This window comes from Aotus nancymaae, unplaced genomic scaffold (genome assembly GCF_030222135.1).
Source record: "Aotus nancymaae isolate 86718 unplaced genomic scaffold, 86718_ANA_hifiasm-v0.15.2.pri h1tg000065l, whole genome shotgun sequence".
NCBI lineage: Eukaryota > Metazoa > Chordata > Mammalia > Primates > Aotidae > Aotus > Aotus nancymaae.
The window spans coordinates 895463-1183820 of NW_026988480.1; the positions used below are offsets into that span (position 1 = coordinate 895463).

General features: G+C 41.0%; 1 protein-coding gene and 1 non-coding gene across 4 annotated transcripts; one reads left to right on the plus strand and one right to left on the minus strand.

The window, feature by feature from the left end:
- Positions 1-7583: 7583 nt before the first annotated feature.
- Positions 7584-207962, plus strand: SEC61G (SEC61 translocon subunit gamma). Of its 3 annotated transcripts, none has more exons than XM_064366664.1 (4): positions 7584-7588; positions 202995-203097; positions 204636-204738; positions 207773-207962. In XM_064366664.1, exons 2-4 carry the CDS (start codon positions 203004-203006, stop codon positions 207780-207782), a joined length of 207 nt encoding a protein of 68 aa, XP_064222734.1. In that variant the 5' UTR covers positions 7584-7588; positions 202995-203003; the 3' UTR covers positions 207783-207962. The 3 variants fall into 3 exon arrangements, with proteins under 3 accessions (XP_064222734.1, XP_012314479.1, XP_012314488.1); XM_012459056.3 differs by lacking the exon at positions 7584-7588 and adding an exon at positions 201392-201473 and having other exon boundaries at positions 202998-203097; XM_012459065.2 differs by lacking the exon at positions 7584-7588 and adding an exon at positions 201398-201473.
- Positions 95046-95249, minus strand: LOC135270754 (small nucleolar RNA SNORA73 family). Its single transcript, XR_010338887.1, has one exon. It is a non-coding gene; the product is annotated as a small nucleolar RNA SNORA73 family (small nucleolar RNA).
- Positions 207963-288358: the final 80396 nt, after the last annotated feature.

Genomic DNA, 288358 nt, shown 5'->3' on the forward strand with positions numbered 1-288358 from the left:
ACTTTCTACCCCATCTCTCTTTTTCTACCTCCTCTTTAAGGTGAATAACTCTTAGATTTGCCCTTTTGAGGCTTTTTTTAGATCTTGTAACCATGCTTCATTGTTTTTTATTCTCTTTTCTCTTTTGTCTTCTCTAACTGTATTTTCAAATAGCCCGTCTTCAAGCTCATTAATTCTTTCTTCTGCTTAATCAACTCTGCTATTAAGGGACTCTGATGCATTCCTCAGTATGTCAATTACATTTTTCAATTCCAGAATTTCTGCTCAATTTTTAAAAATAACTTTAATCTCTTTATTAAATTTATGTGATAGAATTCTGAATTCCTTTTCTATGTTATCTTGAATTTCTTTTTGTTTCCTTATCAGAGCTATTTTGAATTATCTGTCTGAAAGGTTACATATCTCTGTTCATTCAGCATTAATCCCTAGCACTTTGTTTAGTTAATTTCATAGGTCATTTTTTTTTTTCCTGAATGGTCTTGATGCTTGTAGATGTTAGTTGGTGCCTGGGCATTTAAGAGTTAGGCATTTATTGCAATTGTCATAGTCTAGGCTTGTTTATTTATACCCATCCTTCTTGGAAAGGCTTTCTAGGTATTCGAAGCCCCTAAACTCAATGACATCGTTCTTGCAGACTCAGAGAGCTACCACCTTGGTGGTACCTGGAGGTCAAAATCTAATTCTACCAGGCAGAGACTCTTGTTCTTTTCCCTTACTTTCTCCCAAATAGAGTCTCTTTCTCCCTTTGCCAAGCCTCCTGGAACTGGGGGTGGGGGGAAACAAGCACCCCTGTGCTTGTGGTTACCACCACTAGTTAGACCTGAACAGCCAAGCACAGCCTTGGGTCTCACCCAAGGCCCAGTGTAACCACTACCAGGCTAACACCTAAGTTCACCTAAGTTCACTCAAGGCCCTAGGGCTCTGTGATCAGCACGTGGCAAAGCCGGCCAGGGCTTTGTCTCTCCCTTCAGAGCAGCAAGTTCCCCCAAGCCCTGGGTGGGTCCAGAGATGCTGTCTGGGAGCCAAGAATTGAAGTCAAAAACCTTAGAAATGTATCTAGTGTTCTATTCTACTGTGGCTAAGCTGGCACCCAAACAACAAGACGGTCTTTCTGACTCTTTTCTCCCTTTCCACAGGCAGAGGAGCCTCTTTCTGTGGCCACCACCACCACCGACCCATGTGGGGTTTTGCCAGGCTGCCGCCATTGTTCACCTGAAGCCCAAGGTCTCTTCAGTCAGCTCGTGGTGAATGCTGCAGACCTGGGACTCGCCCTTCAGGGCAGTGGGCTCCAGCTTGGCCCAAGGCGGGTCCGGAAATGCTGACCAAGAGCCTTGGCCTGAACTCGGGGACCCCAAGAGCCTGCCTGGTGCTCTACCCCATTGTGGCTGAGCCGGTACCTAAGATGCAAGACTAAGTTCCCTTCAGTTCTTCCCCCCTACTTTTCTGAAACAGAAGGAGTGTTTCACCATAGTCACCATAGCTGTGAATGTGTGGGCCACCCCTGAAGCCAGCAAGTCTCAGAGCTCTGGGCCTGTGGTGTATTACCTGGGTATCACTGGTGGGCTGAGTGATACCCACCTAGTCCATCACTACCAGGGCTGAGGGCTGTGGGGATCTTTAGTCAGCAAGTGATGAATCCTGCCCGGTCTCTGCTATCCCAGGACAGCACTGAGTTCTAAGTAAAATCCTCCAGTCACTGTGCTCTCGTTCTCCCAACAGGTAGACTTCTCCAGGCTGTGCAACACTCCCTTAGCCACCCTGGCTGGTGTCTCGGTAGGTCACGTGCCCCTCCAATCCACTGGCCCTGAGCCCCACTCAGCACTAGGACTTGCCTAGGAATTGCAGTCCTTGTGGCCTAGACTGCCCTTCAAGTTTACTTAGGGACCCAGAGCGCTGAGGCTTGCTGGAACTCAAGCTCTTTTCACTGGGATGGGTGATTGCCCTCTGGCTAGGGCTAGTCCAGATGCTCTCTCCATGGGCAGATGTCAGTTGAGTACAGCCTTGTTCTGCTTCCCACTGTGACAGGGCAGCAGCAGTGAATTCAATGCAAAACCTCACAATCACTGTGCTCTCCCTCCCCCAAGTGCGTAGATTTCCCCGGCAGGAGGGATGAGGGAGGGATAGCATCGGGGTGTGAAGACTGTCTTTCCTGCCTTCTTCAATGTCCCTTTCTGTGATATGAAGTTAAAACCAGGTACTGAGATTGCTCACCTGATCTTTCATTCTTGTGATGGTGCTTTTTGTGTGTAGTTGTTAAAATTTGGTGTTCCTGCGAGGGAAGGAAGAGTGTAGACTTCTAGTCCATCATGTTGCTCTGTTCCTCCCTTTCTAATTCCTTCACGTGCCGGTACCTCTCGTATATCAGTTCATCCTAAGAATTGAGATCACTTAAAAACATCCTTTTCTTTAATAGAATACATATTTTAAAATTCCTTTAATAAAGGTCTGTTGGTGAAAACTCAGGTTTTATTTGAAAATGCATTTACCTTGTCCTCTTTCTTAACTAATTGCACAGCTCGGCATCAAATTCCAGGGTGTCAGTTATGTACGCTAAAGACATTATTGTGGCTTTTTTCCTCCTGTAGCTGGTAATTTTTGATTATGGATTTATATTGTGCGGGATTTTGTCTGCGGCAATCTGGGTATCCCGTACTGGCAAGGTGAAATCATGTCCTGCAAAGAGGACTTGATTTTGTTTTGCCAAGTGCTCTAGACTTAAAATCCAGCACTTCAAGCTAATTTTGCAGTGTGGGTTTCCCTAGATCACACAAGCAATAAAAGCTGGATTTTGAATTCATGTGGGGCAAGTCTATAGTGAGAAAGCTTTAGAGAAGAATTTTTATTTTTTACACAGACAAATTTCCCCAACATCTGTGTGTCTCTTGGGAAGCTATTTTTAGGTTCACTGTTTCACTAAGTGAAAGGGTCCAAATTGTCAGGAGGTTCTCAGGGTTCATACCTCATTTGCATAGTTAAAATATTTGCTTCCTGACCTCTGCAGCTATTAAGTCAACTCTGGTGGTTGGAAGATCAGCAGGGGCCCAGGGCAACTGTAGCGTCAGCATCCATTCATCGTTATATTTTCAGCCTCTTCGATATTTTTGGATGCTGGGAATATTCATTTTTTGGGGGTGATTTAGCAATACATTTGAGACGTTGTGCATTCCATTTTTACTCAGTATTGTTTTATAGTGAAAGCCTATCAGATTTTGTCATTTGTCTTTCCTCCTCATGTTTTTGTTACTCCGGGGTAACATCTTTAAGCATATTTCATTATACTTTGTATATATTAATAAAAAATATCTTCCTGTTTCTCCATAAGATTAAATGTTTATTATCTCTATCCTGAATTATTTTACAAAGTATTTAATATACTACCCTCTAAGTTTTCTGCTCTCTTTCTTTTCTTTTTTTTTGGAAGAAAGAAAGAAAGAAAAAAAGAATGAAGAAGAGGAAGAAAAAGGAAGAGAAAGAGAGAGAGAATGGGAGTATTGCTTTCTTGCCCAGGATAGAATGCAGTTTAGTAATGGGTATTGAAAACCTCTTTCATACCAATAATTATACTTAATGATGTCTACAGGAAGGAATAAGGGAAGAAAATAACAAACAAGCAGCCAACCAATATTTCATTTAAACCTATGAAATGCTATGTGATTACTGAGGAGTGATTTACTTCCAATTATGTAGTCACTTATGGAATAGGTGTGAGGTGGTAATGTATGTTTTGTGTATTTGAAGTGGAGAGTTCTATAAATGTTTATTAAGTTTACTTGTTCCGGGTCTGAGTTCAAGTCCTGGATGTCCTTGTTAATTTTCTGTCTGGTTGATCTATAGAATCGTTAGCTCTTCTTGTTACATTGATCCTTTTGCCATTATGTAATGTCCTTCTTTGCCTCTTTTGCTCTTTGTTGCTTTAAAGTCTATTTTATCAGAGGCGAGAATTGCATCTCCCACTTTTTATTTATTTGTTTATTTTTACTCTCTGTTTGGTGGGTAAATCTTCCTCCTTCTCTTTGTTTTGAGTCTTTATGTATCATTGCATGTGAGATGGGTCTGGATGCAACATATCCATGGGTTTTGGCTTTTTATCCAATTAGAATATATATAAGTTTAATACTGGCATTTGATGCTAGCTGGCTGTTTTGCCCATTAGTTGGTGTACATTTTTCATTGTGTTAATGTTCTTTGCTTTTTGATATATTTTTGGAAAGGCTGACATTGGTTGTTCCTTTATATGTATAGTGCTTCTTTCAGAAGCTCTTGTAAAGCAGGCCTGGTGGTGGTGAAGACTCTAAGTACTTGTTTGTTCGCAAAAGATATAATTTTTCCTTTGCTTATAAAGCTTAGTTTGGCTGGATATGAAATTCTGGGTTGAAAGTTCTTTTCTTTAAGGATGTTAAATATTGGTCCCCACTCTTTTCTGGCTTGTAGGGTTTCTGCTAAGAGATCTGCTGTAAGTCTGATAGGTTTCCCTTTGTGGGTAACCTGACCTTTCTCTCTGGCTGCCCTTAGTATTTTCTCCTTCATTTCAACCCTAATAAATCTAGCAATTATGTGTCTTGGGGTTGGTCTTCTTGAAGAATATCTTTATGGTGTTCTCTGTATTACCTGGAGTTGAATATTACCATGCCTTGCTAGGTTGGGAAAGTTTTCCTGAATGATATCCTGAAGAGTATTTTCCAACTTGGATTCATTCTCTTCGTCACATTCAGGTACACCTATCAAACGTAGATTAGGTCTTTTCACATAGTCCCATATTTCCTGGAGACTTTGCTCTTCCTTTTCATCCTTTTTTCTCCAATCTTGTCTTCTCGTTTCATTTCACTGAGCTGGTTCTCGACTTCTGATGTCCTTTCTTCTACTGGATCAATTCGACTGTTTAAACTTGTGCATGCTTCGCGAAGTTCTCGTGTTGTGCTTTTCAGCTCCATCAATTCACTTATATTCCTCTCTAAATTGTCCATTCTCGTTAACATTTCGTCAAACCTTTTTTCAAGGTTCTTAGTTTCTTTGCATTGGGTTAGAACAAGTTCTTTTAATTCACAGAAGTTTCTTATCACCCACCTTTTGAAACCTGCTTCTGTTATTGGAACACACTCGTTCTCCATTAAGCCTTGTTCCGTTACTGAAGAGGAATTGTGATCCCCTGTAGAGGGAGAGGCATTCTGATTTTGAGTATTCTCTGCCTTTTTAGGCTGGTTTCTTCCCTTCATTATATATTTATCCCTCTGTCGTCTTTGTAATTACCAACTTTCTAACTAGGTCTCTGAGCGGACGTCCAACTTGTTGATTCCCAGCGCCGAAATCTGAGCAATCCACTGCGCTGGCCAAAACAGCCGTGTTAAGATTGATGGTGCTTTTCTGCCCAGGAATCTCCGGACTCTGCACCAAGAACTGCCGTGCTAAGGTGCCGGCAAAACTGCCGTGCAGGCCACAAGAGTCATGCTGGCGACCCGTGGGGCTCCTCCACTGGGAATCTCTTGGTCCGTGAGCAACAAATATTCGTCTGAAAGTGTGGCGTCCTCTTGTTCTCTGTGCTTTCACTGGGAGGTACAAGCCGGAGCTGCTAGTGATCAGCCATCTTGGATCTCTCTTGCTCTCTTTCTTTATGTAGAAACCAAAATGTGAATTAAATCTCATTCTTTTTACTCAAAATTTTTCATATTTCAAATTTTCCTGCTTTATAAAATTGTTCAGATTCTTCAACATGGCATTTGAGACATTCCCACTATTTAGCCATAATTAATTTCAGAATGTTTTTCTCCTTTCTTTGGGCTCATAGCATATTTTATTCTGTGTATTATTGTATAAAGTTTTATCACAGTTGCATTCCTAAGTCTTTGCCCATCGACTTTCACTCCATGCCATTTCTCTGCCTAATCACAATCTTACTGAAGTCTAAAAATCACTTTCTAACAACCTTTATTTTCTATAGTGCTTATCCAGATGCTGAAGTGTTTTCCTGTTTTGTTTTGTTTTTCTGAGACAGAGTTTTGCTCTTGTCACCCAGACTGGAGTGCAATGGTGCGATCTGAGCTCACTGCAAGCTCTGCCTCCTGGGTTCAAGTGATTCTCCCACCTCAGCCTCCTGAGTAGCTGGGATTACAGGCATACACCACCATGCCCAGTTAATTTTGTATTTTTAGTAGAGGCGAGGTTTCTCCATGTTGGTCAGGCTGGTCTCGAACTACTGACCTCAGGTAATCTGCCCTCCCCAGCCTCCCAAAGTGCTGGGATTACAGGTGTGAGCCACCGCTCCCTGCCCAAAATATTTTTCTTATATTGAACTTAGTGCTGTAGCAATCTATTTGCTGTGAAGCTATTGTTTAGGCCAATTACCGAATTCTATGTATCAATAGTAATTATCATTGTTTCCATTTGCATTTCAGAAAAATCCTATTTAATGAACATTGCCGAATAAAATCTCTCAACCTTACATATTAAAACTATTATGATATAAAGGAATTTGAATTATGTTACATTTTCTCCAAACCTTTACTGAATTCCTATTGTGTTCAAACTAGGAGCAACTGTTTTGCTTAAAACTCATTCACTTAAAGGTAATTAGCTTTTAGGATAATGGTACATTTATTTAAAATTTATATTTACCCTATACTGTATTTATAACTTTTATTTTATATATAACAGAATTGCTTTAGCCCACTTTTAAACTTTTTAAAAATTTAACTATTTATATTTTTCTAACCTCTGAACATTTCAAAGATATTTCAGCCAGTTTCTAAGGGTATTGTCACTTATGATTTGGATTTTGAAAATTAGTAAACAGATTTTAATTGTTGTCACATTACAGTCTTGGTTTAACTGTTTAAAAGTATGTTCGCTAAAGCAGATTTACAAGAAAAAAACAGACAAACCCATTCAAAAGTGGGTGAAGGATATGAACAGACATTTTTCAAAAGAAGACATTTATGAGGCTAACAAACATGAAAAAATGCTCATCATCACTGGTCATTAAAGAAACGCAAATCAAAACCACACTGAGATCCCATTTCACAACAGTTAGAATGCAGTCATTAAAAAATCTAGAGACAACAGATTCTGGAGAGGATGTGGAGAAATAGGAACACTTTTACACGTTGGTGGGAGTGTAAATTAGTTCAACCATTATGGAAGACAGTGTGGCAATTCCTCAAGGACCTAGAAATAGAGATTCCACTTGACTCAGCAATCCCGTTACTGGGCATATACCCAAAGGACTACAAATCATTCTTATAAAGACACAGGCACATGTATGTTCATTGCAGCACTGTTTACAATAGCAAAGACTTGGAACCAACCCAAATGCCCATCAATGATAGACTGGATAAAGAAAATGTGGCATATATACACCATGGAATACTATGCAGCCATAAAAAATGATGAGTTTGTGTCTTTTGTAGGGACTTGGATGAATCTGGAAACCATCATTCTCAACAAACTGACACAAGAACTGAAAACCAAATGCTGCATGTTCTCACTCATAGGTGGGTGTTGAACAATGAGAACACATGGACACAGGGAGAGGAACATCACACACAGGGGTATATTGGGGGGCCAGGGAGGGATAGTGGAGTATGGGGAGGTTGGGGAGGGATAACACTGGGAGAAGTGGCTGATGTAGGTGATGGGGGGATGGAGGCAGCAAACCACCATGGCATGTGTGTACCTATGCAATAGTCCTGCAAGATCTGTACATGTACCCCAGAACTTAAAGTACAATTAAAAAATAAAATAAAATAAAATGAATAAATAAATTTTTTAAAAATTATGTTCACATCCTTTGATGTGACTTTTTTATGATTCGCACACTTTAGAACCTTTCTAGAATTAAGAAAAACCTCTTAAATTTTTTTCAATTTTAAAGTCACTCAAATTTTTTTTTACATTTTAAAGTCACTCAACATTTAAAAAAAATTTTAAAGTCACTCTTAATTTTTTTACCTTTCTAAATAGATATTTGTAAAATCTACCATAGCTTATGTATGATTTATTAAATCATGTCTTTTGAATATTTTGGAATATTTTGAGGAGTGTTTAGAACCTTCCTACATTATGCAAAATAATAACCAATAAAACTATGCTTCTTGTTTGATTTAATTCTCTCTTCATTGTTAGCATTGTCAGCACTCTGTCGCCCAGGCTGGAATGCAGTGGCGTGATCTCAGCTCACTGCAACCACTGCCTCCCGGGTGCAGGTGCTTCTCCTGCCTTAGCCTCCTGAGTAGTTGGGATTACAGGAGTGCGTCATCCCATCTGGCTGGTTTTTGTATTTTTAGTAGAGACAGGGTTTCACCATGTTGGTCAGGCTGGTCTTGAACTCCTGACCTCATGATCTGCCTGCCTCAGCATCCCAAAGTGCTGGGATTACAGGCGTGAGCCACTGTGCCTGGCCTTCCTTCTTGTTTTACTTTTCTTAGTGTTGTCCTAGAGTTTGCGATGTACATTTACAACTAATCCCAGTCCAATCTCAAGTAACACTATACTGCTGTACTGGTGATATGAATCCCCTATAATAACAAAATCATCCTAATTCTCCCAACAATTATTTGACTGTGTATGCTTACATATATATATGTGTGTACATAAGCATACACACACCCACACACACACACGTAAGCGTACGTGTGTTATCTGTTGGAGCAATTAAGATTAAGAAAAAGAAAAGTTTTTATTTTACCTTCACTTATTTCTTCTCTGATTCTCTTCCATTTTTTATGTAGTCCTGAATTTCTGACCTTTATCATTTTCCTTCTCTCTAAAAAATTTATTTTTTTTATTTTTTATTTATTTATTTATTTTGAGACATAGTCTCACTCTGTCACCAGGTGCCAGGCTGGAGTACAGTGGCATGACCTCGGCTCACTGCAACCTCTGCCTCCCAGGTTCAAGCAATTCTTCTGCCTCAGCCTCCCGAGTAGCTGAGACTACAGGCGCGCACCACCACGCCCAGCTAATTTTTTTGTATTTTTAGTAGGCCACCATGTTGGCCAGGATGGTCTCAATCTCTTGACCTCGTGATCCGCCCGCCTCAGCCTCCCAAAGTCCTGGGACTACAGGCGTGAGCCACCGCGCCCGGCCTATTTTTAATATTTCTTGCAACAGTTACTAGCAACAAATTCCCTCAGTTTTTTGTTTGTCTGAGAAAGTCTTTATTTTTCCTTCATTTTTGAAGGGCGACTTCACGACATATAGAATTCTGGGTTTGTGAGTTTTTTTATCTCAACATTTGAAATAGTTGACTCCATTTTCTTTGTGTTTCTGAGAAGTTGAATGTAATTCTTAACGTTTGCTCCTGTTCCCACACTTTTCTTTTTCTCTTTGCTTTTTCAGTTTTGGCAGTTTCTACTGAAGAAACTTCAAGCTCAGAGATTCTTTCCTCAGCCATATTCAGTTGACCGGTAAGCCTAGCAAAGGCATTCTTGATTTCTTTTATAGTAACTTTGGTCTTTAGCATTTCTCTTTAGTTCTTGCTCAGAATTTTCATCTCCCTTCTTACAAGCCCATCTGTTCTTGCATGCCATGTACTGTATCCATTAGAGCCCCTAACATGTTAATTACAGTTGTTTTAAATCCCTGATCTGGTCATTCCAACACCCCTGCCATATCTGACTCTGGTTCTGATGCATGCTTTCTCTTCAAACTGTGTTTTTATCTTGTAGTATGTCTTGTAACTTTTTCTTGATAGTGGGACATAATATCCCAGGTAAAAGGAACTGCTGCAAGAAGTCCTTTAGTCATGCAGTGGTAAGGTGTGGGGTGAGGAAAAGCATTCTAGAGTCTCGGGAGTAGCCCTCAGTCCCTGGTGAGCCTGTGTCCTCGGACTGTGAACTTACAAGTGCTTCTCAGTTTTTCCACGTGAGAAAGAGACTGCTAGAGTGGGCAGGAGTTGTGTATTTCTCTTTCCCCAGGTTGGTTAGGCTCTGATAAAAACCCAGCAGGCTGGGCCCAGTGGCTCACACCTGCAGTCCCAGTACCTTGGGAGGCTGAGGCGGGCAGATCACTTGAGCCCAGGAGTTCAGGACCAGGCTGGGCAACATGGTGAAAACCCCTCTCTACAAAAAAATACAAAAGTTATTGTAGAGCGGGGCATGGTGGCATCTGCCTGCAGTCCCAGCTACTTGGGAGGCTGAGGTGGGTGGGAGGATCACTTGAGTCCAGAAGGTTAAGGCTGCAGTGAGCTGTGATTGTGCCACTGCCCTCTGGCCTGCATGACAGAGCAAGACCTTGTCTCAAAATACAAACAAACACCCTCAGCAGGTTAGGCCACTGATAATCCAGTTTCTCCTGAGGGTTGACCTCGTTAAGAACAGAATGCTCCGGCCTATTTCATTTCCACTTTCTCCCTCCCCCTGCCAAAAGCAATGACTGGGGCCACGTCACATCCAGTCACTTTCTACCACACCTGCCTGTTCCACCACTCCAAAGGTAATCATGGCTCTGATTTTGTATTTTTTTTTTTTTTTTTTGCCATAGATTAATTTGTTTACTTTAGAACTTCATGTAAACAGAATCATACAATGTATACTCTTTTTTTTGCAAGGCAATATGTTTTTGAGATTCAGTCACGTGACTGCACGGGATCTTTTCATTTCCTTCTCAATGCCGCACACTGGCTGTTGAAGGTATGAATACCTCAAAGTTTGTTTATCCATTCCTGCTGATGGACACCTGGGCTGCTTCCAGTTTTTGCCTGTTATGACTAATGTTGCTATGAACACTTAGGTACAAGTCTTTTGTGATGGCATGTTTTTCTTTCTAGGAGTGGAATTGCTGGGACACAGGGTAGATGTATGTTTAGTTTAGCACAAAGCTTCAAGCCTTTTCCCAAAATGGTGGCCCCATTTTTACTGCCACCAGGAATACTTAAGAGTTCCAGTAATTGTCCTTTTATTTTAGCACTCCTAATACGTGGGTCGTGATATTTGATTGTGGTTTTCACTGGTATTTTCTTGACTACTAATGATTTTGAACACTTTCTCATGTTCTTATTTACCATTTGTATGTCTTCTTTTCTGAAATAGCTGTTCAAAGCCTTGATAACTTTACAGGCAGAAGTAACTTATTTAAAAAAGAAACTAACATATTTCATTAGATGCCATAATGTATAAAAAGCAATAGTTAAAAAAAAGAAGATTTAGTTATGTATAGCTAAATAAGAAATAGGCAATTAGATAAAGAAAATGACAGATTTAGTAATTATGAAAGCTGGTTTTTAAAATATATGTAATGGACAATTGTCTGCAAAATAAATGTAGAAGTAAAAACATAAGCATTAGAAGATACAGAATAAGAAGAATTTATAAAAATTACAAATGAGGAAGTGAACATAATCTACATTATATGGGAAATGGTTATAAGAATACTATGTACAAATGCATGCTAATAAACCTGAAATTTCAATTAAAAGATGACTTTCTGATGAATTAAAACTATCAAAACTAACACTTCAAAACCAGAAAAATGCCATTGACTATGAACACAAGAATGACAGTTTCAACTTTATCTGTTATGTGTAGGTCCTTTCTTATAAACACAGATTACATCAAAATTTCATGCAAATATTTGTCTTTTAACACAGAGAATTACTCCTGTTTCACCAGCCTTTGCAGACTTCGAACCCTTTCTACATCAGTTAAACTAGAATTAATCCAGTGCATTTTTTTTTTACACATATGACTTGGCACCTGTATTGCACAGTTTATTTTGCCAATTCTGTACCAACAGACGCATGGAGTTTCATGTAGCAGTTTTGCTGGTTTGGGGCTGAGTCAGAAGGGCATGTGGTGTGTCAGGCAGTCTGCTGTGCCAAGGTTTCCTGCACCTTCTGGCCACAGTTGGCAACAATGACCTGTCCCTTCCAGCTGATGCCGTTGGAAGGTTGGCAGAAGTGTAGGAACTATTAGGTCAAGGAGCTCCAGCTTCATGAATAGGACTCAGGCTTCTGGGCTCAGTGTTAGGAAGACCACCAATGTGAACACGTGTTAAAATGACCCTGGACTGTCTTTACTTTTCTGCTTGTAAAGAAACTTTCCCAGCAATAGAGACACATTTGAAGGACCTCCCCAAAATTCCTGCAGCTACTATAGGACTTTTCCTGCCAAGACCAGATGGAGAAGCCGATGTTGCTGGCGACCCACACTCAATGCAGCTTATGCTGAGGAGCAGGTGCGCTGTCAGGCTGAGGACCTGCAATTTTCCTGCATCAGATGGAGACACGTTATCCACATGCCTGTTATCCAAAGGGTGCTGCCATACAGCTGTGGGTCTGCTCAGGTCTCTGTCAGGAGAATTCAGTAGAACTGGTCTGAGGAAAGGGTGTTTTGTGAAAGTTAGAATGAGGGTTTCTGGGGCGGGCACGGTGGCTCACGCCTGTAATCCCAGCACTTTGGGAGGCCGAGGCGGGTGGATCACGAGGTCAAGAGATCGAGACCATCCTGGTCAACATGGTGAAACCCCGTCTCTACTAAAAATACAAAAAATCAGCTGGGCATGGTGGTGCGTGCCTGTAATCCCAGCTACTCAGGAGGCTGAGGCAGGAGAATTGCCTGAACCCGGGAGGCGGAGGTTGCGGTGAGCCGAGATCGCGCCATTGCACTCCAGCCTGGGTAACAAGAGCGAAACTCCGTCTCAAAAAAAAAAAAAAAAAAAAAAAAAAAAAAGAGAGAAAGAGAATGAGGGTTTCTGCCTCTAGAATGATGTAATTTTAGGGAAAGAGGTGATGGACTGGGGGACCAAGCCCTTTTTCAACACTGTCAACTCCATCACAAATCCAAAGCATCCCTGCTTTGAAGTAAACTCAGGTCCAGCTGAAGTGACCAATGACCCATAAAGGCATTCCAATAGGTAAAAAGATAAGACAAAAGGCTAGTGTCATGGTATCCATTGTAACACCCTCTAGACATGTCCCCTAAGGCTACCCTCTTGACATAACCATCCCTGACAGAAGCTAACCTTCACCAAAGCTCTATTAAACTGAACTAGGAATATGATAATATGGGAGAATCCATATCAGTACTGGAAACATTTCAGGAAATATAAGGAAACTCTCTCAATACAGAACAGCTTAAGCAAATTGAGCAAAGAACCAGTAATTATTTTTAAAATATTGCTTAGTAAGTGAGTGGAAAATACCCTCAGGAGACCCTCCTTAGAACTTCTAGCAGTGAACTGGAGATGCAGGGCACATGGGCAGTGATAGATCGATTTTTGCAGGGCAAATCTTGATCTTATCAACGTTTTGTAGAAGGGCTTCAGGTGCTGGAGATCAACTAGAAGGAAGAATCTGCAAAAAGAAGAAAGGAGAAAGAAAGAAAAAAGAGAGAGAGAAAGAAAGAGGAAGGAAGGAAGGAAGGAAGGGAAAAAAACGAAACAATAATTTGAAGGTTGAGAAAAAAAAATCTCAGCCCAAATGCATGAGCCCAAGCTTTCCATTTTGGGGCATGCACTAAAATCATGTGTGAATTAATGGGAATATGTGTCCATGAACATAAAATCATAAGTGAAAGAATGTGGGCCGGGCGCGGTGGTTCACGCCTGTAATCCCAGCACTTTGGGAGGCCGAGGCGGGTGGATCACGAGGTCAAGAGATCGAGACCATCCTGGTCAACATGGTGAAACCCCGTTTCTACTAAAAACACAAAAAATTAGCTGGGCATGGTGGCGCGTGCCTGTAATCCCAGCTACTCAGGAGGCTGAGGCAGGAGAATTGCCTGAACCCAGGAGGCAGAGGTTGCGGTGACCCGAGATCACGCCATTGCACTACAGCCTGGGTAACAAGAGCGAAACTCCGTCTCAAAAAAAAAGAATGCAAAGTGGAGGAGAGCAAGGGGATAAGTTCTAATGGCAGTGGAGGTAATTTTAGGAGCAGACACAATAGAACTCAGTAGACAAAGCACAGGGATTTCAATGGAAATAGCACAAAGAGTTAGCTCATATTAACAAAACGTAGTGAATTTATAATTGAATTAAGACATTCGCTAACTCTTACGTAGCACAATATAGCATCAAAATAAAAATAAAACTCTTAAAAACATAAGAAGAAATTGATAAAATCTTACTTGCAATTTGCTACTCCACAATTTTTCTTATTTCTTTATGCATAAACAATAATAAATTAGGACAGAGAGAATTTGAAAAATACAATCGATAAGCTTGCTTTCATAGACATAATTAGAATTTTGTGGTGATGAGCAAATGTTTATCTACGGACTTGCAAATATACATTAAATATTTATAAAAACAATCAAAATTCTTAATGAATTTTAAAATATAGAAGTATTCCTAGTTACGTTTAATGACAACCAAAAAATCTACGTATCAATTACAAAAGTTAGCCTATAACAAAATCCAATCACAAATTTTAAAATAAAAATACCATCTACAGCAATAACTATCATATATAAACATTAAGTAAAAAGCAAAATTAAAACTCTCCTTCCAGACTATTTAGAAAGTAACTACTATAAAAATACTTACTATCCAACATAGTTAGATGTAAGAAGTATGTTTTAGTAATTATTTTATTTTATTTTATTTTTTTGATACTGTGTTGCCCAGGATGTAGTGCAAAGGCACAGTCTTGGCTCACTGCAGTCTCTGACTCCCAGGTTCAGGCAACTCTTCTGCCTCAGCTGCCTGAGTAGCTGGGATTACAGGCGCCCACCACCACACCCAGCTAAGTTTTGTATTTTTAGTAGGGACGGGGTTTCACCATGTTGGTGAAAGGCTGGTCTCTAACTCTTGACCTCAAGTGATTCACCCACCTCAGCCTTCCGAAGTGTTGGGATTACAGGTGTGAGACACCATGTCCAACTAGCAATCTTTTTATTTTTAAGGGAATAAATATAAACAATTAGTGTGCATCTCAAGAAGTGAAAAAAAAGTGAAATCAACCAAAGGAAATTTGGTTAAAAGAATTAAAATGACAAAAGAGAAAGTAATTAATCTTAAAGGAAAAATTGAACAAAATAAATAGAACTCATAAATTTTTGGCCCAGGGTGGGAGTCTATCAGGTATCTAGATCACAAACTTACCTACAAAGTAATTTTTTTTGTGGGGGGCTCCGGGGCACATGTGCAAATCCTGCATCCTGCAGGATTGCTGCATAGATACATACATCACATGGTGGTTTGCTGTCTCCATCCCCTACTCCCCCCTGTCGCCTACATTAGGCATTTCTCCTGGTGTTATCCCTCCCCATCCTCCCCTCCGCACCTTGCTGTCCCTCTCCTTCCCTCCCCTCCACCCCCAATCTAGCCCTGTTAGTCTTGTTTCCCCCGCTGTGTCCATGTGTTCTCATTGTTCACCACCCACCTATGAGTGAAAGCATGAGGTGTTTGGTTTTCTGTTCTTGTTTCAGTTTGCTGAGAATGATGGTTTCTAGATTCATCCATGTCTCTACAAAGGACACGAACTTGTCATTTTTTATGGCTGCATAGTATTCCATGGTGTATATGTACCACATTTTTTTTGTCCAGTCTATCATCGATGGGCATTTGGGTTGGTTCCAGGTCTTTGCTATCATAAACAGCACCACAACGAACATATGTGCACATGTGTCTTTATAATAGAATGATTTTATACTCCTTTGGGTATATACCCAGTAATGGGATTGCTGGGTCAAATGGAATTTCTATTTCTAGGTCCTTGAGGAATCGCCACCCTGTCTTCCACAATGGTTGAACTAATTTACACTCCCACCAACAGTGTAAAAGTGTCCCTATTTCTCCATATCATCTCCAGCATCTGTTGTCTCCAGATTTTTTAATGATCACCATTCTACCTGGCATGAGATGGTATCCCAATGTGGTTTTGATTTGCATTTCTCTAATGACCAATGATGATGAGGATTTTTTCATATTTTTTTGGCCACATATTTGTCTTCTTTTGAAAAGTGTCTGTTCATATCCTTTGCTCACTTTTGAATGGGTTTGTTTTTTTCTTGTAAATCTGCTTTAGTTCTTTGTAGATTCTGGATATTAGCCCTTTGTCTGATGGGTAGATTGCAAAAATTTGTTCCCATTCTGTTGGTTGCTAGTTTACTCTAATAATTGTTTCTTTTGCTGTGCAGAAACTCTTAAGTTTAATTAGGTCCCATTTGTCTATTTTGGCTTTTGTTGCCATTGCTTTTGGTATTTTAGTCATGAAGTCCTTGCCTGTGCCTATGTCCTGAATGGTTTTGCCTAGGTTTTCTTCTAGGGTTTTTATGGTGTTAGTTCTTATGCTTAAATCTTTAATCCATCTGATGTTAATTTTTGTATAAGGTGTAAGGAAGGGGTCCAGTTTCAGCTTCCTGCATATGGCTAGCCAGTTTTCCCAACACTATTTATTAATCAGGGAATCCTTTCCCCATTGCTTGTTTCTGTCAGGTTTGTCAAAGATCAGATGGTTGTAGATGTGTGTTGTTGCTTCTGAGGCTTCTGTTTTGTTCCATTGGTCTATATTTCTGTTTTGGTACCAGTACCATGCTGTTTTGATTACTGTATGCTTGGAGTATAGTTTGAAGTCAGGTAGCATGATGCCTCCAGCTTTGTTCTTTTTGCTTAGTATTGTCTTGGCTATGCGGACTCTCTTTTGGTTCCATGTGAAGTTTAATGTGGTTTTTTCCAGTTCTGTGAAGAAGGTCAATAGTAGCTTGATGGGGATAGCATTGAATCTATAAATTACTTTGGGCAGTATGGCCGTTTTCACAATATTGATTCTTCCTAACCAGGAGCATGAAATGTTTTTCCATCTGTTTATGTTCTCTCTTATTTCCTTGATCAGTGGTTTGTAGTTCTTGAAGAGATCTTTTACATCCTTTGTTAGTTGTATTCCTAGGTAGTTTATTCTCTTTGTAGCAACTGTGACTGGGAGTTTGCTCATGATTTGGCTCCCTATTTGTCTGTTATTGGTGTATAGGAATGCTTGTGATTTCTGCACATTGATTTTGTATCCTGAGACTTTGCTGAAGCTGCTTATCAGCTTAAGGAGGTTTTGGGCTGAGACGATGGGGGTCTTCTAAATATATGATCATGTTGACTGAAAATAGGGACAATTTGACTTTTTCTTTTCCTAATTGAATGCCCTTTATTTCTTTTTCTTGCCTAATTGCTCTGGCTAGAACTTCCAATACTATATTGAATAGGAGTGGTGAGAGAGGGCATCCTTGTCTAGTGCCAGTTTTTAAAGGGAATGCTTCTATTTTTTGCCCATTCAGTATGATATTGGCTGTTGGTTTGTCATAAATAGCTTTTATTATTTTGAGATACAGTCCATTGATACCTATTATTAAGAGTTTTTAGCATAAAGTGCTGTTGAATTTTGTTGAAGGCCTTCTGTACATCTATTGAGATAATCATATGTTTTTGTCTTTGGTTCTGTTTATGCATTACGTTTATAGATTTGCATATGTTGAACCAGCTTTGCATCCCTGGGATGAAACCTACTTGATCATGATGGATAAGCTTTTTGATGTGCTGTTGAATTCGGTTTGCGAGTATTTTATTGATTATTTTTGCATCAATGTTCATCATGGATATTGACCTGTAGTTTTCTTTTTTAGTTCTGTCTTTGCCAGATTTTGGTATCAGGATGATGTTGGCCTCATAGGAAGAGTTAGGGAGGATTCTCTCTTTTTGTATTGTTTGGAATAGTTTCAACAGGAATGGTACCAGCTCCTCTTTGTATGTCTGGTAGAATTCAGCTATGAACCCATCTGGACCTGGACTTTTCTTGGTTGGTAGGCTATTAATTGCTGCCTCAACTTCTGACCTTGTTATTGGTCTATTCAGGGTTTCAACTTCTTCTTGCCTTAGTCTTGGGAGGGTGCAAGTGCCCAGGAATTTATCCATTTCTCCATATTTACTGGTTTATGTGCATAGAGCTGTTTGTAGTAATCTCTGGTGGTAGTTTGTATTTCCAAGGAATCAGTGGTGATCTCTCATTTATCTTTTTTTACTGCATCTATTTTATTCTTCTCTCTTTTCTTTTTTATTAGTCTAGCTAGCAGTCTACTTTGTTGATCTTTCCAAAAAAAACCAGCTCTTGAATTTGTTGATTTTTTGAAGGGTTTTTTGTGTCTCTATCTCCTTCAGTTCTGCTCTGATCTTAGTTATTTCTTGTCTTCTGCTTGCTTTTGAGTTTTTTTAATCTTGCTCCTTTAGCTCTTTCAATTTTGATGACAGTATGTCAATTTTAGATCTTTCCTTGTTTCTTATGTGGGCATTTGTTGCTATACATTTCCCTGTAGACACTGCTTTAAATGTGTCCCATAGGATCTGGTAAGCTGTGTCTTCATTCTTGTTGGTTTCGAAGAATATATTTATTTCTGCCTTCACTTCATTGTTTATCCATTCATCATTCAGGAGCAAGTTGTTCAGTTTCCTTGTGATTGTGTGGTTTTGAGTCCTTTTCTTAATACTGAGTTCTAATCTGATTGCACTGTGTTCTGAGAGACTGTTATGATTTCTGTTCTTTTGCATTTGCTGAGGAGTGATTTACTTCCAATTATGTGGTCAATTTTGGAGTAAGTGCAATGTAGTGCTGACAAGAATGTATATGCTGTGGATTTGGGGTGGAGAATTCTGTAAATGTCTATTAGATCTGCTTGTTCCAAATCTGCATTCAAGTCCTGGATATCCTTGTTGACTTTCTGTCTCTTTGATCTGTCCAATATTGTCAGTGGAGTGTTAAAGTCTCCCACTATTATTATGTGGGAGTCTAAGTATCTTTGTAGGTTGCTAAGAACTTGCTTTATGTATCTGGGTGCTCCTGTATTGAGTGCATATATATTTAGGATAGTTAGCTTTTCTTGTTGCATTGATCCTTTTACCATTATATAATGCTCTTCTTTGTCTCTTTTGATCTTTGTTGGTTTAAAGTCCATTTTATCAGATACTAGGATTGCTACCCCTGCTTTTTTTTGCTCACCATTTGCTTGGCAAATCTTCCATCCCTTTATTTTGAGTCTATGTGAGTCTTTGGATGTGAGATGGGTCTCCTGAATACAGCACACTGATGGGTCTTGACTTTCTATCCAGTTTGCCAGTCTGTGTCTTTTGATTGGGGCATTTAAGCCATTTACTTTCAACATTAATATTGTTATGTTTGAATTTGATCCTGCCATTTTGTTACTGGCTGGTTGTTTTGCCTGTTAACTGACATGCCTCCTTCATTGCATCATTATTCTTTACCATTTGGTACATTTTTGCAGTGGCTGGTACTGGTTGTTCCTTTCCATGTTTAGTACTTCCTTCAGTAGCTCCTGTAAGGCAGGTCTTGTAGCAACGAAATCTCTCAGCAATTGCTTGTCCATAAAGGATTTTATTTCTCCTTCACTTATGAAGCTTAGTTTGGCTGGATATGAGATCCTAGGTTGAAAGTTCTTTTCTTTAAGGATGTTGAATATTGGCCCCCACTCCCTTCTAGCTTGTAGGGTTTCTGCCGAGAGGTCCACTGTGAGTTTGATGGTCTTTCCTTTGTGGGTGACTCGACCTTTCTCTCTTGCTGCCCTTAGCATTTTTTTTTTTTTTTGAGACGGAGTTTCACTCTTGTTACCCAGGCTGGAGTGCAATGGCTCGATCTCAGCTCACCGCAACCTCCGCCTCCTAGGTTCAGGCAATTCTCCTGCCTCAGCCTCCTGAGTAGCTGGGATTACAGGCACACACAACCATGCCCAGCTAATTTTTTGTATTTTTAGTAGAGACGGGGTTTCATCATATTGACCAGGATGGTCTCGATCTCTTGACCTCGTGATCCACCCACCTCCGCCTCCCAAATTGCTGGGATTACAGGCTTCAGCCACTGCACCCGGCCTGCCCTTAGCATTTTTTCCCCTCATTTTAACCCTGATGCTTCTAACGATTATGTGCCTTGGGGTTGCTCTTCTTGAGGAATATCTTTGTGGTGTTCTCTGTATTTCCTGGATTTGAATGTTGGCCTGCCTTGTTAGGTTGGGAAAGTTCTCTTGGATGATATCTTGAAGAGTGTTTTCCAGCTTGGATTCATTCTCGCCGTCACATTCACGTACACCTATCAAACGTAGATTAGGTCTTTTCACAAAATACCATAGTTCTTTGAGGCTTTGTTCATTTTTTTCACTCTTTTTCCTCTAATCTTGCCTTCTCATTTTATTTCATTGATTTGATCTTCTATCTCTGATATCCTTTCTTCTGCTTGATTGATTCAGCTATTGAAACTTGTGCATGCCTCGTGAAGTTCTCATGCTGTGTTTTTCAGCTCCATCAAGTCGTTTATGTTCTTCTCTAAACTGGTTATTCTAGTTAGCATTTTGTCTAACCTTTTTTCAAGGTTCTTAGTTTCTTTGCATTGGGTTAGAACATGGTCTAACTCAGAGAAGTGTGTTATTACCCACCTTCTGAAGCCTACTTCTGTCAATTCGTCAAACTCGTTCTCTGTCTTTTTTTGTTCCCTTCATGGTAAACTCCTTACCATCACAACTCCTGTGATCCCTGGGAGGAGAAGAGGTGTTCTGTTCTTTGACGGTTTCATCCTTTTTGTGCTGCTTTTTTTTCCCCCGCTTTTTTTTCCCCCCATCTTCATGGATTTATCTCCCTTTAATCTTTGAAGTTGGTGATTTCAGGAGGAGTCTCTGAGTGGACGTTTTTTCTGCTGAGGTTGGAGCTATATCTTTTTTGGCCTGACTGGCCTCTATGGCTCAGTCAGGTGGTTAGGTGGGTGATCCTTCCCCAGAGTTTGCTTGCAGGTGAGATTGGCCCTGCCTTCTCAATCGGGTCTCTCCCAGAGCTCGATCTTCCTGGTTGGGGTCAGACTGGCGTTATTTGCTGCCAAGCTCTCTAGCGAGGGCTTCAGTTTGAGTTCTGTGGAGGTGGGGCCTGCCAGACCTTATGGTCTATTTCCCTGCTTTCAACTCTGCCTCCCTCTGTGGGATGTCCATCCCGCTGGCATTAGTCCAAACTTCCACCTGGGTCTGTGTGACAACTTGCCACGCCCTGTGGGAGCCACTGCTCTCATGGACCGTGGGTTGTCGGAGGGATCAGGTAAGCACAGGATCTGAATCAGAGCACTGAGGGGGTGAGGTCCCCCCTGACCCTCTGAGCCAGCTGCACGTTTCAGGTGGGGACGTGCCCCCTGTCTCAATTTCCCCCCTGGGTGACTTTCGCCCTGTGGCTTCTTCCCTGGGCTATTTTCAGGGCCCTATCAGTCCCACCGAAACAAACCCGGCGCCTCGTTTGGAATTGTAAAGTCCTGTAGCCCTGTGCGTCTCATGGGCTGGGAGCTGCATTCCGGTGTCGCCTTCTCACGGCCATCTTGGCGCCCCTCCCCACGAGGTAAGTTTAAAAGACATTCCCCAAGTTCCCACCCCAGCAAATCCTGATTGCCCATTCAGAGCTGAAAGCTTATTTTAAACAAAACTCTAGAACTGATGCTGATGTGTGTCTTACATGATAGTAAATATGAACCTCCTCTAAATGGAAAAAAACTCAATGTACCTATTATTACTTTATTGTAATTATTCTATGTTATTGCCCTTATTTTATTATGTATGAATTCCTTACATTTATAATACATCTATAAAGCCAAACACATTTAATAAGTAAATAGCACTCTCTAGAAAATCATTCTGTCATAGAGTGGCTGGTAATGCTTTGCTGAAGCTAGAATGCTGTGGTTGAAATTCAATGTTGGAAAACTATATTTTGCATTTTACATTTTGCTTTCTTAACTCTTACATTTGAGCATGCACGACCATCATACAAGGCTTCTTCATTATCATTTTAACCACTGTTACACTATTTAGATGTAATCATCAACTTAGTAGTGCACTTCAAAATGCATTATCACTTTTTTTAAAATCCCATTTATAAAAACTGTTCATTGCCTATTTCCCTACTGCTAAAACATGTTCCAGCCTGGCACAAAGATGGATAAATTCTGCATCGGCACAGCAAAGGCACAGACTCTCCGTTCTTGTGGCCTGCTGATGCTGGCCTGCCCTGCATGATAACTCGGTTTTCTCACTCCACTGTTCTACTTCAGTGACTTCAAAATGTCCCTCAGTACAATGTGCTGTAATACCATCTGGCCTGTACTTGCCTCAAGGGCAGTGTCCTGCATTAAGTTCGCCTCTGCTCTTTCATCATTAGCACACAACAATTAGAGCAACACGTTTCACCAGTGCAATAAGGAAGGCTCATAAAGTCAAACCAGGATCTCAACCGAGGAAGCTACAATCTTGCATTGCAGTGTTTATTAATGGCATATTTTTATTGCAAGAGAGAAGTTTGTCTTTACAACTGGTAAACAATTATTGTGTCCCTGTAGGAGTGTCACATTTTCTCCTTCCTTGAAGTCTTACGTTGCCGTGTTCTCATTTGGAGAAGGAATCAACTCCTCTACTCTACAGTGATGACTTCAGGAGAAAAACAGCTTCACCAGCCAGCCAAGCTAGGAACTCTAGAGATCCCTCAGACTTTTCCCACAGATGTACCTGCTCTACTCCCTCATGTTCTCTTCTCAGTGGACTTGGTGCCTTCTCTCTATCCTGCAAAGCAGGCCTGGGTCGTGAGAACCTCCTGTTTATTTTCCCTGGGACAGTGCCCTGAAGTATCAAGGTTGAACACCTTTTGCCAGTTCGAGTCTAGCAGGCTCTCTGCGTTTGTTCAGGCACAATCTGCGGAAACTTGCCCATGCCGTCTTGGCAGAGGGATAGGGAAGGACATGTGGAGTGCTGGCGGCATGCACCAGTTAGTTGAGGGGTCTGCTGGTAATGTGTCCCAGCAGGTTTGCGGGCAGGCCTCCTGGCGGAGTTCAGGAGACAGTTGAGGAAGCTGCAGACCTTGTTGCAGTGGGCCCTTGCCCTTCTCCCTGCTCCTAGCTCCCTCTCCCCATAACTCAGCTGTGCTGACCCCCTCAGTGTTTCCAGTAAACTTCCTGGGCAGCCTTCCGGATGGCTGGGGAAGCCCGGCACTTGTTACACTCTCACTTTCTCCCTTCAAATAAATAGTGGACCAATGGGCGCACTCTAGGCACTTGACTCTGCCACATTTTGGGAGGGGAAAGGTAGGTAAAATGAAATCGTTCTTCTCACCCTCCTCAGTGTGTTTACTCTCAAGCCTTTTCCTTCAATGGGATATTGGGCTCTCTCTGCCAGACTCCCAGGCACTTACAATGGTCCTCTTATCTTAGGTGTATCAAAATCCCTGCTTCTGTTGGGGAATGAGGGTTGAAAGTTTCTATCCGCAATCTTGCTGAGGACATTGTCCTTCAGTATTTGTTTAAAGGACACAATTCATCCCTCTACAGTCAAAGGGTATTATCCTTTTTATATATTGCTGGATTTGATTTTCAGTTATTTTGTAGAGAATTTTTGTGTCTAAGTTCATGAGAGATATTGTCTGTTATTTTCTTGTAATGTCTTTTTCTGATTTGGGGACTGGGGTTATTTTAGCTTCATAAAATGAGTTGAGAAGTGTTACCTCCTCTTCTGCATCGTGTAAGATATATTTAATTGGTATTACGTCTTCCTTAAAAATTTGCTGGGGCCAGGCGCAGTGGCTCACGCCTGTAATCCCAGCACTTTGGGAGGCCGAGGTGGGTGGATCATGAGGTCAGGAGTTCGAGACCAGCCTGACCAACATGATGAAACCTCGTCTCTACTAAAAATACAAAAATTAGCTGGGCATGGTGGGACACGCCTGTAATCCCCGCTACTCAGGAGGCTGAGGCAGGAGAATTGCCTGAACCTGGGAGGTGAAGGTTGCAGTGAGCCAAGATTGTGCCACTGCACTCCAGCCTGGGCGAGAGAGTGAGACTTTGTCTCAAACAAACAAACAAAAAAATTTGCTAGGATTTACATGTGAAGCCACCTGGGCTCGATATTTTCTTTTCTTCTTTTTAGTTTTAGGGGGACTGAGATTTTCTTGTTGGAAAGTTTTTAACTCTAGATTTCACTTCCTTAATAAATAATAGAACTACTCATCTAATTTACTTCTCATTTATTGACTTTGGGTAGTTTGTATCTTTCAAGAAATTGGTCTATGTCATCTATGTTTCAAAATTTGTGGTTTGAATTAATCTCATAGGTTTAGTAATATGGACACAATCTGTAATGATGTCTTTTCTTTCATTATTGATGAAAACACTTTGTGTTTTCTGACTTTTTTCTCAGATAACTGTCTAAAAGTTAATCTTTGTTGATCTTTTCAAATAAGTAAATTTTGGTTTATTAATTATTTAAAAATTTATATTTTCTAAATTTTGGGTTCTATCTTTATTATTTCTGCTGTTTTGGGCTTTACTTTCTCTTCGTATTTTCTTATAATATCAGCTTAGATTACTAATTTGAGATTCTTCTTCCCTTATAATATAGGTATTTAAATAAAAATGCTCCCCTGCATCACACACTGTGGTCAGTGGGGGAGGGGGGCTGACGAGGGACAGTGGGGGTGGGGAGGGTGGGGAGGGATAATGAGGGGAGAAATACCAGATATAGGTGATGGGGGGATGAAGGCAGCAAACCACCTTGCCATGTAGGTACCTATGCAACAATCCTGCATGATCTGCACATGTACCCCAGAACCTAAAGGACAATTAAAAAAAAAAGGAAAAAAGAAAAAAAACACTCCCCTAAGAACTACTTTAGCTAGATCTTGCAAGTTCTGATGTCACATTTAATTTCCACCACACTTTAAAGTAATGTTTACTTTTACTTAAAACTACTTTGACTTGCAGGTTATTTAGTCACACACCATTTTATCTCCAAATATTTGGAGAGTTTTCCAGATATATTTTTGCTAGTTTTTTTCCAGTTTAATTTCATTATAGTTAGAGACCACAATCTCTGAGCACACTGTATACTTTCTATTTATTTAAACATGTTGAGATTTGTTTTTTAGCCCAGAGTCTGACCTGCGTTATTGATTGTTCCATGCACGTTGGAAGAGTCTATGTACTCTTCCATGGGTGAGTGGACGTTTCCGTAGGCAGGCGTCAATTGGATAGTTGGTTGATGGTGTTGTTCAGCTTTTCTGTACTCTCATTGACTTTCTAAATACGTGTTCTATTAATTATTGACGAAGGAGTGATGAAATCTTAAACTATAATAGTGGACTGGTCCATCTGACCGTTCATTTCTATCAGATTTATTTTACATATTTTGAACTACATTGTTAGTTGTTGGGTGCACACATACACAAGATTTGTTTCCCTTTCTGCCCGATAATGTTACTTGTTTGTTGTGTCACATGATTTCTGTTTCTTCATTCTTTTTGCTTGAACTCTTGTATGTGCAGGTGGCTGACTTGTGACAGGATATAGTTGAGTCTTGCTTTTATATACACTCTGTCAATCTCTGGCCTTGAATTGGTGTGTTTACACTGCTAACATTATATTTGTTGTGTTTGAATTACCATCTGCCGTCTTGCTAGATCTCTATTTGTTCCATCTATTTTGCTTTTTAAAATTTCTTCTTTCTGATTTCTTTTGAGCTAACTGGACATATTTTATGATTTCATTTTATCTCCACTTTTTGATTCATCATCTATAATGTGTTTAATTTTTGTATGACTACCATAGAATTTACAGTATACGTAATCATAGTCTGACTTCAAGTAATATGATATTGTTCTAGCATATTTTTTATTTCTTTCCCTGAGCCTTCATGCTATTTCATACCTTTTTATATGGGCTACAGTCACATAATATACTGCAACTACTTGTGTTAGATAGTCAGTTATTTTGGTCTCTGTTACTTAACTTCTGGTGAATGCCTCAAGAAGATAATCGGCTAAGACTATGAGGTCCATTTCTTTGCACTTTCTTTCTTTGATCAATAAAATTCACAACTTTATTGATCTTTTCAGATAAGTAGATTTTGTTTATTAATTTTTTTAAAGAGTCTTGACTAAGTAGGCTTGAAGTAAAATATTTGTCTCCCAAGCATTTCAAGATTGCGGAAGTGCTAATGTCTCTGCACATAGCTGTCATTTTCTGCTTCTCTGTTCAGTCCCGTCACTCATGATGCTTATGGATTTACACGTGTAGCCCTGAATTTCAATGAGCTTGAGGATCTTGGACTCCTAGGTCCTGAATGTCTCTGATAGCTCTCTGATGATTTCAAGCTAAATTTTTCATTTTGCATTTTTCCAGTTCCCAGTGGGAATTTTGTCACCTCAGGTGGGCTGCCCAACATATCCTGAAAGAAAGACCCCCTGAAAAATCATCCTTAGTCACGAATATCTTTGGAGAGAGAGAGGTACTTGTGAAATAAGAACACAATGATATGAACGAGAAACAAGAAACAAACATAGCTCTGGGAAATTAAAAACATGATAGCAGAAACTAAAACTCAATAGGAAGTCTGGAATTTAAAGTTGAGGAAATAACCCCAAAAGTAGAGCAGAAAGAGAAAGAGCTAGAAACTAAGGCATAAAAGATAGGACAATTAGAAGACCAGAACAAAATGATTGACATCTGAATAGTAAGTATTTCAAAAAGAGGCAACCAGGATAAGAGAGGAGAGGACTCAGCAATTAAATAAAGTCACAATTCTTCTAGAATTAATTTGTGCAGCCAAACTTAAAAATCCCATTGTTTCCATGAGAATAAAATAAAACACTCAAACCATGCCTATTCTCATGACATTTTCAGAATATTTGGGCCAAACAAACTAATATCTCAGAAAGAAATAAGATCACAATTAAAGAATAAGAACTGATAACGTTCTGTCTTCTAATTAATAACGCCAGAAACTAGAAAACAGTGGAAGAATGCCTTTGACAGTCTGAAGGAAAAGTATTTCCAGCCTGGAAAACTGTATCTGGGCAAATAATTAAGTTCGAGAATGGAATGTAGTCAGTCTTCATTACTTGTGGATTCTGTAGTTGTGAATATTACTACTCGCTAAAATTTATTCGTAACTTTGAAATCAGTACTTCAGCACTTTTGCAGTCATTTGCAGACATGTGGTAAACAGTTTTAGTTGCCCAACACACGTTCTCAGTTGAGGTTAAACAAGATGACATGGTTTGTTTATTGCAGCTTTCATAGAGTAACATGTCCTTCTCATGGTCTATTCAGCGAAATTTTTTCTTTGGATTTTTGTGCTTTTTTTGTGGTTTCTCCACTTAAAATGACCCCCAGGTGCAGTGCTGAAGTGCTGGCTAGCTTTCCTTAGCACAAGTGCGCTGTGATACACGTAGATAAGCTTCATTCAGGCCTGAGTTACAGTGCTCTTGGCCAGGAGTGCAATATTAATGAATTAACTGTATGTTAAGTGAGGTGCCTTTAAACAGAAACACACATAAAACCAAGTAATTGGTAGATGAAAATATTGTGAACAGAGACAGGCAGGAACATAATCTTGTAAGTTCCCTGGGATCAATGGCTCAGTATTTGTTAATTCAGTGTTGATGGCAACTTTATAGGACATAACTATGGCAAATAATGAAAATCAGCTGTGAATATATTTTCAGGCCCATTTTCTTCCAAGCAATCTCTTCTCAAAAAGTTTTTGGAGGATAGGTTTCACCAAGACAAGTGAAAGCCCTAAAGGAAAGGAAGACATAGGAAACAGGAAAGCGAAGAGGTAACACGTGAGAGAAGCAAAGGGAGTTCCAGGATGATTTTGAGGAAGGATCTCACGGAGAAAGCATGACACCAGGGCTAGGGAGCAAAAAAATCCCAGTCTAAGCAGTGTCACTCATAGGCAAGTGTGTAGGACGCGGTCATCTGTGCCATATTTGCCATCAACACACGACCTCTCTGCGTGAAGGTGGAATGGCAGTGTGTCCCGCCAGACTCATCAGCGCATAGAGCTGGCGGAGCCCCTGCTCCATCATCTCCTGTGCCTGCGGCCTGAATCTGCTGATGGCACCCACAAAGGGCTGTGCACCAGTTACCCTCAAGGGTTGGAAGTTGACTGTGTTGAGCTTAGAAGAAGACAAATCCTGCTCCCACCACACCCCGCTTGTATTCCTGCTGGACTACACTGCAGCCTTTGTAGAAGTTCCAACCTTTTCACAGGTTTTCACTGCTGCCCTTGACCACCGGTTCTCTAAAACGGGGCTGTTGTAACTTCTCAGAAAACCTAAGGCCAGATTGTGACCCCGAGAGCCGCAGATCAGCTTCTCTTACCCTGGAGGCTTTACTTAAAAAGTGGCCCTTTCTTGAAAGCAACTTTGAAAATATCTCAATAGTACATTTATTATACACAGCGATAAGGGGAAAATAGAAATAAAACTATTTGAGGAATGAATGACACACATTCTGCGCGGTGGTTACCTTTGGAGGGACAGGGTGGGGGGATAAAATCAGGAAAGCATTTCTTAAACTGGGCAGTGTGTACACATTATTTGTTTTATTGCTATTCTTTGGGCACAAACACACATACATACAAGCAAACACATATACTGTACTCTTTCATATGTGTGTTATATGTTTAAAAACACAGAGCCGGGCGCGGTGGCTCACGCCTGTAATCCCAGCACTTTGGGAGGCCGGGGCGGGTGGATCACGAGGAAAGAGATCGAGACCATCCTGGTCAACATGGTGAAACCCCGTCTCTACTAAAAATACAAAAAATTAGCTGGGCACGGTGGCATGTGCCTGTAATCCCAGCTACTCAGGAGGCTGAGGCAGGAGAATTGCCTGAACCCGGGAGGCGGAGGTTGCGGTGAGCCGAGAGCGCGTCATTGCACTCCAGCCTGGGTAACAAGAGCGAAACTCCGTCTCAAAAAAAAAAAAAAAAAAAAAAAACCCCACAATTAAAAAAATTAAAGTCTTAAAAATCACCAAACAGAAAAGCTGAGAAATCCTACTAGATATCGCCAAAGGTTTGTTTTTGTTTAACTGTTATTTTTGCTGGAAAAAGGGGTCCTGTTCCAGACCCCAAGAGAGGGTTCATGGATCTTGCACAGAAAGGAAATTTTAGTGAGTCTTAGAGTGCGTGAGAAGAGAGTTTATGGAAAGCTACTCAGTTACAGAGTAGGGCATCCTCAGAAAGCAAGCTGAGGAATGCACCGCCGGTGTTTTAAACTCTTCTTGTATAGGGGTCTTATCTGTGTAAAAGCTAAGGTGCTCAAGGGCTAACAGCATGAAAAAAAATGATTATTTGTTGATTCAAAGGAAGTTATCCTTGGCATTTGAGTGCGCAAGTACATCAAAGCATGCTATGATCATCTTAAAAGCATATTCTGTGATGCGATATTGGGACATGTGGACATTCTGCTGTCCTAGGAGTTTGCCCTTGCAGGCATTACTAAACTGCTTCCTTAGCTGTAAACAGCTTATGACCATCGAGTGTGACTGGTAAGGAATGTGCCTTGCTGGTTTTAAGATGGAGTTGGTTTTAAAATGGTGTCACCCAGGCTCACCTACACTCCTGTTGCCCTAACATTATTGGAGTACTTTTACATTGACATTGCTCTCTTGTTACTAAATACAAAGTCTTTAAAATAAAAAGACTTTAAAATATAAAGTCTTTAAAATAAAAAGCCTTTGTATTTAGTAACGAGATCGATGTCGATGAAAAAGTAACAGTGAAAAATGAAAAAGTAAATACGGTAATATAAAGTAGGAAAAAATCATGTCAGAATTTGGATGGGGCATCTAGTTTCATCATCAATCAGGTCATTGGTCTCACGCTAAGAACACTTGAGGGTATCTCTTTCCACCAGGGACCTGTTCTATATTTTCTTTCACTTTCTTTGCTGTTTTTATGGCTGTTTGCTTACTCTAACAGTTTCTTAAGTAAAGGTTTGTTTCAATTTGATCAAAATCCATTTTTCCCTAGTAGATGGAGGCAAAGGAGAAATATTTTCAAAGAATAAAACAATACAGATGACAAAACCAATATTGGTTATCTATTATAGAGCATAGAAAATTTGAACTAAAGGACATGTGTATACAAAGAAATACGCCAAAAATGAAGTCCCAATTCATACAAGATAGAATGAAACGACCATCAACTAAAGTTGTGAAATACTCTGTGTGCCCACAATTCTCTGACAATCTTCCCTGACCTCAGTTCTCAGGAGACATTTTAGTCTTCTTTTTTGCATGTGGAACTCGTTTTGATTTTGTAGGAAGCAGACTGTGTCCTGTGAACCTTTTCCTTCCCAAGTTCCTGCTGATGTGCAACTTCTGCTCTGGTGTCTCACTCGACATCAATGAGTAAGAAGAGAATGCTCCATTCTTTAGAGATGAAATAAGTTCAGAAGTACCTCCCTAATACAAAATTACTCTCTTGAGGGCTAGGTCAAGAGGATATGTTTAGTGACAAAGCAGCTGAGTCAAGTTTTGGAATGAACTGATTTTGCTAAGGAGATTGATGAATGGATTTGCACTTGACGTTTGCAGTTTTCGTATCTTTCCAGTCGAGAGAACACCTTACCTAATGTCTTCATAAGTATCACTTTCTACAGTGAGGAGACACAGCCTAATTGGAGGGCTGAGACATCATGAAAATTCAAACATTCTAAGAAAAAGAACAATATTTGAATGATCCCTCTGAAAGAAATTTATCAGAACCTTTCCTGTTCTCTTCTTGCTAATGCCTCGGTTTATCATGGCGAGACATGTTACAATGATTTAGAAGTAGTCTGAGGAAAGTTTGCTAGCATCAAAAGGGCAAAATAAAATATTCCAAATTCTACAAGCCAAAATGGTCTTTTTCTTTAAGGTACAACTGTAGGGCCTTCAGTAGATGAGTTTTAGAGAAATAAAGTGTGTGTTTGTGTTCCTATATAACACATGCATTTTTAAAACTCTATAGAAAATGTATTATTTTCAATAAGTGATTTTGTAATTTTTTAGTTATCTCGGTATTGACGCTTACCTTCTACACTTTGAACACCATCTCACGAGATGCTGTACATCTTCTTTGCATCTACTTACATGTTATATTGCCGTTCTTGTCTGCTAGTCTATAATTTCTGTGAAATCAGAAAATGGCTCTCATAGCCCTAGTCACTAAATTCCCCAAATATAATTGAATATATGAATGAATAGTGCGTGAGACTTACTATTCATCATGACAATACTATATATGAAAAAACAAAAATTGTGTTTTCTATTCAGGACTAAGATTGAATCATTGGAGTGTGGCATTTCTGAAAGTATGTTCTACAGAAAATTATTTCTGGAGGATTTTCATAATTAGCAAAACAACCTTTCTCTCTTATTTAATAATTAAAGTAATTTGGAGAATTGAAAGTTGCTACATTAAGCAAAGTTAGGTTACTTTACCACTAGACATATAAATGTATCAATAGCTATATAGAGCGTGCAGAGCTCTGGGTGGGGATTTAGAGTTCTTTGACTGGCCAGGGTCTTCTCAACAAGCTTCCTACAGGAATAAAATTCTCCTTTGAGATCAGCTGTGTTAGAACATGGCATTTATGCTTGTTTCAGTGCATATTCCATTTTGACCTGTCTGCCTTTTGAACTGATAAAATGTATGATTGCATATGCAACGTAGATGTAGGAGAGATGCAAAAACTGATTGAGAATCTCTTATGAACCTGTATCCAGCGCTTGCAACAATCCTATGAAGAAAGCTCTATTATCCCCACTTCATAGATGAGGAAGCTGAGACCCAAAGAGAAGTGAGTTTTGCGGTGAGCACAATAGTGCTTGTGAGGAGAGGGGCATCTGATTCCTTTTGGCCTGATTCCAGTGTCCAAGCTTGTTCTGCTGACTTCAAGTTTCAAACTTCCATGGTACCTGTCCTCAGGCCCTCGCATAGCACTAGCGCCGGACGTATCACTCAGTGAGGCGCCCGGGGGTGGTCCTGCTTCCACAGCCCCTCGTTAGAAAGCCTGTGCGTTTGCTGCTCCTCAGAGGTTTTCTTGTTCTGTTCTCAGGCCTAGTTGCTTGTAAGTCTGGCTGTGTTTTCTGCCCTTTGATTCTTTGAAATACCCCTACTTCTTTGTAATTATTCCTCCTTAGACTAGCTCGTGTAGGTTTCTCCTTTTTGCAGTCAAACTGCTCTTGTCTAAGACGAAGCTTGAAAGAGGGAAGATTCTTGTGTTGAGCTTTCAATGAAGGTTGGGCATGATGTTAGTAGACTTCGTGTGTGTGCACAGGCGTGTACATGTGTGTGGAGATGTGAGCCTCAAAACAACCTAGAGAGAATATGTGATGACAGCTCCGACCAGCAACTGAAGCTTAGTCCAGAAGAGATGGCCGTGGACATGAACGGAGGTTTCTCACCATATTAGTTGGACTGGAATACAGTCACCATCTAGTCATCGATAGTAGATGATTGTGTGAGACAAGGCTGTCAGGCAAAGAGAAATTAGGGAAGAAGGTTTTGTAACGCTAAAGCTGCCACCAGGGTTTGAGTTTGTGCCAAAGATTATGCAGGTGGCTCCTTCCATGCTCCTCCCTGCTGTCCCTTCCTGTCCCACAGCACCTTTTGAATGGAGTGTTCACCTTCCCCTTCCCAGCCAGGGAAGTCCTTTTGCTACAAAGATTATGCCGCCTGTATTTTGTGTGCATTGTGTATGTTTCCCCCTGTTTAGTGACCTTTTGATTTTGTAAATGGATTTTTAATCATACATAAGATTTAAATTATATTAGACTATATATAGGTATGTGTGTATACATAAATATATTATTTTGTATATGCATAAATATATGTATTTTATACACACACGTCTATATTCATATGTACATATATACACATACATATATATTCCCTTAGAGTTTCTCCTTGAGTGTTTATTCTTTTTTTTTTTTCTTAGAAACTGTCAGTCCATTTAGGCTTAGATTAAAGCTGTATTTTCCTCACTTATTTTTAAATATATTTTATCAGGTAGCTGCTTCAAGTGGATTCTACAACAAGTCTGAAAATCATGTCTATATACATAAATAAATTATCAAGTATAAAATTAAATAAGGACCACATTTTCCCAGATGCCATAATCATTTTCATGTTCTTGGCACCTAGGGGTAGAGCCAGGCATGCCTCAAGTTCAGTGAGCGCTTTTTGAGTCAGGGGTTGGTAAACGAATCGTAATGTACTACAAACAAGGCGTCTAGAGGCTATCCTTCCTGCCCTTATAGCTTGTGGAAGAAACTTCTATTGAACTAGTATTCTATCCAGGCATGCAGTCAAACTTCTCTTTTGTTTACCTTCCCATCTGGCTAAAGAATCGCATTCTTTCATATATGAAAGAGAGAGGCAGCTTCTTTTTCCATCAGTTGTGTAAAAGTTCCTAAATAGATAAAAATTGTGTTACCTTTCATTAGGATTTTTGTTTCTACCTAGAAGATATTTCCAGAAAGTTTCAGTCCTTTTCATATGTTCAAAAAGTAAAATTGCCATATTTAGCCAATTAAAAAACAGGATGCCCAGCTAAATTTGAAATATAGCTCTAACTGCTGAATATTTGTAATTGATTGAAGAAAACTTCACACAGGATATTAGGACATACTGCCAAAGTCAATACAGGATTTGGGGTGAGGTTGCAAGAGCCCGGCAAGCCTAGCAAAAGACATGCATCCTCCCACCCCTGAAAAAGGTCTCCTGCACAGAACCCACCAGAAACCCCCACTCGCCCACCCGCAGCGCTGCGCTAGATGCTCGAGAATCGTTCTTTCTGAGGCACTAAGCTCAGTACATCTGTTGAAGTCTTACTACACAGGAAGCAGCTGCTGGACTGTGACGATGACTGAGAGTTGGTAGAATCCCAACAGGTTTAAAAGTAGACAAATCTGTACACAACCTTAAGGTATCATAAAAAGCACCATACTAAAATAAAATGTGGTATAGGTAATTAATCTTTAAACATTTTCTCTTCCCACCTCTTCATCCTTATAAAAGGTAAACTCCCCGGGGTGGTGATTTGTGGTTTTGCTTACACTTATATTTCCAGTACCCAGAATAGCACCTGGCGCGTAGTAGACTCTCTGCAAGTATCTGTTAAGTGAAAGAAAGGATTACTGAATGATAAAGACATGGAAATGAATTATTTTAAAAAAAGATTATAGATGGTTCCATAAAGGAGGGCTGGTTATGAAGCTCAGTGTGGTGGAGATGTAAGAATGATGATTTCGGTCTGAGAGAATAGGATACGCAAATGTGGAAGTCATGAATTTTATGATAAGTCTAAAAACAGAGGATGGTGTTCACTGAAGCATAGAGACTTAAAAAGTAGGATGGATTTGTATTGTAGAGAAACTTGAAAGCTGCGTTGAGGTATTTTGAAATGTATTCTATGAGTTAATATTAAGAATTAAGACACGGTGAAACCCCGTCTCTAGTAAAAATACAAAAATTAGCTGGGCATGGTGGCACGCACCTGTAGTCCCAGCTACTCGGGAGGCTGAGGCAGGAGAATTGCTTGAACCCAGGAGGCAGAGGTTGTGGTGAGCTGAGATCGTACCATTGCACTCCAGCCTGGGTAACAAGAGCGAAACTCTGTCTCAAAAGAAAAAAAAAAAAAAAAAAAAATTAAGATGGACCGGGCACAGTGGCTTAAATCTGTAATCTCAGCACTCTGGGAGTCCAAGGTAGGAGGCCACTCTAAGCAACATAGGGAGACATTGTCTCTACAGAAAAGATAAAAAAAAAAAAAAAAAGAAAAAAGCTGGGTGCGATGGTGTGCACTCGTAGTCCCAGCTACTTGAGAGGCTGAGGTGGGCAGATCACTTGTGCCCAGGAGATCGAGGGTGCAGTGAGACAGGATTACACCCCTGCACTGCAACATGGGTACAGACCAAGACCCCGACTCAAAAAATAAATAATTAATTAATTAAGATGGAAGTAAGATGATAATAGGTGTGCCATGTAAATGACTTTGCAGCCACATACATCTAGGATATATTGTTTTTTTACACGACTCTTAGAGATCAGTGCAGACAAAACGACTCTAAGGATGCCACAGCAAAATCCAACTTCAATCACATGTGAAAAACGGCTGTTTACTTCTAGTTAATCCAGTGAATTCTCAAACTTATTTGAACATGGAGCCCTTTTCTCCAGGGCCACATTTAAATAAATGTGGATGGGCCGTTTCTGCTGAGCCTTGTTTTTCTCGGGTAACTGGTGTGTGTGCACATGTGAATCAGGGCTTGGCTTTGTTCAATTCTGTCTGTTCTGTCAAACGACAACTTCATAAATGCAGACTTAATTCAGAGACCTGCATTCTAGTTTAGCTTTGCAACTAATTTGGGCTATTTATCCAACTCTCATGAGCATATTTTTTCTTTTGCAACTGCAAGATGAACAGTTTGAATGAGACCATCTTTAATTTTTATGATATTATGATCAACTCTCTTCTTATAAAGCCAACATTCCAGCTCAGTAAGAAAATGTCCTTGAAATCCAAGGACAAGATGACCTCAGACGTGGAACGATGTTGCAACTTCCTCAGAGACACGTTCCCAGGCTGTTACACTTCTTCCTCTATGGACACATCATTTATGTCCTGATGTTCAACAATCAGATCTGTCTCCTGTCTTGGCCTTATCTCCGGAGAAGCAGATGGTGCTCTCTGGTAATGGCTTGGTCATAAAATTTTGCCAATTAGTTTTTAACAAAACTGTTAAGGTCAAGATTCTTCTCCAGATGATGAATTTTTTCCATATTACCATCCAATTTTTGGAAATTTTGAGGATGTACAATTCTGATTATTAAGATTAACATATGAGTATGAGCACGCCAAATAAGCATTATGAGAAATAATGCTAGATGGTTTGGTTTAAGAACTGACTGATTGAAATTGCTTAAAGTAGGCAATGACACCTGAAAATATAGTCAAAGAACATAAAATAGTATGAGAGTCTGTCTTTTTTTTTTTTGGAAACGGAGTCCTCCTGTCTGTTGCCTAGGCTGGAGTGCAGTGGCACAATCTCAGCTCACTGGAACCTCTGCCTCCCAGGTTCAAGCGATTCTCCTGCCTCAGCCTCCAGAGTAGCTGGAACTACAGGCACCCACCACCATACTTGGCAAATTTTTGTTTTTTTAGTAGAAACGGGGTTTCACCATATTGGCCAGCCTGGTCTCGAACTCCTGACCTTGTGATCTGCCCACCTCGTCCTCAGTGCTGGGATTACAGGCATGAACCACCGTGCCTGGCCAAGAGCCCTTTTAAAAATGTAATTATCCTTTGCCACTTTAATCTACCAACCTGGAAACATGTGGCTTCTGTGTTTATGTATGAAGGTAGGTAAATTTCTCATGAATCAAAATTTAAAAAGAATGAAGGAGAACAGTGACAATTTGTTCTTTTCACCTCATCTCCAAAGCCGAGTATTTTCTCTTTGCAAAGAAAGCTGATGTTTAGTTTTACCTAAGATAAAATATTTTATACTTCTATATACAAGCAAATAACCATTTACTTCTCCAACTTTGTGCCCTAATACTGTCATTTGTTCTGAGCCTTTGGGAATGTGTGTATTGATACTTGAAAAGATAGAAGTTATAACATCGAAGATGATCATGAATGTGATACCCTCGTGATGCACATTCTTTTGTGATGATTCTATCATCTAAATCTAGTGTCCGAATCTCTCAAATCTAACACATCTCTCCCACCTCCTTGGCGGCTGCTCTGGTCAAGCCATGCTATTTGTTTCCTAGACTACGTTTCCATGCTATTTGTCTCCTTATCCAACCTTGCTGCTTCCAGCCCTGATTTTTCCTATTCCATCTCCAGCCTACAGCCAGACTGAGCTCCCATCCCAGAAAGCTACTAATATTTCTGATATTAGTCCCTAGACGAAAATCCTTTCATGATCCTTCCGGAGGTCTTCGTTCCTTAAATTGTTTTTCAAGACCTAGCAAATTGTGTCCTGTGTCAATTTCTCCAGTTTTATTTTTCACTCCCAATGTCGTGTTCCATACTCCATTCATGTTTTCGGTCTTTATGTTGAGCTGGCATTCCTCTTTAGTCTCGCCTTCTGCCGAAGCAATTTGTCTTTCTTCGTACATTTCCCATTCTTCTGAGTAACTTTTTAGGATCCTCAATAATTTTTATGACCATGAATAGATCCTGACACCAAAAAGTTGAAGAGCTTCCATCCTAAGGCAACGACTTGGCAAGGAAAGCTGAGAGTGAACCCAGAGCCAATAAGTCTACACACACCACAGGGCTTCCAATCAGCTGAAGAATAGAATTGCCAAGAAGAGAGGAGCCGTATTAGGTGAAGAGAAGAGATCATAAAAGCAATGAATCAAGAAAAATTCCTTTGCTCTTTCAGTCTTTCTAGCTTTCATTTTTGTTGTCACAAATTTAACTTTTCAGAACTCTTTTTGTTCACTTGAGTATCCTGTCTTCTTCTCTTTTTTAACAGTTTTCTTTTATATATTTTGTGCATTCTGTAGCTTTTTTATTATCGCTCAAAAAAAAGTTGTGGTTATCGCCTTTCAAGTTTTCTTCTTCCTTCCAAATTTCTGATCTTTTATTTTCTCCTTCTTAGAGCTCAGGGACATATTTCCAGGTTAAAAGCACACTGCTGTCCAGCACTATGTGAAAATAATCTCACACAAACATGCATCATTGCAAATCTTGAAAATGCTAAGAAAGTAAAAGATGCCAATTGCTTTAAAGAAAGGGAAGAAGCCGGTTTTAAGCAAAGAATTAAGCATCAGAATGGTATCGAACTTGTTAACAGCAACATTGAAAGACAGAACGTAATAGAATAACATCTGAAAGGAACATCAATATTCTGAGGGTGATGTTTTCAACATGCATTTTGTGCAGTGAGACTCTCATTTAGTGTGAACATAATATAAAGACAACCCCAGGCATGCAGGTTCTTAGGAACTCAGTCCCGTGCATTTTTTTCCCCAGGAAGTGCAGGGAGAATGTGTTCTGCTAAAGCAAGAAGATAATCAAGAAAGATGAAGTCGGGGACTCAGGAATTGGGGAAATCAACATTAAAGAAAGGCAAAGGAAGTCCCCATGATGGCAATAGAAGCCCTGGGGGGAATGCTGAGCAACGAGGCTGTAGCTGACCTCAGCCAAGTAGGATGGGGCGGGAGCACCGACAGAGGCTCCTTTAAGATGTTGGCATTGTTAGAGTCCCTCACAAGGGGTCGCATGTATCATATGGGGTTGCAGAGGACAGGAGGAGACCACAGACTCTGGAGTCAGATCACATGGGTTGGAATAAGCTCTTTCATGTATGAGCTATGAACCTGTTCTCTTCACGCCTCACGTGAAATATGAGGATAATAACATAACTATCTGTTAAGCTTTCAATGAATTTGGAAGTGCTTGGAATAGTGCCTGACACACAGGAAGTGCCATGTTTATGTTACCTTGAAAATAGAGGAATTGATACTTTGATAGATCAATCGATGACGAATCTATAGAGGGCAGAAAGAACATTACATCACAGGGGCTACATTTGGGTAATAAATTAAGCATATAGAAAACTGAGCAAAACTAAAATAGACGCTACTCCAGGGAAAACAAAAGTTGAGTACCAAAGGAAAAATCAGAATTGTTGGTTTAGCTATATAAACACTGAATATTGATTTAACAAAAGTTAAGCCATAACTATCAGTGGAACAGAATACAAGAAGTGTGAGCATATTGGTGGCATGTGTGATAAGAGCTATATCTTATTCATCCATACTGAGATGCCAATAAAAATGCCTAATATTGGAAAAAAATAGAAAAACTAAAACATAAGCATGTTTTTTAGCAACATAAAAGTAAAACCCCAAATAATCCATTAATAGGAGAGTATAGTTTATCCTAATAAGCTTGTATAGATGTTTAACTCTTTAAAATATGTAAATACGTATTTTGTTAAAAAATTAATGGCAATAGAGAAAAGGAACAAGATGAATCAAGACAGGGAAGAAGAGAAGATTAGTTTTGAGAAAACATAATCAAAGAAAGGCACAAGAAGTTAAAAATAAGTTTCGATAATATCTGCAGAAATATTTTCAGATTTAGTGAACAAGTTTGTAACATGAAACAGATTGCTTTGAAAATGGAGCAAAGAAAATTTCTAGTAACAAAAAAAAGATTGCCAAAATAAAGTATTTAGTGATGGGCGTCAGTAATTGATGACCAGATTGGTAAATTGGAAAATAAAACAGAAGAAAAATCCCCAAATATGGATTAAAAAGTCAAAATGAAAATGTTACAGAAATTTCGAGGGAGTGCAGGGCAATTTTAGGAGACTCGGTGTTTGTTTGATAGTTGTTTGAAATAGAACAGAGAGAAGCGAGAGAAGGAACTGATCCAAGGAGTCGTAAAGTAAACATTTCCTGGAAGTCGATGTAAGTCTTCAGTCGGAAGTGGCCGTGAGATGCCGAGGAACAATAATGTAATATCTGGGAAAATCTTGATGATATTTCTGATTTCTAATGATAAGGAGAAAATCGAACAACTTCTCCAGAGGGAAAGCCCCTGAAGAACTAGGGCGAGACTATAGTGAGGGATCTCTGGAGATGCCAGCCTGGCGGTGCTTTGAACATTGTTACGGGAGGACAGCTGTACTCATCCATAACAGCGTTCCATGCTTGCAACCCAGAGCCTTTCACACATGTAAACACTTCCCATCTCTGGGGAAAAAAAGAATTACCCTGGGATGTACAAACTAAAGAAAGTGAACCCAACCAAGGAAACAGATGTGTCATACAAGGGGAAGCCTGGTGACGGGACAAGCCATTCAGGGAGACACACAGTTCCAGTCATTGCTGGTGACTTTGCTGAAGCTTTTTTTTTTCTTTTTTGTTACAGAATCTCCCTCTGTCACCCAGGCTGGAGTGCAGTGGCACGGTCTTGGCTCACTACAACCTCCGCCTCCCAGGTTCAAGTGATTCTCCTGCCTCAACCTCCCAAGTAGCTGGGATTACACGCACACACCACCACGCCCGGCTGATTTTTGTGTTTTTAGTAGAGACGGGGTTTTGCCATGTTGGCCAGGCTGGTCTAGAACTCCTGACCTCAAGTGATCCGCCTGCCTCAGCCTCCCAAAGTGTGGATTACAGGTGTGAGCCACTGCACCTGGCCTCACTGAAGCTTTTCATACAATGGTTGAGAACGGATTGTTACAAATGTAAAAGATACAGTGTAAAAATATTGACACTAAAATTCTACATGATTTTGACAAGTTATCACTGATGTGGAGAAGAACTAGACAGGAAAACTGCAAAAATGTCTCCCCTGGTCTTTGAGGGTTGCCCAGCTATTGGTTAATTCTCAAAATAGATTAGAAGGGTACACTTACTGACAGTTTGAGGCCAACCATTCAAAGAGAAATAGGATTTTTGACTACAAAAATCACTAAAAGAAAAAAACAGGAAAAGAAATCAATTCAGCAAAAAAAAAAAAAAAAAAAGAAAACACGAACTTGTTTTCAGATCTTAAAAGAGGATTAATGTCCAGTTACAAAAAAAGAAGACTATTTTTAGTTTCAGCAGCAATACTTGAATCTATCATTTTCATTTGTCATTATGTAATGCTTGGTACTTTCTTATTGCTTTCCTCTTCTTCAATTAGTTTATCACATCGTTGTGTCTGGATACAGTTTCCAAGAGTCTACTCGGTTATCTGCCAGGCTGAGTTCCATAAAGACCGCCCTGGAAATGAGAAGAGAACACTGGCTGTCACCTCCCTCTTTGTGTCTTCACTATGTGCTCCATTTTCTCTTCTCTTATCAGGATTTCAACTGCAGAATACCCATATTATATAATTAAAATATTTTTACCCTATTGCACTGCTAAAATCCAATCAAAATGACAGAGAATAAAAAGAATCAGAATACAAGAAAAAACCCTCATCTTTAATGAAACAGAGAAGCAGCTAAAAGTGCAACCTTAAACACCAATTATGCAAAGGATGTGGTGTCAGGAGCAGAGAGTGCAAGGAAGCTGAGAGTTTAGCCCCGCTGGCTCAGACTGAACGCAGGGAGAGTTTCTTCATGGGGGGCATCATCTAGAAAGGCCCATCCAGCAATCTTTTTGAGTTGACAGAGGTTTGAGGGCATGAGCAGGCCACGGAGGGTAGAGAACCATCCTGTGGAAACAGCAGGAGCCCTGATGCTGAAGGAAAACCCAAACTGACACCTTACGCCTGTATGTGACCTGGCCCCTGGAGGGTACAGAGGTGAGGGGATGAAGAGGAAAGAATCAAGGAATCTATTGTAATCTACCTACAGTCAGGCTAACACCTAAACTTGAAGGAGATGAACTCAAAAAGAACAGAAAGTAACAAACTGGGTAAGAGTGAGTTTGAGAAAAAAATACCAGAATGAAAGCTCTAGATGGCCAGGGCCCTATCTCTCCCTGCTCCCCTCCACAGTTAATTATCTAAACTCACTGCCCCCTGCAAAGAGGAATGCCGCAATTAACAAGAAATGAACAGAGGCGCTGCAGAGGGAAAGAGGCAAGGGACATGAGCAGCAGACACCCAGCCATCACACAGTGCATGAAAATTACCCTGTGGAAGAGGAAAGCATTCTCCAGAGCCTCAACAAAGTACTATGGAATCTCTTAAAACTAAAGGAAAAAAAAAAGACCCATATTTTCAAAGAAGAGCTTATACAGCGGAGAGGAGATAAAGATGAGCTGGTCTGCTTAACCTTGCTAGTAATTAGTGAAATGCAAATTAAAACACAAATGAGATATGCTTCAGAATCGCATTTGGCAAGAATTAAAAATCTGAAAGTATTATGTGTTCTTGCTGAGAGCAAAGAAAACTTGTGGTATTCTCCTAAATGAGACAGGAAAATGGCACAACCATTTCACGGGGCAGCACCTAGTCAAGTTGAAAATGCACAGACCTTAAAATCTAGCAATTCCATTCTCAGCTCTACAGCCTAGAACAACTCTCACTGAGGTATACTAAGATTGACATTCGTGGGTGTCGGGGCGAGTGTTCATGACAGCACTGTAACGGGAAAATGAGAAATAACCTAATTGTTCATAATTAGAAAAAGGGGTAAATAAATTGTGACATATTCTTAAAACGAAATTATATACAGCTGTAAAAGTAAAAAACCGGAAGTATATGTTTTTATGTAAATATCACAAACGATGAATAAAAATAAGTGGCATGCAGATTTTACACTTAAAAGATACATGATAAATAAATTTATTTATTCAGCAACTAAACTGATGCTTACTCTAGGCTCTGAGGCTATAATAGTAAGACACAAAAATATCTTTCTTTATGGAGCACCCATTCTAAGGGGGAAGCCAGACAATGATAAAAATATATAAGCATGTTATTTAGTGTATTTGAAGAAAATAAGTGATATTGAGAAAACGTAAGCTGGGGTGGAGGAGATGGAAGGCGGAGAGCGTTGCAGTTTTGAATAGGAAGATGGGGCTAGGCATCCCTGGCAAGTAACACTTGAGCAAAGCTTGAAGGAAGTGAGAGAGCTGACCGCAGCTATCTGGGGGAGGAGTGTTGCAGGAAAAAGGAAAAGTAAGTGCAAAACCCTCGAGTCAGGAGCCCACTGCGCTTTGTCAACAAATAGCAAGGTGCTCCCGGGCAGCTACCCAGAGCGAATGGTGGGGAGTCTTCTGGGAGGAGGAGGACAGGTTTTGGGGAAGGAGGGACACCCGGAGCAGACCCTGTGGGCCCTTACAGGGGCTCTGCTTTCTCTGAGGTGGGCGCATTGGAAGGCGTGCTGCTCTGCTGTGCAGAATGACTTATCTGCTCTTCTGAAGATTTTGTTTGGAAATAATTTCAAATTTACAGAATAGACACAAGAGAAAGACTGGTATAAAAATACCTATATGTCCTTCAACCAACTTCACCTATTGTTGACCCCATTAGCTCCATCATTTGTGCGCATCTGTCCTCTCTACATACATACATGCACGTAGGTGTCTTTCGTAAAACAATTTGAAAAAGGACATGTTTAGAATAGTGATTATAAAATGAGAAGATAAACAAAAGCTGGAGCGCTAATTTTCACCAGTAATTGAGGAAATTCAAATTAAAACAAAAATAAGATAGAATTTCACAATCATCAGGTTTGGAAAAGAAATTAATTCTGACAGTAATGTTATTGACGATGCACAGTAAAGGAAATTCATATGTATGCATCTGGGTTATGTATGTATGTTTATGTGCTCCTATATATGTGTGTAGGTATGTATATATACATATATAATACACATCTGTATGTCTTGTATATGTGTATATATATAAATATATACACAAATATTGTATATATGACCTCATATGAAATTGGGCAATATATATTGTATATATGTACATATACATATGCAATACATATATACATATACATGTGTATATATTGTATATACAATATATACAATAATATAATATATATACAATATATACATATACTATATATACGTGTATATATATTATTTTATATATTGTATATGTACCTATATACACTTATATATGTGTATATATATTGTATACATGTGTGTATATACATATATATGCAACACATACACACACACACACACACACAATTTTACTCCCCTGAACATTTGAGAGTATGTCATGATATTTACTCCTAAATCTTCAGTGTGTATTTCCTAGGAATAGAGATATTCTCTCACATAACCACAATACAATTATTAATTTCAGTAAATTTAACATTGACACAGTATCTTTTTTTCTATCTTAATGTAAATCCTTTGCCTTTTAAAAATTTTCTTATACTTTAGGTTCTGAGGTATATGTGCAGAACATGCAGGTTTGTTACATAAGTATACATGTGCTATGGTGGTTTGCTGTATCCATTACCCCACTATCTACATTAGATATTTCTCCTAATGCTATCTCTCCCCTAGCTCCCCACCCGCTGCTATCCCTCCCCTAGCCCGCCACCCCCCAATAGGCCCTGTGATGTTCCCTTCCCTGTGTGCATGTGTTCTCATTTTTCAACACCCAGTTATCAGTGAGAACATGCAGTGTTTGGTTTTCTGTTCTTGTGTCAGTTTGCTGAGAATGATGGTTTCCAACTTTATCCATATCTCTGCAACAATGAATAGGATGATGGAGCTAGGCATCCCTGACAAGTGACACTTGAGCAAAGCTTGAAGGAACATGAACTCAAAGGACATGAACTCATCCTTTTTTATGGCTGCATAGTATTCCATGGGGTATATGTGCCACATTTTCTTTATCCAGTCTATCATTGATGGGCATCTGAGTTGGTTGCAAGTCTTTGCTATTGTGAACAGTGCCACAATAAACATGCACGTGTGTGTGCATGTGTGTGTGCATGTGTCTTTATAGTAGAATGATTTATAATCCTTTAGGTATATACCCAGTAATGGGATTGCTGGAGCAAATGATTCTTAGATCACTGAGGAATCACCACACTGTCTTCCATAATGGTTGAACTAATTTACACTCCCACCAACAGTGTACAAGCATTCCTATTTCTCCACATCCTCTCCAGCAGCTGTCTCCTGATTTTTTAATAATCACCATTCTAACTGGCATAAGATGGTATCTCAATGTGATTTTGATTTGCATTTCTCTAATGACCAGTGATGATGAGCTTGTTTTCATATGTTTGTTGGCTGCATAAATGTCTTCTTTTGATATTTCTTTTAAGAAGTATCCTTTTCCTACTTTTTGATGGGGTTGTTGGCTTTTTTCTTGTAAGTTTGTTTAACTTCTTTGTAGATTCTGGATATTAGCTGTTTATCAGATCGATAAACGGCAAAATTTTTTTTGCAGTCTGTTAGTTGCTGGTTCACTGGATAGTTTCTCTTGCTGTGCAGAAGCTCTTAAGTTTAATTAGATCTCACTTGTCTATTTTGGCTTTTGTTGCCATTGCTTTTGGTGTTTTAGTCATGGAGTCCTTGCTCATGCCTGTGTCCTGAATGGTACTGCCTAGGTTTTCTTCCAGGGTTTTTACAGTATTAGGTCTTAAGTTTAAATCTTTGATCCAACTGGAGTTAATTTTTGTATAAGGTGTAAGGAAGGGATCCAGTTTTAGCTTTCTGCATGTGGCTAGCCAGTTTTCCCAACTCCACTTATTAAATAAAGAATCCTTTCCCCATTGCTTGTTTTTGTCAGGTTTGTCAAAGATCAAATGGTTGTAGATGTGTGGTGTTATTTCTGAGGTCTCTTCTCTGTCCTATTGGTCTATATCTCTGGTTTGGTACCAGTACCATGCTGTTTTGATTACTGTAGCCTTGTAGTATAGTTCAAAGTCAGGTAGTATGATACCTCCAGCTTTTTTTTTGCTTAGGATTGTCTTGGCTATGTGGGCTCTTTTTTGGTTCCATAGGAAGTTTAAGGTGGTTTTTTCCAATTCTGTGACGAAAATCAGTGGTAGCTTGATGAGGATAGCACTGAATCTATAAATTACTTTGGGTATATGGCCATTTTCATGATATTGATTCTTCCTAACCATGAGCATGGAATGTTTTTCCATTGACACGATATCTTAATCTATGTACATATTACAATTTGTCAGTTGACCCAATAATGTTTTTACAGCATTTTTCTGCCCAGAATAAGAATTGTTCTAGGGTCAGCTATTGCTTTTAATTGGTAGAGAAGGCAGAAGAAAAAGAAACCATAGAATACAAATTGGCAAAAATTATTACAAACACACAAAAGAACACAATATATGTGAATGCATTAAATTTCCTACTTAAAATACAGGAACTCTCAGATAGGACGCAAAACAATTAAGAAAGCTAAAGTCATAAAAAGGGTATCTTAAAGAGAATAGACCTAGAAAAGAAAAAAAAATCCCAAATATAGTCTAACAAAAATAAAATAAAAGTGCCAATATTAACAAGACACATGTAAGAAAGAATAAAAGCCTAAAATATAAAAAAGTGGAATATTTTTCCTTAATAAAAAGCAATTCATCAATAAGGTGATAGTAATCAATGTTTGTGCCTCAAATAAGATTAGTGTTTATAAAACTAAATACTCTTATCTACTCAAGGAATTATCAACTGATCCACAATCAGAGTGGAGAGAAAAACTCTTAGAAACTGATGATTCAAGTAGAAAAACAAACTTACAGAGAATTTGAGCAACTCTGTCCCCAGGCTGGGAGACGAAGTGAGATGCTGTCTCAAAAATAAATAAACAAAATAAAACAAAATAAAAATAGAAAACAATGTTCATGGAAAGGAAGATTTATTATAATAAACCTGTCAATTAATTTGGAATTACCCTGTAAAATTAGCTTTACTCAAATCAAAATTTTGAGATAGTTTTGTGAAAATCTAAATTGGGCAAGTTTTTAACTTATTTGTCTTCAGTTTCTTTATTTTTAATATGAGGATAATGCATCTTAGGACTGCTGTGAGGGTTGAAGGAGATAATATGTACAAAGAGCACTGAACAATACTGAGAAGATGTTGAATGCTATGGAAATTCGTATTATTTCCTTTTCTATGTAATTGTACATGGTTTTAGTTAAAAGATGCATTACTTTTATAAGGTACAATAAATGAATAGAAAGGATCCATATAAGAAGAGAGGAAAAGGAATGGCACTAAGTTTTATTGTGTATGCAGCATGTGCAGTGTATTATACAGCTCATGTATAATACATCATCTCCCGGGCTGAGGCGGAGGAGGGGCAGTGAGGAAGAGCCCATGCTTGCCTCACATCTTGTAGAATAGTCTTTAAAGAAAACAGTTTCTGCTTTTTTTAATTAAAAGGAAAGGAAACGTACATTGCAAATATGATTTTACAGTTCATAATACAATAGGGTGGGATTTGTTCTTATCATCTCCTTTATCTGTTTCCTTAAAAAGCTGATCCTTTTTGTTAGAGAGCCCCCACTGCAATTTGATAACATGTATTAATGCCTATTTTAAAATTGCCTTCAGCCTAAGTGTGACATAGCTACAAAACAATCTTTCTATCACTTTTTACTACCTAACACAACTTGTGTGAATCCCGGTGGCGTATGTTTTGAGCTGACTTGCATATGAATATTTTGTTAGTGGTATTCAGTGTGAATATGATTTTATATCTAGCTTTAAAACTCAGCATATTATAATCACAGTTTTCTCTTCCTAAATTATTTTTAAAACTGGAATTCTGCAATGCTGCGACCCATGCGGCACGGGTCAGATGGGGTTACAGGAAGCTGCCACGGTGGAGCCCTCGTACCCAGCACCCCGGAGGTCCTCGCGCCTGTGCCCTGGGAAGGGGAGCTTGGAAATCCCGCTGCAGTGATTGCAAGTCCGAGGGGACGCAAGGGCGTGGTGATGGGTGTTTTTGTTCTTTTCTTCTTTTTCTCTCGATTAAATAAGAAATCGGGTCCAGATCCGAGTTCGAGGCATTCGTGGCTTCGTGTGTAGCCACCGCCCGTCGGCCTTTGACGCGCACGGCCCGGAGAGAGGGACAGTGGGGCTCTGTCCGCTCTCGCAAGAGCAGGTCCCCGCGCCCCGCCTCGGACCCTCCTGGTGTGCGCCCAGTGCCAAGTCCGTCTGTGCTCTCTTATTCAGCCGGAACAAGGACTGTCTGCAGCTGCTAATGATGTCGTGTCAAAACTGAAGCGAGGACACCATAGTGATGGGAGGTGGCTGCCAGGGAACCCGCAGCGTGAAAACCCTACATGAAAGGACAGGAAAGTGACACTAACAAGTTAGTGCCCAAATACCCATTAGGTGGAAAACAGAGTGTGCTACGGATCAATATAAAAAGAGAGAGAAAATGCAAATTAGTCATCCTTGGGTGACTAAACAAATTATATTAAACCAACAAATAACCACTCTTCCCGTTTACTTCCAGCCCGCTCCGCCGGGAGCTGGAAGGGCCTGGCGAGGCGAGCAAAATTTCTGCTGAGCGTGCACTGCAGTTCCGCCCCAGCTCTGAAGTGTAGACATGAAATTTTGCAGTCACAACTTTTCGTGTGACTCTGTGATACATTTGTAAAATACATTCAGTAAGTTTGCCTTAAATGAAGTGTGGGAAATTAATGAAAAATCACATATGAAGTAATGCAGATATCATGAATAAGCTCGTTCCCTTAGGAAAACAGACCGTAAGGAAGAGATTAAGACATTCTGATAGTGTTAACCGATGTTTATGACTGTGACCCTTGAAAAGTCTAACAATTGAAAGGCTTTATGAATTGTAAGAGAAAAGCTGATTTCTGTTTGTCTAGTTTTGAGTTATTTCATGATGTTATTCCTGGCAGGCACTCTATTTGGAATATGCATCATATCATAAATATTTAATTATCTGAAAATTAAACTAGCTAGGAGTCTATCTTATTCTCAATAAATAATTTACTATTAATTTTAATATAGAAGTCACATTATTTTTTCCTCTTTATTTCTGATTGTAAAAGAATTGTGTCCTCAGTAGAAAGTTTATGAAGCAGTTGAAACTATAAAAATGCAGAGACAAAATATCTATAATGTATCCACCCAGGAAACCAATACTAACACATCTGGAATATTTTTCAGGAGTTTTCTTTACATATTTTTTAGGATAACTAAATTCATATTATTTATACTTTTTAGTTTTGCTTTGGATACAATGTTATTTAAAACTATAGGAGAAATGCTTAATGAAATTTTAAAGGTTATGTAATATTATTATTGATATACTATGACTTAACTACCTATTAGCATATTACAGGGAAGTTTAAATTATTTCCTTATTAAAAGTAATCCTAGATTGAATATATTTAACTGAAATATTTGTCTTTTCAGATTATTACCTTAGAATAAATTTCCCCAGGAGTGGAATTGCACTGTTAGTAAGTATGGAAAATAATACCATCCTTGTTAATATTGTCAAAATTCCTTTAAGATAAGTTTCTACTTGACTGTCAGTAGCAGTATCTGAGATAATGAGCTCTATTTATTATCCTCACTTCTTTCATATTCGTTACTGTAACACTGAAATCATCTCATTTGCAATGGGATTTATTTTAATAATTAAGAAGCTGATATCTTTCTAATGTGTACTAACCAATTACAATTCATTTTATGTTGTGGTTTATTGGTTCATGGCCTTTGTTTAAAAGATGACCTTGCTTTTGTGAAATAAATGGGTAAGTAATTCGGATAAACACTTCCACTAAAAGCAGCGAGGAAATATGGCCAAATATCTGTTAGATGCCATGAAAGAGTCAATAACTCAGTGAAGCACTGGGCCAGGGTGCAGGGGAGAAGTGAGGCCAGGCAGGTGGCCATGAGATTTAGGAGTTTTTATCTCAGGAGTTGTTTGCTGGTATCAGAGGGAACAGCTGAGAGGCTGAGCTGCAATCTGGGCAGCCTCATGGGGACAGAGGATCCAAGACTCACCAAAAAGAAAGATGACTGGTGAATCTGGGCCTCATTTTTGATTGAGCCCCTAAAGAGCTGCTCCTAGGTAGTGAACTATAAGTCAGTGGGCCTTATCAGAGGCTGCAGCTCAGCTGGGAATCACCTCAGTTATTCACATTGGGTTAGGGTCATCTTCAGGTGCCAGTGTCTCCAAGCCTCTTGCAAAAACAAATTAAATCCTATATGGGGAAAGATGTCATGCTCGATCTGAACTTACTTCTACAAGCAATTTTCCACACATGATATCTATATCTGACGGATTCTTTTACGTCTCTTTAAACCTTTGCAGTCCCCACTTTTACTTTAGCATGTGGTACATGTGGCTGTAGAAAAGGCTCCATTTGACATTTGATAAATAATTTGTGGTATCGTCGTACAATGGAATTTTCTTCAGCAATGAAAATAAACAGTCCTAGGTTCATGCAAGAACATGAATGGCTGGGTGTGGTGGCTCACATCTGTGATCCCAGCTCTTTGGAGTGCTGAGGCGGGTGGATCACTTCAGCCCAGGAATTTGAGACCAGTCTGGGCAACATGGAGAAACCTCATCTCTACCAAAAATACAAAAGTTAGCTGGACATAGTGGTGCATGCCTGTAGGCCCAGTTACTCAGGAGGCTGAGATGGGAGGATTGCTTGAGCCCAGGAGGTCAAGGCTTCAGTAAGCCAAGATCGCACGACTGGATTCCAGCTTGAGCAGGACACTGTCTCAATTAATCAACCAATCAGTCAATCAATATTACAATCTTAATATTGAACAAAAGAAGTCAGACATGAAGAATACATATTAAATGATTCTATGTATTTAAAGTTCAAAAACAAGCAACTGTAAACTCTAGCAAAGTAAAGGAAAAAAATCATATGGCCATTTCAATAAATGCAGAAAAATCATGTGATAAAATTCAATGTTCCTAAGCAAACCTAAAGCAGTGGACATATTCATTAGTGAGATATTGAAAGCTTTTCCTTTTAAATTGAATGCCTACTACTGGAGGTCCCTTGCCAGTAAAATAAAGAAAGATAAAGAAACAAAATACGTAAAGACGACAAGGGAAAGAAAATTTTCATTATTTGCAGACAACATGATTATGTATGTAGAAAATGTAGATGAGTTAGAGTTAATGTAGATGAATTAGAGTTAATGAGTGAGTTTAGCAAGATTGCTGGATAAAATTGAATATGGAACACACAATTTTAGGTTTATACATCATCAAGGGTTAGATAATGAAATTAAAAGTAATACTATTCACAATGACTTCATAAAACATTAAATATCTAAGGATAAATCTACAATACATAAGGCTTCTACACTGGAAACTTGAAAACAGCATTGAGATAAGTTAAAGAAGACAAATAATGCTACATACCTTGTCCTTGAATTAGAAGATTATATATTATTAAGATGCCAATTTCCTGTGAAATGATTAAATTGATACAATCACTACTTAGAAATGGCAGTTGTGTGTACGCATATGTGTAAACCAATAGGTGAATTCTAAAATTAATACAGAGTTTTAGTCTCAAGACACACAGGAAGAATTAAAAATCTGAAGGATTTATACTCTGGATTATAAAGATTATTATTAAACTGAAGTAATTAAAAGACTGTGCCATTGGTGCAAGGATAAATAAATAGACCAAATGAACAGAACGGAGAGTAAAGAAATAAACCCACATGTGTACAGTCACTTGACTGGGGAGTAGTGGCAAAAGGACAATAAATAAATGATGCTAGATTTGCTGCACGTCCGTAAGAAAAAGGTTTAATCTTATCCTCAATTCACACTACCCACAAAAACAAAACCCAGGTAGGTGATAGATCTAAATGTGATAAACCAATAAAATCTATAAGGACATAACGGGAGAATATGTGTATTTTTTAAGAGTAGGGAACATTTTCCCAAATGTCAAAAGTGTTAATCATTAACAAAAAGAAATGATTATGGAAGGACTACATTAAAACTAAGACACTTAATATAAGAGGCAAATGCAAGCCACTGAGTCACAGAAGATATCTGCTATGCATATAACTGATAAGGGACTTGTAACAAAAAATAACTTATTTTGAGATGGGGTCTCATTCTATTGCCCAGGCTGAAGTGCAGGGGTGCAATCAAAGCTCACTGCAACCCCCAACTCCTGGGCTCAAGTGATCCTCTCACCTCAGCCTCCTGTAGATAAGACTATGGGTGTGCACCACCGTGGCTGGTTAACTTTTTAAACTGTATGTAGGGATGGGATCTTGATATGTCGCCTGGGCTGGTCTTGAACTCCTAGGCTCAAGTGATTTTCCCACCTCGGCTTCCCCGCACACAGATTATAGGTGTGAGCTACTGCACCTGGCCTCAAAATTTTTTAAATGCCTAAAATCTATTTTAAAAATGACAAACAATAGAAAAAGTAGGCAAGAGATTCTAACAGGAAATTCACCAGAGGATATGCAAATGATAAATACACATATGAAAAAGTAATCATGCTCATTAGTCATCAGGGAAATGCAAATTAAAACCACAATGATATTCTGTTATACATCAAACAGAATGGCTGAAATTAAATAGGATGACAGTAACAAGCACCTATAAAAATGCAGAACTCTCATTGGTTGATTCATTGGAGAGAGTATCAACTGGTACAGTCATTTGGAATACTGTTTTTCATTATATATTTAAGCTGAATTTATGCATGCCCGAAATCCCTGTATTCTACTTCTAAGTTTAAACCCAACAGAAATGTATACAATGTCAAAAGATGTGTACAAGAATGTTTTATAGCAACATTATCTTTAATAGACAAATTCTAAAAACTAATCATAATTCCATCAAGATTATAATGACTAAATAAGCTGTGATATATTCATATAATGGAGTATTATTCAGTAATTAGGATGAACTAATTAAGGCTGCACACAATAAAATACTATAAATCTTGCAAACATGGTATTGAGAGAAAGAAGTCAGACACAAGAAATGCATACCACATGATGCAATTGTATAACAAAGTTCAAATGAAGATGAACCTAATCTACGGTGTTGGAAGTGAGGACAGTGGTTGCCTTTGGAAATGAGCATAGAGTACCAAGAGCAAGGAGATTAAGAGGGGAATAAAGGGTTTGGGCTTGTTCTAACGCTTGGTCTGGATTCTCATTTCATGATATGTGCCTTTGTGATAATCCATCCTGCTGTGCTCTAAGGTAATATACTTCCTGAGTGTGGACTATTTTATCAATCAAGGTATTCCTAGGATGGAAAACAAAGAAGTCATTTACTGGTTTATGAAATTAAACATTCAAGGGTAGAAGTAGCTTCAAGCTCAGTCAGATCTTGTTACTAAGAAATCTTCATTAACTGTGCAAGTGTAATGCTGGCAGCAACGTTAAGACGCTGACCCAGGGTTTGGCCAAGTGCCTTACATTTATTCAGTTGGTTTCCCATCTTGGCCATCTTTTATTACATCTTTACTTACTACACTCCATGGGTAATCTCATCCTCGCCCGTGGTGTTAACTACTGCCTCTGTGTTTAAATCTGTACACCAAGTATACTGAACAATTATAATTCCCTCAGTCCCATCTAGTCGACGGTGATATTTTTGTTTCTATGGGAAACAATTTATTCTGTTTCATGTAGAATTACATAACAGATATTACTTGGTTGTTGCACGGTCTCATGGATTATAATTTGGTTGCTATTAGTTAGCTATTTACTAATGGTTACTGATTAATGAACTATACCACCTTCTCCCAGCATGGATTATAGTTATTCCTGCCATCCCTTAACAACCATTCTTCTAAGCCGACTAATGCCCAAGCCATCTTTCCAAGGATGTTTGTCTAGCAAACAGCCAGGTTGTGTGGAAATACTGTATTTCTGGAGAAGAGGGCAGACTTGTTTTCCGTGCAGTGAAATAAAGATGATGTTTCCTTTGGGGAAAAGGCAGGTAGACTTGCTTACAGGCCCTTTAGAAAAGATGGAGCTTTCCTGAGCTTGGGGTTCTTTGGCTGCAATTTATGTACAATATCACTTGCTTGCTTCTTCATTCCCCTGTGGAAGTTGCGTGGTGAGGGGATTGAAACAAAGACAAAGCTCATGCTGCCTGCTGTGCTGTGAGCAAAAAAAGTTGTCTGTGACTCTGGAGTCTTGTCTCTCCTGCCAGCATCCGTGAAAATGTGGCAGGCTAACCTGTTTGCAAGCAGAGTAAAATTTCAGACCTTTTGTCATTCTTGAAAGAGATTTACTTGGCTTCATCTAGTGTTGCTACTATGTTTGCAATGCAACCCCAAACCTAGATTCTGAGTTTAACAGTATCCCAGATAATACCAAAAGATAATAGGCCTAAATTGCGTAAGTTGGACGGTGACCAAACGGCCCTCTTCGTTCCCCCTCTGCCTAGGGTCTGGGCTTCTCACTATTACCTCCCAAGTAGTCAAGGAGCCTCAGCCTCGATTTGGGGCAAAGAGTCTTGGCCTGTGTTTTTCTGCAGAATAGTCCCTGGAGAGGAGGTTGTGCCAGTTCCCAAACACTGACCAGTGTAACTCAAAATGAAATACTCAATGGCTGATAAGTGAGTTGTGTTCATGGTGCTCCCAAAATGGCTAGAATAATAACTCGCCACAAGTTCTCTTCCATGCACTTCAAGAAATGGTCTTGATCAGCTTGCAACACTGAAGAATGAGGTGTCTCCCTTTCCTCTTCCCTGTAATCCTCGTAGTCTCTGACCCTATTTTTTAAACAGTCTTTCTCCTTAGGCTTTCATCTAGTCTCTTAAACTGGGAAGTGTTCCTGTCCAGCCGTGCATCTGCTCACTGCCCTTCATTTCTGTTCTCACACAACAGACTTACTTCTTGGCCATGTGGCCTTGAGTAGCAGAGTCCGGAGATATTGGGGTACATTTGAAAGAATTTAAAGTAATTGTGTGGAGAGGGGGAATGCATGTTAATTTTTAGACTTATTTTCCAGTCATATTTGTATTCCCAATCCCTAATGTTCTTCCGACATTTGGAACCATCTATTCAGCTGTATGATAGACATCTTCACATGGGCGCCCTCAGGAATCAAAAGCGCAAATGCTGGAGAAGCAGCTCCCCGTGTTCACACTCAACACACTCCTCCTCCCTTTGTGGACTGTACCCCAGTGATTGACATTCAGGCCTATTCAAAATAGATTGTGTGTCAGCTCTCACTGAAAGAGGGTGATTAGAAATGCTAATGTCAAGTTCCCTTTGAATCTTCTGAGTGCGAAAGGGAACTAAACAGCACCGTAGCACTTGGCTTTCAGAACTTTGTCTTAATGAATGAAAATGAAAGACACACAGTGAATATTTTTCCACTTCGAAGGATTTATGTGTATTTTATTTATCTCAAGTTGCAACTAACCATTTTAATGGTTCTTATTGTAACTCTCCTCAGTGACTACAGTATAAGACGATTCCCATTTTTAGAGGGAAAAAAGATTTGCAGTAAGAAACATTGTATTCACTTGCCTCTTACCTCTGCTTGTGACTCACCCAGTAACAACATTAAAAGTAATGTATATTTGCAGATTTCAGGCAAGGAATAGCCTCTATTAGGAATTCCATCCCAAAAATATATAAAGAAATACTTGTACTCTTTGAGTTCTTTCTGTGGATTCTTATTTTGAATGTAATTAATACAGTGCAAGCCAAGAGGGCTGTTTGGACGTTGGTGTTACTCACAGTGGCTGATGGGCATCGTCATTGGTTCTGATAAGATAATTATTTCAACAAAAATTGCTTTAAAAAATAAAAATGCAAAAAATATAACTATTTTGCTAAGAAAATGTTGTGAATTTAAAAATATCATATTAAAGGTGTGCCAGCATGGTATCACTCATAGGCGGGTGTTCAACAACTAGAACGCATGGACACAGGGAGGGGAGCATCACACACTGCGGTCAGTTGGAGGGGACTGGGGAAGGGACAGCGGAGGGTGGGGAGGGATAACGTGGGGAGAAATACCAGATATAGGTGATGGGGGATGGAGGTAGCAAACCACCTTGCCACGTATGTACCTATGCAACAATCCTGCATGATCTGCACATGTACCCCAGAACCTAAAGTACAATTAAAAAAAAATGCAATTCCATCCACTGGAAAAAAAAAACGGTGTGCTGGCCTCAATGGAAGGGTAACAAAACAGAAAAGTTTGGGGATACATTAGTCAATAACTCCTTTGACCTTGCTGTTCAGGAGCGAACTCATGTCACAGGAAAAAAAAAGAGCAAAAGGAATTGAATAAAAGCCAAGCGAATTAGTCAGAGTTTGGTGTTCCTCCTCTTTCCTGTTGCTAGAAAAATCACCCTTAAAATTTTGCTAAAATGTCATTAAATTACAGTTGATACCCCTTCCTACATTGAGATTCTTTTGCTGCACAGACTTTCAAGCTTGAGAAGTTTACAACAGTATTGGAATAAAAACACAAAAGATATGCCTCTGATGTCATTCTCAACACCAGAGCACCATCTATTACATGGCTCTCCTGTCTTGTGTCTTATTACCCAGTACTAAATGCCTTCATTCTTCTCTCTGTAATCACTGAAGTGTTCTTTCTAAATGCAGAATTTATTGTATCACTTCTCTACTTATAAACTGCAGTGACTCCTGATTAGTCGTAAGCTAAAGAGCAACTTCTCAGTATGTCATTCAAAGTCATTCACAAGCTAGGCCTAACCTACTTCTAGCGTCCTCTCCTAACCCCACCTGCCCCCACACCCTGGCTTCACCCAGAGTTACGGTTAGTGCCCAACCTTCCCTGAGCCTCCACACTGCTCCTGTCAGTTCCATGCCCTGTGGCTGTGCTCTCTGGGCCTGAGCTCTGGCCTCTCTTCCTCAGTTACAGACTATCTATTGCTGAAAAGCCTCTAAGACTCAGCTCAAATGTTACCTCTCGGCCAGTCAGTCCTTCTCACCCCCAGGGAGGAGTAAATTGCACTATCTCTTAGGCTCCCTTGAAACTGCATTTCCACCAGCGGGGTACACACATCATATAACATTGTTGAAACTTGTGAGTTGTCTGTACTATGATTTGTCTGGCTCCTGGTATCTTCTAGAAGGAATTTTTGTTTCTTACTCACAAGGCATAAATTTGTTTTTATATAAAAATTGTGATCAACTACCTTTTTTTTTTCTTTTTTAAGATGGGGTCTCACCATGTTGGTCAGGCTGGTCTTGAACCCCCGACCTCAGGTGATCTGCTTGCCTTGGCTTCCAAACTGCTTGGATTACAGGCATGAACCACCATGCTCGGCCGTGATCAAGTATCTTAATAACATTTATTGAATATTACCAGTTATTCTATCATTCTTCCCTCATTCATTAGATCTATAATTTGGGCACATTTCTTTATTTTTCTTTCTTTTTTTTTTGAGATGTAGTGTCTCACTGTCACCTGGGCTGGAGTGCAACGGTGGATCTCAGCTCTGCAACCTCCGCCTCCTGGGTTCAACCGATTCTTCTGCCTCAGCCTCCCGAGTAGCTGGGATTACAGGTGCACACCACCACACCTGGCTATTTTCTTGTATTTTTAGTAGAGAAGGGGTTTTGCTATGTTCCTCAGACTGGTGTCAAACTCCTGACCTCATGATCCACCCACCTTACCCTCCCAAAGTGCTGGTATTATAGGCGTGGGCCACTGTGCCAGACCAAATTTCTTTTTTTTTCTGAGTATCATGCATATTCATCTCAATAAATAGAAATGCCAAGATAAATGAGCAAATGGGAGAATTTAGTGGGCCTGGGACTTGAGCAGAAATGACACTTTATGACTTCCAAGGCTAGGTCATAAAAAGTCGGAGTTTCCTCTTTTCCCTGTCTCTGAGAATACATGCCTTGGAAGCCCTTAGGTGGCATGTAAAAGATCAGCTACCCTGAAGCATGCTAGAGAGAACACATGGGGAGGCCACATAAAGATAGCAATATCCAAGAAGCCCCAGCTACTACAAGCTCCAGCTGTTTGAATTTTCCAAGTAAACCCCACCAAAAATATGAATGAGTGAGCCTCAGGTTATTCCAGTTCTAACCTTTGAGTAACCCTAGTAGACATGGAATAAAATAAAAGTGAGCAGTCTCTATGAAGTTCTGCCAAATTGCAGATTTGTGAGCAGAATGAACATTGATATAGAACACTAAGTGTTGTGATTTTTAATATAATCCTCCAAAATTATTATTGCATATGTATTTTGTAATTGAGAGAAATATGCTTCATTAGTTTTGAAACTCTTAGTTTAAAATTATATGATACTGGTAGACAATCTCCAGAATTCTGGCATAATAACCTACATGTGCCCTCTCCCTAGTGAAACAACCTAATTGGTGAAACTCAGAAAAGAAACCCAAATATTTTAAATCTTTGGAAGTTGTTATATGAACATACAGCATAAAAAGAAACATTTATTTAAGAAAATTTACTACACTTTGCTAAGAACAGTGAAATTTTTTTTTGTGGCATTTGAGCTATTTCCTCTTCTTTCTTTCCCCATCCAGCTCAGCAAAATGACAGCTCCACTCTGCATACATGCAGCCAAGAACACAGCCCTTTTGCATTAGCTCCTAGTCAAGGAATACGGTGTCTCTATGAGAGGGGCAAGCCACCAGCTCAGTGCTGCAGAGGCTCTATTTGAGGCAAGAACAATGAGAGGTCTGGGGCTTCTTTTCTCCACCCAGCTCCCACTCATACTCCAGGTATGGCAGGCCAAAAATACTAAGGCCCCAACTGCCCTCACCTGTGGCTCAGAAGCCAGAGTTTCCTCACAAAGGGAGGCAAGTTGAGAAGACCAGAGGCTGCTGCCCCAACCCAGTGTCCTGCTTGTGAAGCAGGGGTGCCACTCAGAGATGTAAGCCACAGTCCTGGTCCCCACCTCCAGAGCAGCAACACAACAGTTTTCCACATCAGGATATGTTGGTCCTAAGAGGAGAGAGCTCGAAAGCTCTACTTAAAGGACTGACTTTATTTGGAACAGAAAGTAGGGAAAAGTCAAACCTAAGGGTTCTTTGGGAAATGGTGGAGGTAAGCAGTGATTGTAAGTAATTAAGAGAGGACTGGTTGTTCCATGGCAGGAGCAAGCTACACTACAAACAAGGTGGAGCTTTATCAGAGAAAACTAGGAAACAGACAGCTAAAAAGAGCCCTCCTGTGGTTGGAGCAAACCTCAACAGTGGCCTCAAAGTTAGGAAGCAATTTAGGTCCAAGGGCATCATCAAAATCAATAGAATAATCCTAGCAATTGATGGAAGCTATAATAATAGCTAGATATAATAATGAGAGAAGCAGACAGCTTAACAGAATGGAAAGGAGAAAGTCAAATACAGCCCTGCTGAATTCACCATTATCCCAGGTAACTGTGCACATGCCCAAGGCCACATCCTCCGAGGAGGGATATGAGAAACTGCACAGTAAAAACAAAGAAAAGTCTTTCTTAAATAGTTCAGCAAAGTCACTAAACACATAAAACAACAATGACGACCAAAACACCAAGCTCTAGAGATGTGTGTGTGTGTCTGTTCCTACGATAGTGTATCTAAAATGACATTTTTAACCAGAAAAACCACAAGATTTGCAAAAGCAAAAAAGGAAAACAATCTATATACAAGAAAGAATGCAGGCAACACTAACTGCCTTTGAGAGAGTTCTGTTTTCAAATTTAGCAGACAAAGACTTCAAAGAAGCTATTATAAATGCGTTCAAAGAACTAAAGTTAAAAAAGGTAAAGGGGTTAAAGGAGAAGGTAGAGGTAAAATAAAAATAAAAAGGTAAAGGTAAAGGAGGGCATAATGACAATGTCTTATCACTAAGAAATAGAAAATATAATTTCTATATCTCACAAGAATAAAGTTGGTATAAATCCAAAGGACATTTTGACAAGTTAAGATATATATGGTAATCCCAGCATAATAAAATAACTAAATATATAATAAAAAGGAACTAAAAGTTGCATAGGTTTATTAAAGGAAATAAAAGTAACACTAGAAAATATTTACTTAATGCAAAAAAAGCAATTAATGAGAAAATGTAGAACAAAAATGACAAGAGACGTATAGAAAAAAATGAAAGATACAAATACAATTATATCAATAATAAAATGAAATGTGAAAGGATTAATTATACTAATCAAAAGTCATAGGGTGACAGTCTGGATACAGAAAAATCTGTTTTAATTCATTTTGGGATACTATTACAAAATGCTATAGACTAGGTGGCTTATAAACAACAGAAATTTCTCACAGTTTTGGAGGCTTGATAGTCCAGGATGAAGCTGCCAGCAGATACAGTGTCTGGTGAGGGCCTGCTTCTTTATAGACAGCTGTCTTCTCATAATAACCTCATGTGAGGAAGGGAGAAGGAGTGTTTCTTCAGTCTCTTTATAAAAGTGTACCAATGCCATTTATGAGGGCTCTACTCGTGTAACATAATCACCTCCCAAAGATTCCAATTACAAATACTACCATCTTGGGGGTTAGGATTTCAACATAAGAATTTGTGGGGGGACACAAACATTCAGATTACAGGAAAATCCACCTTTATGTTTGCTACAGGAAGCACACTTCAGATTCAAAGATGCAATTAAGTTAAAAGTAAAAGAATAGAAAAAGATATACAAACAGCAGTGATAAGAAAGTTGGAGTAGGTACACTAATATCAGAAAAATATATTTTAGGCTGGCGGTGGCTCACGCCTGTAATCCCAGCACTTTGGGAGGCCAAGGCAAAGAGATCACTTAAGGCCAGGAGTTTGAGACCAACCTGGCCAACATGGCAAAACCCTGTCTCTACTAAAAAATACAAATAGTAGCCCCAGGCATGGTAAAGGATGCTTCTAATCCCAGCTACTTGGGAGGCTGAGTCAGGAGAATTGCTTGAACCCAGGAAGCTGAGGTTGCAGTAAGCCGAGATAGTGCAATAGCACCCCAGTCTGGGCATCAACAGCAAAATTCCTTCTAAAGAAAAAAATTAGCCAGGCATGGTGGTGTGCACCTGTAGTCTTAGTAACTCCGGAAGCTGATGTGGGAGAATCACTTAAACCTAGAAGCTGGAGGTTGCAGTGAGCAGTGATGGCACCACTGCACTCCAGCCTGGGTGACAGAGCAAGACTCTGTGAAAGAAAAGACAAGAAAAAGAAAGAAAGAGAGAGAGAGAAAGACAGAAAAGAAAAAAGAGAGAAAGAAAGAGAAAGAAAAAAGAAAGAAGGAAAGAAAAAGAAAGGAAGGAAGGAGAGGGAGGGAGGAAGGAAGGGAGGAAGGGAGGGAGAGAGAAAGAAAGAAGGAAAGGAAGGAAGAAAGAAAAAGATTTTTAAACAAAATCTTACTAGAGATAAAGGGGGACAATTTATAATGAGAAAACAGGCAACCCATAAGGAAGATATAACAACTATAAACATACATACACTGAACAATAGAGTCCCTCAAAATACATAAAACAAAAATGACAAAATTGATAGGAGAAAAAAATAATAATTATACTTGGAGAACACAATAACCTGTTTTTAACAATGAATAAAACAGGTAGACAAAATATTGACAAGAAAATAGAAGACTTCAAGTCTAGTTAACTAGATCAAACATCCATAGAACACTGTGTCCAACTATAGCAAAATACACATTTTTTTTTGGGTACACATAAAATAGAATATATGCTAGGTCATAAAATAAGCTTCAATAAAAATAAAATGATTGAAGTAAATTAAAGTGTTTTCTGACCATAATGAAACAAAATTAGAAATCAAGAACAGAAAGAAATTTGAAAACATTTACAACTATGTGCACATTAAATAATCCATCCCTAAATAATCAATTAGATGAAGAAGTTACAAAGGTAATTGAAATATACTTTGAGATGACTGACAGTTAAGACACAACATACTAAAACTATGGGATATAGCTATAGTGCTGCTTAAAGCAAAATTTTTGATGATAAATGCCTATATTGAAAAGAAAGATCTCAATTCAGTAACTTAATCTTCCACATTAAGACACTGGAAAACGAAGAACAATTTAAATGCAATGCAAACTGAAGAAAAGGAAAGAGTAAAGATTGTGATTGAAAATAACGATTTAGAATATAGAAAAACAGTAGAGAAATTCAAACTAAAATAAGTTCACTGAAAAGATAAAAAATATTGACAAACCTTTAGTTCAATTGGCTAGGAAAACAAAGTGAAGATTCAAGTTACTAAAATCAGGAATCAGAGAGGGGACATCACTATCAATTTTACAGAAACAAAAGGAATATAAGGAAATATTATGAACATCAAACTAGATAATTTAGATGATCTGGTTAAAGAAAGGCACAACTATCAAAGCTGTCTCAAGATGAAAGTAAATCTAAATGGACTTATAATAAGTAAAGAGATTAAAGAGATTTAAATCAGTAACTTAAAAATATTCCATAAAGAAAAGCCCAGGGGGAGGATCCAAGACAGCTGAATAGGAACAGCTCCGGAGTGCAGTTCCCAGCAAGAACAGCACGGAGGGTGAGTGCTCACCACATTTCCAAACAAGTTTTCACTGCCCACTGACCAGGAGATTCCTGGGCCGAAAAGCACCACAGGTTTTTAGTGCAGCAGTTTTAGCTCGTGCCAGGTCTGTGCACAGAAACTCACACAAGTCTGGGCAGCCATTTCCACTGGTGCCTGGAACACCTGGGAGACAGAGCCACCCATGCAACTGAAAGGGAGGGGGCTGAGACAGGGAGCCAGGCGATCTGGCTCAGCGGGTACCACCCTCACAAAACAAGCAATCTGAAATGCTCTAGATTGAGAGTTTTGCAGCAAGCACAGATGGACTCAGGACAGTCCAGCTCAGTCGGGGGAAGGGCATCCCTCACTACCAAGGCAGTCTGACACTACTGAGATATTTCACACAGCAGCTGGACAGAGCCTGTGGCAGCTTGGCAATGCCTCTGCTGGCAGACTGTGACTAGACTACTCTGTGAGGGGCAGGGCATCTCAAAAAAAAAAAAAAAAAGCAGCAGGACGACAGGAACTTATAAATAAAGCCGACCTTCCTAGGACAGAGCACCTGGGAAAAGAGTTGATTATGAGTTCAGCTGCAGCAGATTTAAACATACCTGCCCAGCAGCTTTGCATGGAACAGTGGAGTTCCCAGCAGAACACTTGAGCTCCTATAAGGGACAGACTTGTCTCCTCGAGCAGTTCCCTGACTCCCATGTACCCAAAGAGACATGTAATAAAGGGAGTTCAGGCCAACATCTGGCGGGTAACCTTCTGGGATGAGGATAGCAGAGAAAGAAACCTGTGGGAACCCTTGCTGTTCTGCAGCCCCTGCGGGCAATCCTAGGCAAGCAGAGTCTGGAGTGGACCTCCAGCTGTCCTGCAGCAGAGGAGTCTGACTGTTAGAAGGAAAACTAGAAGCAGAAAGAAATAGCTTTAACATCAACAAAAAGGACATCCACTCAGAGGCCCATCTGAAAGTCACCAACTACAAAGACCACAGGTAGATAAAATCACTAAGATGGGAAGAAACCAGTGCAAAAAGGAGGAAAACACCAAAAACCAGAATGCCTCTCCTCCTCCAGGGGATGACAACTCCTCACCAGCTAGGGATCAAAGATGGATGGAGAATGAATTGGATGAATTGACAGAAACAGGCTTCAGAAGGTGGGTAATAACAAACTTCTCAGAGCTAAAAGAACATGTTCTAACCCAATGCAAAGAAACTAGGAACCTAGAAAAAAGGTTAGACGAGATGCTAACTAGGATAAACAGCTTAGAGAAGAATATAAATTACTTGGAGCTGAGAAACACAGCACAAGAATTTCATGAAGCATACACAAGTTTCAATAGCCAAATCCACCAAGCAGAAGAAAGGATATCAGAGATTGGAGATCAACTCAATGAAATAAAACAAGAGGGCAAGAATAGAGAAAAAAGAGTGAAAAGAAATGAACAAAGCCTCCAAGAAATATGGGATTATGTGAAAAGACCTAATCTACGTTTGATAGGTGTACCTGAATGTGATGACGTTTGATAGGTGTACCTGAATGTGACGGAGAGAATGAATTCAAGCTGGAAAACACTCTTCAGGATATTATCCAGGAGAACTTCCCCAACGTAACAAGGCAGGCCAACATTCAAGTCCAGGAAATACAGAGAACACCACAAAGATATTCCTCAAGAAGAGCAACCCCAAGGCACGTAAGCATCAGATTCACCAGGGTTGAAATAAAGGAAAAAATGCTAAGGGCAGCAAGAGAGAAAGGTCGGGTTACCCACAAAGGGAAGCCCATCAGACTCACAGTGAATCTCTCGGCAGAAACTCTACAAGCCAGAAGAGGGTAGGGGTCAATATTCAACATCCTTAAAAAAAGAAATTTCAACCTAGAATTTCCTATCCAGCCAAACTAAGCTTCAAAAGTGAAGGAGAAAGAAAATCCTTTATGGACAAGCAATTGTTGAGACATTTTGTCACCACCAGACCTGCCTTACCAGAGCTCCTGAAAGAAGCACTAAACAAGGAAAGGAACAACCAGTACCAGCCACTCCATAAACATACCAAATGGTAAAGACCATCGACACAATGAAGAAAATGTGTCAACTAACAGGCAAAACAACCAGCTAGCATCAAAATGGTGGATCAAATTCACACATAACAATATTAACCTTAAATGTAAGTGGACTAAATGCCCCAATCAAAAGACACAGATTGGCAAATTGGATACAAAGTCAAACCCCATTGGTGTGCTGTATTCAGGAAACCCATCTCACGTGCAAGGACACACATAGGCTAAAAATAAAGGGATGAAGGAAGACTTATCAAGCAAATGGAGAGCCAAAAAAAAAAGGAGTTTCAATCCTAGTTTCTGATAAAATGGACTTTAAACCAACAAACATCAAAAGAGACAAAGAAGGGCATTACATAATGGTAAAAGGATCAATGCATCAAGAAGAGCTAACCATCCTAAATATATACACACCCAATACAGGAGCACCCGGGTTCAAATAGCAAGTTCTTAACCACCTACGAAGAGACTTAGACTCCCACACAATAATAGTGGGAGACTTTAACACTCCACTGTTAAATATTGGACAGATCAATTCAATATTGGACAGATCAACGAGACAGAAAATTAACAAGTATATACAGGACTTGAACTCAGATGTGGACCAAGTGGACCTAATAGACATCTACAGAAATCTCCACCTCAAACCCATAGAATATACATTCTTCTCGACTCTTGCGGCCAGTGCAGCGGTTTTGCTGGTGCCTCAGCATGGCAGTTCTTGGTGCAGAGTCCGGAGGTTCCCGGGCAGAAAAGCACCATCAATCTTAACACCACTATTTTGGCGGGCACAGTGGATTGCTCAGATTTCAGTGCTGGCAATCAACAAGTTGGACGTCCGCTCAGAGACCTAGTTAGAAAGTTGGTAATTACAAAGATGACAGAGGGATAAATATATAATGAAGGGAAGAAACCAGCCTAAAAAGGCAGAGAATACTCAAAATCAGAATGCATCTCCCTCTACAGGGGATCGCGGTTCCTCATCGGTAACGGAACAAGGCTTAATGGAGAACGAGTGTGTTCCATTAACAGAAGCAGGTTTCAAAAGGTGGGTGATAAGAAACTTCTGTGAATTAAAAGAACTTGTTCTAACCCAATGCAAAGAAACTAAGAACCTTGAAAAAAGGTTTGACGAAATGGTAATGAGAATGGACAATTTAGAGAGGAATATAAGTGAATTGATGGAGGTGAAAAACACAACACGAGAACTTCGTGAAGTATGCACAAGATTAAACAGTCGAATTGATCAAGCAGAAGAAAGGATATCAGATGTCGAGGACCAGCTTAGTGAAATGAAATGAGAAGACAAGATTGGAGACAAAAGGATAAAAAGGAATGAGCAAAGTCTCCAGGAAATATGGGACTATGTGAAAAGACCTAATCTACGTTTGATAGGTGTACCTGAATGTGATGAAAAGAATGAATCCAAGTTGGAAAATACTCTTCAGGATATCATTCAGGAAAACTTTCCCAACCTAGCAAGGCAGGGTAATATTCAACTCCAGGTAATACAGAGAACAGCACAAAGATATTCTTCATGAAGACCAACCCCAAGGCACATAATCACCAGATTTATTAGGGTTGAAATGAAGGAGAAAATACTAAGGGCAGCCAGAGAGAAAGGTCAGGTTACCCATAAAGGGAAACCTATCAGACTTGCAGCAGATCTCTCAGCAGAAACCCTACAAGCCAGAAAAGAGTGGGGGCCAATATTTAACATCCTTAAAGAAAAGAACTTTCAACCCAGAATTTCATATCCAGCCAAACTAAGCTTTATAGTTAAAGGAAAAATTAAATCTTTTGTGAACAAACAAGTACTTAGAGACTTCACCACCACCAGGCCTACTTTACAAGAGCGTCTGAAAGCAGCTCTATACATAAAAAGGAACAACCAATATCAGCCTTTCCAAAAATATATCAAAAAGCAAAGAACATTAACACAATGAAAAATGTACACCAACTAATGGGCAAAACAGCCAGCTAGCATCAAAGCCAGTATTAAAGTTATATATATTCTAATTGGATAAAGAGCCAAAACCCATCGGTATGCTGCATCTAGACCCATCTCACATGCAATGATACACAAAGACTCAAAACAAAGAGAAGGAGGAAGATTTATCGACCAAACAGGGAGTAAAAATAAACAAATAAACAAAAATCAGGAGATGCAATTCTCGCCTCTGGTAAAATAGACTTTAAAGCAACAAAGATCAAAAGAGGCAAAGAAGGACATTACATAATGGCAAGAGGATCAATGTAACAAGAAGAGCTAACGATTCTATAGATCAATGAGACAGAAAATTAACAAGGACATCCAGGACTTGAACTCAGACCCGGAACAAGTAAACTTAATAAACATTTATAGAACTCTCCACTTCAAATACACAAAACATACATTACCACCTCACACCTATTCCAAAAGTGACTACATAATTGGAAGTAAATCCCTCCTCAGTAATCGCATAGCATTTCATAGGTTTAAATGAAATATTGGTTGGCTGCTTGTTTGTTATTTTCTTCCCTTATACCTTCCTGTCTACATCATTAAGTACAATTATTGGTATAAAAGAGGTTTTGAATACCCATTACTAAACTGCATTCTAGCCTGGGCAAGAAAGCAATACTCCCACTCTCTCTCTCTCTCTCTCTTCCTTTTTCTTCCTCTTCTTCACTCTTTTTTTTTCTTTCTTTCTTTCTTCAAAAAAAAAAAAAAGTAACTTTATTTGAATACAGTGTGAGTTGACTTAAGCAAAAAGTATTAAGAAAATTAGAAATGTAAGTGTGATATGACAAAGGCAAAAATTCTCAAGGTGGGACACAGGTGACAGAAGTTTGGGAAGCAGCAGACTCACAATCTGCTTCGAATGAGGATACTCCTAGGCATTTCTTTCTTCTTTTTTTTTTTTTTTGAGATGGAGTCTTGCTCTGTCGTCCAGGTTGGAGTGCAGTGGCATGATCCTGGCCCACTGCAACCTCTGAAACAAAAAATATATATATATGCATTCTTCTTAGCACCGCATGGCACCTACTCTAAAATTGACCACATAATTGGAAGTAAATCTCTCCTCAGCAAATATAAAAGAATGGAAATCATAACAAACAGTCTCTCAGACCATAGTGCAATCAAATTAGAACTCAGAATTAACAAACTAACTCAGAACTACACAACTTCATGGAAACTGAACAACTGGCTCCTGAATGTCAACTGGATAAACAATGAAATGAAGGCAGAAATAAAGATGTTCTTTGAAACCAGTGAGAACGGAGACGTAACATACCAGAATCTCTGGGACACATTTAAAGCAGTGTCTAGAGGGAAATTTATAGCAATAAATGCCCACCAGAGAAGTGAGGAAAGATCTAAAATCAACACCCTATTATCAAAATTGAAAGAGCTAGAAGAGGAAGATCAAAAACACTCAAAAGCTAGCAGAAGACAAGAAATAACAAAGATCAGAGCAGAACTGAAGGAGATAGAGACACAAAAAATCAATCAATCCAGGAGCTGGCTTTTTGAAAAGATCAACAAAACTGCTAGCCAGATTAATGAAAAAGAAAAGGGAGAAGAATCAAACAGATGAAATAAAAAATCATAAAGGGGATATCACCACTGACTCCACAGAAATACAAACTATAATCAGAGATTACTACAAACAACTCTATGCACATAAACCAGTAAACCTGAAAGAAATAGATAAATTCTTGGACACTTGCACCCTCCTAAGCCTAAACCAGGAAGAAGTTGAAACCTTGAACAGACCAATAACAAGGGCTGAAGTTGAGGCAGCAATTAATAGCCCACAAACCAAAAAAAGTCCAGGTCCAGACGGGTTCACAGCTGAATTCTACCAGAAATACAAAGAGGAACTGGTATCACCCCTTCTGAAACTATTACAAACAATCCAAAAAGAGGGAATCCTTCCCAAATCATTTTAGAAGACTAACATCATCCTGATACCAAAACCCGGCAGAGACTCAACAAAAAAAGAAAACTTCAGGCCAATATCCATGATGAACATAGATGCAAAAATCTTCAATAAAATACTGGCAAACCGATTGCAACAGTATATCAAAAAGCTTATCCATCACGATCAAGTAGGCTTCATCCCGGGGATGCAAGGCTGGTTCAACATATGCAAGTCTATAAACATAATTCACCACATAAACAGAACCAAAGACAAAAACCACATGATTATCTCAATAGATGCAGAGAAGGCCTTTGACAAAATTCAACAGCCCTTTATGCTAAAAACTCTCAATAAACTAGGTATCGAAGGAAAATATCTCAAAATAATAAAAGCTATTTACAACAAACCTACAGCCAATATACTGAATGAGCAAAAACTGGAAGCATTCTCTTTCAGATCCGGCACTAGACAAGGATGCCCTCTGTCACCACTCCTATTCAATATAGTATTGGAAGTTCTAGCCAGAGCAATTAGGCAAGAAAAAAAATAAAGGGTATTCAATTAGGAAAAGAGGAAGTTAAATTGTCTCTATTTGCAGATAACATGATTGTATATTGAGAAGACCCTATCATCTCAGTCCAAAGTCTCCTTAAACTGATAAGCAACTTCAGCAAAGTCTCAAGGTACAAAATCAACGTGCAGAAATCACGAGCATGTCTATACATCAATAACGGACTAACAGAGAGCCAAATCATGAGTGAACTCCCATTCACAATTGCTACAAAGAGAACAAAATACCTAGGAATACAACTAACAAAGAATGTAAAGGACCTCTTCAAGGAGAACTACAAACCACTGATCAAGGAAATAAGAGAGGACACAAACAGATGTAGAAACATTCCATGCTGATGGTTAGGAAGAATCAATATTGTGAAAATGGCCATACTGCCCAAAGTGATTTATAGATTCAACACTATCCCTATCAAGCTACCAATGACCTTCTTCACAGAACTGGAAAAAAACACCTTAAACTTCACACAGAACCAAAAGAGAGCCCACATAGACAAGACAATCCTAAGCAAAAAGAACAAACCCAGTGGCATCATGCTACCTGATTTCAAGCTATGCTACAAGCCTACAGTAATCAAAACAGCATGGTACTGGTACCAAAACAGAGATATAGACCAATGGAACAGAACAGAGGCCTCAGAGGCAATGTCACACATCTACAACCATCTGATCGTTGACAAACTTGACAAAAACAAGCAATGGGGAAAGGATTTCCTGTTTAATAAATGGTGTTGGGAAAACTGGCTAGCAGTGTGCAGAAAGCAGAAACTGGACCCCTTCCTGACACTTTACACTAAAATTAACTTCAGATGGATTAAAGACTTAAACATAAGACCTAACACCATAAAAACCCTAGAAGAAAACCTAGGCAAAACCATTCAGGAGATAGGCATAGGCAAGGACTTCATGACTAAAACACCAAAAGCATTGGCAACAAAAGCCAAAATAGACAAATGGGACCTAATTAAACTCCAGAGCTTCTCTACAGGAAAAGAAACAACCATTAGAGTGAACTGGCAACCAACAGAATGGGAAAAAATTTTTGCCATCTACCTATCTGACAAAGAGCTAATATCCAGAATCTACAAAGAACTAAAACAAATCTACAAGAAAAAAACAAACAAACCCATCCAAAAGTGGGAGAAGGATATGAACAAATGCTTTTCAAAAGAAGACAAATATGAGTCCAAGAAACATGAAAAAATGCTCATCATCACTGATAATTAGAGAAATGCAAATCAAAACCACATTGAGATAACACTTCACGCCAGTTAGAATGGCGATCATTAAAAAATCTGGAGACAACAGATGCTGAAGAGGATGTGGAGAAATAGGAACACATTTGCACTGTTGGTGGGAGTGTAAACTAGTTCAACCATTGTGGAAGACAGCGTGGCAATTCCTCAAGGACCTAGAAATAGAAATTCCGTTTGACCCAGCAATCCTATTTGTGGGTATATATCCAAAGGATTACAAATCATTCTATTAGAAAGACACATGCACACCTATGTTCATGACAGCACTGTTTACAATAGCAAAGGCCTGGAACCAATCCAGATGCCCATTGATGATAGACTGGACAAGGAAAATGTGGTACATATATACCATGGAATACTATGTAGCCATAAAAAACGATGAGTTCGTGTCCTTTGTAGGGACATGGATGAATCTGGAAACCATCATTCTCAGCAAACTGACACAAGAACAGAAAATCAAACACCGCATATTCTCACTCATAGGCAGATGTTGAACAATGAGAACACATGGACACAGGGAGGGGAGCATCAAACACTGTGGTCTGTTGTGGGGGGGCCAAGGGAGCGATGAGGGGGAGGTCAGGGAGGGATAACACGGGGAGAAATGCCAGATATAGGTGACAGGGTGTTGGAGGCAGCAAACCACATTGCCATGTGTGTACCTATGCAACAATCCTCCATGATCTGCACATGTACCCCAGAACCTAAAGAACAGTTTAAAAAAAGAAGAAAAAGAAAAACCCAGGTTCAAATGGCGTCAGTGGTCAAGTTTACCAAACATTTAAAGAATCAGTGTAAATTCTTCACAAATCTTTCTGAAAAATTGAATAGCAGGGAACATTTACAAACTTCATTTATATCAGTATTGCTTTTATATTAAAATAGACAAAGACATAAGAGAAAAAAATTACAGATCTATAGCTCTGCTGAATATAAATGTACAACAACTCCTGAGAAAATACTAGCCATCTGAAACCAGGTGATCTAGTGATCTATTTTTAAAGTTATACACCAAAGCATGTTTACATTTCTTCCCAGAATGCAAAGTTTGTTTAGCATTCAAGAATCAATTAATGCAATATAGCATATTAATAGGATAAAGGACAAAAATCAGATGATCTTCTCAATAGGTTTAGAAAATTCATTTGGGAAAATCCAATACCCTCTCATGATAAAAAGCACTTAACAGGTTAGAAATAGGAGAGGGACTTCCTATACCTGATAAAGGGCATTTATGAAAAACCCACAGCTAAAGCCATACTTAATTGTGAAGCATTGAATGCTTGCCTTCTAAGATCAGAAATAAGACAAAGTTGGTTGTTGGCTCTCACCACTTGTTTTCAACATTTTACTGGAGGTTGCAACCAGGACAATTAGGCATCAAGATTGGAAAGGAAGAAAATGGAATAATCTCTATTTGGAGATTGTACAGGTCATAGGTATGTAAAATATCCTCAGAAATCCATGTAAAAACAATTAGCACCAATAAAGGAATATGGTCAGGTAACAGAATGCAGGATCTATATGCAAACATCAATTGAATTTATAATCTTTTGAAAATAAAATGAAGACAGCAATTTTATTTATTAATACAATAGCATCAATAATCCAATAATTAGGAATAAATTTAATAAAAAGTAAAAGACTTCTACATTCAATAATACAAAATGTCATTGAAAGAAATGAAAGTTGATCTAAATAAGTGGTAATCCAAGTCATACTTATAGATTGGAAGATTTAATATGGTTAAAATGGCAATATTCCCCAATGTTCTCCAAATTGATCTGCAGATTCACCACAATCCCTATTAAAATCAAAGCTACTTTTTTTTTTGCATATATTGACAAGCTGATCCTTAAATTTGTATGGAAATCTGATGAGCTCACAATAGCTAAAATTATCATAAAAAAGAAGTTGGGGGTTGGAGAATTCAAACTTGTCAATTTTAACATTCAGTAGAAAGCTATAGTTAATGGCAGGGTGCTGTGGTTCACACCTGTAATCTTAGCACCTTGGGAGACAAAGGGGGGCGGATTACGAGGTCAGGAGATGGAGACCATCCTGGCCAACATGGTGAAACCCTGTCTCTACTAAAAGTATAAAAATTAGCTGGGCATGGTGGCGTGTGCCTGTAATCCCAGCTACTCAGAAGGCTGAGGCAGGAGAATTGCTTGAACCCAGGAGGTGGAGGTTGCAGTGAGCCAAGATCGTGCCACTACACTCCAGCCTGGAGACAGAGCAAGACTCCATCTCAAAAAAAAAAAAAAAAAAAAAAAGAAAGAAAGAAAGAAAAAGAAAGAAAGCTATAGTAATGAGGACAGTATGGTATTAGCATAAGGATAAAAATAAATACCAGTGGAATAGACTATATAGCTCAGAAAAAACTCTTTCATTTATGGTCAATTAATTTTCAACAAAGGTGCCAAGACAAATGGGGGAAAGAATAATCTTTTTAACAAATCTTACTGTAACAACCAGATATCTACATGTAAAAGAATAAAGTTTTCCATCTTCCTCACGCCATATAAAAAATATTAACTCAAAATGGATCATAGATTCAAAAATGTAAAAATCAAAAGTATAAAACTCTTAAAAGACTATATAGAGGTAAATCTTTGCAATCTTGGCTTAGGCAAAGCCTTCTTAAATATGACAAGGAAAATACAAGTCACAAGAAAAAAATAGATACAGTGAACTTTACTACAATACAATTGAAAACTTTTCTGCTTCAAAAGATGTAATCAAGAAAGTAAAAACATAATCCGAAGAATGAGATAACATATTTGCAAACCATGTATTGAATAACAGACCTATATCTGTAATATATAAAGAACTGTTATATTCAACAATGAAAAGAAAATCCAATTAAAAATGGAGACAGAGTTTAAATAGACATTTCTTTAAAGAAGACGTACAAATGTCCATTGAGCACATGAAAAGATTCTGAATATAATTAGCCATAAGGAAATGCAAATGAAAACCACAGTGGGATACCACTTCTCCAATCACTGGCATGGCTACGATTTTAAAAAGGTAATATTTGTTGGTGAAGATGTGGTGAAATTGAAGCCTTCATAGATTATGGTAGTGTTAAATGGTGCAGTTCCTTGGGAAAACAGTCTAGTAGTTTCTCAAAAGGTTAAATATATGGTATATGATCCAGCAATTCCACTTTTAGGTATATACCTAAGAGAAATGAAAACACATGTTCCTATAAAATCTTATGCACAAACATTTATGCATTTCCAGTATTAATTGGCTATTTTATATTCTATTTTCATCTGTACTATTGGCTTATTATTTGCACATCTTCTAAAATTTTTTAGTGGTTGCTTTAGACTTTGAATGCATATTTTTAACTTACCATAGTCTGCTTTAAAATTACATTAAAAAAACTTCATATATAGTGTAAAACACTTACAAATCTTCCATTTCTTCTCTTCCATTCATTGTGCTATACCTGTCAAACTTTTAAATTCTACATGTGTAATAAAGCCATGTTTTATTATTATTTTTGTTTTAAGTAATCAATCATCTCTTAAAGTGATTTGAAATAAGAAAAATATACTTTATTTGTGTTTTACCTTTGTTTTTGCCATTTGCAGCATTTTTTATTCTAGTTTTAGTCTAGTTTCATGTTTTGCATTATATTTACTTGGTCTTAAGAGCTTCTTTTAACGTTTCATCGCTGCATGGTGGTTTCCTGAACATTTTTTAAATTTAATCTTCCTTATTGAAATACATTTTTACTGCATTTAGAATTCTGGATTGATGGATTTTTTTTTAACTTCATTATTTTAAAGGTGTCAGTCTGCTGTTTTCTGGGTTATATATTTTTAAGAAATTTGTCATCATTCTAATCTTTATTCTTTATGTAGTACGTCTTTTCTCTGGGTGCCTTTGGTATTCACTCTATCTTTGGTTTTCAGCAATTTGACCATGATATATTTGAGTGTGTATGTGTGTATTTGTGTGTATATGTGTTTGTGTGTGTCTGAATGCTAATTGGTGTTCCCTGATTTTATTAAATTTATAGATTTTATTCATTTGGAAAATTATTGGCCATTGTTTTCTAAAGTATTCTGCCATTTTTTGTTTTTGGTTTTGTTTTTTGAATTATATTACTCCAAATGGTCAGGCAATTGGATGCCATGTTTTCTTTCTTCTCCTTTGGGGATGCCAATTACATACATGTATGTTAGCTTGATATTGTCACACAAAATGCTAGATATTTTATCCTGGTTTTCAATCACTTTTCATTTTGTATTTTAGTTTGGATTTTTTTTTTTGAGGTGGAGTTTTGCTGTTGTTACCCAGACTGGAGTGCAATGGTACGATCTCGGCTCACCGCAACCTCCGCCTCCTGGGTTCAAGCAATTCTCCTGCCTCAGCCCCCCAAGTAGCTGGGATTACAGGCACGCACCACCATGCCCAGCTAATTTTTGTATTTTTAGTAGAGACGGGGTTTCACCTTGTTGACCAGGATGGTCTCGATCTCTTGACCTCGTGATCCACCCGCCTCAGCCTCCCAATGTGCTGGGATTATAGGTGTGAGCCACCACGCCCGGTCTTAGTTTGGATAATTTTTATTGACTTAGTTTGTTCAATGATTTTTTTTTTTAAAGGAAGAAAGAAAGAGAGAAAGAAAAAAAATGAAGAGGAAGAAAAAGGAAGAGAAAGAGGGAGAGAGAACGGGAGTATTGCTTTATTGCCCAGGCTAGAATGCAGTCTAAAAATGGGAATTTAAAACCTCTTTTATGCCAATAATTGTGCTTAACAATGGAGACAGGAAGGAATAAGGGAAGAAAATAACAAACAAGCAGCCAACCAATATTTCATTTAAACCTATGAAATGCTATGCAATTATTGAGGAATTATTTACTTCCAATTATGTAGTCACTTTTGGAATAGGTGTGATATGGTACTGATAAGAATGTATGTTTTGTGTATTTGAAGTGGAGAGTTCTATAAATGTTTATTAAGTTTACTTGTTCCGGGTCTGAGTTCAAGTTCTGGATATCCTTGTTAATTTTCTATCTCGTTGATCAGTCTAATATTGACAATGTGATGTTACAGTCTCCCACTATTATTGTGTGGGAGTCTAAGTCTCTTTATAAGTCATTAAGAACTTGTCTCATGTATCTGGGTGCTCCTGTATTGGGTGCGTATGTATTTAGGATCGTTAGCTCTTCTTGTTGCATGGATCCTTTTACCATTATGTAATGTCCTTCTTTGCCTCTTTTAATCTTTGTTGCTTTAAAGTCTATTTTATCAGAGGTGAGAATTGCAACTCCTGCTTTTTATTTATTTATTTATTTATTTATTTATTTATTTATTTATTTATTTATTTTTGCTCTCTGTTTGGTTAGTAAAGTTTCCTCCATCCCTTTGTTTTGAGTCTTTTTGTATCGTTGCATGTGAGATGGATCTGGATACAGCATACCGATGGATTTTGGCTTTTTATCCAGTTAATAATATATATGAGTTTAATACTGCCATTTGATGCTAGCTGGCTGTTTTACCCATTAGTTGATGTAAGTTCTTCATTATGTTAATGCTCTTTACTTTTTGATATTTTTTGGAAAGACTGATACTGGTTGTTCCTTTATATGTGTAGTGTTTCTTTTAGAAGCTCTTGTAAAGCAGGTCTGGTGATGGTGAAATCTCTGAGTACTTGCTTGTTCGCAAAAGATTTTATTTTTGCTTCACTTGTGAAGCTTTGTTTGGCTGGATATGAAATTCTGGGTTGAAAGTTCTTTTCTTTAAGGATGTTGAATATTGGCCCCCACTCTTTTCTGGCTTGTAGGGTTTCTGCTGAGAGATCTGCTGTAAGTCTGATAGGCTTTCCTTTGTGGGTAACCTGACCTTTCTCTCTGGCTGCTCTTAGTATTTTCTCCTTCATTTCAACCCTAATGAATCTGATGATTATGTGCCTTGGGGTTGGTCTTCTTGAGGAATATCTTTGTGGTGTTCTCTGTATTACCTGGAGTTGAATATTGTCCTGTCTTACTAGGTTTGGAAAGTTTTCCTGAATAATATCCTGAAGAATATTTTCCAACTTGGATTCATTCTCTTCGTCACATTCAGGTACTCCTATCAAACGTAAATTAGGTCTTTTCACATAGTCCCATATTTCTTGGAGACTTTGCTCATTCCTTTTTATCCTTTTTTCTCTAATCTTGACTTCTCATTTTATTTCATAAGTTGGTCTTTGACCTCTGATATTCCTTATCCTGCTTGATCAATTCGACTGTTAAAACTTGTGCATATTTCACAAAGTTCTCGTGTTGTGTTTTTCAGCTCCATTAATTTACTTATATTCCTCTCTAAATTGTCTATTCTTGTTAGGATTTCGTCAAACCTTTTTTCAAGGTTCTTAGTTTCTTTGCATTGGGTTAGAACAAGTTCTTTTAATTCACAGAAGTTTCTTATCATCCACCTTCTGAAGCCTACTTCTGTTAATGGAATGCACTTGTTCTTCATCAGGCCTTGTTCCATTGCTGATGAGGAACTGTGATCCCCTGTAGAGGGAGAGGCATTCTGATATTGGGTATTCTCAGCCTTTTTATGCTGGTTTCTTCCCATCATTGTAAATTTATCCACCTGTCATCTTTGTGATTACTGACTTTCAAATTAGGTCTCTGAGTGGATGTCCAACTTGTTGATTCTCAGCGCTGAAATCTGAGCAATCCACTGTGCCGGCCAAAACAGTGGTGTTAAGATTGAAGGTGCTTTTCTGCCTGGGTATCTCAGGTCTAGCTCCCTCCTTGAGTCCGTCCTTCAATCAGCTGAATAGGCGACTCTGTCTTCCCGGAGCTCCAAACAACGTTGGCCAAAAGGGGACCCAGTCCTGCTCACTCTGCACCAAGAACTGCCACGCCGAGGCACCAGCAAAACCACCACGCTGGCCACAAGAGTCGCGCTGGTGACCCGTGGGGCTCCTCCACTGGGAATCTCCTGGTCCGTGAGCAAGAAAAATTTGTTTGAAAGTGTGGCGTCCTCTCGTTCTCTGCACTTTCACTGGGAGCTACAATCCCAAGCTGCTAGTGGTCAGCCATCTTGGATCTCTCTCCCTCAATGATTCTTTCCTTAGCTGTGGCCCATCTGCTAAGCCATTAAAGGATTTCTTTATGTCTTATATTGTATGCATCTATTTTTTATTTCTACTGTTTGCACTAGAAACTTTTATAGTTTCTATTTATCTTCTGAAAATGCCCATCCTTTCTCTGTGTTGTTTGGAGTTTGTTGTTTTGTTTGTTTGTTTTTGCTAGATCCTTTAGCATAAAATTCATAGTAAATCGAAAGTTCCATGTGACAGTTTTAATGTTTAGATCATTTGTGGTTCTGACTCTGTCAATTCCCTTTTCTCTTAACAATGAGACACATTAATTGTGTCTCATAACACTTGAGTGGTTTTATAACATTGTGTGTAGAAGAGAAAAAAACAAAAATAAATAGTATTAATTCTTCAATGGGCTTACTTTATGCTTCAAGTCACTAGATCCATATATCTATGCTTATTTTACTTACAACAAATGTATCAAAGTAACTCAATGAGGGAAAATAGCACCAAAAATGGTATTGAAATAATTGGACATTAATTTTTTTATAAAAAGAAGGAAGGAGGAAAAGGAAAAATTGAAAGAAAAGAAAAAAAGTAGAACTGAATTTTTATCTTATTCTACATACAAAAAATTAACCCTAAATGGATCATAAACCTAAATGTATGAGATAAAATTTTAAAACTTTAAGAATTAAGTATATGAGAAAACCTTTGGAACTTTAAGCTAGGCAAATATTTTAGAGCATAAGTACAAATCATAAAAAGAAAAATACTAATAAATCAGACAATAAAAATTTAAGTTATGCTTTTTAAAAGGCATCAATAAAAAGACAAGCCACAGATTAGAATAAAATGCCTTTTTAAAAACCCATATATATGGTAAAAAAAAGTTGTATTCATAACATTAAAGAACATTCTCAATCTAATAATAAGAGACAATCCAATTTAAAAATAGGCAAAAGACTTGGACACTTCACAAAAGAATGTATATGAATGGCAAGCAAGCACATGGAAAGATTCTCAACATCATTAGATTGTTCACTAGTATTGAATTTTAGAAGTCTTTGAAAATACTTTGGCATGAGATGTCTGTGGCAAAGCTCATGTGTGTGTTACATAAATATTTTCATGTCTCTCTCCATGCCATTATAAATTAGTGTAAAGATTCTTCTGTATCTTAAAGGTCATTTTTGTAATAGGTATTATCTTATTGATTTCATATTATACTTTGTATACATCTGGATTCTTAGATGTTGAGAATCTTTCCATGTGCTTACTTGCCATTCATATATATTCTTATATTCGATTCATTTGGGAAATACAGATTAAAACACAACAGTCTACTGGTTTGGCTAAAATGAAAGCTGTTTTCAATACTGATTGCTGGAAAGAATAAGATATAATATTTGCTAGCACAATAGGGTGACTATATTTAAAAAATCATTTAATTGTACATTTAAAAATAACTAAAAGAGCATAACTGGATTGTTTATAACACAAAAGATAAATGCACGAAGTGACGGATATGCCATTTACCCTGATGTGATTGTTATACATTGCATGCCTGTATCAAAATATTTTGCATTACCCATAAATATATATACCCACTCTGTATATATAAAAATTAACAGCAGCCAAAAAAAAATTAACAACAACCAAAAAACCACACCAAGAGAAAGAACTCATATTTTATTTGTCAGAAATCAAACTAGGACAGACAGTTTGGAAAACAATTTGACAATTACTTATAAAGTTACACATGCAGTTAATATGTGATCCACCAATCTTTATTCTAGGTATTTGAAAACACATTCTGGAAATGAAAACACATGTCTACACAAAAACCTGTATTTGAATGTTTATTTTAGCTTTATTCATAATAGCCCCAAACTGGAAACAGCCCAAACACTTACCAAGTGGTGAATGTATAAACAATTTGAGTTACAATCAGCAATGTGCTCGGTAATAAAAATAAAGGAACTGATGATGCATGCATCAACAAGAATGCATTTCAAAATCATCATGCTGATGGAAGACAGACATGAAATGCTACATACTCTATGATTCATACTGTATGATTATATGTGCATGATATTCTGGAAAAGGCACAATTATAGGGACAAATATCAAGTCAGTGGTTTCCAGGGGTTGGCATAGAAGAGGACTGATGGCAAAAAGGGGTATAAGGAATTATTAGGTGTGATGAAAATATTCTATAAATTGATTTTGAGGGTGGTTATATGATGAAAACATTATTTAGAAGTTATTTTAAATATGTTTTGTGTTTTAGAGCATTTTAAATTTACAGCAATATTGTAAAGATAATACAGAGGCTTCCCACATACCCTGCATCCAATTTTTCCTGTTAACATTCCACATTAGTCATTTAATTTTTACAATTAGTGAACTAATTCTGATAAATAGGGTCTATACTTCTTTCTTTTTTTTTTTTTTAATTAACTTTTACCAAGCAGTTCAAAGGTTTTCTTATGATTTTCATCACATTTCACTCTGAATGTTCTTTTATCAGGAGTTCAAGGCTGCAGTGGGCCATAATCACACCACTGTGCTCCAGCCTGGGCAACAGAGTAAGACCCTATTTCTGAAAAAAAAAAATTTTAAGCCCTGACATTTTGGAAAACTCTTGTCATTTGGAAGAATTGCTGCCAAATAATTTCTCTGGAATTCTCACTACATAACTGGCAAAGGACTTTAATTTACTACACATGCACACAATAATACTTTGTTTAAATGTTCACACTATTTCCTTTTTTTTTTTGGTGAGGTTTTTTTTTGGTTTTTTTTTTAGAAAGAAAGAAAGAAAGAAAAAAAAGAAAGAAGAAGGGGAAGAAAAAGGAAGAGAAAGAGAGAGAGAGAATGGGAGTATTGCTTTCTTGCCCAGGCTAGAATTAAGTTTAGTAATGGGTATTGAAAACCTCTTTTATACCAATAATTATACTTGATGTAAACAGGAAGGAATAAGGGAAGAAAATAACAAATGAGCAGCCAACCAATATTTCATTTAAACCTATGAAATGCTATGCGATTACTGAGGAGGGATTTACTTCCAATTATGTAGTCACTTATGGAATAGGTGTGAGATGGTAATGTATGTTTTATGTATTTGAAGTGGAGAGTTCTATAAATGTTTATTAAGTTTACTTGTTCTGGGTCTGAGTTCAAGTCCTGGATGTCCTTGTTAATTTTCTGTCTCATTGATCTATAGAATCGTTAGCTCTTCTTGTTACATTGATCCTTTTGCCATTATGTAATGTCCTTCTTTGCCTCTTTTGATCTTTGTTGCTTTAAAGTCTACTTTATCAGAGGCGAGAATTGTGTCTCCTGCTTTTTGTTTATTTATTTTTACTCTCTGTTTGGTCGATAAATCTTCCTCCTTCTCTTTGTTTTGAGTCTTTGTGTATCGTTGCATGTGAGATGGGTCCGGATGCAGCATAGCAATGGGTTTTGGCTTTTTATCCAATTAGAATATATATAAGTTTAATACTGGCATTTGATGCTAGCTGGCTGTTGTGCCCATTAGTTAGTGTAAAATTTTCATTGTGTTAATGCTCTTTGCTTTTTGATATATTTTTGGAAAGGCTGATATTGGTTGTTCCTTTATATGTATAGTGCTGCTTTCAGAAGCTCTCGTAAAGCAGGCCTGGTGGTGGTGAAGTCTCTAAGTACTTGTTTGTTCGCAAAAGATTTAATTTTTCCTGCAATTATAAAGCTTAGTTTGGCTGGATATGAAATTCTGGGTTGAAAGTTCTTTTCTTTAAGGATGTTAAATATTTGTCCCCACTCTTTTCTGGCTTGTAGGGTTTCTGCTGAGAGATCTGCTGTAAGTCTGATAGGTTTCCCTTTATGGGTAACCTGACCTTTCTCTCTGGCTGCCCTTAGTATTTTCTCCTTCATTTCAACTCTAATAAATCTGACGATTATGTGCCTTGGGGTTGGTCTTCTTGAAGAATATCTTTGTGGTGTTCTCTGTATTACCTGGAGTTGAATATTACCCTGCCTTGCTAGGTTGGGAAAGTTTTCCTGAATGATATCCTGAAGAGTATTTTCCAACTTGGATTCATTCTTTTCATCACATTCAGGTACACCTATCAAACATAGATTAGTTCTTTTCACATAGTCCCATATTTCCTGGAGACTTTGCTCATTCCTTTTTATCCTTTTGTCTCCAATCTTGTCTTCTCGTTTCATTTCACTGAGCTGGTCCTCGACTTCTGATATCCTTTCTTCTGCTTGATCAATTTGACTGTTTAATCTTGTGCATACTTCATGAAGTTCTCGTGTTGTGTTTTTCAGCTCCATCAATTCACTTATATTCCTCTCTAAATTGTCCATTCTCGTTAACATTTCGTCAAACCTTTTTTCAAGGTTCTTAGTTTCTTTGCATTGGGTTAGAACAAGTTCTTTTAATTCACAGAAGTTTCTTATCACCCACCTTTTGAAACCTGCTTCTGTTAATGGAACACACTTGTTCTCCATTAAGCCTTGTTCCGTTACTGATGAGGAATTGCGATCCCCTGTAGAGGGAGAGGCATTCTGATTTTGAGTATTCTCTGCCTTTTTAGGCTGGTTTCTTCCCTTCATTATATATTTATCCCTCTGTTGTCTTTGTAATTACCAACTTTCTAACTAGGTCTCTGAGCGGACGTCCAACTTGTTGATTCCCAGCACCAAAATCTGAGCAATTCACTGCGCCGGCCAAAACAGCAGTGTTAAGATTGATGGTGCTTTTCTGCCCAGGAATCTCTGGACTCTGCACTAAGAACTGCCACTCTAAGGTGCCAGCAAAACAACTGCACCGGCCACAAGAGTCGCCCTGGCGACCCGTGGGGCTCCTCCACTGGGAATCTCTTGGTCCATGAGCAACAAATATTTGTCTGAAAGTGTGGCATCCTCTCGTTCTCTGCACTTTCAGTGGGAACTACGAGCCCAAGCTGCTAGTAATCAGCCATCTTGGATCTCTCTCCCACTTCTTTCAAATTTACTTAGTTTTAATGTAGTGTCCTTTTTTTCCGTTCTAGAATTCCTTATAGGATATCACATTACAATTAGTTGTCCTATCTTCTTAGGCTTCTCTTGGCCTTGATTGTTTTAGAAGCTTTTAAAAGAAATTGAAATTTTGTTTTTAAGTTTTAAAACTTTTTGAAACCTGGACACTTCACAAAAGAATGTATATGGCAAGTAAGCACATGGAAAGATTCTCAACAGCATTAGATTGTTCACTAGTATTGAATTTTAGAAGTTTTTGAAAATACTTTGGCATGAGATGTCTGTGGCACAGCTCATATGTATGTTGCATAAACATTTTAAACATTTTCATTGTCTCTCTCTCTATGCCATTATAAATTATTGTGAAGATTCTTCCATACCTTAAAGGTCATTTATGTAATAAGAACTACCCTGTTGACATCATGTTATATTTTGTGTACTTCTGGATTCAGCTTCTTTGCTGCAATACTTTTCTTTCAGGCCACAAAATGAATGAATTCATGAGTGATATTATTTCTATAACCTTATTCTATGATCCTTATTTATATCTAGTAAAATTAACCAATAATATTGGTTCATATCCACACAATTTTTTAATGAAATATTGCTTTCATTTTCAAAAATAACATTGAGAATATGTCCTTTTTAGTCATCTTTATGATTTACAAAAAGTTCTTAATTTACCATGTTTTTGAAAACAATCCAGTAAATATCATAACCCTGATATATATCAAAATATCAGCACTATTTCTCAATAAAATTCTTAGAATTTGTTTGTTCTAATACTTGTTACTTCATATTTTCAGCAATACTGTCTGTTTTCTACATATATTTGCTGACAAAGATTAACTTTTGGCTCATTGTATTATAATCACCATTTATCATTTTAACTATCTTTTTGACTGCAGTAGTAAGAATAAACATTAAACCTGAATATGTTGCACTTTGTCTTTTATTATTAAATAAAAAACTTTAAATGAGACTTCTAAATCATTATCAGAGCTAAGTGAAATTTTTCAAACTACTGGCTTGAATTACCTTTGGATTAAACTTTGCTGAAAACAAATAGAAAAGATTTCTCTTCATTCTGGATACCTAGTTTTAAAGTGTCTTATAAAATGTGATGAATAGTATCTTGAAATCACTTAAGGAAAAACTATTAAGGGTGTGTTCATTGTTAATTCACTTGGTGAAAATTTGTCCTGGCAAGAGCAGTCTTGTCATTTTGTAACTGTTTGTGTTCTTTATTAGTATTCTCTTCAATATTAATTTTCTTTTCAGGAGTGTCACTTGTCCATTTGTGACCATTAATAGTGTCAAAAGCAGATTTTAAAATCTAAGAATCTATAAAATGGAGCATATCTATACTGCAGCAGGTGGCAATTTAGTCAAAACAAATAAATATGCATAGAAGCTGAGGGTACTGAGGCATTGTGCTTAGGGAACTGGGTACAAGACTCTGGAGAATATTTCCTGAGAGTTATGCTACAGGAGGTGATGCTTGATGGGTCTCAAAAGAGAAGCAGGAGATAGTATTTAGCTTACAGAGGTCGAAAAAAATAAATTTTAATCCCTGGAGAGTGAGCCTAGTCAAAAAAGAAGAGATCTGTGCAATGAATTAGAGAAGAAGAAAGTACTTAGTAAAAGATCTATATCTTAGTCCATTTTGTGATACTATAACTAAATATCTGAGAGTGAGAAACTTAAAATAAACATAAATTTACATCTCATGGTTCTTGAAGCTAGGAAGTCCAAGATCAAGGGGCCAGCATCTTGTAAGGGCCTTCTTGCTTTGTCATCCCACAGTAGAAGGGCAAGAGCCCATGCATGCATAAGAGTGCAATAAGAGCATTCATCCGCTATGAAGTGGAACCCTCATCGCCTAATCACCTCGCGTTGGGCCCCACCTCCCAACACTGTTGCATTAGGGATTAATTTTCCAACACATGCTTTGTGGGGGACACATTCAAATCACAGCAACCTACCTACTGGGGACTTTCAACCTGATATTTATAATCCCGCTTTCACACTGATTTACCTAATGTATTTAGCAGCTAAAGTTCTGAGGGAAACCAAAGATTTCTGTTGAGAGGACTGGGAAAGAGGTTTCTGTGGGCGAGTCTCATATAGGAGAGAGCTGGAGAAGAAAGTCCTCTAATTCTGTGTACTAAGTGGGGCAGAGCCCAGACTCATTCCCAAACTGTACTTGTGCAAGACAGAGCCCAAGGAGTATAGCAGTGACATTGAAAACTGAACCAACATTGGAATAATCACCAAAAGAAGGGGAGAAAGAAATTTTAGTCTAAACACAACTAGACTAAAGTGAATTGTCTGTGAAAACAAATAATTAACATTCTCCAGAGAGTAACAGGATTCAGAGTCTAACCACCATAATTTCAAAAATGTTTAGAATACAAAGTAATGTTACTTGACCAGAAAAAAGTTATGAAAAGGAACAAAGTAGAAATTTTACAACTAAAAAATATAACATCTGAAATTTAAAAACTATTTTATTAGCAGAATAGAATATTAAAAAGGAAAATAATTAGTGAACTTGACAGCAGATCATAGCAGTTACCAATCTGAAGAATGAAGAGAGAAAGGAATCTTTAAAATCCTTTTTAAAAAGGATTTTTAAAAATACAAGCCAGCAGGTTTGGCATGTGCTCCAAAAACCTGTGGTATCATATCAGAAGAATTAATATTTATGTCTTTGGAGTCCCAGATGAGAGGAGAAAGAGACAGGTGCAAAAAAAACTATTTAAAGAAATATGTTTAAAACTTCTGAAAGTGAATGAATGAATTACATAAACTTATAGACTCAAGAAGCCAGTTAACCCCTAGTAGGATAAAGTCAAACATCTCATATCCAGAACTAAGTAGATCATGAAATCTTGGATGTTTATATTGCCATCCCTAGAACAACTAAAACAAAATGATGTAGAGCCCTAAATCCAATATGTAAATTTAAAAGAAAAGCTTAAAAAAAAAACCTAAGAAATTGGAAAAAGAAGCAAAAAAATAAAAAACAGAAGACAAATAATAAGTGGTACACTTCTAAACATAACAATCATTAAATTATGGTAAAATAGTCTAAACAAACTAGTTAAAATTAGGTTGTCAGATTTGACTTAAAAAATGAGCCCCAACTATATGTTTATACAAGAACCAGTTTAAATATCACATAAGGTTAGAATAACAGTAAAGGAATGGAAAAGACAGACACATAATAAAAAGAAGCTAGAGTGACTATGTAAATACCAGACAAAGTGGACTTCAGAGTAAGGACTTTTATCAGGGATAAAGAGGGATATTACATAATGGCAAAAGGGTTAATTTACAAAGAAGATATAGCAATCCTAAATATGTATGCTCCAAATAACAGATCTTCAAAATTTATAAAGCAAAATCAGATAGAACTGAGAGAAGAAATGACAAAATCCATAATTATGCCTGTTGACTCCTTGGTTCAGCAATTGTTACAGCAAGTAGATAGAAATTGGATAAAGGCAGAAAATACCTGGACAATACTATCAACCAACTTGACCTAATCAATATAAGTGAGTACTCCATCAGCAACAGATTAGGCATTCTTACTAAGCACATATAAAACATTTACCAAGATGGCTGATATACTGAGCCACACTTGGCTCTGGCCCCCTACTAGCATTTTTCCACAATGGGAAGAGGGACTGTCTGGACTCTGCTCTGGGAATCCAAGGACTGGGTACCCACAAGCCCACTTCCAGGGGCCTGGACAGGTCTATCACAGGTCCTTCCCCAACAGTGTGACATCTTAGTGGTAGGACACGTGTGGAAGTGGGAACAGAGTGGAACTGAAGGCCGTGTTGACTCCACAGGTGCACCCTAGGCCTAACTATGAGAGCATGGGTTGGTACAAGAGGAGGGAGGCCACAGCTCAGGGTCTGGTTCTCCTGTGCTGCCAATTCTCATGCAGTCTTAGGCTTCTGAGGAATTCTCAAACTCTAAATTGTACTCAGCTTTCAGATAATTAAGGAGGTACACTTGTCAAGACAGGAGAATAAAACACACTTATTTTTATTTTTTTTTTTCATCAGCTGGGATCAGATGTCCCGAGGTGGCCTTGTGGGGGCCTGTGTGCAGGAGTGGGGAAAAGGGTGAGATGGGAGAAGCTGGGCAGCACTCTTTCATCTTGTGATCCTGGTGTGTGAGTGATCAAGGAAGAGGTGGAGTAGCCTGAATCATGTGGGTATGGGCTAATCCATGACTAGAGCAAAAAGCCAAAGAGGGAACCCAAGATTTGATGTAGCACCTCAAAAGCTCAACAGGGTGATGTGTACCTGTGAGGAAATCAGAGGGTGACAAGAGCTCCATCTTTTTTTTTTTCTTCTTTTTTTGAAAGAAAGAAAGAAAAAGAATAAAGAAGAGGAGGAAAAAGGAAGAGAAAGAGAGAGAGAGAGAGAGAATGGGAGTATTGCTTTCTTGCCCAGGCTAAAATGCAGTTTAGTAATGGGTATTGAAAACCTCTTTTATACCAATAATTATACTTGATGTAAACAGGAAGGAATAAGGGAAGAAAATAACAAATGAGCAGCCAACCAATATTTCATTTAAACCTATGAAATGCTATGCGATTACTGAGGAGTGATTTACTTCCAATTATGTAGTCACTTATGGAATAAGTGTGAGGTGGTAATGTATGTTTTATGTATTTGAAGTGGAGAGTTCTATAAAAGTTTATTAAGTTTACCTGTTACGGGTCTGAGTTCAAGTCCTGGATGTCCTTGTTAATTTTCTGTCTGGTTGATCTACAAAATCGTTAGCTCTTCTTGTTACATTGATCCTTTTGCCATTATGTAATGTCCTTCTTTGCCTCTTTTGATCTTTGTTGCTTTAAAGTCTACTTTATCAGAGGCGAGAATTGTGTCTCCTGCTTTTTGTTTATTTGTTTATTTTTACTCTCTGTTTGGTCGATAAATCTTCCTCCTTCTCTTTGTTTTGAGTCTTTGTGTATCGTTGCATGTGAGATGGGTCCGGATGCAGCATAGCAATGGGTTTTGGCTTTTTATCCAATTAGAATATATATAACTTTAATACTAGTATTTGGTGCTAGCTGGCTGTTTTGCCCATTAGTTAGTGTAAATTTTTCGTTGTGTTAATGTTCTTTGCTTTTTGATATATTTTTGGAAAGGCTGATATTGGTTGTTCCTTTATATGTATAGTGCTTCTTTCAGAAGCTCTTGTAAAGCAGGCCTGGTGGTGGTAAAGTCTCTAAGTACTTGTTTGTTCGCAAAGGATTTAATTTTTCCTTCGATTATAAAGCTTAGTCTGGCTGGATATGAAATTCTGGGTTGAAAGTTCTTTTCTTTAAGGATGTTAAATATTGGTCCCCACTCTTTTCTGGCTTGTAGGGTTTCCGCTGAGAGATCTGCTGTAAGTCTGATAGGTTTCCCTTTATGGGTAACCTGACCTTTCTCTCTGGCTGTCCTTAGTATTTTCTCCTTCATTTCAACCCTAATAAATCTGGCAATTATGTGCCTTGGGGTTGGTCTTCTTGAAGAATATCTTTGTGGTGTTCTCTGTATTACCTGGAGTTGAATATTACCCTGCCTTGCCAGGTAGGGAAAATTTTCCTGAATGATATCCTGAAGAGTATTTTCCAACTTGAATTCATTCTCTTCGTCACATTCAGGTACACCTATCAAACGTAAATTAGGTCTTTTCACATAGTCCCATATTTCCTGGAGACTTTGCTCATTCCTTTTTATCCTTTTGTCTCCAATCTTGTCTTCTCGTTTCATTTCACTGAGCTGGTTCTCGACTTCTGATGTCCTTTCTTCTACTTGATCAATTCGACTGTTTAAACTTGTGCATGCTTCGCGAAGTTCTCGTGTTGTTTTTTTCAGCTCCATCAATTCACTTATATTCCTCTCTAAATTGTCCATTCTCATTACCATTTCGTCAAACCTTTTTTCAAGGTTCTTAGTTTCTTTGCATTGGGTTAGAACAAGTCCTTTTAATTCACAGAAGTTTCTTATCAACCATGTTTTGAAGCCTGCTTCTGTTATTGGAACACACTCGTAATCTATTAAGCCTTGTTCCGTTACTGATGAGGAATTGCGATCCCCTGTAGAGGGAGAGGCATTCTGATTTTGAGTATTCTCTGCCTTTTTACACTGATTTCTTCCCTTCATTATATATTTATCCATCTGTTGTCTTTGTAATTACCAACTTTCTAACTAGGTCTCTGAGCAGACGTCCAACTTCTTGATTCCCAGCGCCGAAATCTGAGCAGTCCACTGCGCCAGCCAAAATAGCGGTGTTAAGATTGATGGTGCTTTTCTGCCCGGGAATCTCTGGACTCTGCACCAAAAACTGGCACGCTAAGACACCAGCAAAACCGCCACACCGGCCACAAGAGTAGCCCTGGAGACACGTGGGGCTCCTCTGCTGGGAATCTCCTGGTCCGTGAGCAACAAATATTCATCTGAAAGTGTGGCATCCTCTCGTTCTCTGCGTTTTCACTGGGAGCTAGGAGCCCGAGCTGCTAGTGATCAGCCATCTTGGATCTCTGCAAACACACTTATTTAAGAGTTAACTTTGTTTAAAACTTTAAAACATTTAAACATATATTATGTGAGCCTCCATTCACACTCAAGCCTAGGCCCTGTGATGTGATTCTAAAATCCTACAGAAGTTCCTACATAAAGTACATTAAACATGCTAGTCCCTCAGTTTGTTGGTAGTGTTAACTGCTGTGCGTCGTAGCTGGTTTGATGGAAATTGCCTCTACCATAGGGCTATCAAGAGAAGCTGGATCCTGCTGATATTAGCAGCGTCTTGCACTTACTTGCTTTATTTACCATTAGCAGCAAAATATAGATTTACATATTTTTTAAATATCTTTTTTTATCCTAGTTTTAAAAGTAATACATACCAATTGTAGTCAATCCTGAATTTTATAAGTTTATATAGAAAAATGTGTATAAATAGCCCATAAATTTACAACCCAGATAATGTGAAAATTCAGATATTTTCTCCTGGGAATTATTTTTATGTGCATATACACACAGACACACATACCACTTATTCCCTGATAAAAATTTGTAATATATCTAGGATCATTGTTTAGGTGGGATTTTGCATTCCAATATCTTTACTTGTTCAACATAAATATTTTCTTATGTCATTATTTGCATTTTTTAAATGATTTTCTTTTTTTTATTGTATTTTAGGTTCTGGGGTACATGTGCAGATCATGCAGGATTGTTGCATAGGTACATACATGGCAAGGTGGTTTGCTGCCTCCATCCCCCCATCACCTGTATCTGGTATTTCTCCCCATGTTATCCCTCCCCAACCTCCCCACCCCACTGCTTTCCCTCCCTTAGTCCCCTCAACAGAGCACAGTGTGTGATGCTCCCTTCCCTGTGTCCATGTGTTCTCATTGTTCAACACCTGCCCATGAGCAAGAACATGCAGTATTTGTTTTTCTGTTCTTGTATCAATTTGCTGAGAATGATGGTTTCCACATTCATCCATGTCTCTATAAAGAACATGAACTCATCCTTTTTTATGGCTGTGTAGTATTCCATGCTGCATATATGCCACATTTTCTTTGTCCAGTCTATCATTGATGGGCATCTGGGTTGGTTCCAGGTCTTTGCTATTGTAAACAGTGCTGTAATGAACATACGTGTGCTTGTGTCTTTCTAATAGAATGATTTATAATCCATTGGATATATACCCAGTAATGGGATTGCTGGGTCAAATGGAATTTCTATTTCTAGGTTCTTGAGGAATCGCCACACTGTCTTCCACAATGGTTGAACTAATTTACATTCCCACCACAGTGTAAAAGTGTTCGTGTTTCTCTACATCCTCTCCAGCATCTGTTGTCTCCTGATTTTTTAATGATTACCATTCTAACTGGCATGAGATGGTATCCCAATGTGGTTTTGATTTGCATTTCTCTAATGACCAGTGATGATAAGCATTTTTTCATATGTTTGTTGGCCTTGTAAATGTCTTCTTTTCAAAAGCATCTGTTCATATCTTTCACCCAATTTTGAATGGGTTTGTTCATTTTTTTTCTTGTAAATCTGCGTTAGTTCTTTGTAGATTCTGGATATTAGGCCTTTGTCAGATGGGTACTTGCATAATTTTTTTCCCATTTTGTTGGTTGCTGGTTCACTCTAATGATTTTTTCTTTTGCTGTACAGAAACTCTTAAGTATAATTAGATCCTATTTGTCTATTTTGGCTTTTGTTGCCAATGCTTTTGGTGTTTTAGTCATGAAGTCCTTGCCTATGCCTATGTCCTGAATGGTTTTGCCTAATTTTTCTTCTAGGATTTTTACAGTGTTAGGCTTTATGTTTAAATCTTTAATCCATCTGGAGTTAATTTTAGTGTAGGCTGTAAGGAAGGGATCCAGGTTCAGCTTTCTGCATATGGCTAGGCAGTTTTCCCAACATCATTTATTAAACAGGGAATCATTTCCCCATTGCTTGTTTTTGTCAGGTTTGTCAAAGATCAGATGGTTGTAGGTGTGTGTTGTTGCTTCTGAGGCCTCTGTTCTGTTCCATTGGTCTATATTTTTGTTTTGGTACCAGTACCACGCTGTTTTGATTACTGTATGCTTGTAGTATAGTTTGAAGTCAGGTAGCATGATGCCTCCAGCTTTGCTCTTTTTGCTCAGGATTGTCTTGGCTATGTGGGCTCCTTTTTGGTTCCATATGAAGTTTAAGGTGGTTTCTTTTGGTTCTGTGAAGAAGGTCAATGGTAGCTAGATGGGGATAGCACTCAACCTATAAATTACTTTAGGAGGTATGGCCATTTTCACAATGTTGATTCTTCCTAACCATCAGCATGGAATGTTTCTCCATCTGTTTATGTCCTCTCTTATTTCATTGAGCAGTGGTTTGTAGTTCTCCTTGAAGAGGTCCTTTACATCATTTGTTAGTTGTATTCCTGGGTATTTTATTCTCTTTGTGGCTTTTGTGAATGGGAGTTCACTCCTGATTTGGCTCTTTGTTTATCTGTTATTGGTGTATAGGAATGCTTGTGATTTCTGCACATTGATTTTGTATGCTGAGACTTTGCTGAAGTTGCTTATCATCTTAAGGAGATTTTGGGCTGCGACGATGGGGTCTTCTAAATATACAATCATGTCGTCTGCAAATAAAGACAATTTGACTTCCTCTTTTCCGAATTGAATACACTTTATTTCTTTTCCTTGCCTGATTGCTCTGGCTAGAACTTCCAATACTCTATTGAATAGAAATGCTGAGAGAGGGCATCTTATCTAGTGCCAGTTTTCAAAGGGAATGATTCCAGTTTTTGCCCATTCAGTATGATATTGGCTGTGGGTTTGTTTTAAATAGCTTTTATTATTTTGAGATATGTTCCATCAACACCTAGTTTATTGAGAGTTTTTAGCATAAAGGGCTGCTGAATTTTGTCGAAGTCCTTCTCTGCATCTGAGAAGATCATGTAGCTTTTGTCTTTGGTTCTGTTTACATGATCGATTATGTTTACAGGTTTGCATATGTTGAACCAGCCTTGCATCCCCAGGATGAAGCCTACTTGATCGTGATGGATAAGCTTTTTGATGTGCTGCTGCATTCAGTTTGTCGGTATTTTATTGAAGATTTTTGCATTGATGTTCATCATGGATATTGGCCTGAAGTTTTCTTTTTTTGTTGAGTCTCTGCCAGGTTTTGGTATCAGGATGATTTTGGTCTCATGAAATGAGTTAGGAAGGATTCCATCTTTTTGTATTGTTTGGAATAGTTTCAGAAAGAATGGTACCAGCTCCTCTTTGTTCCTCTGCTAGAATTCGGCTGTGAATCCACCTGGACCTGGATTTTTTTTGGTTGGTAGGCTATCAATTGCTGTCTCAACTTCAGATCCTGTTATTGGTCTATTCAGGGATTCACCTTCTTCCTTTTTTAGTCTTGGTAGGGTGTAAGTGTCCAAGGATTTATCCATTTCTTCTGGATTTGCTGGTTTATGTGTATAGAGTTGTTTGCAGTAATCTCTGATGGTGGCTTTCATATCTGTGGCTTCAGTGGTGATATCCCCTTTATCATTTTTTATTGCACCTATTTGATTCTTCTCTCTTTTCTATTAGTCTGGCCAGCAGACTATTTTGTTGATTTTTCAAAAAACAAGCTCTTGGTTTTATTGATTTTTTGAAGGTTTTTTGTGCCTCTATCTCCTTCAGTTCTGCTCTGATCTTAGTTATTTCTTGTCTTCTGCTAGCTTTTGGGTGTTTTTCATCTTGCTCCTCTAGCTTTTTCAATTTTGATGATAGGGTGTCAATTTTAGATCTTTCCTCGCTTCTCATGTGGGCATTTATTGCTGCAAATTTCCCTCTAGACACTGCTTTAAATGTGTCCCAGAGATTCTGGTACACTGTGTCTTCATTCTTATTGGTTTCAAAGAACATCTTTATTTCTACCTTCATTGTTCATCCAGTTGACATTCAGGGACCAGTTGTTCAGTTTCTATGTAGTTGTGCAGTTTTGAGTGAGTTTCTTAATCCTGAGTTCTAATTTGATTGCACTGTGGTCTGATAGACTGTTCGTTATCATATCAGTTCTTTTGCATTTGCTTAGGAGTAATTTACTTCCAATTATGTGGCCAATTTTAGAGTAAGCGCAACATGGTGCTAAGAATAATTTATATTCTGTGGATTTGGGGTGGAGAGTTCTGTAGATGTCTATTAGGTCCATTTGGTTCAGGTCTGTGTTCAAGTCCTGGATATCCTTGTTGATTTTCTGTCTCATTGATCAGTCTAGTATTGACAGTGGAGTGTTAAAGTCTCCCACTGTATTGTGTGGGAGTCTAAGTCTCTTTGTACATCATTAAGAACTTGTTTCATGTATCTGGGTGCTCCTGTATTGGGTGCATATATATTTAGGATAGTTAGCTCTTCTTGTTGGATTGATCCTTTTATGTAATCCATCGATCCATTATGCAATGCCTTTCTTTGTCTCTTTTGATCTTTGTTGGTTTGAAGTCCATTTTATCAGAGACTAGGATTGCAACCCCTGCTTTTTTTTGCTATTTGCTCAGTAAATCTTCTTCCATTCCTTTTTTTTTTTTTGCCTCTATGTGTGTCTTTGAACATGAGATGGGTCTCCTGAATATGGCACACTGATGGGTTTTGACTTTTTATCCAATCCGCCAGTCTGTGTCTTTTGATTGGGGCATTTAGGCTATTTACATTTAAGGTTAATATTGTTATGTGTGAATTTGATCCTGCCATTTTGTTACCGGCTGTTTTTTTTGCCCATTAGTTGATGCAGTTTCTTCGTTGCATCATTGGTCTTTACCATTTGCTATGTTTTTGTAGTGACTGGTACTGGTTGTTTCTTTTCATGTTTAGTGCTTCCTTCAGAAGCTCTTGTAAGTCAGGTCTGATGATGACAAAGTCTCTCAGTAGTTGCTTGTCCATAAAGGATTTTATTTCTCCTTCACTTATGAAGCTTAGTTTGGCTGAATATGAGATTCTGGGTTGAAAGTTATTTTCTTTAAGGATGTTGAATATTGGCTCCGTCTCTTCTGGCTTGTAGGGTTTATGCAGAGAGATCCACTGTGAGTCTGATGGGCTTCCCTTTGTGGGTGACCTGACCTTTCTCTCTGACTGTCCTTAGCATTTTTTCCTTCATTTCAACCCTGGTGAATCTGACGATTGTGTGCCTTGGGTTTCTCTTCTTGAGGAATATCTTTGTGGTGTTCTCTGTATTTCCTGGACTTGAATGGTGGCCTGCCTTACTAGGTTGGGGAAGTTCTCCTGGATAATATCCTGAAGAGTGTTTTCCAGCTTGGCTTCATTCTCCCCATCACATTCAGGAAAACCGATCCAGTGTAGATTAGGTCTTTTCACCTAATCCCATATTTCTTGGAGACTTTGTTCATTTCTTTACACTCTTTTTTCTCTAATCCTGCCTTCTCATTTTATTTCATTGTGTTGATCTTCAATCTCTGATATCCTTTCTTCTACTTGATTGATTTGGCTATTGAAACTTGTGAACACTTTACAAAGTTCTCATGCTGTGTTTTTCAGCTCCATCAAGTCATTTATGTTCTTCTCTAAGCTGGTTATTCTAATTAGCATTTCCTTTAACCTTTTTTTTTAAAGGTTTTAAGTTTCTTTGCATTGGGTTATAACATGTTCCTTTGGCTCAGAGAAGTTTGTTATTACCCACCTTCTGAAGCCTGCTTCTGACAATTCGTCAAACTCATTCTCCATCCTGTTTGTTCCCTTGCTGGTGAGGAGTTGTGATCCCTTGGAGGAGAAGAGGCATTCTGGTCTTTGGTGGTTTCATCCTTTTTGTACTGGTTTCTTCCCATCTTTGTGGATTTATCCTACTTTGATCTCGAGGAGCCACTTGAGGATGGAGTTTGTCCCTTGTCTGACTATAGAGGTGCTGCTGGGCTGCCATGGACTTAGTCTGGCTGCTGCATAGGTTTCCTGTGTCTTTTGCTTACACAGAGAGATTAGGCTCACCTCTGTAATGGTGGATGCCCTTCCCCACACTGAGCTGGATCCTTCCAGGTGGAGCTCGAACTGATGTGCTGGCTGCAAAACCCTCAAGCCAGTAGGCTTCAGCCTGCTGGACTTTGTGGGGAAGGGACCCACCTAGCCTATTGCCTGTCTTCCTGCTTTTAGCACTCCCACTCTCTGAGGGGCTGGTAGCTCCGTCCCAAAGGCTCTCCCAGCCAGCCAATGCATCTGCCTAGATCTGTGCTGACAATCCATGGCACCAGCCAGGGCTGCTATTCAACTCTGTGCAGGTAACTCAGGTGCTTTTCAGGCCAGTGAAGATCTCCTGGTCTGTAGGTTGCAGAGGCTTTGGGTGAAGCAGAGTATCTGGAGCCATGTGCTGGAGAGGGGTAGCCCCCGATCCTCTGGTCAGATGTCCTTTCCAGGCGGAGCAGTGCCCTGCCCCACCTCAGTTTGCCCTCTTTGGGCTATGCCCACTGTCCAACCAATCCCATTGAAATGAACCTCGTACCTCATTTGGAGATGGGGAAATCACTCACTTTCTGCATCAGTCTCACTGCGAGCTGTGCACCAGAGCTGTTTCTATTCAGCCATCTTGGCAGAATCCCACTCATTATTTGCCTTTAAAAACAATCTTTTATATAGCTTCTTAAAATATCATCATTTTAATAAACGATATGTTCTGTATGGTTGGGTATTGATTTCCAGTTCTTCATTATTATAAATAATGCTGTAATAAAGATTTTGATATGGAGTTTCTGCCACATCCTTAATATTAGGATTCAGATTTGAAGACTCTTCTCTTTGAATAGCTTGAGACTGGAGAATAATCACCAGCCTGCTCTCTACAGATTGTGCAACCTGAAAAGACTTTCCTGCTTTGTGTCACTTCATCTGAACGAAGAAAGAGAAATGCACTGATTTCATGTAGATTACAAGAAAAGCTGTCTTTAATGCTGAATCTTCCCTTTACAGGGAAGATTCCTCAAAACCAAGACTTTTTTTTCCTTATACTTTTTCTCTAAAAGGCTGTTTCCTGCATGATTTGTCTCCTCAGTCACTCTTTACAGGATTCTGAGAAGCTGCAAGAATTTGTAGGCACAAACTTGAGGCTGGGATTCATCTCCAAAGTTGTGGAAAGGGACTGCACATCATGGGGCAGAGCCCTCGGCCCCTCTGTACCACTTGAACAGACCCGGGAAGAGTGACTTCCTGAGTGTATCCATGTTGGATTAAGACCAAGACTTCCTTGCCTAGACCAAAGTAAGCTGTGTGGTCCATTCTGTGATACTTGTCAGTTCTAATAAAGTTACACAAGAATTTTCTTGCCACACTGCAAGTAACAAACACACACACAAAAATTCTAAAATTAAATCACCAAGCAGCTGGGAGTGGTGGCACACAGGTATAATCCCAGCACTCTGGGAGGCCGAGGTGAACAGATCACCTGAAGTCAGAAGTTTGAGACCAGCCTGGTCAACATGATGAAACCCTGCCTCTATTAATAATACAAAAATTAGCTGAGTATGATGGTGTGCACTTGTAGTCCCAGCTACTCGGGAGGTTGAGGCATGAGAATTGCTTGAACTCAGGAGGTGAAGGTTGCAGTGAGCCAAGATCACACCATTGCACTCCAGCCCGGGAGATAAAGTGAGACTCTGTCTCAAAAAAAAAAAAAAAAAAAAATTACCAAGCTATATAGTTTCTAATAATATTGTCTGAGCTTGGAAGGAAGAATTTATAGTAGTATGCAAACTAGGATTACAACTGTGTAAAATATCTATTCATGCAAACAAAGAGAAACCGAAGAGTACAAATGGCAATTTTCTTAGGGCAGATGACCCAAAGACTTTAAAAAATAGTCTAATGATATTATTTATAGTAAATAAAATGTATATTGTCTTGATGTGCTGTTACTGCTAGGTAATTTTTTTCCTTAATAAAAAGCAGCATGATAACCTCTCTTTTCCATTACAGCTACCATTTGATGAATATCTCTGTCAGCAGGAGTAGCCTCTTTGTTTAAAGGAAACCACATATTAACTTTTAGTGATACATGATTTATGTTAACAATGTGGCTAGTCTTGTGTCTACGCTTTGGTTCTAGCAGCTGTGTGTACAGAATCAATTAGTCATTTGTCAATAGTAGGGCAGTGAGGTCACTGCAGCTTCTAATTTGGTCCTTTTCCTTGTGTCACAGCTTTGCTATCCTCAAAATATTTGCAGTAGACCTTGACATCTACCTTATTTTACTGAAATACTGAAACCCAAGATGCCTAAAGTTGTCAGTAAACAAGAAAAGAAATTCCAACTTGTGACTGGAAGTCAGGTCTTGATTTCATGTTTGACAGTTCACTTGAAGCATGCATCACACTCGCATTCATCCATTAGAAACAAAATGAACGGCATACTTATCTGTAGACATCTCTCAGAATTTAGCACTTGAATTCCCACCTTCCCTGTTCGCTGAAGGACGCCATACAACATGGTGGGTGCTTGAAGAAATAAACTAAGAATCAACGAGAAGGTCTGATTCTTGGTCTGTCAGGAGGAAGCCGTGAGATCTTGGGGAATAACCTCACATTGCAGAACCTCAGTATTTTTAACTAGAAGACGCTGGTTACATTAGACGGCCTCCAAAAGTAGAGGCTTTTTAGGCTGCCTAGTTTATTAGCAAAGAATGATGCCAAAGAATTCAAGACGTCATCCTCAACAGAAGATCCTCTCCTTGCCATCAGTCACCTCAGCCATCTCTGTCACAAGTGCACAGACCTGGCTCAGGAGCAGTGGGCTCACACGGGGCTGCTGCAAAAATAGCCTGAACTGCAGGTCCTGCCTGTGCTGCATTAACAGCTGGTTCGTTATACACAAAGGAAAACATGTGCTTGTTGGAAAGATGGCCTTAAAGGAATCTCAGGGCTCCTTTTTTATTTAAGATAGGAGAAACAAGGCACAGAGATAAACCCAGACATAATTTACTTCAAAAGTACATTTCTGAATAACACAGTCAAAATAAAGAAGAAAAGAGGAGGGGTTTTTCCTACCAGTATTGACATAGTATCAAAACACTGCAGTATTGGCACGAGAACAGAAAAGTAGGCCAATGGAACTGAATAGACCCAGAAGAGAGGAGGAGGTGTAAGTGGGAACTTAATATACCATAAATCAAATGGGAAAGAATGGACTGTTTCATAGATTCCATTGGGGAAACTGGCTCGCTATGGGAGGAAAATCAAAATGGAACACCAGATGAAAAGGTGGATTCTAGATGCATTCCGGCTCCAATTGTGAAAGGTAAAATTACAAAGTAATAGGAAAAAAATAGACAAGTATCTTTTTACCTAGGAATAGGAAAAATCTTCTTGAAAAACATTTGAAAGAACAAGTCCAAAGACAAAAATCCTTATAATATTATGACATCCAAGTTAAAGGTTTCTGTTCAGTAAAGCACAACTATGGGTAACTGAAACATGGCAAGATGAAAAAAGATATCTATGGTATCTAAAAGTGACATGCAGCAGCTTCCAGTGTCTGGTACAACATATAAAGATGTTGCATATCATCCCTTCTGTCTTCAGAATGAGAAAAAAAGCTAAACAAATGGAAAATCAACAACTTTACTTAGGTCCATAAGAGAATTAAGATAACAGGACAAATTGCCACATTGAAAACTAAAGAGACAACCAAGCAGATACAGAGAGTCACAGCTTCCCGGGAGCAGAAGCTGTCACTGCAGCCTACAGCTAGCATATGGAGCTTGAGTATGAACTAGCTTGAGTGACAGGATCTCCTGGGGACCCAGGCTTGCTGTTACCCCTAGAAGCACCACCAGGTTATCAGGATGAAGGTAGAAAATAGTCCCCTCATGCTCTGCCAGAGGGAAAAGGAACTAGGTTGAAACCCACCCAGAGCATTCTGTGTTCTTTGACAAAGACTTCCTGCAAGAAAAATCATCTTGACAAAGCCCAAACCACATGGGTTTTGCCAGTACCTAACTAATGCGGGGTGAGAAAAAACTCAACTCCATCCTTGTCTAGGCTTCAAAATGAGAAGAGGAAAATGGCCAACACGATATCCCTCTAGTCTTCTGTCTGTCTTCAGGAAGAGAAAAAGCTGAGAAGTACTTGTGAAGGTCACAGTCTGGGGACACAGGCTTACTGAGAAACTGAAACCTGATGGCAGGTATGTGGAATTCTTCTCTTCCACTACACACTCTCCTACCACAACAATGGGCTTCTGCATAACAACGGGATGACAGTGGGAAGAGCTGAAAGTCTAGACTCTATTTAAGGAGCCTTTAGAGAAACCCAAGACAACAGGGGAGATAAAGACATGAATACTAGAGGAAATGTTGGCCTCTGACATCCATAGCTACATTAAAGAGTAAACACAGCCTAACTCCTAGCCATGAAGACACTAAAAACCTACGTACCTCAGTTCCTTTCACCTAATACATCATTTCTATCTTTCACCAAAAATTACACCGCATGCCAAAAGGCAAAAAAAAAAAACAAAAACAAAAACAAAAAAAAAAAAACTCAGTCTGAAGAAACAAAGCAAGCATCAGAACCAGACACAAACATGACAGAGATTTGGGGATTGTCAGACCAGGAATAAAAATAACTATGATTAATGTGCTAAGAGCAAATGGAAAAGTGGACAACCTGCTAGAACAGATGGGTAAGGTAGTAAGCATAGAGATGAAAATGCTAAGAAACAATAAAAAGGAAATGCTAGAAATTAAACACACGATGACAGAAATGAAGAATGCCTTTGATAGGCTCATCGGTCGATCAGACACAGGTGAAGAAAGAATCCGTTAGTTCGAAGATGTCAGTAGAAATTTCTCAAACTGAAAAGCAGAGACAATAAAAAGGAAAAAAGAGAGAGAGAAACAGAATATTCAAGAACTGTGGAACAATAACAAAAGGTGTAAAACTGATACTAAGTTGTTATCTAGACACAAAAGAAAATTCTGAAAATCAATAAAACAATAAAAATGATAAAGTATCAATCTCTATTTTTAAGAAAATGGCAAATTATAGGAACTGGAAATACAGAAAGGGAAGATGACACAAACAAGAGCATGAAATATGCCCAAATCTATTAGTTGTTATTAAAATTGAAATATTTTTAGATGAAATATCACAATATTTACTAGATAGGCAAATATTAGAAAGCTGCATAATGCCAAGTGTTGGCAGGGATGTGGGGATGTTGGCACATTCATGCAGGAATGGAGGACAGTGGACTGGTGCAGCCATTTGGGGAGTGATCTGGCAGCGCTAAGTCAGATATAGAATATGTGTATCGTGCATCCTGTACTTCTGCTTACACATACCAAAGGAATTACCACAAAAGGTCGTGAGGTAAATGTGTGCAGATATTCATTTCAGCCTCAGTGTGATGGAAAGAAGGAAGCACAACCTGAGTGACATCATGGAAGAGGGGACGGGAAAACCTGTCTACGTGCCACGGAAAGCCAGCGTGAACCACAATGAAACGGAACACAGCATTCCCTACCTAAATGAAAAGCCATGAGCCCCCATGCACATTCTTCAAGACACAGATAAAAATGTCTGCATTTACCAAATGAGAGTGGCTGATCCTGAGAAAAGTGGGAGTTGGCAGTGGAGAATGGAGGTAAAAGAACATTTTATAAAAACACAACAGAAGAGGACCTTCAAGGATCAATAATGATACTGCGGACTAAGACTAACCTGCCCATTTGCATTTGTGTTAAAGAAAAAAGAGTTAACAAAAAGTTCATAAACAAGGCCAGTGGGTACAGGGAAGTCCCCTGAAAGTTACTAGGGACTTAGACTCTGGAACGGAAACTGGGCTCATCTGTGCTTATCAATTCACATCCTCGTCCTCATTTTTAATTAGCTGGGCCAAACTCACTCCCAGTGGCCATACTTTGAAAAGAAAAAGATTAAAAGTTTCTAAAATTCAGCTGTTAAAGTGATGCAATTCAGTGTTGTCTCAACTCCAAACACTTGTTTCCAAGAATCTACTGGATGTTGTCACATGGATGTCCTGAAGGAACCTCAAATGCAATGCCCCAAAATTTGAGTGCATCAGCTCTTCTTCAAAGTGCTTTTCCTCCTACTTTGGTGTACTGCATTCACTGAGGCTCCCCTCTTCCTTTCCCATGTGCAGTCTGTATGCTGGAAGTCACTAAAACCTCCCCTTCCTCTGTTCTCTCTGGCCCTCCCTGAAGACTCTTTATACAGGCTTCCTAACTGCTTTAGAAACCAGATTCACTCCTATCGCTCCCCTACTTAAAAATGAGCTCCATTGCCTGTGTGCTCTTCACCACATCTTCAGCATGTCAGAAAAGACTCTGTGATATGATTCTACCCCATCCACAAACTTGCTCTGTCATTGCCCATCGTACAGCCCCAGGGTGGAGGGCAGTGGCGCTCCCCGAAAACACCATACTCATATCTTTTGCCCTCTGTCTGCAGAGAGGATGAGTCAGGGTAGACTGGGGAGCCAGGCTCTGCTGCGGCAAGTAATCTTCAAGGGTTATAAAAACAAAGACTTTTTTCCCACTCATGTCTCGTGTCCTTCATGGGTCTGCTGCCACTCTGACTCCCATCGCCTTCACTCTAGAACAACAGCCGATGGAGCCGCCCCTCTGGCCTTTTTTAGAAAATAGAGAGTGTGGCAAACTACAAGGTGGCTACCAGCACTTCCTTCAGAAATGCGGCATGGCATCTCTGCTTGCACCCCACATGTCCAGTCTAGCATTCATGAAATAGGAACAAAGTCTCACCCCCACCCCATTCCAGGAGAAGAAAGCAAATACTCGAGATGAACGGGAGCCTATCGCACAAAGCTGATTTCCTTCTCGCTGCAGTACTCTTCCAGGCTTACCTCCGCCTGTGAACGCTTAGGCTACATATTTTAACCTTTACTTCCTCTGCTGCTGTACGTCCAGCTTTGCCAGGTAGAGTTAACTCTTTTATTCCTCTGTGTTCCTGTAGCATGTGGGATGTGCTTTTACACTAACACTTAATGTTCTGGGGAAATTGTGTATTTCTCATGTTTGTCTCCCCATTCTGATTTTGTGCTGTAAATGTAAGCATGCTGTTTTCATCATTTTTGTGTTGTGAGCATGTGTACTTTCATGTGGGCAGAGCATGGCACTTGGTGTCCAGAATTATTATTGATTGTTGTATTAATATTTATTCAACACTGTAGCATTCATGAGAATGTGTCTGACGACTTCCAACTACAGAAAATGTAACTGACCCAAGGGCTTTATCTGCTGTGCTCTGAAATTCATGGCTGCAGTACGCAGTTAAATAGGCCAAACTCACTCCTAGTGGCTATACATGGAAAAGAACTGTAGCATGGCATCTCTGTTTGCACCCCCAACATGTTCAGTCTAGCATTCGTGAGATAGCCGTCATGGACGGCTCCCAGCCAAAGGCCCAGTGCAGCAAGGATGCTAAGACAGGCCCATTGCTGGGAGATGCAGGACTTCTACTCTGGTGAACTCTGCCTCTAGACTCCCCAGTAGCCTCATGAAAACTTCCAAGAATGGCACAGCACATGAGGATTCTCCCAATCTCTCCTTCACGCAGGGTGAGTTGGATCAGGGTTTGCCCATACTCCCAGCCTCTCTGGCCCCTGTCCCCAGTTTCTTTTCCTGATGTTTCCTCCTAATGAAGTTCTTTCACATTTAATCTCCCCTTGGCATCAGCCTAATGTAAGATTTCATTATTATAATTGCTACTGAGAATAGGATAAAAGCTTCATTGGGAGTTTAAAAGTAAGAGAACAATTGGTTAAGGAAAACAAGAAATTGCTTCATGCTAGAGGTGGACTGGAGTCAGGCTTTGCAACATGGATGGGACACTGTTGTTGCCAGGATCTATATTGGAAAGAAGAGAAACTTGCAATAAATGGGAAAGGGGAGTCTTCCAGACTTAATTCTTCTTTCATTTACACATAATAGATATATTTTTTAAATCTCCAGACTCAGATGTGTTTTTAATACTGAGAAGATAATTTTCTTTTATGCTTTAATTTCTTTCCTTTATTTTTCCCTTGAATTATTGATTCTATTCCTTTTGTTTAGATTTCTCCTTTGGGAAGACTAACTACTCAGCATACAGGTTGTGCAAACTTTACTCCCCCTCTAATATCTTTCTCTGTCATCATTTTTATTCATTTGCTCCATGTTCTGAGATTACTTCCCAGGCTTCTTCCTTACGTCAACAATATGACAATCTGCAGTGTCAATAACCATTCTCTCTTTCCAACAAACACTTTAATTTGGCTCTTGTGATTTTGGTTTTCATGGAAACTCTTCTTGCCTCAGCTCAAAATTATTATTATTTTTTAGCCTATTAAACAAATATATGTTAAAATTTTCTTCTGTTTCCTGCAGCGAATCTATTTCAGAGAAAGTTTTTCTCTCAAGTCCTTAAGTATCGTTCCCCTTCTCTTGGGTGGTGGATCTTTTGCTGTTGGCCTGCTCTGTGGTAACTTTACCCTGTCCTACCAGGGATTGGGGTCTATTGCTCTGAATCTGGGCTTAGATGCAGACAAAAGTCTGTGGGAGTCCCCAGGAGGAAGCCACGCTTATTCATAAACCTCAGTGCATGAAGACAAAGGAAGGGGAAACCTTTGCTCCTGTGGAACAAACCTGTGTGAGAAGTCAAACCGTGAAATGGGATACCCATGAGAGGAGTGTCTGATTAGGAGCCCATGGGACAGAAACCAGATGAAAAAGCATCAGAGGTGGAGGCAGGGCCTGGAGAGCTCTCCTGAGCCAAAGAGTCTGTCAACAGTGACTTTTCATAGAGGGCCGGCAGGCTTGACATGAGCGGGAAGGAAGTTATTAGGAATACCAGTCTGGTCTAGACATGCATGTAGATCATTAGGCTTATTTATTCTACCATGAAGAGAAACTCTTTCAGGTCACTTTTTTTTTTTTTTAACAGTCATCATATATTAAGTCTCCTTAGCTCCCTCACAGACCAGCAAGTGTGGCTGGGGCCCTCGCAAGTAGTGACCAAATGTCAAAGGATCTTTCAAGCCCTGCACACAGGCTCACTCATGTTTAAGTCAGGAAGGGGATAACTCAGAACAGCTGGACTGCAGTTCAGCAGGACAGGAAGGCAAAAGATCATGTGATCCAGGCTCCAATCATGTCACAGAACTAATTCACCAAAGCCCAACCACCAACCACTCTCACTCCATCTCTTGTTCCCCAGATGCAAAAGGGCAAAGGTGTGCTTGATCCTGATATGATTCCCTGGTTTCTTTCCCCCACCTGCCTCTCATTCCTGCCTTCCACCTCCTGTATTGGTTCAGCCCCAATAATCAAAACAGGGGTCTCTCTTCATACCCACTGCCTAGTATTCAGATCACTTCAGTTCTTTCTCTTTTAAGGAATTCCAAAAATTTTGCTTTTAAGAAAATTTGCTACATTAATTTTAATGGCATGGTTTTTACGACACTGGTTTGCAGACACCAAAAAACAGCCCAAAGTGCTGAGGGATAGACCCCTTTGCAAGTCCATGGTGCCTGCTTTACCCAGTAGGGGCTGAGGTCAGGAGCTGTGGGGTCAGTCAAGGCTCCTCCAACTTTCTGACTTCGCTGCTTTGGCTCAGGGAACAAAACACATGTTGTCCATTAATGGTGTTTTTAAAATCTGGTCTAACTGGTGATTTATTTAGTGAAATATCCTCCAATTTTTGGTATATGTGGACTATTATCTTGAGTTTCCAATACTGATGCAGACTTTCCCTATTTAATTTCATGAATGTTTTAATGAAAACTGGATGACACCTTTTACTTTTATTTCCTAGGATTTGGAAAGATTTTATTAAAAATTTTATTTTAATGAAAACAAAGAAAAATATGCTTTTAGTTTTTAAAAAGTGTATGTTTTTCACAGAACTCTCAATGCTTCATATTACTATATTACAAACCATTTGAAGGCAAGGGTTGAATCTTGGACAACTGATGTGTGGTGGAAAGACTTCTGCTCATTAAAGTAGGAGAACAGATTCTAATCTCTTTTCAAAGGCTTTTAATCTCCTGAGTTGAAGAGTAAAAGTAATGGTATAAAGAGCTTAAATTTTATCTTCTAAGTTTTTCTATCAGACTGGCTGTTAAAATAACAAAAAGTTGGAAAAGATACACGAAAGAAAGTTATGAACTGTCTTATTTTTATTAAGCCTCAAGAAGAAAGAATAACCATTGGACAAAATTCAACATTCTTTCATAATAAAAATTCTCACCAAAATAGATAAAGAAGATACCTCAACACAATAAAAGCCACATATGAGAAGCCCACAGCTAACATCCTACTCAATGATGAAAAATTGAAAGCCTTTCCTCTGAGACACAAAACAAGCAAAGTTGCCCACTCTCATCACTCCTATTTAACATTATTGGAAGTCCTAGCCAGAGCAATTAAGCAAAAGAGAAAAATAAAAGGCATCCAAACTGGAAAGAAAGAAGTGAAATCATCATTGTTTGCTGGTGATGTGATCTCATATATAGAAAATTCTACAGAGTCCACCAAAAAAAAAAAAGAAAAAACTATTGGAACTAATAAATGAATGCAGTCAAGTTACAGGATACATAATCAACACACAAATATCAGGACACAAATGATGAACAATCAAAAAAATTAAGACAGGCAAGATGGCCAAATAGAAACAGCTCTGGTCTGCAGCTCCTAGCAAGATCAACACAGAAAGAGGGTGATTTCTGCATTTCCAACTCAGGTACCTGCCTCATCTCAGTGGGACTGGTTAGACAGTGGGTGCAGCACATGGAGGGTGAGCAGAAGCAGGGTGGGGCATCACCTCACCTTGGAAGCACAAGGGGTTAGGGAACTTCCTCCCCTAGCCAAGGGAAGCCATGAGGGACTGTGCCATGAGGAATGGTGCACTCCGGCCCAGATACTGTGCTTTTCCCATGGTCTTCACAACCTGCAGACTAGGAGATTCCCTTAGGTGCCTACTCCACCAGGGCCCTGAGTTTCAAGCACAAAACTGGGTGGCCATTTGGACAGACACCAAGCTAGCTGCAGGAGATTTTTTCATACCCCAATGGCACCTGGAACACCAATGAGACAGAACCACTCACTTCTCTGGAAAGGGGGCTGAAGCCAGGGAGCCAAGTGGTCTTGCTCAGCAAATCCCACCCCCATGGAGTCCAGCAAGCTAAGATCTACTGGCTTGAAATTCTTGCTGCCAACACAGCAGTCTGAAGTTGACCTGGGATGCTTGCGCTTAATGGGGGGAGGGGTGTCCACCATTACTGAGGCTTGAGTAGGCAGATTTCCCCTCACAGTGTAAACAAAGCCGCCAGGAAGTTTGAACTGGGCAGAGCCCACCACAGCTCAGCAAAGCTGCTGTAGCCACACTGCCTCTCTAGATTCCTCCTCTCTGGGTAGGGCATCTCTGAAAGAAAGGCAGCAGCCCCAATCAGGGGCTTATAGATAAAACTCCCATCTCCTGGGACAAAGCACCTGGGGGAAGGGGCAGCTGTGGATGCAGTTTCAGCAGATTTAAATGTTCCTGCCTGGTCGCTAAGAAGAGAGCAGCAGATCTCCCAGCACAGTGCTCAAGCGCTGCTAAAGGACAGACTACCTCCTGAGGTGGGTCCCTGACCCCTGTGTTTCCTGACTGAGAGACACCTCCCAGCAGAGGTCAACAAATACACCCATTACAGGAAAGCTCCAGCTGGCATCTAGTGAGCACCCCTCTGGGACAAAACTTCTAGAGGAAGGAACAGGCAGCAATCTTTGCTATTCTGCAGTCTCTGCTGGTGATACCCAGGCAAACAGGGTGTGGAGTGGACCTCCAGCAAACTCCAGCAGACCTGCAGCAGAGGGGCCTGACTGTTAGAAGAAAAACTAACAAACCAAAAGCAATAGCATCAACATCAACAAAAAGGACATTTACACAAAAGCTCCATCTGAAGGTCACCAATATCAAAGAAAAAAAGGTAGATAAAAATCACAAAGTTGAGGAAAAACCATGCAAAAGACTGAAAATTCTGAAAACCAGAATGCCTCTTCTCCTCCAAAAGATCACAGCTCCTTGCCAGCAAGGGAACAAAAATGGATGGAGGATGAGTTTGACAAATACAGAAGTAGGCTTCAGAAGGTGTGTGTTAACAAACTCCTCTGAGCTAAAGGAGCATGTTCTAACCCAATGCAAGGAAGCTAAGAACCTTGAAAAAAGGTTAGAGGAATTGCTAACCAGAATAACCAATTTAAAGAACATAGATGACCTGATAGAGCTGAAAACACAGCATGAGACCTTTGTGAAGCATACACAAGTAGAAGAAAGATATCACAGACTGGAGATTGACTCAATGAAATAAAACGTGAAGACAAAATCTAAAAAAAAAAAAAGAGAGAACGAAAAGGAACAAACAAAGCCTCCAAGAAATATGGGACTATGTGAAGAAACCAAACCTATGTTTGACTGAAATACCTGAAAGTGACAGGGAGAATGAAACCAAGATGGAAAACACTTTTCAGGATATTATCCAGAACTTCTGCAACCTAGCAAGAAAGGCCAACATTCAAATTCAGGAAATACAGAGGACACCACAAAAATACTCCTCACAAAGAGTAACCCAAAGACACATAATTGTCAAAATCACCAAGGTTCAAATGAAGGAAAAAATGTTAAGGCCAGTCAGAGAGAAAGAACTGGTTACTCACAAAAAGAAGCCCATCAGACTAGCAGCAAATCTCTCTGCATAAACCCTACAAGCCAGAAAAGAGTGGGGGCCAATATTCAACATCCTTAAAAAAAGAATTTTCAACCCAGTATTTCATATCCAGCCAAATGAAGCTTCATAAGCAAAGGAGAAATAAAATCTTTTACAAACAAATGCTGAGAGATTCTGTCTCCACCACACCTGCCTTACAGAGCTCCTGACGGAAGTATGAAATATGGAAATGAAAAACTGGAATCAGCCACTGCAAAAACATACGAAATTGCAAAGACCATCAACACTATGAGGAAACTGAATCAACTAATGGACAAAATAACTAGCTAGCATCATAATGACAGGATCAAATTCACACATAACAATATTAACCTTAAATGTAAATGGGCTAAATGCCCCAATTAAGAGACATAGACTGGCAAACTGGATAGAGTCAAGACCCATTGGTGTGCTATATCCACGAGACTCATCTCAAGTGCAAAGACACACATAGGCTCAAAATAAAGGGATGGAGGAATATTTATGAAGAAAATGGAAAGAAAAAAAAAAGCAGGGGTTGCAATCCTGGTCTCTAAATAAACAGACTTTAAACCAATAAAAATAAAAAAAGACAAAGAAGGGCATTACATAATGGTAAAGGGATCAATGAAACAAGAAGAGCTAACTATCCTAAATATATATGCACCCAATACAGGAGCACCCAGATACATAAAGCAAGTTCTGAGAGACCTATAAAGAGACTTAGACTCCCACACAATAATAGTAGGAGACTTTAACACCCGCTTGTCAATATTAGACAGATCAACAAGACAGAAAATTAACAAAGATATTCAGGACTTGAACTCAGTTCCATAACAAGCAGACTTAATAGACATCTACAGAGCTCTCCACCCCAAATCAACAAAATATACATTCTTCTTAGCACCATTGCACTTACTCTAAAATTGACTACTGAATTGGAAGTAAAACACTCCTCAGCAAACGCAAGAGAACAGAAATCATAGCAAACAGTCTCTCAGACCACAGCGCGATCAAATTAGAACTCAGGATTAAGAAATTCACTCAAAACCACACAACTACATGGAAACTGAACAACCTGCTCCTGAGTGACTACTGGGTAAATAACGAAATGAAGGCAGAAATAAATAAGTGGTTTGAAACCAAGGTACTTTGAGAATAAAGACACAATGTACCAGTATCTCTGGGATACAGGTAACTAGAGAAGCAAAAGTAAACAAATTCAAAAGCTAGCAGAAGACAAGAAATAACTAAGATAAGAGCAAAACTGAAGAAGATGGAAACATGAAAAATCCTTCAAAATATTAATGAATCCAAGAGCCAGATTTTGAAAAGATCAACAAAATAGATAGACCACTAGCCAGACTAATAACAAAGAAAAGAGAGAACAATCAAATAGAAAAAATAAAAAATGATAAAGGGGATATTACCACTGATCCCACAGAAATATAAACTACCATCAGAGAATACTATAAACACCTCTACACAAATAAACTAGAAAATCTAGAAGAAAATGGAATTCCTGGACACATAAACCCTCCCAAGACTAAACCAGGAAGAAGTCGAATCCCGAAGTAGACCAATAAGAAGTTGTCAAATTGAGGCAGTAATTAATAGCCTAAACCAAAAAAAAAAAAAAAAAAAAAAAAAAAAAAAACCCAGGAGAGACAGATTCACAGCTGAATTCTACCAGAGGTACAAAGAGGAGCTGGTATCATTCCTTCTGAAACTATTTCAAACAACAGAAAAGGAGGACTCCTCCCTAACTCATTTTATGAGGCCAGCATCATCCTGATACCAAAATCTGGCAGAGACACACACAAAAAAGTAAATTTCAGGCCAATATCCCTGATGAACATTGATGCAAAAATCATCAATAAAATACTGACAAACTGAATCCAGCATCACATCAAAAAGCTTATCCACCATGGTCAAGTCAGCTTCATCCCTGGGATGCAAGGCTGGTTCAACATATGCAAATCAATCAACATAATCCATCACATAAACAGGACCAATGACAGAAACCACATGATTATCTCAATAGATGCAGAAAATGCTTTTGATAAAATTCAACACCCTTCCTGCTAAAAATTCTGAATAAATTAGATATTGATGGAATGTGGCACAAAATAATAAGAGCTATTTATAACAAACCCCACAGCCAATATCATTCTGAATGGGCAAAAGCTGGAAACATTCCCTTGAAAACCAGTATAAGACAAGGATGCCCTCTCTCATCACTCCTATTCAACATAGTATTGGAAGTTCTGGCCAGGGCAATCAGGCAAGAGAAAGAAATAAAGGATATGCAAATAGGAAGAGAGGAAGTCAAATTGTCTCTGTTTGCAGATGACATGATTGTGTATTTAGAAAACCCCATCATCTCAATCCAAAATCTCCTTAAGCTAATAAGCAACTTCAGCAGTCTCTGGATAAAAAATCAATGTGCAAAAATCACAATCATTCCTATACACCAATAATAGACAAACAGAGAGCCAAATCATAAGTGAATTCTCATTCACAATTGCTACAAAGAGAATTAAATACATAGGAATACAACCTACCTTGTTTCTTCCTATCTATGAAGGTCCTCTTCAAGGACAACTACAAACCACTCAAGGAAGTAAGAGAGGACACAAAGGAAAAACATATCATGCTCATAGATAGGAAGAAACAATATCATGAAAATGGCCATACTGCCCAAAGTAATTTATAGATTCAATTCTAGTGCTTTTAATTGTGATATTAGGGTGTCAATTTTAGATCTTTCCCACTTTCTCCTCTGGGCATTTAGTGCTATAAATTTCCCTCTGAACACTGCTTTACCTGTATCCCAGAGATATGGTACATTGTGTCTTTGTTCTCAAAGTACTTATTTATTTGTTTACTTTTGCTTCTCTAGTGCTTTTAATTGTGATGTTAGTCAGTTTTAGATCTTTCCCACTTTCTCCTGTGGGCACTTAGTGCTAAAAATTTCCCTCTGAACATGGCTTTACCTTTATCCCTGCAATACTGGTACATTGTGTCTTTGTTCTCAAAGTACTTTGGTTTCAAAGTATTATCCCATCAAGTTACCATTGAGTTTCTTCACAGAATTAGAAAAAAACACTTTAAATTTCACACGGGACAAAAAAAGAACCCGTATAGCCAAGACAATCCTAAGCAAAAAGAACAAAGGTAGAGGCATCACGCTACCTGACTTCAAACTATACTACAAGGCTACAATGACCAAAACAGCATGGTACTGGTACCAAAACAGATATATAGACCAATGGAACAGAACAGAGGCCTCAGAAATAATGCCACACATCTACAACCATCTGATCTTTGGCAAACCTGACAAAAACAAGCAATGGGGAAAGGATTCCCTATTATATAAATGGTTTTGGGAAAACTGGCTAGCCATATGCAGAAAACTGAAACTGGACCCCTTCCTTATACCCTATACAAAAATTAACTGAAGATGGATTAAAGACGTAAACATAAGACCTAAAATCATAAAAACCCTAGAAGAAAACCTAGGCAATACTATTCAGGACATAGGCATGGGCAAAAACTTCATGACTAAAACACCAAAAGCAATGGCAACAAAAGCCAAAATTGACAAATGGGATCTAATTATACTTAAGAGTTTCTGCACAACAAAAGAAACTATCAATCAGAGTCAATAGGCAACCTACAGAATGGGAGAAAAGTTTTGCAAGGTATCCGTCTGACAAAGGGTTAATATTCAGAATCTACAAGGAACTTAAATAAATTTATAAGAAAAAAATAAACAACCCATCAAAAAGTGGGTGAAGGGTATCAACAGACACTTCTCAAAAGAAGACATTTATGTGTCCAACAAACATATGAATAAAAGCTCATCATCACTGGTCTAGAGAATTCCAAATCAAAACCACAATGACACACCATCTCACACCAGTTAGAATGGCGATCATTAAAAAGTCAGGAAACAACAGATGCTGGAGAGGATGTGGAGAAATAGAAATGCTTTTACACTGTTTGTGGGAGTGTAAATTACTTCAACCATTGTGGAAGACAGTGTGGCAATTCCTCAAGGATCTAGATTCAGAAATACTACTTGACCCAGCAAACCCATTACTAGGTATATACCCAAAGGATTATAAATCATTCTACTATAAAGACATGTGTATGTATGTTTACTGCAGCACTATTCACAATAGCAAAGACTTGGAACCAACCCAAATGCCCATCAATGACAGACTGAATAAAGAAAATGCTGCACATATACCCCATGGAATACTATGCAACCATAAAATAAGGATGAGTTCATGTCCTTTTCAGGGACATGGATGAAGCTGGAAACCATCATTCTCAGCAAACTAACACAGGAACAGAAAACCAAACACCACATGTTCTCACTCATGAGTGGGAGTTGAACAATGTGAACACATGGACACAGGGAGGGGAACATCATACACAGGGGCCTGTTGGGGGGTGGAAGACTGGGAAAGAATATTACTGGAAGAAATACCCAATGTAGATGATGGGTTGATGGATTCAGCAAACCACCGTGGCACGTGTAAATGTATGTAACAGACCTACATGTTCTGCATATGTATCCCAGAACTTAGTGTATAATTAAAAAAAATTAAGACAAGAATCCCACTTACAATAGCAATAAAAAATATACTTAGAAATAAATCTAACCAAGAAGTGAAAAACCTGTACACTGAGAACTAAAAAATGTTGACGTAAGTAATTGAAAAAGACATAAACAAATGGAAAAATGGTCTGTGTTCATGAATTGGAAGGATTATTTAAATGTTCATACTATCCAAAGAGATCTACATATTTAATGTAATCACTACCAAAATTCCAACGGCAATATCTTAAATATATTCTAAAATTCATATAGAATCACAAAAAATTCCAAATAGCCAACTCAATCATGAGCAAAAAGAACAAAACCTGGATGCATCACACTACCAGATTTCAAGCTATACTACAAAGCTGTAGTAATTAAAAGAGCATGATACCAGCAAAAAAAAAAAAAAAAAAAAAGACTCACTGATCAATCGAGCAGAGTAGAGAACTCACACATGTGTGATCAGGACGATCAGTTGATTTCCTACAGAGGTGTCAAGGATATACAATGGGAAAAGGACAGTGTTTTCAATAAATGCTGTTGGGAAAACTAGATTTTTTTTCATGCAGAAGAATAAAATTGGACCCATATCTCACACCATATGTACAAATTAATTCAAAATGGATCAAAGATTTAAATGGAAGACCAGAAACCATAAAAACTACTGGAGGGAAAGATGGGGAAAAAACAATACCAAATTGGGCTGGGCAACAAGTTTTTTGGATTTGACCCCAAGAAGTGCAGGCAACAAAAGCAAAAATAGACAAATAGGATAATATCAAAAAACTTCTGCACAGCAAAGGAAACAATTAGCCATATACAGAGATAACCTGCAGATTGAGAGAAAAGTCATACATCTCCGAAGGGGTTAATATCCAAAATACATAAGGAACTCAAACAACACAATAGCAAGAAAACAAGAAACCCAATTTTAAATATGGGTAAGGAGAGTGAAAAGGCATTTCAAAAGAAGGAATTGCAACAGAAAACAGGTGTATAAAAAATGCTCAAAATCCCTAATCATTAGGCATAATAGCAAATTAAAACCACAATGAGATACCATCTCACCTGTCAAAAGGACTTTTACAAAAAGACAAAAATAAATAAATAAGTGTCAGCAAAAATGTAGAGAACAGGGAATCCTTGTTAACCATTGGTGGGAATGTAAATTAGTACAGCCCTTATGGAAAATTAAATGAAGGTTTCCCAAAAAACTAAAAGTAGAACTAGGATATGATCCACACTTCCAAGTATTTACCCAAAAGGTTTGAAATCAGTTTGTTTAAGAGATATCTGCGGTCAGGCGCGGTGGCTCAAGCCTGTGATCCCAGCACTTTGGGAGGTAGATCATGAGGTCAAGGGATGGAGACCATTCTGGCCAACATAATGAAACCCCATCTCTGTTAAAAAGTAGCTGGGCGTGGTGGTGCACACCTGTAGTCCCAGGTACTTAGGAGGAGGCTGAGGCAGGAGAATCACTTGAACCAGGGAGGCGGAGGTTGCTGTGAGCCGAGATCATACCACTGCACTCCAGCCTGGTGACAGCGTGAGATTCCATCTCAAAAAAAAAAAAAGAGAGAGAGAGAGATCTGCCTGCACGGCCATGTTTATTGCAGCACTGTTCACGATAGCCAAGTTATGGAATCAGCCTATGTGTCCACCATCAACAGGTGAATATGTGGTCTGTATACACAATGGAATACTAGTCAGCCTTAAAAGAGAAGGAAATTCTGTCATGTGTAACAAGACGGATGGAACTGGAAAACACTACACCAAGTAAAATAAGCCAGACACAGAAAGACAAATACCACATGTTCTCACTTATATGTGGAATCTAAAACAAACTTATAGAAGCAGAGAGTATATTGGTGGTTACAGAAACTGCAGGGTGGGGGGAATGGGAGATGATAGTCCGAGGGTACTAAATCTGTTAGACAGGAAGATATGTTTTTTTAATTCTATTGCACAGTGTAATGAACATAGTTAATAATAGAGTATTGTACATTTCAAATTGCTAAAAGAGCACATTTCAAATGTTCTTACCACAAAAAGTGTTAAGTATTTGAGGTACTGGATATGTTAAATAGCTTGATTTAATTATTCCACATTTTATTCAAAATCATAACATTGTATATCCCATATATTTACATAGTCTTCCCTTGGCATCCACAGGGAATTGTTTCCTGGACCCCTCATGGATCCCAAATCCCACGGATGTTCAAGTTCTTTACATTAAATGGCAAAAGTCATTGCATATAACCTACATACATCCTCTTGCATATTTAAAGTCATCTCTAGACTACTTATAATACTTAATACAATGTAAATGTTATGCAAATAGTTGTAATACCGCATTTTCATTTGTATAATTTTTATTGCTGTATTGCTATTTTATTCTTTCCAAATTTTTTTGATCTGTGATTGGTTGAATCCTGAGTGTGGAACACACAGTTGCTGAGGGCAGACTGAACAATTATAAACTGTCAATTTACAATTAAAAAAAAAGGAAAACAAGAAAAAGACCATAACTTAGCCTAGTGGTTTTCAAAGTTTGTTTCAAGAAAATCAGGGGTGGGAGGAGTTTATGTATTTACTACACTATACTTTTATCATTATTTTAGAAAGTACTTATAAAAAAAAGTTATCTTCGGGCAGGTCCTTCAGGAGGTAACCGCAAGAAGGCGTTGCTGTCACAGGAGATGATAGTTCCATGGCTGTTATTGTCCCTGAGGCGGGACAAGATATGGAGGAAGAAGACAGTGGTATTGATGAACTGGCCCTGTGTAGGCCTAGGGCCTAATGTGTGTGTTTGTGTCCTAGTTTATAACAACATTTTTGAAAGTAACGAAAAATCAAAAACCTTTAAGTAGAAAAAGTTTATAAAGGATATAAAGACAGAAAATATTTTATATAGCTGTACAATATGTGTTATTACAAAGGAGCCAAAAAGTTAATAAAAATGGACAAAGTTAAAAAGTTACAGCAAGATAAGGTTAATTTATTATTGAAGAAATGAAAAGATTTGTTATAAATGTAGCATAGTCTAAGTGTACTGTTTATAAAGTACTAAAATGACCCAGGCCTTCACATTCACTCACTACTCACCCACTGACGCCCAGAGCAACTTCTCCTGCTGCAAGCTGCATTTATGGCAAGTGCCCTGTAAGTGTACCATTATTTAATCGTTTATGCCTTATTTTTACCGTACATTTTTTATGTTTGGATACACAAATCCTTACCATTGTGTTACAATTGCCTACAGTATTCAGTTCAGTAACATGCTGCATAGGTTTGAGGTCTAGAAGCAACAGGCACACTGCAGTGTGTAGAAGGTTGTATCATCTTGTGTAAGTGCAGCCTATGATCACACAGTGACAAAATCACCCAATAATGAATTTCTCAGAACATATTCCCTTGGTTAGGCGACACATGACTATAATACTAATATGTTATTTGTCTTTTTCACTCTTGTTTTTCATGGGTGATGGGGGGGTGCTGCAAAGGCTGCATTATGTATGATGTTACAACAGATTGAATGCAAAAGCAGATAAAATTATTCAGTTTTCGTCTATTAAGCCAGACATTAAAAAGATTTGCAACACTATGAAACAAAGCTACCCTTCTCACTAAATATTTGTTAATAACCATCTAAAATAAACATCTAAAATTTAAAAACTACTAATGAGTTTATTATTGATATATTGAAATGAATTAATACATAATTGTTTTAAGTTCTTAGTTTTAATTTTGCATAGAGAAAATATCAATACCTACAACCCACATAAGGACTCTTTGGGATCTTCAGTTATTTTTAGGAGTATGAAAGAGTCCTGAGACCAAAAGTTTTGAGGACTGCTGACCAAAGCTAAAAGGTTTAGTATTAACCAAATATCAGATAGTTATGCAACTCCCATCTCTGAGATTCCGAAAGATCAATGGACAATTCTTGCCCATTAAAAAAAGACAACTATTATTCATCAGGCATTATTGATTCAAAACAAATTGTTCATTATAACTTAGAGGGATGTGTTTTTCAGATTGTTCTAAGGCTCTCTATACATTTTTAAAATTGCTATGTTCTTGCTTCCTCTGATAGTTATTACATATCAAGAAATTATATTAAGCATTTTAAATATGTAAAGTCATTTACTCTTTATGACAACCAGATTCATTTACTCTTTATGGCAGCACAGATTTTCCTGTCATGTATGGGAGAGAGCTAAGGATTAGTATACTAAAATGACTTGTCCAAGGTAATCTGGCTGATAAATGGTGGAACAGGGATTTCTTCTAACTGAATTTCAATTTCAGTACCAGGGTCTATTTCCACCATCTTATCTTTTTTCTTTGAAGCTAGTAATATTGACTTTTAATGCCATTCATTATTCATGATGCATTTTATTTCTTACATATGGACATCATTTACCTTAGACCAAAACCTTATACAAATGGTGACTGAACTGAAAGTCGTAGCATCATGTTTGCACATTGAAGCATGGATCCAGCTATTGGCATTTAATCATTCATTCATTCATTTGTTCATTCCATAAACATGTATTGAGTGCTACAATATACCAGATGCTAATCTTTTTTGTTCAAACAGAGTAGACAATAAGCTCCATGTGCTTAGAGAGCTTACATTCTCATCAGGTAAGATAAATAATAAATACTACACAAAACATAATAAATATATAAATCATATGGGGTGCTAGAAGCTGCAAATTCTGAGGAATTCACAGAGCAGGCTAAGGGGTACTATTTACGTGTGCAGGCAGGGTATGGCGGGGTCAACAATAGGAAGCCTGTGGGTTGAGTGGTGTGAGGTAGGAGGAGAAAGGGAGGAGACCAAGTCAGAATCACAGGGAACCAGACAACCTGCTGCCTCACACCCACAGGAAGAAAGGCCTTGAGTGAAGACGGGGGACGATATGATATCACTTATGTTTTGTAAGGATCAGCTGGCTTCCCTGTTGAGAATACTGCAGACAAGGGTGGCAATTTAGGAGATAATTTAAGGAGTTAATGCCAATATACAGGGAAGGCATGATGGTGGCTTGGAGCAGGATTAAAATTCAGGGCCAGGGGTTTGATTTCACAACTGGTGAGAAGGAAAGTGGTGAGAAGTGGTTGGATACTGGATATATTTGAGAGGTAAAAGCTGTAAAACCAAGTTTCACCAAAAGACAACTCTAGGTATCATAGAGCAATTATTACTAAAGACATCCTTGCATCACGTCATCCACCCTAAAATGAAAGTGAAATGTCTACTTTCTATTTGTATCATTTTATTTCTAGAATTCTTTGTTTAGAATCCCTTAAGAGTTGCAGGTATAAAAACTCTAGGAACTGGTAAATAGCTGTCAATGAGTCATCACTACATTATTCGTGGATTAAAATGAATATGTGGCTTAGGGCAATTGAGCTAGATCTAAATGACTACCAAGTGATTGCCAAATGATTTAGGAGACTTAAATCTGAAAAAAATACTTTCCTAAGACTTTAAATTGACTTATCAGCAATTTTTGCAGCTACTCAAACCCAAGTAAAATTGTTAGCCCTGTTTAGAGAAAGGTCAATTGCTCAAAGGCAAGTAAATACATCATTCAATTGTTCTTCTTTGCTCTGAATTTTTTTAAAGGACAGTCTGATATTGATTTGCATTAATTTAATGAGCATGCTCATTTTAAGGGAGAACTAATAGTGTTAAAAGAAACAAATAAAATCTTAGGAAGTTGAACCACCAGGATTTAATTCTTACACCATTCTTTACCTCCAGCACATTAGTGAAATGAAGATAATCATAATAATAACTATGCCATACAGGTTTTGAAGTTAAGCGAGCTTATGCCTGTACCAAACATTGCACAGCGTAATAAATGCTATTGTTATTAGAAGGCTACACTGAAAATGTCAAAGAAAACATCCTCATTGATGCCTGGTATAATGTTAATTCAGTAATGGATCAATTACTTCTAATCTCAATCACTATTAGGGCCATAAGCCAAAAGATTTATGGTTTATAACTAAGCAACCCAGCAGTATTTTGTGTAAAGCAAGAAAAACAACACTGTGGTACTTACAATTCATTTACTGGTATCTGAAAATTTTCCCTATCACTAAGAGTATTCCATACATATATTGGAGAAAAAGCACTATTCCAGTCATAACTATAGAAAATGTCAAGACAGCTTTTCCTTCCATAGGAAAAAAAATTACGAAACTTAGATAATAGAAAAAAATACATGAAAAATTTTCAAAAGCTACACAATTTTCTAATCATTCTTTTCAATCTAGTTCCGAATATGCCTTCTCTTCAAAACGACTTTTCCTTGGCACACTTGTCAGCTCAGTATTTCTAGAGAAAATATATCTTTACAAAGCAAAAGCAGATTCCTCTTGTACTTTTTAAAAAGTTTTTATTTCCTGGCTGTGTAAATACTGTTTGCCAGAAACAACAGAGAAAACTCTTAATGAGACCACATATTACATGTGTTTGAAAATCAGGACTACCCTGGAATTTCCTAAGTATATATTTATGACTGTCTGTGTTTTTGCTATAAATACCCAGATATAATAAGTTATAGTCATTATGTTGACATATTTATATGTAACATGTCGTTGTGTGCATGGCAATATTATTGAAATTATTCTTGAAAAATAAAAAAGTAAAACAACTAAATAACAAAAAAAAAAGAAAAAAACGATGTTGGGAACGGTAAACGTGCTTACTCGGGACCAAAGACAACTGCAGCACAGTGAAATCTTGATCGGAAAAGAAAGCGCATTTCTCCTGAGCAGTCCCACGAATGTACAACACAATAGTGGTATCTTCTTTCAATTACTGCTGGTGCCACGAGCCAAAAGATTCCGAGTTTGTTTGAGCAAAGCCACAAAGGAACTGCTGTCAGGAATCAATTTCAGGCTGTGCAGAAAGCCCTCCAAAAGCCAAAGAATTTGGTCTCATGCAGGGTATGGGATTTTGAAGGCACATTTTTTGTGTGGGAATGACTTTCTTCTGACACGAAGGAAATGGGGAGTAAACGGGAAAGCATTTTTCCTATGAACTGGCTAAAACTTCAGTAACCTGACACTTTTATAAATCAATCAGATGCAGCATCCTGTTTCTTCACATGACTGTTTTTCTTAGATGATTAGGCTCCCTTACCAAATGGATTTGAGTTTTAAAATGCAGTAAATGCTAAGTCAACTCAGTTGCAACAACCAGGCTTTTGTGTCTGCCTGAGCTGTTTAGTTAGCTGTGGTCCTTGTTCACTTGTTGAGGTCAAACTCTTTTCATTGTGAAAGACCAACAGTTTGGAGAAGAGAAGCTCAAATAGCGCTTTCTGTCACCTAGAAGGTTATCCTTTGAAAAAGTCTTATTTCCAAGAGTAACGGCTCCCTCTGGGTGCAGGAAAGCCTATAGTTTTCTGGACTCTCTGGCTTCCTTCAAGTTTGGCAGATATCCTGGTTTACTTTGCATCCCCAGTACATATAGGAAATGGAGCGAAGAGAATAAAGTGCTGCTGCCAAAGCTGCCATAAACGAAAGCCACTGACCTGCTGGCCTTGGCTCTGAGCACTCCAGGGGGCGTGACATGCGCATTTCAGTGTGAATGACTGATGTGCAATGTTGTACTCTAAAATCCCCAAAATTTACAGCATATCTGTGACAGGCATATAAAAGTGACCCAGTGTGAAAACTGACGTTCAGAGTCATGAAAACCTATGATACTAGTGGCTTTACTTTTTCCTCTTTAGAAGTTCTTAGATATTACACATATCCACAGGAGGATTTGTGGTATTAACATTTCCCGAAATGTATTAGGCCACAGAGCCCTTCTTCTGTGGAACATTATGAGACTAATGTCCACAGACTATTCTTTGGGAAACACTCTTACCAGAATGCACGCACTTAAACACAAATAATAGCAATGTAAAGATGTTTATCTGCATTACCCTTTCAGTAAGTTAGAGAAAATCTTCAAGTGCACTGATCAAAGCAAAACATATGACAAAGCACTGAGTTAACAATGTAAAAGACTCAGTTAAAACATTTCTATTTCCCTTAGGATCCTCTAGAGAAATTAACAATTCTTGTGTCTACCAATTTTATGTAAAATTTCTGAATGAGGAAGATTGAATAGCTTCTCAGGGTGTCTCTGCCACACTAAAACCATTAAAACGCAAAGTAAAATATCTGAAATATCTGAAGGGACATTTTCAATGATAACATAAAGGAACAAAGTAAAATGTCAATGTAAGAATAAAAATCAGGGGCATATATCCAAAGGATTATAAATCGTTCTACTATAAGGACACATGCACATGAATGTTCATTGCAGCACAGTTTACAATAGCAAAGACCTGGAACCAACCCAAATGCCCATCGATGATAGACTGGACAGGAAAAATGTGGCACATATACACCATGGAATATTATGCAGCCATCAAAAATGAGGAGTTCGCATCCTTTGTAGGGACATGGATGAACCTGGAAACCATCATTCTCAGCAAACTGACACAAGAACAGAAAATCAAACACCACATGTTCTCACTCATAGGCGGGTGTTGAACAATGAGAACACATGGACACAGGGAAGGGAGCACTATACACTGGGGTCTGTTGGGGGGTAGTAGGGGGGACAGCGGGGGGGGTGGGGAATTGGGGAGGGATAGCATGGGGAGACATGCCAGATACAGGTGAAGGGGAGGAAAGCAGCAAATCACACTGCCACGTATGCCCCTATGCAACAACCTTGCATGTTTTTCACATGTACCCCAAAACCTAAAATGCAATAATAAAAAAAAAAGAATAAAAATCAGGAATTCAGTGAATATTTGTGTGGAGACATGTTCCTCGTCTCATTATCTTGCATCTATACAGATGTTCTTTAATTTCCACTTAATTCTCGTAAGCTCTTGGAGTGTGAGTTTCTAATCCTGAAGTATTGAATGATTCTTATTTTGTTCTTTCTACTGTGATTCAGTTCTTTAAATGGACATGCATTTTGTATAATTATGTGTAGACTGTATTTCTAAACACCATTCTACAAAATGTAGATTACAACAATTTTCCATATCTCAGTTAGGTACCATATATTTGTAGCTGGTAAACACCCCTAAAGAAGTTGGTAGACCAGAATGTAAACAGCAGCTCTCTGTGTGGTGGGGACATGGCGGAATTTTGAAAATATTGTAACTCCTTTTAAATTTCAGATTTTATACATGTGTTTGTTACTTTTTCAATAGAAAAAAAAAATTAGCTTTCAAATATATCACAATCATTGTGTGAATGGACTGTGGAGTCCAGATTGGTAGGGTGTGAATCTCCATTTCTCCACTCCTCTCTGTGTGGTCCTGGGCAAGTCACTTAACCCTCCGTATCTCAGTTTTAACATCTGTAACATGGGGGAAAATAATAGAATCTACTTCCACAGGCTGCTGTGTGCTATATATGAATGAATACTTTGAAAGTACCTAGAGCAAAGCCAGTAGTCTGAAAATGTTAGCCTTGATGACAATTATTTTTTAATTGCTGAAGTGTTTTATTGATGAATTTGGAAGTATACCATTGCTAGGAGGACTTTCCCCAAGTAAACACTTTAATTCTGGAGGAGCCTAGTTCCTCAGAAATGCTGTACTGCCGCTTGGAATCTAATTCTGCTTAAATGTGGCTCTTCTGTCCTTTTTTTGCCTCTGACTGTGAAGTGCTGGGGGTGTGTCATGACTCTGTGCCCACTGTGTTGCACCTCGCATTGTGTATGCAATAAATGTTTGTTAAGTATATGGACACCTTTAGCATCACCCTCAGAGAATCCTAGGCGTCTTATTCAATGTTTCGGGGAACAGGGACTTTAGTCTCTGCCCCAGAAGTTCTTAAATATTCGCACACTGCAGCCACTTGCTGTTAACCGGTGGGACTGTGGTAGTGGCTTCCTCAGTGTGGTCCCCCATCCCGCAGCATCAGCATCACGTAGGAACCATTTAAAAATGCACATTCTCAGGCTGCACCCCAGACTGACTGAATCAAACACTCTGGGGCTGGGCCCCAGCAATGTGCATTCAAACAAGCCCCACGGATGAGTTTGACCAACATTAAGCCCCCAAGAGTCTGACACAGCAGATCACTCCGGAGGCCCTGGCCAAGCCCTGCTGCCAGGATGGCCACTGTGCCCACCAGAGGGAGGCAAAGGGCAGGGAGCGGAGGGAGGCGGCAGCAAGGGAACACCCTGCAGCCCTGGCCAAGGCTGTCCCAAGCCAAGTGCAAATGCAGCCTGCAGATGGGAGGAGATCCCCAGGGTGGAGCCCCGATTACTCAGGAAGCTGGGTCAAGCTGGGGACACAGGGCGTGGGTGGACCCAGGAAAGCAGAGCCCTGAATGAAGATTGAAATGTTGAAGGGGAACCAAATTAGACATAGATGTCAGCCCGTAAAGCAAACCACAGCCTATAAGGCACAGCACAATCATGACCGTAGGGTGCATTTGCGATCTGAGTCAGATTTGCCTGTTTTCTCCTGGGGATTGCCTCATAAGCCCAGTTGCAGGACTTGGGTTTCTAATTCTTAACTTGATAGGTAACATCTGAGCTGGGTTTTGAAGTCATGTTCTTTCTCCTGTTCCCTCTCACTGAGTCCTCGGGTGTCCAGCAGTGATAGGGTTGTGAAGAATACGGTGCTGGGCCGTCATCTGAAATTCTGCTTTCTATGCCTTACCAAGTGCCTCCTCTGCAATGGAGCGATGGTGCTTTAGTACCCTCGTACTTATCAACTGAGGCACGGATGTAAAAGTCCTTTGTAAACTGAATGTTGTCCAACTGGAACCAATATTTCAACCAAGGGTCTCCATGACTCAACTTTGCCTCCCCATGTCCCCAGGATTGGTCTACCACTTCTTCTGACGGATGCATTTATTTTGTGAAAGGTGATGTGGTTATTAGAACAGAAAATAACAGACTAGATTCCACCTTAGCTTGGTCAGTTACTAGCTCCATGACCCTGGGCAGATACTTATCCTCATTAGCCTCTAAAATAAAGCACAGATCATGAAACCTAACAGGAGAGTCAAGCAGGAGGATAGTCTGGCACACAACCACACTTGCTGCCTTTTTTTTTTCCAAAGACAAGACAACTGAGGTCAAGAAAGGGCTCAAAGAAGACAGTGATGAAGTTAAAATCTGTGCCATTTCTCTGGAGTCCTACAGTGACTTCTCATCTCACCCAGAGTAAGAGCCAACATCCTTAAAATGTCCCTAAGCCTATTCCCTTAGATAGTTTGGGCTCTGCTCTCCCTGGCGCCATCTCTTACTCCCTCCACCGCTCAGTCCCCTGCAAAGACACTGCAGCTTCTCTGGCCTCAACTTTGCTCAGATATAACCCTTGGGGGAGGCCTTCCTTGCAACTTTACCTAAAGTTCCCACCCTCCGCAGTCTGTATACTCCTCCTTTTTGCTCTGTTTTTCTCCTTGCACATCTTCTTATCTAAACAACTTATTTTACTTATTCATCTTGTTTATTTTCTCCTCCCTTACTACAAGTTCCATTAGGTTGGGCAATTTTTATCTGTTGTTCATTCGTTTATCCCCAGGGCCCAGAACGTTGCTTGGCATGTGGTAGGCACTTAAACATTATTTGTTGGATGACTTGAGAGCTCTGTCAATCACACTACAAAGTAGCAACATTTCTACAGCTGTCTGAGTTGACAAGTGCTTTACACGCATTATACCGTTCTATCCAAGAGTGGATGTACAATGGTTTTGCACCACAGTGGGCTCATTCAATACGCGTGATTTTCCAAAACAATTCCTGTAAATCCTTGCCGTTCTATTGGTTTTTGACTGGAGGACCATGCTTGAATGTTCAGGGATCATTTATAAAGGCTTCTGGTGTCTTAACATTTGCTGCAGAGCAGAGCAGGGGTGCTCTGGAATGTCAATGTGGATCGAGGACACTGTGGTGGGAACTGGAGCTCACGTGACTTGGGCTCGGTCAGCTTCCTTCCGAATCCCTAGCTCAGGAACAGCATCGGTGCAGCGTCACAAATACACTGAAGTGTGAGGTAGCTCGGGGCACCCACACCTACAATCCTTCATGTAACTCATGAAACTCTACTCACTCTACCCGACAACAACCATTTAATTCGTTGTTAGAAACTTTAAGCCCTACTTGGCCTGGACACCTATTCCATTCACTCAGAGCCTGTAACACCTCTCTGTGGAGGCAGGGCTTGGCCGTTCTGCTGAAAAGCAGTCTTCAGGCAACAAGAACAGATTAGCTCGTTTTCCACTAGGAAAAACAGTATTATCCATCGTTTTTGCTTTGAAATACAGAGATTTGTTTAACTGAAATATCCCAAAATTCTGGCAAAGAAAACAAAGTGAGACAGGCCTCAGGACTCACTCTGAACCCTCTGGCACAGGTGACACTAGAAAGTCAAAACTCATCACGCACTGGGAAAAGTTGTGCAAGATTCCTAAATTAGGGCTCTCTGGCCAGGGGTTGTTTCCTGAGAAATATTTTCAAAATTTCCATTGCTCGTTACCATTATAAAGTCCCACACAGGATGGGCATCTGCTGAACGCCATCAACGCATCCTGGGCTATCTCCCGCACCGTATCCAACGCCCAGTCAGCGTTCCCAGGCAGGTCTGAGAAGCCAGCTGCCCCAGTTAAACGCTGTGTGTTTGGGTGCTGAGCTCCCACCCACCCCAGGGACCAGGCTGAGGAGTGTGCAAAGGAATCGGGTTTTGGGTCAGGCCCTGGGTCACTTTCCTTAGGTCAATGTGAAGGGGAATGTGTGTGTGTGTATGTGTGTGTGTGTGTGTGTGTGTGTGTGTGTAAGAAAGAGAGAGGGAGAGAAACTTTACACTTCCTATAGCACAGGGATTTATTTCCAATGGGAATGGAGTGACCGAGTGCAAGGTTTCAAACTCCGTTTCTATTCATTTCTTAGGCCAGCGTGTTTTTGCCCCGAGGAGTCTTACCTGTGAACAGGCATATTTCCTACCAGAGATCCCCAGACGTCTGTCTCTGTCGTCGGGTCGGCAGCCATTCCTTTCCCTCCACCACTCTCTGCCTCATGAATTTCTCAGGAGGAGGAGAAACAGAGGAGAGACTACTCAGTCCACACCGAGACACCGCATTGCTAACATCGCATGATGGGTCACAACCTGAGGATTCACATTGTCTTGTCTGTCCACCCTGCGCTAAGCACAGCTGCACCTGCACTGTGTGACCCCACTGAGTCGTCCGCAGGCTTTCTGGAAGAATGCTCACCCTCACTCATTCACACCCCAGCCTGAGCAAGAGGACCCCAGGACAATCTGTCTGCCCTTCTTATGTTCCGAAATCGTGCCAGGAATCTAATTCGCACTCGGTCCTCATTGATGATGTTGGTTGCTTACCCTTTGCTCCCTATCAGTCACAGCTATGAACACCCAGGCCCTGGGGCAAATTCCTTAATTTTTACATAGCTTTTGATTTATTCATTGTGACACTTGAGGAAAATTTGGAAAATACAAAATAGGGCAAAAATTACAAAATAAAACATAATCAACTACCTAGCATCATTCTTTACTTGGCTACTTTTCCAATTGCTTTCTGTATATTTTTCGCACAGTTGAAATCATTTAGCATATAGCATATTAAATTTTCTTCTTACCCTCATCCCATAAAATGTTTCCAAAGTAAAAAAAAAAATTCACAGATACTATTTTCATGGCATCATAATATTCTATCAAGAAGTACTTGACAGTTTATTCACTTATTCTCTAACTCAGGATATTTAAATTGCTTGCAGCTGTTCTCTGCAAATAATAATTCATTTTGTGTTTGGTCTTGGTCTAGCTTTCTGATTATTTTCTTGTAATATTTTCTTAGAAGAGGAGTTATTAAAAAATAGAAGTGAAAACACGCTTTTTTTTTCTTAGAGACAGGACCTAAGAAAACTCTGTTTTCTTAGGCTGTTCCTCAGGCTGGACTGCAGTGGCAGCATCATAGCTCACTGAAACCTTGAACTCTAGACCCAGATAGTCCTTCCATCTCAGCATCCTGAGTAGCTAGGACTACAGGTGTGCACCACCACACCTGGCTAATTTTTTAAACTTTTTTGTAGAGATGATGTCTCAGTATGTTGCCCAGGCTGGTCTCGAGCTCCTGGCCTCAAACAATCTTCCCACTTTGGCCTCCCAAAATGCAGGAAACACAGGTATGAGTCACCATGCCCAGGAAAACCAGTTTAGGACCCTTTTACTCTGTGAAAGTCATTGTGATGGGCACTGGCTTTGCAGAGTAAAAGGGTCCTAAAGTGGTTAGGTAAAGATTCTCAGGCTCTTGGATACTATGTTCTAGCTAACTAGAAACTTCTGTATGTTTTAAAATATGTATCTTTAGTGTGGGAGTCTTGCTTAGCGCACTGTGCCAGTTTTATTCAACACATATTTTTGAGGATCTCCATTGTGCCAGATGAGGTGTTAAGAGGCCAGCAAAGGGAGAGGCAGTTTGTCTGAGGGCAGTGGCTCATGCCTGTAATCCCAGCACTTTGGGAGGCCAAGGAGGGTGGATCACCTGAGATCAGGAGCTCGAGACCAACCTGGCCAACATGGTGAAATCCCATCTCTACTAAAAATACAACAGTTAGCCAGGTGTGCGCACCTGTAATCTCAGGTACTCAGGAGGCTGAGGCAGGGGAATTGCTTGAACTTGGGAGGCAGAGGTTGCAGTGAGCCAAGATTGCGCCACGGCACTCCAGCCTAGGGAACCGAGACAGACTTTGTCTCGAAAAAAAAAAAAGAAAAAAACGAGAGCGAGAGCGAGAGCAAGAGAGAGAGAGAGAGAGAGAGAGAGAGAGAGGCAGTTCAGGACCTTGGCGTTTATCCTCTGGCAGAGGGAGGTGCCAAAGGGATCTCACAAATGCAAGCAGGCTTCCTTCTGTGATAAATATGATGCATAATTGCTGCATGGCGTCGAGGGGCTTTACGATACAGGGAGTTGACTTAGAGAGGTCGGGGCAGTGAGGAATGAATCCGGATTTGAAGGAGGAGGAGGTGTCGCCTGGGAGCAGATTTGAAGAAAGGTGCAGAGATGGGGATGCAAAGACTCTGACCAAAGACTGTGCAGTGAGCATGAGGACAGGACGGAAGGTCACCCTGCAGGGCACAAAGTGAGGCAGGAGACACAGCAAACGTGGGGCCTGCTTAAGAGTTCTGAAGTTAATGCACACATTGGGGGTGGGGCAGGGTAGGTGGAATGACCCAATATTTGGTTTTGAAATGACCAAAGGACATTATCATAGGTAAATCAGGCACAAGACTCTGCCTGCTATTTAACCATTGTCTCTCAGCTCCAAGCCACCCCTCCACACTCTGCAGTTGTGATTGTCTGGCAACGTAACTGCCAACTCAATTTCTTCATTGTGGATTGATCCCTGTTCGCTTCTGCCACTGGGACACTGGACCAGGCACTGGGAGGCGGGAGGAGGGCCCAGGGGACTAGGGACTGTGGCTCCCTGTCCTTCCTGGTGGGGTCCCTCTGCAAGAACACTTTGCCCCGGCAACAGCAGTTGGTCAGAGCCTGCATCTTCTTCCAGCAGTTTCGGAAGCAGTGCCGCTATGGCCCCTGAGACATCTGGGGCCTGCCCTGGGCCTTGGAACCCCAGCAGCGGTCCAGGGAGAGAAGCAGGCGCGAGACAAAGGCCACAAGGTGAGCTTGATTGGAGGGCGCCAGTCAAGGCTCTCAGCCTCCACCACGTGTTAGAATCCTGGGCTCCGAAGCCCCCCAAGTCAGAATCCTGGGGCAGAAGCTCAGCCCAGGATTCATGGGGATGAGATGGGGTCAGCCAGGAGCCAGGCCCCAACCGTTTAGCTGACGTCCAAGCGGCCTCTGGAAGTTTCCCAGCGCCTGCTTTGAACCCATGGCTGCTGGGCGCAGTGGCTCACCCCTATAATCCCAGCACTTTGGGAGGCCGAGGCGGAAGATCAGTTGAGGTCAGGAGTTCGAGACTAGCCTGGCCAACATGGAGAAACCCCGTCTCTACTAAAAACACAAAAATTAGCCGGGTGTGCATGCCTGTAATCCCAGCTACTCGGGAGGTGGAGGGACAGTGGAAGTTGCAGTGAGCCAAGATCACCCTGTTACACTCCAGGCTAGGCAACAGAGCAAGACTCCGTCTCAAAAGCAACCAACCAACCAACCCATGGCTGAGAAATGCCGGCCAGATCTCAGCTCGTCTAGGCCCGCATGTCCAGAAATCCACACGGATTCGAACCAAGGGTTGAGGGCCTCCGCCAGCACCAGCCCGCACCGCTCCGGGGACCGCCAGCACCAGCCCGCACCGCTCCGGGGACCGCCACCGCCGCGGCTTCCCTCGCACAGCCCCAGAGCCGCAGGGCCTGGAAAGCGCGCGCGCCTTGGACGCGGGCTTCGCGAAGGTTCCGGCGCCTGGCCACCAGCCTGCGCGGCCCCTGCTGTGTTGTGCCAGCCTCGGGCCAGATTTACGTGGTTTCTGGAAAAGAAAAGCGTCCTTACTCACCCAGGCTGGGAAACAAGCGGCACCTCAGCCTCGCCGTCCGTCCCCTGAATGCGCAGGGCGGCGGGACCGGGGCTGGATGAGCGCGTCCTGACCGCGCCTGGCACGGACGGGTCACGCAGCGCCGCTGCACGCCCCAGTGCCCTGTTCACAAACCCGCAGCCCAGTCCCGGGCTTCCTCGCCCAGATGCGGGGCCAGGGCTCCAGGACGCGCGCTGAGGGCTTCCCGGTCCCGCGCCAACCCCAGGCCCAGGGAGGTGGAGGCCTGGCCCTCCGAGGAAGAGGACCCTCAGGGTCACCTTCCAACACCGGGTGCTCCTGTGGAAAAACCGCCCTGGAGCGGGCGGGGCAGGGAATGGGGGGCTTTTCTACTTTGTTTGAAATGGCGTTACAGCTTCTCTGATTATAAAAGTAATAGATTATCATTGCTAAAAACTCAAGGGAAAAAGAATTTCTGTGATCTCAGCTTCTCAAGATAATTTCTAATAGTATTTTATTATATTTTTGTACATATTGTGAAAAGAGAAAGAGGATAGGTGTATTTTAAAACCAACAATGATTTAATCTTTTTAATGATATTTAAATGCTTTAATGCTATTTTGTTTATTTTATTTCTGTCTGCTAAAATCTTTTAAGTACTGTTTTGTAAAAATACTAAGTTAACTCCTAACACCTTTTCTACTTTATATATTTTTGTGCATTTTTTCAGTGTTTAAAAGTTGTATGATATATTTTGGTGGACATGGAATAGATTTTTTTAAAGGCTATGCATTGAATCAAATGGTGCACGTCATTCAGCATAGTGTCTTCAACGTTTATCCGTGTTGCAGAAATGTGTTAGAATTTCCTTCCTTGGCAAGGCTGAATAATATTCCATTATATGTGTATATCGCATTTTCTTTTTTACGGTAGTAAACATTTTATTTATGTTTATTATTATTGTCAATTCACAGATAAACTTGCATGTATGTATCATGAACAACATGATATTTTGATGTACAGTAGTCTTCCCTCATCGGCGGTTTCCTTTCTGCAGCTTCAGTTACTTGTGGTCCACCATGGCCCAAAAATGTTAAATGGAAAATTCCAGAAATAAACAATAAGTTTTAAATTGTGTGCCATTCTCAGTACCGTGATGAAATTTCATACTGTCCCACACAAACGCCCAGGATGTGAATCATCCCTTTGTCCCGCGTACCTGGGCTGTGTATACACTACCTGCCCGTTAGTCACTTAGCTGTCTTGGTGATCAGATTGACTGCCAAGTATAGTGTGTAAACCAAAAAGAATCTGAGAAAGGTCTCTATCAATTCAGAACTTAATTTTGCCAATGTTAAGGACGTGCCTGTGAGGGAGGTTTGTGCCTTTCTCCAAAGATAATTCTGAGGCCTTTGTCTTTAAAGGGGAAAGAGGGAGGATTTGGTCACATGTCTGAATCCACATGTTACAAGAGAAAAGGAGCAAGTAGGGGAAGAGTCTATTAGGTGTTCTTCCAGCTCTCAGTAAATCGGCGCTTGACTTAAGATAAGGTGAGGGTAGAGTAGCTACCTGTGGACCTGTTTAACCTTTTACCTATAATACTCTGCTTAAGAATAGAGGGAAAAGCAGCTTCTTGCACGACTCAGCTTTCAGCTTAATATTTTGTTTTGGCAGAGTGAAATTAGGTTCCCAAGTTTTTATTTTTCTTTCACAAGTGTAAATAGGGTTTGGAATCATGCACGGTCTCAGACCCACTTACTAAGGATCTTGGAACCTATCCCCTGTAGATAAGCAGGGACTACTGCATATATACATTGTGGAATGGCTAAGTCTAGCTTGCATTACCTCACATAGTTGTCATTTTTGTGGTAGGAACACTTAACATCCTCATTCAATTTTCACAAGCAGATACTGAGTGTCTACCATGTACCAGATTCTGTTCTAATACTGGGGACAGAAGAGAGACAGTCCGAACCCTTAACCCATGGAGCCAGCAGAGACAATGAATAAGAAAACAAAAAATTGAACAAGATAATTTCCAGCTGTGGCATTAGGTAATAATAAACAAGATAACATTATGAACAAGTAGGCAAAGGGTGGGAGGAGGTTATTTAGATAGAATGGTCTGGAAAGGTCTATGCAGAGGTTGTGTTTGAACTAAGAGCTGAAGTATAAGAAAGACTCAGGCACAGAAGGGACTTGAAATATTACAGGAATGGAAGGGAGGCTAAACTGCTGGAATACCCCATGTGCATGTATGTGTATGTGTGTGTGTGCATGCATGCATGTGTGTGTGTGTTTGCATGTTTGTGTGTGTGTGTGTGATGATGAAAGACAGACAAGGCTAGAGAGAGCTTTTTATTCTGGTAAAATATTATCTTTGAAGACTTTTAAGTTTACTTATAAGACAACCTGATTATTAGATTTAAAAAGATGGTCCTGGCTGCTTTATGAATTAATGTTTGTGTAAAGTTTTACAGTTTACAAAGTATTTTCACATTTATAGTCTTATTTTATCCTCACTCCAGACTTGTGAAAAGGTGTTATTTCCGTTTATTTTTTATTTGTGATAAGAACACTTAACATGAGATTTACTTTCTTAACAGATTTCAAGTGTACAATGCAGTATTGTTAACTGCAGGCATGGTTCTGTACAAAAGATCTCTAATTGATTTTGCGTAACTGAAACTTTATATCCATTGGACAGCAACTCCTCATTCTCCCCTCCCTCCAGCCCCTAGCAATCACCATTCTACCCTCTGCTTCTGTGGATTCCTCAGTTTTAGATTCCTCTTGTAAGTGGAATTGTGCAGTATTTATCTTTCCGTGACTGACTGACTTGGCATAATGTCCTCAAGGTTCATCCATGTTTTCACATGTCGCAGAATGCCTTTCTTTTCTAAGGCTGAATAGTATTCCACTGATCGTATACACCGCATTTTCTTGATTCGTTTATCTGCCAATGGATATTTAGGTTGTTTCTAGATCTTGGCTATTGTTAATAATGCTGCAGGGCTGGGTGTGGTGGCTCACGCCTGTAATCCCAGCACTTTGGGAGGCCGAGGTGGGCGGATCACCTGAGGTCAGGAGTTTGAGACCAGCCTGGCCAACGTGGTGAAACTCCATCTCTATTTAAAAAATTTTTTTAAATGTAAAAAATTTAAAAAAAAAATAATGCTGCAATAAACATAGGAGTATTAATTTCTCTTCACACTCCTTATTTCAATCCTTTTGAATAAATACCTGGAAGTTGAATTGTTGGATCACATGTTAGTTCTATTTTTAATTTTTTGAGGCACTTCCATACTGTTTTTCATTGTGGCTGCACTATTTACATGCCCGCCAACTGTGTACGAGGGATTCAATTTCTCCGCATTCTCATCAACACTTTGTTGTCTTTGTTTTTTTGATAATAGACATCTTAACAAGAGTAGGGTGACATCTCATTATGGCTTTGATTTGCAATTCCTTGGTGATTAGTGACACTGAGCATCTTTTCATATCCTGTTGTGTACAAATACATAGGCCATTTGTATGTTTTCTTGAAGAAACATCTATGCAAGTCTTTAGCTCATTTAAGAATTGTGTTATTAGGTTTTCTATTTAGATTTTTTTTTTTTTTGCTATTGAGTTTTAGTAAATATTGCTGCAAATATGTTTCTTAAATATTTTGGAAATTAACTCCTTATCACATGTATTGTTTGCAAATATTGGAAAACTGGGAATAAATGTAGCTAATTCAGTGTATGAGTCCATTTTTGTGTTGTTATAAAGAGATACCTGAGGCTGAGTAATTTATAAAGAAAAGAGATTTATTTGGTGTAAGGCCAGTCACCTCGCCGGGAGCTCGGACACGCCCACCCTCCTTCACGCCTAGAAACCACGTCACTGCTCCACACCCACTTCTGCACTCAGCACGCAAATCTGCACTCAACACCAAGCTCTGCACTCAGCACCTAGCCAACCGTTGAAAAACCCCACCAAAATTTAAAAGAAGCCCCGCCAGAACCTGCCCAATAGCATTTTGCCCCATCCAGGTCCCAATCCCCCTGGGCGGCCGGCTCACCAGAAATCCTGCCTACCTGCCAATGGCAGCTTGCCCCGTCCACGTCCTGCTTCCCCACAACCAACCAGAACGCCTCCACTCCTTATAAAACCCCACACACAAGTGGAGTCAAGCCTTCTCTGGCCCCTCCTGTCAGACAGCAGAACCTTGCCCAGGAGCTGATTAAATCTTTGTTTCAATAACTGGCCTCAGTTGCCTCATTCGAACCTCGCTTGCTTCATTTAAACCTTACATTTGGCTCACAGTTCTGCAGGCTGTACAAGAAGCATGGCACCGACATCTGCTTTTGCTGAGGTCTCAGGAAGCTTCCAATCATGGTAGAGGGTAAAGCGGAGCCAGTGCGCCCCATGGCAAGAGAAGAAACAGAGAGAGGAGGAAGTTCCAGGCTCTTTTGAACAACCAGATCCTTTGTGAACTCATAGTGTGAGAACTCGAAGATGGCACCAAGCCATTCATGAGGGATTTACCCCCATGATAAAAACATCTCCCGCCAGGTCCCACCTCCAACACTGGGGATCACATTTCAACATGAGACTGGCAGAGATAAAACATCTAAATTATAGCAGTCTGCATAGATCACAATGGTAGAATTGAACCCATGTCTTCTGACTCTAAATGTCTTCAAGACACTTTTGGACAATCACTACTTTCTATCACATACTTATTCTTTTATTTCCATTACAATTTTAGTTATCTAAATGAATGGACAGAAAATGTCAGTCAACTACCTGCTTCTTTAAAAGAACCCTGTTAAACGCTAAATAGACACTTCAGTTCAGATGTATTTCTTGTGATCAGTCTAATTGGAATGTAGTTGGAGAGCCCAGACATAGTTTCATGCATAATTAATAATGTGGAACTAAACCAAAGAGCATTAAGAAAGTTATTAGAGATTGTCAAGAGTAGTTTTTAGGGAGTTAGGACGTGAGGCCGGTTTTATAAAATGAGTATACATTGGAAAGGTCAGGGGATGAAGAAGTGCGTTTCGAGAGATTAAAAAATTGGTAGCCAAGAATTTAACATCACCACCCCTACACTCCATAATCATAATACCATAACTCGATTCTGCCCCACCAAGCTCCAAAAAATGGAGCTGCAACATATGCCATCTTCAAAACAGTCCCCAGCTAGCAATCCTCAGTCTTTCTAATCACAGAACTCTCCCAGAGTCTCTCCTTTACAGAAATTTTGGAACTACTGATGGACAAGCCAGGATTATTTGAAAACAAAAGCACTGAGGTTGAAATTTGAAAAATGCATTTGGAGGATGGAAAAAGGTCGATGACATTGGTGAAAGCAGGTTAACAGTGTTGAACCTTGAGAGGAACGTGCATAGAGCTGTGCTTTGGCAAGTTTTAATTTACAGCAGGGAGAATTCAGAATTTCATAGAGACTGAAATCATTTAAAGGGATAAGAAGTTTATTAGAATGATCCAGGTAGTTAGAATGCAAAGAAAGATGTAAAGAGAAACGAAAATTGGAGAATCATGTTGTGGTTATGTATATATGAATTGGGAAGGCCTATTGATTAATGGTGCACCACTTAATGGTGAACCGCCTGAGATTCAGTTTTTCTTCAACAAGAAGGCTGTAATGACTCATGTTTTATGATGTCTCATGCTTTATGACAGCAACAGTGTGTAAAGAGCTTGGAACTATTTCCTTCAAAACAGGCTCTTTATTAAAACTTGCTTATATGAATTTGTTTTATTTTACTTTTATTTTAGGTTCATTAGTACATGTGCAGGTTTGTTACAAAGGAAAATTTGTGTTATGGGGATTTGATGTACAAATTATTTCACCATCCAGGTAATAAGCATAGTACCTGATGGGTAGTTTTTTAATCCTCACCTTCCTCTGCCCCCAGCCCTCAAGCGGGTCCACGTGTACTCAGTGTTTAGCTCCCACTTATAAGTGAGAACATTTGGTATTTGGTTTTCACTTCCTGTGCTAGTTTGTTTAGAATAATGGTCTCCAGTTCCATCCATGTTCCTACAAAGAACATGATCTCATTCTTTTTTATAGCTGCATAGTACTTCATGGTGTGTATGTATTACATTTTCTTTATCTAGTCTACCACTGATGAGCATTTAGGTTGATTCCGTGTCTTTGCTATTGTGAATGGTGTTGTGATGAACATATGCACGCATGTGTCTTTATAAGGAAATAATTTATATATTTTTAAATATATATCCAATAATGGGATTACTGGGTTATATGGTAATTCTGCTTTGAGTTCTTTGAGAAATCACCAAACTGCTTTCCACCATGGCTGAACTAATTTATGTTCCCACCAGCAGTTTGCAAGTATTCCCTTTTCTTCACAAGTTCACCAGCATCTGTTACTTTTTAAAAATATGTTAAGAATTGCCATTCTGACTGGTATAAAATGGTATTCCATGTAGTTTTGACTTGCATTTCTCTAGTGATTAGTGATGTTGAATATTTTTTTCATATGTTTGTTGACCACTGGTATGTCTTCTTTTGAAAAGTGCCTGTTCATGTCCTTTGCCCAGTTTTTCATGGAGTTTTTTGCTTGTTGTTTTGTTTAAGGTCCTTATAGATTCTTGATTTTAGACCTTTGCCAGATGCATAGTTTGAAAATATTTTCTCCCATTCTGTATGTTGTCTGTTCACCCTGTTGATAGTTTCTTCTGCTATACAGAAGCTGTTTTGTTGAACTGGGTCCCATTTGTCAATTTTTGTTTTTGTTACAATTGCTTTTGGCATCTTTGCCATAAAATCCCTTATCCAGAATGGTATTTCCTAGATTATCTTCAAGTGTTTTATAGTGTTAGGTTTTTACATTTAAGTCTTTAATCCATCTTGAGTTGATTTTTGAATATAGTATAAGGAAGGGGTCAAGTTTCAATCTTTTGCACATATCTGGCCACCATTTATGCCACCACCATTTATAGAGAGTTCTTTCTTCATTTTTGTTTTTGTTGACTTTGTCAAAGATCAGATGGGTGTAGGTTCATGGCACTATTTCTGGGGTTCTCTATTCTTTTCCATTGGTCTATGTGTCTGTTTTTATACCAGTACCATGCTACTTTGGGTACTGCAGCCCTGTAGTATACTTGGAGGTCAGGTAACATGATGCCTCCAGTTTCGTTCTTTTTGCTTATGATTGCTTTGGCTAGTTAAGCTTTTTTTTTTTTTGGTTTAATATCAATTTTAAAATCATTTTTCTAATTCTGTGAAGAAGGTCATTGGTAGTTTGATAGGATTAGCATTAAATCTGTAAATTGCGTTGAGTAGTATGGCCATTTTACCTATAGTGACTCTTTCTGTCGGTGAGCAGGGCATGTTTTCCATTTGTTTGCTTTGCCTCCATTTTCTTTGAGCAGAATTTTGTAATTCTCATTGTAGAGATCTTTCACCTCTCTGGTTAGCTGTATTTTTGGGTACTTTTTTCTTTTTGTGGCAACTGTGAATGGAATTGTGTCCTTAACATAGCTTTCAGCATGGATGTTGTTGGTGGACAGGAATACTACTTATTTTTGTACATTAATTTTATATTCTGAATCTTTGCTGAAGTTGTTTGTCAGCTTAAGAAGCTTTTGGACCTGAACTATGGGGTTTTCTAAATATAGAATCATGCCCTCTGTGAACGTCCTCTCTTCCTATTTGAATGCCTTTTATTTTGTTCTCTTGCCTGATTTCTCTGGCCAGGCCTTCCAGTACTATGTTGAATAGGAGTGGTAAAACAGACTTATTTCTATAAGGAAATAGACTTTAAAGGAGTAATTTGCATCATAATAGAATCCCTTATAACGTTTTTAAACCAGGATGAGGTAAAAACAATTCATTTTGCTTGAGGATCACTGTGAATTAATTGTTTAGATTATAACTGAGTATTATCAAGTTTTGAACTTGTCAAAATTTAAGACTGAATGCTGGCTTTGAATACAATGATACACTGATACTTGTTTTTCAAGGAATAAGACTGAAAGAAACCTTATACAAACAGTAGTGGAGATATTTTATAAACATTCAGTGTGGTTTTTCTTTCTTTTTAAAATTGCCTTACCATGCCATACTGACCTTCATCTTTGAACTGCAGGGAAATGTGGCTTATGGTGGTGTGATGTGAAGCTGGAGGAAGCAGCAGTGGCGGCTGTCTGGAGAGAGCTGTGCTAGAATCACCTGAAGAGCTTTTGAAAAGCAGAGATTCCCAGAACCTGCTCACAGGGGTCTTGCCTCCATGTGTCTTGTGTGAATCCTGAGGTTGTTATCTAGAAAAGCTTTGCAAAAGCTTTCTGTGGTGCTGCCCAGTCCCTTGCTAACCCCCTCTGCTGATGAAGCTGTCCTAAAGGCCTGGTTTTGTAGAAGGAGAAACTCTCCTTTTATATTTTTCTTTAGGTTTATTAAAACTTTCTATTAATCTGGAATCAAACTAGGCTTTTTTTCTGGAAACAATTTTTCTCTTTATTCATTCAGCAAATATTTATTTAGCAAGGCTTTTTAAAAAGACACAGTGGTAACTTCTAAGACTCACAAGTCAGTTCATTCATCATGTTTATACTCCAGTGGGGGAAGATTCTTTCAATCAGAAAGAATGGAAAGAAGGAAGGAAGGAAGGAAGAAGGAAAGAAGGAAGGAAGGAAGAAGAGAGGAAAAGAAAAAAGGGAAAAGAACAGAGGAAAAGGGACCCTAAGGAGAAATATGGCTAAAGGAGCATTTACTTTCAAAAGAAATATTTACAAACACGTGTGTGTGTATAGAACGGTATGTAGTGGTGCAGTGTTCCTGAGTGAGAGGCAGTCTGGCTTGTATCGTGTGTAGACCTGTACAGAGGATGAGAATGTGGCTAGTTGAATCCAGAAAGAAGCTAAATCCTGTACAGTGGGCTGTTTGTAGAGAAGCTGCACCCTTAGATAGAGGGACAGAGCCTGGTATAAACTGGAAAAAATTATTACCAGCATATATATCTGATAAAGGATATGTATACAGATTATACAAATAACTCATACAACTCAATAATAGAAAATAACCTAGCAAAAAATTGGCCATTTCCCCAGTAAGTACACAAAAAGGTGTTTAAGAACATTACTCATCAGAAAACATAAAATAATGACGGACCCACTACAATGGCTACTTTAAAAAAAAAATCAAGCAGTAACAGATAGTAGCAAGGATGTAGAGCAAGTGGAATTTCATACATGGCAGATGGGAATGTGAAATGGTACAACTACTGTGGAAAATAGTTTGGCTATTTCTCCTAAAGTTAAACATATACTTGTCAAAGGATGCAGTAATTACTCACCAAAGCATTCCCTCGCTCCCCCAAAATGAAAACTATGTCCATATAAAGACTTAACTTGAATGTGCATTGTAGCTTTGCTTACAGTAGCTAAAACCAAGCACGACCCAAATGTCCATCTAGAGGTGAATAAATACACCTCTTTGTGTATTTGTGGTATAGTCACATAATGTAATACTACACAGCAATAAACATGAAACAAACAAGCAAACTGGTATGGCATACAATCCCAAGGATGACTTTCTTTTTTTTTTTTTTTTGAGACGGAGTTTCGCTCTTGTTACCCAGGCTGGAGTGCAATGGTGCGATCTCGGCTCACCGCAACCTCCGCCTCCTGGGTTCAAGCAATTCTCCTGCCTCAGCCTCCCGAGTAAGTGGAATTACAGGCGTCAGCCACCGCGCCCGGAAGATTTTTTTTTTTTTTTTTTTTTGAGACGCAGTTTTGCTCTTGTTACCCAGGCTAGAGTGCAATGGCGCGATCTCGGCTCACCGCAACCTCCGCCTCCTGGGTTCAGGCAATTCTCCTGCCTCAGCCTCCTGAGTAGCTGGGATTACAGGCACGCGCCACCATGCTCAGCTAATTTTTTGTATTTTTAGTAGAGACGGGGTTTCACCATGTTGACCAGGATGGTCTCGATCTCTTGACCTCGTGATCCACCCGCCTCGGCCTCCCAAAGTGCTGGGATTATAGGCGTGAGCCACCGCGCCTGGCCAGGATGACTTTCAAAAACGTGTCGACTGAAAGAAACCGGATATTGAAAAGCCCTTAGATAGAATTTTAATCCGCAGAACAGGATAAGGTCTTATAGGGAGATTATGTATATAGGGAAGAAAATGAGCCCAATATTAATTCTAGAGTTTCCCAGCATTTCCAGGCCAAGCAGAAAAAGATGATCCAAAAAAGGAAGCTATGGCGCGACAGCCCAAGGGATAGTAGAAAACCAGGAGAAGGTGGCACCACTGATATCAAGAGCAAAAGGAAGCAATGACTGTCCTGGTCTGCTGCTGCTGGAAGAGCAAGTGAAATCAGAACAGGAAAGTGACCACTGGATATAACAAAACAGGGCACATTGGTGACCCCAACAAGAGCTGCCTCAGTGAAGAGATGGAGAAAGCGTGACTAGAGATGTTAGCAGAGGAAATGTGATGAGAGGAAGTGGAAATGGCAGCTCCAGGCAACACTGGCCAGCCATTTTGAATTGAAGGATTGCGTAGAAATAGGCACAAGCTGATGAAGAACCAAGGGAGGTTAATTTATATTTTATTAGCTTGTGTTTTGTTTGTTTGTTCATTTTAAGATTGTAGACACCAGCCCACGTTTGTATATGGGAATGATCTGTCAAAGACAGAAAGATAAGTAGATGACTCAGAAGAAAGTATAATTGCAGAGGAAAATAGAATGGAATTGCAATAATATGAAGTTAATTAAAAATACATAGTGTCCTTTTAATTCATTGCTGTCCAACTGTATATTTACTTTGTAATACAAGTATTATTCCAAAAATCCCCCAATCAATCATCGTCCAGAAACCTTTGATCTCAGGTACCCTTGGTTTATTCCTTGTATAAACACCAATTTGATTTTACCTGCTAGAATAAGTAAGAAGGAAAGAGCTGGAAAATAAATTGATGCAAGGGCTCTTATAGAATTTAAAAAGAACAGGAACGAACAGTGCCAGAGAACCAAGTGACAACTGTCTTTCTTAAAGTCATAGGGAGATAACCGTGAAAAGATCGGATAGAATAAACACAAGAGACAGCTATACTCATGTATACAACTTTAGCAATGATCACTTGTGTAATATTTATAAATAACCAAAATGCAGCAGAATTGGAAAGAAATAAATGTAATAGAAAAAGCAAGCAAAGGCAAATTTAAAAGATAAATGACAAAAAGAAAGAAAGAAAGAAAGAACGAAAGAAAGAAACCACGCAGTCCACAAAGGGATAATAAACTTGTAAAAGCTATAACAAGTAGATAAGAAAAAAATGGGCTCAATAATAATCTAATGAATAGAAATGTGAAATTACTCATAAGAAAGAAATACAAATCATACAAAAAGGGCATTTTATTTACTACTGATGGAAGCGCAATTTTGGGTGACTTTTCGGTAGAACTAATTACCACTATAAATCAAAAGCTTCCAAATGTCCTTAAAAATTGACTTAATAATTCAATTTCTAGAATTTTCTGGGAGAACTAATCAGATATATCTTTAATGATTTTATATACAAGAGTGTCTGCTATAGGAAAAAAGGGAGTATATGCTCCAAGCATTCAATATAGTAAGATTCCACAGCATTATAAAATTATACTGTGGTGAAATATTCATGCTGTGCCATGAAGCAGAAAAAGGAATTTCACAAAGCAATATATACAATATTATCTCATTTTAATGTATTTTACATATTCTTAGATTAACGATGAAAAGTATATATGACTAAATATTGATAAATTATCACTATTATGGAATACAGTTAATCTTTGATTGTGCTTTCATATTTTTTCTAAAGTGTTAGAATTATATAAAATGCTACTTTAAAAATATTAACTTGTGTATCTATTTTTAAATCCAACCTCTCAAATAACTACTGAGTTAAGGAGGAAAAATAAAAACACAAGAATATAGATTTAGAAAATAATGAGAAAATAACATATTTTTAGCTTTAACTTTGCCACAATCATAGATGTCTTTATTATTCTGAATAAAAGGAAGAAAATAAATAAGCTACCCAACCAAGAAACAAGTGGCAACAAAGACATTTTTAAGAGAACAGGAGCAAGGACATAATAAACCTAAACTAGAAATAATTCAAATAAACACAATATATGCAATAATTAATAAAAATTTATTTTATATGATGACTGAAAAAGTTCTGTAGCAAATCTAGTAAAGAAAAAACAATGAAATTGCACACATATAAAGAGAATTTTTAAGTCTACAAATTGTAAAATAACATATCATATAATCTCAATTTGTACGTGTGTGATGGATGTGTATACACAAAGAAGAAGTGAAAACAGCAAAATGTTAACAATTGTTCTCTCTCTGTGATGCTATTACAAGTTATTTGCTGTATGTTTATATTTGTGTTTATTTCCCAAATTTTATAATGACAAATATTTAAATTATATTTAAAAATAACATTATAAACACTTCTTCCTAACAGAATGTAACTATATTTCTCATACAGATGAATGCAAGTTCACTCTCTCCTCAAAACAGGGAGCACAGAGTGGGCCCCTGTGAGGAGGCAGCCGCAGTCACTGCACTCATCCCAGAGTGACGTGAAATCCTCATCTCTTTTAGTCACCATTGCACCTTGGACATTATATAAAAACGTAGATTAAGGGTAGATTGTAAAATTAACCACCAGCACTCAGTGTTATGCACAATAAGCAAGGAAGAAAATATGTGTAGCTGCTACAGTGTTTGTTTTGGTAATAAAACTAGTTGATTGGTTAAAAAAATAACATTATAAAATACTTGAACATACAAATTATAAAGCACATACTCCATATAATTATAAATAATTGATTAAAATGTCTAAAAGAAATAGAAATATATGAAAACTATAGATAATAAAATATTAAGCATGATCCGTTAATAGTTACAGATAAAGATAACAATTTCTTAGCAACAGTATTTCTGAATCATAAAATTACAGATAATTTAAAATGTCTTTACTTCACCTGAATTCTCTACAAGACACACATATCACTTTTCTTTTTTGACTGAGTTTTACTCCATTGCCTAGGCTGGAGTGTGCTGGAGAGATCATGGCTTATTGTGGTCTAAACCTCTTGGGCTCAAGTGATCCTCCTACCTTAGCCTCCCAAGTAGCTAGGACTACAGAGACACACCACCATTTATTTATTTATTTATCTGTTTATTTATTTATTTAAAGTTTTTATAGAGACAGAGTGGTGGTATGTTGGCCTGGCTGGCCTCTAACTCCTGGCCTCAAGTGATCCTCCCATTTCAGCCTCCAAGTGGCTCGAATTACAGTTGTGAGGCAGTGTGCCCAGCCATGACACGTACCCCTTTTTAATAAAGGAAAATAGTATTTATTGCTCCAAACAAAAAGGAAGAATAAATAATGTAATTCCTTTTAAAAAATACATTGTATATTCTTGTTTGTAAGTAGGAGCTAAACACTGAGTACCCATAGACACAAAGAAGGGAACAGTAGACACGGCAGCCTGCTTGGGGGTGGAGAATGAGGGGATGGGGAGACCTGAAAATCTACCTATGGGGTACAATGCTCACTACCTGGGTGATGAAAGAGTTTGTACACCAAACCCAGTGACGTGCAATTTACTCATGTAACAAACCTGCACTCATACGCCTGGACCTAAAATAAAAGTTAGAAAAAAAAATACCGAAACAAAGTAAAAATAGCAAAAAGCCCCCAAAACACCATTGTCAATGTTTTCTAAATTCTATCAATTTCCTCAAAAGCTACATTTATACAAATGTACAGTTAGTATTGACGGTGGAGGTGCTCGAACTTTCAAGAAATGAATAAATCCCATTCAATATAAACAGTCTCGCAGAACAGTAGAAGTTACTGTGTGCAATTCAGGTTTCACACATAAGCATTGCAAGCATAAATCTCAGTTCATAGCTTTGACCACGCAAGAAATGAAACTTTTTGTTTTTCTTTTTCAATTCAGGATGGCAGCATTTTAATCCTGGTTTCCTCAGGATTCTGCTTACATTCTACGGATTGTAATAGGTACCACAATGTCACAGGTGACTATCTGATTTATCCCTCAATGACACTTATTAATGGAGGTCATGACTGATTGGTTCATCATCTGCTGTGTTCCAGGCAGCTGCTGGCATGTCCATTGCCCGGGCAGTTAGTTGTATATGGGGCCTGCCCTCTTCCCCACCTGCAAGGTCTTTGGGGTTTCGTGGTTCTCTCTGCCACTCCCATGATGCTCCTGTGTGCTTGGGAATTATTCTGCTCTTCCTGGATCTTGCTGTCTTTCTAGGAAACCCTGAATGTCTCAGATCCACACATCAGCCTGGAGTTCCTGTCTTCCTCCTGGGGCATGGTCTGGGGAGGAGTGTGAAAGGTCACTCTTTCTTGGACCTACCAATGTTTTCATCTCTAAGTTTCCTTCCAACTCTATGCTTTTCCTTACTTTAAGGAACAATAATCTTGGTGAAGAAGTCTTGCCGTTAATAATTTTCTTACCATCCCATAAGAATTTCCTCTCCTTAAGAGTCCATTTTTTTCTCTCATTTTTGATATCTCATGCCTGTTCTTAGATAATGAGCACAGGTGACCAGGGCATGCCTGTGGGAGAGGGCCAAGGGAAATAAAGAGATAATAAACTCTTCATATTGCAAAAATAGTTCCAATATAAAAATGTAACTGGTTGGGCACGGTGGCTCATGCCTGTAATCCCAGGACTGGAAGATTGAGACAGGCAGATCACTTGAGGTCAGGAGGTTGAGACCAGCCTGGCCAACATGGTGAAACAGTCTCTGTTAAAAATACAAAAATTAGCTGGCTATGGTGGTGGACACCTGTAATCCCAGCTACTCAGGAGGCTGGGGCAGCAGAATCACTTGAACCCAGAAGACAGAGATTACAGTGAGCGATGATCATGCCATTGCACTCCAGCCTAGGCAACAAGAGTGAAACTTCGTCTCAAAAAAAAAAAAAAATGTAACTGAGATAGCATACATAAAAGTGGAGTAGGCTGAGGTAGAAGGACTGCTTGAACCCAGGAGTTCAAGGCTGCAATGAGCTGTGATTACTCCACTGCACTCCAGCCTGGCCAATATGGTGAAACCCCATTTCCACTAAAAATACAAAAGTAGCTGGGCATGGTGGTGCATGCCTGTAATCCCAGCTACTCAGGAGGCTGAGGCAGGAGAATCACTTGAGCCTGGGAGGCAGAGGTTGCAGTTAGCCAAGATCATGCCATTGCACTCCAGCCTACGCAAAAACAGCAAAGTGCCACTTAAAAAAAAAAAAAAAAAAAAAAAAATGAACAAAGCTTCCAAGAAGTTTGGGACTATGTTAAACATCCAAACCTAAGAATAATTGGTGTTCCTGAGGAAGAAGAGAAATCTAAATTTTTGGAAAAGCTATTTTAGGGAATAATTGAAGAAAAGTTGCTTGGCCTTTCTGGAGACCTAGATATTCAAATAGAAGAAGCTTTAATAACACCTGGGAAATTCATCACAAAAAGATTATTGCTTAGGCACATAGTCATCAGGTTACCTAGAGTCAAGACAAAGGGAAGAATCTCGAGAGCTGTGAGGCAAAAGCATCAGGTAACCTGTAAAGGAAAACCTATCAGATGAACAGCAGATTTCTAAGCAGAAGTCCCACAAGCTGGAAGGAATCTGGGGTCTTATTTTTAGCCTCCTTAAACAAAACAATTATCAGCCAAGAATTTTGTATCCAGTGAAACTAAGCTTCATAAATGAAGAAAAGATACAAACTTTTCCAGACAAAAAAATGCTGAATTTGCCACTACCAAACCAGGACTACAAGAACTACTAAAAGGAGCTCTAAATCTTGAAACAAAGGGGGACATTATATAATGCAAAAAGGACTAGTCCAACAGGAAAATATCACAATTCTATATATATGTGCACCTAACACAGGAGCTCCCAAATTAATAAAACAATTACGACTAGACCTGAGAAATGAGACAGACAGGCTGGGTGTGGAGGCTTACACCTATAATCCCAGCATTTTGAGAGCCTGAGGCGGGCAGATCACAAAGTCGAGATCAATACCATTCTGGCCAACATGGCAAAACCCTGTCTCTACTAAAAATACAAACATTAGCTGGGTGTGGTGGCACATGCCTGTAGTCCCAGCTACTCAGGAGGCTGAGGCAGAATTGCTTGGACCCTGGAGGTGGAGGTTATACTGAGCCAAGATTGTGCCACTGTACTCCAGCCTGGTGACAGAGCTAGACTCCATCTCAAAAGAAAAAAGAAAAGAAATGAGATAGAGTGCAATGTAATAACAGTGGGGGACTTCAGTACTCCAGTGATGGCACTACACAGGTCATCAAGACAGAAAGCCAACAAAGAAACAATAGACTTAAACTATACCCTAGAACAAATGGACTTAGATATTTACAGAACATACTACCCAGCAACTTCAGAATATACATTCTATTCATCAGTACTTGGAATAGTCTCCAAGATAGATCATATGAGTGACCACAAAACAAATCTCGGCAAATTTAAGAAAATCGAAATTATATCAAATACTCTCTCAGACCACAGTGCAATAAAATTAGAAATCAACTCCAAAAGAAACTCAAATCCATGCAAATACATGGGAGTTAAATAACCCGCTCCTGAATGATCATTGGTTCAACAATGAAATAAAGACAAAAATTAAAAAATTCTTTGAAATGAACGATAATAGTGACACAACCCATCAAAACCTCTGGGATACAGCAAAAATAATGTGAAGAGGAAAGTTCTGTGAACCTCAAAATTTTGAGACAAGTCTCAGTTAATTTAGAGAGTTTATTTTGCCAAGGTTGAGGACACGCCCGTGACAGAGCCTCAGGAAGTCCTGATGACATGTGCCCAAGGTGGTCAAGGCACAGCTTGGTTTCATACCTTTAGGGAGACATGACAGCCATCAATCAATATATGTAAGAAGTACATTGGTTTGGCCTGGAAAGGCGGGACAACTTGAAGCAAAGGCGGGAAGACTGGAAGCAGGGAGGGAAACACGGAAGGGAAAAGTGGAAAGCATTCCCCCTGAGAACTGGAACAAGACAAGAATGGCCACTTTTGCCACTTCTATTTAACATAGTACTAGAAGTCCTAGTCAGAGCAGTCAAATAAGGGAAAGAAATAAAGGGCATCGAAATTGGCAAAGAGAAGTCAAACCGTCATTGTGTGCTGATGGTATGATCATATACTTAGAAACCGTAGAGACTCATTCAGAAAGCTCCTAGAACTGGTAAATGAATTCAGCAAAGTTGTGGGATACAAAATTAATGTACACAAATCAGTAGCTCTGCTGTATACCAACAGCGACCAAGCTGAGAATCAAATCAAGAACGCAACACCTTTCACAATAGCTGCAAAAAAAAAAAAAAAAAAAAAACCTAACAAAGGAGGTGAAACACCTCTACTAGGAAGACTACAAAATACTGCTGAAAGAAATCATAGATAACACAAATGGAAACACATCCAGTGCTCATGGATGGGTAGAGGCAATATTGTGAAAATGACCATACTGCCAAAAGCAATCTACAAACTCAATGCAATTCCCATCAAAATGCCACCATCATTCTTCACAGAATTAGAAAAAAAAAATCCTAAAATACATATGAAACCAAAAACGAGCCCACGTAGTTAAAGCAAGACTAAGCAAAAAGAACAAATCTGGAGGCTTCCCATTGCCTGACTTCAGACTATACTATAAGGCCATTGTCACCAAAACGGCATCGTAGTGGTATAAAAATAGGCACATAGAGCAATGGAACAGAACAGAGAACTCGGAAATAAAGCCACAAATTTACCACCAACTGATCTTCAGAAAAGCAAACAACAAAGTCAAGTGGGGAAAGGACACCCTATTGAACAAATGGTACTGGGAAAATTGGCAAGCCACATTTAAGAGAATAAAACTGGATCCTCATCTCTCACCTTCTACAAACATCATCTCAAGATGGATCTAGGACTTAAATCCTAAGACCTGAAACCATAAAGACATTAGAAGATAACATTAGAAAAACCCTTCTAGACAATGGCTTAGGTAATGACTTCATGGCCAAGAACCCAAAAGCAAATGCAACGAAAACAAAAATAAATAGATGGGACTTAATTAAACTAAAAAGCTTCTGTACAGCAAAAGAAATAATCAGCAGAGTTAACAGACAACCCACAGAGGGGGAGAAAATCTTCACAATCTATACATCTGACAAAGGACTAATATTCAGAATCTACAAAGAACTCAAACAAATCAGCAAGAAAAAAGTAAATAATCTCGGCAAAGAGTGGGCTAAGGACATGAATAGACATTTCTCAAAATAAGAGATACAAATGGTCAATAAGCATATGGAAAAATGCTCAGCATCACTAATCATCAGGGAAATGCAAATCAAAACCACAGTGTGATGTCATCTCACTCCTGCAAGAATGGCCATAATCAAAAAATTAAAAAAAAAGATGTTGGTGTGGGTGTGCTGAAAAGGGAACACTTTTACACTGTTGTTGGGGCTGTAAACTAGTATAACCACTATGGAAAATGGTGTGGAGATTCCTTAAAGAACTAAAAGTAGATTGACCACTTGATCCAGGAATCCCATTATTGGGTATCTACCCAAAGGAAAAGAAGTCATTATATGAAAATATAATGCATAATTGCATAAGCATGTTTATAGCAGCACAATTTGCAATTGCAAAATTATGGAACCAGCCCAAATGCCCATCAGTCAATAATTGGATAAAGAAAATGTGACATATATATACCATGAAATACTACTCAGCCATAAAAAAAATTAATAAAATGATGGCGTTTGCAGGAACCTGAATGGAATTGGAGACTATTATTCCAAGTCGAGTAAGTCAGGAATGGAAAACCAAACATTGTATGTTCTCACTCATATATGGGAACTAAGCTATGGGGATGCAAAGGCATAAAAATGACACATTGGACTTTGAGGACTTAGGGGAAAGAGTGGGGGGGTGAGGGACAAAAGACTACGTATTGAGTGCAGTGTACACTGCTTGGTTGATGGGTGCACCAAAATCTCAGAAATCATCACTAAAGAACTTATTCATGTAATCAAACACCTGTTCCCCAAAAACGTATTGAAATAAAAAAATAAAAAAAAATTAAAATAAAATAAATTTTAAAAAAGAAAAAAAAAATGGAGTAGACACCACTTAGGGTGGCTGCCTGACTCCAATTCCCGTTTCTCTGAAAACTCTCCCAGTACACAGTGGTTGCTGCCAACCATCGTGTCTGTGGTAAGAAGCCCTGCCTCCTGCTAGAGTCAGTAAATGTTTGACTCAAACTGAGCCAGTCAAATTTTATGCCAGCATTGCATAATTTGGAGCTGGGAATCTAAGGACGTATAAACCTGCAAAGTTGAAATTATGGGCCCCACGGTGTATCAGTAGACAGACGCACTCTACAGCGACAGCCAGGAATATCCTGGGTGGAAAACCTCGGAGCTGCCCCGGTTGCCCTTCCAATAAGCTATTCCGTGATTTCATTCCATGAGCCATTCATTGCAACATCCTCCAACTGGGGAAACAAACAAAAGGATAAACACAAACAAAGCCAGGAAGATGCAAATCAATCTATTTCTGCAAGTCTCCTCACTAGGGAGAGAGGCTGTGCCATGAGCGGTAGTAAATTGAAGACTTTACGTTCACCCTATTTGGGGGCTGAGACTCAGGGTGACCACATAGTGTATTTTCTAAACTGGATCAATTTGCAGTAAAAGTGCATTATTAATTATGTTGGTATAGGAGCTGCAGTCTGATATACGAGGACAAATGGTCACTCTTCCCTGATTGCACCTGATGCATCTTCCTCAATCCAAAATCTGTGATAGAAATAAACCAATCTGGACCTGTTTTCAACAGGTAGCTGCAAATCAAGGGCAAAGGAGGGCTTACAAATGATGACTTTGTCTAGGAAAATTTCTACGTGAAGGAATCTGCAAAACGATGCAGGAAAGCACAATTTCTGTGAAATGAATAAAAAGCGGGAGCACACAGGCCAAGCTGGAGGCAAGTCAGAAAAGGGAGCTGGAGGTTTACGTCTCTCTGGCAGGAAGAGTTGCTTTCTGCACTGCACCAGAGCTGAAATGGCCGCTCCATTGTTCAACACCATTTTACTTCCTATAAACATAGCAACACTCTTCTGGCAACAGTTTCAGGGTGTGAGCTTTCCAATTTTACATCCAATTCTGTGGTTTGCACATGCACATGAGCTAACTGGAATTCAGGGTGGGGTGTAAAACAGGGACAAAAACCAGAGCAATACTCTAAAGAAGTCTCATCCAGTTCAGAGCTGTCCTGTGCAGCTGTCTCCTGAAGGCACCAGCACAGCAGTGTACTCAGGCTTTCTAACTTGTGACTGCCGGTAAAACAAGAGAGATCATCTCCTGTAGCGGAAGGTCTCTGATGGAAAAGATCCACAACCAACACAGAAAATACGTTCTTGAAGTGATTAAGGGGAAGACGACATTTCAAAAAGACTGAATACATGATGTCAATTGAGAAAAAAGTACAGGCTTCTTTTTTTTGTAAATAATTTTAATTCTGGTTCAAGGAGACGTGCAGTAGAATTACACAATCGATAATTAAGATGGTCTGTAGTTGAAAACAAATGGAAAAATGATAATAATAATAAAAACAGAATTCTATATCGAGCACTTACGATGTTCCAGAGACTGTATTAAGCATGCTAGTTTAGTGGCTCATTGCTCACAGTGGTGGGAAGACATCATATCTGAGCCTTACAAGTAAGGAGACAATACGTTTTCATAGACAGTGCATGGTAGAGCTGGTAGGAATTTGCATCCGGCCAGTCTGAAGGAGTGTGGACCATCATTCCAAACTACCACCAAGTCTTAGCTCAGACAGGGATCTAAACAGAAGCTTCTCGGAGCCCCACGTGTGCACACTGTACAGTTAGGTCAGTGAACTGTGCAGTAGGCACTACAGGCCTTGTGAAGAGTACTCCTAATGGGTAATGTACCGATTGGATATTACTCCAAAATCAAGTGTGCTTTACATCCATGAATTAGAACCCCATTTACAGTAAATATAATTAACCCACTAAATATCCATGACTAGCCAGCTTTCTGCAGAGGAAGATTTAATAAAATGTCTTTTTTTTTTTTTTTTTTTTTGAGACGGAGTTTCGCTCTTGTTTCCCAAGCTGGAATGCAACGGCGCGATCTCGGCTCACCGCAACCTCCGCCTCCTGGGGTCAGGCAATTCTCCTGCCTCAGCCTCCTGAGTAGCTGGGATTACAGGCACGCGCCACCATGCCCAGCTAATTTTTTTTTTGTCTTTTTAGTAGAGACGGGGTTTCACCATGTTGACCAGGATGGTCTCGATCTCTTGACCTTGTGATCCACCCGCCTCGGCCTCCCAAAGTGCTGGGATTACAGGCGTGAGCCACCGTGCCCGGCCAATGTCATTTTTTAAAATAAATATACTTTTTTTTCTAGGTGCCTACAGCTAATGTTAAAATATCTTTAATCAACTGTCAAGCAGCGGGGTCCGTAAGTCTCCTATTCAGTAAGAGGGTGGAACTTTCTTTGTACTCAGTGTAAATAAACTAAACAGTTTTCAAACTCTACATGAAAAATGGTTTTTCCCTGCTTACATCAAACAAGTAGACAATTTATCAACACATCACTTCTGACTATTTCACGTCTGAGCTAGAGCCAGGGTTTAAAACCCCAGTCTGAGAAATGCATACACGCTCTCTTTCTGACAGCGGAATGAAGGAAAGGTGTACCATTCTGACTTCAGCATACCGACCAGGAACGTGTTTACACTGAGAAGCCTGTGGTATGATAAAGGTCACTCGGCAGTGTGGCTCTTTCCTCTGTTTGGCAGTGGGAGGCCACGAGAGCCGGAATTCTCACGAGCAGCAGCGGCTCGGCAGCCCTCGGCAGAGGGACAGACTGGAAGCAGATGTGGAACAAGTCTCCCCACGCGGCTTCGCTGTTGACTCTCAGGACATCTACTCCGGGACTCCCCGCACCAAGAAGACCTTGAGGTGAGATAAATAGGCATCTTTCCTCCAACATATTAAACAAAAGCGGATAACTTGATGGAGTAGCAGCAAGGCAAGGTCACTTGCTTTTAGAAATGTGGCCTTATAAAGTGAAGGTGAATTGGAACATCTGGAAATATTTTTAAAAATAAATCACTACTCAACTGAAACATTAAATGGCATTTTTTTTTTTTTTTTGGCAAGTGGTCTATCTTAGCATTACTTAGAAATGAACTCCTGGCAAACCACAAACTTAATGTTCTCCGATGAGATCAGCACATAATTTGCTGTATTCTTAGGATTATTGTGCTTGACCTACTTCAAGAGTTTGGCCTGGCAGGAAATGAGTTTGGGGTGAAGTGGGGATGACAGGCACTACGATTTCTCATAGTATATGTATCAATCAGTATTCAAATGGAGAACAGCATAAAGTCAGGAAACCTTACAGGAAATTGTCTATACATACTTGGTTAAGAATTTTATTCCCATAAAACCACAGTTAAAGTAAAAAACGTGTGAAAAGCCATATTTAATGGAAGTAGAGACGCTCTATAAAAAGAAACAGGAAAGCCCCAGAGTGGAATTAAACACACAAACTCACATTTACTTCAAAGAAAATAGAATAACTGTGCCAAGGCCTCATACGATGGGAACCTCCTCTTCTGCAATGTTTCCTGTTTTGAGTTTTCACTATGTTTCTAAAAATCCCTGGGAACAGAAAGTGTGATTTCTGATCATTCTTCAAACACCATGTTTATGACAAAAGGCAGCATTTCCACGTGTGTGTGTGTGTGTGTGAGTGTGTGTGTGTTTGTCTTTGTGAAATGCTTTGGCCAACACAAAAAATTAGTGGTGTACATCAAATATTTTTGTGTGTGGAAAAATAAAAAAAAATTATAGGGCCGGGCGTGGTGGCTCAAGCCTGTAATCCCAGCACTTTGGGAGGCCGAGGCGGGTGGATCACGAGGTCAAGAGATTGAGACCATCCTGGTCAACATGGTGAAACCCCGTCTCTACTAAAAATACAAAAAATTAGCTGGCATGGTGGCATGTGCCTGTAATCCCAGCTACACAGGAGGCTGAGGCAGGAGAATTGCCTGAACCCAGGAGGCGGAGGTTGCGGTGAGCCGAGATCGCGCCATTGCACTCCAGCCTGGGTAACAAGAGCGAAACTCCGTCTCAAAAAAAAAAAAAAAAATATATATATATATATATATATATACTTCAAATACCTGAATGTGTGATGCGTCGAGTAAAGTGAGTTACCGGCTAACACTGGAAGATCCTGGGGCTCAGTCCTCTCTCCTCTTCTCTGTCTACAGCCACACGCTTGGTGCTGTCCCCTCCTCTGATGGCTGTAAATTCTGTCTGCCTGCGCTGTCCGTGAACAGAAGCCTGCCGGGGCCTCTCTCCTGACCTGGAGACCCCTATGTCCACCTGCCAGCTTGGCAGCTCCTGTGGATGTTTCATGATCAGTATTCCCAACAGTGAAATCCTGAACACTCCTCCCCAAATCCGCTCCATGCACTGCCTTCCCTGTCCCTTGTGGTGTCAACTGCATCCACTGTGGGTCTGTGGGTCCCCCTTTCTTTGACTCCCCAGTTCCAGTCCCCCAGCAAGGCCAGCTGGCTCTGCTCTCCGCACGGCCAGGATCGGCCCATGCCTCAGGGCCCTCACTGCCAGGCCCACACATGATGCTCAAAGAGACGCTCACATACGTCCAAATATTTAAAATTTATAAATCAAACCCACAAACTTTGTTAAGTAAAAAATTGTTTAAATAAACAACTTTAAAAGTACATTTAAAAAGTTCTCCTTCCTTGGTAGAGATGCCGTCCTAATGATGCAGAAGGCAAAGTTCTACAGAGCTTGGGACTCCCGAATTTCCCTGATAGGAGGCATATGGGACGGGAGGGTGAAGGGGGCACCCTGCCCCCTGGCTTCCCCTCCCGGCTCTGTGTACACCGCTGGGTACCCCGTCCACATATTCACTTCCACACACACGTTCCTCACACCAGTCTCAGGGATGTGCACACTCACTTCGGTCTTCCCCAAATTATAGTTGTTCATATAGCAGATTTGTTTCTCTCATCTTATTTTACATTTTCAATTCACTATGCTTCATTTCGGTTTCTTTTTTCTTTTTTTAACCTTCCTCGGAATAGTTCAAAATTTCTCTGCTACCCCGGAAAGTTATCACTTTCTGATTTTGCTCTGGTATTTGTTCTCATATTGGCAGCTGACTTCTTTTCTGGCTTACACTTGTGCTTTTATTTTCCTAACATTGTTTCAAGATTATTGCTATTTATGCCTTTTCTCGAAACAACTGAAGAACCGTAGCATGCTCTCATCTATTGGGTGCGAGTCCAGGGCATTGGGTTTGGGGTGACTGATGTGTGGACCTCATTGCTGGTGTGTGTGTGTGTGTGCACGCACACCAATAGTCGTAATGGGCTATGAGCTTCCCATGTTCCATGCCAGCTCCTAAGCCTAGGCAGCACTGGGCAGGGCATGGGAGGTGATGCTGCCCAGCTCTGGATGGACCAAGCCCCAGACTCTGACAGCAGCTCTCTACCAAGGCTCCTGCAGAAAATGTGAGGGATTGCAAGGGGTGCAGAGAACACTTAAGGCCATATCCCCAGGACGGTCAGCCCTTCTGTTCCCAACACCTGTTCCCAACACCTAAATTGGAATTGAATCATCTCCTGTCTCTGCCTTACCTGTTTATTTCAGGTGCAGAGCATTGTTCTGTACTTTCGACCTGCTGCATTCTCTCAGGAATCACTGGAGGCAGGTTGGGAGGAAGGGGTGGCTGTCTCTGTTTTAGTTGAATTCTCCCCCATGCAGACATGTTATATGTTGAAGGTATGTGGCCTGAAATGCACTGGGAATAAAACTATTAAATAAGTCATGCTGCTTATAAGTAATACTCCAAACTACTACTGTTGGTGGGGAGAATTAATGTCACTACCCCGAAAGTATTGCGACAAACTTTTTGAGACATCTACTTCAAAATCAGTTTATTCAAAGGAGATTAACGTGTTTACTCCCACCCCTGCCCTACAGACTTACGCCGTCAGTGTGCCAGGGAAGGTCCAAGGAAGAAGTGCTCCAAGATCACAGGCAGTCAGCCCCCGCGATGTGAGAGACCCACCTCACAGTGAGGAAAACAGCACGTTTTAAAGGAGCACAAGGCCCCTGGCAATGTTCACGAAAGCTGCTCTTCAGTGGGTCTTTCAGGAACTGATACACAAAGATGATAGGGAGGGGAGCACCAAACACTGGGGTCTGTCGGGGGGAAGTTGGGGAGGGACAGCGTGGGTGGGGAGTTGGGGAGAGATAGCATGAGGAGAAATGCCAGATACAGGTGATGGGGAAGAAGGCAGCAAATCACACTGCCATGTGTGTACCTATGCAACAATCTTGCATGTTCTTCACATGTACCCCAAAACCTAAAATGCAATAATAAAAAAAAATTTCCCAATGGCAATAGTAAAACCTAAAAAAAAAAAAAAAAAAAAAAAGATGATGGACTTTCTACAAACAGTTACAAAATTTTCAGTCTTCTGACTAGGTCAAGAGGGAAAAAAAAAAAACAGACACCCCAGGTTATACATCTGTCTGTACTGGTGGGATGCTCCCAACCCAGCGAGGGGACCCCAAGCTTGGGAGCTCCCAGCCGGCATTGCCAAGTATGAAGCTCGCCCTAAAGAACACAGTCTCCGCTGGGTTGTTCAGGCTGGGTGTGCCACACATTGACATTCTGCCCAAAAAACAGTTGTTTTAACTAAAGTGGAATATTCCACGCAGCACTGATACAAAAGCAAAATACCTCTTCGTTGTAGACATTCGTGGAAAATAACAGGCTTCTCTGTTTGTCAATTCTATAAATGTAGAAAAAAATACAGAAAACATAAAGCCTAATGCAGAAATTGGAAAACCTGTGTATGTTGTGACATCATGTTACGTTCAAATTATAGAGACAGTTCGCCGGAAATGCTCATTGCTGAGACCAGTTTGTTTCTGAAGAGACCATGGACGTTGGCAAACCCTCAGCTGGATGTAAGACAGACGATGGGCATCTCAGGTCGGGTTCCACACCCAGGGTTATCCCGGAGGCAGCTCCTGTGGGCTCCAAGCACCAATGGTTAAATGCACAGGAATTCTAAGAGCAAGTTGTTAACTGTTTATAGCTTGCCATCAGCCATGGCAGGAATCTTTACACCACAGAAATCAGCAAATTCTGCAAATCGGAGTAGTTGTTGTTGTTGTTGAAATTGAGAAAGCCTGTTTTCACCACCATGCCACCTTCCAGGAGGAGGAGGGTAAAAGGTGGAGAATTACTACAGGGTGATCACGCCACTCGGAGGGATCAGAGACATCATCCAGAACAACATTCTGAACCGGGAACATTTTTAAAAGCTGCCTGCTAACATGTTTCGGTCTCTGAATTTGGTTGGATTATTCAAGATTCACATCCTGCGTTTTTTTTTTTTTTTTGAGACGGAGTTTTGCTCTTGTTACCCAGGCTGGAGTGCAATGGCGTGATCTCGGCTCACCGCAACCTCCGCCTCCTGGGTTCAAGCAATTCTCCTACCTCAGCCTCCCGAGTAGCTGGGACTACAGGCACACGCCACCATGCCCAGCTAATTTTTGTATTTTTAGTAGAGATGGGGTTTCACCATGTTGACCAGGATGGTCTCGATCTCTTGACCTCGTGATCCACCCGCCTCGGCCTCCCAAAGCTGCATATTTTTATAATTATTATTTCAAATTACAGTAATCATTTCAGCCTAAGAATTAGCTAACTAACATTTGGTCTCCTATATGTCAGAAAAACTTGCCATGACTGGTTACCATGCTTTCAAAGGACATCTAGTGGAGAGGCAGGAAAAAGGAGCAGGCCAGGAAATTGCTCACACGGATTAGAAGAGAAAGTTGTCAGCAACCTTGTCGGAAGTCCCAGTCACCTTCCGACCGGTTCCAACTCGGCAAGCCGCACAGGAGCGCACCCACCAAATCCAGGGGAAGGCCTGGTAGGCAGTGAGGGAAGGTGCCAGCCCAGCGGCTAGCTCCTCAGCTGAGATGTGAGTCAGTGAAAGACAGAAATAGGCTCCCCTGACTCAGCCACACTGTGCAAAGGCAACAACCCAGCGGCTAAGAGCCAAGTGTGATTTTTCATGAAGAGAAAATATGGACACAAGAGCACGTGTAGGAGTTTTTCCATTTATCTCACAAATGATCCTGATTTAATTGAGCCAGGCATCAAAAAGCCAGTACTCAGAGAAAAGTGGCAGTCAAATAACATAAGGGAGTGAGACAGATTTGCAGACGTCAGAACGTCAAGAAGGAGGCCAGGCCTGAAGACCCAGAAAAAGATGTATAATAATTATCTGAGCAAAAGAGATCCATCTGAGACTTAGCGAAGGAAACAGGGGCATTGAGTTACAATCCAACGGCAAATGCGAGAAGGATTAGGGCCATCTTTCAAGTAACTTTATTCCAGACAGAAATTTCTACATATCAAGTAATGTCTGAGAGAATGGTCCAAACTTATTCTGGGGGAAAAAATAAGTAGTTTTGTTTAGGCGCAAAGGAAAGACACAGTAATAAAGGAAAGCAAAATGGATGAATGCAGGTGTGAATGAAGAGATTGGAGAAGCCCCACCCTGGAGCGTGGCCCTGTGCCAGCCAGCAGCTGCTTGGGTTGGCATTGCGCTGTGGCTGGTGAAGAATCTGACTCTGACTGCAAGTTCACCTCTTACCATAGCCTTCCCTGATGCTAGCCTTGATGGTTCTGATTTTTCTGCCAGAGCTGCCCTGGGTTTTCTCTCTCTGCTTTTTAGATTTCCTTGGCTATTTTAAAGGGAAAGTTAAAAAGAATAAGATGCTATATCCTGTTCTAAAACATTTTCAGGAAGACCACTACAAATTGCATTTGTAAAGAAATAATAAGCGGATTCAAAGGATTAGGCATGTACTTTTATTCAGCCCGCAGCCTAGCAGAGCCAATAAAACCAAAGTCAAGTCCCAGTTTCAGGTGGAGGCCTCTCGAGTCATGATATCCCTTTTAATGATGTTAGGTTTATTTATATTCAGGAGGTGGATGGAAGAACATGGTTTGTGGATGTTACCATTTTTGTTCCACTAGGAAACAGTTTTATATCCCTTGACTACCAAACAACTCGGCTAAAAGCTTGAAATTAGCAACCCTTGTCATAAAGACAGAGGATATTACCTTGAAATGGAGGAGGACGAGTATTTCATTAATTCAACAAATTATTATGGAGAAACAGTTTTGAAACAGTTACGCTGTCAGATACTAGAGTATGTAAATGAATGAGGCAAATTTACCACTCTGGAGGGACCCCTGAGGGGCTGTTGAGGGAGATATCTGGAAAGGTTGTTACAATCCAGGTCAGTGAGATTTCATGTGAGTAACGCATGCAATCACATGAAATGCGGAGTTACTGAATGCCCGTGACGTCCTCAAGTCGGAAGCCTAGCTTACTGATGTGCAGAGCTGGCTAGTCACCAGAATATAATAAGTCACCAGTATAATAAGTCTAATTCATTCAGACAGAACATAATAAAAGGAACTCTTAACGGTTCATTAACAAAAAGCATCCTGGAAATGCAGAGGGGAACTGCACGTGGTCTGGAGAATTGGGAAGGGTGTCCTGGGGAAAATGATAATTTTGTTGTCAAAATAGGAGTTGGCCAGAGAGGGAGGATAAAAAATTGTAAGGTGGTTGGAAACGGCACAGTGAGTGTGGAGACCACAGGCAGTTCTCCGTTTTTGGATCGTGACGTGCAAGGCACAGCTGGCTATGGCAGTCTAGAGAGGGAGGACTCTGTGTGTGCTGGTAGCATTCACGGATTTCTTATGTGGGCAACGGCAAGGCACTAAAAGGGACTAAGCCGGACAAATTTCCATTTAAAGGTGAGTGCCCAGACCCCAGGGTGGAGGACAGATTTAACAGGGACAAGACTTGAGACTAGAGATGCTTTTGGAGGCCACTGAGTTGCCTAGGTGCGAGTGAGGGATTGGACCAAACAGTAGAGCAGAATGGGGAAATACTCATGAAGGGAAATTGGCGAGGCCTCCGGGGTAGAGGTGATGAAAAAGACAGAACTTCTGGATTTTGATAACTGGTGACGGCCCCCACCAGCCACAGCGAAGTACAGCAAAGGCAGGGACTAAAGAAGTAAATGATGATGTCATTGGAGACACCAGAGGAACAGTGATGATTCCCCGGAGGCAATTAGGTTCTTGTCTCTGTGGCCTGAGGAAGGGCAGACCAGAGGAACAGTGATGATTCCCCAGAGGCAATTAGGCTCTTGTCTCTGCGGCCCGAGGAAGGGCAGACCAGAGGAACGGTGATGATTCCCCAGAGGCAATTAGATTCTTGTCTCTGCGGCCGGAGGAAGGGCAGACCTGGAGAGTAGGACTGGAGAGTCAGAGAAACAGGCAAAGAATCCAAAGAGTGCTCGTGACATGAATTAAGGGGAGTGTGTGGAGCAGATAAGCCGGGAGCCAAGAATTTAAGGTCTGAGCCAAGAAAAAGAAAGGAAGCTATGGAAACGCTAGAGATACCTCTGAAGTTCGGGGACAGGTGTTTGGGGGTGATTGGGCCTGCTGCCCTCAACTTTCTTGAAGAAGTAGGAGGCAGAGTGGCCTGCTAGCACACATGAAGGGTGTCTTGAGGTGAAAAAGACAAGTCTTAAATAGACACGATTCTTAACTTTAAAACAAATTCAAAAAGAAAATTCTCACCAAAGACAATTAGAAGAATGAAGTGAAATCATGAGGCCAGCTGAATGCTGAGAACGTGCATCTTCAGCGTCGCAATCCACGCTGTGTCGTGATCTTTCTCCCAAGCTGGCCATCAGCCACTAAGGTTGGAAGAGAGAAGGCTGACCTGAGCATGGACGCTGCTGGATTCCACCGGGCTGTGTGAGGAGAGGCAGGATGGTGGGGAGTGAGGGTGGCGGGTAGGTTCAGCGTGGGTGCAGAGGGACTCCAGGCCAGGCCAGACCAGACAGAGTGTGCTGTGGCTTAGAATCACAGTACTTTCTAATTGGCTGTGTTTATCAAAGCTATTTCCCTCCTTCTTCCTCATCTGACTTTCGTCTCTCCCACTTATGTAAATTGTCCTTAGCTGTTTCATGGTTAAGAACTTATTAATACTTATTTCATTACTTTTATCCCATGATAATTTTCCTTTTATCTGGGGTTATCTCCCAAACACTAATACAAGCCTGATACACGAACAGCAATTCCATTCTGTCTTGCTCACCAAAAATGTTTCTGAAGAAATTGTTAATGCGTTCCACCCCACAGAACCAAATTAGGAATGTTGAAAAGTCTTCTAGCCATTTGTCCCATGTTATCCTAATTCAAGCCATTTCATGTTTTATGAGTGTGGTTACACAACACATAACCGTCTAATTGGCTTAACTCCTCCCCTGAAAGAAATTTGAAAAAGTTTCTCTGAGGTCAGGAGCTCCTCTGCGTCTTAGTTCTCAGACTGAAACGTGCGTGAACTTCCACCAGGAAGGGGAGTAAATCAAGTTCAGAGGGCAAAGGGTGACCGGGGAAAACAGTCTAGAGTCTGGAGATTTCCGATTCCTGGACATAAATGAACGACTTTGCAGACCTTCGCCCCCAGGCGATGCCGTCCGCCCCTGCATCTGCCCCCGCATGGGAGAAGTTCTGTCCCTGAAATATTCCCTCAGTGCCCCACACTCATCTGGAAATCCACCAAAGGGAGGCTAGTTTAAAACGTGCGTATTTGCCAATATGTGTAAACGTTCCAGTCACGGGCAGCCTGGTGTGAACGAGTCTCAGACGAGAGCTGCCTCCTCCTAACCGCGCTGGCCACCACGTCACAGGCTGGCTGGGCTCACGGTGGGCGTTTGCTGTTCTTCTGTTAGCATAGTCCCATGGTTCACTGTTTTTCTAAAAGTGAGTTTGGACCTGTGAGAGACGAAAGCTGAATGATGAGAAACTAAAACGTCCTCGAGCTCTGTGGTGTCCAGTGCCCTGGCGCGGCCTGGGTAGTGCAGTGTTCTCACACTCTCTTCCACCCTCAGCGTGGATGGGACAGGGGACACCACACAGCTGCCTTCATTCTGCTGGCGGCCCACGGGCATTTGGTCAAAATTAGCAACACTAGCACACTGCCTTTCTGTGCCCACAATACTCCGTCCTCCTGATAATTCCCTCTCTTGCTACTCTGCTAACCCTGGGCAGCTTTTGGCCTAGGTCCCTTCTTGCGTCTTGACTGACATTTCACTGGTTACTCCCCACGTTGGTACACATGCCTGCCTGGGGCTGGCCATGGCTTTTCTTGATTGGCTCTCTCCTGAGGTCTGTGCTGCCCTGGCCAGCGTTGGTCAACATATATAGGCCTTGATGAGCAAACTACCCAGATCTTCTCTGGGTTAATAGCTCATGCATGCATTTTATAGATATCAATCGGTGGGACACCAGCTTGATGCCAAGCCCTGCGTTAGGCCTGGGGATAGCAACATACAGAGACAATGGTCTCTGCCTTGGGAGGTCTTTGAGGGACCCGGACTGCACTGACAACAACCCATATTTGCACTTGTGGAAAGTGGTCTGATTATTCTGGAACTGGCAGCTGGTATCTTTTCTGATGTCCCAGCACATAATTTTGTGATTTTAGGTGGCCTGCAAATACAAACTTAAAGGCTGCCAACAGGATCTCTTAACATCCATGAAAGCCAGTACTGATGGAAGCAAGGAAGTGAGCAGAAAGGAAGCTGGAAATACATGTTCCTATGTGATCATGAGCTCCACCTCCTTGGTGCTCGGGATGCCACGCAGCAATGGCAGCACTTGGGCATCTGCCTCTGCCGAACATGGAGCTAGAACTGCAGCTTTTAAAAAAAAGAATCGGCTATGAAAAACTGGGAAAAATAGAGCTTTTGGAATGCCAGTCTGGTTTGCATAATTCTGGAAAAAACAAAACAAAAAGTTTCCAGAACAGTGTTTTGGCATTTGTCCTTAATAACTTTGTTTATGAAAAGTACTTGAGATACAGCCTAGTGCCTAGAGTAAATGAAAAGAGTAAATAAGTGTCTGCTAGAACTATTTTATGTTATAGAACAGGCCAAGTCCAGGTCCTGATATCACAACACTGCTTCCATGAGAAAATTTAGTTCTACTTCTGTCCATTCAAATACAGCCCCTTTCCTGATGCATGTGTGCAAGAGAATATCCTCTGGCCCAACACGTCCTTGTTGAGACAGACCTCGGCAGGGACATGCATGCCTGGCCCTGCCTTCCCTGGACACTGGGGGTCACCTGAACTGGATGTCATTACCAATGAAAAAAACCTTAAAATCAGTGCTCACCCAGGTCTAATACAGGGCAGAGTGATCATTAGGCATCCCTTGAAATGGGAATTCTTTGTCTTGGTCCAGTGCTTTTCTAGAGGAGAAGGCTGAGTGCTGCCTGGGAGAGAAGGGAGAAAGGTGGTCCCTGTCAGCCGTTCTCATCTTTCTCTAAGACAGGAGCCTTTGGGGACAGCCCCGCCTCACTGCAGACAGATTAGTGACCAGGTATCTCTCAAGCATGGTCACTACAATGGTCTAACAAAGTAGTTTTTTCAACGTCAGAACATCCTGAAAGGCTTGGATGATCGCATTACACAAACATCTTGCCAGCTTTCCGTGATTATGGATTATTGCCCACCAACGGCTTGGTGGCCCGGGGGATGTCGCCACAAGTTGCTTAATCCGATACTGATGAGAAACTGATGTTCTGCTCAGAGACGAGGCTGAAAACAGACCCTCTGCTTTCTCTGTGCCCTGGTGAGTCTCAGGTTACACCAGTAAGTAACCTCTCTTCTCTATTAAAGAACCATGCAGAAGTAGCTCAGGAAATTACTGTTTAATCATGTAATACCCAGATTGCTCAAACAGTAATCTAAAGAGAGAATTTTTGTGGTGCATTTAATATTTTATTATTTTAAGAACATGCTGCCTTGTGTGTAGCAGAATGTCTGCAAACATTTGTGGACTCGTTGATTATAGAAGTAAGCTATTTACCTTTTTTTTTTTGAGATGGAGTCTCGCTCTGTCACCTAGGCTGGAGTGCAGTGGTGTGATCTCAGTTCACTGCAACCTCTGCCACTCGGGTTCAAGCAATTCTCCTGCCTCAGCCTCCTGAGTAGCTGGGATAACAGGCACCCGCCACCATGCCTGGCTAACTTTTGTATTTTTAGTAGAGATGGAGTTTCACCATGTTGGTCAGTCTGGTCTCGAACTCCTGACCTCAGGTGATCTGTCCACTTCAGCCTTCCAAAGTGCTGGGCTCACAGGCATTAAGCCACCATGCCCGGCTAGCTATTAACATTTTTAAAAGAAACATCAAGAATTAGGCTTACTGCTGCTTTTAAAAATATACATCAATACTTTTCTGACTGTGAAAAATTAAGTTCTAGAAATTATCCTGCATCATTTTTAAAGGGCATGTATAAGGAAATGCACTATACAGTCAAAATATTAAAAATATAAGCACAAGGTGGAGATGGCACAACAAACATTGCAAAAGAGGAAAGACATGCAGGCCAGGGCTGGCCATCCTCTCACCAGCTGGGGGCACTGCTGTTGGGGACCTTGATTGACCCATATTGACAAAATTCCTATTATCGTTGTTACTCTAGTTTTCATCCACAAAATACACACCAGAGTCAATTGATGAGTGGAAAATAATATTTTTTTTCTGGAAATCTTCATCAGTTTTCTCAGTGTTTATAAAGAATCAAGGAAGCTAGCTTCAAATACAACAGAAAATATTTCATTCAATAAAAGCCCTTGCAGGAAATCATTGCAGCATGGCCTCCCTGGCTTCAAGTGTTCTGGGGAAGAAATTTCACATCCATCTGTGATGGCTTGACAAAACATGTCTGCCTAGGAGGAGAACAGGCCAAACTCATCAATTCTTAATGTTCCTCTAGTATTAAAGTGATCGTAATCCATTTTTAATTGGATTTTTATGAAAGTAGCTATCGCATGGTTCCAAAGTGACCAGGCCCTCGCATCGTAAACATCTTAATTTGCAAAGCACCAACCCTGGTTCTTGGAAAGCAGGAACATTGTGTCAACAGGATTGCCCACTGGGTGGTCTGCAAATACAAACTTAGGGGCTGCCAGCAGGATCTCTTCAACATCCGCAAAACCCAGAAACTGTTCACACCATCGTATTGTCTTTGTGTGTGCACATTTGCCGGAGAGAGGATCAGTCTCAAAGAGGTTCTCACTCTAAAGCTGCCCGCCTTGGGAATTCTGTGACTAGCACTGTGCTCTATTTGACGGCCCCCAAACAATGTAACCTCTTTTTTTATTTTTTTTCTTTTCTTTCTATTTTTTTTTTAAAGATGGGGTTTCACCATGATGGCCAGGCTAGTCTTGAACTCCTGACCTCAGGTGATCCACACACCTTGGCCTCCCAAAGTGCAGTGCTAGGATTACAGGCGTGAGTCACCACGCCTGGTCATAATCTCTTAAATCTCTGTATCTTTCATTACATTGAGAGTACCACTTTCTCTTACTTCTGGGACTCATTAAATAGAAGAGTCCCTCTGAGTGGCTCCCCATGACATCCACCCTGGCCTCTCCACACAGATGAACAGCTGTCTCCTCTGCCCACTCAGCTACCGAGGCAGTGCTTACCCATACTGTAGGGGATTCACTTGTGCTGGGCTCCCGCTCACCTCTGGGCCCAGCCTTTAGCATGGTTTCAGGAATTAAGACCAAATAATATGTATTAAATGGAAGGGATTTGATGACTTTCCTATCCCCCCATTTCTTCCACTCATAAAGCTGTCCAGTTGCTTTTTCTATTTGTTTTTTGCATGTGCTTATCTTTATCTTATTTTTTGTTTGTATTTAAGTTCAGGGGTACATGTGTAGGTTTGTTATATAGGTAAACTTGTGTCATGGGGGTTTGTTGTACAGATTATTTCATCACCCAGATATTAAGCTTAGTACCCATTAGCTGTTTCTCCTGATCCTCTCCCTCCTACACCCTTCAGCCTCTGATAGACAGGCCCCAGTGTGTGTTGTCCATCTCTATGTATCCATGAGTTCTCATTATTAAGCTCCCACTTATAAGTCAGAACATTTGGTATTTGGTTTTCTGTTCCTGCGTTAGTTTGCTAGAGGTAATGGCCTCCAGCTCCATCCTTGTTCCTGCAAATAACACGATCTTGTTCCTTCTTATAGCTGCATAGTATTTCTTGGTGTATATGTACCACATTATCTTCATCCAGTCCACCACTGATGGGCATTTAGGTTGGTTCCATGTCTTGCTGTTGTGAATAGTGCTACACTGAACATACACATGCATGTGTCTTTATGTTAGAATGATTTCTATTCCTTTCGGTATATACGCAGTAATGAGATTACTGGGTTGAATGGTAGTTTTGTTTTTTGGTCTTTGAGGAGTTGCCCACTGTCTTCCACAATGGTTGAACTAATTTACACTCCACCAACAGTGTATAAGCATTCCTTTTTCTCTACAACCTTGCCAGCATCAGTTATTTTTTGACATTTTAGTAATAGCCATTCTTACTGGTATTAGATGGTATCTCATTGTGGTTTCGATTTGCATTTCTCAAATGATCAGTGATGTTGAGCTTTTTTTCATGTTTGTTGGCCTCATGTAGGTCTTCTTTTGAAAAGTGTCTGTTCACGTCCTTTGCCCACTTTTTAGTGGAGTCGTTTGTTTTTTTCCTATAAATTTGTTTAAGTTCTCTATAGATGATGCTGGAAATTAGACCTTCGTCGGATACATAGTTTGCAAAAAATTTTCTTCCTGTCTGTAGATTGTCTTTTTACTCTGTTGATAGTTTCCTTGGCAGTGCAAAAGCTTTTTAATTTAACTATGAAATAGGTCCCATTTACCAACTTTTGATTTTGTTTCAATTGCTTGTGGCATCTTCATCGTGAAATGTTTGCCCGTTCCTATGTCCAGGATAGTATTGCCAAGGTTATCTTCCAGAATTTTTATACTTTTGGGTTTTTCCTTTAAGTCTTTAATCCATCTTGAATTGATTTTTGTATATGGTATAAGGAAGGAGTCTAGTTTCAATTTTCTGCATATGGCTAGCCAGTTGTCACAGCACCATTTATTGAATACTGAGTCCTTTCCCCATTGCTTGTTTCTGTCAGGTTTATTGAAGATCAGATGGTTGTAGGTGTGCAGCCTTATTTCTGGGTTCTCTATTCTTTTCCATTGGTCTACGTGTTTGTTTTTGTACTAGTACCATGCTGTTTTGGTTACCGTAGCCCTGTAGTATAGTTTGAAGTTGGGTAGCGTGGTGCCTCCAGCTTTGTTCTTTTTGCTTAAGATTTCCTTGGCTATTTGGGCTCTTTTTTAGTTCCATATGAATTTAAAAAATAGGTTTTACTAGTTCTGTGAAGAATGTCAATGGTAATTTAATAGAAATAGCAATGAATCTGGTAATTTAATAGAAATAACATTGAATCTGGTAATTTAATAGAAATAGCATTGAATCTATAAATTGCTTTGGGCAGGATGGCCATTTTAATGATATCGATTCTTCCTATCCATGAGCATAGAATGTTTTTATATTTGTTTGTGTCATCTCTGATTCATTTGAGCAGTGTTTTGTAAATTTTATTGTAGAGCTCTTTCATCTCCTTAGTTAGCTGTATTCGTGGGTATTTTATTCTTTTTCTGGCAATTGTGAGTGGGATTGCATTCCTGACTTGGCTTTCGGCTTGACTGTTGTTGGGATTACCAGTTTCTGATTAGGACGATTTCTGGAATTCCCTCTGTCTCTCCAAGTTCTTCGCACAGTAACTTTTCCTCAGGCTACTTAATCTACCACTGAGGGAAATTTTAAGAAAACACAAAATGATGCAGGATTAAAATGGCCATCGATCTCATCGCAGCACAAAAGTTTGGCTTTGTATTTGTAGCCTGCTTTTCTTTTCCTCAATTGTTTTGGCACAACTGGCTGAACAAATAAAGGGTTTTGGAGTGTGAAATGATGAAATAGTGTTTTAACTTGAAACTTGACAGTAACACTGTAACGCATTCATCGTAATGGGGCACAGTCAGAAGATGTGACTCTGCCAATGTTCGATGTTTTACTAGTGTGTACAAACTAATTAAACTGATTGCACTATAAGCATGGCAAGTTATTTCCATGTACTTTCCTCTGATAGAAAAGGTGTGAAATGTAAACACTGATCTTAAATGAAGGCTTGTAATGACATTTACTTTCTTGACCTGCATAGCCAAATGAAAGTTTATATACTTCTTCCTTGAAGCCAAAAGAAATATAAGTTTGAGCAGGCAGAGTCCATGAAGTGGAGATGTGTCCCGGGAGCGCTGCTCTTGCCTGTGGAAAATGATCTCCTTGTCCAGAGCCCAGCTTGAGCCACAGGGAGAATGCACTGGGCATTGGGCAACAAAGGACAAGGCTCTGACATCTAGGACTGTAGGATTTTAACACCTGGACATCTGTTTCTTTAGAAATACTGAGACACAAGAGGCAGAGGGTGGGTGGCAGGCACTGAACAAGATGATTTTAAGAATTTCAGTCAAGGAAAATACAAGATAACTTGGGACTCAGAAAATGAAGGGGGATTCAGGCATGAAACTAAGGACCCAAAGCAGCTTAGTTCCTGAAAAGAGCCAGCACTCTTCCTGGCGCTGCTGTATGCGCTGGGCGCTGGCTGGACGTCCGTGTGACACTAAGTCCCCAGAAGAGGGTCTTCCTCCGTGGGGTGAGAACTACTTGAAGCAGGGTGCACATGGGTGCCTCGGCTCCAAAGGGGAAAAGACCCACAGGGTCCTCACATCACTCGGTGAAAGCACTGTGGGGCCACCCACGGCTGTGGCTTCAGATGAGAACTGCAGGGAGAATTCTGAACTGAAGTGGAGACAACACGAAACGTGTTGAACGTGAAAACTCACGAGCACCAGAAGAAAGCAACACCCGCCTTCTCCAGGTGCCACCACAGCCCACGCGAGAGCTGGTGTGCTCACTTAAGGGTTCTAAACTCCAACTTTACAAAAGCAACCTCCGTCACCTTCAAGGTCGTCTGGTGACATCTGAGATGATGTAGAATTGTGCTGTGTGGCTTCCTGGGTGCAGTTTCAAGATTGTGCCAGAAATGTTCTTGATTGACACGTCTCTGAATCAAGTTCCTGTGGGTATATGTAGGAACTTATCAGAGCTGCAATATCTTGAGACTCGATGGTCAGATGCAACTGTCCCCCACTCTTTGATGATGGAGTTGGGGAAATGACTGCAACAAAGTGCGTGGGAACCCTCAGTGTCCTCTCGAAACCTGGAACGGCTGCAAGTCTCCTTTTACTCACTGCTCCTACTTCTATCATCCGAGGTCCTGCAGAACAAGTGACTGCCTTTAAGATGGCTGCAGACGGCTGGCAGGGTCTCTGAGTCTCTCTTCTTCAGTGTTTCCTCAAAGGAGAAAATTTTGAGTCCTCCAACTGTCTTTGCTGCTTTTTTTTCCTGAATGTGCCGGTCTAACAAAAAATATTTGGGCTTAGAATTTAACATCATATTCCTCGACAAATAATCATGACAAGCATCAGAGAGCCAGTCTGAAGTCTGCAGAGAAGAGCAAGCCTACTGTCCGCAGATGTCTCTCCTGCTGTAGCGTGTGGTAGGCTTACATCTATAGAATTCTCGAAACAGAGTAGTATCAGAGAGTGATGCTCGTGTGTTCTCTGCTAACTAGAAACCCAATTCATAGCTGTTAAAATTGAGAGCAACCAAAATGACCTCTGATAGTTGAATGAATAAGCAAACTGCAGTACCCAGACAACAGAGTATTATTCACTGGTTTAAATAAAAGAGCTCTCAAGCTCACAAAAACACATGGAGGAAGCTTAAATGCATACGGCTAAGTAAAACAAGTCAGCCTGAAAAGCCTCCATACTATATGATTCTTACTGTATAGCACTCTAAAACAATTTATAAAAATAGCAAAAAGATCAGTGGTTTTCAGGTGTTGAGAGCTACAGGAAGGAGCATACACAGGTTAAGCACAGGGAATTTTGAAGGCAGTGAAAATATTCTGTATGATGCTGTGATGGTGGATGAGTGATATTAGCATATGTAAAAACTCAAAACTATACAACACAAATTATACAACTATACAACAGAAGGGTAAACCCTAATTTAAATTATAGATGTTAGCTAATTTACTAATGTACTAATGTTGGCTTGTTGGTTGCAACAAACGTACCACACTAATGCAAGGTGTTAATTAAAAAAAAAAAATAGCCAAAAACAAAACAAAACAAAAAAATCCCGAACAAAATCAAAAGTGCTTTCCCTAACTCCTCTCCTGTCCCACCACATAGCTCGCTGCCCCCACAGGAGTTTCTGATCCTGATTCTCTTGCCCTGCAATGGCTGTTCTTTTGTAGGTACATGAGTATTTGTTAGCCAAAGATTTGGTGAGCATGCTCTTTATTCATCCATATGCCATGAATATGAGTGAATGGAGCAATTTGCTCAACAACTATTGGTTAAGTAACTGGTAGGAAGCAGGCATTGCTCTATGCGTCATTGAATAAAATGGCCAATAACCTCTGTGGTGGAGCTGAGACAGCCACCCATGGCATCGTAATGAGGAGTGACAGTACTGTTTGATTCACTGCATCACGAAAGCCTGTGGCAGAAGGTGGAGAAAGCAGATCTGAGTGGGATCCTGCTTTGCCAGTTACTAGCGAAGTCGCCTTGAGAGCTGACTTTACTTTCTGAGCTTTAGCGCCCTCTTCTGTAAGTCGGGGTCATTACTTCTGTGAGGAAGTTTTTTCAGGCTTGGAAAAGAGAATGTGTACAAACTCCAGCAGATCGCGTTTTTTGAGGCAGGAATTCTCAACTCTGTCTCTGTCCCTGTGTTCCCGTGTTTCCCCTTACACACACACACACACGCATGCACACACACACACATTTCCTTCTATAGTTTCCTATTTCCTATTTAAGTGAATGTTACTATTAAAAAAGGAAATTTGATCTTACATGCCATGCCATGTTCCAAAGGTAACTCTTTTTTGAGACAGAGTCTTACTCTGTCACCAGGTGCCAGGCTGGAGTGCAGTGACACAATGTCGGCTCACTGCAACCTCCGCCTCCTGGGTTCAAGCAATTCTCCTGCCTCAGCCTCCTGAGTAGCTGGGACTACAGGGGCACGCCACCACGCCCAGCTAATTTTTTGTATTTTTAGCAGAGACAGGGTTTCACTGTGTTGGCCAGGATGGAGTCGATCTCTTGACCTTGTGATCTGTCCGCCTCAGCCTCCCAAAGTGCTGGGATTACAGGCTTGAGCTAACATGCCCAGCCCCAAAGGTAACTCTTTAGTCTCCTAGATGGTAACTGACATGTCTTAAAATCTGTTCCAGAATTTTTAACACTGACTATGAGAACATTGTAGATTAGAGAATGCGGCATATTTTGATTTCCCAATTTCAATCTTCTGCTGCCCTGACTCAACTCTTGCATGTGCAGCCAGAGAAACTAGCGTAATGCGACAGGGTCCCTTGATGTCTGTGGGGCTGCACTGGGCCGCTGAGGGGAGAGACTGAGCCCGCACAGACAGGGGCCTCCAGAGTTGGAAATGGTCGACGTAGCTCTGGTGGATGGACAATAAATTGTGAAATGTGAAATGTGAAATGCTGATGGGATAATCCTATAATGATTGACCATTTTGCTCAGCCTGGCTGAGAGGAGTAGATCCGAATGGTGCAAAGTGCAGGTGACGGAATAAAAGAGTGGAGAAGGTGAAGAGAAAGAGTGCGTGGCTCAGTGTGATTTAGGTTTGTTGTTTTAGAGGTGGGATAATCACGGTGCTGGCTTAGCTTAGGGTGTGGCCAAGAGCACAGACTACTCAGCACGGAAGTGAAGATTGTCAGGGCAGAAGAGAAGAATGCTTCTTAAAAAATTATAGCAAGGGATAAGCATCTGTACCTGATATCAAAGCATACTACAGCATCATGTTTAAAGCAAAGAAAGATGGATGAAAAATATAAAAAACATATGAACACAAAAGCAGAGAGCCCAGAAATTGGCCTAGGTAATTATGGGATTGATATAACCTTTCAAAAACAGCAAAACATAATAAGTGATATTGAGTTAATTATATAGTTTTGTGGAAAAAATAAACATACAACCATATTCAAAGATTTCCAAATATATCAAAGAACAAGATATTAAGGAAATTAGAGATGGGCCTGCAAAAAGGTAGAGCTTTAAAGTATTGATAACATTCTAAGAATTAAAGCAATATAAAATAGAAGAGAAAAATAACAGATACAATTACATAAAAATATACAATTGTTCTAAGTAAAAAGATGTATAACATAAAAATTGCAAAAAAAGATCGGATAAGACATACAAGTTGAATGCAGACATGTAATGAGGCAAGTGGTATAAACAAATACAGCCCTCATGGAAAGTTAAAAGGCTATACAAATGTTCACATTACCTGGATCGTTCTAACTCCAAGGATTTATTCTAAGAAAACAGTGGAGAGGCCTGTAATCCCAGCACTTTGGGAGGCCGAGGTGGGTGGATCACCTGAGGTCAGGAGTTCGAGACCAGGCTGGCCAACATGGTGAAACCCCATCTCTACTAAAAATACAAAAATTCACTGGATGTGGTGGTACACACCTGTAACCCCAGGTACTCGGGAGGCTGAGGCATGAGAATTGCTTGAACCCGGGAGGCAAAGTTTGCAGCAAGCCAAGATCGCACCATTGCACTCCAGCCTGGGCAACAGAGCAAGACTCCATCTTGAAAAGAAAAAGAAAAAGAAAAAAGAGAACAGTGGAAAGGAAAAAAAGCAAAGTCCATGGAAATATTAATTGTAACATGATCTGTAATGGTAAAATAATAAATAAGCAAGTATCTAACAATAAGGAAATGGTTAAGAAAATTAGGAGATAGTAGCTAAATGGGATATTTAGCTATTAAAATAGTAATTTAAAAGTATGAAATTATATTATGTAATAATATGGAAATATTTGAAAGAAAAATTTAAGGCTACAACTATCGTTATTTATATGGTTACAGACATAAAAATAATAGACTAACATATAAAGTAATTACTTTGTGAGTTAGAGTTATGGGTGACTTTTTCCTACAATTTTATTTGACAGTTTAAAACATTGTTCTATAAGAATAGTCTGGGAGCATGAAGCAGAAGGCATGGGCAGGAAAGAGAGCTGAGCCAGTTCCAGGTCTCACTGAAACCAGGACAGCAAGGCACCCAGCTGAGGCACAGGTGGAAAAACGTGTAGACTTCGTCTGAGGCTCAAAGACTATTTCCGGAACACCAAATTCTCTAAGTAACACTAAAGTTAATTTGAGTTCCTCACAGGACTGACTGAACTGCACCAGCCATGTGCCCTCCCGTGGGGCCCGCCCCTCCTAGGAACTCCAGGTCACCCTCACTGTCTAGGCAATTACAGTTGAGAACAATCAACCCCACGCTTCTGAAATGTATAATAACCGATCTTTTCAAAGTTGACTTTTTCACTTCTTGAATCTTCCCAGAGCAAAACGATGTCACAGGATGACACCCACAAGGACAGGCTCCATAGGTATACCATTTGCTCCAGCACCCAACAGAACAAGGTTTTATATAAGTGTGCGAGACAGAGAGACAGAGAGAGAGAGATTTCTTCATTTTCATCCACTTCCTCCACCCCACGACTGATGGATCTTTTCTTATGATGAATCATCAAAAAAGGGAGACATGAGAAAAAACGAGGCCAGAGAGGAGGGAAGCATGGTGGGGAGGGCGCATGAGCTGTTTGTCTACAACATACGGCAACCGAGGGAGGGGGTAAGAGTGGGCTTGCTGGCGCTGGGGTTTGCTAGAGGAGAACAGCTCTGGAGTGAAGGAAAGGGAACGCTGGAAAAGGGTTGTTCTTGGTTTTCAATCTGATAGACTGTTCATATCCTAAACCCCGCCCCCCCCCCACACACAGAAACACACAATAGCTGCTGGGGGCAATGGATGTGTTAATGTGAAAATTATTACACAATGAGTATGTGTATCAAATTATCACGTCTTATACCTTGACTGTAACCGCCTTCTAAAATATTTTGGTGGCTGAACTGGGTTTCTTTGCTACCTGAGCCATGAATTTCACAGAAGTCCGGCAGGGCTGCAGAGTGCATGAGGACCCTCCTTCCGCCTCGGGTGCGTGCTGGGACAGTGTAGCCCACAGCATAGGCCTCCAGTGTCTCTCATGCCAAGAGGGTGAACTTCTGGGCAGCAAGGCCATGCTGAATGGCTAAGAGGAGGTTGGTTGGAAGCCCTCTCTGCTGGGCTTTTCCCAAGGGAGGGGAGTGAAGGCAGCGTCTTCAGCATCCACGTTGCAGGCTAAAAGCTGCCAAGGAGAAGAGCATTTCCACAGGGAGAGGGAATGTGTGCCACGGACATCATGCTCTGGAGAAAGGCACTGAAATGTAGACAAAGTCTGTACTTTTGCCAAATGTTCAGTATTAGTTCTTTTCCAGGGCAATACTTAAAACATTCAAGTGGTTAGGACCTAACCATTCTAAATTAAACATACATTAACCCTGTAGCTGCTAGAAGGGGGAAAGATAGTGACAGGGTGATGGGGCACTGGGAAGGGGGTGAGTTTGGAGCGGTGGCCATTTACCAAGCAGTTGGAAACATCTCAATATTTAACAAGAAGCAAGGCCATCTCAGTGCTTATTAACCAGTTCCCATCCTTGGTCCTTCCTCTTCTATTCTTCTTCTTGACGGCTGCAGCCTCTATTTGTTCTTTCTTTGCCTTCGCCAGCCGAGCTCAATTCCTTCTCCCTCTGTTCACGAGTCACGTCATGTGCTTCCCTTTCTGTATGGTAGGGACTGGGATCCCACATGTGATCTTATTGCTTAGGTGAGATGAGAGCAAGTCATCAGTGATGCAACAGCCAAACTAAGACCCACCATCACCAAGGAGGCCATGGTCTGTTCCTGCGGTGACCAGGAAGCCAGAGGGCACCATAGTGGCCAAGCAGTGTCCACAGGGACGTTCCCAATGGGAAGCACGTTCCATGACAGGCACTGGCGCAGGCACCCTTGCAAACCACTCTCCGCCTGGATCACAGCATGGGGGTGCTAGCATCAATTCTCGTCCAGTGATACTGACTGAGGAGGCCCGACACTGGCTTTCTCAACATGGTAGAACCTAGGCTGGCAGCCTGAGACCAGGAGAAACCTCCTTCTGGTCTCCCACCTGGCCAGGCATGGCGGGTAGCGATCAGGTTGTGAGTACTGGAGTCAGATGCTTTGGGCTGCAGTATCAGCTCCCCAAGTAACTGCCTGAGTGCCCTTTGGTTACCTCGTCGCTCTGAACTAACAGCTCTAAAATGAGAACAGCAATTGTACCTACTGCCCTAGTTAGTATGGAGGTTAAATGACTTTGTGTTTGAAGAGTGCTTGGTGCACAGTAAGGACTCAGTAAAAGGTCTCTTTGTTATTATCACATTCCTCCTGTTTTATGCTGGAGTTACTGAGACTCGCTTGACTCCTTCACCCCAATCCTGTCTCTCAGTTATACTCACATCTAGATATTGAAAGTAGCCTACTTTGTCCTTAGTTTCTCAGCCTTTCTGGCCTGTGCATACTTATGATGAGCATAAAAATAGCAGGCGCAGTTCTCCAAGGGGATTTTGAGCTACTCCTCTGTGGGACTTGCTCCAGGGGTGAGAATCGTTTATTTTTTAGTGACAAATTGATCCCTTATTTGATTTGACTCTGAACAAAAATTCCCAAGTACATGAATAATTTGTTCAGCATTGGCTCTTAGTCTTCCAAAGAGAAAATGTTAGAGAACACCTCCACAAACGCACAGAGATTTGAAGAGCTGGACCTCCCAGAATGACCTGCAGGATGAAGGCTGTGATAGACTCCAGAGAACCGTGTTACGGGAGGAGGAAGGTGGAGGTCAGGTTTAACAAACCCAAGAGGAGAGACAATGGGGTGTTGAAGCAAAAAGATGCAAAGCCCAACCTCGGATCCAGATTCATTCCAGGAATAACCCCCGGAGTCCGGATCCAGAAGAGAAGAAAGAGCAGAAGCAGCAGGTGGAGAATAAGCAGAAAGTGGAGCCTGGAACAGCGCTATTGCCTGGGCCTGGCTTTTGCCGGGAAGGCTTGAAGGGGCCTGTGTCAGCACAGCTGGCCTTGAAGGACCGGGGACCAACCACACGGGTTAGTGGGCTGACAAGTGTTAACTCCCGGAAATTCTCGAACCCAGCTGTAGATTGTGTGACCATGATGACACTTTAAAAGACCGAAACAAAAATCACAATTTGACAAACCACAGTAGCAGCTGTTGCAGGCAAAGGTCATAAACAGGTGTTAAAACCAACGGGGGTGGGGTGGGGAGAGCATAACGAGAAACAGGACATTTGCTTAGTTTCAGCGTAGCTCTCTGTAAGGTACTTAATAATTGCCAAGGGGAAAATAGTAGATGTTATGGTGGGGAAACCTGCCATATACTACCTTAACCAAGACACCAAAGTTACTAGACTCGAGAAACAGAGGAGATCATACACATTCTGATACCATGCATTTAGGAGGCACGACAGTCACGGGGGGAGAGACTGAGACATGACAACTAAATGCCACTTGTGGTCCTGACCTGGATCCTGAACCGGGAAAAGGACATCAGTGGGGCATTGCAATCTGAATAATGTGTATGGATGTATTTCCGGTATTCTGTCAATTCGAGTTCCTTGCTTTGATGCTTACACTGCAATTATTCAGGATAGTGACATTTTGGGAAGGTATGAAAAGGGTGCATTTTTTGCACTATTTTTGTAACTTTTTGTTGTCTAAAAGATTTAAAAATAAAATGTTAAAAATAAAGAATAATTTTTAAAAAGACAAAGACATCAGCAGTGGAAATAATAGCAAGCTATTGCCAGGCACCATAGTTACGTAATGGAGGCGGTGGTGGAAATTCCCATCCATGACGGAGCCGTGGAGGGAGCCTGGGACCCAGCCAGTAGCCCGCAGAAGCCTTGTACTCCGAGATCAAAGATCCTGACTGACCTGGAGAGAAACAGGAAATGCATTAGCCCTAGGTCAAGGGCTGCTAGCTGTCCAGCCTAGCTCCATGCTAGAATGCAGATGGGGTGGCTGAAGTCTATGCAGCCCTGGGGTAGAAGCCACGTGCAGACAACAAGGCTTTAGAAACCTGGGAGATGAGTCACCCTTTCAGAGGAGGCTGTGTGGCTGCCACAAAGGGCCCAGGTTGCCTGTATGCAGGCTGCCTTCACACACAAGGAAAAGAAACTTCTACCTTGTTTAAGCTATTGCTAGTTGAAATCTTTGTTTTTCTACTAGTTGCAGCTATTCCTCTGTTGCAGTTTTGTCCGTGCCCAAAGATACTGCAGAGAACTGCACTCCCTCCACCACCCAAGAGCCCCTTTCTGAGTGGTCACATGCGTACCCCGTTCTCTGACCTCACATGTACCACCCATGTCATCTCCATTCCACACACCACAACCCCTAAAGGCCATGAGGTTAGTACATGGGGAGCGAGATGCACATGTCCTCCCTGGCGGTGCAACGGTCATATGCAAAGTCCTGTGGCAAACAAGGAGAGGTTGTGTAGGGCCTTGGGGCCCTTGGATGGGTTTCCACCCCATCCATGCACACCCCCTCCTCCCGATCCTGTGCCTGCACCCTGTGCTCTCAGGACACTGTACACTTCCCTGCATTCTGTGGGTTCTCTGATGCCTCTGAGCCTTTGATATGCAATACGGCTTCTTCTCTCAGGAACATCCTCTATTCCACCTTTTCACCTGTGCCACCTATTTTATTCTTCAGGTTTCTGCTTAAATATCACCTCTTCCAAAAACCCTTCCATGACCTCGGAAGATGGGTTAGTTGCCACTCTGGTGTGCGACTATTTTCACTTCATCTTTCCCCATCACAGCGTCCACCACATCCCATCATGATCACTCGCTGATTCGTCCATGTGGACTATGGAGCAAGCATGCTGAATCCCCAGAACCTAACGCAGTACCTGGAATATAGTATGACTTCAATAACTAACTGACGAATGGGTCGATGGCAGACTGTATAAGTCCTATGCTGATCATGATTTATCCCAGTGCTGTGAAATTGGACAGCCTTTCTCAAAGTTACAGCTATTGCTAGCTTTTGTGAGACCACCCAGACCCCCACTGAGCCCAGCTGCGGCACTGTTTCATAGCAATGGATTCACTGGACCATATTCTGAAGTAGGGGTGAGATTGAAAATGGGAAGGCTTTCCCATGAGCCATGGATTTCGTTAATCTCATCCTCACTACTTGCATCATCCACAAGAGCGAGAAAGTGGAGTTATCTGTGCTGCTGTCTCCAATTCAAGCTGGGAGGAAGAAAGAAGCGTTTCACATCATAAAGAGAAATAAAGGAAAAATAACGATGCTTTAAAAGAGGTTGACGATTTCAACACCTCCAATCCACTCTCATTCATTCAGTACAGCAAACCCTACTTAGTTAAGTAAGACAAAAAATGTCCCATTAAAGAAGCACACAAAACATTTGCATTTGAATGAGTAAAATTCCAAAACCCCAGTACTGTAAAGCAGCAGCTGTGGTGGGGGAGAAAAGCAGTTTTGGACCAGGGACTCTAGGCCTGGCTCTGCTTCCAGTAGCTTGGTGACTTTTCCAACTCAGCCAGACTGAACTTGGGTTTTCTTTTTAGTACATGAAATGTTGAACTAAATAAATGACCTCTAATCGTCGCAGCCAAGTTTATCTCTTATCGTTGTGTGCAATAGACACAAATGGTAGTTTCTAATCATCTCCCCCAACTAGTCCACACCCAGGAGAGCCTGGAGGTCAGGGAGAGGCACCTTCAGGGAAGGATTATGCAGCTATATTTTCCCCAGTGCCTCTCTTAGATCATCAGTAGTGGTGGAAATGCTTTCAAACCTGGAAGTCCCTGGGCATAGGTGCGAGGTGAGTCTTAGACTAATCTTATTTAAAGATCATAAAAGTCTATAAACATTTCTCACTTTTTTCTTTTTCTGCTTTGTGCAGCAAAATCTTTTTCAGGAGCTGAGGAGTCAGAGAACATTTGGTGTGTGGTGCTGCTGTGTCTCGGTAGGGGTTTCCTGTCTGTAATTTCTTTCCGCTCCAGACAATCTGGGTTCCTTGAGGAATGGCTGTCAGCACTGTTCCTTGGCAGACGGGGTGGATTCTTCATGGCGTTTCTATTATTGTTTTCTTAAACTGTTATTTTAAACTATTACTGATATTTTACTTTACCATATAAAACTCTTGTGCTTTTAAGTAATAGTAATTATGATTTGATGATAATCTACCATGTGCAAGTTTGGGGGATGTAAGCTTTATATGCATATTATAATTTGACTGTCAAAACATACCTTTGACTGAAGGGTTCGTCTTCATTTTACAAAGAAACCAAAATTAAAGTAACTTGCCCCAGTCAAACAAATGGAGGAGGTAAAATCTGGTCCCAGGTCACTATTACCTTGGTTTCTCACCCACTCCTCCTCCTTCTGGATGTCAGGATTCATATCTTTTACTTCCATGTTTTTTGTTTTTTTTTTTTTGAGACAGAGTCTTGCTCTGTCGCCAGGCACCAGGCTGGAGTGTAGTGGTGTGATCTGGGCTCACTGCAACCTCCGCCTCCCGGGTTCAAGCACTTCTCCTGCCTCAGCCTCTCAAGTAGCTGGGACTACAGGTGCATGCCACCACTCCCAGCTAATTTTTGTATTTTTTTAGTAGAGATGGGGTTTCACCATGTTGGCCAGGATCCATGGTTTTTAGTTCCCAAATTCTTTACATTTTTTATATAGAAGAAATATTTGTTAGCATAAATTGTATTTCATCCTGATACATTCTCTGCAATTTAAGTATAATGAATTTAGAGCCATATAAATATTGAAGAGGTCCCATCTCGTTTCATTGAAGAGGCTTGAGGAGACTTGGTGATTGGGGCTCACTCCTCCCAGCTGGGAGCTGAGTGCCTTCTGAGCTTAGGGAGACCAGGCATGAGCTTACAATGGTTCCAGCTGGAATATGATGTATAGGAAGGAAAGATCCTAAGGAACTGTAGGCTGCTGCATTGATGACTGGATTCAGTGATGGTGGTGAGTGAGAGCGTGGGATGCAGAAAGGTTCCCACAGTTATCATTAGAAAATGAATCACACCCATCCCCATAGGGACATCAAGGGAGCACCTAGAGTTGGTGGTGGGGACAGAGGAGCTGAGGGTGAGTGGAGTGTGAGGAACCTGGGGTCTGCTGCATGGTCATGAGTCCAGTTTTAGATGTGGCTACAAACATTATTGAGAAGTTCGACTGAAAGCCTATATTTAAGTGAAATTGGAAGCTATGTGATCAGATGAGGTTAAAAAAAAAATCAAGTGTGAGAGGAGAATGGATTGACTGGGGACGATCATTGATGTTCAAGAGGTGATCAAAGAAATAAACATCCTAAAAAGCCCGCAGGGAGCAGGAAGAGAGCAGCATCAAAATGGGGAAGGATGGCGCTAAAGAGAATGCTAAGGAAAAAGTAGTCAAGAGTGTAAAATGTCATAGGTTAAGACTGTATTAAACTAATCATTAGCTTAAGATAATTGCTTTAAAGCTACTGCAATAGACTACTTGACTAGTAGAAACACATAATGACCTAATGGGTATAATTTCTCCATTATACATAATTTTTTTCAGTTCCTAAGAGCCTGAAACACAGATGATTACATTGGTGGAGAAAAGTAATTCCACTAATTGGCCATGATAGAGACACTAAAGATTTGTTTTGCTACTTAATAGTTCTTGTTGACATTTTGAAAAATTTTGTCCATTTCACAAGTCAATAATATCTATTCCAAGGTTGGTATTTGTGAAATGAAGGCAACCAGGACACTGACTTCATCTCCAGGGAAGTGTCTTCCAGTAAGAAACCCTCCCGAGGTGCATGTGGTCAAGTGGCTGATGAGTATTTCATGTGTATGTTAGTCATTCTCCTCAGCGTTTAGCTCATCGCACACTTTTCCTTCATTTAACAAGTTTTTTCACTTTTCTAATTTAGAAGCATTTCAGAAATTGATTGTGATGCTATAAGCATTAACAACTTTGACCTTATCACCGTGGAAATGACTTCATTGTCACTCCTGTTGCCAAAACCCATCCAGGGCAGACTGTGATGCTGGTTTAAGATAAACAAAACAGAATGAGAAAGATTTTCCTTGGTATGAAGGGCAATTGGCCTATGTCTCCCAAAGAATCCCAGTCTCTTTCTCTGACAAAAATAATGTGAAACTTGGCCTCTGATACCAAAGAGTAATTTAAGAGATAGCACGTGTCAACTTGATGGTGGTGATTCCGTGCGGGAGGCACAGGACTAAAGTGGGTGTGTATGTAAAACCAAGAAAGGAACCTCTAAGAGTTGGAGCCACATCAGCGGCTGCCCTCCCTCCCTCTGTGCCTTCTGTGCTCAGCTGCAATGCTGCAGTAAATCAGACACCCCCTCCCCATCAGCTCCAGGTCACTACCGAGATTGCATTTCCAGTAAAGATGGTCTTTCTGCATTTGTTACTTTCGAATCACAACTTTATCATTACTCGTTCTGCTATTCTCCCATTCACTCAACAAATGATTTTTTTTTTTTTTTGAGACAGAGTCTTGCTCTTTTGCCAGGCGCCAGGCTGGAGTGCAGTCGCGGGATCTCGGCTCATCGAAACCTCCGCCTCCCAGGTTCAAGCAATTCTGCCTCAGCCTCCCGAGTAGCTGGGACCACAGGTGCGCGCCACCAGGCCCGGCTAATTTCTGTATTTTTTAGTAGAGACAGGGTTTCACCATGGTCTCGATCTCTTGACCTTGTGATCCACCCACCTCGGCCTCCCAAAGTGCTGAGATTATAGGCATGAACAAATGTTTTTTGATTGCCTTTCTATGCGCCTGGTACTATTGTAGCTGTAAACAAGATAAAGTCTCTTTCTTAACGGGGCTTGTATTTTACTGAGGAGAGGCAGACATGCATGGCCCCAGGGACTCGGTTCCTCCCTGCCTTTATATAGAAATAGCTCAGCAGAGCACTTGGTAGGCGCTCTACCTGAGTCTCAGAGGAGCGGGTAGCTCAGCAGAGCACTTAGTCAGGGGCTCCACCCGAGTCTCACAGGAGGACGGTGGCTCAGTAGAGAGCTTGGTAGGCGCTCTACCCCAGCCCAACAGGAGGGCAGGTGAGTGTCTGGCTGTCAGGTTCTGGAGGACCTTCCCTTCCAACAAGGCCACTTTCTCAACTAGGGAATGTGTGTGGTCCCTCGGATATCCTCTGCCCCTTCTCTTAAATAGACACCATAAATATACAGAACGCCACGGGGACATCGTCCTTCCTTGCTGATACCTTGGTCATGGTGCCCCAGACCGTCTATATCCTAAGAGCTAGGGAGTAACATGACTTAAGAAGACCGCGTACCCCACTATTCCGTGGCGTTTTCCTCCAGTAAACTCTCTTTTACACCTGAACTTTGCGGTGCTGGAACAAATAGACAATTTTCAACAGCGAGCGCTAAGTGTGATGAAGGGAATGAATGTTACCATGGCTTAGACAGGGGTTGAGGCTAAGTGAGGAATACTTCACGTGGGCATCCAGGAAGACCTCTTTGAGGAGACAGTGATAGAACCAGAGCAGGAATGACAAAAGGCAGCAGCCTGGTGAAGAAAGAAGATTCACGCACAGGACTAGCAAGTCGGGAGGCCTGGATGAGAGGGGGAGCTTGACACGTGTGTGGTGGGAAAGAGCCAGGAGCATGGTGAGGAGGGGGAAGAGAGGGAGGCGGGGGGCCGTAGGAGGGTAGGTTTGACTGCAGCTACAGCAAGCAGCTGTGTGAGAAGTGAAGGTGAAGAGTTACATGATGTGATGATCTTATTTAAAAGTTAAGCTCTTGGATGTGGAGGAAAACGGCACACGGGGCCATGAATGAAGGCAGAGAACCCAGCGAGGAGGCTGTCACCACTGCGCAGACAAGAGCGAAGGGCAGAGGGGCAAAGACTATCCAGGGCAGGGAAAGGTGGCGGAGAGGACGAGGACGGCTCCGGATGCAGTGAGAGTGAGTGCTTTTAGTCCTGCGTGCACGATCACACAAAGTCATGTAAAAGTTGCCATTGACTGAAGAAAAAAAAAAAGAAAGAAAAAAATTTAGGAGGCAACAGGAAATGAAGATGACCAAAGACTATAGAATCTCAGGTAAATGGAAGTCCGCAAGGCCACGGTTTGCGCAAAGCAAGTGGTTCTGAAACATTGTTGGAACATTGATAACTCCTCCGCTTGCTGGCTGCGGCCCCCCAGGGTCTCCCCCGGGGAGGTCTGGCAAGCTGGTGCTCACCGCAAAAGCGTGGCCGAATAGTCTTCAAACCTGGATTTCATAAAGGGAGACAGACAAGATAAGCACAGCTCGTGAGAAGCAAACTCACAGCGTTTACGGAAGATCAGGACCGGAGGCCCGGCTGACTCGGAGGGCTGCCGCTAGAACGGACCTCAGAACGGAGCTAGTCACAAGATGCCAGGGAAACCACGAAAGAGAGGTGGGGAGCAAACGAACGACAGAGCAAGCCCTCTGTGTCAGGCGCTTTGCTCCCGTTATCCCCGGTGGTCCTCAAAGCAGCCCTGGGAGAGGGGTCTGGTTTCGTCTTTTCTCTGGAAAACGAGCTAAAGCTCAGGGAGCTTTGGTAACAAGCTCAAGGCATTAGGAGTAGTCCAGGCCTGCCCTCTTCCAGCTTCGGCTCATCTCTCTACAGCGCGGGGAACGTGGATGGGGCCGCGTGGCCGTGGGGGCTGCAGGGTTGGGCTTGAGCGAGGGAAGCCTGTCCGGTCCATGCAAGGCCCAGCTGGAAAGTCACCCTTTCCTCGCGGTCTGCAGTCCCCTGTCTCCGGGCTCGTGTGTTTGCCAGCTCTCCGCCACCCTCCAGTGACCGGTTATCCTGAACTTCGTCCTCTGATTCTTCAAGGCAGTGGTATGGTCACCATCTGAGCTTTCACCATCCACGTGGCACAGGCCGGGGGCCAACCCGACAGTACAAGTCATGGAAATGGGAGGTTCAGCCGGAGCCTCCTCCTGCAGGACCCTGCCCTCGGCCCCTGCCTGCTCTCCTCTCTCCAGTCGGCCCTTAGCTGCTCTGTACATCCAAGCCAGAGTCCACGGTTATCTGTGGAGTTCGTGTGATGGACGAAACTTTGTCATTACCAAGAAATACTCTTTTTTTTTTTCTTTTTTTGAGATGGAGTTTCGCTCTCGTTACCCAGGCTGGAGTGCAATGGCGCGATCTTGGCTTACCGCAACCTCCGCCTCCTGGGTTCAAGCAATTCTCCTGCCTCAGCCTCCTGAGTAGCTGGAATTACAGGCATGTGCCACCATGTCCAGCTAATTTTTTTTTTGTATTTTTAGTAGAGACGGGGTTTCACCATGTTGACCAGGATGGTCTCGATCTCTTGACCTCGTGAGCCACCCACCTCCGCCTCCCAAAGTGCTGGGGTTACAGGCGTGAGCCACCGCGCCCGGCCCCTCTTTTTCTTTTTCTTTTTCTTTTTTTTAAGATAGAGTCTTGCTGTGTCGGCAAGACTGGAGTACAGTGGCATGATCTCAGCTCACTGCACCCCCTAACCTCCCGGTTCCAGCAATTCTCCTGCCTCAGCCCGGGATTACAGGCACACGCCACCACGCCCGGCTAATTTTTGTATTTTTAGTAGAGACGGGGTTTCACCACGTTGGCCAGGCTGGTCTCAAACTCCTGACCTCAGGTGATCCACCCATCTCGGCCTCCCAAAGTGCTGCGATTACACGCGTGAGACACCGCGCCCAACCCAAGAAATAATCTTTTAAACAAGACATTCTGAATCTAACGGCTGGTTTCCAGACTGGATTAATTTTCCTTTCTCCCTCCGCGCTCTCATAGCCTGGTCCTAGCTCCCTGAGCAGCCCCGTTGCTTCAGGTGCCCCGCCTCCCGGGCAGGTGCGGGCACTCACGCTTCTGCCCTGCCCTCCGGTGGCTGATCGCCTGAAACGCGAATCGGGTGCTCTGGGAAGCAAAGCGCTCTTCCAGACGTAAGGCGCCTTCTCAGGGGCTTCCATCGCTCAGGAACGAGCTGCAGTAGACAGGAGGCTCCCTCATAACGACAGAGATTACTGATTGGAAACCGTTTACTGTTTTCACTTTTATTTGCGACAACAGGAAAGCAAAAGCTCTATTTCAAAGCTCTTGAGATGTTTAAAGGATCTGTGGCGTAGTTACTGAGTGAAGACGGTAATTAAGTATATTAGAGAAGACTCCCATAAGCACCTGGAAAACAAAGTACTGAGGATCAATCGTGTCAGTGACGGGAAGAACCGCCAGTGAAATGGGACTTTATTGAGAAAGACACCGTACACTTTTGCTTTCTCTGAGTAACACCGCCATCTTGTGTCTTTTCTGCATACTTCCCATAAAACTATGCAAACCTTTGCTACTCTGAGCGCTTCTAAATGTTTTCTAATAGAAAAACTTTGGAATGTTCTTTCAAAGCTCAAACAGGAGAACATAAATACACGTAAACTTTTCTTTTAAAAAAATGCATTGAGGTGCAGTTTTTATTCAATAAACTGAACCTTTATAAGTATATCAGTTCAAGGAGTTTTGGCAAACATATACACCAGGTCAACCCCAAACAGGACGTAGATTTCCATCACCTCCCAAAGTACCCCTGTGCCTTTTACAGGCAAGCCCACCCAGCTCTTGTCCAGGCAACCACTGATCTGCTTTCTGTCAGCAAAGATCCGTTTCGACTTTGAAGAATTTCATCTAAGGAATTATATAGCATGTACTCTTTTGTGTCTATGTAAATACTTGCTTTTTCCTTTCAACGTAACACTTTTGAGATCTGTTCATTTCGTTAAATCTAACAGTGTCTTATTCATTTTTGCTTCTCAGTACTATTCCCTTGTATGAATACACCCCCATTTATTGACCCAGGCTCCTGTTGATGGATATCTGGGCTGCTTCCAGTTTTTGACTATTATGAATAAGATTGCTGTGAGCAAGTATGTATAACAAGTGTGTACAAATATTCTCATTTCTCTTGGTAAATACCAAGAAGCAAATTGCTGGGCCTTAAAGTTAGTAGAGGTTTAACTTTATAAAACAAACAGCCAAAGTATTTTCTAAAATAGTTATAGTATTTTCTTTTCTTTTCTTTTCTTTTTTGAGACGGAGTCTCACTCTGTCCCCCAGACTGGAGTGCAGTGGTGCAATCTCAGCTCACTGTAACCTCCACCTCCCAGGTTCAAGCGATTCTCCTGCCTCAGCCTCCAGAGTAGCTGAGATTACAGGTGCCTGCCACCACGCTGGACTAATTTTTGTATTTTTGGTAGAGACACAGTTTCACCATGTTGGCCAGGCTAGTCTCAGACTACTGACCTCAAGTGATCCGCCCGCCTCAGCCTCCCAAAGTGCTGAGGATTACAGACATGAGCCACCGTGCCCAGCCAGTTATACCATTTTCTGTTACCACGGCAATCAGTGAGAGCTCTGGCTGAGCGTGTCTTTGTCAATATCTGGTATCATCATCCTTTTGAACATCATTGATTTAGTGGATATGTGGAGGTGACTCATGATGAGTTTAACTTGCGTTTTCCTGCTAATAATGCTGAGCATCTTTGCATATGCTTATTGGCTATTTGTATGTATTCTTTGGTTAAAGTCTGTTTAACTCATTTGCCTGTCTCCCTTTATCAAATTGGGTCATTTGTCTTCTAATTGTTGAGTCATAAGATTTATTTATATATGATGCTCTATAAAAGTATCTTGCCACATATATATATATATAAAGAGAGAGAGAGAGTTACTATTTTTTTCCTAGTTTGTTTACTCTTAACAGTATCCGTTAGGGAGCAAACATTTTAAATTTTAATAGTCTAATTTATCAGTTTTTATAGTTACAGATTTCTGTTATTTCAAAAATGTTTGCCTACATTGAATTTGCCTACAAAAATTTTCTCTTATGTTTTTCCTAGAAGTTTTATAGTTTTAGCTTTTGCATTTTCACCCATGATCTTTTTCATGCTAATTTTGGGTTGATATGTGGGAAGTACTGAAGTTTATTTTTTTCCCATGAAGATATATAATTGACCAGCATCAGCTCTGTTCCTGTTCTTTGAGAAAATAAATTCAGTCTTTTGCCATTAGGTATGATGTTAGCTGCACATTCTTAAAGTGTCCTCTATAAGCTTGAAAGTTTCTTTTTATTCCTGCTTTGATGAAAATTTTTGTAATAAATGTGGCTAAATTTTGTCAAGTGCACTCTTTCTTCTAGTCCTTAGGGAGAAAAAAAATTTCCCCCTCCTATTAATACGAGGAATTACATTGGTTTTTCAAATTTTAAGACAACCTGGCACTTCTAAGAAATATTCCACCTGATTGTAATATATTGTCCTTCTTATACACAGATGGATTCTATTTGTTAATATCTTGTTAAAGATTTTTGCATCTAGATTCATAAGAATATTGATGTAAAGTTTTCTGTAAAATATTTGTATGGTTTTGGTATCAGCATGATGTGGGCTTCAAAAATTGAGTTGGAAAGGGTTCTCTTTATATTCTGAGAGAGGTTAGGTTTTATTACAATTATTATTTCTTTTTAAATATTTGGTAAAATTCACCAGTGAGGACATTTGGGCTCTGGAGTTTTGCCATAAGAAGGAAATCGTGAATTTGATTTCTTTAGTGCACATAGAGCTATTCAGATTTTCTGTCAACAATTTTTGTTGTATGAGTAATTTTTTCATTGCTTCTACGTGATGAAATTTAATGGCATAAATTTATTTGTACTGTTCTTACCCATTTAATGGTTCTAGGATTGGTAACACTGTCTTTTCTTTCATTCCTAATATGGGAAATTCCTATTTTTTTTCTTTTTTTCTCATCAGTTTAGCAATAGATTTATCGAGTTTGATTTTTCAAAGAATCCCCCTTTTAGTTGTATTGATTTATCTCCGTTGTCTATTTCTAGGGGCAGCAAATATTTCTGTAAGCAGCTAGTAAATATTTTAGGTTTGCCGGCCATATGATTTCCAAGGCAGCACGATGCAATAATAAATAAATGAATGAGTGGGACTATTTTCAAATACCAATATTCACAAAAACAGGGGTGAAGCCAGAGTTTTGCCTGAAAGTTGTGATTTGCTGACTCTTGTTTTATTAATTTCAACTCTATCTTTACTTTTGCTTCTCTCTACTTTCTTTGGTGTTAATATTCTCATGTTGTCTAGCTTTCTCATGTAGAAAGCGTAATTCCTTGGTTTTGAAGAACATTTCCAATGGAAATGGAATTCAAGGTTCATACTCCCTCCTCTCACTGCCCACTCCCACTAGTGGTATAAAGAGGTGATTCTGCCCTTAATTTATTCCGATGATATATCTGCTGTTGGTTATATGGTTGTATGTGTACTTTAAAAAATCTGGCTGTTTTTAAGATTATATTTTTCTATTGTGTATTTTACTCAGGTTTTTGAGCTTATTGGATATGTCAGTTTATAATTAATCAAATCTGGAAGACTTTGTGTTCAGTGATGTCACATTGGCACATATGCCAATGTGAATCAGCTACAGTGGAAATATTTACATCACGAAAATTGGCCAAGTGCTACAGATTGAGGCTTTTTTCCTCCATAAAGGCATTTGTTAAAATTTGTCAATATATTTCTGCCCACAGGTCACTAATGTTGGGCTCATTTTCAATCTCCTTTTCTCTCTGTGCTTCTACCATCCTAGTTTCTACGCTGTGTTCAAATTTACTGATCTTTTCTTCTGAAGTTCTCATTGGACGTTACAGCTAGTGGGAGTTTTTCATTCTAGATATATATTTTTTAGCTCCAGAAGTTCTGTTTGGTTCTTGTTAAAACATTTTCTATTGCGCCTGTAATCCCAGCACTTTGGGAGGCCGAGTCGGGTGGATCACAAGGTCAGGAGACCGAGACCATCCTGGTCAACATGGTGAAACCCCGTCTCTACTAAAAATATAAAAACTTAGCTGGGCATGGTGGCTCGTGCCTGTAATCCCAGCTACTCAGGAGGCTGAGGCAGGAGAATTGCCTGAACCCAGGAGGCGGAGGTTGCGGTGAGCCGAGATTGCGCCATTGCACTCCAGCTTGAGTAACAAAAGCGAAACTCCGTCTCAAAAAAAAAAAAAAAAATTTTCTATTGATCTTTTCATTACATTTATTTTTCCTTAAAGCCTTGGGCTTATTTTTACAAATGGTTTTAAAGTCATTAAGTCCTTCCTCTCTGCTATTTCTGTGTCTGCCTCTGTTGACTGATTTTTCTCCTGGTTACAAGCCCACATTTTTCTGCTTTCTTGCATGTTTTATAATTTTGAGTGGCTGTCAAATATAATTTTTTGTTTTTTAGACAGAGTGTCCCCCTCTGTTGCCCAGGCTGGAGTATAGTGGCGAAATCTTGGCTCACTGCAACCTCCGCCTCCTGGGTTTAAGTGATTCTCCTGCCTCAGCTTCCAAGGTAGATGGAACTACAGGTGCCCACCACCACACCCAGCTAATTTTTGGTTTTTTTTAGTCGAGACGGGGTTTCACCATATTGGCCAGGCTGGTCTTGAACTCCTGACCTTGGGATCCACCCACCTCTGACTCCCAAAATGCTGGGATTACAAGCATAAGCCACTGTGCCCGGCCTCAAACATAATTTTTAATTTCAAGTATGTGGCTTTGATTTTTTTCCTTCCTTTCTTTGTACAAGTTTTTATGCTATGGCTAATTTAGCCCTGTTACTAAGATGCCACCCTCCTGAGGTTCCTACTGAATGTCCCATAGAGTCAAGGACTGTCCCCCTGGCTGGTTAGAACTCGCAGTCTCCCAGCTGTTGTGTCCTCTGCGAATTGTTCATCTTACAGCTCCTGGTCATTGTTAGCCCGGTTTCATGGTGTTGCATCTTATGTAGACACGATTGGCTTTCCTTGGCAGACTCAATGGGAGCTGTTTGCAGATTTCTAGAGCTCTTTTTCCATTTAGCACCCTCCTCTATGCTAATCTGACCTAGAAATTCCAGCCACCTGTCTTCCTCGTCGCCAATAATTACCTTTCTCTGCACAGAATCCTTCCCTCTTACCTTGTGGCTTTGGTTTGAAAACTGCCTTTCCAGCAGAATTCTAGGGCAACAGCCTCACTCTGTTTTTTTTTTTTTTTACCCTCCCCTTGTGAATGGTAGTCTTGTATTCTTGTTTCCCAATCTGAAAGAGTTGCTTTACATCTTTTGTCCAGTTTTCTCATTTTTGGTATTGGGAGGACAGGTCTTGCTCCAGTTTCTCCACCGTAACTGGAAGCTGAAGTCATTGTACACTCTAGACCTGACCAATGATCTCCTCTTCCTTCACTGAGGATCTCCCAACCCTTTGGACAGAGCTGTTTTTTGTTTGTTTGTTTTTGTTTTTTAACAGAGAGACAGGATCTTGCTCTGTCACCCAGGCTAGAATCATAGTTCATTGCAGCCTTGAACTCCTGGGCCCAAGAGATCCTCCCACCTCAATTTCCTCAGTAGCTAGGACACAGGAGCATGCCACCATGCCCAGCTAGGTTTTATTTTTATTTTATTTTATTTGAAGTGATGGGGTCTCACTATGTTGCCCAGGCTGGTCTCAAACTCCTGGCCTCAATTGATCCTCCCACCTCAGCCTCCCAAAGCACTGGCATAACAGGGATAACTGAGGCACTATGCCTGGCCTCAAAAGAGCTCTTGACAGTACTATCCGTCTTAGATGAGAAGTGTTATGAACAATAAAAAGGGAGGAGATAAGAAAATCCACTTAATTAATCCCACTTATAACTGAGGGAACTGAACATTGCAGCTGGATGGTCTTTTGTACAGTGAATAAATTATGTCTTTCCTTGATTCTTAATTCTTACACTGAACTGAACTAACCTGAGGACTAGATATTAAATTTCCCATTTCAAAAAACAGAAAGTTACCATCCAGGGGCCAGTAAGGGATGGTAGAAAAGCACGCAGATAAAATGGGCGAAAAAACGTCTGTCCTAGGAGATAGGAAGCTTCATTCAAAAGCCTCTGTATGTATTTTCCTCATGTGCTTCCATTTCTGTCTGTAACAGTAGGCAATTGAACTTTTTACCCTATAATAATCCCTCTGGCTCCTTCATTTTCCCACTGCTTTGGTTTCTCTCCCTGGCTAGCATTACCCTGTGTGAAGCCAGGTCACCTAGGTAGGCTGGAACAGATCACTGCCACTGAACCGATGAGCACAGGGTAGGTCTCAGAGGAACTCAGGGGAAGTGACTGGCGTAGAAAAACAGGACATATCCAATAGCTTCTTGAAATAATGGAGAGATCCCTGTGTTTTCCGGTCAAAAAGGACTTCTGAGTGAAAAGGATCACAAGATGGCAGGCCCTGATATTTTAATTCCCCATCTTCTTACTAAAATAGCAAGGCTGTGAAGTAAAACAGGCACCTGGAATGCATCTCCTCCAACATCCGATGCAATCAGCAATAATGACTGACAGCAGCAAAAAGAGCAAGAGCGGGCCGGGCGCAGTGGGTCACGCCTGTAATCCCAGCACTTTGGGAGGCTGAGGCGGGTGGATCACGAGGTCAAGAGATCGAGACCATCCTGGTCAACATGGTGAAACCCCGTCTCTATTAATACAAAAAATTAGCTGGGCATGGTGGCGCGTGCCTGTAATCCCAGCTACTCAGGAGGCTGAGGCAGGAGAATTGCCTGAACCCAGGAGGCGGAGGTTGCGGTGAGCCGAGATCGCGCCATTGCACTCCAGCCTGGGTAACAAGAGCGAAACTCCGTCTCAAAAAAAAAAAAAAAAAAAAAAAAAAAAAAAAAAAAAAAGCAAGAGCAGGAACCCGGGACAGAAACGTGTGCCACTTCATGGCACCGTAATGAACTAAGAAAGCAGAGAAAGAACATTCTGTCGTGGCTTGGCATAGCTCCCTATCACGGACCCTGAGCCCCAGAAACAGAGTGAATAAAACGTTGAGACTTTCCACAAATCATCCCCGCTTTGGAGAAATGTCTGAGGGGTCGAGCTGGAAGCTCAGGCAAAGTCCCAAGAGCTGAGGCCTCTCCAGCGAGAGGTAGAGCGTGGGCCGGAGGGACGCCATCTGGGGTCCTGGAGGAAGAACCTGAGACCCAGGGTTGTCCCCGCTGTCACTGCGCCCTGGATAGGGCCCTGGGTCAGACCTCTAAGGAGGAAACAGAATCCGCATTCTTAGCAAAGGAGCAGCTGGAGTGAGGCCTAGTCATTTGTCTACATTCCCAGCTACGGAGAAGGGAACACAAGCAAAGCACAGCTTGCAGGCCAGAGTTCTACGGGGCACAGGGGACTCTGGAAATGCACCGAGATCACTGAGGGGAGCCCGGCCACACAGCAGAGTGGGGTTGGGGGGAGGCAGAGCCCCCCACTCTGTGTGAGAAAAGCCATGACAAGATTATATTCTCTTCAGCTTTGAGTTTTAAACTTTCATAACATATATTTTTTAAAGGATCTACTAAATTTAAATTATACAAACATGCCACTGAAATATAAATACATGGAGAGGTGGCAGTCGCATGCAGAAGCCAGATGAGGAGCCTGGTGAGGGGGCAGCTCGGAGACAGGAGGCCTCCATGGCCACTCTCTGCAGCCAGAGAGGTCTAAGGGCCTGAGCCCCGCAAAACGCTTCCCCATCAGTGAACTAACCTAAAAATAAAATGAAACAGGATAGAAGACGGCCCCACTAAAGAAAAAATTGACACTCAAAAGAACATCACAGAATAAATTTAAAATAGCAAGAAACATAGTTAAAAACTGAGTTAATAAAGTGCAAAAAAAGTAAAAAAAAAAAACAAAAAACAACAACAACTTTGAGCTAACCAAGGTAAGTACAGAAGGTTTAATTAAGGCAAGACAATTAAAAAAATATAAAAAGAACAAAGAAAAACTAATAAAAGGGTAGTCACCTTAAACAGATACTCCAAGACATCAAACACAAAACATATTACAAGGTGTAAGAACACAACATTTTCCTGAAGTGAAGTAAGACTCTAGCAGTCTCGGAAAAAAAATGATATAGAATGTCACTTTTCATTGAGATCCTGTTTGTCATTGAAGCTCAGTTGCAAAGAAAGAATCTTTTAACCACATCAAGGGGACAAGGACGGGACAGTCTGAGGTAGTGTCAGATTTTCCCTCTGAAACAGTGAGTGCTAAGATGTAATGGAGTAGTTATCTTTCAGCTAGATTATACAGAAAAGGTGACACCCAAATTTATATGCACCCACGTCACTAAAGTATACAGACAGGCATATTCAAGCACACATGCACCCAGGAAAAACAGTGTCCTTAAGCTCCTTAAAGAAAACCACTTGACAATAAAATTTAGCCGATTAAGAAACAATTTTTAAAATGAAGTTTAAAACCTGTGATCCCTTTTCCTCACATCAGTATTCACAAAGCTCTCTTCCTAAGAGATTAGTTCTACATTGCAGCAATGGGGCGGGACACTTTCTGATTTTTATATTCCTATGAGATTACTCTGTGTGTCCAAAAATTATACTTGTTTGAACTGTTCATATTTCTCTTAAGAAGCAGGAAGGAAAAAAAGACAATGAAACCTTGCCTTCCACGTGAGTTTATGAGGGCTGTCGTAACAAAATACCACAGACTGGGAAGCTTGAACAACAGAGATTGACCCTCTCACAGTTCTGGAGGCAGGAGATCTGAGATCAAGATGCTGGGAAGGTCAGTTTCTTCTGAAGACTCTCTTTTTATTTTGTGCATCTTCTCCCGGTGTCTTCACGTCACCTTCCTTCTGCACATCTGTGTCCATAAGGACACCAGTTATATTGGATTATAGCCTACCCCTCTGGCCTCATTTTAACTTTTAACTTTTTTTTTTTTTTTTTGAGACAGAGTCTTAACTCTGTTGCCGAGTGCAGTGGCCTGATCTCGGCTCACTACAACCTCCACCTCCTGGGTTCAAGCGATTCTCCTGTGTCAGCCTCCCAAGTAGCTGGGATTATGGGTGGTGCGACCCCACGCCTGGCTAATTTTTGTATTTTTAGTAGAGAGGGGTTTCCCCATGTTGGCCAGGCTGGTCTCTAACTCCTGACCTCAGGTGATCCACCTGCCTCGGCCTCCCAAAGTGCTGGGATTACAGGTGTGAGCCACCACGCCCGGCCTCTCATTTTAATTTAATAACCTCTTTAGAGACCTTATCTCCAGTGGTGAAAGCCTGTCTCTACGAAAAATACGAAAAAAATATTAGCTGGGCATGGTGGTGCATGCCTCTGGTCCCAGCTACTAAGGAGGCTGAGGTGGGAGGATTGCTTGAGCCCAGGAGGTTGAGGCTGCAGTGAACTGCGTTAGCACTATTGCACTCCAGCCTTGGCGACAAGACGAGACCCTGTCTCAAAAAACAAAAAAACGAACAAAAACGGAAAAGACCTTATCTCCAAATACAGTGAAATTCTGAGGTCCTACAGTTAGGCCTTCAACATGTGAATTTTGGGGGCGACACAGTTCAGTACGTAACATCCTCCATACCTCAAATAATGTAAAGAAGTGACTGCATTCTGTCATAAGTCGTAACTCATCATATAGCTCCAGGAGATGTAGCAAAGAAGCCAGAACCCCTTGCCTTCTTTGAGTAAGTCAACATAACAAGGTTTGTGGCAAACTGGACTCCATCAACGTCTTAGTCTTGGGAAAGGCACTGGGCTTTTCGGAATCTTGACAGAAAGATTGACTGGTAGTGGAGGGAAAGCGTGCAGAAGCCCCGACGGTGCTGGGCGTGGCTTCAGATGGAGCATAAAGGAAGCGGTGAGATGACTCCTGTTTCTCTCCTCCTCCTAAGATCTCATATTTTATATTCAATTTTTACTAATAGACTTTTAGGGTAGCTTTAGCTTTTCAGAAACATCAGTCAAAGTAGAGAGAGCTATCACGACCCTTTACACATCCTTCCTGCACAGTTTTCCCTATTATTAATATAGTACTATCGAGCATTTGCTACGATTGATGAACCAATATGGATACACTATCGTTAACTACACTTCATAGTTTACCCTAGGGTTCACTCCGTAGAGTCCTTCAGGCTTTGACAAATGCGTAGTGGCATCCATACACCATTGTAGAATCACGAAGATGATTTCACCTGTGCTAAAAATCCCCTGGGCTCCACCTATTCCTCCCTCTGTCCCTCCCTCCCTCAGTCCCTCAAGCCTGGGCAGTCAGTGATCTTTTTACTGTCTTCATAGTTTTGCCTTTTCCAGAATGTCATATGGTTGGAATCATACAGTGTGTATGTTTTCAGATTGGTTCCTTTTTGTAGCGGTATGAATCTGAGGCTCCTCCCTGTCTTTTCGCTGCTGGAGAGCTCATTTCCTTTTAGCATATTCCATTGTTTGGGTTTATCACAGTTTGTTTATCCATTCATCTGCTGAAGGACATCTTGGTTGCCTCCAAGTCTTGGCAATCGTGAATAAAGCTGCTGTAAACATTTGTGTGTAAGTTTTTGTGTGAGCATAAATCTTCCTGCCATTGAAATACTGACGAGTGCAGTTGCTGGATGGTATGGTGGACTACCTTTAGCTTTGTGTGAAGCTGCCGACCTGCCTTCCGCAGCAGCTGGGCCACTGGCATTCCCACCAGCAACGAGGGAGCCTTCCCGCTGCTCCACATCCTTGCCAGCACTTTTTTTTTTTTGAGACAAGTCTTGCTATGTTGCCTGGAGTGCAGTGGCCTGATCTCGACTCACTGCAACCTCCTCCTGGAGTCAAGCGATTCTCCTGCGTCAGCCTCCCAAGTAGCTGGGATTACAGGCGGCGCAACTCACGCCTGGCTAATTTTTGTATTTTTAGTAGAGGCGGGGTTTTAGCAGAGATGCCAGTGTTTTGGACTTCAGGCATTCAAGTAGGCTTGCAACAGTATCTCATTGTTTCAGTTTGCAATCCCCTGATGACAGGTAGTAGTATCTTTCCGTATGATTATTTGTCATCTATGTATCTTCTCTCATGAAATGTCTCTTCAGACCTTTTGCTTATTTTTTAATTGGGTTGTTTTCTCCTGAAATATACTAAGAACCCTCAACACGCAGTAAAGCTCTGCACCCTGGGGAGCCTGAAACCCTGCACGACTGTGTGGGAAGAACACGGCCCTGCGCCAGAGCCAAGAGACTGGCCTGGGCAGAAGTCAGCATGGGGTCAGCCCAGAGGGTGCTGTGCGCGTTGCAGCAGTTAGACCTCCCTGTCTAATACAGACGGTGGGGGAAGAGAAGTCCACTAAGCAGATTTAGAAAAGGTTTTTTTGTTTGTTTTTTTTTTTTTTTAAGAAAATGATTATGAAGTAAAGGGAACAGTGAGTACCAGGAGGAAGTAGTAAATTGAAACTGTTTACTGTAATTGATAACATAGAGCCACTGGCAATTAATTCTGTGATATCTGAATCTCTCAGTCATCTTCACCACCCTATTCTGGTTATTGCATTTTTGGCTAAATAAGAGGGAATAACTTCTTTTATAGTAGTTAAAACCCTGTTTTTTCAAAAAGGATTTGAGGAGGTAAGAAAACTTTATTTGACCTGATCACATTTAACTCTAAAATATTCCCATCTAAAAGACTCTATGTTTGTATCTAGGTCCAGTCTTTAATTTTTCCTGGGGAACTTCTGATACTTTTGTAATTTCAACCACTCTAACTGAGGAAGGAGACCCTTAATCCTCTTAAGCTTCTAAGACCCCTTCCCCCTAGACTTCTACATTGCATTTCAATAGGAGAAGTAAAGGCTGGCAGACCGGGTGCCAGCCTTATTCACACTCCTGAAGATCGAAGGCATGGTATGGAGGAATCTTTCCGGAAGGCATTGCTCCCACTAAAACACGATCAAACCTCCACCTAGTCACCTACCCCACGCCTACTTCATGGATCAAGACCCTTTCTCATGTAATTTCTAGGATTGTAAGCCTTTAAAAGGGCAAGGATTTTCTCTGTCGAGGAGCTCGGTTGTTAAGGTATTTTCACCTGCCGCAGCTCCCAGCCGAATACATCACCACTTCCTTCTCCGTTAGGTGTTCTCGAGGTTTGTTTGCGGTCGCTCCTGCTTCATAACCCCGTATCTACTATAATTAAGGTTTGAATGTCAGCTTCATTTTTTAAAAGATATAGCTCTTTCCACTTTGTCATAATACCTAAATGAAGTAATACAAAACAATAAGACAGGTGCTGTGGAGTCCTTGGTTCTCGACAGAGCTTCTTAAACTTTTTCTTGCTTCAGGCAGAGATTCAAGAATATAAATGGAATATTAGTTCAGCTTATCTCAAATGCTGTTATTAATATTTCGGGTATTGTAAAATTGACGGACAATTTAAAATTTCTGCTCTACATACATTCAATTTATAGTCATTATAGTTTATGTCAACATTTTTGAAACTTGATTTGGTGATCTATATATAGACCATCTTATTATAAACATTTTTAAACATACAGAAAAATTGAAAGAATTGTTCAATGAACATCTTACACCACAGCTAAGTCTACATTTAACATTTTATTGTACTTGCATTAGCAGGAGTCGATTTCTCTACTAATGACTCTGTCTTTTTTTAAATCAAAATAAGCTGTAGATACCTGTACATTTCCCTCCTAAATGCATCGACAATTGTATTATTTAACTAAAGCCCATATTTGTTGAGGCTTTTTTTTTTTTTTTAAGGTAAAAGGCACAGACCCTAAGAGTGCTGTTTGATGAGTCCTGACAAGTACACACACCTGCTGCAATGGACAGACTGTGTGCCTCCAAATTCACATTCGGAAGCCCAAATGTGATGGCATTTGGAGGAGGGGAAATTGGGAGGTGATTAGGTCAGGAGGCTGAAGCCCCATGATGGGATTAGTGTTTTTAGGAGGAGGAGCAGAGCTGGTCCTTTCTTTCTCTCTTCCTCCACCCCCAGCCATGTGAGAATGCAACGAGAAAGTAGCTATCTATAAACCACAAAAAGCCTTCACAAGAACCTGACCATGATCTCTGACTTCCAGTCTCCAGAACTGAGAGAAGTAAATGTTTGTTTTGTAAGCCAGCACTCTATAATATGCTGTTATAGCAGCCCACATTGACAAAGTCCCCCCTGAAACTCTAAGCCCTGTTAAATTACAGAGCATTACTTTCACTCCCCAGTTCCCTCACCCCATTTCTCCATCTGTACCCCAAGGCAAACACTGTTCTGATTTTTTCCACCATTCATTATTTTTGCCTTGCCTGGAACTTCTTGCAAATGGAGCTGCACAGTGTGCCTTCTTTAGCACAGGCCCATTTCACTCACCATCTCTGTCACTCTTCAGGGCTGTGGCAGACAGTTTTCTTTCCTCAGCTACGGAGTACGATTCCATTGTGGGACTATCCCTGTATGTTTATTCATTCTATCGATGGTACACTGTTCTTTTAGTTCTGCTAACAATAAAGCTACTATGAACATTCCTGTAACAAGTCTTTTTGTGAATTTAGTTTCATGTATCTTCAATAAGTACCTGGAATTGGAACTGTGGAGTCATAAGTGGTGTATGTATACTTAGTATTATGACAAACTACTAAACTTTTCCCAAAAGGCTTATGCCATTTTATACACCTGGTCACCAGGAAGGAGAGTTCTAGAGTTCTGGTTGATTTTTTTTTTGCACAGATTTGCTGTTACTGGCCTCTTTAATTTTTTTTTTTTTAAGAGACGGAGTCTCGCTCTGTTGCCCAGGCTACAGTTCAGTGGTGTGATCTCGGCTCACTGCAACCTCTGCCTCCTGGGTTCAAGTGATTCTCCTGCCTCAGTCTCCTGAGTAGCTGGGAGTACGGGCGTGTGCCACCACACCCAACTAATTTTTGTATTTTTGGTAGAGATGGGATTTCGCCATGTTGGCCAGGCTGGTCTTGAACTCTTGACCTCAGGTGATCTGCCTGCTTCAGCCTCCCAAAGTGCTGGGACTGCAGGTGTGAGCCACCGCGCTGGGCCAACCTTTTAAATTTTAATCATTTCCATGGGTACGTACTGATTATCTGGCAGTTTGATATACTATATTTTCATTACCATTTAGTTCAAATAATCCAGTTTAAATTATTTTCCAATTTCATTTGTGACTTCTTTGAATCATGGTTTATTTAGAAGCATGCTGCCTTAATTTTCAATACTGGGAATTTTCTTGCTATCTGGTTGCTTATACTTCTAATTTAACTGTGGTCAGAGAAAACAATGTATGATTTGAGTATCTTTTTAATGACTTTTTAAGAGCAGTTTTAGGTTCGCAGCAGAATTGAGAGCAAGGTTCAGAGATTTTCCATATAGCCCTCCCCCAGCAAATACATAACCTACCCCTGTCATCAGCATCCCCACCAGGGCGCTGCATTTGTTACAACCGATGAACCTACACTGACACATCCTAATCACCTCAAGTCCACTTTTCACGTTAGGGTTGACTCTTGGTGTTGTACATTCTGTGGGTTTGCAGCAGTGTATAATGATGTGTAACTGCAGAAGCCCCTGAAAGGCCTTGGCCAACCCAGCTCTTCTCCCTCATAATTCTCAGGCAGAATGCAGCATCCTGAGATAAAAATGAAATGTTTGGGACAAACTGGCTTGGTCGGCATCTCTCCTAGAGCAGGATGTCATGCAACATCTGTGTATAGTGAGCCCCGCTGTGTCTAGTGTATAAAACTCAAGAGTGGAGCGCTTTTGGGTTCCTCAGCTGTGGGGCAGAGTGGAGTAGATGAAAACTCTGTCCACGCTCGGCAGCTTTTCTGAGCTTTAGGAAACTGTTTCACCATGGATCCCAGGCTGCCGTTTATCTCTGCTGCCTATGTTTGAGTAATAAACTGACGTTGCCTGACATGCCATGTGTGCTGTTTGATCAGACTCTCACTCTGCTCACTAGATTTGTTCAGAATCGCCTGTCAGGTCTGGGAACCTGTGCAGTATCCATCATTACTGCATACAGAGTACTTTTACTGCCCTAAAATCTGTGTGCTCCCTCTATTCATGTCCTCCCATACCCCCACCCCAATATAACTACTACTCTATTTCCTTTTATTTTTATTGAGACGGAGTCTCGATTTGTTGTCCAAGCTGGAGTGCAGTGGCATGATCTTGGCTCACTACAACCACTGCTTCCTGGGTTCAGGCGATTCTCATGCCTCAGCCTCCCAAGCAGTTGGGATTACAGATATGCACCACCACGCCCAGGCAATTTTTGTATTTTTAGTAGAGACGGGGTTTCGCCATGTTGGCCAGGCTGGTCTCGAACTCCCGACCTCAGGTGATCTGCCCTCCTCAGCCTCCCAAAGTGTTGGGATTACAGGCATGAGCCACTGCTCCCGGCCTTATTTTCTCCATAGTACCACCATCTAGCCATTCACCTACTGAAAGACATCTTGATTGCCTCAAAGTTTTGACAATGAGGAATAAAGTTGCTATAAACTTCCACGTGCAGGATTTTGTGTGGACATAGTTTTCAGTATCTTTGGGCAAAAACCAAGGAGTGTGACTGCTAGATAGTACAGTGAACTTGGTTCTGTTTTGAAAGAAACTACCAAACTGTCTTCCAAAGTGGCTGTACCATTTTGTATTCCGATTTGAACCTTTTTGTATTTACTGAGACTTGTTTTATCACCCAGTATATGTTTTATCTTGGTGAAGTTACCATGTGTACTTGAAAAGAATGTGTATTTTGCAGTTTGGGGCGTGGGGTAGTACTCCATGCTCCATTTATAGAGCAATTATGTCAAAGTAGTTGATAGTATTGTTCAGATATTCTATTCCTTTACTGTCTTTTTTGCCTAATTTTGTTAATTGCTGAAAGAGGACTGGTAAAAGTTACTACAGGTTTGTAGATTTGCCTATCTTTTTGCTAATTTGTGCTTCACATATTTTGAAGCTCACTGATTAGAAACTGAGTTTTTGTCTGTTATGCCTTGTGGATAAACTGATCTTTTATCCTTATGAAATGCTCTTCCATTTTCAGTAGTTTTCTATGTTAAAGTCTACATCACATAATATTATCTGGTATCAACAGACTCTAGTGCCAAATTCTGAGTGTCTTCTCATTGTTTGCATTTTCATTTATGTACTTACAACCTGTAGATCTTTGCCATCAGCATATAGCTAAGTCTTAGTTTAACTGTTTTTTTTAAAAAGTCTACTCTGACCATCTTTAAGGAGAATTTTTAAATATAAAAATTACATAAAATTTAAATGTAATGGAATTATACCTCTGGCTATATTCTCCCATTTTGTTGATTTTGCCTCCCCTCTGACCCTGCTTCCTCCTTTCCTGCCTTCTTTTGGGTAAGTATCTCTTTACAGTAGCTACTTTTGCAGGTCAGGGTGGGGGGATGCATTCTTAAGGCAGTCTTAATACTGTATCACTTCATGAGAAATATAAGAATGTTGCAATAATCTAGTACCATTTATCCCTTCCATGGTCAAAGCCTATGTTATATGACAGTCAGCATTTCCAAAATCAATGTCTGTGAGCTTTGAATTCAAAAAGAAACTCTAATCACTTATGTGTAGATATAGCAATACAACTCATCCTAGCAATACAATTCATCCAAATATGAAAGGACCTAACGGTTCAATGTGGTATTCTATAATACTCAGTGGTCTTGTAGCATTTGTGTGGTATGGTGATAGACACAACTCTGTCTCTGAATAAGATCCTAAGTTTTCCAAATATGTGATGATATGTTACGGTTTTTATCCCATGTCAAAGCAAAACACTGCAGCCTATTAATACTTGTTTCACAGTTCTACTGGTTGCAATATGTATTGGATATGAAGCAGAGTATAAATATTCTTCCAAAGCACAGAGGTCTGTGTATTCCCTTTTATCTTTTTTTTTGAGACAGAGTCTTGCTCTGTCTCACAGGCCAGAGTGCAGTGGCACAATCTCGGCTCACTGCAACCTCCACCTCCCAGGTTCAAGCAATTCTCCCGACTCAGCCTCCTGAGCAGCTGAAATGACAGGCATGCTCCACCACATGCAGCCAATTTTTGTATCTTTATTGAGATGGGGTTTCACCATACTGGCCAGGCTGGTCTCGAACTCTTGACCTCGTGATCCACCTGCCTCAGCCTCCCAAAGTACTGGGATTACAAGCATGAGGCACTGCGCCTGGCCGTATTTCCTTTTAATCTTAACAACGGAGCATAACAAGGGTATCTGAGGAACAATATAACTCAGGAATAGCTGACAGAACATTAAAAGGTGTTACATCTCTCAGTGCTTCTTAATCTTCAGTAACTAAAATCTCCTATTGAGTTTTTTAGTAGGCGGGGCACAGTGGCTCATGCCTGTAATCCCAGCACTTTGGGAGGCCGAGGTGGGCGGATCACGGGGTCAGGAGATTGTGACCATCCTGGCCAACATGGTGATACCTCGTCTCTACTAAAAATACAAAAATTAGCTGGGCGTGGTGGTGCATGCCTGTAGTCCCAGCTACTCAGGAGGCTGAGGCAGGAGAATTGCTTGAACCCGGGAGGCAGAGTGTGCAGTGAGCCAAGATCGTGCCACTGTACTCCAGCCTGGTGACAGAGGGAGACTGTGTCTCAAAAAAAAAAAAAAGTGAAAAAAGTTATTTAGTAACTGAAATTTGTAACCCCTGAACCTCCAGATATTGATTCAGTGGGTCTGGGTTAGAAGTCACACACCTCCGTATATCTGACTGTAGGTGGCCCATACACACTACACATACCTTGCCTTAGCTTTAAGAATCACTTTTAAATTCTGAACAGACTGAGATGTGTTTGACTAGTTCTTCATCCCTAGGACTTCAGCCCATGTGACATCTCCTTAGAGCCTACAGTGACCATCTAAGGCAATCCTGTCTCCTTCATGCTCTTTTTTCCTCTTTCACAACACCCTCTTTATTTGCTGCATAGTATGTATATTCACATGTAATTTTATTTACTTCTCGGTCAGGCTCCCTACACTGTAAATCCCCTTATTTGACATAAGCTCCAAGTGAGCATAACATGTCTGGGTTACTCACGGCACCTAGTAAAGTGTTAAACCCAGTAAATGCTCAATAAATAATGTTCAAAAGAATAATTTCTTCCAAAAAACATAAAATCACATGTTGGGAAGTTCACCAACCACCAAATGTCTGAGTTCACAGTATTTTCAGCAAAACACAGGAAGTCAAATAACACAGTGCTTCCCCTTAGCCAAGAAAATCTGGTTCAAAAAGTGAAGTGTACCAGAAGATAATCTGAGAGAGGCCACATTCAAGTAACTTTTATTACAGTGTATTTTTTTAAATTTTTTAATTTTTTTCTGAGTTGGAATCTTCAGGATATAATCACTGACTGTGGGGAAGAGAAGAAAGATGCCTCTGATGTTACTATTTTTTTTTTTTTTGAGAGAAAGAAAGAGAAAGAAAAAGGGGGAGAGAGAACAGGATTCTTGCTCTATTGCCTGGGCTGGAATGCAATCTAAAAATAGGTATTGAAAACCTCTTTTATGCCGATAATTGTGCTTAACAACGGAGACAGGAAGGAATAAGAAAATAACAAACAGCCAATCAATATTTCATTTAAGTCTGTGAAATGCTATGCAAATGCTGAAAAGTGATATTACAGTGTATTGTTATAATTGTTCTATTTTATTATTGTTGTTAATCTTTACTGTGCCTAATATATAAGTTAAACATTATTATAGATATGTATGTATGGTACAGGAAAAAGCAGGGTATATACAGGGTGTGGCGCTATCCGAGGTTTCAGCCATTCACCGGGGGTCCTGGAATGCATCCCTGCGGTTAAGTGGGGAGCTGTGTGTACATTATGACCACTCCCCTAACCAAACCTAGCGTTTGACAAAGAATGGCTTCAATTGTCATGAATGACAGCCAAAGTCCCAGTTTGGGGTGGGGAGACTATTTTGAATTAGGTCATAACATCGTATTGCTCATAAGCTTTATTTCGACCAACGTTATATACGTACAAAAAGTATGCACCGTAAGGACACACACCAAGCTGGACTGCAGGGAAAAAATATACTGCTTAGGCTTTACCTAGTCAATCGCTACTAGAGAGTAAGCTCCGCGCAACGCCGCTGGAGCTCGTGCTGTGGACACGAGTGTGGTGAGGCTGGGCTGGCGGGGTAACCCCGGACCCAACCGGGAAAAAACGGCTGACGCCACACGCACACTCCTAAGGGAAGCCAAAGCCCTGGCAGCGAGCTCCGCATGGCATCTCTTCCGGGAAACGTAGCTAGGACGCGCGTCGCGCTGCGCTTGCGCACTGAGGTTTCGCGTAAGGAACCAATAGGACGGAGGAGTGGGCGGGCTGTTGGCAGAAACCCGGATTCCGGTTCCGGTGGGCCTCCATCAGTCCGCAGCAGTGCTACGTGTCCCTGGCGTTTTGGGTGGAGGTTGGGCAGGTGAGTTTCTTCCCACCGGTGGGCACAGGCGAACGGGGCGGCCCAGCCCCTGCGACTCGCGGGGGCGGCGGGTGTGGGCGAGCCGGCGTGTCTCCCCGGGCGGCCGTGGTGCGGCGGGCAGAGAGTGGGCCCCTGGCTCAGGTCCGGGACCAGGGTCTGGCCGCCGACATCCCACCAACCCGGTCTCTGGTGGAAGGCAGACCCGGGGCCGCGGGCTTCCGGGGAGCGGGGTCGCCGGCCCGCGGGCCTCCAGGGCTTAGCGTCCTGGCCGGGTGTCTTCTGTGTTGCAGTGAAAGATGATGGCCTGCTTCTCGGATTCGGGGCTGTCTCTGTTATGGGTATGGAGTCCTGTCTGGCAAGAGCTGTACTCAGCTCTGGTCCTGCCGCCGCTCCGTAGTTTAAAGTGAGAGCATTGGTCTAGAGTCTATTTCGAGAAATCATAGGTGGTTTTTGGATCTCTACCCCTGACGTTGAGTGCAGTATTGTGAGTAGCGTGCATTTTTCTGGATAAAGAGTTCTTAGCTTCCTTCGTGACAACTATGATTACAAAAAGTTTAAGCCCTTTGGATTTCAAGAGCAAAGTTAAATGAAATACTGAAGAAACAGACGTTACTGTATTTTTGCCCCAGCATGTTGCAGAATTCCTTGTGTTTCATTGACCTTTCGTTGTTGATAACCTACATTAGGCTAGGGAACTGGGAATTACAGAGATTTACATTCCATAGCCAGTGATTCCAACCACCACTTGGCCACTGTTCTGAGTACTAGAAATGGAGGAAAATACAAGTAACACCCTGGCCTCTTTACTTACTATAGCCGTGGCTCTCAAAGCTAAGATCGGATGATATTTCTCTTGGGTAATAGATTCCTCAAAAGAAGCTATATGGTAAAATGTATAGCTCTTTTTCCTTAAAAGATGTGTTCAACCCGAAAAGTTTGGAATTAAGCTTGTAGCTTCTCAGAATCTGCATCTTGCTTTAGCTATTCTTTATAGTTTAGAAAAGTATGTTGTATTGGTACGTTTTAGAAAAATCAGATTGAAATTCACGTTTGCCTCCATTTTAGGCTCTTGCAGCAACCGTAGTTGGCATTCACTGTACAAGACACTGGCTTCTGCATAGTTTAAAATATAATATGGAAAGAAATTGTAGGATTTCAACGTTGATGGTTCTTTAGCAGGAGTGGTAATGGATGGGACTGCAGAGTGAGTAAAGGAATGGATGTGTTATCAGTTGCTTAACTTTTTTTTAACCTTTTAATAGAGATAGGCTTTTTATATTGAGTGTGCGGTTCTTAGAGAAGATAAGATGAGTAAGATATTTGCTTGTTGCCTTTGATCCCATACTTAACTGAAATTTACAAAAATTTAGGCTTTGGAGTTTGTTTTTTGTTTTATTTTAGGAGGTGAAATTGACCCATCTTAGATGTGAATTCAATGGCTGGTCTCATTTACATCTTGATATAAATGAGCATGTCCTTAATTATATGATAACTAATACCAGTGAGTATCTTTGTTTTCAACAGGCAGTCATGGATCAGGTAATGCAGTTTGTTGAGCCAAGTCGGCAGTTTGTAAAGGACTCCATTCGGCTGGTGAAAAGATGCACTAAACCTGATAGAAAAGGTAATTGCTTGACCATGAGAGAAAAAAATAAATCTTTGCGTTTTCTAAGGCTTTTGTTTGATTAACATCTTCTTGATAGCCGTTGCATTACATTCATCAACATTTTTATTGATTGATTCTGCTCGACGGCTTCTTAACATTGTCATTTCTTCCTAAATTTTTTACTCTTGTCTAAATTTTTATTTTATGTATTTTCAAATGGTGTAAGATTATTTATTACAGCCTTATGTTCCATGTTATATTTGAGTTAGTAATACTTTGACTTTAGTATCTTACATATGTCCTCTTTGGAAACGCTTTGGAGTTCTCCCTCCTCAGCTCTCACCCCAACAAACAAAACCTTAACATGAAGCCAACAATATAGTTTTTCCAAGCTGCAAAATTAATTTCGTTATTTATCATGATTCATGTGTTAAATTGCTCTACCTTTATTCATTGAGTTAGGAGCTGGTAATATAATAGAGAATATAGCATGTGTGTAATGTAGTATATTAGTAGAATAGTCCTTGCTGTCATGGAGCTTGGAATCTATCAAGGAAACTCTCATAAACAAATTGTTGCAATTATGTTTTTTAATTACTGCTATGATAAGTATTATGGAAGATAACTAGAAGGCAGTTTTACAGCACAGAACAGGAGGACTAACCAAGTCAGGAGATTACGGAAGGCTTCTCTTAGGAAGTAACATAAAATGGAGACATTACCAGGGTCATGTTTTATAAAATTGTGCTCAACTCAGTTTGATTATTTGTTTATTTTATTTTTTTGAGACAGAGTCTCACTCTGTTGCCCAGGCTGGAGTGCAGTGGTGCAATCTTAGCTCACTGCAACCTCCACCTCGCAGGTTCAAGCAGTTCTCCTGCCTCAGCCTTCTGAGAAACTGGGGTTACAGGTGCACACCACCATGTCTGGCTAATTTTTGTATTTTTAGTGGAGTCTGGGTTTCACCATGTTGGCCAGGCTGGTCTCAAACTCCTGATCTCAGGTGATCCGCCCGCTTCTGCCTCCCAGAGTGTTGGGATTACAGGCATAAGCCACTATGCCTGGCCCAATTTGAGTTTTCAAGCCTTAATTTTGGCTTCATTGTAGTATCAAAGACAATGGACCCATTGTTTATAGTGTACCAAAAAAAAGATAGGTTTCTGCCTGTATAATCAACATGTTATAATAAAAATCACAATGTTACATTTTAAAATTTAAGAAAAATAATGTATATTTCTTCTATCCATGACCTTTTTTTGGTATATTCTGGTTTTTTGTTAAGAAGAAAAAATATTTTTAGTACTTGTTGATGAACTCGCTAGCACAGACATGCACTATTATTTATTTCCTTAAATATCAACAAAACATGGAAATTTAAAAACCGGTCAAACAAGTTGTTTACTGTTAATAGTCTCACCTTTTTACTTTTAAGTTACATATCTGTTAACAGGAGAAATGTATACTAGTTAAGTTCATTTATGTTGCTGATCGTTTTTTTTTGCCATACTTTCAGTGACAGTGCAAAAAATATGTGAATTTCGTGTTTTTAAATGCAGAATTCCAGAAGATTGCCATGGCAACAGCAATAGGATTTGCTATAATGGGATTCATTGGCTTCTTTGTGAAATTGATCCATATTCCTATTAATAACATCATTGTGTAAGTAAACTTTATTAAATAGACTAGGATTAAATGAAACTTGAAACCATTTGAGATGACAGCCTGCTATTGCGTTAATACAGAGATACATCTCTTGACTTTTTAGTGCTATCGGAGTTTACTGATATTTACAAGTACCTGATAATTGAGTGCTTTTAGATCTTACATGGTCTTTCCAGAAATTCTGTGTGCTAGGCACTATTTTAATAAATAAAATTTTAGAGTCCAAAAAGTATAAAGGCACTCATATGTCACAAAACCAGCATTGAAACCTGTCCTCTTTGTGGTGTATCTTGTTAATTTCTAAGGTGCAGAGGAAATGCTTCCCATCCAAAAATCACTGCTGTGATAGAATTCTAACTCTGGACCAGATTGCCTAGATTCAAATACTTTTTCTTGTTAAGCAGTAGCTGTACTCTCTGTGCCCAGTTTAGTCAGTGGGATAATAGTTATTAAATTATGACTTTTAAGTCAAGTAAGGCCCCAGAAACAATTTGAGTAAGAATAGAAGTGAAAGTTGTTACTATAATGAGCTACTGATACTGATCGTAGTTTAGGTTAAGGATTTAGTATGAGTTTCAGTATGTACTTACTCTGTGATTTTTTTGTATGTATTTAATCTCAGCCTCATTCACTGTTTGGAGGTAATAAAATCTATTATTACCTGATAATATCAGTTAAGCACCGAATAAGTGTTTGTTGAATTGAGTGAACAACTTCAGGTTCTTTACCTTTTCTGATGGTGATGGTGGCAATAATAATACTTAACATTCATTGAGAACTTTCCATATGCTATTGATATCTATTTAGTATAAATCAGTAATATCAGTTGATTTTACGGGGTGGTGAAGTTTGAAGCAATGATTTAAAAAAGCTTTCTGAACTATAAATCTCCTAATTACTGGGTATTTTATCACAGATACTAGTACAGGTTGCCTTTTAAATGACAACAGTGTATATTGTCAGAGGGATTTCTTAAGTAGGTCACCATAGTTATTAAGCAGAAGTGCCACAAAGTGATATTCAGGCTCATGAATAGTTCAGAGCTAGATGGGCCCAAGTCACTGAGATCTCCTTTGTCAGTTCAGAAATCCCTTCTATTGTATCAGTGAGAAATGCCAACTGTGGAATTGTGGAATCATGGGGAGAATACTGAAGTAGAATGAGGAAGTCAGTAAGAAGTGGCAGAGTCTCTGTCAAGTCCCTTTTTCATACTTAGTGCTGCTGCTTTTCTTGCTTCCTATTCTGTCATAAGACAGATTTAATTGATAGGAAGTGTTTCTTCACAATGATAAGAAAATTAGTTTCCTGATAATCACCCTTCATTGTTCTTAGTGTAGTACCCTCCAGAAGATCACGTAAGCCCAGCTTTTCCAATTTTTGGTATACAAGCAACTTTCAAATTCCCCCCTGCCCTTCACTTAACCTGTATTTTTGTCTCTTTTGCCAGACATCACTGTCTGCCTTGTGTCATACTCATATAGGTCCGTCTTTCACATTAGATTACGAGTTGTGAGGCATGCCTGCCTTTTTATTTATATTATGTGTCTCTCCTATAGAATCTAGTCCAGAGCCGTCTTGTATCCCTTAAAAGCGCTGAATAAGTGTTTGTTGAATTAAGTGAGCAACTTCAGGTTCTTGCCTTTTCTAATGATGATGGTGGCAATAATAATAGTTAACATTCATTGAGAACTTTTCATGACCTTGTGTGTCAACTCATTTAATCTTCATGGGGAAACAGGGATGAGGAGATTAAGTAATCTACTCGGATTGCGTGGCAACGCAGGAAACCTTTCAGAAGCTACTTAGAAAACTTTCCTTCTAGTTAAAAAAATGGTTTCATTGTTTAAGGAGTTAGAAATCTATCTTTAGGTATTTTTTACCTTAATGTGAAGGCCAGTTAAAACCTTTTGTGAGAGACACTACAGAAAACATACTCTTTTCTCATGTTATGCCATGATAGCTGTAAAACTGAAAGGAATCTCTCTTTCCCTACATGAAAGAGTGTAAATCATCGTTTAAATCATTTTGAGGTAGTAGCAAGGGAAGTACTCATTGGGTTGAATTATCAGTTTTTTCTTATGATTTTTTTCTTTTTCTTTATAATTATAGTAGTCAAAATTAATATTCACAGTATTAGAATTTAAGATAATTAAGCACTTGCTGGCCTTTTAGTTACAGCAATACTATTTAATAGCATAAGCATTTAAAATACTAAGCATTAAAGTATATACTCAGGAGTATTCTATTTAATAATTTTTTTTTCTTTTTTTTTGAGACAGAGTCGCAGCACCACACCTGGCTAATTTTTTTATTTTTATTGTTAGTAGAGATAAAGTTTCACCATGTTGGCCAGGCTGGTCTTGAACTCCTGACCTCAGGTGATCTGCCTGCCTCAGCCTCCCAGAGTGTTGAGATTACAGGTGTGAGCCACGACGCCTGGCCTATTTTACATAAAAATTTTCATCTGGTAATGGATTATTTTTCTTTATTTAACATTACTACAATATATATCTGACTACACAGTTTTAATGTTTATGCTTTTAAAACTCGGAAGTTCTTCTGTAGAAAAGGTGATTTTTGTTTCCGTCATGGCTAACCCAGATTTTTGAATGATTATGGTGAGATTCAGTGCTTGAGTACCTCGTGCTCGTCTGCAGTCTGTTTTCTGCTGGTGTGTTCTCCTGGTGTGTCAACATTATCAAACTGAAAAGCTGCTCAACTAACCATCCTGTCATGTAATTGATATTTTTTGTTGTGTTCGGAAAGGCGTTATGCTAGACTGTTCCAAAATGGCAATTCCTGAATGAGCGTTGTGAGTTTAAAAATAGACCTCTCCCAGTACCCACATCATCTGTTCAGGTTTAGGATTTTCAAGTTCACTGCGCCATTCTTTTTGCCATCTTTAGATAAAGTTAGGTGTGGTTCAAGTAATTGGTCTTGACTCCTTAAAATTATAGCATATTGCATTTCAAATAATAAATATTAAAATCTTATCTGTGCTCAGAGGTAACAATTTTTCTTTCTTTTACAGTGGTGGCTGAATACATTTTGGAAGAGAGTTTTTCATCTTAGAGACTGGTGAACAAGTATGAGGGTGTGAGAAGCTCACAGAATACAAATTTGCCTGTATGTTTTCTTGTTTTTTTTCTCCTTTCAAGACGTTTTCTATTTCTAAATTAAAGTAATTTCAAAGTAAATAAATATCTCGTTTTTCTGTCGTAGATATTTATCATATTTCAGCAATAGAAAATAGTAGATTCTTTCTCTGAATAATTTAGTTTATAAAACAAATTAAAGGGTCTGGCGAAATATTACTCTTTCTGAAAGCTCTTCTGCTTTAGTTCCTTTGTGCTGGTATTATAAAATACCTGAGACTGGGTAATTTATAAATAATAGAAATTTATTCTCACTGTTCTGGAGGCTGGGAAGTCCAAGATCAAGGTACCAGCAGGTTTGGTGTCTGATGAGGGCGTGGTCTCTCTTACAAGCTGGCACCTTAAATGTTGTGTGCTCTCATGGCAAAAGGGATAGAAGGGCAAAAGGAGTAAGGGCTTTGGGAAGCCTCTTTGATAAGGGCCTTCATCCTATTCATAAGAGAGGAGCCCTGTGACCTCCTCACCTCTTAAAGGCTCTACCTCTTAATACTATTCAATTGGAGATCACATTTCTTTATATATATATGTACGTGTGTGTGCGCGCGCACGCGCGCGCAAGACCTAGAGATAGGGTCTTGCTCTGTCACCCAGGTCATAGCTCACTGAGACCTCAAACTCCTGAGCTCAAGCCATCCTCCTGCTTCAGACTCCCAAGTAGCTGGACTACAGGCACATGCCACGATGTCTGGCTAATTTTTTGTAGAGGTAGGGTATCACTATGTTGCCCAGGCTGGTCTTGAACTCCTGGCCTCAAGCAGTCCTCTCACCTTGGCTCCCAAAGCGCTGTGATTACAGGGCTAAGCCACTGTGGTTGTCTGGAGATTGAATTTCAATATGAATTTTGGAGGGACATAAACATTCAAGTTATAGCATCTGCTATCAGATAAATGTTTTTTATGGTCAAAGAAGAAACAGCAAGTAAAAGATGGTGATTCCCTGTTAGAATTTGAGGGTAGGGCAGGAGTTTTTCTGTAAGCACTTAAATTTTTTTTTTTTGAGACAGAGTTTCACTCTTGTTACCCAACCTGGAGTACAATGCTGCCATCTCAGCTCACCACAACCTGCACCTCCCCGGTTCAAGCAGTCCTCCTGCTTCAGCCTCCTGAGTAGCTAGGATTACAGGCATGTGCCACCACGCCTGGCTAATACTGTATTTTTACAGAGAGAGTTTTACCATGTTGGTCAGACTAGTCTTGAACTCGAACTCAAGAATTTTAAACAGGTAGTCAGAATTATTATAGTTTAGAAGTTACTTGAAATAGTTTCCTAGAATTATGATTAAAACTTAAAAGTAAGAGGTCCTCTTCTAGATGTATTGAGTCAGTCACTCTATCTTGAGCACTGGAGTTCTGAATTTTATTAAGAATTCACTGCAGAGTCTGAAATGAAAAGGGGATTTACCCTCTTTCCCCTTTAAAAAAAAAGTAAAGCCAGGTGCAGTGGCTCACACCTATAATCTTAGCACTTTGGGAGGCCTAGACAGGAGGATTGCTTGAGACTAGGAGTTCAAGACCAGCTTGGGCAACATAGCAAGACCCAAACTCTATAAAAAAATTTTTAAACAATTATTTAGCCTGGTGTGGTGGCACACACATGTAGACCCAGCTATTTGGGAGGCTGAGGTGGGAGGATCTCTTGTGCCCAGGGGTTTGAGGCTGCAGTGAGCCATGATTGCACCACTGCACTCAGCCTGGGAGATGGAGTGAGATCTTGTCTCTAAATATAAAATAAAAATAGTAATTTGAATGTGAGTTTGTTCCCCCTTTTTAAAAAAGCAATTGCTTATCTTCAATTTGTTCACTCAGTGTTTAGTTATTGAGCTTTATTTCCCTGCTTCTAATATTTTTTAAAAACTTGTTAGTGGCACACGTTTAAATGTTCTTTCATCAAAGGCTGGGTGCAGTGGCTCACACCTAAAATCCCAGCACTTTGGGAGGCCAAGGCGGGTGAATCACGAGGTCAAGAGATCGAGACCATCCTGGTCAACATGGTGAAACCCCATCTCTACTAAAAATACAAAAACTAGCTGGGCGTGGTGGCGTGTGCCTGTAGTCCCAGCTACTCGGGAGGCTGAGGCAGGAGAATTGGCTTGAACCCAGGAGATGGAGGTTGCAGTGAGCCGAGATTGTGCCATTGCAATCCAGCCTGGGTAGCAAGAGTGAAACTCTGTCTCAAAAAAAAAAAATGTTCTTTTATCAGTAAGACAGGGAAGTGTCTAATTAATGTGGTTGGGCAGTATTCCTTAGTTTTGGGATCCACAGTTCAGGTCTGTTTTTGTAATAAGAGTAACAGATTTTTCTGCCTACTTATGAAATGTTGACAATGTTTCAATTTTGAATGATGTCTTCCAAGATAAAGATACAGTGAAAGTTTGGCCATCTCTAAGCTTAAGGAGACCATATAGGCACATTTATAGCTATTAGCTGCTCAAAGGCCAAAATTGTATATGTACATATATGCAAGTGCATGTATATTTGTGTATGTTTACATCTATGTATGCATGTATAGACGTTTACATACATGTACCTGTATGCATGTATATTTTAAACACTTATGGTAGAAATTCTACAACGTAGATTTGCTGCTGACAAATATGTATTTTGTTGTTGGTTGAGATGATTCTGAACGTTAATATTTTTTGACATAAGATAATTGTAAATTCCTATTTATAGCATGCATTCAGGCTGATTGTTTTGATAACTGACTTGGTTCTTGATACATGAGTGGATAAGGTATTACATAAATATTTTGTATATATACATGTAAATGAAACGAAGGCTGACCAAGAAGTCTGGTGATAGAGAGAGGAACCTTCACAAGCAACAGCTGCATTTCTTAAGTAGGAAAGTGTAAGTCGATTTTTCTTAATTCACCCTCCTCCTAGCATATATGAGAGCCAGCATGTTAGGCTTAAAACAGTACTTATTAAACTTCACCATTCATGAATCCCCTGAAGGAATTAAACATTTTCTATTTTTAAAATGCCTGTAGCAAAACATACTAATACTTTTCCTGTGGCGGTTCCCCAGTTTCTTTTCTTTGCAAGCAAAGTCATCTCATTTTTCTTCAGGTTGTGTACCACATGTATGAGTATGTGAACAGCACGCTTTTGTTCACCTGTTTTTAACATCACGTACTTGGAATCATGCTGTTTGCATTCATCTGTGACTTGCCTTCTCTCTGAAAATAGTATTTTTGAGGCTCGTACATGCTGATAACACAGCTGCAGTAGCTGTGGTCCATTTATTCGCACTGGCATATAACTTACTACTATGAAATTATTCCATAACTTTTCATTTGTTTTATTATTGACGGACGTTTGGGTTGTTTTCAGCTGTTTGCTTTTAACAACTGTTTTTCTAAGTGTTCTGCTAAGAACGTGGGTAGACATGTCTTCTGGTATATCTGTGCAAGCATTTCTTTTGGTCTCACACCTAAAGGTAAAACTGCAGCGTCAAAAGTATGTCTGTGTTCAGCCTTGGTAATGCCCATCATTTTCTGCTAAGGGGTAGAAGTTGTGCTAATTTCTCCCCCTCTAGTAAGAGACTCCTGCTCTAGCTTCTCCTGTTAGTATGTTGTGCCTACCTTCTTTTGTTTCGGTAGGTGTTTTCATTTACTTTATGGTATTTTGGGGTGAAGAAATTCTCAATGATAGTATTTTTACTATATAAATATTTTCACTTAACATTTGTAACTTTTGTGTCTTATTAATACTGTCAGCTTTTTTTTTTTTTTTTTGAGACGGAGTTTCACTCTTGTTACCCAGGCTGGAGTGCAATGGTGCGATCTTGGCTCACCGCAATCTCTGCCTCCTGGGCTCAGGCAATTCTCCTGCCTCAGCCTCCTGAGTAGCTGGGATTACAGGCATGCACCACCATGCCCAGCTAATTTTTTGTATTTTTAGTAGAGATGGGGTTTCACCATGTTGACCAGGATGGTCTCGATCTCTTGACCTCGTGATCCACCCGCCTCGGCCTCCCAAAGTGCTGGGATTACAGGCGTGAGCCACCGCACCCGGCCCGGTAATTCTTAACATCAATTGAGATTGAGAAACATTACCCAGTCACACAGCTCATTTTTTCAACTAAAGCCCAGCTGGAGGTCTCTAGCTTGTTGTATTGACTTTTGTGGTAGAAAATACTCCCATGTAACTAGCTGCCATGTAACTACTCGGAAACATAGCCTCATTCAGAAAAGAATACTTCTGAAATATGACTGCACAGTTGTCACGCTGAGTTCATTAAGTGCTTAGCTCAGGCACTTTGCAGAGCAGAGTGGAGGTCGGTAAAATTAAAATCTTTGTATTTCTGATTCCTTTTTAAGGCAACCGCCAATGCATTATTTACTCAGAACCTTTCTTGTCTCTGAAGAGTTAATTCTGACAATAAATAGGTCATCTCCTGCCAACTTAACAAAGTACAGCCGGGTGAGGTGGCTCACGCTTGTAATCCCAGCACTTTGGGAGGCCAAGGCGGATGGATCACCTGAGGTCAGGAGTTTGCAACCAGCCTGGCCAATATGGTGAAACTCTGTCTCTACTAAAAATGTAAAAAATTAGCCAAGCATGGTGGCATGTGCCTATAGCCCTAGTTACTCTGGAGGCTGAGGCAGGAGAATTGCTTAAACCCAGAGGGGGAGGTTGCAGTGAGCCAAGATTGTGTCACTGCACTCCAGCCTGGGTGACAGAGACTCTGTCTTGAAAAAAAACAACAACAAAGTAATTTGTATTTCAATCTCAAGGCATCTGAACATCAACTAGGCATCAAAATATTTCTCCTCTGTGAATAATTGTATACAAATCACTGACAGATGATACAGGCCTGGTGAGATTGCACTTGCTAACATGGGGAGGATGAGGAGAAGTGTAGATGTTGGAGAATGGCTGGGAGTTTGGTTTGGCAAATGCTGGTTTGAAATGCCTGTTGGATAGTGAAGTAGAGGACGAATGTGCAGATGTTCCATCTAGAGATTTGGATTTGGGAATCATGAAGCCAGAAGAAAGGGTTTCCAGGAGTCTGAGCAGGTGAGCCAATGCTGCTGATAGGTTGTGTAAGATAAAGATCAGGATTTGACAAATTTAGCAATGTAGAGGTTGGTTGTGATCTGGAGGTCCTGGTTGGGGTGCTTCAAGAGACAATGAGGGGATAGGCATAAGAGTTAAGAAGTGTGAACAGACCACTCCTGTGATTTTTGTAAAGGGCAGTAGGTTAAAGGGGTAATTTGTTTGAGAGAGGATTTATTTTTAGTATGCGAGAGCAGTATTATGGTGATAGAAATGGTCTGAGAGGAAATTGCTAAGGAAGGGGTGAGAAGAAAGGGGGTCTGTGGTTTAAGGAGCAGTGGGAGTAGCTCATTCTTGCTGATGAGGGAGAACATGGGTCCAGAATCAGACTCTTTCCAAGGAGGAGACGACAGGAAGAGGCAGCGAGGTTGAGGACACAGCATGCCAGAGAGTGACAGAGTGATGCTGCATGGAATTCAAGCTGGGTAAGGAGTAGAAGGCAAGACAGATGTGACGGGCAAAACAGACCGTGTGCCCCAGAGGGGTAAAGGTTTGTTTAAACTGGGGTCCTAGGAAGAATTAACTAGAAAGGTAGAATTGATGGTTGCAGAGTAGAATGTTTGGATCCGAATTATGGAGGGCCTATAGTTATTGGTAATGACCAGTTATAAAACTGGAAATACCATGGGATTCAGTAGCTAATACAGGTTGAAAATCAAGATTCTTGGAGGTGAGGAAGTCAAGAAGCTGGGAGGCCAGTGTATGAGAAGGATTATGTTTGTGGGTATTGAGTCACCATGAATTACTGTAGAAGTAGGTCTGGGAAGAGGGACAGCTAGGTGCCAAAGTGTTCCGGGGCAGGGTGGGAGGGCACAATGGCTGAAGGTGAGTGCTGTTTCAGATGAATACTGCTAGGAGGGGTAGCGGATGCTGCTGACCTATGATACACAGGTCAGAACTGGAGGGTGGAGGTGTGAGAAGAGGATAATCAAGAAGTTGCTTTGAGGAACAAGGAGAAGCTGCCTGCCCTCCAGTCCCAGCGTTGTGAGTAGGATGGGAGAGGGAACGAAATCCATGGATAGGGCTACAGTCTATACAGTGCTGGAACAGCATAAGGGGAAAGGGAATGTTCTGAAATGAGGTTGAAATGTTTGTGATTCTCTGTGACTGACCATGGAGTCCTAAGGGCAGTGTGGAAGGGTTTCGGAAGTTAAGGAACGGTGAACGATGGAATCAGAAAAAAAGAAATAGAGCGGCTTATGAGGGATTCTCAGGAGTCTTGGTCTTCTGGAGTAGGAATTGAGGGCATGATGGTTTTTGCCCTTCTTTTCCTGAGTAGTGAGGCAAGGCAGTGAGATTCACTGAGCAAGGCAGTGAGACTGGAGACGGGGCAAGTGTGGTTCTAAGGCCTCTCTTCATGTGCTGGTGGTGCTGGGAGCAGAGCTTCCCATAGTGCAGGGTGCACGTGAACCACCTGAGGGTCTTGCCGCAGATCCCAGTTCAGGAAGTGTGGGAGGGCTGAGATTTCACATTTCTGTAGAGTTTGCTTAGACTTTCAGGTGTTGCTGATGCTACTTTGAGGAACAAGGGTAGAGGAGACAGAAGATTTAGTTTTATCAAGAGCCCATTGGCTATTTGTGCTTTAACACTCTCCTGGCCCCCATGTGACCTGCCCTATGAGGACAGTTCTCAGACTTTTGTGAAGAACCAGAACACTCATAAGCTTTCCCAAAACAGACCTCCCAATTGCCTGTGGACTAGACTGCCTAAAGCTACAAGATTTGAAGTTATAGTAATTTTACCAAATAATTCAAGATGTAGCTATTTTCATTAAACCCATATCAATGTCTTATTCATTTATGAGACAGAATCTCCCTTTATTGCCCAGCCTGGAGTGCAGTGGCACAGTCTCGGCTCCCTGCAACCTCTGCCTCCTGGGTTCCAGTGATTCTTCTGCCTCAGCCTCCCAAGTAGCTGGGACTACAGGTACATACCACCACACCTGGGTTTTTTTTTTTTTTTTTTTTTTTTTTTTGTATTTTTAGTAGAGATGGGGTTTCACCATCTTGGCCAGGCTGGTTTTGAACTCCTGACCTCATGATCCACCCACCTGGGCCTCCCAAAGTGCTGGGATTACAGGTGTGAGCCTTCACATCCGGCCATCAATGTCTTATTTATTAAAAATTACACAAGCAAACATCATTCCGTTTTGGGTTGGGTTTATAGTTTTGAAACCCCTATGACAAATTTTGACACCTTATAATATTTGGTAGGGATAAATATGAAATTGTTTGATCAATAAATGCGAAACAAAACAAATGTATGCTGGTAATTCTTAAGACATTTCTAATTTTTTTTTTGAGACAAAGTTTCACTCGTTGTCCAGGCTGGAGTGCAGTGGCACGATCTCGGCTCACTACAGCCTCTGCCTCCTGGGTTCAAGCGATTCTCCTGCCTCAGCCTCCCAAGTAGCTGGGATTACAGGCATGCGCCACCACTCATGGCTGATTTTTGTATTTTTAGCAGAGATAGGGTTTCACCATGTTGGTCAGGTTGATCTCGAACTCCTGACCTCAGGTGATCCACCTTCCTCAGCCTCCCAAAGTGCTGGGATTATAGGCCTGAGCCACCACGCCCAGCCTCTAGAATTTCCTTACCAATCATTTTAAAGTTCGCATATTTATTAAAGATTTTATTTGTTACATAAACTTGAAAAAGCATTTGGCTAGTCTTTTTTAGTATCTAAGTGCTTTTATTTTTCTTCAAACCAGTTAATTAGAGCTTTTTAATATATTTTTAGTAGTGAAACATTTTGTATACAACACATAAACACATATAAAGACGTTTTAGGCATGCCAACAGAAGTACATTTTATAGATTTATAAATACCCCCTCCCCCATTTTTTTCCCCCTAGCTTAGACTTTCAGATTCTTGATAACCTGTTTCACAACCCTAGGCAGTTGTCAGCTAAATAGGCTTAAATTTGCACATTAAAGGAAACTACTCAGGTGAAAATCAAATAGCAAAATTTACTTCATAAGGTACGGAGAGGAAAAGCCTCTGGTGGTGTTAGAGGGAGATGCTTTTATTTTTCTTGAGCCAAATTAAACATCAGATTAAACTACACTCTTAAACACCCAAGAGTACCCTCTGTTGCACTATTTTAGTTAAAAATCAGGTGGAAACAATTCAGTAAACTGAAAAAAAAGAAAGAAAAGCTTTTGCTCAACAAGACAAGGTTCTAGGAGAGTCAAATCTTTAATAAGCTACCTTTTAACAAAAATATGAAGGCCTTTCAGATACAAACATGCACGCGCACTCGCACACACACATACATCTTGGATGTTAGTCTTTTAGTTAAGATGACTTAACCATTGAACTTCTTTTTTAAAAAAACTTTTAAAAATCTTACTACTATATTTCAGCTAGGACAAAATGCTGCTAAATCAACAATGATCACACAAATTATACAATTTCTGAGCGCTCTAAGCATAAGCAGAAATTAACACCAGCTGGTTCTTAAATGCTACCTTTAGTCATTTAAAGGGAATCTGCAAGACAGAATCCCAAACCAGTTTTTACCTAGTGATGTGTTTCAGGCTGTAGACTGCCCTCTGCAATCGTACAAACAGGAAAACTCATCTTCCCTGTTGGAAGAGAGCTCAAACTTCATAATGGAGTTACTTGCCTTCCATCATCACAGAGGCAGGAAAAACTTACCTTCCTTGTGTTGGAAGTGAGCAAAACTCCAAAAAAATAAATAAAAGGAGTTGTACAGCAAAATAAACTTTAGAGCTCAAATTTTGGGAGATCAGGGATTCTCTGGAGGTGGTGCGGTCAAACCTCAGCAAATTGTCCTTTTGGTTTGAGCCATAAAGTTAGCTCATGCTGGTACCAAGCACCAATAGGAGATTTGTCAAAGGTCAAGGGCATCTCCACTTAGAATCCCCCTGTGGTTACAAAAATGTGAACAGAGAGGTTCTGAGACAGATCTCAGTTAACTTAGACAGTTTATTTTGCTAAGGTTGAGGAGGAACCCGTGACACAGCCTCAGGAAGTCCTGTTGACATGTGCCCAAAGTGGTCGGGGCACAGCTTAGTTTTACACATTTTAGGGAGACGTGAGCCATCCATCAGCATTTTTAAGAAGTGCATTGGTTTGATCTGGAAAGGCAAGACAACTTGAAGCAAAGACTGGAAGGCTGGAAGCAGGGAGGGGGCTTCCAGGTCACAGATGGGTGAGAGAGGGACTGATGGTTGCATTCTTTTGAGTTTCTGATTAGCCTTTCTAGAGGAGGCAATCAGATGTGCATCTATCTCGGTGAGCAGAGGGGTGACTTTGAATAGAGTGGGAGGCAGGTTTCCCCTCAGCAGTTTCCAGCTTGACTTTTCCCTTTAGCTTAGTGATTTAGGAGCCCCAAGATTTATTTTCACAACAGGTACCCTCTTTCACAACATGTACCCCCAGAATCTCTAAAAAAAAAAAAAAACAACACCTCCCCAGGTGATTGTAATGTGCAGACAGGGCTAAGAACCACTGCCTACCTCTCACTGAAGTTGGTTTAGTGCTACACTTTGTTTACTTAAAATGAAAATTTTATTATTTTTGAATAAGTGATGGAATTACAGATGTCATAAGTAAAAACAACATTAAAAACATCTAACTAGAAAAATAAAGACAATCCTCAGATTAGAGACAATAAATAGCACTTTGTGATACTTCACAGTTAAAGAAGGCACTAGGAACTCAGGAGGGGGCATTTCTGATAAGTTTCTCAGAGAAGATGGACCTAGGCACGCAGCCCAGGAGGTTTTGCACAGAGGGTCCACACCTGTCAGTGAGTCTCAGTTGTGGGGTGCCCGGCATGCCGCAAGGCCGTGGCTTGCTTCTGTTTCAGGCTCTGTGGTGCAAAACCGTCTCCTGCGCCTCCTCTCCTTTCCCCTTGGCTATTTTTCTGGTCTCAGTTGAAGAGTCACATCTCCTGGGAGAACGTCCCTGACTGAAGGATGAAGTTGTGTCCTTTCCTGTGTACTACTCTAGAACTCTGTTCCTTTCACGATAACCCACAACACGGCTTGCTGTAAACATGAGTTCATTTATGTGTGTGTGGTTTTCTGCTCCCTGGTCAGGACCTTTGTCGCCCTTTGTCCTCCTTCCCTGGTGAGTCCCGGTGCCTAGTGTGGGGAGATGCAGGGAAACAGGGCCTTTGACAGATTAGTTTGGCTTCAGTGCCCAGTTCTTAGTTCCTCTGGAGCCCACCTATTCCCTGCAACTTCATATTCTTCCTTATGAGACCCCTTCAGCTGAGCTGGCCTGAGTGGGTTGCTCTTCTTTGTAACTAAAGGGCCCCAGTAAGGCAATTTAGCAATGGATACTGTCCATGGATAGACACCATTTGTCCATCCCACCAGTATTCTGATAGAACAGATTGAATTGCTATTTTCTTTGAGAGTACATGACTGGACACATTTTTACAGGAAGTGTAAAGTGTCCAGTGAGCACACTGCCCGCTCCACTATTTCCTGTCCCTACCCCAAACCCAGCAGAACACGGAAGATTGGAGGTGGGGCAGGTGTTTTCCTTGTTCCTCATTGCCATTGTTGCCATTCTCCCTAAAACCCCCAGCTCCTACTCATTCCATCATAGAATATTACCCACACTTATCATCTTCTGATAACAGATTTTTGTGTCTTTATTTTTAAAATTTTGAACTAATTTTAACCCCGCAACTCTGGATGCCAAGTTTACACATACTTTCTAATTTCAATGGGTGAAAATTCTTAAATCTAAAGATTGCTGAGAAAAGCCCCCTCCCCACTATGCAAGCCCATTTAGACTAGGCCTTTGGTTTAAAAACACACATTATTGAAAATAGGCTACTGCTCCCAACAGAAGAGCCTGCCCCTGGGCAGCTGCTTAAGGGCCCTGAGTGTTTCTGTAGGGTCTTTGACTACCGGTGACATCCTCCATGAAAGATAAGAGTCTTGGTAGATATGACAGTGTTAATGTTACATGGTATCACACACCTTTTTATAATTGGGGCACATATAACTGCATGTCAGAAACCATTCGTCTGGTTTCAAAAGAATATACAGACATCCAGGTGTTTTTGGTTCTTGAGTTGAGTGCAGTGTTATGAAGACCACATTGTCATTTGTGGAAAAGTAGTTTGGGCACCAGGCATTCCTAGGCTCTCTAGGGTTCTGTAGAATCAGTTTCCTACCATTAGCGCTGCAAATTTAACATCGTCTTCACATAGAAACCCTTCTTCTCACATAATTTGTGCCGTAACCTGATCTTTGGCTTCTCAAAGCTTTCATTCTGGTGAGAGAGAAATCCAGGCCTCTCTTCTAATCTGTTTCTCAGAAACACACCTTTGCCCATGCAGTCCCTTTCCCCAGGGCAGTGTCAACTCTCAGGCCCATCTCACAGAACTCCCAAGGGCTCTTGTTGTGTGAAATATATGCTGTGGTTCTAAGATTTGCGTGTATGATGAGAAGCATGTAAATATTTAATGAAGAGTACTATTATCTTTATGTTCCTGTGCCTATAACAGGGAATTGGAATAATTGGTTCTTTGGTTCACCTTTGATTTAGAAGACTCAAAATTTATCCTGATTCAAAATTTAGGTTTGTTTCTATTTAGGAATAGTTTTGTTTTATGGAAAGAAATATTTTCATGATTTGGTAGAAAGTGTAATAAGTTTGAGCTTCAAGAATTACTGTGTGTATATGTATGTATATATATGTTGGTTAATTAAGTCCTTAATAAATTTTCTAATAAGTATTATGACACTGTATGGATAAAGAAAAGAAAATTTGTATAATCCTTCATTATTCTAAGTTGTTTAGTGTTCTATAAATATACTGTTCAAACCAGCAGGAAGGTATCGGTGTTTTACTAGATTTACAGTAAAAGTTTTCTATAGTGATGAAAAATTGTCCACACTTTGGAAGCCATTGCCATCTGAATTTCATTTATGCAATGTTTTCTCAAGAGACTACTGTATTTTTACATTTATCTTAAACTAATTTTAAATCTACATTTGCAGTTTCATTTTTTTCCTCTCTGTGGTGTATACAGATGAAGACGTTTATTATAGGATTCAATTTATTTGCTACTTACTTAATAGCCAGTTTCACTTAAAGTGACCTTTACTTGATAAAAAGGAAATAGAGCATCAATAGATTCTTTCATCAATAGGATACAGTTACCTTGGTGATTATTTAATGGACGAATAATGTCAGAAGAGCTGTGTCAGAAGAGCTATTTTAAGACCAAAAGACAGCTTCATGCAAAAAGCACTCACAGAAGGCACGGATTTCATTAGCCTGTAGTTGGCAATAAGCAGTGACCCTCTGCTCTCCTGTTTTCTTACTTCATGCTTAAGCAATCATCAGCATAAACGATATACATGATAAATATACTTTATTTCTACAAAATTAGATAAAGAATGTTGAGTTTAGAGAAAACTTCAGTTCTTCATTTTCTAGAAACTTTGCGGAAACAGCAGCCACCAACAATAAAGCTATTTTTGGTATATCCTCCTCCCAACTCATTCTCTTCCATGCAACCTAACACATCTTGTGGGCAATTATGTTGAAATGCATGGAAATGGCTTTATTGCCTTGATCTGGGAAGGGCTGCGTTAAGGAAAAAACCTGTCTTCCCGGGTCCATAAGGGGCGTGGTTTCAAAGGCAAGAACTTCCCAGAGCCATGCCTCCATCCACCTCCCCATCCGGGAACCTGGAATTTTTTGTCTAACTTTCCGCACCTAGGCTAGGTAAACTTCCAGATGTGCTCCTTTGTTAAAAAAGCCCATGAAAAGCTCTAGGAGGAAAGACCTCTGTTCCGGGCCAGACTGCCAATCCAGCATCAGAGACAAAGATCAATCACACCAGAGGAAGTTTGAAAGAACTCCTCTCATTGGACAAGAACATGAATGAGACGGGAATAACTTCAAAGTTAAAACTCCACTGCACCTTACCTATGTGGATTTCCCTCTCTGGGATCTCCTCCCACGACAACGTGGGGACTGTCTTTCCCTCTCTACCTGTGCGGATATCCCCTTCGGATTCTCCTCCCATAGCAGCGTGGGATCTCTCTCTCTCTCTCTCTCTCTCTCTCTCTCTCTCTCTCTCTCTCTCTCTCTCTCTCTCTCTCTCTCTCAGTAAATCGCTTTCTGCTAAACTCTTCGAGTCAGTGATATCTATACTAACGGTAAGCTCACCGCTGTCAGGGCCTTTTCCCCATTCCTGGGGCAAGTGAGCCCAAGCCTGGGGCACATCAAATCAGGGAGGGAGCTGAACCCCGCCCCGTCCTGCGACCCGGTTACATCTGGGTTTTTCTGGGAGAAGTCCCTCATGGGCCCTGAGCTTCCCACTATCCCTTGGGTCATGCAGGAAGTCCCCTGCGGGCTTGGTATGGCCACTGAAACTCTGCTGAAGGAAAAACGATATTTTTTAGGATAGAGCAAGCCATCTGGCATATCAGCTTTGCAGGAGAAAGCGGCTTCCCTTGTCCTCAGTCACTTGCCATATAGCCCTGGAGGAAATCATCCCTTTCTTAGACTCATTGGTCACCTGGGGGGCCCTGAGTAAATAAGAAAGTGAGCTAATATACTTTATGGATGGCATCGCCAACAGTACACATGCCGGAGCCTGTTGAGAGCTGCTCCTGACCATCCCTTAATCAGGGTCTCAGATGAAGTCTGGGACTGAATGTTCAATGCAATTGGCTGAACTTCAGGTGGGCATCTTAGCACTGATGCTCTGTCCCACAACCACCCTTGCCTGCACATTCTTATAGATCCTTGGCCATTGTCCATGATCTGGCCATCAAGTTTCGCCAATGGCACCAAAAATTCCTTTTCTAAGAACATGACCTTGGGAATAAAGAACTTTTAGAAATTCTTGCCTCACAGCTGTCAACAATATAAACCAAGGTCATGCCTGTCTCAGTACCATTCGGGTACTCCCTATCCCTTTCAACAGCTGAGGTATTATTGACTGACCAACAGGCTCAGTTTACTTTTAAAAATATACAACGTTGGGCTCTTGAACATGGTGTTCAACAGAAATTTTATCTCCCTTACCAGACTCAGACTAGGGGCATCATAAAACATCATAAGGACATACTTAAACATGTTAAATTCAATTATGTGAAATGTGGCACATTTCAGCCATCAGTCATTCATCAGGTGGTGTGAATTACGATGAAGAGCCTTATGCCACTTTTAATGTCTGAGTGACTCAAGTCCAGCCCTCCCTCTTTCCCACTCGTCTCGTAGTTTGGAAAGCTGATTAGAAATCCCACACTCTCCTCCCTTAGCATCGGCAGAAAATTGAGACCATGAAAGTCCTGGTCCATGCCCTGGCCCCACCCCCAATCACAATAAACCCCCAAGCTACTTGCTCCTTCTTGCTCTCTCAGCTTCTTCGAGACCATCCGGGATGCCTTTCCTGCATCCCCAGAAAGCCTCACTGTGTGAATAAGAAATCTTTCGTATTCTTTTGGTGAGCCTGTTGCATCAGCAGTGTTCTGTGGGAAGTTGATCCTGTGCTCACACAAGAAAACCACAGATAGGGTTCAAATCCCAGATCATAGCCAAAGGCACAGCACCAGGGTTCAGTATCTAGAACTAATTTTAAGTCCCAAATTCTGGACAAATCCAGGTCCAAGTTCCATTTTCCATTTCAGGCCCAGGTTCAAGTCCAGGGTCTGAAATGGAAGATCATGATCCAGATCTGGGATTTTATTTCCAGGGCAAAGTTCAGACCCAAGGCCTGAAGTCCAATTCTAAGGTCAAAGTCCAGGTCCAATTTCCATGCCTCAGGTCCGGTTTGATGTCCCGATGGGAGCAAAGTCCAAGATCCAGTTTCAAGATCCAGGTTCTGGTCCACTCTCCAGATCCGGGTTCAGATGCAAGATACAGATTCAAATACAAGGCCTACGTCAAAGGTCCAGGGTTGAGGTTTGCACCCATGCTTCTGGTACCAGGTTTAATCTCTCTTTTCAAGGTCTAAGTTCAGCACATTTGAAGGTCAAGGTCCAAGGTTCCAGTTCAACATTTATGAGAAAAGTTAGTCTAGGTTGAGATCTAATGTCAAGGGTAAAGTGCTTATCTGTAGTAAGAGAGCCAATTCCTCCCAGGAGTAAAGTCCAAATCCAGGGCACAAGTTCAAACTCTAGATGGGAAGTTCTGGTCTAAGAGCCACATCCCAAGTATGGTTCCCAGATGAAGTTCCATGTACAGCCAGGTCCAATGAACTGAAAACCTCCAGTTACAGGACAAAGTCGAGTGTTTGAATTCACTCCCTACCTACCTGCTCACTAACTACATCCCACCCCAAACCCACTCAGAGATGACACTGTTTGTCATGCAAACTCACTACCTGCCCACTCACTCTCCACAATCCACTGCACATCCACCCATGACCTACCCACCTCGGCCTTCCAAAGTGCTGGGATTACAGGCAGGAGCCACCATGCCCAGCCTTAAAATAGCTATAACATTTCATTTATTCTGCGTTATCTTAGCACCTTGTTAATTATTGCTTTTAAATAATTCAAGATATTCATGCGGTCTGGAAGCAAGTATTTCCAGAAATTGGTGTAACTGTATATTGTTTATAAATTGTGGACCAAAAATAATTTTAAGCAACAAGAAAACCTGTGTGATAATTTTTGCAATATCACTATTCAAAAACATAAAGAGTTCACATTTTTAGCTTTTAATCAGTGCATGCTAGGCAGATGAGTAAGAGTGATGGGACACCTGGAGAGACAATGCTTATTGAAACTCTAGGATGAAACCCTGGAGCAGGTGTGTTGTGAATGAATTACAAAGCAAATGCATGAATCACTACATCACAAAACTATTGGACACATAAAAAAGATTCCAGCAGGTGCAGGAGAAAGCAACGAATCTTTCTGATCTATTTTGTCAAACTGAGGGCTTATGTCATGTTTTTAGAACACTTGTAAAGAAAACTAATTCTTCTTCCCTTGAAAAGAAGATTTCAGCTTTTGTTTTACACCTTTGATATAAATCACTAATATTAGAATTTCCTCTGATAAATTCTTCTGAAAATGACTATATCTTTTAAGTGAAACTAATTTTCTAAATCTGTTGATATGTATTAGAGACCGAGGACCCATTCTTCTACATTACCATTCTATAATTGTTAGCATTAGATCCTAGGTTACATAACAAATCAAAGGTTAATTGAACTTAAAAGATTGTATTATCTCTTGCATAGAAACAACTGCATGGGAGTCAGGAATACAATGACTTGAGCACCCCACATCCCTGCTTTTTTTTTTTTTTTTTTTTTTTGAGACAGAGTTTCGCTCTTGTTACCCAGGCTGGAGTGCAATGGCGCCATCTCGGCTCACCGCAACCTCCACCTCCTGGGTTCAGGCAATTCTCCTGCCTCAGCCTCCTGAGTAGCTGGGATTACAGGCACGTGCCAGCGTGCCCAGCTAATTTTTTGTATTTTTAGTAGAGACGGGGTTTCACCATGTTGACCAGGATGGTCTTGATCTCTTGACCTCGTGATCCACCCGCCTCGGCCTCCCAAAGTGCTGGAATTACAGGCGTGAGCCACCGCGCCCGGCCACATCCCTGCTTTTATTGAGACTGAGTCTCCCCATGTTGCGCAGGCTGGAGGGCAATGGCGCGATCTCAGCTCACTGCAAACTCCACCTCGAGGGTTCGAATGATTCTCCTGCCTCAGCCTCCCAAGTAGCTGGGATTACAGGCACCCACCACCAAGCCCAGCTAATTTTTGTATTTGTATTAGAGACAGGGTTTCACCATGTTGGCCAGGCAGGTCTCAAACTCCTGACCTCGTGATCCGCCCTTCTCAGCCTCCCAAAGTGCTGGGATTACAGGTGTAGGACACTGCGCCCAGCCTTGAGGCCCTTTTAAAAGCAAACATTTTGGCCGGGCACGGTGGCTCACGCCTACAATCTCAGCACTTTGGGAGGCCGAGGTGGGTGGATCACGAGGTCAAGAGATCGAGACCATCCTGGTCAATATGGTGAAACCCCATCTCTACTAAAAATGCAAAAATAAGCTGGGCATGGTGCACACTTGTAATCCCAGCTACTCGGGAGGTTGAGGTAGGAGAATTGCTTGAACCCAAGAGGCGGAGGTTGCGGTGAGCCGAGATCGCGCCATTGCACTCCAGCTGGATAACAAGAGCGAAACTCCGTCTCAAAAAAAAAAAAAAAAAAAAAGCAAACGTTTTTATATAAATGGTGTTCAAAAGAAATTCCTTCCATCAATTTGACATTGCACAATCTGTGAGGAAGAGGGAATGAATAAAGAGGACTTTTATGGGACCCAATTGTCCTGATAAATTGTTATCTAGTAGTTTGGATCTTCTCAGGAAAAGGTTATCTAAATGTTATTTACCATATGGACCAAGAGCCTCAAGGAAAGAAATAAATGAGATATTAGTAAATTTATTCTAAGATAGTTAACCAGAAAATGAAAACAGAGGGAAGCTCTATTTTTAATGTCTGGGTCAAGCAATTTTGCTTTAAAACAATTTCCATTCCTAGGTGGAGGGAGAAAGACTTCCTGGGTTCTACCATGTCCCTCTTAATTGATACCAGTCTCCCGAACAATTCCTAATAATACACTTCAACAGTATGTCTTAGGACAGGAAAAATAAATGACCAATATTTAAATGTTTTAAAAAAGTATTTGTTTTTAACATAATTGATCACATGACAAGAAGATGTTTTCTAATACTAAGTAATTTTTCAACATGGAATCACTAAGTTTTCTCACTATGACAGCTGTGGTCACAGTATGTCCAAAATGTGACTTTCCAGCAAACTGTAAGAGCACAGCTCTGCCCACATGCTGTGTGAGTGTGCATGAGACTCCCACAAGAGAAAAAAAGAAAGAAAGAGAGCAGTTCTTGAGTGACACACTAAACTCACATGAATGCCAAGCCTCCATGTTTCACTGACAAGCAGTTTCAAACATGTAAGTACAAGGTAGAGGTTCTGGTCATGAGTAGCTAATAAAGCTGAATTGGCCTTTCCTAACTCCCTGTTAAAATAGTTGGATGGATGGATGGACGGATGGATGGATGGATGAATGGATGGCAGATAGACAGATGGATAGATGTAGAGAGAGATAGGATTACTGAATACTTAAGAAAGTATCCATAGGGAACTTAGGACAAATTACAAGTGGGTGTGGGGCAGGAAATAGAAAATGGTGATGGGGCAGGGGTTTGACAGTGAGTAGCTGTGGAATTGTGAGAACAAGTGGGTGTGAGGTGTGTGGGAGGTAGTGAGTGGCGTGGGTAGGGACAGTGAAGAGGTAGCTAAGGAGTGAGTACGGGGCAGAAGTAGGTAATGAGTGTGTCTAGAATATGGGCAGATAACGGGTGTGTGGGTGTTCACAGGGTAATTATTTCTAACATACTAACCATCTAGTAAGTCATTAAAGGATTAAATTAAGTTTCCTCTCTCAAAGAATAAAGGGTTTGCCTTTTTTATTTAAATCCTTGAGTTATCGCTTTGGTTAAATGAATGACTTATTTTACAATGACTTGTAATCCTACTTTGTGATATCAAGCATTTTAAACCTTTCATATTTACAAACTCTCCAAAATCAAATGATAAATTGTGTCTTTTTCAGACCTAATTAATCCTTTAAGATGTTAGGTTTCCTAAATTCCAAAAGTGACATATTTGGCTTATTTGGCATAAAAATCATATGGAAAGCATTGTAATGTTTGGCTTTCTTTCAGCTGTATTTGTATAAATATATTATTGGTATGTGTTTCAAAATTATGGGAAACTCCCATAAATCTGATATGACTTAATACATGCTATCAGTAATAATTATAACTGTTATGTTAAATTATTGTGTGCCATAGAGTTAACAAATTTCCTTGTCAATTGTGTCTTTGACTATGGCTGCCCTAAAACTTTTTGTCGTCCATGGACAATTGTTGTCTTGATTTGGTCCTCTTTGGAAGGTGGTTTTATAATCAGCTATAAAACTCTAGTAGGTGTTCTTGAATGCAGAGTTCTGAAAACTTTGGAGATTGTGACATTAGAATAGAGGAAAAACTTTCAGGACTCTCATGGAGAGCTGGGATGTCCATGAATATCATGTAGAACAGGAGTTAACTGAATGGACTGAACTAATAAAAGAACAAAGTAATCTTTTTTGACTTTTTTTGCTTAAAATATTGCTGATCCTTTCCTTTCTTTTCCACAATCAAGAAAACTTTTCTTTTGAGCTACTTGCAGCTTGTAGCAATTGAGTAAAGTATACTCCTGGAACAAAATCTGGAGCCTATTTGTTTCTCTCTACATGATTTATCCAGAATTTGGAAACTATTTGTGAGTACTCTTAACTTATGACAATACAGTTATGGGCATAAGTACAATAAGAGTATTTTCTTTTGCAACAGGACACCATTGTAGAAACTGGTTATTTTACCAAGATTTGACTGGAATGGTGTACTTTCCTTTAAGGAATCAAACTTGACTTACAGAGCCAATAAAAGTCCCTTGGAGAAACCGGCCGTATGCCTTGTCTACAGAATTCCTGTACAGGGTTCCTGACCTGTGTTAAGTAAAGAATGTTACTTTCTGACAGACCCAAGAGCCTCAAGTTATCTTGGGACCTCAAGGGGAGAGGAATTTACATAACTCATAAATTTTTGAGGGTACAAATCCATGGTGGGGCTTGGCTTTAGTGGATCATCTGAGGCCGGGAGTTCAAGACCAGTCTGGCCAATATGGTGAAAACCTGTCTCTACTAAAATTAAAAAATACAAAAATTAGCCAGGCATGGTGGTGGGCACCTATAATCCCAGCTACTTGGGAGGCTGAGGCAGGAGAATCGCTTGAACCCAGGAGGTGGAGATTGTGGTGAGATGAGATTGTGCCACTGCACTTCAGCCTGGACGACAGAGTGAAACTCCATCTCAAAAAAAAAAAAAAAAAAGAAAGAAAGAAAGGAAGTCTTATCTGAGACTCTTTCCCATAGTTACCTTTCTTTTGTGATGAAAACACTTGAGATTTACTGTCTTAGCAAGTTCCAAGTATACAATCCAGTATTATTAACCAGAGTAACCATGCTGTATATTAGATCCCCAGAACTTAATCATTTTTTTTTTTTTTTTGAGTCAGAGTCTCTCTTTGTCACCCTGGAGAGCAGTGGCATGATCTTGGTTCACTGCAACCTCCACCTCCTGGGTTCAAGCAATTCTCCTGCCTCAGCCTCCTGAATAGCGGGGATTACAGGTGTGCGCCACCACGTCTAGCTAATTTTTGTATTTTTTTTTTTTTTTTTTGTAGTAGAGATGGGGTTTCACCGTGTTGGCCAGGCTGGTCTTGAACTCCTGACCTCAAGTAATCCACCCACCTCAGCCTCCCAAAGTGCTGGGATTACAGGCCCAGCCAGAATTTACCCTTCTCATAACTGGAAGTTTGTACCCTACAACAATCTCCTCATTTATCCGCCCAATATTTTGGGCCTTTTCCCCAGAGATTTTGGCTCAATAGGTCATGGGAGGGCCCATGAATCTGCATTTCTAACATGCTTACAGGTAGAATTGATGTTCCTCTTCCAGGGACACCATTTGAGAACCAGTGCTCTGAATCAAACACCACCTAGGGGGAAGGATCCCTGCCTGTTTTTTTCCCAAACCCCTGCCAAGCCCAGTTTCAACCTCCTTTTCTTCTCATCAGTTCATTTGGGTTGCTGAGGTGCCAGTACCCCAACGACTCACATCAGACTGCTGGTGCAAAGGCTGGAACGAAACCCACCCTGATGCTGACATTGCCTTTCGGTAACATCCCTTTGTCATAGAGCCTGTTTTAAGTTTAACTTTCAGTTCACTCTCAAAAGAGGCGTACATGTTCATCAGATTAAGTAGGAAGCTGAAATAGATTTGAATGCACTGAGTGTTCCTATCTGTTTTCTTAATGCATTTTTACTGAATCTACAATGTGAAATAGGATGAAATAAAGAAATCTGCCCCAAGTAGCTTCTGTCTCCAAGGCGCACTCTTGACTGCCTTAGTGGTTTGAATTTAATAAAATGCGTACACATAAGTCTCTTGAAGCTTTTTTAGTTCTCCTCTCGATTTAAAATGTCAGAGTACATATAAGATAGAGTAAAAATAATATAAAGCTAACATTATAGAATGGAGGCATATGTCACTAAAAAATATCTGATATAAAGCTAACATTATAGAATGGAGGCGTGTGTCACTAAAAAAATCTGATAGTATTTTATTGGTCACATTGTCAGCTGTGGGGAATTTTAGCCAGCATCTCATCAGCAGTGAAAGACAGGAAACAGCTAAGAGGTTTGCTGAGGTAGGATTTCTTGTGTTTCTTCTTGAGGACAGATAAATAGGGACTTTGATGACTTGGGACTTTTCTTTCATCATTCATATGGTGGGAAACATATATAGAACAGCTGAAAAAAGATTTAAAATTAGAAAGCGAGGTGGTTTATTCACTGATTCACATTTCTGATGCAAAAGAAACAACAATTTCTAAATAGTTCTTAGGCCAACGAGGAAATAAAAAAAAATAATTATAGCTTACCGAGAAAATGAAATTAATGAGAAGGCTATATAAAAAACGTATGGAATTTGGTCAAACTCTAAAGCCTGAAATTATTTTGTTTTTAAAATGAGGGATGAATTAAGCGAACCAAGTAGTCAATTGTGTGAGTTGGGGTGGAGAAGCAGCTTCTGAGGAAGGTGGCAAATTAAACTCATGCTTTGATGCCTCCCATATCTTTGACCCCAAACCGTGTAGACAAGATACAAAAAAAGAGAAGACAGAAATGATGTTGATGGCAAAGGGTGCTGGCTTGTGGAGTCTGGGCTCAGCGAGGGCAGGGGCTGGGCACCTGTGAGGTAAAAAGAAGGAAGAGCGTCTACCTGAGGTTGATGCAGGTGAGAAGTGAGTTGTCTGGCTCATGAAAAAGGAATAAAATCAAATGAAGCCTGGTTTACCGATTCATGGAAAGATTTTGGCCTAGGAAGAAAGTTTGACAAAGGCATAGCTTCATGTCCACGTGTGACCGCATCTCACTGTCTTCAACATCAGTGTGGGCTAGGATTCCTAACACTATCTGTTTCTACATTTATATCCGAGGGACCAGCTGGAGGCAAATACAAAATATCTACACGGGAAGACAGAAACAGAGAGAACAAGAAAGACAAAATCGAATCAAATCAAAACAAAACAAAACAAAAAACAGTTTTTCCTGCAACACACACTTGCAAAAATGTATAAAATCCCCAGAACTTACCCATCTTATAACGAATTAAAATATTTAATTTGAAAACTAAAAGAAAACATATAATTATAAAGAGACATAGGAAAAAGCAAAAAATGAAATACTGAATTTACTGCAGATAAAATTTTCTGGTGCAGACTAACAAATATTTGCAGTAATGAAGCTGGAAACCATCATTCTCAGCAGACTGACACAAGAACAGAAAACCAAACACTGCATATTCTCACTCATAAGTAGGTGTTGAATGATGAGTACACTCGGACACACAGAGGGAAACATCACATATCGGGGCCTGTCGGGGGGTGGGGGGCTAGGGGAGGGACAGCAGGGGTGGGGGCAGGGGAGGAATAACATTAGGAGAAATATCTAATGTAGATGACGGGGGTGAGGGATAGATGCAGGAAACCACCATGGCATGTGTATACCTATGTAACAAACCTGAACCATCTACACGTGTACCCCAGAACTTAAAGTATAATAAATAAATAAATACATGCTAAAGAGGAATAGCACTCATGAAATGTGAACAATGATATGCTAAAAAAGAAAGAAAAATGAAAAGGAGAAGATATAAAGAAGAATCAATGACAATCTTAAAAAAAGTAAATAAGAGGGATTTTAGACTAGACACAACTGAATAGCAAAACAGTGAACTAGAAGCTAATACTGGGAAATTATCTCCAGAGCACTATTTAAAGAGCCACAACCAAAATCCTGAAAAAATAGAGATGTGGAGAATGAATTGAGAATCTCTCACATACGTTTGTTGAGGATCCCAGAAGAAGAGACTAGAAGGAATGATGAAAACGCCATATTTTAAGAGAGAATTTTCAGTATTGAAGCAAACAACAACAAAATGATTTTGAGACCTCAGATCAAGAGAGGGGCCTAAGCTCTTCCAACTAGATAATAAACCTCCGACAGCTGATGTAGCTCATTTCCCCTCTATGCTGGACAACCCAGCAGGGAGGAGGGCATAATTGCAAATTTAGTGGGTTCCCCAGTCTCCCTTTAAAATATTTTCTGTGAAGGAACTCCTTTTCCTCTCTCAAAATTAACAGGCTTGTGGGGATGTTTCTGAGCACTCCTAAGTTAATTAAGATTTGCATGGGAGGGCCGGGCGCGGTGGCTCAAGTCTGTAATCCCAGCATTTTAGGAGGCTGAAGCGGGTGGATCACGATGTCAAGAGATAGAGACCATCCTGGTCAACATGGTGAAACCCCGTCTCTACTAAAAATACAAAAAGTTAGCTGGGCATGGTGGTGCGTGCCTGTAATCCCAGCTACTCAGGAGGCTGAGGCAGGAGAACTGCCTGAACCTAGGAGGCAGAGGTTGCGGTGAGCCGAGATCGCGCCATTGCACGCCAGCCTGGGTAACAAGAGCGAAACTCCGTCTCAAAAAAAAAAAAAAAAAAAAAAAAAAAAATTTTGCATGGGAGCTTTAAGATACAAAACAGGGCCTGGTGAGGTGGTTCACACCTGTAATCCCAGCACTTTGGGAGGCTGAGGTGGGTGGATCACGAGGTCAGGAGTTTGAGACCATCCTGACTAACATGGTGAAACCCCATCTCTACTAATAATTCAAAATCAGGCGTGGTGGCGCATGCCTGTAATCCCAGTTGCTCAGGAGGCTGAGGCAGGAGAATTGCTTGAACCCGGGAAGCAGAAGTTGCAGTGAGCCGAGATCACGCTGCTGCACTCCAGCCTGGGTGACAGAGCGAGACTTTGTCTCAAAAAAAAGAGATATGAAACAGGGTGGGCACAGTGGTTCAAACCCGTAATCCTAGCACTTTGGGAGGCTGAAGTAGGAGAATTGCTTGAACCCGGGAGGCGGCGGTTGCAGTGAGCAGAGATCACTGATCTCTACAAGAATTTTTTTAAAAAATGTAGCTGTGCATGGCAGCACGGGTCTGTTTTCCCAGCTCTGTGGAGGCTGAGGCTGGAGAAGGGCTTGGACCCAGGAGGTCGAGGTTGCAGAGAGAGGTGATGGCACCACTGCACTCCAGCCAGGCGACAAACCAGACTCTGTCTCAAAAAAAAAAAAAAAAAGGCACAAAACACCATTTCAAACCAGAAGCTAGACTGTCCAGTCCCATCCCAGGGTTAAAGCTCCTAATCTGATTCACAATCACCAGCTGTCATGCCCTCAGCCCAGGCTGCTGGAAGGAAGGTGAGGGAGGGGAGAGGAGCGCCCCACCTGGCATGTTCAGTGCTGGCCCTGCACGTTTTGGGCCTGTGCCATGTTTGAAGCTGACTCTGACTTGCGTGGACCGGACCCACGAGACTGTGTGTTGTTTAGACCGCTTCCTTCACGGACATTTTCCGCAGCTGCCTTGACCGACCTGGCTTCTACGAATAAAGGGGTCCACCTTCAGCTTCTGTGCTGAGACTCCACTGCTCATCAGGGGGCCCCAAGGGACTCCAGGCCAGCTCTCAGAGTGCAGGCCCTGGAGTTTCCACTTCCCCTTGTCCTGACCAACGCCAGACTGCTGGCTGGTTCCGGCTTCTCAACTCTTCCATCAGCAGCTCACCTGCCTGTCTCTGCCTCTACAGATGTCACAGGCCAGATTTGGAAGCTAGCCACTGCATACCCCACACTCCGGCTCACATGTTCAACTCTCCAAGTCATCCAGTGGGAGCCGGATTTGAGGAACTGGCCACGCTTCACCCCACCATCGCCCTGGGTGGGGACAGAACAAGACACGTCAACTCTTTGCTGTTTCTCATGTGGCACCAGAGGCCATTCAGCTGCTGGAGCCATTTCCTGTGAGGACGCATCCCTCTCATAAGGTTGTCCGTTTTACAATTCACCTGTACTTTGGCGCCTTGAATTTTCCGACTGAATATCCCATTGTACTAACTAAACTCTCATTCAAGATGAGTTAGACATGTTTAGATGTAGAAAGACTAAGCGTAGACAACCGTTAAAACCTATTGAGACATATTTCAGAGGGAATAAAAATGAAGCTGAGGGAAAGATGGATAGAAGGGGTACAGAAATTAATTAACCATGAGAGTACATTTCATTTATGATTACATTTATTTTCAGTTTTTGTTTTACACAGACATATAATTTCAGAAGTCAAATAATATTCAAGGTTTTTTTTTTTTAACCCAACCCCTCCCTTGCCTCAATTTCTCTTTCGGTCTTACCCAGTTCCATTGTTAGAACAAAAGAAATCAAATATATGCTATAAACTTACAAGTGGAAATTTCCAGCACAGACCACCCCCCTGCACTCCACACAGGGTCTGGAGAGGACGTCTCGCCACCTTCCTGGCTCCTTGCACTTAGATGTCTTCACAGGAATTGCAGATTCTTGATTTTCCTTTCCAACCCTGCATCTAGCTCACATCTGTAAAAGACAACTTCAGGCTATCATATGATCAGGCCCAAAGTAAAAATCTGCTCTTCTTTTGAAAATCTTCTATCAACTTCGTCAGCAAATCCTGTTGGCTCTGTCTTTGTGATATTCCCAGACTCTCGGCATTTCCATTTACTAGTGGATTAGAGTAGGAAATGTCTTCTCTCCCTAGACTAAGTTCCGAAAGAGCAGAGACTCTGATTTTACTGCTGTAACTGGAATAAGGCGTCACGTAGTAGTAATTCAACACATTCATTTTTTAGTTTTGTTAATTTGAGGTATAGGCCGGGTACGGTGACTCATGCTTGTAATCCCAGCACTTTGGGAGGCTGAGGTGGCTGGATCACTTGAGGTCAGGAGTTCGAGATCAGCCTGAGCAACATGGTAAAACCCCGTCTCTACTAAAATACAGAAATTAGCCACGTGTGGTGGCGCATGCTTGTAATCCCAGCTACTTGAGAGGCTGAGGCAGGAGGATGGCTTGAACCCGGGCAGTGGAGGTTGCAGTGAGGCTGCACTCCAGCCTGGGTGACAGAGTGAGACTCTGCTTCAAAAAAATAAAATAGCATAACATAAAATAAATAAAATCAAATCGAGGTATAAAATACATCCCCAAAGTGCACAAGTGTTAAGTGTATAGTGTAATGGAGTTTTACATACAAATGCATGCATATAACTAACACCTAGGGCAAGACAGAGAGCATCTCCCTCACACCAGGTGGCTCCGTCTGCCCCTTGCAGACGGTCCCTGCCCAGGAGGGGATGATGGATCTGGAGTCCGTTACCTCGGATCAGCGCTGCCTATTCTTGAAGTGCGTGGAGAAGTAGTCACACAGTTCCTTCTCTGTGTCTGGTCTCTCCTGCTCGATGTTATGTCTGTGAGGTCCACCCACACTGTTGCTGAGCTGATGGTTGCTTCTTGTATTTTTGTCGCCGGGGACTATTCTGCTGTATGAATATGCCACCATTCATTTATTGGTTTTCTGATAGAAATGTGAGTTCTTGGCAATTGTGAGCACTCTTGCACCCATCTTTTGGAGGACACATCCACTCCCTTCTCCTGAGTGTACGTCTAGGAGGGGATTGCAGTGTCCTGGGGGAGCCACATGTAAGACTTCAGCAGATTTTGCTTCAAGCAGCAAAAACTACTACAATCGATTTCTCCTTCATTTTTCTACCCCGACTTTATCAGAGAAGGGGAATTGCATGTCTGTCCGGGAGCCACCACTATAAATACTAGGAGCTAAACAATTTTGCATCCAAACTAAATTCATTTAACATCTCCAAAACTGACAACCCCCTCACTGTGACGTCAGCCTCTGGCAAGAGGCATAGGTGACCTCTGTCTCTTATTTCTCGACAAAATTTTCAACTGATTCTAGTCAAAGTCTCTTTCCCCATGAAGATGTAATTTTCCAGAAGTCGAGTCAGCCTTCAACTATGAATACCTGTTAGGGGTTGAATTGGGTTCCCTCAATCCCCAAAATATGTTTCATTCCTGTAGTTCTATATGTGACCTTATTTGGAAGCTGGATCTTTGGTGATGCAATCAAGATAAGATGCAGTCATACCAAAGTAGGGCAATGACTGCTCCCTTACAAGAAGCTGAGATTTGGACAGAGACACACAGAGGGAGTATATGATGGTTAATTTTAGGTGTCATCTTGATTAGGCCACAGGGTATACCGATATTTGGACAAAACTTACCCTGGGTGTTTCCGTGAGGACATTTTTGGATGCGATTATCATTTAAATTGGTGTACCAGAATGGTACTCAGGTGAAGGCCTGAGTAGAGCAAGGCTCCTGCTGAGTGCGAGAGAAGTCCTCCTACCTGACTGCCTTCTAACTGGGACACTGGCTATTTTCCTTCCTTCAGACCCAAACTGAAACATTCATTCTTCTTGAGTCTTGAACTTGTCAGTCTTCAAACAAAAACCACAGCAACTGGCTCTTCTAGATTCCAGGCCTTCAGATTCAGCCTAGAACAAAACCATCAGCTCTCCCAGGTCTCCAGCTTGCCAGTGCACCATGCAGATCTTGGGACTTGCCTGCCTCCATAATCACGAGAGCCAGTTCTTTGTAATACCTCTCCTTCTCCTTTCTCTGGGGAGCCCTGACTGATGCACCATGTATGGATCAGGGTGTTTCCATGAGCCCTGGAATGCCTAGGGTTGCCAGCAGCCACCAGAAGCAGGAGACAGGTAGGTACATTCTCCCTCAGGGCCAATAGAGTAGAGGAGCCTGCCAGCACCTGGAGGTCAGGCTTCTGGCTTTCAGAACTTAGAGAGAGGAGAAATTTGCAGTCCTAGAAAGCTGTCTTTGCTCAGTGAGACCTGAGAGCTTCTGTTGATAGGGTTTGGTCATCAGAGCCCACAGGGAAATAAATGAGAAGTTCAGGGCTTTTTATTTTCTTCTTAAACGATTTGAATTTCCCATCTACCAGACACCTGACCATAAAAACATCTCAGTAAATGTCCTGACTCAACGCCCAGATCACAAGGTGTGGGAGAGGACCCTGCTGGGAGAGAGCTTCCGACCCAAGAAGCTTGCAGCTGTCCCGTGGGTTGCTGCCGGCAGAAGGAATGCAGCCAGGCAGACGGCAACATCTATCCGGAGCAGCACCTGGGCAAAAGCCGGTCCCACCAGGGGCACAATGCTCGAGTTACAGACGGTGGCGATGGCGGTGGTGGTAACAGAAGAATCTTCTACTAAAACAGCAAGTTGTAAGTAAATGGAGAGTCTTCCATTCAAGTGCTGTGATTCTGTTTAATCCACTCCCACAGCTCCTCCCAATCCTGCACAGGGACCTCAGGGAGGTCTGGTGGCAATGTGGGCCTGCCAAGAAGTCTTTAGCACTTCTCCCAGAACTCCTAAACAGGTCCTGGAGCCACCCTGGGTTTGGCGGCATATTGGAAAGGTAGATATCCAAGGGAAAACAAGAGCAGAACGCGGATCAGGACGGAAACCGCAGGCACAGAGCTCGAAGAAAGACGAACGCAACCTGGGGGGCTGGGGGGCTGCAGCCCAGAGGCGCCTCCAGTGGGTCATTAGGAGAGGCTTGTTCACCGTCCACCCCAAGCCTCTGCAGAACACTGGCTCTCACTAGAACACCAGGGACGTGCAGCCTGGCAGGAGCTGTCACAATTGCTGCCTCCTTCCCCGTCTCCCAGGAGGCTGCCTCCAGGCTGTTTCTGCCCACACCCCTGCTTTCCTCTCTGCCTCTATGGGTGCGGCTGCAGGCTATAAACCACCGCAGCGAGTTAGCGCGGGCTCCTCAGCCCCTCGGCGACCCACCGCACCTGCTGTCGGTCATCTGGCCCCTCTGGGACTAAGGACCCGGGTCCTGACCAGCGTGAGCGCCCAGCAGTGCCAGGCCGCGGAGGTTGACGCGTCCACGGCAGCGCGCAGCCGGACCCCGCGGAGGCAGTGGGTGCGCGTGGCGCTGCGGGTCCCCTGCACGGCGGAGCAGGGCTTGGCGGCCACAGGTGTCGGTGGAAGAAACGATCTCCCCAGGGGAATAACGCGCTCTGATGACTAAAGCCGCTCTGAGCCTTGGCTCAATCTTGCTACATGGAGACTGCAGTCCCTGTTTTTCCAGGTGTCTGTGAGAATGGCATGAGACACGAAATTCACGGCTTAATATCAGTTCATAAAACCAAAGTCCCGTATGTGAAAGTGAGAAGTCAAACGATGTGAGGTTCTTTTGTGCCGGTTTTTTTTTTTTTCCTCAAAGAATATAAGACTTAAAGTGATCCATAGTAGTTTCACGATAATCTAGTTTCAAGATATTCACATTCACTGGGTGTTTATATCAATTTTATACACATTTTTTTGCTAGTTAAGTACATGAAAAAGACATGCCCTAATTTGCATTTTGGTTATTTAGGGTCATGTTTTCTAATGTTTTATTTATTATTTGCAAACCTCTACACAATTTTGTGTGAAATATTTTAATCTCTTCCCAAACATCTGATGGGATATTAATGTAAATATCCAATTAAAATGCAAAATTAAACTTTAAAAATATGACTATTTCCCAGTTGTAATATTTTTAAAACTGCTTTTCTAGTCTGTTGCTTTTTAGTTTATTTTTCTTCCTTCTACCGGTTATAAATATTTTATATTCAAATCTGTTTGTTTATCCCTTTGTGACATTTTCTATTGCTTCAAACCCAAGACCACTCTATGATACAGAGCTGACAAATTTATCATATTACTATGGGTTTTTCTTTAGAGTTTTAAAGTTTTATTTTTGGCTTGATCTGGAAATTATTTTGTTTTGATTTACCCTAAGGATTTTTTTTTTCTTTTTTTTAAAGATGAACTTTTACTCTTGTTGCCCAGGCTGGAATACAATGACACAATCTTGGCTCACTGCAACCTCTGCCTACTGGGTTCAAGTGATTCTCCTGCCTCAGGCTCCCAAGTTGCTGGGATTACAGGCATGCGCCACCATGCCTGGCTAATTTTTTGTATTTAGCAGAGGTGGCGTTTCACCATGTTGGTCAGGAGTTTGCTGTGGTGGGTGGATCACCTGAAGTCAGGATATTTACACAATTTCTATGCACTAAGAATGCTATCTTATTACATGATATTTCATCGTGTACTTGTTTTTGATATTCTATTTACCAAATTAAACATTTTGATCTGTAGCTACAATTTTTTATGGCTTCTCTATTTGTTTTCTTCTGTTTCTAATATTTGAGATGGAACATTTTCCCCTTGTTTTTTGATCTATGTTTCTATTCTCAATGGCCATTTAAAAAAATTGAAATGCAGCCAGGGCGAGGTGGCTTATGCTTGTAATCCCAGCACTTTGGGAGGCTGAGACAGGTGAATCACGAGGTCAGGAGTTCGAGACCAGCCTGGCCAACATGGTGAAACATGTCTAAAGATATAAAAAATTAGGCAGGCATGGTGGTGAGCACCTGTAATCCCAGCTACTTGGGAGGCTGAGGCTAGAGAATCTCTTGAACCCTAGAAGTGAAGGTTGCAGTAAGCCAAGATTGCACCACTGCACTCACAGGGTGAGACTTTGTTTCAAAAAATAAATAAATCAATAAAAAAATAAAGAAATGCATTGCTTTTTATTTCAATTATATAAACAACAGTCTCCATTCAGGGGATGTAAAAAATTCAGAAAAATGAACATAAGAAAACATCACCAGTAATCTAAAATTTTTGTTACCATTTTATTATATCTCATTTCAATTTTTATATGGAATTTTAAATTTATGAAGTTCCATCATCTATAAAATTGAGGTAATACTCATACCTACTCACAGAGCTGTGAAGGATTAAACAACGTTAAATGCATAAAGCACAGGATACAGTGCTCAATACATAGTATTTAATAAATATCAATTATTTTTATTTACATAGTTGTACAATTTTGTACTTTGCATTTCACTTCATACTTGATACTGTTTGGTTTTTCCTATTTAGATCTAAGCATTTTAAATAAAAATTTTAAATAAAATTGTAACTGGGTGGATAATATTTCCATAATATGTCAGTATGTGTCTGTGTGTGCGTGGGTGGATGGGGGTAGGAATGGGTGTATGATTATCTTACTATTTTCCTGTTTTTGTCTAGTAGCTTACATTGTGAGAAAATTTTTATTTGTTTTGGAGTTGGTTGCTCAGCATAGAAATCTAGAACTGAAGTTCTTCAGTCAGTGAGTAGTAATGATAAGAAAACAGGCATATGTGTACATGTAGTGAGTGTATATATATACACACGCAAACACCATCCATAATTATATATATCTGTATATATATAATTCCTATATACACTCTTAAAGCCTTCATTCCAGTTTATAATCCAATTCAAACATTAAATAACATTTTATTTAAACATTTTAAAATCTTCTGTAGAGATAGTGTTTTGCTATGTTGCTCAGGCCGGTCTTGAACTTCTGACCTGAAATGATCCTCCCACCTCAGCCTCTTAAAGTGCTGGGATTACAGGCATGAACCACTGCACCCAAGGCCAAACATCTTAAAATGATAACTTTACTTCTATTTGTCCATACTCATCTTATTCTCTACTAATTTTATCCTGTTTTTCTTTTTTGCTACTGTGATTGAACACTTTCTGATATTTTTGTTTACAATAGTATATTATTTTGTAAAAAGCTTATGTCCTTTGCCTATTCATCCAATTTATTTCATCATTTCATGGTTTCTAAATGCGGCAAGTTCCTCTTTCTTCAAAGGTCAAATAAAGGTCTATTCAATTTCTCTTCATAATTTTTCTGTTATCTTTTTATTTATTCATTATGAAAGTGCTATTGGAGAAATTCAGTAATCACAGATACGTGAAAAGTAGCAAAAATAAAAATGACCATACATTCTAATAGTAATAGTCAACATGTTGATATTTTTCAAAACTTTTTTCTTTGCATATTTGAGATTTTTATATTATTTTATGCACTGTTAGTATGTTATGAATGTATATATTTTCACAAAATTAATCTGATAATCTATTAGTTACAAAGTACTTTACTACATAATGTAATTACTTTAAATATTAGATTTAAATATTTAATTTCTTTTAATTTTTGCTTTTGCAAATATACCAGCATCTTATTTTATAAATAGTGCTCAGACTTATGATAATTTCCCATGTGAAATATATTTAAATGTATAGTTATTTGATAAAAATTTTGTGTATGCTAAGGTTCTTGAAGAGCAAGTCAAGTTTCTTGAAGGGTAAGGCAAGTTTCCTGTAAAGTCTTTGTTTGTGCCAGAATTCATTATTATGTTTGATCTTCGGGGGCCTCTTTTAAGTCTAGTGGTTTTCAATTCTGGAAAAGGTGGTAGTAATTTATTTAAAATTTATTTTAAGATATATGTAATTCTAGAGATAAGGGAACACAGAGTTCTTGGAAAAGAACTCTATAAATTATATTTTAACCCACCAATGTGCTAGTACATTTTAACAACTGCTTTGTGTGTGTGTATATATATGTGTGTGTGTCTGTACATATATATAAAACTTTATTCTAGATTTGACCAATATAAATGACATGTAGCATTCAATGTACAAATAATAATAAATTGTACAACATTCTTTATTGCAAATTCTAAATAGTTAACTGATTCTCATGGAAGACTTTCATGGATAATTTGTCAAAGTCCTGTATCTATAGCTAGCCTATGGTTGCAGTGTGTAAATTAGTACAGTTCTGATATGAATGGTGGTTGATGTTAACAAGTAAGACAAAAGTGAAGCTGTGAAGATGTGTGTTGGAACTTCACTCATTCGTCAAGGAGCAACATCTTTGCCAAATTGGATAACAGTTCTCAAATACTGGAAGAATATTTTTCAAGGGTCTTTGTGCTATTCACAATGTAGCCACTATGAATATGGCACAAGTTTAGGTTTAATCTTCAATATTAATATGTGTCCATCAATTTATGATGCTTAGACAATAAAATACAATCAATCAAGCTTTGACTTGAAGCCCTTGCTAATTTCCATGCTGTAAATACTCCCATGGTGGCCGGTGTAGTCTACCAACATGACATCAGTGAGTGAGAAGGTGGGAAGAAATGGACAGCAGCACATTGCTATGTCCATCTTAAAATGCAGTAGACGTAAATAGCCTCAAATAGGAAAAGGACGTAAAAGAATTAGGAAATGGTGAGTTTTAAGTATGTACTACCTTTTAAGTGTAATTTATTTAATTGCAAAGTTCTATCATTCAATTTTAATAATGATACCTTTTATTAATTGCCACCAAGATTCCTCAAATGTCAAACGTGAAAATAAACCATTATGACGTGGTTCCAGTCCACTACTGCTTGACCCTAAAGGTAATGAGGAATTTATCTTTGTATAGTTAAAGTGTCAAATGCCTTAACACAAAATATAGTAGTACGGTCCCCCCTCGTTATCTGTGGGGGATTTGGTGCAGGAGCTTCCCAGACACCACAGTCCATGGAGGCTGAAGTCCCTGGTGTAAAGTGGTGTATTATTTGCATATAACCTATGCACATCCTCCCAAATGCTTTAAATCATCTCTAGATTACTTCTAATACCTAACACAATGTCAATGCTATGTAAATAGTTGTTGCATTATACTGTTTAGGGAATAATGACAAGAAAAAGTGACTTTACATGTTCAGTACACACGCAATTTTTGGAGATTTGGAAAATATCAAACACCTTTTTTTTTTTGAGACGAAGTCTCACTCTGTCGCCCAGGCTGGAGTGCAATGGCACGATCTTGGCTTACTGCAACTTCCGCCTCCCAGGTACAGCCAATTCTCCTGCCTCAGCCTCCTGAGTAGCTGGGATTACAGGTGTGTGCCACCACTCCCAGCTAATTTTTTTTTGTATTTTTAGTAGAGACGAGGTTTCACCATGTTGGGCAGGCTGGTCTCGAACTCCTGACCTCGTGATCCACCTGCCTTGGCCTCCCAAAGTGCTGGGATTACAGGCATAAGCCACTGTGCCCGGCCCAAAAAAATTTTTTTTTGAAGATTTCAAAAATGGTTGAACCCACAGATGTAGAACCCATGGGTACAGAGGGCCAGCCATCCTTCATTTCATCTCTTTCACCACCCAGAACTGTACCCAAGAGGTGAGCAGCCTCAACTCCTATAGCCCATTTCACCTGTACATCTCCACATTTATAGGAAAGCCTTATTCTTTTCCTTTTTCTTGATTTATTAATATAGACATAGTGTATTAAGTTCCCATGTTGCCCTTCGACAACCAGATCATCTAACATAGTTACATTTCAATGTACAGTTAAATCAATATCAGTATTCACAATATTGTTAAAATGCATTTTTGAGCCGTGTGCTGAATATTTCTTCTTTCTTATAAAAATCTTAACATATTCTTGGTATTAATATCCCTCATCTCTTATTTCTTGATTGATGAATTAATTGATTTCTCTGTTTCTGCATAACTGCCTCCCACATATTCCAGTATCTCTACTCAAGAATATTAATAATATTTTCTGTGCACTTAATAACATCACTGCTACCTTATTTTACTTTTTCCTGTACATTACTGTATTCATTTTGTATTGCTGTGTAACAAATCATTACAAACTTTGTGGCATAAGACACTGCGCATTGATCTTCATAGTTTCCGTGGGTTAGGAGTACAGGCATAGCTTGGCTGGCTGCGAAGAGGACACTGGTTGGGCTGGTTCCTTTACTGAGCTTGGGGTCCTCTTCCTAGGTCATGTGATTGTCAGCAGAATTGAATTAGGGGTGTGTGGTACTTTACTGCGATATTTGTCTCTTTGAGATGTCTTTGTTTTTAAAAAATAATTTCATTTGGTAGCAAAAGTTGAATTCTCATTCTAGAATTTTCCTTTATAGTGCTCCTATTTTTTTTTTTTAAATTAACCGTTGGCTATCTCATCTATCAGGCATTTTTTTTTTTTTTTGAGATGGGTCTCCCACTGTCACCCAGGCTGGAGTGCAGTGCTGCGATCATGGCTTATTATACCAAATCCCAGGCTCAAGTGATCCTCCCACCTCAGACTCCTAAGCAGCTGGGACTAGGACCATGCCAGGCCAATTTTTAAATTTTTGGGACACAGGGACTTGCCATGTTACTCATGCTGGTCTCAAATTCCTGGCTGGAAGCAATCCTCCCACCTTGGCCTCCCTAAGTGCTGGGATTACAGGCATGAGCCACAACGCCTGGCTCAATTTTTAATTTTTATTCATAGAGATGGTGTCTCACTATGTTGTCCAGACTCATCTCAGCCACCATGCCTGGACTCACCTATGAGTTTTTAAAGGTATCATTGACTCACACATATTGCCTGTACACCAGTAGATAACCTTACTCTTGGCTGGGCCTGGTGGCTCACACCTGTAAATCCAGCACTTTGGACAGATCACTTGAGGTCAAGAGTTCAAGACCAGGCTGGCCAACACGTTGAAACCCCGTCTCTACTAAAAATACAAAAATTATCAGGGCATGGTGGTGTGTGTCTGTAGTCCCAGTTACTTGAGAGGCCGAGGTAGAAGAATCACTTGAACCCGGGAGGCGGAGGTTGCGGTGAGTCGAGATTGCGCCTCTGCACTCCAGCCTGGCGACAGAGCGAGACTGTCTCAGAAAGAAAAAAAAAAGAAAAAGACCTTATTATTCAATCTGTGACTCAAGTGGAGTGGGATAAAGGTGAGATGCAGGAGCAGGGACAGACCCCTGGCTGGCTGGTGAATTTTCTCCAATCCCATTTGTCAATGTTCATTAATTCCTTGTATTTCCATGGAATGGGTGTTTCCAAGTAACAGGCCATTGACCTTGACTTGTTTCCACTGCATGGGAAGGGCAGGCCCCGGAGTGGGACTGCTCTGGCTCCACAAGTCCCGTGTACGGTGGTCCCCCTCTCAGGTCCCTTGCTGTCGCCACCTTTGTGCTCCTGCTGCACACACGTGTGGTGTCCCCGGCCCAATTCCGCTCCACGGTCCCCTGGGCAGGGACTTGGCTGTGGACCCCTCCCTGCTTCCCTCCTTTGGCTCTCTGAGCTCCTTCTATGTTTAGTCCCAAAGTACAAATTGAAACCTGTTTTTGACTGTTCTCCGTTCTTGGAATTTTTGTCCCTGTGGGTTAAGGTCTTGTAAATCTCCTTTATAGTTATGTTAAAAGAATTCAGGAAGGGAGAAATAATAAACATATGTGTTCTGCCAATTCTGATTATTTTTTATTATAAAGACTCAGGGCAGCTGGGCACAGTGGCTCACGCCTGTAATTCCAGCACTTTGGGAGGCTGAGGTAGGCAGATCACCCGAGGTCAGGAGTTCGAGACCATCCTGGTCAACATGGTGAAACCCCGTCTCTACTAAAAATACAAAAAATTAGCTGGGCACGGTGGCGCGTGCCTGTAATCCCAGCTACTCAGGAGGCAGAGGCAGGAGAATTGCTTGAACCCAGGAGGCGGAGGTTGCGGTGAGCCGAGATGGCGCCATTGCACTCCAGCCTGGGTAACAAGAGCGAAACTCCGTCTCAAAAAAAACAAAAAAAACAAAAAAAACAAAAATAATCCAGGCGTGGCGTGCAAGCCTGTAACTGCAGCTACTTGGGAGGCTGAGGCAGGAGAATCTCTTGAACCCAGGAGGCGGAGGTTGCAGTGAGCAGAGATCGCGCCCCTGCACTCCAGCCTGGCGACAGTTAGACTCTGTCTCAAAATAAATAAATAAATAAGTAAATATAACACCCAGGGCTGATATGAGGGAAACTAAAGCCTCTCACATCCAATTTTAGTTTGTCTTTTTACTCTTTGGCACATTCATGTAATTTCCAAATCCTCAATCAAAGGTGAAAAACAAAACAAGCAGAAATGTTGGAAATCAGAGTCAGCAAGGCTAGTCTGGAGGGGAATGCTCCTGCCATTGCTGTGTCCAGAACAGGACCCCCTGCGCCCCCAGACCTCCTCAGACCTGATTCCTTAAAATCGGAGCAGAAGGCAGGGACAGTGGCACAAACAGTCCCACAGGGGATGTCTTACTGGCAGCAGGGGGAGGATGCATCTTCCGACTCCATGTTTACAGAACCTGTGTAATTTATTGAAATAGAAACGTCGAGACTTAGCTCTCTCCAGGATTTCTCAAAAAGGATTCAGTTCCAGAAAGCAGTCAGCAAAAATGATGACTGTTCCTCCAAAACAGCTCTGCAGAAAGAAAAAAGAAAGAAAGAAACTTGCAAGACACACACACACACACACACACACAGAGAGAGAGAGAGAGAGAGAGAGAGAGAGAGAGAGAACAAACCAATCGACACAGTACCAACTGCCCAAAAGCTGCCTCAGCCATTTTGGGAACTGATTATGAGAAGAAAACTCTAATTTTTATCTCTGACATGTGCTGCCTGTAAGAAGGAGCGGGGAGAGGCATTCCTGGTGGTGTTGGCATCACTCCAAACCTTTCTCCAAAACACAGAAAAATAAGTTCTCAAAAAGCAAGGCCCGGCACGGTGACTCATGCCTGTAATCCCCGCACTTTGGGAGGCGAAGGCAGGTGGATCACTGGAGGTCAGGAGTTCGATATCAGACTGACCAACATGGAGAAACTCCGTCTCTAGTAAAAATTAAAAAAATAGGCCGGGCGCGGTGGCTCACGCCTGTAATCCCAGCACTTTGGGAGGCCGAGGCGGGTGGATCACGAGGTCAAGAGATCGAGACCATCCTGGTCAACATGGTGAAACCCCGTGTCTACTAAAAATACAAAAATTAGCTGGGCATGGTGGCGCGTGCCTGTAATCCCAGCTACTCAGGAGGCTGAGGCAGGAGAATTGCCTGAACCCAGGAGGCGGAGGTTGCGGTGAGCCGAGATCGCGCCATTGCACTCCAGCCTGGGTAACAAGAGTGAAACTCCGTCTCAAAAAAAAAAAATAAATAAATAAATTAAATTAAATAAAAATAAATACAAAATTAGCCAGGCATGGTGGTGCATGCCTGTAATCACAGCTACTTGGGAGGCAGAGGCAGGAGAATCGCTTGAACCCGGGAGGTAGAAGGTTGTGGTGAGCTGAGTTTGCTCCTTTGCACTCCAGCCTGGGCAACAAGAGCAAAACTCTGTCTCAAAAAAAAAAAAAAAAAAAAAAAGCAAGCAAAATCACCCCTCTTCAACTATTCTGAGAAAGCGACTGTTAATGTTTCTCGTTTCTCTGTTTTGCTCTCGTGTTGTCGTGTATGTTTCACCACAGAGCTGTCAGTGCATGTATGCAAACACACACCCTCACAGATGCACAGGACACACACACGTGCACACACACAAGCCCACACGTACACACATGTGCACACACACGGCCACCCCCTCACGGACCTGCCATCTCCCAGCAGCTCCTCCAGGGCCTTCTCAGCAGCAGCTGTGGAGTAGAAAGAGGGTAGCTGCAGCAGAGCTGGGTCAGGTGTTTTAGCACCAGCTGTGCTGTGGTTGAAACCGCCCATCGCTAGGATAGGAGTCTGCTGTCCTGCCTCTCTTACAGGGGATGTCTGGTAGGGTCCCGTGGTGGGCTTCTCACCGGGCTCTTTCGGCCCACTGGAAGTTTTTTTGGTTTTTAAATTTAAGTTCTGAGATACATGTGCAGCACCTGCAGGTTTGTTACATAGGTAAATGTGCGCCACGGTGGTTTGCTGCACTTATCAACCCATCACCTAGGTTAAGCCCGGCATGCCTTAGCTATTTGTCTTGATACTCTCTCTGTCTCCACTCCCCAGCCCCCACAGGCTCCAGTGTGTGATGTTCCTCTCCCTGTGTCCGTGTGTTCTCATTGATGAGCTTCCACTTATGAGTGAGAACATTCAGTGTTTGCTTTTCTGTTCCTATGTTAGTTTGCTGAGCATAATGGCTCCCAGCTCCATCCATGTTCCTGAAAAGGACATGATCTCATTCCTTTTTATGGCTGCATAGTATTCCATGGTGTATATGTACCACATTTTCTTGATCCAGTCTATTGTTGATGGGCATGTGTGTTGCATCCATGTCTGCTGTTGTGAATAGTGCTCCAGTGTGAATACACGTGCATGTACCTTCATAATTGAATGGTTTATATTCCTTTGGGTATATACCCAGTAGTGGAATTGATGGGTCAAATGGCATTTCTGCTTCTACGTCTTTGATGAATCTCCACACTGTCTTCTACAAAGGATGAACTAATTTACATTCCCACCAATAGCATAAAAGCATTGCTATTTCTCCACAACCTCACCAGCATCTGTTGTTTCTTGACTTTTTAATAACTGCCATTCCTACTGGCATGAGATGGTATCTCATTGTGGTTTTGATTTGCATTTCTCTAATAATGGGTGATGTTGAGCTTTTTTTCCCTATATTTGTTGGCTGCATAAATGTTTTCTACCACCAGAGAGAGCAGACAGCCTACATAATGGGAGAAGATTTTTGCAATCTGACAAAGGTCTAATACCGAGAATCTACAAGGAACTTAAAAAATTTACAAGAAAGAAAATCAAACAACCGTCTTTGTATGATGCTGAACCTCAAAACAGAATAAAGAGATTTTTCTCATCTTTCCTCTCGGCTCCTTTACATATTTCACCATTCCTCCCTCACAATTTTTGAATTGTTATGATCGACAACTTCCCAACATAATTTTGAGTGATTTATTTCTTAGTCTGTGCCAAGCCAGACAAAATTTATGTTTCAGTCTTCCTCTAAAATAAGAACCTGAATTGCTAATGAAAACCAAAACAACAACAACAACAATAAAAAAAAAAACCAGGACCTTTCCCAAACACCACAGTCCACAGACGCTCAAGTCCCTGGTGTAAAGTGCTGTATTATTTGCATATAACATAAGAACATCCCCCCAAATTCTTTAAATCACTTCTAGATTCCTTGTAATACCTAACATGATGTCAATGCTATGTAAATAATTGCTATATTGTATTGTTTAGGGAATGATGACAAGAAAAAATGACTTTACATGTTCAGTACACACGCAATTTTTGGAATATTTTTGAAAATATCAAAAACTTCTCTCTTTGCTCCCGGGAACATCTCAACTGATTTTGAGGTTTATTTGGCCAGGGTTGAGGACATGCTTTGGAAAAGTAAACACAAATCACAGGAGAGTGTGTGATCCCTGCCTTTTCCAGAGGGTGTTCAGGACTTCAGTTTTTAAAGAGGAAACAGGCAGGAGGCGGGGGAAGGGGGAAGGAAAAAAAAGGGAAAGGGAGGCCAATGAGGATAGTGGTTGCATTCCTGTGAGACTTGGACTGGCGCTCACCTAATCCACATTTCACTGTGAGAGGAGGGTAGAGGAAACGTCAGTTATGCATTTGTCGTCTGTGCTCAGTGAATCTGCATTTTACATAAGATAAAGACAGTTGAGGAAGCAGTCAAATATGTATTTGTCTAGGGTGGGGTGGGCAGTGGTAATTTCTAGTCTTGTCTTTGGGTTCTTGTAAAGATCAGCTGTGAATTTACAATGTCAGTGTGAGATTCGACAGAACTCTGTTTTAAGGTTAATTTATAGGAAGATATGTATTCTGAAAAATTGAGGGGCCCACAAGGAATTTCCTTGTGAGCAATTTGAGAGGGAAGCTACCTGAGCAGATATGTGGCCTTTTAACCTTGCAGATATCTGTTTGGGAACAAGACAGAAGGCAGGTTTTTTTGGTTTTGGGTTTTTTTGTTTGTTTGTTGAGTTACTCAGTTCCCAAGCTTCTTTCCCTTTGTCATCGTGAGTTTGGGGTCCTGAGATTCTGTCTTCCTTTCACACAACTAAATAAGGGAAATGCAATGGTCTCTTCTTAACGCAATTTAATGTCTCCTGCAAAGCAAATACAGGTGGATTTTGACTTTTCTCACACTCAAAGTTACAACTTACTGGGCCTATGCCCCCCCCCACACACACACTTATTTTCCAAAAACTAATCACTCTATTTTTAATGTTTTTTGGAGCAGTTAACTTGATTTTTGTAAAATTAGTGATGCATATTATATATTTTTCTATATACAAACCCTTGATCTATAGCACAGTTTTTAATCTTATAGTGGTATATTCTATCACTGTATCATAATTTTTGGACTGTTTTCTATTATTAGAAATGTAACCTATCTCGTTGATTTTGCAATGATAAATAGTATTGCTACGGCCAGTCTTATACTTCTTTAAAACATCAGTGATTTTCTTTTTTAAAAAAGATATATTAAAAAATTAATTGATACCCAGTATTTTACATATATATGAGGTACATGTGCTTTTTTGTTACATGCATAGAATGTATAATAATAAGCCCGGATATTTAGGGTATCCATTACCTCTTGTGTTTATTGTTTCTATGTATAGGTAATATTTCAAGTTCTCTTCTGGCTACTTTGTAATATACAACACATTGTTGCTAACTATAATCATTCCATTTTGCTGTTGAATATTAGAACTTATACCTTCTGGCCAGGCACGGTGGCTCACGCCTGTAATCCCAGCACTTGCAGAGGCCGAGTGGGCTGATCACTTGGGGTCAGAAGTTTGAGACCAGCCTGGCCAACATAACGAAACCCCGTTTCTACTAAAAATACAAAAATTAGCTGGGTGTGGCGGTGCCTGCATATAGTCCCAGTTACTTGGGAGGCTGAGGCCAGAGGAGCACTTGAGCCTAGGAGGCAGAGGTTGCTGAGATCACACCACTTCACTCCAGCCTGGGTGACAGAGTGAGACACAGAGCAATATTTGTCTTTCTGTGTCTGGCTTATTTCACTTAACATAATGACCTCCAGTTCCACCTATGTTCATTCTTTCTTATTCCATGCTGTATATATACTACATTTTAGGTTGATTCTATACCTTTGCTACGGTGAATAGTGCTGCAACAAACAGGTGGGCACAGGTATAATTTGGTATTCTGATATCTTTTCCTTCAGATAAATACCTGATAGTGGAATTGCTGGATCATATGGTAATTCTATTTTTAAATTTTTTGAGAAAACTTCATACTATTTTCCACAGTGGCGGAACCCACGTACATTCCCACCAGCAGTGTGCGTGTCCCCTCTTCTCTGCAGCCTTGCCGGCCTCTGTTATTTTATGTTCCTTTGTTTGTAGTAATAGCTATGCTGACAGATGAGAGAACGCATTTCTCTGATGATTAGTGATGTTGAGCATTTTTTTCATATACATGTTGGCCATTTATGTGTCTTCTTCTGTGACACGTCCTTTGCCCACTTTCAATGGGATTATTATTATTATTTTACTGTTGAGTTAAAAACATCAATTATGTTTGATAGAAAATACTGAAACTGAAATTTCTGGTTCAAAAACATACGCATGCTGCCAAAATTGTTGACGTCCGGTATCAGACTGAGGTCTAGAAAGACTGTACCTCTATATTAATTGGTGAGACCATTTGTCCTTTAGAAGACTGATATACAAGGGAAGCTCCATCATATGTATCCTTCCTACTTGCTTCCTGATCGACGCAAAAGCCCATAAAACACCGTACCTTTTTCAAGGTGGATACAGTGATCAAAGTATCAGAAATAGGGCATATCAGCTGGGCACAGTGGCTCACACTTGTAATCTCAACACTTTGGGAGGTCGAGGTGGGCAGGTCACGAGGTCAGAAGAGCAAGACCATCTGGCCAACATACTGAAACTCTGCCTCTACTAAAAATACAAAAATTAGCAGAGCATGGTGGTGTGTGCCTGCAGTCCCAGCTAATTGGGAGGTTGAGGCAGGAGAATCCCTTGAACCTGGGAGGTGGAGGTTGCCGTGAGTGGAGATTGTGCCCCTGCACTTCAGCCTGGCAACAGAGTGAGACTCCATCTCAAAAAAATAGAAAAAATAAATAGGGCATATCTCTAACATACTGTGGGAAGGCAAGTGCTTTCATGGGTGTCTTCTGTTGGCTCTGGATGCTGGTGAGATGACACTAGTCTGGTTTCAATGGATGGTTTCAGGAGTTATGAGAAGAGGATGCGATGGCTGAGGGCAAGTCTTGGACTACAGTGGCAGGCATGGAAAGTAGACATGGCCCCCATTAGATGGTGGAGCCAGAGTGGATATCAGAATGGCCTGGGCCACGGACATGTCTGGAGCTCTACTTGCCATTCCATTCCTCATTAATATGAACTGCATTTGAGTGGTTTGTGTAAGGCCGGTTGCCTCGCTGGGAGCTCAGACGCACACCACCACCCTTTTTTCAAGAGCTCGGACACGTCCACCCCCTTGCACAGCCTAGCCTTCCCTAAAAACCCCGCCAATATGCAAATGAAGTCTTGTAAATCTACCCAATAGCAGTTGAGTCTTGTATGCAAATGAAGTCTTGTAACTCTAGCCAATAGCAGTCAAGTCTTGTATGCAAATGAAGTCTTGTAACTCTAGCCAATAGCAGTCAAGTCTTGTATGCAAAGACTTGTAACCCTACCCAATAGCAGTCCTGTCTTTCCCACACCCTGCTCTCCCACAACCAATCGAATGCCTCCACTCCCTATAAAACCTCATGTCTGAGAGGAGTACTCGCGACTTCTCCGGCCCCTCCTGTCGGACCACAGAACCTCACCCGGGAGCCCGAATAAACCCTTCGCATTGGATCTTTTTGTGCTGGCCTCAGTTTCTTCATTTTAAACTCGGTGAGAACCCAACAAACCTTACAGTTTGAATGTAGTTTTGCTAGTTACTATATTATTAGCACAACGAGACTCTCTAGTAACCCAGGCAACTCTGAGGGAGGCGGATGCAGTTTTGTCTTAGAATGTTTTCTCCCCTGATGGAATGTGCTTGGCTCATCTTCCTCTTATGATAAAAAGATTGTGAATAGTATACTACCTCTTTCTTATTTTGCCTATTTCTTCTTAGATTTTACTAATCAAACATGGCTTGCTAAAATTATTAAATTTGTAGATTACTTCTATTGATGTAATATACAGGATGCTTCCAAACAAATAGTTATTCTATATGCTCCAGTTTTCCTCTTTGATAGTTTAATTTAGTCTTTAATTCATTTGGAAATAAATTGCCAGTGACCTTATTTTTTTCTAATTACTTAATAATGTAATTACCACTTGTTAGAAAATTTCTATTTTTTTTTCCATTGATCTCAAATGTAACTCTATCATATTCTAAGTTGTCTTGAATAACGTGGATAGATTTCCGTATTTTCTCGTTGGTTTCATTGACATGCCTGCCCTTTTTGTAACAGTACTATGCTGTTAAATGTATTGTGATTCTGCATTACGATGTCTCAGAATGAAAGCGGCTCTCACGGTGCTTCCTCTCACAAGTCGGGGCAGTGAGTGGATAATTTTTTCTACATGTTCTTCAGGACTACCCTGAGCATTGCGATGTGTTATGAAAAGTATCCTTTTGGTATTTTGCATAGAACTACTTGACATTAGAAAATCAATTTTGAAAAAGTGATTTCTTTACAACATTGTATTCTTGTTTTGTTCCCCACCACTCCTGGTAGGAATATAGTTTGCCTCTCAATTTACATGATTTCAAACTGTCCTTTATTTCATTTCTATTTTCTTCACTTAAGTCCTGAATATTTGATACTAATATTATTGAATGAAAATTGAGTACTTTCTCTGCACTAGGCAGATCACAAACCCCTCACCTACATTATTTATTTGTGCTTCTGAAGTGCCTTAGAAGGTGATATGATCATTCTCCTTCTTTTGCAGATAAGGAAACTGAAGCCTGAATTGGTGTCATAATTTGCTGAAGTTCACACAGTGTCTCCTCTTACTTATAGCATCAGAGACTCTCAAAGTTTAGACAGCAAAAGAAGCACATGGGGCTGGTTTAAAATGGTTTAAATGGCAGCTTCCAGGGCCAGTGTTCCGAGGTTTCTAGTCTGGAAGCCTTGCGTGGGGTCTACATATTGGGAAACACTGCTCTGGGCTATGAAGTATTGAGTGGTATCTTTTTCCATTCAGTTATATTACAGTCTATTGTGATGGAAAATTAACAGACAAACAATTGATGCCTGTGTATTTATTTTATATTTTGCCACCATCTAAATCATCACATTAGATACAGACATTTTCATGCCATCCTTCTGGAGCAGTGAGATACATGATCTTAGCCTCTGGCATATATATCAAAATCTACTAAATTTGTGAATGAATCACCTGAATTATTGTAAAGTTCCTCTCTTTGATGGCATTTGTATTTTCATGGACAGAGCATTTTCTATCATCTAACTTCCAGAATAGCGTTAACGGTAGCAATAGTGAGTGTAGGTATTCACATTGTCAAGTTATTCACTTTTGTTCCTTCTTAAGGTTTATCATAGACAAAGGTGGTAAAGATGTAAATTTTGATATGCTGCAGTTATCTTCCTACATAGCAAGTGAGATAGTATCCATTTTTCTGAATATATTTAGCTTTTCCTAAATATTCTTACAATATTTTAAATATTCTTAAAATCAGATCTTTAAATTTGATTGACTTCTTTATGGGCAGTGATGCTCATAAAGTAATTTAATAAAATGATTCATAAAATCATCAAATGAAAGTTATAAAAATAGAATTATAATCTGAGAGATTCGTTTTAAAATGGCACCAAAGGTCTAGCTCTTGAGATTAACTTCCGTAATTTCTCACTAAAGTACATCAACTCCCTATACGAAAATTAAGAGCCACAGATAACTTGTTTTCAGATCTTGGAAAGCATCTCAATGCATAAAACCTGTTGAGTTGATTATTATAGGCTTTACATATAACCGACGGAGGGAAACGTAGTCAGGTTTTGAGTTTAAAACAGAATGCCGTCTTCAATAAATAGCACTGTCTCAAGAAAGACAATATACATGGGGTTACTGATTAACTATTTGGAGAAAAATATCTAGTTTGATTTCTTTTTAACACTATATACTAAAATATATTTCAGATGGATTTAGGAGTTAAATGCAATTTTAAAAAGCCTTAAAGAACTTGAAGACAACTTCAGTAAACCTTTAGAGATATTGGAAGAAGGAAAAGACTTTTTAAACAAAAAAGAAGAGGTTAAAGTCAAGAAAAAAAAAGATTAATTGATCTGGGTATGTAAAGAAATGGCAAGCCAAATGTTTCAGTAGAGACTGAGAAATAACCATTGGATTTAGCCAAATGAAGGTCGGTGATGTCGTAGGGAAGACCAGAACCTGACTGGAGTGGGTTTTGGAGTGAACGAGAGCAGAGAAATTGGAAATAACAAGCATATATAGTACAGACAGCTCTTTAGCGTGGGTTTGCTATAAACAGGAGCTGATAAATCAGTCAGCAGGTGGTGGGCGCAGTAACATCAAAATAAAGGTTCCTTTCAATGGGAGAAGTAACAAAATACTTACAAAGTGATGAGAGTACTCCAAAAGAGAGGGAAAACTTATTGATGGAGGGGTGAAGGGGCAGACACTCACATACACACAGACACACACACAGACACACACACACACACGCAGAGAGGGAGAGAAAATGAGATCCAGTGAACGAGTTGAAATGATGGCCTCCAAGCTTCTTCCATAGTAATACGGAGAAGAAAGAGCATCAGTGCACAGATTCAGGGTGAGGGGTTGGGTGTAAGTGTGAGAAAGGGAGCTATGGGCATCCTCCCTTGATTACTTCTTTGTTCTCGGTGGAATGGGAGTCAGGTAGTCAGCTGAGAGGGAGGATGAGAAGAAGGTGTGGGAGGTAGTGCTATGATCTATGATCCCTAACTTTTACCTGGAACTTGTTCAAACTCCATGAAAGGTCAGGAGAAGAGACTCTACCACTCAGCCTGGGTATTCCCTTCCCACAGAGGAAGTGTATCCCTGTACCTTGATGCCTGCCAGGCTAAGGCATTGCTCAGAAGTGGCCATACAGAAATCATTCCAGCTTGCTCTGGCCTCATACCAACATGCACTGTGTGTGCAAGTTGCCACTCTAAAACCTATGACTTCAAAAAGAAGCACATTGCACTTACTCAAGTTCCGTGCTGGGCAGCACAGGGTCATAGGTACGACTGTAATGGAGGAGCCTGCAGTCTTATAAACTTCACTATTCTAGAGCCAAATTTACCAGTGTGGACCACAGGCATAGAAGTACCATTAAAATATACTAGACTGATATATTTCATCCAAGATGAAAAAAGCAACCCTAGACCATGTGTTCTATGTAGTTAAAAAGATTAGGGTGCAAATCGATAGCAATTTCGAGTCTTTAAGTCATTTAATGAGCATTTTAATCAAGCAATTCCTGAGCCACCCTGTACTACCAAAAATCTATTTGCTCAGTTAGCTGAAAATATAGCAGAAAATTTAGGAATGACCTCAGGTTACACATGTGGAGGGACTGCATGGGAAAACAGTGGCCTTGGGAGGTAAAGGAATTGCTACCCCAAGATAGTTACCGTTCAACCCTTCCTGCTTCAAACTCTCTAGAGGTGTCATCTACCAGATCCAGTATAAAGGCTTCCACCATAGGAAGGTGCTGTATTGTCCGCTGGGAAGCCACCTACACCTTCCCAATAGGTGAGCTGGCATGCCTGGGACAGCAGTATTACAGTGAAACTATAGAAAAACACTGTGGCAGAAAGAAAACAAACAGGGTAAGTGCAATTCCAAACCACCTCAATTCAACCCATTTTCCAGGTTTTCATCTTTTTTTTTTTTTTTGAGACGGAGTTTCGCTCTTGTTACCCAGGCTGGAGTGCAATGGCGCGATCTCGGCCCACCGCAACCTCCGCCTCCCGGGTTCAAGCATTTCTCCTGCCTCATCCTCCTGAGTAGCTGGGATTACAGGCACGCACCACTGTGCCCAGCTTCTTTTTTGTATTTTTAGTAGAGACGGGGTTTCACCATGTTGACCAGGATGGTCTCGATCTCTTGACCTCGTGATCCACCCGCCTCGGCCTCCCAAAGTGCTGGGATTACAGGCGTGAGCCACCGCGCCCGGCCCCCCGTTTTTATGTTTATTTCTTGAGAACACGCTAAACAAGGGGTGGATTATTCATGCCTCCCCTTTTTAGAGCATTTACGGTAACTTCCTGACGTTGCCATTGCTTTTGTAAACTTTCACGGCACTGGTGGGAGTGTAGCAGTCAGGATGTCCAGAGGTCACTCTTGTGGCCATCTTGGTTTTGGTGGATTTTAGCTGGCTTCTTTACTGCAACCTGTTTTATCATCAAGGTCTTTATGACCTGTATTTTATGACAACCTCCTATCCTGTGACTTGGGATGGCTTAGCCATCTGGGAATGCAGCCCACTAGGTGTCAGCCTTATTTTACCCAGCTCTTACTCAAGATGGAGTTGCTCTGGTTCACACGCCTCTAACATATCGGCACCACGCTTGAACAGCATATGCTCATTTCCTGCCTGTCTCTCCCCTCAGGGCTCCCTATTCCCTGAGACACAACAATATGGAAATTAGGTCAGTTAATAACCTTATAAAGGCCTCTAAATGTTCAAATAAGAGGAAGAGTTGCACGTCTGTCATTTTAAATCAAAAGCTAAAAATGATTACACTTAGTAAAGATGGCATGTCGAAAATCAAGGTAAGCTTGAAAGCTAGACAGCTAGCTCTAAACAGTTGTGAATGCAAAGGAAAACTTGAAGGAAACTAGAAGTGATGCTCCAGTAACACGTGAATGATAAGAAACCAAAGCAGCCTTATTGGTGATACGGAGAAAGGTTGAGTAGTCTGGATAGAAGATCAAGCCAGCCACAACGTCCCTTTAAGCCAGAGCCTGATCCAGAGCAAGACCGCAAATTCTCTTTAACTCTACAAAGCCTGAGAAAGGAGAGTTTGAAGCTGGCAGTGGTTGGTGCATGAGTTGAAGGAAAGAAGCCGTCTGCACAACGTAAAAGTGCAAGGCGAAGCAGCAGGTGCTGATGGAGAAGCTGCAGCAAGGTATCCAGAAGATCCAGCTAAGATTTTCTATGGCTACACTAAACAGTAGATTTTCCACATAGGTGAAACAGCCTTATGGTGAACAAAGATGCCACATGCGACTTTCATAGGAGAAGTAAATGCTTAGCTTTAAAGCTTCAAACTACAGGCTGACGCGATAGTGTGTCACACAAGCCTTTTGGTTTCCCAGTTCATATAAAAGTTATGCTTACACTATAATGTAGTCTATTAAGTGTATGGTAGCATTATGTCCAAAAACCAATGTACATACCTTAATTAAAAAACACTGTGGGCCAGGTGCAGTGGCTCACGCCTGCAATCTCAGCACTTTGGGAGGCCAGTGCAGGTGAATCACCTGAGGCCAGGAGTTCAAAAGTAGCCTGGCCAATATGGTGAGACCCGATCTCTACTAAAAATACACAAATTAGCCAGGTGTGGTGGCAAGCACCTGTAGTCCCAGCTACTTGGGAGGCTGAGGCAGGAGAATCACCTTAGCCCAGGAGGTGTAGGTTTCAGTGAGCTGAGATTGTGCCACTGTACTCCAGCCTGGGTGACAGAACGAGACTCTGTCTCAATAAATAAATAAATAAATAAATAAAACTTTGGCTGGGTATGGTGGCTCATGCCTGTAATCCCAGAACTTTGGAAGGCCAAGGTGAGTGAATGGAGTTCGAGACCAGCCTGGGCAACATGGTGAAACCCCATCTCTACAAAAAAAACAACAAAAATTAGGCAGGCATGGTGGCGCATGCCTGTATCAGCTACCTGAGAGGCTGAAGCAGGAGGATCGTTTGAGCCCTGGATGCGGAGGTTGCAGTGAGCCAAGATCATGCCATTGCACTCCAGCCTGGGGGACAGAGAGAGACCCTTTCTCAAAAAAATATGTAAAACACCTTATTGCTAAAATGTGGTAATAATTACCTGAGCCTTCAGTGAGTTGTAGTCTTTTTGCTGGTGGATAGTCTTACCTCTATGTTGAAGGCTGCTGACTGAGCAGGGTGGTGGTTGCTGAATGACTGTGGCAATTTCTTAAAATAAGATAACAATGAAGTTTGCTGTATAGATTGACTCTTCTTTTCATGAAAAATTTCTCTGTGGCATGTGATGCTGTTTTATAGCGTTTAATTCACAGTAGAACTTCTTTTGAAATCGGAGACAGTCCTCTCAAACCCTGCTACTGTTTTGTCAATGCAGTTTATGTCCTATTGTAAATCCTTTGTTGTGATTTCAAGAGTGTTCACGGTATCTTCACCAGGAATGGGTTCCTATGAAGAAACCACTTTCTTTGCTCATCCATAAAAAGCAATTCAAGTTTCATCATGAGATTGCAGCAAGTCAATCACATTTCCAGGCTCCACTCCTAATTCTAGTTCTCTTGCTGTTCCTTCCACCTCGGCAGTTACTTCATCCGCTGAAACCTTGAAACTCTCAAAGTTGTCCAGCAGATTTGGAATCAACTCCTTCCAAACTCCTGTTAGGGTTGATATTTTGACTTTCTCCCATGAATCAAAAATATTCTTAATGGCACCTAGAATAAGAAATTATTTCCAGAATGTTTTCAATTTATTTTGCCCAGATTCATTAGAGGAATCACTTTTATGACAGCTACATCTTTACAAAATGTACTTATTAAATGGGACTTGAAAGTCAAAATTACTCCTTGATCCATGGACTACAAAGTAGATGCTGTATTAGCAGCCATGAAAACAACATTACTCTCCACGCATGTCTCTGTTAGAACTCTTAGGTGACCACGTGGATTGTCAATGAGCAGCAATTTTTCTTTTTTTGAGACAGAGTCTTGCTCTGTTGCCTTGGCTCACTGCAACCTCTGCCTCTCAGGTTTAAGTGATTATCCTGCCTCAGCCTCCTGAGTAGCTGGGATTACAGGTGTGCACCACCATGCCCAGCTAATTTTTGTATTTTTAGTAGAGACGAGGTTTCACTATGTTGGTCAGGCTGGTCTCAAACTCCTGACCTCGTGATCCACCTGCCTCGGCCTCCCAAAGTGCTGGGATGGCGTGAACCACAGCACCTGGGTTAATGAGCAGCAATATTTTGAAAGAATTTTTTTTTTTTCTAAGCAGTAGGTCTCAATAGTGGACTTAAAATATTTAATAAACCATGCTGTAAAGAGACTCACTGCCATCCAGGCTTTTTTGTTCCATTTCTAGAGCACAGGCAGAGTAGATTTAGCATAACTCTTAAGGGTCCTAGGATTTTCAAAATGGTAAACAAGCATTGGGTTCAACTGGAGTCACCAACTACATTAGCCCTTAACAAGAGAGTCAGCCTGTACTTTGAAGCTTTAAAGCTAAGCATTTTACAGTGGTCTGGAGCCAAACTTGCAACATCTCTGAGATATGCCTGTCATCTCCCAATTGTATAATGGCTCAAAGGCAATAGTGCTCTGTTTCAAAACAATCTGAGGAGGGGTCTCTGTGCACATAGCTGTTCAGAGCAGCCAGGGCATGGGTATTCCTCAGTGCCTGCCACGTGAAGTCACCTGGGTGTGGACACCTAACCTCCAGAGAGGGGAAAGGTTATAGAGGGTTGTGTGGAGAATGTTTGACAGGCCAGCCTGAAAGAGATTCTTTACTCTTCACCCCCGTGGTTCTCTTCACCAGCAAGGGAAGCTGGGAACTGCAGTCTGGCTGTTCTCTAGAAGTAGAGGAAAAGGGTTTAAGTGACAGTTTGCAGCAGTCTCTGCCATAATGTTATTGCACAGGATGAGACAAATCTGGCTTATGTGTTTTATTTATTTATTTATGTATTTATTTATTTATTTTTAAAAATGTTGTCAGCCTGGGTTTTTATTTAATTGCATTTTAGGTTTTGGGGTACATGTGAAGAACATGCAAGATTGTTGCATAGGTACACACGTGGCAGTGTGATTTGCTGCCTTCCTCCCCTTCACCTATATCTGGCATTTCTCCCCACGCTATCTCTCCCCAACTCCCCACCCCCTGCCGGTCCTCCCCTATTTCCCCCCAACAGACCCCAGTGTGTAGTGCTCCCCTCCCTGTGTCCATGTGTTCTCATTGGACAGTAGAACTTCTTTTGAGTTCTTTTGAGTTCCGCCTAAGAGTGAGAACATGCGGTGTTTGATTTTCTGTTCTTGTGTCAGTTTGCTGAGAATGATGGTTTCCAGATTCAACCATGTCCCTACAAAGGACACGAACTTGTCATTTTTAATGGTTGCATAGTATTCCATAGTGTATATGTGCCACATTTTCCCTGTCCAGTCTATCATCAATGGGCATTTGGGTTGGTTCCAGGTCTTTGCTATTGTAAACAGTGCTGCAATGAACATTCATGTGCATGCATATTTATTTATTTATTTTGAGATGGAGTTTTGCTCTTGTTGCTCAGGCTAGAGTGCAATGGTGAGACTGGGCTCACTGCAACCTCTGCCACCTTGGTTCAAGCTATTCTCCTGCCTCAGTCTCCCGAGTAACTAGGATTACAGGCATGCACCACCATGCCCAGCTAATTTTGTATTTTTAGTAGAGACGGGGTTTCTCCATGTTGGTCAGGCTGGTCTCGAACTCTCAATCTCAGATGATTCACCTGCCTCGGCCTCCCAAAGTGCTGGGATGATAGACGTGAGCCACCACACCTGGCCATGCATTTTAATTTTAACTCAAGTTTTTGAGTTAGCTCCCTGATACACTTGCCAAAAATGCTCTATGACAGCTGCATTGTTCTTTCCGTTGTACCCATGAGATAGTTTTGGTGTTTGTTGTTGAGACGGTGTCTCGCCTTGTTGCCCAGGCTGGAGTGCAGTGGCATGATCTCAGCTCACTGTAAACTCTGCCTCCTGGGTTCAAGCTATTCTTGTGCCTCAGCCTCCCGAGTAGCTGGGACTACAGGGGCATGCCACCACGCCCAGCTAATTTTTGTATTTTTAGTAGAGACAGTGTTTCAACGTATTGACCAGGCTGGTCTTGAGCTCCTGACCTCATGATCCACCTGCCTGCCTGCTTCAGCCTCCCAAAGTGCTAGGATTAACAGGCATGAGCCACTGTGCCTGGTCTTTTTTTTTTGATACGGGGTTTTGCTTTTGTTGCCCAGGCTGGAGTGCAATGGCACAATCTCGGCTCACTGCAACTTCCCCCTTGTGGGTTCAAGTGATTCGCCTGTCTCAGCCTCCTGAGTAGCTGGGATTACAGATGTGCACCACCACACCTGTCTATTTTTGTATTTTTAGTAGAAATGGGGTTTCTCCATGTTGATCAGGCTGGTCTCGAATTTCCGACCTCAGGTGATCCGCCCACCTTGGCCTCCCAAAGTGTTGGGATTACAGGCGCGAGCCACCGCGCCGAGCCGAGATAGTTTTTGCCTATAAATCATAAGGTCTATGAACGGCATCAGCCTTTGCATCCCCTCAGCCATGCCTCTCTCCTCCAGTAGGCCTCTGGGTCTGAATAGCTGGATGGTTTCGCAGAGAGAGGAAACTTAATTTTTTAAAAAATCAAGAAGAAGCCTGTGATTTGACAATTGCAGTAGGTGAAGTGAATTTTAACGTTCTAGTGTTTGTTTTAGTTACTCATTTTGTTCCCAGTCCCAATCACTGGGGAAACCAGAGCCTCAGACTTGGGCAATAAATTGACAGTTGCTTGTAAAGAAATCATTGCTCCTTCTTCAATCTGCATGTAATTTGATTTTATGCTTTCAGTTCTCTCGTGTAGCTTGCTAAAGATGTGCTTGCGTGTATTTCAAAGATCTCAAAACCTCTGAAATTATGTACAAAGCCAAAATCTCATAGGCATAAATCCGAAGCAACAAACAAGCAAACAAATTTCTCTTTGTGTTCCAACTCTAATATGTTAAGCAAAACCTGTGTAACTCATTCAATGCAGACAGAGAGAAAACATAAAAATCCTTGATGTAATTTCACACAGGCTTACTGAGCACTTCCTATACTTGAGGGACGGGGCCCAGGGATGTTATTATTATTATTTTATCCTGCTTCTCCTCACAAGAAAGGTTGTTTTCTAACGTATTTTATCATTGCCAGCTGTCGTGCCAGGACCCCAAAAAAAGAAGGTGCCCTTCAAGTGTGCCTGAATTTCGTTACTCTACTGAACACCTCTGTGCTAATTCACGTCGAGAACGTTTCACGCATGAGGTTCTAGAGAAGGGAAGGAGGCAACACTCGTATGTCAGAAACCTCAGTGCTTCTTCAAAACATTGTGAAAGGAAACAAAATAACAGTTTTACATTTATGGGTGTTTTTTATTCCAGTCTTTTATGAAACCGGATTATTCTGCAGATGAGTTTTACATCCTGGTTCTTAATTTTGTACCATGTAATTCTACACGTAGATCTTTTCCAGTCTGAAGAGTTGCTAAGAGGAAGCACCCACACTGGTGTTAATGAACTAGCTTCACAAGTTAAGGTACAGAGCCGCACCTGTCCCTGCAGTGACCGCCCCCCAGGAAGCAGTGCTTAGGGGAGCACTGTTAGTGATACATTGGGCAGCGGCAGCAAAACTGCTCCTCCATCTTCCTTGGGGCCCGGCTGTGCCTGAGAATGAAATTGACATAAGATAGGATAATAGACAGCATTCTTTCAGCACAAGTTTCGGTGTGGAACAGACGCTTAGCAAGAGCTATGTAGTGGGTAGCTGTTATAATTGTCAAGGTACAATCTTGAGAATAAAAATTGTTACAGGGCATCACTCTCCTCTGACCTGCCTTTGGCATTTGGCTTATAAGGACCACACCTCCCAAGATGCAAAGGAAAGGGTTAAGAATACGCCACCCGAAATATGCCATCCTGACCTTCAAATTGTTTCCTAAAGCAGGGATACCATGCCCGTGGGAAAGATGCATTCTCCGCAGAATAACATTCTTATCATCAAGGATGAACAGTTGAGGCTGGAATAAATCTGTGCAAACTTTGTTAAGCCAACGCTTATCTTCCCAGTCACTCCTCTCCCCGGATCCTACCTTAGTCCAGAACCCTTGACCTTATCACATTTCACAACTATATTTTTGTCCAATTAGTATATAGGGGACTGACTCTAACTGCTTCTTGGGGTCTTCTTTTCTGTATGGAGGCTCCCATGCCATGTAAGCTCACAGAAAATAAATGTTACGCTTTTCATCTGTTAACCTATGTTATGTCAATTTGATTCTCAGGCCAAGCTGGCCCCAAAGAAGATGGAGGGGCAGTTTTGCTGCTGCTACCAGTCCTCCCCCAAAACCTGCTACGTGGGAGTGTGACTGCAGCACTTACAAAGAGCCCCACCCTGGGAGGGTCCCTACTCTCAGAAGCGTTCTGTGCTGGTTTTAATACTCTACCATCAACTTGGGTAACACAGGGAGACTCCGTCTCTATAAAAAACCATTAGCCAGCCATGGTGGTGTACAGTTGTAGTCCCACCTACTCTGGAGGCTGAGATCTCAGGATTGCTTGAACCCGGGAGGTTGAGGCTGTAGTGAGCCATGATCGCACCACTGCACTCCAGCCTGGGCAACAGAGCAAGACTCTATCTCAACAAAACTAAATAAAACAAAACAAACCTCTGCCATCGCTATCTGGAAGTGCACAATGTGTGTGCCTGCTGTTCCGTTCTTTCACCCACAATCACGTTCTCCGGGAACACAGCATTTCAGTGGACCTACCAGGCTGGGTCTTCAGCAAGGCGAGTTACCAGGTGAGAGCACTCGCTCTATGACAGAGGCACACTTTCTATCTGAACCAGAACTCACTTTGAATGCAAAAAGGTGTTTTCATTCTGTTAAATGTGAACAACCGGGGAAACCTATCATATTCTTTCTTTCATTAGTCCCTGCGTTAGTCAACCACTTACACGGAAAACCATGGCAAGAAAAAATGGAAAAATAGGTTATCTTGGGAGAATAAAATGGAAAAATGTTGCTTTAAAAAATATATATATTTATATATATATTTATATTATAATATAAATATTATATATATTTATATATATATTTATATTATAATATAAATATTATATATATATATGCTTGCTGCTTCCAATTAGGCACTCTGGGCTCCAGGAGGAAGACTCTCACCGAAACCCAGTTTTCATTTCAGCAGTAGGGAGCTGCTGGTGATGGTCTTGGGTTCTCTGTTTGGGGCCAGTTGTGTCCTGTGTCATAGGCATGATTTTGGACACAGCACGTAGAGAAACGCTTTAGGAAAGTCCTTAGCCACAGGAGAGTTGCACCTCTCAGCCCTCTCCTCTCTCTGCCGCAGGCCTGCTTCTGTGTCGAGCTTGATAACTGGCTGCTCTGTCTCTAGATTTTGGTGATTGTAAAATTCTCAATCACAGCCACACTTCTATTTAGAGGCTTGATTATATAATCTTTGGTATTTGTACTTACCTTTCCGTTTTCTTTATTTATAATGACAAAATGCAGATACTTTCTGGAGGTATCTACTTGATGAAATGCCTGGGCAACTAAAGCATTTTCAGTTAAGCAAATGACCCACCCACATTTCCATCCCCTTATGGTTTTTTGATGCCACCTTATTGAGGTGCCAGAGACAAGTGAATTTGCTATACCAAACTGTACAGGAAATTCATGATCCAAAAGCATAGTAGAAGAGGTGCTTTTCTTTCTGTATTTTTTGTTTTCAAGCCACAGCTTTATATAGGTAGCAGGTACTTTGTACACCTTTGTTCAATGAGTGAATTCAAGATGGCATTCTTCAGTGATTAGTGCACCTTTTCAAAAGCAACTTTCAAAGTGTGCATACTTTCAAAGTGTGCATCCTGTAATCTACACACTGGGGGTAGTTAGGTTGTGTGTGTGTGTGTGTGTGTGTGTGTGTGCGCGCGCGCATGCATATTCCCTAAGAACTGAGTTCTCTTTTGGTTAATTCCAGTTCTTATTTGTAAAACTAGCTTTTAAAGAAAATTGTTCTGCCATTACAAGTGATTAATCCACCTCCACATTTTCTATCATCGGTGAATTTAATTAACATGGTGTGTTCCTTCCTTTGAGAGATTAGCAATTAAAATCGTTCTAACTCTCCTCATCAACACACACCTGAAAAATTAGAATTAGCTGCCTGGCCTTAGAAGAGCTGCTACTGCTGGCTCTTTGTATGATGACCTTCAGCCAGTTTTCTTTTCATGTATTTGCATTCATCTGAAGAGCCATTTCGAATAATTTTTTGAGGTTTTCAGAGACACACAATCTTAAGCTTTAGTAAAGTCATCGTCAAATGAATTAAAATAAATGCACTCCTACTAATGTATTCATACTCAGAACCGATGATGATCATTCATTTTAAAAGCAAAGATACATGTTTAAAACAATACAGAGCTAAATGTAAGATCAGGCACTGGATAAAATAGGCAACAGAGAAATAGAAGAAAGGGGCCCTTGGCCTTGACTTCTACTGGGAGTTTGGTGCGATGATGGAATCCTGGCTCCTTAGGACCGTCAGCTGCTCGTTGTGGATGCTTCTGGCAGTTTTCCTGCTGCCCTTGGTCTGAACAGTGATATTTACAAATGGGAAACCTCTCTTACCTGTGTGTTAATAACTCACTATCTAAGAAAAGCTTTGGTTTGCCAGTGAGAATGCTCCCATTTAAAATTCGTCTTCTGGCCGGGTGCAGTGGCTCATTCCTGTAATCCCAGCACTTTGGGAGGCTGGGGTGGGCAGATCACTTGAAGTCGGGAGTTCAAGACCAACCTGGCCAACATGATGAAACCCCATCTCTACCAAAAATATAAAAAAAAATTAGCCGGGCGTGGTGGCACATGCCTGTAATCCCAGCTACTTGGGAGGCTGAGGCAGGAGAATTGCTTGAACCCGGGAGGCAGAGGTTTCAGTGAGCCGGGATCGTGCCACTGTACTCCAGCCTGGGCCACAAGGTGAGACTCTGCCTCTAAAATAAAATAAAAATAAATAAAATAAACAGTCTTCTTAGAGGTGTAGAGCCCTAAGAGGGCATGGACAAATGATGGCAGGTGACTGGATTCTGGGAGTTTTCCCCATGAATGATGTATTTGGGTAAGGAGTGGCGAGGACCATCTTTGAGACAGACCATATATCATCAGTAAGACATCTTCCAAAGTGACAGCACCACTCCAGACCTCTCACCAAGCTCTGTGCAATGGCTGTTGCCTCCTTGACATCTCTCGTAGGAGGTTTCATGGTTACCTTAGAGCCAATGTATCCTAAAATGAATCTCTGATCTGCCCATCCAGTGCTAATGCATGAAAACACAGTTTCTCCCATCTCAGGGGGCACTGTCCCCTACCCAATGGTAAGAGTGAAAAACCTCAGCATCTCTTTCCTGTTGTCACCTGGCTAACTTCTAGCCTTTCAAGTCCCAGCTTCATGTTGAGACTGTAGCTCCTCGCCCAAGCTAGGTCTGTTTTTTGCTTTCTTACACTGTCCTACACTTTATATGCATCTCGTTTATCAAATCAATCATTATGCAAAGGGCTGATTACTTGTTTATTTTCCCTCATATTAGAATGCAAATATTACAAGAGCAGGTACCGAAACAATTTTTTTTTTAAACCACTCAGCTACTAGCTTGGTACCTAGCATTTAGAAGGCACTCAGGAAATGTTGCTGTATGAATGACAAACATGTTATGATTGTTTTTGGTGTATAAATAACAGAAAAATTCCTTAATATAAAAAAGCCCCACCTGGCTTTCAATGCACATATACGCTATCAGTATTATTCCCAGATTCTAGATAAGTACCTTTGTAGAATCTTCAATGGCTTCTTGAGAGTATGACATTCTCATTCCTATCTTAATTTTTTTTTTTGCTTTATTGTATATTATATATAAACTTCTAGAGGAAAGGGACTAAAGGAACTCGTGTGATTATTATAAGCAGTGTAGCTAGGATTGCCGGACCTTTTCAATACTATCTTTTTCTTCATCCTGAAAACACAGACAAATAACTTTCCTTGCAGTGAGGTAGGCCATGTGACTGTGTCCTGGCCCGTGGAATGTGATGGACATGATGTCACTACGTCCAAGTCAGGCACATAGATATGTTTCCTCATTCAATGGTGACCTCGGAGGGTGCATGTTAAATATGGATGCCCCAGACAGAAGGAGCCTGGGTCCCTGAGTCACTATATGGAGGAGAATCAGCCAACTCCGATTGAACTGTAACATGGGGAAGAAAGAAACATTTATTGTGTGAAGCCACTGGAATTTGAGAATTGGTACAACAACTGAACCATCAGGAATGATACGAATATTGGTACTTCAAAGGGAGGTACTGTAGCAACAAAAATCTATGTCTGACATTGATTTGAAGTGAGGTGGTAGGTGGCAAGGAAGATGATCCATTCTAGCTACAGTGGAAATATATAGTAAAACTCCTGTCTGCAATATCTGTGGAGATAGATTGTAAGCCTTATGATTCAGCAACTCTAGCAAAAGCAGTTGAGAAAAATAATCAAAGTGTGATTGTGTGTTTTCTATAATTGGCTGTGTTGGCATGCTATTCAAAGAAAGCACAGAAAGTACTCAGGAAGAAAATTGACTGGCTTAAGAGCAGGAAGTCCAGACATGTGGGTTCTTGGAGGGTTAGACATTTCAACTGCATTTGAAACACAAACAGTAGGCAATAATATATTGAAATAAAAAACCTTTCAGCTACAAAACCGTATTGTGACTCAGCCTCATCATAATGATTAGATTAAGATTTTTTTCTCTCATTATTAAGCTGAACTAGGCAGGGGTATGGGAAAGGTAAAAAAAAAAAAAAAGTAAAAGATTTAAAAATGCTGTCTATGAAAATGTTTTGGGTGTGGTTACAGCCATGTGGAACTGTTTGGAAGCCAATAGATCAAATGGCCTCAAAAAGTTTGAAGAAATTATATTGCCAAATAAAGCATAAATTTACTTAAAAAAAACTAATCCAAGGAAAGCAGAAAATCAATCTAAAAGTCTTTGTTTGGGTCACATTGTCTTAGTTAGGTTGGGTTCCTCTAACAGAATGCCATAAACTGGGTGGCTTAGAACAACAGAAATTTATTATTCACAGTTCTGGAGGCGGAAAGTCCAAGATCAAGGTGCCAGCATATTCCATGTCTGGTAACAGCCCATTTCCTCTATTGCAGACAGTCTTCTTCTCACTCTGTCCTCAAAAATCCCTTTGAAAGAAGGGCACTAATCCCATTCATGGGGGTTCCACCCTCATGACCTAATGACCTACCAAAGTCCTCACCTCCTAATACCGTCACACTGGAGATTAGGATTTCAACGTAGGAGTTTTGGGGGCATGCAACCATTCAGTCTACAGCAGACAGCAAGAGAGACCCAGGGTATGTGGCTCCTATAAGGGACGTCTCCCCAGCACCCAGTTCAGATACTGAAGCCCAGTGAGCAAGCAAGAACTCCCACAAGGGCAGATCCAGGAAAAACAGAGCATGGAGTTTTCCCCAGAGGATAGCCCCAGAGTCTAATGAGGGGCCTTCCTAGCCCAGGGCAGAGGAATTTAGCAATGCCAGCCTGTGGAGTCAGGTGTCCTGTGGAGCTGAATGGGGTGTGTCTCCCATTCTGTTTTGGAATGGTGGTGTGGTGTTTGTTTCAGAGGTAATGTGCTTGTTTGCTGGGTGGAAGAGAACAACCACTGTCCCTCTAGGTGATTGGTGGCAGCCCAAGAGGATTCTGGGCCATGAAGGGGGATGGCCTGGGGGTCCTTTGCATGGGCAGTGACTGGTGGAACTGTGGCTGCCCCTCTGAGGCCCGAGGGTGCTCTGTGCATGGACGTGGAATGTTTAGGAGGCATGGAAGGGTCAGGCCAAGTCTTAATGCTCCAGCGACACTTCTTTTTCCAGGAAACCTGAGCTTCCTAACATCTTTACATTAGGTGGAGCTGTGTCACAGGCCACAGCAAAATCTCTCACCCTTGATTATTCCTTTTTCCTTTAGGCAGTGAACTTGGAGGCCGCATTTTTAAGGTGATACAAAGAGGGAAAGAACCTGGTCCCTAAATCACTTGTTGGCCTGTCCCGTGACATGCCCTGGATATAAGAGTGAGAAACACGTGTTGCGTGGAGCCACTGAGATTTGGTGCCTTTCTGTGTGTGGAGTGAGCCTGAGTATACTGGTCAGTGCACTGGGCTGGCAGCTGCAGCAACTGTCACAGTCTCGGCCACAGGGCAGCGATGAAGCCCGCGGACTCGCAGGGCCGAGCCTAGAGGGACAGGGGCCGTCCGCGGGCCTGTGCGGCCTGCAGGTCCAGCACGTCCTGTATCTGATTTCTTCGGTTGCCTCCTCACCAGCGGCGGGTCAGCGTCATCGTCGGTCAGGCACAGTCTTTTTCGCGGAGGCTGGGACGCCTGGGCCGCTGTGCGGGTGCGCGGGACGGCAGGTGGCGGCGTTGCCCAGCGCGGAGCTGCGGGGCGGATCCCCCTCCCAGCCCTTGCGGCCGCGCGCCCAGGCCGGGCCGTCTGCGCCTCGGTTCCCGCCGCAAAGCGGGCTGCGCGGAGCCCCTAGGCGCGCCCGGAGCCTGCGCCCGGCAACCGCGGCCTGGGAAAGCTGGGCGCTCCGGGTGCGGAGCGCTTCCCACGCTCCCCCGGAGGGCGGTGACGGGAGCCCAGCGCGGCTCTGCGGACCTGGGCACCGCGCTTGGCATCTCAGATCTGCGTCCTCCCTCTTGATGGAACAACTGTCCCCTCTCCAGTGGGGGCCAGCATGCAGCACAGATCGATTGCCTATTGCGGCCCACGACGGCGCTGGGAAGTCACTTCCCTCCCCGCCCTCCTTCCACCGCCCCCCATCATCGTCTATAGCTCTCTAGCTCTCCTTCTGCGTTTGCTTTTATCCCCCTCCAACCTCTTACACACTGTAGTCCATGACCTTTTAGAAACGCAAAGTGTTCAACCCTTTAGAGTCTTCCCGCTGCCCTCAGAGTGAAGGGCATCTTGGAGGTCCTGCAGGGCTCGTGGGGGCTGCTGCTAATACACATTTTCAAGTGTGCAGGCTCCTGCTTCCTTCATGCCCGTCTTCGCTCTCCTGCCTGGAGGTTTTTGTTTTGTTTTGTGACAGAGCCTTGCTCTGTCGCCCAGGCCGGAGTGCAGTGGCGGGATCTCGGCTCACTGCAACCTCTGGCGCCCGAGTTCAAGCGATTCCCCTGCCTCAGCCTCCTGAGTAGCTGGTGGGACTACACGCGCCGGGCTAATTTTTTATTTTATTTATTTATTTATTATAGTAGAGACGGGGTTTTACCATGTTGGCCAGGATGGTCTCGATCTCCTGACATCGTGATCCTCCCGCCTCGGCCTCCCAAAGTGCTGGGACTACAAGTGTGAGCCACTCACCAGGCCTTTCTTTTTATTTTTATTTATTTTTTTCTTCTTCTTTGCCTTCCAGTATCTGGTCCAGGTTTTTCCTGCTTCAAGGCTAACACTGTTCTCTAGTCCTGGAATGCCTCCTCCCCATAAGGAACTCTGCAAATGAGTTCAGGTCCCAGCTTGACTCCACTCTGGTGCTTTTGCCCCTCTCAGTGAAGTATTCCCGAACCTCATCCTAACTGAAGATCTGTTCTCTTCCTTTGCAGCCAGCACCACGCATGTCATCGTTTCACCAGCCTGTCTTCCCTGCTGGGTGGAGAACCTGGGAACCCAGGGCTGTGGCTCCGGCCCGCTGCCGTGTCTGCGGTGCTGCCCTGTCGGCCCTGGATCTTCGTTTCCTGAATGAATTTACGTAAGGTTAAGGGCAAGGTAACTCACATTGCTCCTTGCTGGAAACAAGCTGTGGCTTCCCCCTGCCCGAGGGCTCGAGGAGTGTGCGCATCCCAGCTCCTGCAAGACGCTGAGATAGGCCTGCCAGGGTCAGGGGCCGAGGCAAGAGAGCAGTGAAGGCTCGCGCCGCCGCAGGGGCGGGTCCCCGCTCCTCTCAGCCTCCGCCTCCCACCAGGGAGGTTATGGCTGCAGCGGCTCAGCTGCAGAGCCAGACTGCACACATTGCTGCCCACTCCTTCCACTCTTTCCCCTCCCTCTTCCCTCCTGCTGCCTGGGACAGAAAACTGATCTTTTTCTTTTTTCTTTTTCTTTTTTTGAGACGGAGTTTCGCTCTTGTTACCCAGGCTGGAGTGCAATGGCGCGATCTCGGCTCACCGCAACCTCCGCTTCCTGGGTTCAGGCAATTCTCCTGCCTCAGCCTCCTGAGTAGCTGGGATTACAGGCACGCACCACTGTGCCCAGCTAACTTTCTGTATTTTTAGTAGGGACGGGGTTTCACCATGTTGACCAGGATGGTCTCGATCTCTTGACCTCGTGATCCACCCGCTTCGGCCTCCCAAAGTGCTGGGATTATAGGCGTGAGGAAGCGATCTTAAGGATCTGCAGGCAGACTTGGACTATTGGAGTCAGACCTTCCCAAATCGAGGAACCAAAGCGTGTTCTAGAAGGATGGACACAGGTCAGGTGGGCACATTCCTTTAGAGCCTTTAGAGCAACCCTGCCGGAGCCATGAAACAGCTGGAGTTGGGAGGCGCCGGACACCACGCCTGCCTCCCTGAGCCCCCCGCTCCCCTCCCCCAGGATTCCTCCCCAGGCTAGAACGCCAGGCTCTCCCAGGTGGGGCCTCCTCCCTCCCCAGCCCATTCCAGCCACCTTCTCTTACCTTTCCTTCCGTGTCCTTTGATTTTATCCATAACTAACCCCTCCCTGAAGTTAGGCACTGGCTGTTTACTGTTCATCATTAGTCTTCTCTTCTGGAAAGCGGCGCTGGAAGGCAGGATGCTTGTCCGCCTGGCCTCTGCGGAGGTCAGGGACCACTCAGGGCAGAAGAGCCCCCCTCAGGGACCCCCTCTCTGTCTCCTCTCAGTGCCTTATTTGGAGTTCTGTTGATTTTTGCACCGTGCGAATCCCTGTATAAAATAATCACCCACATATTTTAAAGTTAGTTGAAGAAAAATAGTGAAATTAAGCATTCATCTAAATGATTTGATGTGTCACTGAGTTTTCTCCAAAATTGCCTCATCTTTCCTTTGATGATGACAATCTGGCTTGAAAGTGCTCATAGATAATATTTTAATTACGACTAGCTGAAAACAAGCTTACCGTCCGACTCAAATAACTGAAGAGGAAAATGTGGAAAAGATGATTTAGAAATGAAGCAGGGATAAATATTAGAAGAGGAAACGGAGGTGTAATTATATTACATATTTAATGTTGCTGAAGATCCAAGAATAATAACTTCTATGAATATTCATAGTACATTTTTATTCCAAAATATTGTACGTCACGGTAGCAAAGCTATGTATTTATTTACTGAGTTCCCTTTACTTTTCAGAAAATGTGATTATTTGTTTTCGTTATTTAGAAGAAAAAGAAAAGAAGTAAGAATACACATAAATATAAATGGCAGTGTTTTATAAACTCCTTAGTTTTTTTGTTTTCAAAGATTTTGCAGTATTTTCTAAACTACTACCAAAACGTATACCCACTTCTTAGATCATATAAGAAGAGTAATAAAACTCTAGGGTATAGTACATTTAGTCCTACAGGGTGGACTGTGGCATTGGGAGATGCTGGATCTACTGCGCTTCTGAACCCAGCTCCCAGGCAGTGAACCGTTTGTAAGTGCGAGCATCTTACTGGATGCACAGCTTTCGCTTAGTCTGCTCTATTGAGAACTTACTAATAACAAGGTGATGACTGCACTGCTATTTTTACCCATAGAAAGATCATTTGCCAAGAAACCCTCCTTTCCTTGAAAACAATGGTTTTCCTAGATCACAGATAAGGCCCCAGGGAATGTTTTTTGAGTGCCATGGAAGAGTGGGGCTGGTGAGTGTCTGGCATAGGCTATGTTTTGCCATTTATCAGTTTCCTGGCTCTCAGCTCCAAATTCATTCTTCATTGCCTGATCTGTAAAGATGCAGATGAGCCTCTTTTACAGTTTTTTTGTTTTGTTTTGTTTTCACCACTGATCTGATGTTAAGGATTGTCAGTAGAAGGTGTTGGAGGGACATTGCAGATAGTGGGGCTTTTCCTTCCTGGCTCTCACCGCATCTGCCATGCTCCTGGAGAGCGTGCATTTTTCTTTACTGCTCAGCTCGCATGATTTCTCCAGTGTCAGGTGCATGCAGGGTGCAGGCAGCTCTCTCCAGCACGTGGCTGCCGTGCTTTCTACAGCTCCTGATTTGAACAGCACTAGCAGAGCCAGGGACGGCAGATAGCAGAGGACTGTGCCTCCACCCAGGTCCTGCTCTTTGCACTCTCTCCTTAGTTCCACCCACAGGCGCACTGAAGCTCCTTAAGGTTGGCCACCCGGCAGGCTGGACCTTTGTCCATGCAAGGGCCCGCAGCTGCTCTGACCTAAGCTGTGCACAGAGGGGCAGAGGAAGGTCCAGACCCACCCTGCACACCACCTGCCAGACTCCCTCTGCCTGTGTTTTGCAGGTGTGTTTCCTGCGGCTCTCTCGACGTGGACAATGACATAGACATGATGGCTTTTTGGCCTCACACCTGTAGTGTGCCCTGTGCTCTCTGCCTTCCTGTTGGCCTCAGTTTGCCAGTGCCACAGAGGTATGTTTTCACTTGTTCAGCCACCATGGGCCAGCTGTGGCCTGGGAAACCCAGCAAGATTCTCCACTATCCATGAGGTGCAGCCATACATTCTTCAGAGGTCTAAGCCCCTCCAGCTGTGTCCTTTCTTGGGTGCTCACCCACAGTTCTGGTGCCCTGTAGAGCTCTTTCTGTCTCCATAGTGACTCTCTTGTCCTGTTTCTTAAGAAATAGCATCATATTTCCTTATTTCTCTTGTTTAAATTGTGTCGTGCTTTGCATCTCCTGATCGGACCTAGACCGATACATACATGTCAAGAAACTATTTTTGATATAAACATTCAGATGATTTAGGCAAACACATGCCTTGATTCAGATTGTTTGATAGGAGTGTCCAGAATGCCCGTGTTTTGAACTGGGGAGAAGGAGCTGGACACAGCTGCAGAGAGCATTGCCTCTGCCACGTGCACTGTGCACCACCCAGGGGAGCAGCTGCCCCAACTGCCTGGGCATCTCTGGACCCCCAACCCCCACCCTGCACCCAGTGCTGAGTATCTACCCTCCTTTTCAAGGCCATTAGGGTCTGAAGCATCACCCCTCATAGGCCTGTGCTCTCACATAGAGCCACAAGCAGGGCCTCCCCACCCATTGTCACCCATGCTCTGGCCCCATGCTGCACGACCCTTCCTTTTTCTTACCTAGTAGCTAGTCACAAACGTGTCCAAACCTGTCCTCAGAACCCCTGGCGCTCTGTCTCTGTGATTGCCACCCATGTTGTCATACTCATTTTTTCCATCCTCCTCTAATGCCTACTGAGTGCCAGCTGTGTGTCCCAGAGGTGCTAAGCCCCTAACATGGATTAGTTCATTAAGCCTCAAAAGCCCCTACATGATTGATTCGACTTTTATCCTCATTTTATGGTAAGGTCATAAAGGCTTTGAGCAGCTCAGGCTAATGCCTTCATCCTAGACCTGCAGTGTCCAGTCCTGCAGGCACTGGTTACATGGCTACTTTAACTTCGTTAAAATTCAATGAGATGTTCAGATCCCGAATTAGAACTGCCACACTCCAGGTGCTCAGTAGCCACAGGCAGCTAGAGTGGCATACTGGTGGCTGCAGGAATAGTCCGGCTCCATCATCGCCAGATGTTCTGATGGATAGTGCTGCTCCAGACCACTGCCGCTCAAGCTATCTGCGGTGAAGAACCTGTTATTTTTCTCCTTTCAACTTTAGTTTCAACGCATTCCATATGGACACTTCCGTGATATGTAATAAAAAATAAACTACCGAGGGAGAGATGTGAAGAGTGGGAGCTAACCTGACAGGACAAGGTGATGGCCCCAGAGCTGCTGTGGTTCCGTCCTGACAACCGCCTGAGCTGGCTCCCTCACCACAGCCTCCCAGACTGGCTCCAGAGATGGTGTCTCCCAGTAACAGACTTCCCAAAAACAAGTGGTTACATTCCTTATTCGTCCTGAAAGTGATTCAAGACAAGACATCCCCTCTGGAATCTCCTAGGGACCTTTCGTAGTGTGAGCCACTGGGGAGCTGCATCTCTCCCTCCTTCAATCGTCCTGCGGGTTGAACATCCCCTTCTGGCCCTTGGGAACTGGTCCCTTTACGTCCTTACTGAAGCAGCATCTGTTCTTGTCCTCCTGTGTCTCCCAGTTTGCTGGATATTCCACTCCTTGCAATGTAAGTGCGTGGGAATGATGTCATAACTTCAGCCGGTTGCCATTCCAGGAAAATCCTTGCAAAGCTGTCTCTGGTTCCATAGTTTCTCAAACACTGTGCAACTCGAAATTTCCTGGGGTTTTATGCCTTCCTAGTACAGTTCCCTGGGGAACTGGGTGAAGACAGCTCCACTCTCGGGTTTCCCAAATATGTCTTGAAACATTCTGTCCCTTAGGAGCTCTGCCCCAAATCAGGCCACGGGATCCTTTTGTTATGAACTAGTTCTCCATGTCTGGACATGGTTTGTAGTCTCCTGAACAAAGGACATTGAGATCATCAATGGATGATACAGGATGTTTGCATAGCAGACAGTCTTGGCAGTAGAAAGACAACGACTCCCTCTGCAGAGATTTGGAAACATCTCTCCTTGGAGAAATCCCAGGGTAATAAAGACAATGTCTCTTCCAGGGAGAAAGAGGACCAAGTTTGCCAGCAGCCCCCACAGAACCCCAGAATCTCCTGCCCTTGGAGTTCCTGGGCTTTGACACAGACTTCCTGTGGGCATGGCATTCTCCTGGGCCACAGCATACGCACGGGACTCAAGGAGAAAGGGGACCCGATGCAAACACGAAGCCCATGCTGCCTATGCTTTGGGAACAACAAAGGGTCTAAATCCCCTTGTATAAATGCGACCTGCTGATCCAGCAGCTGTGGTAGCTGCTGCCATGTAGGACCTTCTTGACTGCTCGGTGGTCTTTTTGGCCCTGCCGACCCGTTCACTCTCACCACCACCCCTCCCTCTTTCCCTTTCTCTCTCACTTCTATTTCATGATGAGTTTATCCATGACAGTCTATCAGCCTTTGATTCATTCGGCAAAAATTGTTGAGAACCGCTATGTGTCCGGCATAGTCCCAGGTGTGGGGATGCATTAGTGAACAGCACATTTATTATTCCTTCTTTCACAGAACTGCATTCTAGGTTCAATGGTGTGGGGACGGAGCGCTATGGAGATGGCGGTCAATCAGCAAGTACTGTCAAAATATCAGCACAAGTGCTATGCAGAGGATTCAAGTCCCATGGAAAAACAAGGATGGTAGTATTTGGCTGTTTAGTCTGATGGTCATGCATGGTCATTGGGCAGAGGACATTCAAATGACATCAGGTTGACATTTGAATGAAATAAGAAGGAATCAGCGGAGCAGGGAGTTGAGAAAGAAGTTCAGGAAGACAAAATAACTAGAGTAAATGCCCTGGAGGAGACAAAACTTGGCAAGTCCCCTAGAGGCTGGAGTTGGAGGTGGAGGGGTAAGAGGAGACGCAGGAGGTGCACTGCAGATCATGAAGGGCACAGAGCAGGATGGAAGTTCAGCCTCCTTTCCGTGTGTGACAGGAAGTCATGGAAAAGTTGGAAGCAGGAAAGAAGGATCTGATTTACGTTTCTAAAGGATCATCTGGACTTGCACAATGGACATTATAAGGGAGACTTGGGTTGAGAAAAAGGATCTGCTTTCAAAGTCAAATTGACAGGGATGTGGTAAGCTAAAGAAAGGGGGAAAAAAACATCTGCTAGAGTTTTGCTCCCAAACATTAGAAGGAGTAGCTGGGATGCTGCGGCCCGGCAGACCAGGCCCTGTGCCACCTACAGCCCACCGTTCTCCAGCTCCTGCACACTGTCCATCTTCCTGGCTGTGAAGCACCGGCCCCATAGAGCAGGATTTCTGTGTCCTCTGACTCAGCATGGTTGCACACTGGAAGCCTCTGCCTGGAGCCAAATCCTGATCCAGAGTCTCTAGTCTACGTTCCCCCTTCCCACCCAGTGTTCGATCACAGCACAGTCTGTCTGACTCATAGTCGCTGTCACCTTCTGTAATGATTTGCTAGCTCACTTCTTCTTCATCTCAGTCCCCAGCCGGAAGGGGAGGAGTCTTCTATCTCTTGTTCACTCAAGCGTGCTCAGCATCTGACTGCTGCAGACACATGGTAGGTTCACAACGACTGGATTTGAAGGACAAGTTGCAGTATTATGAATGCTTGTATTTTGAACAAAGTCAGTGTTATGATTTTTTTTTTTTTTTTTTTTTTTGAGACAGGGTCTCATTGGGCTGCTTAGGTTGGAGTGCAGAGATGTGATTATATCTCACTGGAACCTGAGTTCCTGGTCTAAAGCAGTCCTCCTGCCTCAGCCTGCTGAGAGGCTAGGACTACAGATGTCCACGACCATACCCAGCTAATGTTTTTAAACTTTTTGTAGAGGTCAAGTTCCACTATGTTGCCCAGTTTAGTCCTGAATTCCTGGCCTCAAGTGATCCTCCTGCCTTGGCCTCTCAATGTAATGGGATTACGGGTATGAGCCACCTCGCCTGGCCAAATTTTTATTATTATAATTGATACAGTCATGGATACTTCCTCTTACATTTTTAGAGTTTAAAAAATTTTAGACTTAGGACTGTGGTCAAACTGGTCACAGTAATCAGAGACATTTGTCCCTATAACTTCATTAGTGTATTCATTCTGACATTTAATAATCGATAATGCCATTTCTAATTACTGTATTCATCATGATTTAGGCAGACAAATGGTAATTCAAAGCCAACATTTAGCAGTATTGTTTTTTAGTTATTCTCAAGCCTGATTTAATTATACAGTTGAATTAGAAATTGAGTTTGTGGTGATAGCAGAAATATTCTCATTGGAACCAGCTGTTTTCCATAAAATTTATATAAGCATCAAAGGCTACATTATTGTCCTCTACTTCTTATCCTTCATTGTGTAATACTTATTTCTAAATGTGGAAAATGCATGCTAGTTCAACTAAAATCAGCCCAGCTGCCTATATTACTTAGGAGCTTCATGAAGTCCTTAAGGGCTAAAGCTAAAGACGGTGAAAAACACAAAGTCCCACTAGTTTGTTTAAAATAGGGAATCACAGTGTGTCTGTGGCGATAATTGAGTGCTCTTATAAGAATGAGTTCAGAGTGGATGAGAAGCTGGCCTTTCTCCAGGGTTGAGTGAATGCAACATTTAAGAGTGCAGAGAGGTTTCACTGTCTGTGGCAGGTGGGAGTTCCAGGTCAGCTGTTTGAGAGGACCTGCTCATTTCCCACTAAAATACCTGACAAGTTTAGACCTTCGTGGATTTTCAATTCCTTCAAAGATCAAACCAGGCAAACAGGAGGTGGGCGTGTCCTGATTTGTTGAATATGATTGCAACAGCAACTTGATAGGAACTCCACCCACTGTTCTCAATCCTGCAGACAGTGAGTTAAACGCGTGCAGCCTGGTATGTGGGGTGTTGACGGCCTGACACAGTGTACAGAGGAAGATGGGAATGTACCAGCATGTGAAGTTGGGTTGGAGTGTGGAGTTAAAGCAGGCACTGTTTCAGCTTCTAACGTCATGATTTTTTTTTTTTTTTTTTGAGACAGAGTCCTGCCCTGTTGCCCAGGCTGGAGTGCAATGGTGCAATCTCAGCTCACTGCAACCTCCACCTCTCGGATTCAAGCAATTCTTCTGTCTCAGCCTCTGAAGTAGTTGGGATTACAGGCGCCCGCCACCAGGCCTAGCTAATTTTTATATTTTTAATAGAGACGGGGATTTCACCATGTTGGCCAGGATGGTCTTGAACTCCTGACCTCAGATGATCCACCCACCTCAGCCTCCCAAAGTGCTGGGATTACAGGAGTGAGCCACCGCACCTGGCATTTTAATAATATTTTATTGTATTGTCAACTCTGTCAGTAACAACAATATGACAGAAGATTAAAAAGAAATTAATGAAAGGATGGTTTACGTTCCTAAAAATTCAATTTTTATATATACATTTAGGCACTTTTAAAAAAATCAAGGTAATAGAAATTTGAACTTTATATTTGTTGCCTGCATTTGCTTTTACTATCAATTTTGTTTCATTGGTAGGGTTTCATGTTCAAGAATCTTGTATCTTTGTGCTGATAATGTGGCATTTTGAATTAAGGCCACAGATAGATACCGACAGAAAAAGTTCAAGAATGAATTATTCCTACTGGCATCATGTGAGAAAAGAAAATTTAAAAAAATGTTAACATCTGTGAAATCTTAGAGCAATCTTCTTATCTCAAAAATGCATTTTAAAAAATTACACCCATGCAGTTGAAAACGGACATTTTATTATTTAAAAATGTCCGATTCTAGCTGACGTGCAGAGAGGACACATTATCACGTACATTTTCTTCAATACTGAAGGTATTAAAGTCGTAGAGTCATAGATTTGAGAGACACTTTAGGAATTATCTTGTCAAATGCCCTTAATCTACAGAACAGGGAATGGAGGCCCAAGGGAGGGACACTGGGGAGGCGTCAGTGTCACAGCTCAGGGAACTGGCAAGCAGACCAGGGGCCAGGCTTGCCCTCCCAGTCTACCTCTCTCTAGGAAATTCAACCTCAGGCGCTTTCCACTTTGAAGAAATAACTGGAAACTGTGCATTCTAGTGAAACTGCAGAATTCACTTGCTTGAAGGTCATGTTCTAGACGCTCGGCTGAATGCCTCTGTCTACCCTTTCCAGCCCTACTTCCTATATTCATGGTCTACATACAAACACACATGCACCTTCACCTAGCTTCAGAAATGTAAATGCAGGTAAGAACCCTAAGAGAAAATATGTCGACAATTGTCTAATTATATTAAAATGTGTCCAGAATTAATCGGACACATTTTTTAGGTTATAGTTATTTTGCTTCGTGCTAGTAACAAATAGCAACTTGGAAAAATAAGTTACGGACATCTAGGAATAAGATTAATTTTTGTGTTTTTAGAATATGTTGAAAGCGTCATTGAGAATTCTTAGTAAAACAAGAGCCAAATTAAAACGGAAGTTATTTAAAGAGGGGTTTAAGAGGTTTTACCTACTCTGAACACCAAATTCTTGACTTTTAACAGATAAGGACTGACCTAGATAATCCAGGTAGTTACGTTTAATAATATTTTATTATTACATATATACTTTGCATGTGTTACATATAATTATTATATTATTGGACATCTCAGGTAATTTTATTTGATGTTTTATATAGTTATTGTAGCCACTTACCTTGGAACTTGGTGAAAACGGTATTTATGGAAAACATTTGCACCTGGAATATGAGCCATCTTGTTACTGTGTTTGGTTGCATATGGTAAAATCTGAAAAACAGATAGTAGCTCTTAATACCTTTCTTCAGTTCCTTTGCTGCTTGCTGGTGGAGCTTGAGTCTCCTGAGAAGCCTTAGTATTCTGATCTGGCTTCAGCTGGAGTGATAGCCTTTGGCCTCATATCCCTTATTCTAACCTGGAGCACAGAGGGTGGAGGCGTTGCTTGTCACCCACGAGGTGGCTTCTCTGACCGGCAGCGCTCGGGTGCTCCCATCCCAGCAGGACTGGCTTTCCTTCGTCGGGATCTTCAGCTCTGGAAGCTTCCTTCTCTTTGTGTTTCCTGCCCTGAGGGAGGAATATCCAACATCTTTTGCTGAAAAGAGTGTTTTGATATATGAAATCAGAATCTAAAAATGAATGCTCCCTTTCCTCAAAACTCGGGCAGCACCGCAACTTCTGCAAACCATCATGGGATGCTCAGGTCAAAGGAGATGAGGACCTTGCTAGTCACAGAGTCGTGCTTGAACCAACATTGTTGCATTGCCTGGGGGCGCCTTAGAAATGCAGGATCTTGAGGCCGGCACTGTAGCTCATGCCCGTCATCCCGCCACTGTGGGAGGCCAAGGCAGGAGGACTGCTTGATGCCTACAGTTCAAAATTAGTATGGATAACATTGTGAGACCCCGTCTCTACAAAAAATAATTTTTAAAAATTAGCCAGGTGTGGGGATGCATGCCTGTAGTGTAGCCCCTGGAGGCTGAAGCAGGAAGATCGCTTGAGCCTAGTAGATTGAGGCCGCAGTAAGCTTTAATTGTGCCACTGCACTCCAGCCTAGATGACAGAGCAAGACACCATCTTTAAAAAAAAAAAAAAAAAAGACCGAGTGCAGTGGTTCATGGCTGTAATCACACCTGTAATCTCAGCACTTTTGGAGGCTGAACCAGATGAATCTCAAGGTCAGAAGTTCGAGACTAGCCTGGCTAACATGATGAAACCCCATCTCTACTAAAAAATACAAAAATTAGCCGGGCATGGTGGTGGGTGCCTGTAGTCCCAGCTATTTGGGAGGCTGAGGCAGGAGAACTGCTCAAGCCCAGGAGGAAGAGGTTGCAGTGAGCTGAGATCGTGCCACTGCACTCCAGCCTGGGTGACAGGTCAAGACTCCATCTCAAAAAAAAAAGAAAAGAAATGCGGAATCTCAGAATCCACCCCAGACTTGCAGAATCATAATTGTGAACAAGATCCCCAGGTAATGCATGTGCATTTTAAAGAGCGACGGAGAGAGGTAGCATCTTAGTATATTTCTATTTAATCACTTCAAGCCTTATCACCTGTATCGTGGGGTATGAACTGTGAGGATAAAGTATATTTGTATTAAAATTCATTACATTGCCAAAAAAGTTAATCTGAAACATGCATAATATCGTGGGGTATGAACTATGGGAATAAAGTACATTTGTATTAAAATTCATTACGTTACCAAAAAAGTTAGTCTGAAACATGCAAAAGAAATTATTTTGCAGTAAATAATTAGACACAAATGATAAAAAATTGAAATAACTACAAAGAACTAAAACGGATTTACAAGAAAAAAACAAGCCCATTCAAAAGTGGGAAAAGGACATGAACAGACACTTTACAAAAGAAGACATACATGAGGCTAACAAACATATGAAAAAATGCTCATCATCACTGGTCATTAGAGAAATGCAAATCAAAACTACATTGAGATACCATCTCACACCAGTTAGAATGGCGATCATTAAAAAATCTGGGCAACAGATGCTGGAGAGGATGTGGAGAAATAGGAACACTTTTATACTGTTGGTGGGAGTGTAAATTAGTTCAACCATCGTGGAAGACAGTGTGGCGATTCCTCAAGGACCTAGAAACAGAAATTCCATTTGACCCAGCAATACCATTACCGGGTATATATCCAAAGGATTATAAATCATTCTACTGTAAGGACACATGCACACGAATGTTCATTGCAGCACTGTTTACAATAGCAAAGACCTGGAACCAACCTAAATGCTCATTGATGATAGACTGGACAGGGAAAATGTGGCACATATACACCATGGAATACTATGCAGCCATAAAAAGCGATGAGTTCGTGTCCTTTGTAGGGACATGGATGAACCTGGAAACCATCATTCTCAGCAAACTGACAAAAGAACAGAAAATCAAACACCACATGTTCTCACTCATAGGTGGGTGTTGAACAATGAGAACACATGGACACAGGGAGGGGCGCATCACACACTGGGGTGTGTTTGGGGGAAATAGGGGAAGGACAGTAGGGGGTGGGGAGTTGGGGAGAGATATCATGGGGAGAAATGCCAGATATAGGTGATGGGGAGGAAGGCAGCAAATCACACTGCCATGTATGCACCTATGCAACAATCTTGCATGTTCTTCACATGTACCCCAAAACCTAAAATACAATAAAAATAAATAAATAAAATAAAATAAATTGAAATAAATATTAATTGTATAGTCATATTACTTATATCTCTCCCTACTTGGTTTATATTTTTAGAACTTAAATTGGCTTCAAAATGGCTGTGATATCAGGTCTTATTTAATCATTCCCAGAAAACTCTTACCCACAACCAGCTATAAAAATGAATCTTTTTGTTTTTTTGTTTGTTTGTTTGTTTGTTTTTTTTTTTTGAACGGGGTCTTGCTATATTGCCAGGCAGGTCTCGAAAAAATGAATCTTTAAGAAAATAAATTGTGAGGTTTTTTTTTTTTTCTTGTTCATGACAGAATTGCATTTGGTCTTGTACTTAGTAGATAATAAACACTCTTTGGTTTTGTTTTTTGTTTTTTGGGTATTTTTTTTGAGACGGAGTCTTGCTCTGTTGCCAGGCTGGAGTGCAGTGGTGCGATCTCGGCTCACTGCAACCTCTGCCTCTGGATTCAAGCAATTGTCCTGCCTCAGCCTCCTGGGTAGTTGGGATTACAGGTGCACGCCACCATGCCCAGCTAATTTTTGTATTTTTAGTAGAGACGGGGTTTCACCAAGTTGGCCAGGATGGTCTCGATCTCTTGACCTCGTGATCCGCCCGCCTCGGCCCCCCAAAGTGCTAGGATTATAGGCGTCATGGTTTTGTTAACAAAAGTGCTAATCCTCACTCTCCAATAACTGGAAATTTTGATTCCAATACTCCTTGGCTTTCTCTAGGATTTTGATCATACTGGTTCCTTTTGCTCTTTGCTCCAGGCATGCATCAGAAGATTGCTTTGATTTTCCTTATTCTTGATTAGAGTTGCAGGTATCATTAACATACTGGAAGCAATTACATATATCGCAGAAGAGTGAAAATGAGAGAAGTGAGAGGTGATTCACACGGTAGATGAAGTGTAGAACAGCAGTTTGCAATCAGGGATAATTTTGTCCCCTAGAGCATAATGGCAATATCTGGAGATGCTTTTTGAATGCGTTGAGGGTGCTGCTTGCCTCTAGTGGGTGGAGCCAGCAACACTGGTAAACATCTTACAATGCACGGGACCGCCCCCACACAAAGGCCATCCGGCCCTAAAGGTCATAGTGCTAAAGTTGAGAAAACTTGCTAGAGAAAGGAAGAGCCCAATTCTGTTGGTGATCAGATAAGGGCAAAGAATCCGGTAGAAAGGCTTCTGAAATCAAACCTCTTGTGTCCCCAGGAGCAGAAAGAGGAGAAAAGGAAGAAATAGATCACAGACAACAATCAAACCAGATTTCCACATCTTCTCACTCCAGCCCTGCCTCCAAAATACCTAAAGCACAGCTGGTCCTGGGCATATTATATCCGAAGCAACGGAAGCCTAGTCTCGATCTAACTAAGCATATTTCTTCTTCTGCAGGTTCCAATCACATGAGAAATTGTTTTAATTCCCTTAATTTCATGATGGATATGTTGACCTAAAAGGAAGAGGCTGAGGCACAAAAGATAATTCAGAGTTTACCTGAGCCAAAGCGAGGACAGCTGCCTGGAAGACTCAGACTCAAGGTGCCTTGGACATGAGCTATGTCAGCCTCAGTTGCAAGCAGGTTTTTAAAGGCAAAAGGGGACAAGGGGTGGGCAGATGCAGAGCTGATTGACAGGATTCTCACAGGCTTACAGAGATGACGTTGATTAGTGATCGGCTCTCTGTTGTTGCACTACAGGGTACATGTTACAATGTCCAGCGTGCTGCACCTGATGGCTCTTCGGTCAGTCTGGAGCCCACATAGTATGTGGCTTCAAGAGGTAATGACTCAGCTCCAGGGGAGTGATGTGACCGCTGTTTGATTTCAATGCCTCGCTGGGCCTCGTAATTTAAAGGGGCTCACATTTTTCAGATAGAAGTTTCTTTCTTTCTTTTTTTTTTTCCTCCACAGATGCATGGCTTCACAATTGCAACACTCGAGGATGTTAATGGATTTCAGTCTAGGGATTGCGGATGACTCTGGGTTCTTCCTCCATCTGTTTCAGGTACCACAGAAGTTGAAGAGAAAAGCAAGAGTGTCTTAGGAAGAATTGGGCTATTTCAGAATAGCAAACTCTGCTGCCCTAGTAACTTGTGGTACTTACTGCTTATTTTCAGGTCAGCAGATGAAGAGAAGTCATGCACAAACAAAATTAAACAAATCGACACCTCCCCACTATATTTCTTTAAAACCATTACACATTAGCCACATCATTATAAAAAGCAATTTAAAGAATTTCTGTAAAGTGATAAAAAAAAAAAAACCATTATAATCATCTCTGTTAAAATGGTAACTTCTTTTTATCTGCTAATTAAAGAGATGAAGCCACAGAAGGAATGCAGTCCCCACCTTGTTATTTTTTGTTTTGTTCTGTTTTTTGATTTATGGTTATTTTGGAGTGGGGCAGGAAGCTGACATATTTAATAGTCTAGGCAGATCTTTGATGGTGGGTGAAGTCCTTTAATAACTGTAAAATTATGGACTTTATTTTCTTAATAATGATTACATAATGCTTCCAGCAGTATTCAGGGAGATAGAGCAATAACATGATAAAAAGAGAGAAGAAATAGGTCTTATGTAAACTGCAGAATTTGTTGCATCAGTTTACAAAATTAAATGAAGCTTGAGAAAAATTAGGTTGATAGTTTTAAAGGGAGAGGTGAGGGGCTTTCAGGAAGGGAAATTGTTTTTTTTTTTGGGGGGGACGGAGTTTCCCTCTTGTTACCCAGGCTGGAGTGCAATGGCGCGATCTCGGCTCACCGCAACCTCCGCCTCCTGGGTTCAGGCAATTCTCCTGCCTCAGCCTCCTGAGTAGCTGGGATTACAGGCACGCGCCACCACGTCCAGCTAATTTTTGTATTTTCAGTAGAGACGGGGTTTAACCATGTTGACCAGGATGGTCTCGATCTCTCGGCCTCATGATCCACCCACCTCAGCCTCCCAAAGTGCTGGGATTACAGGCGTGAACCGCCGCGCCCGGCCACGAAATTGTTTTAATGCGAAATATGTTTGAAAGGATTCCGAATGGCATGGCTTACATGAGAACCAGAAACATTCTTGGACGCTGTTGACAAAAGAATGATCATCTCCATGAGCTTTTCCATATACGTTCTCCCCATTTATTATTCCAATCCTGGTTTCAACTGGGAGAAACCAACATATGTAAATATTAATCATTCTGAGCAACCAACTCTTGATGCAAAAAACCTGGCAACTATTAATAGAACAGATAATGAGCCACTTTTTATGAAATCTATGAGCAGACTGATTAATACGTTCTGCATGTTTATCGAGAGATGAAAGGAAGGGAGATAATAATGGCTTGATGAAAGTGATTACTTCAGTTTTAGTATATTATTGTTTTTTTCCCTTGTGCCGGTAATATCCAGTGAAACTAAATGAAAATGTCTGATATTCTTAGATGCAAAATATTTGAATTGTTGTAAATGTTTTATTTTTATTTTGAGACATTTTCCAGAGGTTTCTCTTTTTTGTAAAGAGCCAGTTCTTGGACTTACTGACCTATCTTGGTGTTTGGGTCTGTTGTCTTTTCATTTTTTATGCTTTAGCATTTATTATTTACTTCTTCCCAGTCACCTCACGATTTTTTGTTTCTGCAAGTTCTTGTGTTGAATAGGTTATTTTGTTACTCTTAGTAATGTTTACTTATAGTTATGTATTTACTTTGAATGTCGGAGAGATTGATTGTAAGGGTCTTAGCTTCTTCTTGCATATTAGTAGATTGTTTTTGATTTCACTTTTTACATAGGGAAATTTCATAATAGAAGTAGAGAGAATCATGAATTGAAATTCTATGTGCCCCTCACGTAGACAATTGCAACAATTGTCATTGTTTTGCCAATCTTCTTTAATGTATCCCAATTATTTTTCTTTTTAGGATATGACGTCATATTAATTACAAATACTCTAGTTTCAAAATTACTTTTATTGGTTCGTCGACTCAGTATTACTTAATTATTTATTACATTTTCTCTTATTCAAGCTGTTTTTATTTTCAATAAGATGTTTAATGTTTTAATGTAGGCAACGCACACTTCTATTTTTCTTGATTCCTGGCTGTTAATTGTCTTGTTTTCTTGGTTAGGTTTTCCAGTGATTGCTAGTTCAGAAGAGTGGTGCTATTGATTTTCCTCTCTTGGTATAATATTTTATAGTTTTGAAAATATTTCACATTAGGCTGGGCTCGGTGGCTCACTCCTGTAATCCTAGCACTTTGGGAGGCTGAGGTGGGTGGATCACCTGAGGTCAGGAGTTCAAGACCAGCCTGGCCAAAATGGAGAAACCCTGTCTCTACTAAAAATACAAAAATTAGCTGGGCGTGGTGGCAGGCACCTGTAACCCCAGCTACTTGGGAAGCTGAGGCAGGAGAATCGCTTGAACCTGGGAGGTGGAGGTTGCAGTGAGCTGAGATTGCACCGTTGCACTCCACCTTGGGCAACAAGAGTGAAACTCAGTCTCAAAAAAAAAAAAAAATTATATGTTTCATGAAATTTATTAGAACAGAAAAAATGTAAAGGAAGAAAATTCTCTCAATTTCAGGTATAGTAATCATTAGCAGTGCATGCTATATCACTCCAGGCCATTTCCCTATATCTATTGGAAACCCCACTTTACACACACCATTGTGTTGAGGTTTTTTTCTTTTAATTAATATTGCATCATGATCATGTTATCTCACTGGGATTGAACCTGTGAGGGTCATTGAGGAATTCCAAACTTCAAGTCTCTTCGGCATTGTCAGGCCTTCCTTACACAGAGTCTTCCACGCTTCAATGGCCCCCAGCCCAACCCCAACCAACTGAATGATTTTCTCCCCTTGGCTAAGGGCATCCCAAAGTCACCCTGAAAAACTAGCTGAGGCCATGATGGATAGGGAGGTGAGACAGGCCTCATTATACCCCCACCCCCTTTGGAATCCAGGCACAACTAACCAGCATTCATGTTACAACAGAGATCTTAAGACTGACAAAACAGACTGTTTGTAGCAATGAGAGACCAAAGTCCAACCTGACTCTAGTATAGCAGCACATGACAGATGGCAGGTCCTGAAAGAAATAAAAGTGTTTTACTCCAAAATAGATTTCTTTGATATATTTTGAAATGGCCTTGCAAAGCCATCTCTTGTGGGGAAAATCTACATTCTATAGAGAAGCCTCTTCCCTTTTCAGGTCTTTCCCTGGTCCAGGAAAGACTAAGAGTCTGGCACCTTCTTAAGTCTGGTAAGAGACATTTACCATGATTCTCTCTGAAGCCTGCTACCTGAAGGCTTCATCTATATAATACGAATTTTGTCTCTAAAACCCCTTATCTTAATCTCAACACACCTTTCTATTGATTCCAGGTATTTAGATAATAACTTAACTCTTTCAACCAATTGTCAATCAGAAAATCTTAGAATCCACCTATGACCTGGAAGCCCCCTGGTTCAAGTTGTCCCGACTTTCTGGAGCAAAACCAATGTATACCTTCTTGTATTGATTAATGTATTGTGTCTCCCTAAAACCGATAAAACCAAGCTGTAGCCCAACCACTTTGGACACATGTTCTCAGGACTTCTTGAGACTAAGCCTCAGGCTTTGGTCACTCATGTTTGACTGAGAATAAACCTCTTTATATAATTTAGAGAGTTTGACACAGTAAATTAGGGCCCATCCCTTACCGGCTGAGCATCTGGCTGTTGTCTCCATAACCATGACCTTGCTCTCTCAGCCTCTCCTTGAACTGCTCTGG

Bases quoted from the DNA above. Each gene is read 5' to 3' on its own strand.
- SEC61G (XM_064366664.1), top strand. From the start codon at position 203,004: ATGGATCAGGTAATGCAGTTTGTTGAGCCAAGTCGGCAGTTTGTAAAG. The intron at 203,098-204,635 runs GTAATTGCTTGA...TTTTAAATGCAG, and splicing joins CACTAAACCTGATAGAAAAG to AATTCCAGAAGATTGCCATG.